Consider the following 240,639-nt stretch of genomic DNA (forward strand, 5'->3'; position numbering starts at 1 on the left):
ACGGATGGGGGCATAATGGGCAGATGTATAATGGGCGTGTGTATAACAGGCGTGTGTATAACGGGCGGGGTGTATAAAGGTTATGTGTATAACAGTCGGATGTAAAATGGACAGGTGTATAACGGGTGGGTGTATAACGGGTGGATGTATAGCAGGCGGGTATATAACGGGCGTGTGTATAACGGTCGACTGTATAACGGGCGGGGTGTAGAACTGACAGCTAATCCACAACAGCCAGTTTTCTGCCCGCTCTCAAAGAGAAATTTACCCCCAGAAAGCAATTGGCCAATAATCCTTCCTCAACCAACACTAACAGAACCCGAAGTGTGATATTTTATGTCCACCTGACTGACTTACCCACTCATCCTAAATACATTGCTCCCTTAGTTCGAGACTGGTGTGTCAGCCTATTTACTCCAGGTGGTCAAGCCCTATAACCTTCTAATTCAGAGGCGTGAGTGCTACCATGAGCCAAGCTGATACTAGCTAGACTAATTTCCACCAGCAGATTGAGTCTCTTATAAACCATCGCTTGTGTCTTTATTCTATACCATATATGGATACCGTAGTCTTTGTCTAAATATTAACCTCAAAGTGCTGTAGTTTCCTTATTGGAGAATATGTGGGATGCTTGCTATAACTTCCCATCACCTCCGAGGCAGATCAATACCACATCACTGCATACAGGCTAAAGCTACCTATCCAGATTTATTCACAGATATAAATAGATACAGAAGAGGAGAGATTGGCAATAGACTAACAACACTCTATACAAAAGCTTGATTGACGGTTATTTATATAGTACTTTTAACGTAGTAAAACGTCACAAGGTGCTTCACAGGAGCGTTATCAAACAAAATTTGATAGCGAGCCATATAAGAAGATATTAGGACAGGTGTCCACAAACCTGGTCAAAGAGGTAGGTTTTAACAGGAGGAGGTAGAGAGGCGGAGATGTTTAGGCAGGGAATTCCAGAGCTTAGGGCCAAGGCTGCTGAAGGCATAGCCATCAATGGTGGAGCGATTAAAATAAGGAATGCACAAGAGGCCAGAATTGGACAGAAACATCTGTGTTCATCAAATCCAGATTAAGTTAATTTAAGATGCCAGCTGCCTTTTTTTGATAATAGTGGTGTGGAATCACACTACATGATAATAGTGTACACATGCTTATCATATTGCTGCAGGATTCCTCCCTCTACTCTGTTAACAAAGAGAGCCCTTGATACAAATGCAAAAAAGTGTTGGCAAGATAATATCGCACAAGGTTATTTCTAAGTTTTGGTCTAATTTCTCCCTTCTTCTTCTTCTTCAGCAGTCCCCGGAGTCGAGGATGACTTGCTTCGACACTTCGATCAGTTCTAAGGTGACTGATGAGACCAATGCGGGATCTACAGTCTCTGTCACAGGTGGGGCAGATGGTGGCTGGAGGGACGGGTGGGTGGGGTGCTTGATTTGTCGTGCGCTCCTTCCGCTGTTTGTACTTGACTTCCGCGTGCTCCCGACGAAGAGACTCGAGGTGTTTGCCACTTTCCCGGATGCTCCTCCTCCTCTTTGAGCGGTCTTGGGCCAGGGATTCTCAAGAGTCGGTGGGGAGGTTACATTTTTTCAAGGAGGTTTTGAGGGTGCCCTTGAAGCATTTTCTCTGCCCTCCTGGGGCTCGTCTGCCTACTAGTCAGCTGTCACCATTATACCTCTGCTCCTGTGTCAGCTTGTATTAAAATTACAGAGTCACACACAATGTCTGGGCACCATTTAAATGGAGGTTAGCACCCGGAACCGAAAGCACACCATGAACCCATCGGGAAAGTTCCCGAAAGGATGAAAAATTACGACTTACAAATTGTCTGGGAATGCAGTCAAAAGCAGCAACACGTCCTCGGGTTTTACTCCTGCTGTTCGGGAGAGTTTCTCGGATTTACATAAGAACGTAAGAAGTAAGAGCAGGAGTAGGCCATATGGCCCCTTGAGCCTGCTCCGCCATTTACACAATCATGGCTGATCCGATCATGGACTCAGGTCCACTTTCCCACCCGTTCCCCATAACCCCTTATTCCTTTATCGTTTAAGAAACTGTCTATTTCTGTCTTAAATTTATTCAATGTCCCAGCTTCCACAGCTCTCTGAGGCAGCAAATTCCACAGATTCACAACCCTCAGAGAGAAGAAATTTCTCCACATCTCAGTTTTAAATTTGTAGCACAATTTCACTGGCTGTTTGCTCTCTGTTTGATGCCACTGGAGGAGACTCCTCAGGGTTGAGAGCTGTGAAGACTTAAGGCTCTCTCACGTTCGAGGCAGAGTCAGATGGAGCAGTTGGTACACCAAAGCCTTGCAGTGGAACTCATAAAGCTGTTATAAATCACTGACAGTATTCAAGTCTTGGCCAGTACTGTCAGTGTGCCAAGCAACCAGAGAAGGGAAAAGTTAATACTCGATTTAGTTGAACCTCTCCTGCCCTGTGTGCTGTCTGAAAAAGTTCAACTTGCAGTTCATGTCTCAGCCTTTGCCCAGCTGTCTGGCTCCTGCAAGCACTATGTACACATATTATACGTGTGTCAGTAGACAATGAAGAACATAGACTTGTCAGGAACAGCTGCTTGGAGCGATGGGTTCGGCAGGCAGACAAGATAACCCTGACAGATAATATTTTTGTTCAAATTAATTAAAAACATAGTGGATTATGTGAGTAGACTCATGGGTTCTTAACCTTTTAGTTTATTTATTTTTTAAACTTAAAGCTTCCCCTATGGCTGAGCTGGTAAGCAAATTGGCAAATGCAATCGTGAGCAGGCCCAAGATCTGAGCCCCTTGCCCATGCTGCATTAGTAAAAGCAGCAGATGGCCATGTTGTCACATATCACTGCACCAATGAAATTTCCACTACTGTGACAGCCCATCCACAAGGAGCAAGAGAGGAAGTAAGTCATAGAGTCATTACATCACAGAAGGAAGCCATTCGGCCCATCGAGTCCATGTCGGCTCTCTCTCTCGAGCAATCCAGTCAGTCCCATTCCCCCGCTCTATCCACATAGCCCTGCACATTTATTTCCCTCAAGTGCCTATTCATTGATAGTCTGCACTTCCACCACCCTCGTTGGCAGCAAGTTCCAGGTCATTACCACTCGCTGCATCAAAAAAGTTCTTTCTCGCATCCCATCTGTATCTCTTGCCCAAAACCTTAAATCTGTGGAGGGATCGAGGGTTGTTTTTTTGAGGAGAGGGGTGATGACGGCAGATTTGAGGGAGAGGGGGACAGTACCTGAGGAGAGAGAACCGTTAACAAAGCGGCACATGTTTTCCATGTGCCCACACATTTCTCCTTCAAGGTTTATTACTCTAAGGACAACGCCACAATGCCACCCAATGGTGCAACCCAATACACTATTTGTGTTTGCCTTGCACCATTGCCCGATGTAGTACTGTGCCATACAGACCAGAGGGTCCCAGAATCAGTTATCGTGGTAGCTGACCCCTGATAGTGAAGCAGTTTTCTCCCCTCTCTTATTCTCCTGAAGGCATCAACTTCTCGGCGGGGTGGGGTTTCATCGGGGACCCTTGCCCAAGTGGCCGTTACGGGGGAGATGTGAGCCTTGGCAGTCAGTGCCGGCAATTCAATGACTCAAGCATCGCAATTTTCCAGCTCCTGCCCTCCCCAAGCATTCCAGCGGAGGTGACCGGATAGTAATTAGAAGGAACGCTGGACGATTCCTTCTCCTCCATAACTTGGATGAAACTGCTGCCTGTTGACCCAGGCCCCGGTCGGAGTCAGTGCCTTCAGTGGGAATAAGGGGGAAAGAAGTTACTGGGTTTTTCGGATGGGACGTTAAACCGAGGCCCTGTCTGCTCTCTCAGGTGGACATAAAAGATCCTACGGCACTATTTCGAAGATGAGCAGGGGAATTCTCCCCGGTGTCCTGGCCAATATTTATCTCTCAATCAACATAACAAAAAACAGATTATCTGGTCATTATCACATTGCTGTTTGTGGGAGCTTGCTGTGCACAAATTGGCTGCTGCGTTTCCCACATTACAACAGTGACTACACTCCAAAAAATACTCCATTGGCTTAAAGTACTTTGAGACATCCAGTGGTCATGAAAGGCGCTATATAAATCCAAGCCTTTCTTTCTTTTCTCTGAACTCGTAGTGAAAGTGTCGAGTCTAGAAAAATGTTTAAATCATCCAGGGTTACACAACCAGGGTAGTGAAATCAATTAGACGGGGAATTCCAGACAATCTTCATATCCTGGGGCTAAAAGTTGTCAGTGATGATAAAAAAAACCTAACACTACATCAATTAAAAAGTGATTCAAAAATCAGAGACAACTTCAACCATTAACTTCAAGTATTACCTCATAGAGTGAAAGGAAATGCTTAAGAATTCAAAAATGATGAGGTGTTTTGATAAAGTAAATGAGGAGAATCTATTTCAACTGGTTGGTAAGATAGTAACCAGAGGGCATCAATTTAAGTGCATCACTAGAAAAACAAAGATTGAGGTTAGGAGAATTTATTTTGGCAGCGGGTTGGTGTTCCACCAGAAATCACGATGGGATCAGAATCCATAATAACTTTTAAGTGGAAATTGGAGAAATATTTAAAAAAGAAATAAGTGAAAGGCTTTGAGGAAAAGAGCAGGGCAATAAAAGAAATAAAGACTTGCATTTATATAGCACCTTTCACGACCACCAGACATCTCAAAACGCTTTACAACCAATGAAATACGTTTGGAGTGTAGTCACTGCTGTAATATGGGAAATGCAGCAGCCAACTTGCGCACAGCAAGCTCCCACAAACACCAATGTGATAATGATCAGATAATCTGTTTTTTTGACTGAGGGATAAATATTGGCCAGGACTACCCTGCTCTTCTCTGAAATAGTGTCACAGGATATTTTATGTCCATCTGAGAGGGCAGACAGGGCCTCGATTTAACATCTCATCCGAAAGACAGCACCTCCAACAGTGCAGCACTCCCCCAGCACTGCAGTGTCAGCTTAGATTTTTGTACTCAAGTCTTGGGAGTGGGACTTGAACCCACAACCTTCTAACACAAAGGCAAGAGTACTACCCACTGAGCCACAGATCAGAAGCTCCTTGGTAAGTCTGTTGAAACATTAGGAAAAGCAAACTAAAGCTTATTTTTGAATTGAATATACAAAACTTAAACACGAAGGGGCCAAAATTCACTTCTGCAAGAAAGCTGACACACCTACCCTTTTTTTGAAGGTTTTTTTCGCCGGGCTCATTGGGGCAGCGTCCCCGTTGATTTTTGGCACTTAGGTTTTTTTTGGACTTTGGACCAGAAGTCGTTCATAGTGGGGGCGGGAGATCGACAGGAAGGCAGGCTGAGGGCCTGAATTTGGGTTGGGACCGGGACTCCGCCACTGTCAATCAGCGGTGGCGTGTTGGTGATGTCCCAGCGCGTGCGCGTTACAACGCTCTCTCCCCTCCGTTAAAGGGGAGAGAATCGGGCATTTAAAATCTTCTGCCACTGGGCCACCAGGGAGGGCTTCGGCTGGGCCAGCGGCCTGGCGCCCAAGATGGGGTGCCAGGTTGCCTGTTGGCGGCCTGGCCGAACCCGTGCACACTATCTTGCCAGCCGATCGGGAAGTCGACCGGCAAAAATAAATACATGGCGGCCGCGGCAGTGGGCCGCACTCACTCCGGATAAGGTCCACCAACAGAAAAAGCTGTTCGGGGCACCGCACGGTGGGGCATCGAATTTTTGAGCTAAATTTCGCTTGGTTTATTTTTCAGGTGAGGGAGAGCAGCAGTGCGCATTCTGATGACGCACTTGTGCCGGTCATCAGGATCGGGGCGGAATCGGGTCCAGGCTGAAAAATCCCGATCTGAATTTGGGTCGGCGCGGCCATTTGACCACAAAACAGTGGCCACGGAATTCCGCCGCATGGCCGCCGCAACGGGCAGTAACGGGTCTTTCTGAAACCCTGAATTTCGGCCCCAAAAGGTGTTGAGCGCTGAAGTGGGACAATCTATGGTAGGTTTTGCATCACCCTTTCAGAGATAGCATGTGTAAGTTTCCTAAAGATGAGCTGGACAATCAAAATGAAAGCAAGGCTGTAGAGAAATGTCACTTTCACCTCTGACAGAAGTGATGGCTATTTATCCTTGTTGTGTCTGTAATGCACTTATGAATGATTCCACAAGGCAATGTATTGTACTCAAACTGTAGTGACCTTGGTCCTTTATTCGTAACTCTAGAGTGAGGCACAAGCATGGTGAACAGCCTTTTATACTGGGCCCTGCACACCTATGCAGGTGACCCTCAGGTCTCCCACCGCCCTCTGGTGGACAGTCTCTGCCACAGGGGCAGGAAACCCTGGTCTCCACCAGTTGCACTCTCTAGTGGTGCCAGCATAGTATATACACAGTGTAAACCTTATTGATAGTACATCAGGTAACAAGTCTCCATCTTATGCAACTATAACAGTGACTACACAGAGAGTATATCTATAGTCTGCATATATAACAATCCTGGTGTACCATGTGACCTTTAGCACAGAGTTGAAGACTGCTGTAAGTATCTGGACATGGCTTCGCCTGGGAGGAAGGGCATGAGTTATTCTCGTGGCCATGGGAGATGGGACAAGGTGCATAGGCAATAGTTGACCCTTAACTGATGGACAGACTCCAGTGCTTAGCATGAGTGAGCACCCATATGGATTGTTCAATGCGAGAAAGTTCCGACTGTCTGCGACACAGCCTCAACCACAACACCTGAGACAACAGCTGCATGCGTCACACTGATAATTTGTAGGAAGTGGTCAGCTCTGGATCGAATCCCAATTGCTGTCGTCATGGCATGCCTGGTCTGGTTCCAAGCCAGCATCTCACCGAGTCTGAGTCTTTTCTCTGCCAAGCTACGCATCTCAAAAAATGTATTGGCTCGTCTGCAACACACCAATGCTCATGGGCAAAATAACAAATTGGGGGTATTTCATAAGCTTCAACATCTGACACGTCTGGTTAAAATTGGAATCCCTGGATTGGCCAGGGGCCCATAGATTGACTAGGCCCATGTCTTGGAGATTAGTTTAAATTACAATTAGAACTTGAATTTAAAAATGTTTACAATTACTTCATCTTAATGAAAAGAAGAAAATGTTTGCATTGATCTAGCAACTTATCATGTCCTCAGGTGGGTAACTTTCTACTATAACTTTTAAATAGTTGGAGATAGTTCAACTTACTTCATTCTCAATTTAGAGTGGGGGGAGGGGTGTGTGCTGTAATGTCTTCTATTTGTTGTGGAATGTGATGCTCAGATTTGAGCATCTGAGCAATGTAGTGAGCGGTCAGAGTGCCCGAGGTCAGTCAGGGTGCCAAGTCAAGGTGCCTGAGGTCAGTCAGGGTGCCCAAGATCAGTCAGAGTGCCCAGTCAGAGTGCCCGAGGTCAGTCAGGGTGCCCAGTCAGCGTGCCCGGGGTCAGTCAGGGTGGTCAGTCAGGGTGCCCAAGGTCAGTCAGGGTGCCCAGAGTCATAGAAACATAGAAACATAGAAAATAGTTGCAGGAGTAGGCCATTCGGCCCTTCGAGCCTGCACCGCCATTCAATAAGATAATGGCTGATCATTCACCTCAGCACCCTTTTCCTGCTTTCTCTCCCTACCCCTTGATCCCTTTAGCCGTAAGGGCCATATCTAACTCCTTCTTGAATATATCCAATGAACTAGCATCAACAACTCTCTACAGTAGAGAATTCCACAGGTTAACAACTCTCTGAGTGAAGAGGTTTCTCCTCATCTCAGTCCTAAATGGCTTACCCCTTATCCCTAGACTGTGTTCCCTGGTTCTGGACTTCCTCAACATTGGGAACATTTTCCTGCATCTAACCTGTCCAGTCCAGTCAGAATTTTATATGTTTCTATGAGATCCCCTCTCATCCTTCTAAACTCCAGTGAATACAGGCCCAGTCAATCCAGTCTCTCCTCATATGTCAGTCCTGCCATCCCGGGAATCAGTCTGGTGAATCTTCGCTGCACTCCCTCAATAGCAAGAATGTCCTTCCTCAGATTAGGAGACCAAAACTGAACACAATATTCCAGGTGAGGCCTCACCAAGGCCCTGTACAAATGCAGTAAGACCTCCCTGCTCCTATACTCAAATCCCCTAGCTATGAAGGCCAGCATATCATTTGCTTTCTTCACCGGCTGCTGTACCTGCATGCCAACTTTCAATGACTGATGTACCATGATACCCAGGTCTCGTTGCACTTCCCTTTTTCCTAATCTGCCGCCATTCAGATAATATTCTGCCTTCCTGTTTTTGCCGCCAAAGTGGATAACCTCACCTTTATCCACATTATACTGCATCTGCCATGCATTTGCCCACTCACCTAACCTGTCCAAGTCACCCTGCAGTCTCTTAGCATCCTCCTCACAGCTCACACCGCCGCCCAGCTTAGTTTCATCTGCAAACTTAGAGATATTACACTCAATTCCTTCAACTAAATCATTGATGTATATTGTAACTAGCTGGGGTCCCAGCACTGAGCCCTGCGGCACCCCACTAGTCACTGCCTGCCATTCTGAAAAGGACCTGCTTCCTGTCTGCCAACCAGTTCTCTATCCACATCAGTACATTACCCCCAATACCATGTGCTTTAATTTTGCACACCAACCTCTTGTGTGGGACCTTGTCAAAAGCCTTTTGAAAGTCCAAATACACCACATCCACTGGTTCTCCCTTGTCCACTCTACTAGTTACATCCTCAAAAAATTCTGGAAGATTTGTCAAGCATGATTTCCCTTTCATAAATCCATGCTGACTTGGACCGATCCTGTCACTGCTTTCTAAGTGCGCTGCTATTTCATCTTTAATAATTGATTCCAACAGTTTCCCCACTCCTGATGTCAGGCTAACTGGTCTATAATTACCCGTTTTCTCTCTCCCTCCTTTTTTCAAAAGTGGCGTTACATTAGCTACCCTCCAGTCCATAGGAACTGATCCAGAATCGATAGATTGTTGGAAAATGATCACCAATGCATCCACTATTTCTAGGGCCACTTCCTTAAGTACTCTGGGATGCAGACTATCAGGCCCCGGGGATTTATCGGCCTTCAATCCCATCAATTTTCCTAACACAGTTTGCTGCCTAATAAGGATTTCCTTCAGTTCCTCCTTCTCACTAGACCCCCTAGTATTTCCGGAAGGTTATTTGTGTCTTCCTTCGTGAAGACAGAACCAAAGTATTTGTTCAACTGGTCTGCCATTTCTTTGTTCCCCATTATAAATTTACCTGAATCTGACTGCAAGGGACCTACATTTGTCTTCACTAATCTTTTTCTCTTCACGTATCTTTAGAAGCTTTTGCAGTCCGTTTTTATGTTCCCAGCAAGCATCCTCTCATACTCTATTTTCCCTCTCCTAATTAAACCCTTTGTCCTCCTCTGCTGAATTCTAAATTTCTCCCAGTCCTCAGGTTTGCTGCTTTTTCTGGTCAATTTATATGCCTCTTCCTTGGATTTAACACTATCCTTAATTTCCCTTGTTAGCCACAGTTGAGCCACCTTCCCCATTTTATTTTTTATTCCAGACAGGGATGTACAATTGTTGAAGTTCATCCATGTGATCTTTAAATGTTTGCCATTGCCTATCCACCTTCAACCCTTTAAGTATCACTCGCCAATCTATCCTAGCCAATTCACGCCTCATACCTTCAAAGTTACCCTTCTTTAAGTTCAGGACCCTAGTCTCTGAATTAACTGTGTCACTCTCCATCTTAATAAAGAATTCTACCATATTATGGTCACTCTTCCCCAAAGGGCCTCGCACAACAAGATTGCTAATTAGTCCTTTCTCATTACACATCACCCAGTCTAGGATGGCCAGCCCTCTAGTTGGTTCCTCAACATATTGGTCTAGAAAACCATCCTTAATACACTCCTGGAAATCCTCCTCCATTGTATTGCGACCAGTTTGGTTAGCCCAATCTATATGTAGATTAAAGTCGCCATGATAACTGCTGTATCTTTATTGCATGCATCCCTAATTTCTTGTTTGATGCTGTCCCCAACCTCACTACTACTGTTTGGTGGTCTGTACACAACTCCCACTAGCGTTTTCTGCCCTTTGGTATTCCGCAGCTCCACCCATACAGATTCCACATCATCCAAGCTAATGTCCTTCCTTACTATTGCGTTAATTTCCTCTTTAACCAGCTACGCTACACCATCCCCTTTTTCTTTCTGTCTATCCTTCCTGAATGTTGAGTTCCCAGCCTTGGTCACCCTGGAGACTGGGCACTCTGGAGTCAGTCAGGATGCCTAGTCAAGGTGCCTGGGGTCAGTCAGGGTGCCCAGTCAGGGTGCCTGGGGTCAGTCAGGGTGCCCAGTCAGGGTGCCTGGGGTCAGTCAAGGTGCCCAGTCAGGGTGCCCGGTGTCAGTCAGCTCCCCTGAATGACCTGGTATTTCCGAGGCCCCATTTCAAATTGAAAACGGAGGATCTTCTGGGCTGAGGTCTGGTGTTTCCAGGTCCAGCTTGAATTGCCACCCAAGATGGGCCTCTAGGATGCACCAAGGATTCATGGGCCTAATATTTTTATTTATTTAGATTTACTGGGTCCAATCATTCACAATCACCATCAGATTTTGGTATCACTTAAACAGAAAATAAGACAGAAAAGTTGGCAGATGAAACAGGCCAACAGTAGGAAATATTTAAGTATGAGATGGGTGGACCAGGAGGGAAGGGGTTGTGGCAAAGACTAAGTTCTATGGAAGAATAAGATTAGGTCAAAAATTGAGTCTACAAAGAAGGCACATGATAAGATTAAACCAGTAACACTGAAGAAAGCCAACAGAAATATCAAAACAGGGAAGAAAAGCAAAAAAGGTTCAAAGGGATAACAAATTGTTAGCTTCCAGTGACAGCAATCTCACTTGTGAATCATCAAGGTTGTGTGTTCAAGCCCCACTACAGGCACTGAAGCACATAAACTAGGCTGACACTTTAGTGCAGGGCTGAGAGAAGGCTGCATTGTTAGAACGGCTGTCTTTTCATAGAAGCATAGGGGTAGAAATTCAAGTCCGCCCGCTACGGGTCGCACCTCCCGTTTTTGATGTGTTTTCCCTGCCGTGTTGGATGAGGTGGCCTCTTGCACAAAGTTCAGCTCGTTGTCATTTTTTTTCAAGCGGATCGGAAGTCAGTCATAATGGGGACGGTAGTGCGGCGTTGAGCGCACTAGAGGGGCGGAAGTGGAGGCGGGACGGAATCTCCACCGCTGTCAGTCGTCAGCGTAGCTTGTGCGTCACCCAAGAGGGGTTGCCAGGCTGCCTGTTGGCGGCCGGGCCAAACCCCGGGGGGGCATAATTGTCTGGCAGTCGGCTGACAAAAAAAAATAAAATGGTGCCCTCCCCCTTGAATGGCGGCCACACCGCCATGTCGCACAGACTGAAAACACAGTGCACCCACAGCAAGAACTGTCGGGGGCACCGCTTGGTGGGCCAAAGACTTTTTTCCGCTGAATTTGGATTGAGGTGCGGGAGATCAGTGGTACGCGCTTTGATAACGCACTTCGGAGGCATCAGCAGCAGCGGGCGGAAGTGGGGACCGCACCTTGGAAAATTTTGCGAGGGGCGGCCATTCGATTCCGCCATGTGGCCGCTGCTTTCCAGCAGTAAGAGACATTTTCGGGAAGCTGAATTTTGGCCCCATAGAATCTTACAACACAGAAGGGGGCCAGTCGACCCATTGTGTCTGTGCTAGTTCTTAAAAAGCTGTTCAATTTAGTCCCAGCTTTTTCCGTATAACCCAAAAATTTGTTCTCTTCAAATACATGTCCAATTTCCTTTTCAAAGTTCCTATAGAATCTGAGTCCACCATCCTTTCAGATAGTGTGTTCCAGATCACAACAACCCTTTGTGTGAAAAATTGCTCATTTCCCCTCTAGTTCTGTTGCCAATTAATTTAAATCATAGAATCATAGAAATTTACAGCATGGAAGGAGGCCATTCGGCCCATCGTGTCCGCGCCGGCCGACAAAGAGCTATCCAGCCCAATCCCACTTTCCAGCTCTTGATCCGTAGCCTTGTAGGTTACAGCACTTCAAGTGCACATTCATATTGCAAATCTCTGACTTCTGGTCACTGACCCACTTGCCAGAGGAAACCGTTTCTCCCGACTTGCTCGATCAAAATCCCTCATCATTTTGAACACATCTATTAGGTCTCCCTTTAATCTATTGGATAAGATGTTTCACCACTGTTGGTAAAGGCGAATGTAAAAAGAAGAGCAGGGAGTACTAGTTGGTTGAAATAGGCAATCTTAGTGATGGAGAGAATATGGGGGTCTGAAGCTCAGCTCAGGGTCGAAAAGGACATCGAGAAAGAGTTTGCAAACAGCCTGGTTCAGCCTGAGATACAGCTGGGGAGGAGGATGAAGTTGGTGGTAAGTCTTATTGAATGGTGATGCAGGCTCGAAGGGCCAAATGGCCTACTCCTGCACCTATTTTCTATGTTTCTATATGTAACTCAGTTTTCTGCGGAGGCCAAAGACGATGTTTAATTGGAAGAAATTGCAGCTCATCCATTGGATATTGGACAAGCAGTCTGAAACAGTGAGGCAGCGGAGGAGTCAAGAGAGGTGGTGGAGACGTAAAGAAAGAAAAGAAAGACTTGCATTTCTATAGCACCTTTCACGACCACCAGACGTCCCAAAGCGCTTTACAGCCAATTATGTATTTTGAAGTGTAGTCACTGTTCTAATGTGGGAAAAATGGCAGCCCATTTGCACACAGTAAGTTCCCATAAACAGCATCATAGGCAGTCCCTTGGAATCGAGGAAGACTTGCTTCCACTCTTAACATGAGTTCTTAGGTGGCTGAACAGTCCAATATGAGAACCACAGTCTCTGTCACAGGTGGGGCAGATAGTCGTTGAGGGAATGGGTGGGTGGGATTGGTTTGCCGCACGTGCTTTCCGCTGCCTGCGTTTGATTTCTGCATGCCCTCAGCGATGGGACTCAAGGTGCTCAGCGCCCTCCCAGATGCGCTTCCTCCTCTTAGGGTGGTCTTGGGCCAGGGACTCCCAGGTGTCAGTGGGGATGTTGTTCTTTATCAGGGAGGCTTTGAGGGTGTCCTTGTAACGTTTCCGCTGCCCACCTTTGGCTCGTTTGCCGTGAAGGAGTTTTGAGTAGAGCACTTGCTTTGGGAGTCTCGTGTCTGGCATGCGAATATGTGGCCTGCCCAGCAGAGCTGATCAAGTGTGGTCAGTGCTTCGATGCTGGGGATGTTGGTGCGTCTGTCCTCCCAAGGGATTTGTAGGATCTTGCGGAGACATCATTGGTGGTATTTCTCCAGCGACTTGACGTGTCTACTGTACATGTTTCTGAGCCATACAGGAGGGTGGGTATTAATACAGTCCTGTAGACCATGAGCTTGGTGGCAGTTTTGAGGGCCTGGTCTTCAAACACTCTTTTCCTCAGGCAGCCGAAGGCTGCACTGGCGCACTGGAGGCAGTGTTGGATCTCGTCGTCGATGCCTGCTCTTGTTAATAGGAGGCTCCCGAGATATGGGAAGTGGTCCACATTGTCCAGGGCCGCGCCATGGATCTTGATGACTGGGGGACAGTGCTGTGTGGTGAGGACAGGCTGGTGGAGGACCTTTGTCTTGCTGATGTTTAGCGTAAGGCCTATGCTTTCGTACGCCTCAGTAAATACGTCGACTACGTCCTGGAGTTCAAGCTCTGTATGTGCACAGACACAAGCATCGTCCACGTACTATAGCTTGACGACAGAGGTGGGGTGGTCTTGGACCTGGCCTGGAGATGGTGTAGGTTGAACAGGTTCCCACTGCTTCTGTAGTTTAGTTCCACTCCACAAACAGTAATGTGATAATGACCAGATAATCTGTTTTTGTGATGTTGATTTCAGCACTGCACTGGAGCCTTAGCCTAGATTTTTGTTCTCAAGTCTCTGGAGTGGGACTTGAACCCACATCCTTCTGACTCAGGCGAGATTGCTGCCCACTGAGCCACAGCCTTTTGAAATTAGAGCTGAGTGTCATTACTTGCACATATGGAAGCTGACCCCATGTCTGTGATTGTGCACCAGATCCTGTGATGAAGGGGTTATCGTATGAAGAAAGATTCAGCAAACTGGGCCTATACCCATTGGAGTTTAAAAGAATGAGAGGTGATCTTATTGAAAGATATAAGATTCTGACAGGACTTGACAGGGTAGATGCAGAGAGGTCGTTTCCCCTCGTGGGGGAATCTAGAACTAGGGGGTATAGTTTCAGAATAAGGGGTCGCCAATTTAAAACTGAAATGAGGAGAAATTTGTTCTCTCAGAGGGTCCTGAATCTTTGGAATTCTCTACCCCAGAGAGCTGTGGATGCTGGGTCATTGAATATATTTAAGGTGGAGATAGACAGATTTTTGAAGGATAACGGAGTCGAGGGTTATGGGGAGCAGGCAGGGAATTGGAGTTGAAGCCAAGATCAGATCAGCCATGATCTTATTGAATGGTGGAGCAGGCTCGAGGGTCCAGATGGCCTACTCCTGCTCCTATTTCTTATGTTCTTATACACTCAAGTATGCATCCTTTGGACTTGAGGGAGAGAAGATGGTGGCCATACCAGGTGGGGGTCGACCTGGATTGGAGAGAGTAAAACTTTTGGTGGGAACAAGGACAGCAAAGGTAAAAATGAGGGAGTGACTGAGCAGATTGGTGGCTGCAGTAATATTGTGACAAATGGCGGGCCACGGCTAGCTATCTGGGATTTAGAAAGTAACATTGTAAGTAACTTGGAGAGAGTTTTTTCCAGGATGGACACTGAAGGAAGTGGGTAGGGAGGTGTGAATGGTGAAGGATATAAGGAAGTGGTGAGAGTTGGCCTTGTCTATGATAGAGATCATGGGATTAGAGAAGACATATGAGATGGCATAGTCAACGGGTTGGCCTTGAATATAGATAGGAGAGTTTACATGGAGGGAGAGGTTCAGGGAGGATAGGAGGGTCAAAGACAAGTGGAGATGAGATGAAGATTGAAATCATCGAGGATGAGGATTCGCTCAGTGCCGAGGCTGAGGGGAAGAAAGAAGGGAAGATATCTCGGTGAGGAACTTGGAGTGGGGTTTGATAGATCATAGCAATTTTAAAAAAGGAGGTTGGAACCAGTTGAGGAGCTCAAAGAAGAAGAAGGGACCAAAGATGTAGATGGCGAGACCAAGATGTGATTTGGTGATAAGGGGCCACACCACCACTGTGGCAGTTTGGGAAGAGCAGGTGGAAGGGCGGAAGGGCTGAAGGAAGGAAGGAAAACTTGCATTTATATAGTGCCTTTCATGACTTCAGGACAACCCAAGCGCTTTTACAACCAATGAAGTACTTTTGGAGTATAGTCACTGTTGTCCTCATCTCAGTTTTAAATGGGTGGCCCCTTATTCTAAGATCTAGTTCTAGTCCCCCCCATCAGTGGAAACATCCTCTCTGCATCCACCTTGTCAAGCCCCCTCATAATCTTATACATTTCGATAAGATCACCTCTCATTCTTCTGAATTCCAATGAGTAGAGGCCCAATCTACTCAACCTTTCCTCATAAGTCATCTCTCATCCCCGGAATCAACCTAGTGAACCTTCTCTGAACTGCCTTCAAAGCAAGTATATCCTTTCGTAAATATGGAAACCAAAACTGCGCGCAGTATTCTAGGTGTGGCCTCACCAAATACCCTGTATAGCTGTAGCAAGACTTCCTTGCTTTTATACTCCATCCCCTTTGCAATAAAGGCCAAGATTTCATTGGCCTTCCTGATCACTTGCTGCACCTGCATACTAATCTTTTGTGTTTCATGCACAAGTACCCCCAGGTCCTGCTGTACTGCAGCACTTTGCAATTTTTCTTCATTTAAATAATAACTTGTTCTTTGATTTTTTTCTGCCAAAGTGCATGACCTCACACTTTCCAACATTATACTCCATCTGCCAAATTTTTGCCCACTCACTTAGCCTGTCTATGTCCTTTTGCAGATTTTTTGTGTCCTCCTCACACATTGCTTTTCCTCCCATCTTTGTATTGTCAGCAAACTTGGCTACGCTACACTCAGTTCCTTCTTCCAAGTCATTAATATAGTTTGCAAATAATTGGGGTCCCAGCACTGATCCCTGCAGCACCCCACTAGTTACTGGTTGCCAACCAGAGAATGAACCATTTATCCCGACTCTCTGTTCTCTGTTAGTTAGCCAATTGTCTAGCCATGCTAATATATTACCCCCAACCCCGTGAACTTTTATCTTGTGCATTAACCTTTTATGTGGCACCTTGTCAAATGCCTTCTGGAAGTCCAAATACATCACATCCACTAGTTCCCCTTTATCCACCCTGTTCGTTACATTCTCAAAGAATTCCAGCAAAATTTTCGACTCTGCCTGACCAAATTTTGCTTTTCCAAATGTCTTGCTACTGCTTCTTTTATAATGGACTCCAACATTTTCCCAACCACAGATGTTAGGCTAACTGGTCTATAGTTTCCTGCTTTTTGTCTGCCTCCTTTTTTTAAATAGGGGCGTTACATTTGCAGTTTTCTAATCTGCTGGGACCTCCCCAGAATCCAGGGAATTTTGGTAAATTACAACCAATGCATCCACAATCCTTCCGCTACTTCTCTTAAGACCCTATGATGCAAGCCATCAGGTCCAGGGGATTTATTCGCCTTTAGTCCCATTATCTTACTGAGTACCACCTCCTTAGTGATTGTGATTGTGTTAAGTTCCTCCCCTCCTAAAGCCCCTAGACTATCCACTGTCGGAATATTGTTAGTGTCCTCTACCGTAAAGACTGATACAAAATATTTGTTCAGAGTTTATGCCATCTCCATGTTCCCCATTACTAATTCCCTGGTCTCGTCCGCTAAGGGACCAACATTTACTTTAGCCACCCTTTTCCTTTTTATATACCTATAGAAACTGTAAATCTGTGGAATTCGCTCAGAGAGCTGTGGAAGCTGGGGGATTGAATAAATTTAAGACAGAAATAGACAGTTTCTTAAACGATATGGGGATAAGGGGTTTTGCGGAGCAGGCAGGGAAGTGGAGCTGAGTCCATGATCAGATCAGCCATGATCGTATTAAATGGCGGAGCAGGCTCAAGGGGCCATATGGCCTGCTTCTGCTCCTATTTCTTATGTTCTTATGTAATGTGGGAAGCGCAGCAGCCAATTTGTGCACAGCAAGCTCCCACAAACAGCAATGTGATAATGACCAGGTAATCAGTTTTTTAGCGATGTTGATTGAGGGATAAATATTGGCCAGGCCCAAAAGAAAGAAAGGAAGGAAAGAAAGAAATAAATATTGGTTCATTTAGAAAGAGAATGGACAGAATATCCAATACCTCGGACTGAGCCACAAGATATAAAAACACAGATTAATTTAAATTACTGATGGTGTTATGCAAAGGGGATTCTCATTGGGCTTCTGCATGCTAATATGTAAATCCCCTATGGAAAGTCTCTCTGCCAATCTATTGAAAGACGCAAACACATTCACCTCAGTACAACACACACCAGGTGCTTCATGCAAATAAAGAAGAGATTAAATAACTGGTTTGTGCTGTTGAAGTGTGCACGTAACTAGAACCCGTGCTTCAGTCAGTGTGAATGAGGTCACTCCCCAAGTGTTTGTGCAATTTCTTTGCATTACAATTGACTTCCGTATTTCAATTGAACAAAAACTTCTTGCCTCAAAATAACCGCAGCAGTTTTTATTCAAAGATGTCCTGACATGGGCGGGGGCACGGAAATATGTAACTCGCTTGGCTCTTCAGGAGGCAAATCAGCGCGTGCTGCCTCTCCTGTGGTGGGACAGAGGAGTGGGAGAGGAAGACATTCACTTATTTCAGCATTAGCTGTGTAGTGATCACAGGCAGTCCCTCGAAATCGAGGAAGACTTACTTCCACTCTAAAAGCGAATTCTTAGTCCAATACGGGAATTACAGCCTCTGTCACAGGTGGGACAGATAGTCGTTGAAGGAAAGGGTGGGTGGGGAGTCTGGTTTGCCGCACGCTCCTTTCCGCTGCCTGCGCTTGCTTTCTGCATGCTCTCGGCGACGAGACTCGAGGTGCTCAGCGCCCTCCCGGATTCTCTTCTTCCACTTAGGGTGGTCTTTGGCCAGGGACTCCCAGGTGTCGATTGGGATTGTTGCATTTTATCAAGGAGGCTTTGAGGGTGTCCTTGAAATGTTTCCTCTGCCCACCTGGGACTCGCTTGCCATGTAGGAGTTCCGAGTAGAGCGCTTTCTATGGGAGTCTTAAGTTAGGCATGCGAACAATGTGGCCCATTCAACGGAGCTGGTCGAGTGTGGTCAGTGCTTCGATGCTGGGGATGTTGGCCTGGTCGAGGACGCTAACGTTGGTGCGTCTGTCCTCCCAGGGGATTTGCAGGATCTTGCGGAGTCATCGTTGGTGATATTTCTCCAGTGATTTGAGGTGTCTACTGTATATCGTCCACGTCTCTGAGCCATGCAGGAGGGTCGGTATCACTACAGCCCTGTAGACCATGAGTTTGGTGCCAGATTTGAGGGCCTGATCTTCGAACACTCTCTTTCTCAGGCGGCCGAAGGCTGCGCTGGCGGTGTTGAACCTCGTCGTCGATGTCTGCCCTTGCTGATAATAAGCGCAGGTACGAATACGGATGACGCTTGCGTCTGCGCACTTTCAGAGACTGAACTCCAAGTCATAGTCAACATCTTCACTGAGGCATACGAAAGCATGGGCCTTACACTAAACATCCGTAAGACAAAGGTCCTCCACCAACCTAACCCCGCCATACAGCACTGCCCCCCAATCATCAAGATCCACGGTACGGCCCTGGACAACGTGGACCACTTTCCGTGTAGTGACCTGGCCTGCTGAATCTCCTGTGGCTCCTCGCTGCTCTTTGCTCTCACCACGCTTGCTTGCCAGTCTTCCCCCAGCTACACTCTGCCTGCCACTCTCACCACTCTCCCCCTGACTGCTCGCTGCTCTCCCCAATCTCCCATTGCCCACCACCTTTTGGCAGTCTCCCCCATTCTATCTCACTGCTCTCCCCATGGCAGCGGCCACTCTTCCCTCTTCTTCCCTTACCTTCTAGCCTCTCTTTCCCCTTACCCTCACCTAGCCAATCTTGCTGTCCGGTGGTCATGAAAGGTGCTATATAAATGCAGGTTTTTCTTTCTTTTTCTCTCACCTTCTGGCCTCTCCTCCCCCTGGCCAATGTTGCTGCTCTCCCTCACCTTCTGCCTTCTCTTCCCTCTCTCCTGCATCTTCTGATCTCTCTTGCTGCTTTCTTCTCTCCCGTGACTTCTAACCACTCTTCCAGCTCTCCTGATGGCATGATGCCTGCACAAGGGGCTTCTTTACAATAAAAGGCAGTAGATCATATAAGAAAAACCCAAAAGGGGAATTTTAAACTCAACAACTTGGGTTTATATCGCGCCTTTAACATAGTAAATTGAGCTGAGGTGCTTCACAGGAGCGTTATCACAAAAGTTTGACACCGAGCCACATAAGAAGATATTGGGACAGGTGACCAACAGTTTGGTCAAAGAGCTGGGATTTGAGGAGCGTGTTAAAAGAGGAGAGAGAGGCAGAGAGGTTTAGGGAGTGAATTCCAGAGCTCAGGGCCCAGGCAGCTGAATGCACGACCTCCAATAATGGAGCGATGAAAATCAGGGATGTACAAGATGGAACCTGGGTGGAATAATGGTTAAAATCCAAGCCGTGTTTTATCCCACCCCATGGCTGCAAAATTCTCGCCAACGCCTTGTCTTATTAATGAATGAATTTAAGAATCTAGTGTCAGCAACTTTATTAAGAAATATGAGATTAGCAGATGTTTTGTCAACTACCGCATCTTATATTGTTACATCCATCACGGTAAACATGCAAGTCCCACCTGTCGACGTTACTTACATGTTGCCAGTTGTCAGATGGAACCTTGGTGTCTTAAGTTGCCTCCTTACGCTTATCTTACTTTCTGCTGATGTCACATTATCCGAACACATGTCATTTTTGTACCATTACCCCCTAAAACCTACAACCGCCCTTTTAACACTGCTGTGTTCTTGGGCATTTGAGGCAGCCAAGAAAATTGGATGTATTAAGGACAACGATGCAAACACTGGAGGTCCAAAGAGACTTGGAGGTCTAGATACGTCGATCATTTAAAATGTCATGAACAGGTACAGAAAATAATCAAAAAGGCTAATGGAATGCTGGCCTTTATATCTAAAAGACTAGAATACAAGGGGGTAAAGGTTATGCTGCAGCTGTACAAAGCCCTGGTTAGACCACACCTGGAGCACTGAGAGCCGTTCTGGGCACCACACTTTAGGCAGGATATTTTGGCTTTGGAGGGAGTGCAGGGTAGGTTTACCAGAATGATACCGGACTGCAAGAATTAAATTACGAGGAGAAATTACACAAACTAGGGTTGTATTCCCTAGAATTTAGAAGGTTAAGGGGTGATCTGATCGAAATTTTCAGAATATTAAGGGGAACAGACAGGGTAGATAGAGAGAAACTATTTCTGCTGGTTGTGGATTCTAGGGCAAGGTGGCATAGTCTAAAGATTAGAGCCAGACCATTCAGGAGTGAAATTAGGAAACACTTCTACAATGGGTGGTACGGGTTTGGAACTCTCTTCCGCAAGCGGCAATTGATGCTAGATCAAGTGTTAATTTTAAATCGGAGAGTGATAGATTTCTGTTAACCAAAGTTATTAAGGGATATGGGACAAAGGCGGGTATATGTATGGAGTTTGGTTACAGATCAGACATAATCGAATGGTGGAGTAGGCTCGAGGGGCTGAATGGCCTCCTCCTGTCTACTGTCTACTGAACAGAGTATCCACCATGGATCCCCCTCTCAGTAAAACCTGGCAGACCCACAAAGGCAATGTTCCCTTGAAGCTGTGCTTTGGAGCTCCCGCGCAGAAAGCTCACTGGCTTTTAAATGGAGAAATAGCGCAGGCGCGGAATTCTGAATGGGCCATGCAGCCTGTTAAAGGGGCCGCACGACCGGGAAGGTGGAACGTTAATGGTCCAGGTAGTTCGACTTTGATAGGCTGTAGTACAAACACTTCAGCAGGCCATGGCTTAGACTGAAAACTTAACAGATGCGGTGCGACACAGTAGAGCTAACCAAAGACCTGTTCAGGGTTAAATAAGGAGACAGATATCCTCATATATCCACATGTGGTTTATTACTTACATGACAATGTTTCACCCACAGCAATACAGTAATATTCTAAATAATCCACAAATTCAAACATATTTATGAGGAAAAGAAACCCACTTGTCATGTTATAAGGTGTCTTGCAATGTTTCCCTTAAGAATGTTATGTCATTGTACTTTATGTGCATTTTTGTACTTTTTATGTTTTTTCTATTAATCCTAAATATCTTCCTCTGCTCACAGGCCCATGCCTTGACCTGAATGTGAGTGGATGTATCCTCAGAGTGATTTCCATTTGAGGGCTTATTTTCTGGCTTCACTCTCTCGCTAAGGAGTCTTGCCCACCGGCAACACATATTAATGGGAGTGGGTTCAAACCCAGATTACAGAGAGTGTTCTATTCTACTGCATTGCTTAAGCTTCCCAATCCACCACGGTTTAGCCTAAATTAAATGTGCATCTAGCGGAGGGAAATATTCCCTCCATGTCCACAAGAACTTGCATTCATATAGCGCTTTTGACTTAGTAAGATGCCCCAAGGCGCTTCACAGGAGCGATTATCAAACACAATTTGACACCGAGCCACATAATAAAGAAATATTAGGAGAGAGCTTGGTCAAATAGGTAGGTTTTAAGAAGCATCTTAAAGATGGAGAGAGAGGTTTAGGGAGGGAATTCCAGAGCTTAGGACACAGGCAGCTGAAAGCACGACCGCCAATGGTGGAGCGATAGAAATCAGAGTTGTGCAAGAGGCCGGAATTAGAGGAACACAGCGATCTCAGAGGGATTTGGAAATGAGGTTGAGGATTTTAAAATCAAAATGTTGTCGAACCGGAAACCGATGTCGGTTAGCGAACACAGGGGTGATGGGTGAGTGGGACTCGGTGCGAGTTAAGATGCGGCAACCCTTCCCCTCAAGGAACAAATGTGCACCAATGTATCATAAAGAGCTTATAGGTGGCTCTAAGCCACTTAACACAATGAATTAATCTTTTGTGTAGATCTGGCCTCTGCTGTAGCTGATTATTGACTCAAGGAACTCCTGTCAAACAATGGCCCATCCTCAACTTGTTTCATTTGTATTGGGGGGGGGGGGGGGGGGAAACCAAAATGATTTTACATTATCTCCCATTTCTCTGGTTTGGATCTCCCTGTGCAACATACTATTCACCGACCGGGCTCTCGGTTCTCTCCCCGGGCCACTCTACAATTAGTGGTCAGGAGGAGTGCGCACGAGACAAACCTGTGTGCCATGGGCGTTGGGGGCGAGTCTCACCCCTTCACCACCTCAAAGGTGTGGCATTAAGTTGCTTCTCACCATCTGATGATGCCCTGGTGGACACAATTCTGACGGGATTGGACAGGTTAGATGCAGGAAGAATGTTCCCGATGTTGGGGAAGTCCAGAACCAGGGTCACAGTTTAAGGATAACGGGTAAGCCATCTAGGACCGAGATGAGGAGAAACTTTTTCACCCAGAGAATTGTGAACCTGTGGAATTCTCTACCACAGAACGTTGTTGAGTCCAGTTCGTTGGATACATTCAAAAGGGAGTTAAATATGGCCCTTACGGTAAAGGGATCAGGGGGTATGGAGAGAAAGCAGGAAAGGGGTACTGAAGGAATGATCAACCATGATCTTATTGAATGGCAGTGCAGGCTCGAAGGGCCAAATGGCCTACTCCTGCACCTATTTTCTATGTTTCTATGAATGGTGGCGCAGGCTCGAAGGGCCGAATGGCCTGCTCCTACACGTATTTTTTGTGTTTCTATGAGCGCACTATTGCCGGGGGTCGGGGGGAAGGTGGGGGGCATGGGCGGTAGGGTAGCCCTGAACCCTACTTGTCTATGGCATAGTCTGTTTCTGCATTTGATATCCATAGCAATAGTTGTGTCCCCAATTCACACCAGTAAAGCCTGGGGTCAGCGCACTATTGCCGGGGATCGGGGGGAAGGTGGGGGGCACGGGCGGTAGGGTAGCCCTGAACCCTACTTGTCTATGGCATAGTCTGTTTCTGCATTTGATATCCATAGCAATAGTTGTGTCCCCAATTCACACCAGTAAAGCCTGGGGTCACTGGAGACAAAAAGCACTTGATGAGACCAACCCTCGAATCGCACCTGCCTCCACTGGCGAACCCCCTCCTACCCTCCCCCCAACCCCACTCGGTCATGCATTTTCATTGACTCACATGCATTAAACCCAGCATGAAGGAGTGAGCCTTTTTGATACAGATATCAGTTGGGATCTGTGTCAGTACAGAAGTTAAATAAGGGTTTCCGCCAACACACGTTAAACTGAGGCGAAAATATAAATGTGCAGTCGAAGTGCACTACCGTCTACACCCATCACCAAGGAGGAACGCACCAACCAACAGTTACACCAAGATAAAATATATCATAGCATCATAAAACCATACAGCGCAGAAGGAGGCCATTGGGCCCATCATGTCTGTACTGGTACTTTGAATTAGTCCCACTCCCCACTGCTCTCTTTTCCCATAGCCTTGCAAACTTTACCTTTTCAAATATGCATCCGATTGGGCAAGTGGTGGTTCATTAAATATATGTGATGTGTTCACATCATTTGCATGACATTACTAAGCAAATCAGTGTCCTGCCTTGCAAGGGAGTGAGCAGAGGTGGGGATTACTGCATACAGGCAAACATAAACTCATCTTTAGTCACACCGGGGTTCACAGGTCAACTGCGCCCCATCTGCATTTCACAATAAACATTTTAGCGATCAAAATACACTGTAGCTATTTGTCGTTGAGTATGTGACTTGCTTAAAGAAACCGTATTGGCAGTGGTTTCAACAATATCCACTGAATCCTGAGGCAACATCAGCCAGGCTTGAGAACGATGCATTACTGAGGTCCTGAAGAGTGATGTTGCGTTCAAAAGCAAAAGGGCTCAGTTGTTATTGTTCTTGTTGATGATCCACCAGGATGCTAAAAACAATAAACAGAATATTTAAAACAATATATCAACTGAAAAGAGTGAGGAACTGGTTTTTCCCCCTCCAATTTCCCCTTCCCCCCACACCGCTTCTCAAAGTGCCTATTCAAGTTGGGATATGATTCCATGGCCAATGTCCATGTGTGTGCTAGACACTGGTCCGACCTCAGCTGGTGTATTGTGTCCAATTCTGGGCACTGCATTTTAGGAAGGATGTGAAGGCCTTAGAGAGTGCAGAAAAGATTTACAGGACTGATTCCAGGGATGAAGGAATTCAGTTACGTGGATAGACTGGAGAAGCTGGGGTTGTTCTCCTTGGAGCAGAGAAGATTGAGAGGAGATTTGATAGAGATGTTCAAAATCATGAGGGGGGTCTCTACAGAGTAGACAGAGAGAAACTGTTCCCATTGGCAGAAGGGTCAAGAACCAGAGGATGCAGCTTTAAGGCGATTGGCAGAAGAACCAACGGCGATGTTAAGAAAAACTTTTTTACGCAGCGAGTGGTTATGATCTGGAATGCACTGCCTGAAAGGGTGGTGGAGGCAGATTCAATCGTGGCTTTCAAAAGGGAGTTGGATAAGTAACTGAAGGAAAACAATTTGCGGAGCTACGGGGAAAGGGCGGGGGAGTGGGACTAGCTGAAGTGCTCTTGCAGAGAGCCGGCACGAGCTCGACAGGCCGAATGGTCTCCTTCTGTGCTGTAACCGTATGAATGTAGCCCAATTTTAATTTGGAGCGGCAATCGTGCGAGCGGGGAGTGGGGGCGGGGGGCCGAGGTGAGCACCAAATCCACCTGGCCTCAGCAGCATGAGGCCCGGACAATTTGAACTCCTGGGTCTTGCCTGTATCCCGGCGGGAAGCAGAAGCTGGCCAGCGGGAACGGTTGGGGGGCAGAAACGCTCACCTGCACTCAGGTAAGTCGTAGGAAGGAGGACTACGGGGGCGGGGGGGGAATTACCCGGGCAAGCGAGGCCTGAACGTTCCTAGTAGAGCCCGGAGAAGCACTCCTGTCCCAACAACTCCTGGCTCCATGTGGAAATTCAAAAACAAGTTTTGGAAAGTATCTGTTTGGGCCTCCTCTGGCCCCGGCTCCTCTTCTCGTTCGCTTCATCCTGGCGGGAAAAGTAACAATGGCTTCCCCGCTCAGGTCAGCGGTTAAAGTAGAGATCTCTATTAAAATAGCAGTCGGGGCTCAATGGTTAAGGGGAGACCTAATAGAGATATTCAAAATGATGAGGGGTTTTGGTCGAGCAAGTAGGGAGAAACCAGAGCTCATAGATTTTAAATAATTGGCAAAGGAACTAGAGGGGAAATTCGGAGAAATTTTTCACACGGGGTCGTTAGGATCTGGAATGTGTGATCTGAAAGGGTGGTGGGAGCAGATTCCATAGGAATTTTCAAATGGCAATTGGACATGTATTTGAAGAGAGCTAATTTGTAAGGTTATGGGGAGAAAGCTGGGGTCTGCGTCAAAATTGGACAGCTCTTTCAAAGAGCCGGCACAGGCACGGCAGGCTGAGTGGAAAAAAAAGAAAGACTTGGATTTATATAGCGTCTTTCACAACCTCAGATGTCTGAAAGCGCTTTACAGCCAATGAAGTACTTTTGAAGTGTAGTCACTGTTGTAATGTGGGAAATGCAGCAGCCAATTTGCGTACAGTAAGCTCCCACAAACAGCAATGTGATAATGACCAGATAATGTGTTTTACTGATGTTGGTTGAGGGATAAATATTGACCAGACAACAGGGAGAACTCCCCCGCTCTTCTTCAAAATAGTGCTTGGGGTCTTTTACGTCCACCTGAGAGAGCAGATGATGCCTCGGTTTAATGTCTCATCCAAAAGACAGCGCCTTTGACAGTGCAGCACTCCTTCAGTGCTGGCATTGGGAGGAGCAGTCAAGATTTTTAGCTCAAGTTTCTGAAGGGGGACTTGAACTTACTACCTTCTGTCTCCGAGGCAAGAGTGTTACCCACTCCGCCACAACTGACACTGTCCAGGAATGTTGATGGTGAGTGTATGGCCTTTCTGCTTTCCTGGCTCGCAGAGCTAACAGCATAGACTGTTAGTAAATCTCACCAATAAAAAAAAACAAAAAAAAAGTTTATGAGAAGAGAGAAGTCTATCTGCAACATGTAGAGCAAAAGCTCCCAGGCATCAGTTTATTCCAACTACTATTATATGGTTACATTCATTGGAACAGGAGAAACTGTTCCCATTGGAGGAAGGGTCGAGAACCAGAAGATGCAGATTTAAGGCGATTGGCCGAAGAACCAACGATGTGAGGAAGAACCATTTTACGCAGCGAGTGCTTAGGATCTAGAATGCACTGCCTGAGAGAGTGGTGGAGGCACTCTGATCTTCAGTTGGATCACGGCCAGTATTCCCTTTAAGCTGTGTGGCCAAGCAGCCCCGCAGTGCTCTGGAGGTCCCGCACAGCCGGCTCACCGGCTTTTAAAGGGAAAAGCCACACACGCTTGGAATTTTGAAGGGGCCGCGCAACCCGTTAAAGTGGCCGCACACCCAAAAAATAAAATTAGAGGGAACATTGATCATGGCTGATCTGTATCTTAACTCTATCTACCCACCTTGGTTCCGTAACCGTTAATACCCTTGCCTAACAAAATTCTATCAATCTCAGTTTTGAAATTTTAAATTGCCCCCTGGCTCACGGCTGTTTAGGGTATAGAGTTCCAGATTTTCACGTTTCCATTTTTGGGCAACTACTGCTGCATGCTGGTTAGATACAAGATACGAGTAAAGCTGCCTTTACTCTGCCCCAATCACAAACCAAACCTCAATAGCTTTTTGGAGTGAGGGCTATCCCTAAAGGTTGGATAGCTCGGTCCGTTGATAACTGGACTCAAGTTCTCAAGTTGAAAAACCTGGCAGAGTTCACTCAGCCTTCCATCCTTCTGCGGCGGATAACGCGAGAGGGATGTCTTCAAATGTGGGAAGAGCTCAGGAGATTGAACAGTGCTCACTACAGTTTTTGACCCGTCTCATGACTGTTTTAACAACAGAAACGTGCACAGAGAGCAATTTAAAGCAGTGGGGTGTAGACACAAATAGCGCAAACTCTCATCAGCAACATCATTGACTGCAGGGGAATGAAAATAGACATTAGAAGCAACAAGTGCATCTTATGCAAAACATGGACAAATAGACATCCAATATCCAAATAGGTATAGCCGTTAAGGATAATGTGTTGACATAATGCAAATGTATTTGCGCAGTAATGACTAGTAATCTAGTCCTTCAGGTCAAGTTACCAGATCAGAGATAAATAGATTTTTGCTAGCCAAGGGTATTATAGGATATGGAGCCCAAGTAGGTGGGCGGAGTTAGGCCGCAGATCAGCCATGATCTCAATTGATCAGCAGAAACAGGCTTGAGGGCTGAATGGCCTACTCCTCTTCCAATTTACCTACAAGTTTAACCATCATCTTCCACTGCAACAGGTTGGAACCACACACCATGTAAGGGGGCAGTATAGACACATGCAGATTTTTTTTTTGTTCAATATAACTTGGCAATTGGTTGTGTCTCCTGAACCCGTATTGCTCCTAAACTCCACTCTCCTAATCATTACCCTTGTCCACAACAATTACCTCTCCTCCCTCCATTGCGGCAGTGGCCATGGTGTGCAACTCTCCACAGAAGTGCCTGGCTTAGAATCAGCATAGGAGATAGTCCATTCTTTAATAAGTATTTGATTACAGTAATGACTTGCATTTATATAGCACCTTTAACATAGTAAAACATCTCAGGGTGCTTCACGGGAGTGCTATCAAACCATGTTTGACACCAAGCCACATTAGGACAGGTGACCAAAAGCTTGGTCAAAGAGGTAGGTTTTAAGGAGCGTCTTAAAGGAGGAGAGAAGTGGAGAAGCGGAGAGGTTTAGGGAGGGACTGCCAGAGATTCGGGCCTTGGCAGCTCAAGGCACGGCCGCCTCTTTGACCAAGCTTTTGGTCACCTGTCCTAATGTGGCTTGGTGTCAAACAGGGCCCAGGGGCAGCACAGGCCTGCCTACACTGTGATATGTGTGTGCACTAGGTCCGTGCAGCAGGGCAGGTCTCCAGTCGTCCTGGTTAACCCTTGCTACTGGATAAAGGCCTAGCTCTGTCAAGCCCGTGTGGTGGCTGATGTGCAACAACAACTGGAGTTCAGGACTGGAACATCGGGTCCTTCATTGAAACATCTGCGAACTCTTGTAGAAGCAAGTCATCCTCGTTCGAGGGACCGCCGATGATGATGGGATACGCAAGAGGCCAGAATTGGTGGAGTGCAGAGATCTATGAGGGTTGTAAGGCTGGTGGAGATTACAGAGATAGGGAGAGGCGAGGCCATGGAGGGATTTGAAAACAAGGATGAGAAATTTTAAATCGAGGTGTTGCTGGACCGGGAGCCAATGTAGGTCAGTGAGCACAGGGGGTGATGGCCGAATGGGACTTGGTGCAAGTTAGGACACAGGCAGCAGAGTTTTGGATGAGTTCAGGTTTACGGGGATGAGGGGGGATGTAAAGTTCTGGCCAGGTGAATATTGGAATAGTCGAGTCTAGAGGTAACTAGAGGTAGAGTGTCAATATGAGTTAGAGTGTGAGGAGAGACTGGCCTTGGAATTCTTATGGCTGACGTAGGCAGGAAGCCTGTTTGAATGGGGTAGAGTATCTCTGTGAAGGGGTTGGATGGGGTAGTCCCCTGCTCGTCTTCAAAATAGTGAGTGCCTTGGGATCCGAGGGGGCAGACAGGGGCCTCATCCGAAAAGACGGCACCTCCCTCAGTTGGCCTGTAGGACCTCCTTGACTCTAGAATTCACCCTCCCGGTCATGCCACAGCGAACGTCGCTTAATCCTGTTGTGCGATCCGTCCTTACCAGGAAGCAGCATGGTCGTCATGAGTTCTGGGGTCTCCAGAAAGTCTATGTTGTTCCTCTGGAAGGTCTTGCTGTAGCTTTCTTGCAGGTGGCTGTGGGTTTGCACACGTCGAGTTAGCATTCCACAGATCAGTGAGAAAGGTACAACTTGTTAGGTTACAGAATGCCATGTTACACATAAACCATAATCTTATTGAATGGCGGAGCAGGCCCGAGGGGCCGAATGGCCTACTCCGGCTCCTAATTCTTATGTTCTTTTATATCCAGGCATAATGGGACTGCCTCACCTAGACTAACAGTGCAGAGATTGTATTTGTGTCTCAGACTCAGCTAGGGCCGGCAACTCTGGTTAGATGTAGTCCTGGAGGTTTGGTCACATGACTTCGTGCCTCCCACTGCCATGCCCAATCAAACAGCCTTTTTTTCTCTGCTCTCCAACATTTTAAAAACTAATAAACATTAAGAATAGAAGAATTAGGAGCAGGAGTAGGCCATTTGGCCCCTTGAGCTTGCTCCGCCATTCAGCAAGATCATGGCTGATCTTCTACTACAATTCCACTTGCCCGCACTATCCCTATATCCCTTGATTCCCTTAATATCCAAAAATCTATCAAACTCTGTCTTAAATACACTCAACAACTGAGCTTCCACAACCCTCTGGGGTAGAGAATTCCAAAGATTCATCGCCCTCTGAGAGAAGAAGTTTCTCCTCATCTCAGTCCTAAATGGCCGACCCCTTATTCTGAGACTGTGACCCCTGGTTCTGGACGCCCCAGCCAGGGGAAACATCCTCCCTGCATTTACCCTGTCGAGCCCTGTAAGAATTTTCAATGAGGTCACCTCTCATTCTTCTAAACTCTAGAGAATAGAGGCCTAGTCTGCTCAATCTCTCCTCATAGGACAATCCCCCCATCCCAGGAATCAGTCTGGTGAACCTTCAATGCACTCCATCAATGGCAAGTATAAACAAACGTGTTCAAAGAAAATGAAAAGAACAGAAGATTTTTGGAATATCCCGATGGTTTCTCTCCCGAGCGTTGCTCATAGCATTGTCCTGGAGATTCATCTTTCATTCCTGGAGACCCCAGGGCAACCCTGGAGGGTTGGCAACCCTATACTCAGAGAGTCTGACGATTCCGCCTTTTGGTGGTGCGATCGGTTCTATTTCATGTTCTTGACCGTTACGTCGTGAAAACGACCAGGAAATGGCAGGCAGATTAGCAGCTTATGCCCTGCACTGTGCCATAAGATGTGTGAAGAGACCATCGCCCTGGAAACAAGCTGTCCTGGTTTCAGGGTCTATAGCATATGCCTCACCTGTCCGCTGCCACGGTTACAGGGATGCAAATAACACCATCACTTTAATGAGCCCTTTGTGGAATCAGTCATGCTCTAAGCCACTCTTATTTGTGGATGTGTCTGTGCACATAGATCTGGTGTGTGTGGATAGATTTGTGCTTCCGTGCAAGGGAAGGATGTATGTGTCCTTTTGCATCTGGAGTCTGTGTTCATGCACGAGTGAGGGATGAACACAGGCTCCAGATGCAAAAGGACACATACATCCTTCACTTGCTCGGGAGCACAAATCTGTCCAAGTAGTTCTGCCATCTGTGTCCACGTGTGTGTCTGGTGTCTGGGTCCACGTGTGTGTCTGGTGTCTGGGTCCATGTGTGTGTCTGGGTCCACGTGTGTGTCTGGTGTCTGGTGTCTGGGTCCACGTGTGTGTCTGGTGTCTGGGTCCACGTGCGTGTCTGGTGTCTGGGTCCACGTGTGTGTCTGGTGTCTGGTGCCACGTGTGTGTCTGGTGTCTGGGTCCATGTGAGTGTCTGGTGTCTGGTGTCTGGGTCCATGTGTGTGTCTGGTGTCTGGGTCCATGTGTGTGTCTGGTGTCTGGGTCCATGTGTGTGTCTGGCGTCTGGTGTCTGGGTCCATGTGTGTGTCTGGCGTCTGGTGTCTGGGTCCATGTGTGTGTCTAGTGTCTGGGTCCATGTGTGTGTCTGGTGTCTGGGTCCATGTGTGTGTCTGGTGTCTGGGTCCACGTGTGTGTCTGGTGTCTGGTGTCTGGGTCCACGTGTGTGTCTGGTGTCTGGGTCCATGTGTGTGTCTGGTGTCTGGTGTCTGGGTCCATGTGTGTGTCTGGTGTCTGGGCCCATGTGTGTGTCTGGTGTCTAGGTCCATGTGTGTGTCTGGTGTCTGGGTCCATGTGTGTGTCTGGTGTCTGGTGTCTGGTGTCTGGGTCCACGTGTGTGTCTGGTGTCTGGTGTCTGGGTCCACGTGTGTGTCTGGTGTCTGGGTCCATGTGTGTGTCTGGTGTCTGGGTCCATGTGTGTGTCTGGTGTCTGGGTCCATGTGTGTGTCTGGTGTCTAGGTCCATGTGTGTGTCTGGTGGCTGGGTCCACGTGTGTGTCTGGTGTCTGGTGTCTGGGTCCATGTGTGTGTCTGGCGTCTGGTGTCTGGGTCCATGTGTGCGTGTGGTGTGTGGGTCCATGTGTGTGTCTGGTGTCTGGGTCCATGTGTGTGTCTGGTGTCTGGGTCCATGTGTGTGTCTGGTGTCTGGTGTCTGGTGTCTGGGTCCATGTGTGTGTCTGGTGTCTGGGTCCATGTGTGTGTCTGGTGTCTGGTGTCTAGGTCCATGTGTGCGTGTGGTGTCTGGGTCCATGTGTGTGTCTGGTGTCTGGGTCCATGTTTGTGTCTGGTGTCTAGGTCCATGTGTGTGTCTGGTGTCTAGGTACATGTGTGTCTGGTGTCTGGGTCCATGTGCATGTGGTGTCTAGGTCCATGTTTGTGTCTGGTGTCTGGGTCCATGTGTGTGTCTGGTGTCTGGGTCCATGTGTGTGTCTGGTGTCTGGGTCCATGTGTGTGTCTGGTGTCTGGGTCCATGTGTGTGTCTGGTGTCTGAGTCCATGTTTGTGTCTGGTGTCTGGGTCCATGTGTGTGTCTGGTGTCTGGTGTCTGAGTCCATGTTTGTGTCTGGTGTCTGGGTCCATGTGTGTGTCTGGTGTCTGGGTCCATGTGTGTGTCTGGTGTCTGGGTCCATGTGTGTGTCTGGTGTCTGGGTCCATGTGTGTGTCTGGTGTCAGGGTCCATGTGTGTGTCTGGTGTCTGGGTCCATGTGTGTGTCTGGTGTCTGGGTCCATGTGTGCGTGTGGTGTCTGGGTCCATGTGTGTGTCTGGTGTCTGGGTCCATGTGTGTGTCTGGTGTCAGGGTCCATGTGTGTGTCTGGTGTCTGGGTCCATGTGTGTGTCTGGTGTCTGGTGTCTGGGTCCATGTGTGTGTCTGGTGTCTGGGTCCATGTGTGTGTCTGGTGTCTGGTGTCTGGGTCCATGTGTGCGTGTGGTGTCTGGGTCCATGTGTGTGTCTGGTGTCTGGGTCCATGTGTGTGTCTGGTGTCTGGGTCCATGTGTGTGTCTGGTGTCTGGGTCCATGTGTGTGTCTGGTGTCTGGGTCCATGTGTATGTCTGGTGTCTGAGTCCATGTTTGTGTCTGGTGTCTGGGTCCATGTGTGTGTCTGGTGTCTGGGTCCATGTGTGTGTCTGGTGTCTGGGTCCAAATGTGTGTCTGGTGTCTGGTGTCTGGGTCCATGTGTGCGTGTGGTGTCTGGGTCCATGTGTGTGTCTGGTGTCTGGGTCCATGTTTGTGTCTGGTGTCTAGGTCCATGTGTGTGTCTGGTGTCTAGGTCCATGTGTGTCTGGTGTCTGGGTCCATGTGCGTGTGGTGTCTAGGTCCATGTGTGTCTGGTGTCTGGGTCCATGTTTGTGTCTGGTGTCTGGGTCCATGTGTGTGTCTGGTGTCTGGTGTCTGGGTCCATGTGTGTGTCTGGTGTCTGAGTCCATGTTTGTGTCTGGTGTCTGGGTCCATGTGTGTGTCTGGTGTCTGGGTCCATGTGTGTGTCTGGTGTCTGGGTCCATGTGTGTGTCTGGTGTCTGGGTCCATGTTTGTGTCTGGTGTCTGGGTCCATGTGTGTGTCTGGTGTCTGAGTCCATGTTTGTGTCTGGTGTCTGGGTCCATGTGTGTGTCTGGTGTGTAAGAATAAAAGTGTTTATCAATGATTAAAATTGATTCTATATATGTATAAATGTTAAAAGTGTAGATTATATGGAAAGGCCTTTTTGTGTAGAAACAAAATGGACGGCCACAGAGATGCCGCATGGCTTTTGTGTATTGGCCTCCAGACAGCCACATGTGTGAGGAGCTGCCCTGGAGCCAAGATCCAATCATGTGTCTGGTGTCTAGGTCCATGTGTGTGTCTGGTGTCTAGGTCCATGTGTGTGTCTGGTGGCTGGGTCCACGTGTGTGTCTGGTGTCTGGTGTCTGGGTCCATGTGTGTGTCTGGCGTCTGGTGTCTGGGTCCATGTGGTGTGTGGGTCCATGTGTGTGTCTGGTGTCTGGGTCCATGTGTGTGTCTGGTGTCTGGGTCCATGTGTGTGTCTGGTGTCTGGTGTCTGTGTGTGTCTGGTGTCTGGTGTCTGGTGTCTGGGTCCATGTGTGTGTCTGGTGTCTGGTGTCTAGGTCCATGTGTGCGTGTGGTGTCTGGGTCCATGTGTGTGTCTGGTGTCTAGGTCCATGTGTGTGTCTGGTGTCTGGGTCCATGTGTGTGTCTGGTGTCTGGGTCCATGTGTGTGTCTGGTGTCTGAGTCCATGTTTGTGTCTGGTGTCTGGGTCCATGTGTGTGTCTGGTGTCTGGTGTCTAGGTCCATGTGTGCGTGTGGTGTCTGGGTCCATGTGTGTGTCTGGTGTCTAGGTCCATGTGTGTGTCTGGTGTCTGGGTCCATGTGTGTGTCTGGTGTCTGGGTCCATGTGTGTGTCTGGTGTCTGGGTCCATGTGTGCGTGTGGTGTCTGGGTCCATGTGTGTGTCTGGTGTCTGGGTCCATGTGTGTGTCTGGTGTCAGGGTCCATGTGTGTGTCTGGTGTCTGGGTCCATGTGTGTGTCTGGTGTCTGGGTCCATGTGTGTGTCTGGTGTCTGGGTCCATGTGTGTGTCTGGTGTCTGGTGTCTGGGTCCATGTGTGCGTGTGGTGTCTGGGTCCATGTGTGTGTCTGGTGTCTGGGTCCATGTTTGTGTCTGGTGTCTGGGTCCATGTGCGTGTGGTGTCTAGGTCCATGTGTGTCTGGTGTCTGGGTCCATGTGTGTGTCTGGTGTCTGGGTCCATGTGTGTGTCTGGTGTCTGGTGTCTGGTGTCTGGGTCCATGTGTGTGTCTGGTGTCTGGGTCCATGTGTGTGTCTGGTGTCTGGTGTCTAGGTCCATGTGTGCGTGTGGTGTCTGGGTCCATGTGTGTGTCTGGTGTCTAGGTCCATGTGTGTGTCTGGTGTCTGGGTCCATGTGTGTGTCTGGTGTCTGGGTCCATGTGTGTGTCTGGTGTCTGAGTCCATGTTTGTGTCTGGTGTCTGGGTCCATGTGTGTGTCTGGTGTCTGGTGTCTAGGTCCATGTGTGCGTGTGGTGTCTGGGTCCATGTGTGTGTCTGGTGTCTAGGTCCATGTGTGTGTCTGGTGTCTGGGTCCATGTGTGTGTCTGGTGTCTGGGTCCATGTGTGTGTCTGGTGTCTGGGTCCATGTGTGCGTGTGGTGTCTGGGTCCATGTGTGTGTCTGGTGTCTGGGTCCATGTGTGTGTCTGGTGTCAGGGTCCATGTGTGTGTCTGGTGTCTGGGTCCATGTGTGTATCTGGTGTCTGGGTCCATGTGTGTGTCTGGTGTCTGGGTCCATGTGTGTGTCTGGTGTCTGGTGTCTGGGTCCATGTGTGCGTGTGGTGTCTGGGTCCATGTGTGTGTCTGGTGTCTGGGTCCATGTTTGTGTCTGGTGTCTGGGTCCATGTGCGTGTGGTGTCTAGGTCCATGTGTGTCTGGTGTCTGGGTCCATGTTTGTGTCTGGTGTCTGGGTCCATGTGTGTGTCTGGTGTCTGGTGTCTGGGTCCATGTGTGTGTCTGGTGTCTGGGTCCATGTGTGTGTCTGGTGTCTGGGTCCATGTGTGTGTCTGGTGTCTGGTGTCTGGGTCCATGTGTGCGTGTGGTGTCTGGGTCCATGTGTGTGTCTGGTGTCTGGGTCCATGTTTGTGTCTGGTGTCTGGGTCCATGTGCGTGTGGTGTCTAGGTCCATGTGTGTCTGGTGTCTGGGTCCATGTGTGTGTCTGGTGTCTGGGTCCATGTGTGTGTCTGGTGTCTGGTGTCTGGTGTCTGGGTCCATGTGTGTGTCTGGTGTCTGGGTCCATGTGTGTGTCTGGTGTCTGGTGTCTAGGTCCATGTGTGCGTGTGGTGTCTGGGTCCATGTGTGTGTCTGGTGTCTAGGTCCATGTGTGTGTCTGGTGTCTGGGTCCATGTGTGTGTCTGGTGTCTGGGTCCATGTGTGTGTCTGGTGTCTGAGTCCATGTTTGTGTCTGGTGTCTGGGTCCATGTGTGTGTCTGGTGTCTGGTGTCTAGGTCCATGTGTGCGTGTGGTGTCTGGGTCCATGTGTGTGTCTGGTGTCTAGGTCCATGTGTGTGTCTGGTGTCTGGGTCCATGTGTGTGTCTGGTGTCTGGGTCCATGTGTGTGTCTGGTGTCTGGGTCCATGTGTGCGTGTGGTGTCTGGGTCCATGTGTGTGTCTGGTGTCTGGGTCCATGTGTGTGTCTGGTGTCAGGGTCCATGTGTGTGTCTGGTGTCTGGGTCCATGTGTGTATCTGGTGTCTGGGTCCATGTGTGTGTCTGGTGTCTGGGTCCATGTGTGTGTCTGGTGTCTGGTGTCTGGGTCCATGTGTGCGTGTGGTGTCTGGGTCCATGTGTGTGTCTGGTGTCTGGGTCCATGTTTGTGTCTGGTGTCTGGGTCCATGTGCGTGTGGTGTCTAGGTCCATGTGTGTCTGGTGTCTGGGTCCATGTTTGTGTCTGGTGTCTGGGTCCATGTGTGTGTCTGGTGTCTGGTGTCTGGGTCCATGTGTGTGTCTGGTGTCTGAGTCCATGTTTGTGTCTGGTGTCTGGGTCCATGTGTGTGTCTGGTGTCTGGGTCCATGTGTATGTCTGGTGTCTGAGTCCATGTTTGTGTCTGGTGTCTGGGTCCATGTTTGTGTCTGGTGTCTGGGTCCATGTTTGTGTCTGGTGTCTGGGTCCATGTGTGTGTCTGGTGTCTGAGTCCATGTTTGTGTCTGGTGTCTGGGTCCATGTGCGTGTCTAGTGTCTGGGTCCATGTGTGTGTCTGGTGTCTGGGTCCATGTGTGTGTCTGGTGTCTGGGTCCATGTGTGTGTCTGGTGTCTGGGTCCATGTGTGTGTCTGGTGTGTAAGAATAAAAGTGTTTATCAATGATTAAAATTGATTCTATATATGTATAAATGTTAAAAGTGTAGATTATATGGAAAGGCCTTTTTGTGTAGAAACAAAATGGACGGCCACAGAGATGCCGCATGGCTTTTGTGTATTGGCCTCCAGACAGCCACATGTGTGGGGAGCTGCCCTGGAGCCAAGATCCAATCATGAGGCTTTCTGAGGGACAATGGACTTAAGGTATTTAAAAACTCAAGCCACACAGGTTGCTCTCTCTCTTGGACACACGGCACGGGAAGGCATTCCTTTTTAAGACCAGCTGAAACAGCAAGCCATGCATTCAAACCAGCCAGACAAAGGGACGTAATGTATAACACTCTTTATTATAACCTCATTGCATCTCTGTTGTAACTAAGGTAGATCTGTAGGATATTTGACGACTGCTGTTAAATGCATGTGTGTGTTTTTAATAAAACTGTTCCAATTGTTTTAAAGAGAATCGTCTCACTGTCAAATGTAAGCCCAGAGAGATTTAGAAATCTTACAGGTGTCTGGTGTCTGGGTCCATGTGTGTGTCTGGTGTCTGGGTCCATGTGTGTGTCTGGTGTCTGGGTCCACGTGTGTGCCTGGTGTCTGGGTCCACGTGTGTGTCTGGTGTCTGGGTCCACGTGTGTGTCTGGTGTCTGGGTCCACGTGTGTGTCTGGTGTCTGGGTCCACGTGTGTGTCTGGTGTCTGGGTCCATGTGTGTGTCTGGTGTCTGGGTCCACGTGTGTGTCTGGTGTCTGGGTCCATGTGTGTGGGATGTTTGGCCTCCTTTTACTTTAGTCAGATATTGGACTTCGACGCTGATAATTATCTAGAGTCTATCTATCCCCCAGTAGCAGTGCAATCTAGACAACCCGGAAGGAAATTTGAATTCTATTAGCAATAACCAAACACGATCCCTACCTCCTCCATGAAGTGCTGTCCTGCCAGAATTCATACACTATGAAGCAGGTCTCATTCCCCAGCTTCTGAACCGAGATGCTGGATAAGGAAGAATGCATTAAATATGAAACTAGGACATGGTAGAAATGCGCTTCACAAAACAAAATTATCTCTTCATTAAAAACCACCCAATGCATTTGTAGGTACAGGTACCTTCTTTTGTACCAAAGGGCCATAAGTTCAATGAATGAACTTATGCTGTGTTTGTTGATTTCAGTTTGGGCAAAATTGGGAGACTGCACAGGTTTACATAGAATGTACAGCACAGGAACAGACCGTTCAACCCAACTGTTCGTGACTTTTATTCATTCACGGGATGTAGGCTTCACTGGCAAGGCCTTAGAACAGCGTATACTCCAACTTACTGCAAGCTGCCACTCTGACTGGCCGCAGACTCCACATATCGTTTTAAAGCCTGGCGGAACTCGTCCATCTCCTCCTCCAACACTGACATCTGTCGCTGCACCACCAGAATGTGCTGTGTGGGGGACAGGAAAGGGAAGGTCTTTAGTTTAGTCCCCGCCACAAACTCCGTTCCTGAGCCACTGACTCCGTCCCTCGCCCCAACTCCTGTCTGAAGCTGAACCAGATCGTTTGCAACCTTGGTGTCATATTTGACCCTGAAATGAGCTTTCGACCACATATCCACAGCTTAACTAAGATCGCCTATTTCCACCTCTGTAACATTGCCCGTCTCCACCCTTGCCTCAGCTCATCCGCCGCTGAAACCCTCATCCATGCCTTTGTTACCTCTAGACTTGACTATTCCAATGCACTCCTGGCTGGCCTCCCACATTCTACCCTACTTAAACTAGAGGTGATCAAAACTCGGCTGCCCCATGTCCTAACTCGCACCAAGTCCCACTCACCCATCACCCCTGTGCTCGCTGACCTACATTGGCTTCCGGTTAAGCATGGTCTCGCCCCTCCCTCTCTCTGTAATCTCCTCCAGCCCCACAACCCTCCTGAGATGTCTGCACTCCTCTAATTCTGCCCTCTTGAGCATCCCTGATTATAATCGCTCAGCCATCGGTGGCCGTGCTTTCTGCTGCCTGGCCCCCAAGCTCTGGAATTCCCTGCCTAAACCTCTCCACCTCTCAACCTCACTTTCCTCCTTTAAGACGCTCCTTAAAACCTACCTCTTTGACCAAGCTTTTGGTCACCTAACCTAATTTCTACTTATGCAGCTGGGTCTCAAAATTTTTTAACTCATAACACTCCTGTGAAGCACCGTGGGACGTTTCACGATGTTAAAGGCGCTAAATAAATACAAGTTGTTGTTGTGATAAAATGACAGTGCTATTAAACCTACTGTGTACAAATCAGCTTGGTTAAGCTCTGTTTTTTTTTGGTGGGCTGGTTGAGATGCCAACATTTGTGGATGGGGGGGCAGATCTTTCTGTTCCGGGGTATTGGGTTGCCCGCGTGCAGTGAATAGAGGAAAATCAGGAGAGGGGGTAAGATCACGTTTCCCCATAAGGCAGGGAGCCTGGCTAATGTTTCATTCTTTCAAATGAACGAACAGAAGATCAGACTGGCTCCTCCCTGTCTGATGTTCCTCCATGTGCCTTGCCCAAGGCCAATGAACACACCAAGACTCAGGAACAGGAAAATCCTCTGGGGGGCTGGGGGGGGGGCGGGGAGAGAGATGAGGGAGGTGAAAATGAATATCTGTTTCCCTTTTTGTTGGCTTGAGCTGATCATTGAATGGATGTGAAGGGATCCACAGTCTATTCCATTGTCCCACCTGAGAGAGGCCACGCAGTCCAGGCAATATCTGAAACGGACTAGACTAGACTGGACACAGAGAATGGAGATGGGGGAGGGTGACGGAGAGGATGGAGTGCAAGCTGATGAAAAAGCAAAGAAAAGGAGTGCAGGCAAGAGTTTAGTTCAAGGGGGAGATAGGAGAAGACAGGAACAAGGGATATGTTGGTGGGAGGGGGGGTGGTGGGATATGTTGGTGGGGGGGGTGGGATATGTTGGTGGGGGGTGGGGTGGGATATGTTGGTGGGGGGGTGGGATATGTTGGTGGGGGGGGTGGGATATGTTGGTGGGGGGTGGGGTGGGATATGTTGGTGGGGGGAGGTGGGATATGTTGGTGGGGGGGGGGTGGGATATGTTGGTGGGGGGGTGGTGCAGGGGCTGGGGAAGCAAATAACTGGTGTTAAGTCCGGAGAATAAAAGATAGACAGGGTTATGATGAGGAGTGAGTGTAATATAGAGGTCCTCCTAGTGGACTACTGCTCCATCTAGTGGCCTACTGTGGTAATGCAACTACTGATATAATACGAACAATGATAGACAGATAAAGACCATCTGGTCTACCCAGCCTGTCCCACACAATTGCGATACCTTGCGTATCACACCGTATACACTCCACCCCACCCCAAACTGTGTGATCTCCTGTGAGAGGCAAAAAAACAGATAAATAACCCAGGCTAATAAAAGGATCATGTGACAAGGTCACGTGACAAGTTCCTGCAGAGCCATCTTGTGTATGTGTGTGTGTTTGTGATGTCATAAAGAATATATCACAGTGGGGAGGGAGGGTAGCCAAAGAGGAGAACATAGAGAGTTATGATTGGGGAAAGACAGGACATAGAGCAGGGTGCAAGGGAAAGAGTCGGGCAACATCACAAGAGGCTAAGGAAGGAAGGAGGCTGCACAAGGTGGCATCAGTGGAGGCTGGAGGAAGCAGAAGGATTTTCTCAGCAGTAAGTTCAGTATTAATGAGTTGGACCTGTTTCTTGCAGGATCAGAAGCTGTTTAAACATGTCTATCTATAGAATGTATTGCATGTCTTGCGTACAGTACATGGTTCATGTTAACACAACTGAGTAACACTTCCTGTAACACCCTGCAACTCTTAATAAGTACATTTATTCTACTACATTTGATTGGATCATTCTTCCCACGCAATTCCTCTTTCGTAAGAACGGTATCGTTCCACGGTGATGTAGAACTGTAGCAGATTGCAGCACGGGAGGAGACTATTCGGTCTATCATGTTAGTGCAAGCTCTTTGCTAGGGCACTCCAAAACTAATCTCAAAGCCTTCTGCTTCCTCTGCTTCAAATAGTCATCAAATGTTCTAAGTTAAAACATACTAAAAAACAACTGAATAGCTCCCAATTCTCGGTGTAGGAAGTTCCTGCCTCTGACCTTTCCCCCTCACATTGCGTATTGCGTGTTGTTAGTCAGTATGATTGCATTAGGATGAGGGCAAGTGTGAAGGGTGGCTAATGAGATGGGATGTGATAATATAGATAGAGAGGGATGGGTGGAGGTACAAGGTAAGTTGGTGTGAGTAAGGATATGCAGGAGTAAGGTAGGGAAAGCAGAGTGATGGGGATGTGATGAGAGGCACAGCAGGATGAGGTTGAGTGTGGCTTTGTGCTGACGTTTCAAGATCTATTGAGATTCATTGAAAGCTTCCCTCCTCTGCAAGGCTGTGTTGATCTCCTGGGGAGGACTCTTCCACCCATGGGAAGTGAAGAGGACCTCCCTGCATGCTCTGACTGCCTCCATAAGCATATGGAGGCAGTCAAAGGAGAGCCTGGGTGCAGCCATGCACCTCTGTGCCGTTCTTTCAGCACCTCAATGCTGTAGAACACTGACAGCACAACTGTCAAACTAAAGTTGGCCATGGTCCCTTTAAGGAAACCGGCTGATGACGTGTCATCAAATGACGTCACCAGACCCGCTTCCTCTAATTGGCCGGGAAACGCACTGGGCGGGTTTAACAAGCCCCATCAACGGAAAGTCATTTCAGAGGCCGGGAAAGGCAGAGTGATGGGGATGTGATGAGAGGCACAGCAGGATGAGGATGAGCGTGGCTTTGTACTGACATTTCGTGATCTACTGAGATCATTGAAAGGTTTGCGGCACTGCACCCAGGGGACCTGCCATCACCATTGCCCGCCACAGACCGGTCGAGGTTAGCAAAACTGTCGCCATTTACTAAGACACTGACTCGTCCACACCAATGAAACTATTAAAAGTTTCAGTACAGTTTTCTAAAGGCTTTTTCGGTGATTTTAAATCGGCTTACTCACAGGTGGAGCACAAGACCCTTTTATAAAAACGGCTTTTTTTTTTGCTGATAAACCCATTTTCAGCCGTATTAGTAAAACTGGATCAGGTTACCACTCTTAAACACATCAAGGAGTACTTTTTAATGGAAAGAAAATAAGCGAAACGATTATGTTTTGTTACGCTGCCCAGTAACAGTGGTTCAGGGAAGATTTTACATTTGTGATTATGAATTTTATTAGACAGTTGAGGCATAACCTGACCAGCGCAATTTCAAGCACATTTTGGCCGCAATTTCCCTGATTAAAATGGTGACTCCACTTGGTCTATGTAACCCGGTCCAATTATCCGTTCCCATAATTTGAAGTCTTTTTGACTTCCCATGTGCAACAGCACTGGAGGTTTGACTAGCACTGCTGTGAATAAATACTAGTGGAGCTAATAAGCATTTCATACACACCCGGCTCTTAATCTTTTCAGAATCCTGCATCGGACTGCAGCACAACATCCTCAGGAAACCCTGTTGTGAAATGCAGCTACGATGTTGTAGGCACACCTCACAGTCGAAAAAAATTCGTACCTCCTTTCGAACAGCATCAAATCATGCCCATCAGAAACTCCTAGCCCAGCTAGCCCACATGCCCCCACCCCGCCCCCACTGCAAACACCTTCTGTCCAGTTCATGTGATCTATTGAGCATCTCCCCTCTGAATCTGACCCACTTCTGACTCTTGCATTGGGAGTTATGGGCCCGGAGTTCGGGGTGGGTATTGACGGTGAATGAACAGCGTTCGCTGTTATTACCCCTATGACACTGACCGCAACTTCGGGATTTAGCACATGCGTATCTAAACGCAGAAATCCTGAAGTTGCGGTCAGTCATTCACTGCTCCGACACTGTGCCCCCCACCTGCCCCCTTCCCTGTTCCCCTCGCCTCCCTCCCATAGCTGGCAATCATAGTAATCAGCAAAATCAGTGAAACTGACAAAAACATGGGCGTTTCCGCGGCACTATCGCTGTTAAATACCCCATTAAAAGTTAGACCTTTTTGGATTAGGTGTAACTGGGGTTTTAACAGCGTATTGACTGCGAAACAAAAATTAACTTTAATTTTGTCAAATTTCTCCATTATGATAAAAATTACAATTTTTAAGAAAGTTTAATTTATTTTAGATATTTAAAAAAAAATTTTTTTTTCTTTATTTCAGGTCCAACGTTTGCTCGTGTGAGAGCCCTAATCTTTGTTTTGCTCTCTCTAACATTTTTTTAAAAGTCGGGATAAAAGCAGCTTCTTCACTTCCTGGTTCGCTGTCTGTGAGAATTCTGCGATGCGATTGGCCGCTTAGATAGCTTGTTGACGTCACAGCAGCTCGCACTCAGGGACCCCCATTATATTACGCTGAAACCACGTGTGCTGCCGAAAAAGGCAAATGTCTCGCCGCAGAAGTCGCGAGATCTCCGTGGGCAGCTTTCTTCGGTGCCAGTGGCAAGTGCCTCTGCTTCACCACTGACCGCAAATTCCGGGCCATTCAGCTGGAGCAGGTTTCGACTGTGCGGCATTGCTGCCTGTGACACATCCACGACATACAATACAGTAGGTGCCTCTTAGGGCAATGGTGCCCATCATTCCCGAAACATTCCCCTTCTTCAACTGTTTGTGTTATACTGGGTGCTGTTTGCTTTTGATGATCGGGGGGGCAGTACTGTGTGACAGAGCCAGCAACGCCCACATCCCTTGAACAAATAAAAACAAATCTTTCCTCATTGCCAAAATTCTCCAGTCCAGGCAACATTCTTGTAAATCCCCTCAATATTCTTGTAAATCTCCTTGCAAAGTTCCGTGAAGATACAATTTCACTTGAGTCAGCCATGCGTAAATCATGTCTACCGTGCTGCGGTTTATGTTTGGCTGACTCATGTAAGATTGTACCTTCATGGAACTTTGCAAAGAGATTTACATAGAAACATAGAAACATAGAAAATAGGTGCAGGAGTAGGCCATTCGGCCCTTCGAGCCTGCACCGTCGTTCAATGAGTTCATGGCTGAACATGCAACTTCTGTACCCCATTCCTGCTTTCTCGCCATACCCCCCCCCTGATCCCCCTAGTAGTAAGGACTTCATCTAACTCCTTTTTGAATATATTTAGTGAATTGGCCTCAACAACTTTCTGCGGTAGAGAATTCCACAGGTTCACCACTCTCTGGGTGAAGACGTTTCTCCTCATCTCGGTCCTAAATAGCTTACCCCTTATCCTTAGACTGTGACCGTGGTTCTGGACTTCCCCAACATCGGGAACATTCTTCCTGCATCTAACCTGTCTAAACCAGTCAGAATTTTAAACGTTTCTATGAAATTCCCTCTCATTCTTCTGAACTCCAGTGAATACAAGCCCAGTTGATCCAGTCTTTCTTGATATGTCAGTCCCGCCATCCCGGGAATCAGTCTGGTGAACCTTCGCTGCACTCCCTCAATAGCAAGAATGTCCTTCCTCAAGTTAGGAGACCAAAACTGTACACAATACTCCAGGTGTGGCCTCACCAAGGTCCTGTACAACTGTAGCAACACCTCCCTGCCCCTGAACTCAAATCCCCTCGCTATGAAGGCCAACATGCCATTTTCTTTCTTAACCGCCTGCTGTACCTGCATGCCAACCTTCAATGACTGATGTACCATGACACCCAGGTCTCGTTGCACCTCCCCTTTTCCTAATCTGTCACCATTCAGATAATAGTCTGTCTCTCTGTTTTTACCACCAAAATGGATAACCTCACATTTATCCACATTATACTTCATCTGCCATGCATTTGCCCACTCACCTAACCTATCCAAGTCATTCTGCAGCCTCATAGCATCCTCCTCGCAGCTCACACTGCCACCCAACTTAGTGCCCTGCCACACAACACTGCCCCCCGGTCATCAAAATCCACGGCGCGGCCTTGAACATGGACCACTTTCCATACCTCTGGAGCCTACTATCAGCAAGGGCTGACATCGACGACGAGGGCCTTCTCCAGTGCGCCAGCGCAGCCTTTGGTCGCCTGAGGAAGAGAGTGTTCGAAGACCAGGCCCTCAATTCTGGCACCAAGCTTATGGTCTGCAGGACTACCCACCCTCCTGTATGTCTCAGAGACGTGGACCGTATACAGCAGACACCTCAAATCACTGGAGAAATGCCACCAACGATGTCTCCGCAAGATCCTGCAAATCCACTGGGAGGACAGACGCACCAACGTCAGTGTTCTTGCTCAGGTCAACAACCCCAGCATCGAAGCACTGACCACAATCGACCAGCTCCATTGGGCGGGCCACATCGTTCACATGCCCGACGCAAGACTTCCAAAGCAAGCGCTTTACTCGGATCTCCTACACAGGTGGGCAGAGGAAAGGTTTCAAGGATACCCTCAAAGCCTCCTTGATAAAAGTGCAACATCCCCATCGACACCTGGGAGTCCCTGGCCAAAGACCACCCTAAGTGGAGGAAGAGCATCTGGGAGGGCGCTGAGCACCTCGAGCCTCATCACCGAGAGCATGCAGAAAACAAGCGCAGGCAGCGGAAGGAGCGTGCGGCAAACCAGGCTCCCCACCCACCCTCCCTTTCATTCACTGACTGTCTGTCCTACCTGTGACAGAGACTGTAATTCCCGTATTGGATTGTACCTGATAACTCACTTTTAGAGTGGAAGCAAGACTGCCTCGATTTCGAGGGACTGCCTGTGATGATGATGATGGATGCTGTAGGATAGTTGGAGTGTGAGCCAGAGCGAAGGATCCCTTTCAATTCACGTTTTCATCAACAAGCTGTCCCAGAACAGGCCCTGTGCTTTCCTGGGTGCCCAATTGGCTAATGATTGGCAAGCAACTGTGACAGGAGTAGCTACAAAGGAATATCTGTTCTAGATTCATGCTGTGTGAACTGAGTCTGCTAAGCACGGACCCTGCGTGGGCGTCTACATGGGAGTCTTCGGTCTTCAGAACCGTTGCATTCATGTCTACCATGCTGTGGAATGTTGTCTGGACTGGAGAATTTTGGCTATGAGGAAAGTTTAAAAAAAAATTCATTCAAGGGATGTGGGCGTCGCTGGCAAGGCCAGCATTTATTTATTTTTTTTTTTGAAATTCGTAGCCAATCGTTCCAATTCTTTGTCAAATCACAAACGCCAGAGGTCACCTTGCACACGCCAAGGATCACTCTGCGCCAATGCTCTTAGCCAAAAGGCCTAGAGCCACTGCACCGTTCCTGGAAGTACTGCAATACCAGGTTCGTGCCATGGAGGTGGATGGGTCAGGTCCCCCACACACCTCCGTGGAGGTGGATGGGTCAAGCCACCCCACCCACCATTGCCCATCCCTAATTACCCTTGAGAAGATGGTGGGGAGCCGCCTTCTTGAACCGCTGCAGTCCGTGTGGTGAAGGTACTCCCACAGTGCTGTTAGGGAGCGAGTTCAAGGATTTTGACCCAGCGACGATAAAGGAACGGCGATATGCTTCCAAATCAGGATGGTGTCGGGTTGGAGATGGTGGGTCTGTTTTCTTTGGAACAGAGGAGGCCGAGGGGAGACCTTATTGAGGTGTATAAAATTATGAGGGGCCTGGATAGAGTGGATGGGAAGGACCTGTTTCCCTTGGCAGATGGGTCAACAAACAGGGGGCATAGATTTAAAGTAATTGGGAGGAGGTTTAGAGGAGATATGAGGGGAAATGTCTTCAACCAGAGGGTGGTAGGGGTCTGGAACTCACTGCCTGAAAGGGTGGTAGAGGCAGAAACCCTCAGCACATTTAAAAAATACTTGGACGTGCACTTAAAGTGCCGTAACCTATAAGGCTATGAACCAAGAGCGGGAAAGTGGGATTAGGCTGGATAGCTCTTGGTCGGCCGGCATGGACACGATGGGATGAAATGACCTCCTTCCTTGCTGTAAATTTCTTTGATTCTATGAACTCCACGTATAGCCGTCCCTGTAAGCAAACAGATTGCATGTTCCGCAGCTTTGTCCCAGTACAGATTCGCCCTGTCGTTACATGCTGATATATTCTCAGTCGTGGGGTACCACTGAGTCCACAAACCAATCTACCAGGAGCCAAGCTTCACTCCACAACTTACAGATTTATTTGCTCCCTCGATGACTTCTTCCTTTAAGGGCTCCAGCCTTGGGGTCTACAGTAAACAGAACAAATTTGTTAGTTAGTTAGTTAAGTAGATACAATGAAATGTTATGCTCACCATCGTGAGGGAAGTCTGCGCTAGTGAACGGAATGTTTTCCACTTTTACTGACCAGCATCAAATGGGACATGAGAACTCAACTTATTGATGAACTGCTCTCATCTGTTTAACAGTCTACCTTTGTCATAACTCCCTCTCCCCCACCTCCAAATTGTTTTTTTTATTGATTCACTGGATGTGGGCATCGCTGGCAAGGCCAGCATTTATTGCCCATTCTTAATTGCCCTTGAGAACTCATTGGCTCGCTGGGCCATTTCAGAGGGCAGTTAAGAGTCAACCACATTGCTGTGGGTCTGGAGTCACATATAGGCCAGACCAGGTAAGGATGGCAGATTTCCTTCCTGAAAGGCCGTTAGTGAACCAGATGGGTTTTTACGACAATCCTGTAGTTTCATGGTCAACATTACTGATGCTAGCTTTTAATTCCAGATTTATTTAATTAAATTTAAATTCCCTAGCCACCATGGTGGGATTTGAACGCATGTCTCCAGATCATTTGGCCAGTCCTCTGGGTTACTGGTCTAGTAACATAACCACTATGCTACTGTCCGCATAATCCTACACCCACCCTATAACATAGGAACAGGAGGAGGCCATTCAGCCCATCGAGCCTGCTCTGCCATTCAATCAGATCAAGGCTGATCTGTAACTCAACCCCATTTACCCGCCTTAGCTCCATATCCCTGTGATACCCTTGCCTAACAAAGTTATATCGATCTGAGTTTTGAAAGATTCAGATGACCCAGCGTCCATAGACTTTTGGGGGACAGAGTTCCAGATTTCCACTACCGTTTGTGTGGAAAAACTGCTTCCTGATTTCACTAGCTCTAATTTTAAGATTAAAGGGCTGGATTTTCAATTTTGCTAATTTCCAGGCGGTAATGGCGAAGGGGCGGTAAAGTTTGCGCCCGGGAACAGTTTGCGCCTCAGTCGGCAAAATTGGGCAGCTGGGCCCTGAGTGTGGGGCGGAGCGCTAAGGGAAGCGATGTACATCTCTGTTAGGGCGCTAGGCCGGCTGGGCATGCGAAAATCCCCAGCTAAAGAGTTGGCCTCCGAGCGCTCCGAGAGAGGCCTGGCGAGAAAAAAAAAACCTGAAAAAAACCCCACAAAAACATTCCCAATACAGAGCCTACACCACAACATAAATCGCAAAATAAATTAAATGAATAAACAATCACACTTACATTACTTAGCTCTCTGCAGCCGGTATAGGTTCGACTGCCCGTATTACAGGCGGTCCCAGCAGGGCGCGCTGCAGGGCGAACGGGTCAGGCGGTACTCAAAAAGCGAGCCGGTATCGCAACCAGAGGCGTTGCACACCGGCGCAACTCTGCACCGCCGCAAAACCGGTCCCGAAAACCGCCGCGGGACGTTGGAGGCTGACCGCCCGCCCAGAAGACCTCACCGTCGCCATTGCCGTCCCTCTGAGGCAAAAAGCAAAGCACAAAAGTCCGGAAAATCCGCCCCTAAGTCCTGGATTTCCCCCAGAAGAGGGAAATTCAGTTTATCTACCCTATCGTTTACTCTTATTATTTTAACCGATTCAATTGGATCACCCCTCAATCACATATCAGACCTCGTTGGAAAAACATTACAATGTAAGTCTGAATCATCTCATTGATGAGTCAGCCTTAAATAAGTGCGCTGTTTCCTGCATCACTATAATCAGAATAACAGAACACAAAACAAAAATGCTCATTGTCCTTTGATACAAAGATCTGAAAAGTGGCCTTAAGCCAATCGATTCTTTCTTCACACTGTATTTCCCCTCGATGACTAAACAAGTCCTTTTTTCTCCTACTCTAGTGCTTCTCTTGGCTGCAAACTGAGGGCCCGTACCACGAGAGGTGATTGGCTGCTCCTTATAGAATCATTGAATGGTTACAGCACAGAAGGAGGCCATTCAGCCTGGTGAGCCCGTGCTGGCTCTCTGCAAGAGCACCTCCACTAGTCCCACTCCCCCGCCCATTCCCTGTAGCCCTGCCAAATTTTTTTTCTTCAGGGACTTATCCAACTCCCTTTTGAAAGCCACGATTGAGTCTGCCTCCACCACCTTTGCATGCAGTGCGTTCCAGATCCTAACCACTCGCTGCATAAAAAAGCTTTTTGTTACGTCGCCTTCTACCAATCACAAAAGATTCCTGTGAATGTGATGACCTTTACCGTCACAGCAGCTGGCTCCTGGGAATAAGTCGCTTGCTGGCTGCAACTTTGGAGCTGGCACCTGGGCAGCCCCACACGTGCCACCTGGGGGGACCTCTGACGGGGGGGGGGGCAGCCTCGATACCTGGCATGTGCTCGTGTCCTGAGGATAAAAACGGTTTGGAAAATGGCTACCAGCTGGAATAGGGATGTAACCCGATTATCTGGCCGTTATCGTAGCGCTGTTTGTGGGAGCTTGCTGTGTTGGCTTCTGCCTAGCCCACAGTGACTGCGCTTCGAAAAGTACTTCATTGGCCGCAAAAGCGCCTTGGGACAGCCTGACGTCAGCAAGGTCCCACACACAGCAATGAAATAAATGAGCAGATAATCTGGGTTTTTTTAAAATTGAAGAGATGTTGGTTGAAGGATAAAGTTGGCCTGAACACCCGGGGAGACAACTCCCCTGCCCTTCTTCGAAATAGTGCCATGGGAGCGTTTACATCCACCTGAGGGAGAGCAGACGGGGGCCTCGGTTTAACGTCTCATCCAAAGACGGCACCTCCGACAGTGCAACCCTCCCTCAGCACTGCACTGGGAGTGTCAGCCTAGATTTGTAAGACGCTACGAATGACAGCCTTGTACCTTGCACTCCAACCGGTCAATCAGCTGCTGCAGTCTGTTAACCTGAGTCGTCCACTGACTCTCGGGTTCAACGCAGACACCTAGAATGAGGAAAGGAATTGCTCAGAAGATAATTCTGATTACTGCCAGGTCATAAATGAAAAATAATGCTAGCTGAGTAAAGTCCGTGTAAAATAGCAGCTCTGTTTCCCCCCTCAATACAGCCAGCAACAATCAATGCATTATCTTCCTCTTTCTGCCATAAAAAGAACTGCCATGTGATATTTTCTTAATTATTTATTTTGAATGAACTTTACATCATTTCTTCATATTTGGTACATTGGTGATGAGGTAGAGCTGGGTGCTGTCAGTGTAGATGTGGAACCTGACACTGCTTTTGGATGATGTCTGCGCTCCTCTAATTCTGCCCTCTTGAGCATTCCTGATTATAATCACTCAACCATTGGTGGCCGTGCCTTCTGCTGCCTAGGCCCCAAGCTCTGGAACTCCCTCCCTAAACCTCTCCACCTCGCTACCTCTCTTTCCTCCTTCAAGACGCTCCTTAAAATCTACCTCTTTGACCAAGCTTTTGGTCACCAGCGCTAATTTCTCCTTATGTGGCTCGGTGTCAAATTATGTCTAATAACGCTGCTGTGAAGCATCTTGGGGCGTTCTACCATGTTAAAGGTGCTGTATAAATGCAAGTCATTGTTGTTGGTGGTAATGTTTTCCGACCTCACTGCTTCCTCTACATCCATGTCCTCATCTTTGTTATTCAAAAGGCCAAGAGTCCACCAACATCTTAATCAACATAATGAAAGGCAGCAGGAAACTATACCAGAGTCTGAGATAAGAAGGTAAAGTTTTCCCACCTCTCTCCCTTAAATCTCCCATCCTTGCACACATGCATTTCCTTCCTTCCTCGTGTAGCAACAATTTGCATTTATATAGAATCTTTAGCGTAGTAAAAACTCTCCAAGGTGCTTCGCAGGGGCGTAATCGGACAAAGTCTGACACCGAGCCCCATATGGAGATATTAGGACAGGTGGACGTAGGTTTGAAGGAATGTTTTAAAGGAGGAGCGCGAGGCAGAGAGGTTTTGAGGGGGAATTCCAGAGTTTAGGGCCCAGGCAGCTAAAAGCATGGCCGCCAATGGTGGGATGGACAAGAGGCACTCAAGAGTTCTCGGAGGTTTGCAGAAATAGGGAAGGGATTGGAGCAGGGGGAAGGAGAATTTTAAAATCGAGGCGTTGCCGGACCGAGAGCCAATGTAGGTCAGCGAGGGCGGGGGTGGTGAGTGAATGGGACTTGGTGCGCGTTAGGATAGGAGTTTTGGATGAGTTCAAGTTTATTGCTGATTATTATTACTGAATGATACATTCTTCACTGGTCGTCAAGGCATCGCTACCAGCTATGGTTGGAGTTGGGGCAAAGCTCCCAGCTTCAGGAGGTTATAGCCCAGACAATGAAGTTGCAAATTATCCCCGCCAATTTTGTTCTTTTACTTTCTGCTCTTTTAATCCTTATTTTTAGCAATCAGTATCTGTATAAATCCTTTTATAATCGTAGAATCATAGAAATTTACAGCACTGAAGGTGGCCATTTCGGCCCATCGAGTCCGCACCAGCCGATCAAGAGCTATCCAGCCTATCCCACTTTCCAGCTCTTGGTCCATAGCCCTGCAGGTCACGGCACTTCAGGTGCATCTCCAAGTACTTTTTAAATGTGGTGAGGGTTTCTGTCTCCACCACCCTTTCAGGCAGTGAGTTCCAGACCCCCACCACCGTCTGGGTGAAAAAAATTCCCCTCAAATCCCCTCTAAACCTCCTACCAATTACTTTAAATCTATGCCCTCTGGTTGTTGACCCCTCTGCTAAGGGAAATAGGTCCTTCCTATCCACTCTATCCAGGTCCCTCATAATTTTATACACCTCAATCAAGTCTCCCCTCAGCCGCCTCTGTTCCAAAGAAAACGAACCCAGCCTATCCAATCTTTCCTCATAGCTAAAATTCGCTAGTCCAGGCAACATCCTCGTAAATCTCATCTGTACCCTCTCGAATGTTACACAATAATTCCTGCCGATAACCTATAAGCATGTTTTCCAGCAGTTTACCTATGTTTATTTTGTGCCTACAGTTTACTTATTCAGTTCCAAGAAAAGAGCTTGATTAAGACAACTCGAGCGCCACCTGTCAGTCAGTCCTGGATTAAATTTCATTTGTTTTTGTTGCAATGTGCTACCAAATCCACCAGGTGGCGGTGGTTTCACAGAGCTGCCGCAGAATTTAACGCTGTACTGAACCATTTGTACATTCTTCTGAAATTAAGAGCAAAATTAATTAAGTCTGAACGTTATCGCTCATGATTGTCCTGAAGCAATACCAGACCATATAGCCAGAGTCAGTTTTACTTCATCTTTCTTTACTTAGTATTTTTTGGTGACAAATTATGTCTGATTACGGTGCTGTGAAGTGCCTTGGGATATTTTACCACGTTAAAGGCGCTATGCAAATGCAAGTTGGTCTTATTGTTGCTTCTTGCAGAGCAGGGCTCGAGGTTGCCTGCAATGATGGGGCATTGCTAGCCCCAACTGGTGCTGCAATATAAATCATTGTTTAAATCTGTGTCTTTAACCAATAATTAACAACCAGCACTGCAGAGGGCTCGCCACTGCAGCAGATATTGCAACTGGTGCCACGAATGCTTCTCATTGGCCAACATGCAGTGGAGCAGGGTGCACTGCAGCAACTCGCCAAGCCTTCTTCAGCATGGGATCACCGTCACCTCCAAGTCTCCAAGTCTCGACTTGGAAATGTACCAGCTGTGCCTTCAACGTCACTGGGTCAAAATCCTGCAACTCCCTCTCTCACCGCACTGTGGGAGCACCTTCACCACACGGACTGCAGCGGTTCAAGGCGGCGGCTCACCACCACCTTCTCAAGGGCAATTAGGGATGGGCAATAAATGGCTAAACCCATCCACCTCCACGGAGGTGTGTGGGGGACCTGACCCATCCACCTCCATGGCACGAACCTGGTATTGCAGTACTTCCAGGAACGGTGCAGTGGCTCTAGGCCTTTTGGCTAAGAGCATTGGCGCAGAGTGATCCTTGGCATGTGCAAGGTGACCTCTGGCATTTGTGATTTGACAAAGAATTGGAACGATTGGCTACGAATTTAAAAAAATAAAAAAAAAATGGCTAAGATCATGCGTAACTGACCTGACCAGCCACCATGACCTCCGGGTGGTTCTCCCTGGATCAGGAAGGTATATGCTTGCTTTTTTGGAAACAGGAGGTGGGTGGGGTGGCTTGACCCATCCACCTCCACGGAGGTGTGTGGGGGACCTGACCCATCCACCTCCATGGCACGAACCTGGTATTGCAGTACTTCCAGGAACGGTGCAGTGGCTCTAGGCCTTTTGGCTAAGAGCATTGGCGCAGAGTGATCCTTGGCGTGTGCAAGGTGACCTCTGGCGTTTGTGATTTGACAAAGAATTGGAACGATTGGCTACGAATTTCAAAAAAAAATAAATAAATAAATAAATGCCGGCCTTTGGCAGCGACGCCCACATCCAAATAAACGTACATTTGTGGGCAAGGAGCTGGGAATGGATGTTTAAAGCAGCGGCAAGTTCATTCCTCAAGTTATAAGCGGACGTACAAAAATGACGGGCAGGAAAAGACCAGCGGGTCCATCAAACCTACTCCACCACTCTGGAATATCATGACTGGACAGATCCTACCGGCCCCCGACACCAACCCCCATCTCCCCTCCGCATCTCTATGGAGAGGTCAAATACAACAGGAAAAAAAAACCAGGGTCATTAAGGGAAAAACTCTGGAAAATTCCTCTCCGACCCCCTCAAGCAACGGAAGCCAGTTCTGGAGATCACAGGGACCGTGTGTTATCTGTAAAACCCTTTACCTTCTATATCACATAGGATTACACAGGATATACAGCGCAGAAACAGGACATTCAGCACAACCAGTCCATGCCGGCGTTTATACTCCACTCGAACCTCCTCCCGTTTTTCTTCAGCTAAATCTATCCACATATTCCCTTCTCCCTCATATGCTTGTCTAGCCTCCCCTTAAATGTATCCATACTATTCGCCTCAACCACTCCCTGTGGTAACGAGTTCCACATTCTCACCACTCTCTGGGCAAAGAGGCTTCTTCTCAATACCCGGTTGGATTTGTTGGTGACTATCTTATACTGATGGTCTCTAGTTTTTGCTCTTCCCCACAAGTGGAAACACTCTCTCTGTGTCCACTCTATCAAAACCTTTCATCATTTTAAAGTCCTCAGCTAGGTCGCTCCTCAGCCTTCTATGATTCAATCTCCAGCCCACTCCAGTCAGGAAATGGTCCAGCCCACGGTTGAAGGCAGAGAATCAGCGCGCGGTATCTCTTCCAGCTTGTGAGCAGCCTGCGCGGGACCTCGGGACTGACGTGGCCCCGCGCGCTGGTACACCTTAGGGGTGAACATTGGTCAGCGCCCACCACACCAGCCGGCAACACATTGAATCATTATTACTGACTGCGTAAAGCAAACGCTGGCACGTGTTACAGGGACTTCTGTACATTCATCGATCTATAAGGTGAACCTGACAAGAGTATCGTGGCACTTCCGCTGCCGGGTTTTATTTAATTCTTTCTTCTAAATCGGGAAGGATAGACGAGCTAACAACTACCTGAGTGAAGGATCCCTGAGTAAGGGTCACTGGGAGACAGGCTGATATTCTTCAGAGCTCTGCGGCCACATCGCTTCCCAGGTCGGTGGACAAACGGGATCTCCGGCGTTTTCAGCTTCTGTCTGTTGAAGTGAGCACAACAGAGAATCATACTGTGCCAATCGTCCCATCGCGTCCGTTCTGGCTCTTTTTCAAAGAGAAAAGCAAGACTTGCATTTATATAGCGACCACCGGGTGTCTCAAAGCACTTCACAGCCAATGAAGTACTTTTTGGAGTGTAGTCACTGTTGTAATGTGGGAAACGCGGCAGCCAATTTGTGCACAGCAAGCTCCCACAAACAGCAATGTGATAATGACCAGATAATCTGTTTTTTTAGTGATGTTGATTGAGACATAAATACCGGCCTCCCTGATAAAGTGCAACATCCCCACTGACACCTGGGAGTCCCTGGCCAAAGACTGCGCTAAGTGGAGGAAGTGCACCCGGGAGGGCGCTGAGCACCTCGAGTCTCGTCGTCGAGAGCATGCCCCAGAAATCAAACGCAGGCAGCGGAAGGAGCGTGACGCAAACCAGTCCCACCCACCCCTTCCCTCAACGACTATCTGTCCCACCTGTGACAGAGACTGTGGCTCTCGTACTGGACTGTTCAACCACCTGAGAACTCATGCTAAGAGTGGAAGCAAGTCTTCCTCGATTCCAAGGGACTGCCTATGATGATGATGATCGTCCAGGACACTGGGGACTGTTCCCCTGTTCTTCTTTGAAATAGTGCCATGGGATCTTTTACGTCCATCTGAGAGGGCAGACCGGGCCTCGGTTTAACGTCTCATCTGAAAGACGGCACCTCCGACAGTGCAGCGCTCCCTCAGCACGGCACTGGAGTGTCAGCCTAGATTTATGTGCTCAAGTCCCTGGATAGGGACTTGAACCCACAACTTTCTAACTCTGAGGCGAGTGTGTTACCCACTGAGCTGACACCTAGAGGCCAATCGACCCATTGTGCCTGTGCTGGCTCTTTTTCAAAGAGCTATCCAGTTAGTGCCACTCTCCCTGCTCTTTCTGCATAGCGGTGCAATTTGTTTTCTTTTCAAAAATACACCCAATTCCCTTTTGAAAGTCACTATTGAATCTGCTTCCACCGCCCTTTCAGGCAGTGCGTTCCAGATCACAACAACTCGCTGCATAAAAAAAATTCTGCTCATCTCTCCCTCTGGTTCGTTTGCCAATCACCTTAAATCTGTGCCCCCTGGTTACCCGACCCTCCTGGCTATGGAAACAGTTTCTCCTTATTTACTCTATCAAACTCCTTTGTCATTTTGACCACCCCTATTAAATAGGAACCTAGGAACAGGAGTAGGCCATTCAGCCGCTCGAACCCGTTCCCCACTATGAACCTTCTCTGCTCTGAGCAGAACAATGTGAACGAGGCTCTGCTGCAGTTGATGCCGGACACTGGAGGACTCCGATCGTAGAAAAAAACTTCCGATATCCCAACTCACTGAGCATGGAACTGAACTGCACGGAGCAACTTTGCAGCAGTGAAACCACTGTCTGCTAATAGCGAAATTCTCCACCCAGACGTACCTTTATTTGGCTGTCCTTATAAGGTGTCAACTGTGACTCAGTGAATAACACACACTCGCCTCTGAGTCAGAAGGTCGTGAGTTCAAGTCCCATTCTAGAGACTTGAGCAGAAAATCTAGGCTGACACTCCAGTGCAGTACTGAGGGAGAGTTGCACTGTCGGAAGTGCTGTCTTTCGGATGAGACGTTAAACCCCGTCTGCTCTCTCAGCTGGACGTAAAAGATCTCATGGAACTATTTTGAAGAAGAGCAGGGGAGTTATCCCCGGTGTCCTGGCCAACATTTATCCTTCAATCAACAGCACCAAAAAACAGATTATCCAGTCATTATTACATTGGTGTTTGTGGGACCTTGCTGTGCGCAATCTGGTTGTCGTGGTTCCTATTTACTACACTTAAAAAGTACTTAATTGGCAGTAAAGCGTTTGGGTCATGAAAAGTGCAATAGAAATGCAAGTCTTTTTGATTAAAAAAAGCAGCTGAATGCATCCTCGATGTCAATCAAACTCGTGCCTCTAATTCACACCTGGGCAGGACTGGAACCAATGTCCAAGGGGGAGTGTTTGCTAGTGTTTTTGGGAAGAAGTTAAACTAATATGGCAGGGGGATGGGAACCAATGCAGGGAGACAGAGGGAAACAAAAAGGAGACAAAAGCAAAAGACAGAAAGGAGATGAATAAAAGTGGAGGGCAGAGAAACCCAAGGCAAAAATCAAAAAGGGCCACTGAATATAAAGGGGCTGCAGGAGGGGTCAAAACTAAAAATCATGGTTTAAAAACTAGTATTAAAACACTCTACCTAAACTCACGCAGCATTCGAAACAAAGTAAATGAGTTGATGGCACAAATCATTACAAATGGGTATGATTTGGTGACCATTACAGAAACGTGGTTGCAGGGTGGCCAAGACTGGGAATTAAACATACAGGGGTATCTGACGATTCGGAAAGACAGACAAGAAGGGAAAGGAGGTGGGGTAGCTCTGTTAATAAAGGATGATATCAGGGCACTTGTGAGAGACGATATTGGCTCTAATGAACAAAATGTTGAATCGTTGTGGGTGGAGATTAGAGATAATAAGGGGAAAAAGTCACTGGTGAGTGTAGTTTATAGGCCCCCAAATAATAACTTCACGGTGGGGAGGGCAATAATCAAGGGAATAATGGAGGCATGTGAATAAGGAATGGCAGTAATCATGGGGGAATTTAACCTACATATCGATTGGTCAAATCAAATCGCACGGGGTAGCCTGGAGGAGGAATTCATAGAATGCATACGGGATTGTTTCTTAGAACAGTATGTTACAGAACCTACAAGGGAGCAAGCTATCTTAGATCTGGTCCTGTGTAATGAGACAGAAATAATAAACGATCTCCTAGTAAAAGATCCTCTCGGAATGAGTGATCACAGTATGGTTGAATTTGTAATACAGATTGAGGATGAGGAAGTAGTGTCTCAAACGAGCATACTATGCTTAAACAAAGGGGACTACAGTGGGATGAGTGCAGAATTGGCTAAAGTAGACTGGAAACACAGACTAAACGGTGGCACAATTGAGGAACAGTGGAGGACTTTTAAGGAGCTCTTTCATAGTACTCAACAAAAATATATTGCAGTGAAAAAGAAGGGTGGTAAGAGAAGGGATAACCAGCCATGGATAACCAAGGAAATAAAGGAGAGTATCAAATTAAAAACCAATGCGTATAAGGTGGCCAAGGTTAGTGGGAAAATAGAAGATTGGGAAAATTTTAAACGACAGCAAAGAATGACTAAGAAAGCAATAAAGAAAGGAAAGATAGATTACAAAGGTAAACTTGCGCAAAACATAAAAACGGATAATAAAAGCTTTTACAGCTATATAAAACGGAAAAGAGTGACTAAAGTAAATGTTGGTCCCTTAGAAGATGAGAAAGGGGATTTAATAATGGGAAATGTGGAAATGGCTGAGACCTTAAACAATTATTTTGCTTCAGTCTTCACAGTGGAAGACACAAAAACCATGCCAAAAATTGCTGGTCACGGGAATGTGGGAAGGGAGGACCTTGAGACAATCACTATCACTGGGGAGGTAGTGCTGGACAGGCTAATGGGACTCAAGGTAGACAAGTCCCCTGGTCCTGATAAAATGCATCCCAGGGTATTAAAAGAGATAGAAACATAGAAACATAGAAAATAGGTGCAGGAGTAGGCCATTCGGTCCTTCTAGCCTGCACCGCCATTCAATGAGTTCATGGCTGAACATGCAATTTCAGTACCCCATTCCTGCTTTCTCACCATACCCCTTGATTCCCCTAGTAGTAAGGACTTCATCTAACTCCTTTTTGAATATATTTAGTGAATTGGCCTCAACAACTTTCTGTGGTAGAGAATTCCACAGGTTCACCACTCTCTGGGTGAAGAAATTCCTCCTCATCTCGGTCCTAAATGACTTCCCCCTTATCCTTAGACTGTGTCCCCTGGTTCTGGACTTCCCCAACATTGGGAACATTCTTCCTGCATCTAACCTGTCTAACCCCGTCAGAATTTTAAACGTTTCTATGAGGTCCCCTCTCATTCTTCTGAACTCCAGTGAATACAAGCCCAGTTGATCCAGTCTTTCTTGATAGGTCAGTCCCGCCATCCCGGGAATCAGTCTGGTGAACCTTCGCTGCACTCCCTCAATAGCAAGAATGTCCTTCCTCAGGTTAGGAGACCAAAACTGTACACAATACTCCAGGTGTGGCCTCACCAAGGCCCTGTACAATTGTAGCAACACCGCCCTGCCCTTGTACTCAAATCCCCTCGCTATGAAGGCCAACATGCCATTTGCTTTCTTAACCGCCTGCTGTACCTGCATGCCAACCTTCAATGACTGATGTACCATGACACCCAGGTCTCTTTGCACCTGCCCTTTTCCTAATCTGTCACCATTCAGATAATAGTCTGTCTCTCTGTTTTTAACCACCAAAGTGGATAGCCTCACATTTATCCACATTATACTTCATCTGCCATGCATTTGCCCACTCACCTAACCTATCCAAGTCGCTCTGCAGCCTCATAGAATCCTCCTTGCCACCCAACTTAGTGTCATCCGCAAATTTGGAGATACTACATTTAATCCCCTCGTCTAAATCATTAATGTACAGTGTAAACAGCTGGGGCCCCAGCACAGAACCTTGCGGTACCCCACTAGTCACTGCCTGCCATTCTGAAAAGTCCCCATTTACTCCTACTCTTTGCTTCCTGTCTGACAATCAGTTCTCAATACATGTCAGCACACTACCCCCAATCCCATGTGCTTTAACTTTGCACATTAATCTCTTGTGTGGGACCTTGTCGAAAGCCTTCTGAAAGTCCAAATATACCACATCAACTGGTTCTCCCTTGTCCACTTTACTGGAAACATCCTCAAAAAATTCCAGAAGATTTGTCAAGCATGATTTCCCTTTCACAAATCCATGCTGACTTGGACCTATCATATTACCTCTTTCCAAATGCACTGCTATGACATCCTTAATAATTGATTCCATCATTTTACCCACTACCGATGTCAGGCTGACCGGTCTATAATTCCCTGTTTTCTCTCTCCCTCCTTTTTTAAAAAGTGGGGTTACATTGGCTACCCTCCACTCCATAGGAACTGATCCAGAGTCAATGGAATGTTGGAAAATGACTGTCAATGCATCCACTATTTCCAAGGCCACCTCCTTAAGTACTCTGGGATGCAGTCCATCAGGCCCTGGGGATTTATCGGCCTTCAATCCCATCAATTTCCCCAACACAATTTCCCGACTAATAAGGATTTCCCTCAGTTCCTCCTCCTTACTAGACCCTCCGACCCCTTTTATATCCGGAAGGTTGTTTGTGTCCTCCTCAGTGAATACCGAACCAAAGTACTTGTTCAATTGATCCGCCATTTCTTTGTTCCCCGTTATGACTTCCCCTGATTCTGACTGCAGGGGACCTACGTTTGTCTTTACTAACCTTTTTCTCTTTACATATCTATAGAAACTTTTGCAATCCGTCTTAATGTTCCCTGCAAGCTTCTTCTCGTATTCCATTTTCCCTGCCCTAATCAAACACTTTGTCCTCCTCTGCTGAGTTCTAAATTTCTCCCAGTCCCCGGGTTCTCTGCTATTTCTGGCCAATTTGTATGCCACTTCCTTGGCTTTAATGCTATCCCTGATTTCCCTTGATAGCCACGGTTGAGCCACCTTCCCTTTTTTATTTTTACGACAGACAGGAATGTACAATTGTTGTAGTTCATCCATGCGGTCTCTAAATGTCTGCCATTGCCCATCCACAGTCAACCCCTTCAGTATCATTCGCCAATCTATCCTAGCCAATTCACGCCTCATACCTTCAAAGTTACCCTTCTTTAAGTTCTGGACCATGGTCTCTGAATTAACTGTTTCATTCTCCATCCTAATGCAGAATTCCACCATATTATAGTCACTCTTCCCCAAGGGGCCTCGCACAACGAGATTGCTAATTAATCCTCTCTCATTACACAACACCCAGTCTAAGATGGCCTCCCCCCTAGTTGGTTCCTCGACATATTGGTCTAAAAAACCATCCCTTATGCAGAAAATGGCGGAAGTTCTAGCAGATGCATTCGTTATAATCTACCAAAATTCTCTGGACTCTGGGGAGGTAACAGCGGATTGGAAAGCAGCTAATGTAACACCTCTGTTTAAAAAAGGGGGCAGACAAAAGGCAGGTAACTATAGGCCGGTTAGTTTATCATCTGTAGTGGGGAAAATGCTTGAAACTATCATTAAAGAAGAAATAGCGGGACATCTAGATAGGAATAGTACAATCAAGCAGACGCAGCATGGATTCATGAAGGGGAAATCATGTTTAACTAATTTACTGGAATTCTTTGAGGATATAACGAGCATAGTGGATAGAGGTGTACCGATGGATGTGGTGTATTTAGATTTTCAAAAGGCATTCGATAAGGTGCCACACAAAAGGTTACTGCAGAAGATAAAGGTACGCAGAGTCAGAGGAAATGTATTAGCATGGATAGAGAATTGGCTGGCGAACATAAAGCAGAGAGTCGGGATAAATGGGTCCTTATCGGGTTGGAAATCGGTGGTTAGTGGTGTGCTGCAGGGATCGGTGCTGGGACCACAACTGTTTACATAGATGACCTGGAAGAGGGGACAGAGTGTAGTGTAACAAAATTTGCAGATGACACTAAGATTAGTGGGAAAGCAGGTTGTGTAGAGGACACAGAAAGGCTGCAAAGAGATTTAGATAGGTTAAGCGAATGGGCTAAGGTTTGGCAGATGGAATACAATGTCGGAAAATGTGAGGTCATCCACCTTGGGAAAAAAAACAGTAAAAGGGAATATTATTTGAATGGGGAGAAATTACAACATGCTGCGGTGCAGAGGGACCTGGGGGTCCTTGTGCATGAATCCCAAAAAGTTAGTTTTCAGGTGCAGCAGGTAATCAGGAAGGTGAATGGAATGTTGGCCTCCATTGCGAGAGGGATGGAGTACAAAAGCAGGGAGGTCCTGCTGCAACTGTACAGGGTATTGGTGAGGCCGCACCTGGAGTACTGCGTGCAGTTTTGGTCACCTTACTTAAGGAAGGATATACTAGCTTTGGAGGGGGTACAAAAACTATTCACGAGGCTGATTCCGGAGATGAGGGGGTTACCTTATGATGAAGTGGCATACAAATTGGCCAGAAATAGCAGCGAACCCGGGGACTGGGAGAAATTTAGAACTCAGCAGAGGAGGACAAAGGGTTTGATTAGGGCAGGGAAAATGGAGTACGAGAAGAAGCTTGCAGGGAACATTAAGGCGGATTGCAAAAGTTTCTATAGATATGTAAAGAGAAAAAGGTTAGTAAAGACAAATGTAGGTCCTCTGCAGTCAGAATCAGGGGAAGTCATAACGGGGAACAAAGAAATGGCAGACCAATTGAACAAGTACTTTGGTTCGGTATTCACTAAGGAGGGCACCAACAACCTTCCGGATATAAAAGGGGTCAGAGGGTCTAGTAAGGAGGAGGAACTGAGGGAAATCTTTATTAGTCGGGAAATTGTGTTGGGGAAATTGATGGGATTGAAGGCCGATAAATCCCCAGGGCCTGATGGACTGCATCCCAGAGTACTTAAGGAGGTGGCCTTGGAAATAGCAGATGCATTGACAGTCATTTTCCAACATTCCATTGACTCTGGATCAGTTCCTATGGAGTGGAGGGTAGCCAATGTAACCCCACTTTTTAAAAAAGGAGGGAGAGAGAAAACAGGGAATTATAGACCGGTCAGCCTGACCTCAGTAGTGGGTAAAATGATGGAATCAATTATTAAGGATGTCATAGCAGTGCATTTGGAAAATGGTGACATGATAAGTCCAAGTCAGCATGGATTTGTGAAAGGGAAATCATGCTTGACAAACCTTCTGGAATTTTTTGAGGATGTTTCCAGTAAAGTGGACAAGGGAGAACCAGTTGATGTGGTATATTTGGACTTTCAGAAGGCTTTCGACAAGGTCCCACACAAGAGATTAATGTGCAAAGTTAAAGCACATGGGATTAGGGGTAGTGTGCTGACGTGGATTGAGAACTGGCTGTCAGACAAGAAGCAAAGAGTAGGAGTAAATGGGTACTTTTCAGAATGGCAGGCAGTGACTAGTGGGGTACCGCAAGGTTCTGTGCTGGGGCCCCAGCTGTTTATATTGTACATTAATGATTTAGACGAGGGGATTAAATGTAGTATCTCCAAATTTGCGGATGACACTAAGTTGGGTGGCAGTATGAGCTGCGAGGAGGATGCTATGAGGCTGCAGAGTGACTTGGATAGGTTAGGTGAGTGGGCAAATGCATGGCAGATGAAGTATAATGTGGATAAATGTGAGGTTATCCACTTTGGTGGTAAAAACAGAGAGACAGACTATTATCTGAATGGTGACAGATTAGGAAAAGGGGAGGTGCAACGAGACCTGGGTGTCATGGTACATCAGTCATTGAAGGTTGGCATGCAGGTACAGCAGGCGGTTAAGAAAGCAAATGGCATGTTGGCCTTCATAGCGAGGGGATTTGAGTACAGGGGCAGGGCGGTGTTGCTACAGTTGTACAGGGCCTTGGTGAGGCCACACCTGGAGTATTGTGTACAGTTTTGGTCTCCTAACTTGAGGAAGGACATTCTTGCTATTGAGGGAGTGCAGCGAAGATTCACCAGACTGATTCCCGGGATGGTGGGACTGACCTATCAAGAAAGACTGGATGAACTAGGCTTGTATTCACTGGAGTTCAGAAGAATGAGAGGGGACCTCATAGAAACGTTTAAAATTCTGACGGGTTTAGACAGGTTAGATGCAGGAAGAATGTTCCCAATGTTGGGGAAGTCCAGAACCAGGGGTCACAGTCTAAGGATAAGGGGTAAGCCATTTAGGACCGAGATGAAGAGAAAGTTCTTCACCCAGAGAGTGGTGAACCTGTGGAATTCTCTACCACAGGAAGTTGTTGAGGCTAATTCACTAAATATATTCAAAAGGGAGTTAGATGAAGTCCTTACTACTCGGGGGATCAAGGGGTATGGCGAGAAAGCAGGAAGGGGGTACTGAAGTTGCATGTTCAGCCATGAATTCATTGAATGGCGGTGCAGGCTAGAAGGGCCGAATGGCCTACCCCTGCACCTATTTTCTATGTTTCTATGATAGATTGAGTAGACTGGGTCTTTACTCCTTGGAGTTCAGAAGGATGAGGGGTGATCTTATAGAAACATTTAAAATAATGAAAGGGATAGACAAGATAGAGGCAGAGAGGTTGTTTCCACTGGTCGGGGAGACTAGAACTAGGGGGCACAGCCTCAAAATACGGGGAAGCCAATTTAAAACCGAGTTGAGAAGGAATTTCTTCTCCCAGAGGGTTGTGAATCTGTGTAATTCTCTGCCCAAGGAAGCAGTTGAGGCTAGCTCATTGAATGTATTCAAGTCGCAGATAGATAGATTTTTAACCAATAAGGGAATTAAGGGTTACAGGGAGCAGGCGGGTAAGTGGAGCTGAGTCCACGGCCAGATCAGCCATGATCTTGTTGAATGGCGGAGCAGGCTCGAGGGGCTAGATGGCCTACTCCTGTTCCTAATTCTTATGTTCTTATGTTATGCTTCCATTTTATCTAGGTCTGGAAGCTATTCTTAATTTTATATACATATATATATATATATATATACACATTTCATTTTTTTTTTTTAAAACATTTATTCCAGTTCAGCCACAGGCAATAATCAGTCTCAGGATCATTTTCCTAATTTGCAGAAAACACAGTTGTGTATAGCTCACTGCCTGAAGAAGCAGAAAATATAGCAGTGTTTTTTGTTTGGAATCATAGAGACTGCAGCACTGAAGGAGGACCTCCGGCCCGTCAAGCCAGTCTCAGTGCTCGCTCTCCCAACTGGAACTAGCTACTTTAATCCCGTTTCCTCACAGAGCTGCAGAGCAAAGTTATTTCTTTGAGTCAATGCCCAAGAAATGTCAAGTTCAGTGATTTGCGCAGTGGCACAGTAACTCATTGTTTTCGCTGCGTTTACAAACTGTCAGACAGTATCGCTCCACCTGCCAACACCGGAGGTGGTGAAACGCCTGATACGGTGAAGTTTGTTGGTGCCAAATAATATCTCGCTTCTTGTCTGCGTAAAAAGCAAAGACAGATTTTTAGACAGTGGCTTATAACTGACATGTAGCTAAGACAGCTGACTTTTCCGTGGTCTGAGCGTGAGGCTGGTCCTTAGTGTCGGAGGGTCTAAGTTATGAGGATAGACAGGACGGACTTGGGATTTTCCAGCCCGGGAACGAGGGAGGAGAAATCTGGCAGCGCCCCATTTGGGGCGGTAACTTTGAAAAGTAGAAAAAAGTAGCGGCGGGTGCTAATCATTTTCTACTTTAAAAAAAATTCGGGGTAGCACTCCAGGAAGGAAGTGGATCGCTAAATCAAGCGTCCCACTTCCTCCCGGAGCGCAATGGGCAGCAGGCGGGGCGGTGAATGGAGCAGCGATACACACTGGGCCGTGCAGCACTGTCACGTTGGAAGGCTGCTTCCCTCCCTTAAAGGGGAAGGCAATCGCTGCAGGCTCTGCAAAAAAACATACCTTCTCCCCGATGGCAGCCGCGATCCAGCCCGATCAGCTCGATGCGCTGAAGCAGAGTGCCGGGCTGATCGATCGCGGGCAAAGAAGAGCAGCTAAAAACCTGCAAGAGAGAATGGAAATTTTTTCCCCACTTACCTCGGCCACCTCGCCTTTAATCATCGCCCCCTGGAGTGCCCGGCCTCCCGCTGGAGGGGGCGGGACTCAGGTTCGGGTCCGGGGTGTTACCGGGGCGATGTGCACGGCGATGACGCCACAATCGGGGCCCAACGCCGTAACCTCGCCGTAAACATCCCGCCGAATATAGCGTGAGTCGATGTTATTGCCGCGCCCGGACAGAACCCGGTTAGCAGCTCGCTATCGCTCCCCGGAGGCAATGACGGGAGGTGCTAAGGAGGCCAACTTCTAGGCTGAGGTGCCTGAAAACGGTTAAAATTGCTTTCAAATTATATTACGCAAACGGGATGTACAGAGCCTGGGAAAGTGGGAGGTGAGGAAAGAACCAAAGGGTAGGTCTGAGATAGGGTGGAAGGCTTTCCCAGCCTCTGCACTTGCTTAAAATCTGTTACATCTTTACATTTTTCCAGTTCTGATGAAAGGTCATTGACCTGAAATGTTAACTCTGTTCATCTCTCCACAGATGCTGCCTGACCCGCTGAGTGTTTCCAGCATTTTCTGTTTTTATTTCAGATCTCCAACATCCGTAGCATTTTGCTTTTGTATGGATGAGTATCTTGTCATCTACAACAGGACTACTACAGGAACATCAGAAATAGGAGCAGGAGTAGGCCATATGGCCCCTCGAGCCTGCTCCGCCATTCAATAAGATCATGGCTGATCTACGACCTCAACTCCACTTTCCCGCCCGATCCCCATATCCCTTGATTCCCCAGAGTCCAAATATCTATCTCACTCAGCCTTGAATTTACCCAACGACTCAGCATCCTCAGCCCTCTGGGGCAGAGAATTACAAAGATTCACAACCCTCTGAGTGAAAAAATTTCTCCTTATCTCAATCTTAAATGGCTGACCCCTTATCCTGAGACTATGCCCCCAGCTCTACATCCTCCAGCCAGGGGAAACAACCTCTCAGCATCTACCCTGTCAATCCCCCTCAGAATCTTATGGGGCAGAAATTCCTTTGATAACGCCGCCCATTAATATCAGCGATGGGCAGCAAAGGCCGACCGTTGGCGGTGAGCATCGTCCATGCCTCCCTGCAAATTGAGTTGGTCGTTGGTGGAGATGCCAAGAGGTAACACTGTGCCCTATAACACCACCCACGTGGTGACATCATCCAGCGTGCAATGCCCCCTTGGCGATATTCGGTTTGTACGTGGGCCGAACGGCCAGGCGCAGCCCCTATTTAAAAAAGGAGGCAGACAAAAAGTAGGAAACTATAGACCAGTTAGTCTAACATCAGTCATTGGGAAAATGCTGGAGTCCATTATCAAGGAAGCAGTAGCGGGACATTTGGAAAAGCATGATTCAATCAAGCACAGTCAGCATGGTTTTATGAAGGGGAAATCATGTTTGACAAATTTGCTGGAGTTCTTTGAGGATGCAATGAGCAGGGTGGATAAGAGGGAATCAGTGGAGGTGGTGTATTTGGATTTCTAGAAGGCATTCGCTAATAAGAACATAAGAACATAAGAAATAGGAGCAGGAGTAGGCCATACGGCCCCTCAAGCCTGCTCCGCCATTTAATACGATCATGGCTGATCCGATCATGGACTCAGGTCCACTTCCCTGCCCGCTCTCCATTACCCCTTATTCCCTTATCGTTTAAGAAAAATGTATTCGGGGTAATGTATTGACGTGGATAGAGAACTGGTTGGCAGACAGGAAGCAAAGAGTAGGAATAAACGGGTCCTTTTCAGAATGGCAGGCAGTGACTAGTGGGGTTACCGCAAGGTTCAGTGCTGGGACCTCAGCTATTTACAATATACATTAATGATTTAGACAAAGGAATTGAATGTAATATCTCCATGTTTGCAGATGACACTAAGCTGGGTGGCAGTGTGAGCTGTGAGAAGGATGCTAAGAGGCTGCAGGGTGATTTGGACAAGTTAGGTGAGTGGGCAAATGCATGGCAGATGCAGTATAATGTAGATAAATGTGAGGTTATCCACTTTGGTGGCAAAACCAGGAAGGTAGAATATTATCTGAATGGTGACAGATTAGGAAAAGGGGAGGTGCAACGAGATCTGGGTGTCTCGGAGCGGGTGCAGGACATTCTAAAAAGGGAGGGAGAACAGCCAGTTGTCGTGGTGCACGTTGGTACCAATGACATAGGTAAAAAAAGGGATGAGTTCCTACGAAATGAATTTAAGGAGCTAGGAGCTAAATTAAAAAGTAGGACCTCAAAAGTAGTAATCTCGGGATTGCTACCAGTGCCACGTGCTAGTCAGAGTAGGAATCGCAGGATAGCTCAGATGAATACGTGGCTTGAGCAATGGTGCAGCAGGGAGGGATTCAAATTCCTGGGGCATTGGAACCGGTTCTGGGGGAGGTGGGACCAGTACAATCCGGACGGTCTGCACCTGGGCAGAATCGGAACCAATGTCCTCGGGGGAGTGTTTGCTAGTGCTGTTGGGGAGGAGTTAAACTAATATGGCAGGGGGATGGGAACCAATGCAGGGAGATAGAGGGAAACAAAAAGGAGGCAAAAACAAAAGACAGAAAGGAGATGAGGAAAAGTGGAGGGCAGAGAAACCCAAGGCAAAGAACAAAAAGGGCCATTGTACAGCAAAATTCTAAAAGGACAGAGGGTGTTAAAAAAACAAGCCTAAAGGCTTTGTGTCTTAATGCAAGGAGTATCCGCAATAAGGTGGATGAATTAACTGTGCAAATAGATGTTAACAAATATGATGTGATTGGGATTACGGAGACGTGGCTCCAGGATGAGCAGGGCTGGGAACTCAACATCCAGGGGTATTCAACATTCAGGAAGGATAGAATAAAAGGAAAAGGAGGTGGGGTAGCATTGCTGGTTAAGGAGGAGATTAAGGCAATAGTTAGGAAGGACATTAGCTTGGATGATGTGGAATCTATATGGGTAGAGCTGCAGAACACCAAAGGGCAAAAAACGTTAGTGGGAGTTGTGTACAGACCTCCAAACAGTAGTAGTGATGTTGGGGAGGGCATCAAACAGGAAATTAGGGGTGCGTGCAATAAAGGTGCAGCAGTTATAATGGGTGACTTTAATATGCACATAGATTGGGCTAACCAAACTGGAAGCAATACGGTGGAGGAGGATTTTCTGGAGTGCATAAGGGATGGTTTCTTAGACCAATATGTCGAGGAACCAACTAGGGGGGAGGCCATCTTAGACTGGGTGTTATGTAATGAGAAAGGATTAATTAGCAATCTCGTTGTGCGAGGCCCCTTGGGGAAGAGTGACCATAATATGGTGGAATTCTGCATTAGGATGGAGAATGAAACAGTTAATTCAGAGACCATGGTCCAGAACTTAAAGAAGGCTAACTTTGAAGGTATGAGGCGTGAATTGGCTGAGATGGATTGGCGAATGATACTTAAGGGGTTGACTGTGGATGGGCAATGGCAGACATTTAGAGACCGCATGGATGAACTACAACAATTGTACATTCCTGTCTGGCATAGAAATAAAAAAGGGAAGGTGGCTCAACCGTGGCTATCAAGGGAAATCAAGGATAGTATTAAAGCCAAGGAAGTGGCATACAAATTGGCCAGAAATAGCAGCGAACCTGGGGACTGGGAGAAATTTAGAACTCAGCAGAGGAGGACAAAGGGTTTGATTAGGGCAGGGAAAATGGAGTATGAGAAGAAGCTTGCAGGGAACATTAAGACGGATTGCAAAAGTTTCTATAGATATGTAAAGAGAAAAAGGTTAGTAAAGACAAACGTAGGTCCTCTGCAGTCAGAATCAGGGGAAGTCATAACGGGGAACAAAGAAATGGCGGACCAATTGAACAAGTACTTTGGTTCGGTATTCACGAAGGAGGACACAAACAACCTTCCGGTTATAAAAGGGGTCGGGGGGTCTAGTAAGGAGGAGGAACTGAGGGAAATCCTTATTAGCCGGGAAATTGTGTTGGGGAAATTGATGGGATTGAAGGCCGATAAATCCCCAGGGCCTGATGGACTGCATCCCAGAGTACTTAAGGAGGTGGCCTTGGAAATAGTGGATGCGTTGACAGTCATTTTCCAACATTCCATTGACTCTGGATCAGTTCCTAAGGAGTGGAGGGTAGCCAATGTAACCCCACTTTTTAAAAAAGGAGGGAGAGAGAAAACAGGGAATTATAGACCGGTCAGCCTGACATCGGTAGTGGGTAAAATGATGGAATCAATTATTAAGGATGTCATAGCAGTGCATTTGGAAAGAGGTGACATGATAGGTCCAAGTCAGCATGGATTTGTGAAAGGGAAATCATGCTTGACAAATCTTCTGGAATTTTTTGAGGATGTTTCCAGTAGAGTGGATAAGGGAGAACCAGTTGATGTGGTATATTTGGACTTTCAGAAGGCGTTCGACAAGGTCCCACACAAGAGATTGATGTGCAAAGTTAGAGCACATGGGATTGGGGGTAGTGTACTGACATGGATTGAGAACTGGTTGTCAGACAGGAAGCAAAGAGTAGGAGTAAATGGGTACTTTTCAGAATGGCAGGCAGTGACTAGTGGGGTACCGCAAGGTTCTGTGCTGGGGCCCCAGCTGTTTACACTGTACATTAATGATTTAGATGAGGGGATTAAATGTAGTATCTCCAAATTTGCGGATGACACTAAGTTGGGTGGCAGTGTGAGCTGCGAGGAGGATGCTGTGAGGCTGCAGAGCGACTTGGATAGGTTAGGTGAGTGGGCAAATGCATGGCAGATGAAGTATAATGTGGATAAATGTGAGGTTATCCACTTTGGTGGTAAAAACAGAGAGACAGACTATTATCTGAATGGTGACAGATTAGGAAAAGGGGAGGTGCAAAGAGACCTGGGTGTCATGGTACATCAGTCATTGAAGGTTGGCATGCAGGTGCAGCAGGCGGTTAAGAAAGCAAATGGCATGTTGGCCTTCATAGCAAGGGGATTTGAGTACAGGGGCAGGGAGGTGTTGCTACAGTTGTACAGGGCATTGGTGAGGCCACACCTGGAGTATTGTGTACAGTTTTGGTCTCCTAACCTGAGGAAGGACATTCTTGCTATTGAGGGAGTGCAGCGAAGGTTCACCAGACTGATTCCCGGGATGGCGGGACTGACCTATCAAGAAAGACTGGATCAACTGGGCTTGTATTCACTGGAGTTCAGAAGAATGAGAGGGGACCTCATAGAAACATATAAAATTCTGACGGGGTTAGACAGGTTAGATGCAGGAAGAATGTTCCCAATGTTGGGGAAGTCCAGAACCAGGGGTCACAGTCTAAGGATAAGGGGTAAGCCATTTAGGACCGAGATGCGGAGGAACTTCTTCACCCAGAGAGTGGTGAACCTGTGGAATTCTCTACCACAGAAAGTTGTTGAGGCCAATTCACTAAATATATTCAAAAAGGAGTTAGATGAGGTCCTTACTGCTAGGGGGATCAAGGGGTATTGCGAGAAAGCAGGAATGGGGTACTGAAGTTGAATGTTCAGCCATGAACTCATTGAATGGCGGTGCAGGCTAGAAGGGCCGAATGGCCTACTCCAGCACCTATTTTCTATGTTTCTATGTTTCTATGTCATAGTCATTGAAAGTTGGCATGCAGTAATAGCAGGCGGTGAAGGCGGCAAATGGCATGTTGGCCCTCATGGAGAGAGGATTTGAGTATAGGAGCAGGGAGGTCTTACTGCAGTTGTACAGGGCCTTGGTGAGGCCACACCTTGAATATTGTGTACAGTTATGGTCTCCTAATCGAGGAAGGACATTCTTGCTATTGAGGGAGTGCAGCGAAGGTTCACCAGACTGATTCCCAGGATGGCAGGACTGACATTGAAGACTGAATCGACTAGGCTTATTTTCACTGGAATTTAGAAGAATGAGAGGGGATCTCATAGAAACATATAAAATTCTGACGGGATTGGACAGGTGAGATGCAGGAAGAATGTTCCAGATGTTGGGGAAGTCCGGAACCAGGGGTTACAGTCTAAGAATAAGGGGTAAGCCATTTAGGACCGAGATGAGGAGAAACTTCTTCACTCAGAGAATTGTGAACCTGTGGAATTGTCTATCACAGAAAGTTGTTGAGGCCAGTTCGTTAGATATATTCAAAAGGGAGTTAGATGTGGCTGTTACAGCTAAGGGATCAAGGGGTATGGAGAGAAAGCAGGAATGGGATACTGAAGTTGCATGATCAGCCATGATCATATTGAATGGTGGTGCAGGCTCGAAGGGCCAAATGGCCTACTCCTGCATCTATTTTCTATGTTTCTATCAAGGGATACAAGGATAGTGCGGTAAAGTGGAGTTGCGGTCGATGATCAGCCATGGTATTGAATGGCGGAGCAGGCTCGAGGCACCTATTTTCTATGTTTCTATGTTTCTATGTCTATTTCTGTCTTAAATTTATTCAATGTCCCAGCTTCCACAGCTCTTTGAGCAGCGAATTCCACAGATTCACAATCCTCTGAGAAAAGAAATTTCCCCTCATCGCAGTTTTAAATGGGCAGCCCCTTATTCTAAGATTATGCCCTCTAGTTCTAGTCTCCCCCATCAGTGGAAACATCCTCTTTGCATCCACATCGTCAAGCCCCCTCATTAAGGGCCCAAGTTTCCACACGCGCCTAGAACGACGCAGTCCCGACCTGGACGCCCGTTTTTCGTGCCAAAAAGTGCACCTAAAAAAATCCTCCGTATTCTCCACCTCCCTGCAGGTCCTCTGGCCCTCGGCGCAGCACAGCACAAGCTGTAGGGGGCGGAGCCAGGTCCCTGCGCTGAAAACAGTGCCGGGACCTCTGCACATGCACGCTACAGTGGGCACGCAAGTGCAGTAGCTCTAGGCGCCTGAAACTGTGTGGGAGGGGCCCGAAGCACGCAGCCCCTAGCCCTGGCCGAATGGCCTCACTGGGGCTGCATGAATAAGGCTCCTCCCACGGCCAGCTCCTGCTTCCCCCTCCCACCCACCCCCGACCAGACCCGACACCCGCACCCCCCCCCCCCACGTCTCCGGACCGGACCCGGCTCCCGCTCCGCCCCCCCCACCCCCAACTGGACCCAACCCGACCTGCGCTCCTGCTCCCGCTCCCCCCCGCCTCCGGACCCGACCCGATTCCCGCTCTGCCCCCCCCCCCCCCCTGGACTGGACCCGACCCGACTCCCGCCCCCCCCCCCGGACCCGACCCGACTCCCGCTCCGCCCCCCCCCCGACTGGACCCGACCCGACTCCCGCTCCTCCCGCCCCCGCCCCCGGACTGGATCCGACCTGACCTCCCCCTCCCCGACCTGACCTCCCCCTCCCTCCCTCTCTCTCCCTCCCTCCCCCCGACTTCCCCCACCTCTCCCCCCCGACCCGAACCAAACCTCCCCGACCCGACCCAACGCCACCTACCTGTAAATCTGGTGCTGGGGACGGGCCCTGCCCGAAGTCTCGGGCCGGCCCGTTCAGCCTTCGGTCCCAAAAGGCCTGCCTGAAGCACTTTCACACAGGTAGGAAGATGGTTTATTTAATCTTTTCTTTGCTTATAAATGTTTATTCAGGTTGGATTTGTTTGTATAATATTTGTATAAGTATAAATAAGGATTTATTATAGAATTTAATGACTTCCCTTCCCCCCCCCCCTCCCCCCCCACCTCGTTCTGGACGCCTAATTTGTAACCCGCGCCTGATTTTTTTAATGTGTAGAACAGGTTTTTTCAGTTCTACAAAAATCTTCACTTGCTCCATTCTAAGTTAGTTTGGTGTACGTTTTCACTGTGGAAACTTTGAAATCAGGCGTCAGTGGCCGGACACGCCCCCTTTTGAAGAAAAAATTCTGTTCCAAAGTAGAACTGTTCTACCTGACTAGAACTGCAGAAAAAAAAATGTGGAGAATTGCGATTTCTAAGATAGTCCGTTCTCCACCAGTTGCTCCTAAAAATCAGGCACAAATCATGTGGAAACTTGGGCCCAATCTTACACGTTTCGATAAGATCACCTCTCATTCTTCTGAACTCCAATGAGTAGAGGCCCAACCTACTCAACCTTTCCTCATAAGTCAACCCCCTCATCTCTGGAATCAACCTAGTGAACCTTCTCTGAACTGCCTCCAAAGCAAGTATATCCTTTCGTAAATATGGAAACCAAAACTGCACGCAGTATTCCAGGTGTGGCCTCACCAATACCCTGTATAACTGTAGCAAGACTTCCCTGCTTTTATACTCCATACCCTTTGCAATAAAGGCCAAGATTCCATTGACCTTCCTGATCACTTGCTGTACCTGCATACTAACCTTTTGTGTTTCATGCACAAGTACCCCCCGGTCTCACTGTACTGCAGCACTTTGCAATCTTTCTCCATTTAAATAATAACTTGCTCTTTGATTTTTCCTGCCAAAGTGCATGACCTCACACTTTCCAACATTATCCTCTATCTGCCAAATTTTTGCCCACTCATTTAGCCTGTCTATTGCCTTTTGCAGATTTTTTGTGTTCTCCTCCCACATTGCTTTTCCTCCTATCTTTGTATTGTCGGCAAACCTGGCTATGTTACACTCAGTCCCTTCCTCCAAGTCAATATAGATTATAAATAGTTGGGGTCCCAGCACTGATCCCTGCGGCACCTCACTGGTTATTGATTGCCAACCCGAGAAGGAACCATTTATCCCTACTCTGTTTTCTGTTCATTAGCCAATAAGGTCCTACATAAATGGTTACTGCACAAGATAAAAGTTCATGGGGTTGGGGGTAATATATTAACATGGATAGAGGATTGGCTAACTAACAGAAAACAGAGAGTTGGGATAAATGGATCATTTTCCAGTTGGCAAACAGTAACTAGTGGGATGCCACAGGGATCAGTGCTGGGGCCTCAACTATTTACAATCTATATTAATCATAAGAACATAAGAACATAAGAAATAGGAGCAGGAGTAGGTCATTTGACCCCTCGAGCTTGCTCCGCCATTCAATAAGATCATGGCTGATCTGATCATGGGCTCAGCTCCACTTCCCTGCTCGCTTCCCATAACTCTTTATTCCCTTATCGCTCAAAAATCTGTCAATCTCTGCTTTAAATATATTCAATAACCCAGCCTCCACAGCTCTCTGGGACAGAGAATTCCACTGATTTACAACCCTCTGATAGTAGAAATTCCTTTTCATCTCAGTTTTAAATGGGTGACCCCTTATTCTGACACTATGCCTGCTAGTTCTAGATTCCCTACGAGGGGAAGCATCCTCTCTGCATCTACCCTGTCGAGCCCCCTCTTTATCTTATAAGCCTCAATAAGATCACCTACCATCTAAACTCCAAATAGTATAGGCCCAATCTACTCAACCTTTCTTCATAAGTCAAACCCTTCATCTCAAGAATTAACCTAGTGAATCATCTCTGAGCTCCCGCTCCATTGGCACCCAACATCACTTTTAGTGCTGCTCTCTCATCTTTGGGCGTAAAAAACGAATTTGGCAGTTTGAGGCTGCACCTAACGCCCGGCGCTAAAATCAACACTCAGCCTCAAAACCGGCCATACCGAATATCGACCTCTATATGTTTCAATGAGATCACGTCTCATTCTTCTAAACTCCAAAGAGTATCGGCCCAGTCTACTCAATCTCTCATCATAGGACAGCCCTTTCATCCCAGGAATCAATCCACTGAACTTACTGTCCTAGCACTGATTATATAAGACGGAAACTAAAAAGGGAGTTTTGTTCTTACTATTAAATTTGCCTTTTGATTTGGATATTGCTAAACAGGAGCCTTTATGTTGACTTTACTCCTGTGTGTCGTTCTGAATAAGGTGTAAGTGCTGAGAACCAGATACTTAAGGCAAGTTTGACAAGACAGGAAAAGAACATTTGATTCAACAATCCCACTCCTTTTACAGACCAAGTGCACTTCGCCCCCTCAATGAGACTCTCCCCCGACCATTTATTCTCCAGAACAAAAACTCCTACATAAATACTCGCAATCTAAGTCAAATAAGCTTGTTACACCTACATTGTCGGTGCCTCTCAACACTTAAAAGAACAGCCACCCGCCCACCTTCTTTTCTCCAATAAAAAAGCCAGTTCTGCGCAGAGTTGCTGTAAGTCTGATTTTCCTTTACGAATAACAACAACAACTTGTATTTATATAGTGCCTTTAACGTAGTAAAACGTCTCAAGGCGCTTCGCAGGAGTGTTATAAGACAAAACAAATAAATTTTACACCAAGTCACATAAGAAGAAATTAGGGCAGTGACCAAAAGCTTGGTCAAACAGGTAGGTTTTAAGGGACGTCTTAAAGGAGGAAAGAGAAGTAGAGAGGCAGAGAGGTTTAGGAAAGGAGTTCCAGAGCTTGGGACTTAGGCAACAGAAGGCACGGCCACCAATGGTTGAGCGATTATAATCAGGGATGCTCAAGAGGGCAGAATTTGAGGAGTGCAGATATCTCGGGGATTGTGGGTTTGGAGGAGATTACAGAGATAGGGAGGGGCAAGGCCATGGAGAGATTTGTAAACAAAGATGAGAATTTTGAAATTGTGGCGTTGCTTAACCGGGAGCCAATGTAGGTGTAGGTCAACGAGCACAGGGGTGATGGGTGGACGGGACTTGGTGCGAGTTAGGACACGGGCTGCCGAATTTTGGATGACCTCTAGTTTACGCAGGGTAGAATGTGGGAGGCCAGCCAGGAGTGCGTTGGAATAGTCAAGTCTAGAGGTAACAAAGGCATGGATGAGGGGTAGATTTTGACTTTGTGCGATAATGCGCTGACAGCGAGTCGGCTGCCTGTTCTATATCTCCCCCAATTGACTTCAACACAAATAAAAATCGTGAATGATGTAAAACACGCTGTCAACTCGCTATCACCCGTCATGATCTACCCATAAATGCCAGTGGAGTAAGGGTAGCAGTACCACCAAAAAGCTATTTGTGGCGACAGAGATGGGTAACCTGCTTCAAGAGGAACAGTGAAATTAAAAAGAAAGACTTGCATTTATATAGCACCCTTCACAGCCTCAGGATGTCCCAAAGCACTTTATAGCCAATGAAGTTCTTTTTGAAGTCATTGTTGTAATGTGGGAAATATAGCAGCCAATTTGTGCACAGCAAGCTCCCACAAACAGCAATGTGATAATGACCAGATCATTTATTTTAGTGATGTTGATTGAGGGATAAACATTGATAAGAACACTCGGGATAACTTACACAAAAGCAAAATCCTGCAATGACTCTTCATCAGTTTTGACAAAGGGTCATCGACCTGAAACATTAACTCTGTTTCTCTCTCCACAAATGCTGCCTGACCCGCTGAGATTTCCAGCATTTTTCATTTTTATACTAGGGAAAACTTTCCTGTTCTTTGAAATAGTGCCATGGGATATTTTGTGTCCACTTGAGAGAGCAGACAGGGCTTCAGTTTAATGTCTCATCTGAAAGATAGCACCATGGACAGTGCAGCACTCCCTCAGCACTGGGAGTGTCGGCTTAGATTTATTATGCTCAAGACCCGAGAGTGGGATTTGAACCTACAACCTTCTAACTCAGAGGCGAGAATGCTACCCACTGAGCCACAGTGACACTAAAGTCTTTCTTGATATAACTGAATGCTCCACAGATAAGATTTTTTAAAGAAATATATAAATATAAAATAAATAAAAGCACTGTTGGTTCAAAAAAATGTTATATATTTTCTTGAACTAACAGAAAATCTGACAGAAGTTTCAAGAAAGCTTCTAATATACATGAATCACTTTTAATTCAGAAACTCATTGCAAAGTGATGACATTTGGGGAAGAAACAAAACTAGGAGAGGCAGTGGGATCACAAGAGAAGGAGTTGGACAAAATATGAAAGTGAGCAGACCAATGGGAGATGACATTTAATCCAGGTAGGTGTAATGTGCTCCAACTTAGGAAGGACCAATGGGTGACACACAATTGTACATCCCTGTCTGGAGTAAAAATAAAACAGGGAAGGTGGCTCAACCGTGGCTAACAAGGGAAATTAAGGATAGTGTTAAAACCAAGGAAGAGGCATATAAATTGGCTAGAAAAAGCAACAAACCTGAGGACTGGGAGAAATTTAGAATTCAACAGAGGAAGACTAAGGGTTTAATTAAGAGGGGGAAAATAGAGTACAAGAGGAAGCTTGCAGGGAACATAAAAACTGACTGCAAAAGCTTCTATAAATATGTGAAGAGAAAAAGATTAGTGAAGACAAACGTAGGTCCCTTGCAGTCGGATTCAGGTGAATTTATAATAGGGAACAAAGAAATGGCAGACCAATTGAACAAATACTTCGGTTCTGTCTTCACGAAGTAAGACACAAATAACCTTCCGAATGTACTAGGGGACCGAGGGTCTAGTGAGAAGGAGGAACTGAAGGATATCCTTATTAGGCGGGAAGTCGTGTTAGGGTAATTGATGGGATTGAAGGCCGATAAATCCCCGGGGCCTGATAGTCTGCATCCCAGAGTACTTAAGGAAGTGGCCCTAGAAATAGTGGATGCATTGGTGATCATTTTCCAACAGTCTATTGACTCTATACCCTCAGTTCCTATGGACTGGAGGGTAGCTAATGTAACACCACTTTTTAAAAAAGGAGGGAGAGAAAACGGGTAATTATAGACCAATTAGCCTGACATCAGTAGTGGGGAAAATGTTGGAATCAATCATTAAGGATGAAATAGCAGCGCATTTGGAAAGCAGTGACAGGATCGGTCCAAGTCAGCATGGATTTATGAAAGGGAAATCATGCTTGACGAATCTTCTGGAATTTTTTGAGGATGTAACTAGCAGAGTGGACAAGGGAGAACCAGTGCATATGGTATATTTAGACTTTCGAAAGGCTTTTGACAAGGTCCCGCACAAGAGATTGGTGTGCAAAATCAAAGCGCATGGTATTAGGGGTAATGTACTGACGTGGATATAGAACTGGTTGGCAGACAGGAAGCAGAGAGTTGGGATAAACAGGTCCTTTTCAGAATGGCAGGCAGTGACTAGTGGAGTGCCGCAGGGCTCAGTGCTGGGACCTCAGCTCTTTACAATATACATTAACGATTTAGATGAAGGAATTGAGTGTAATATCTCCAAGTTTGCGGTTGACACTAAACTAGGTGGCGGTGTGAGCCGTGAGGAGGATGCTAAGAGGCTGCAGGGTGACTTGGACAGGTTAGGTGAGTGGGCAAATGCATGGCAGATGCAGTATAATGTGGATAAATGTGAGGTTATCCATTTTGGGGGCAAAAACACGAAGGCAGATTATCTGGATGGCGACAGATTAGGAAAAGGGGAGGTGCAACGAGACCTGGGTGTCATGGTTCATCAGTGACTGAAAGTGGGCATCCAGGTACAGCAGGCGGTGAAGAAGGCAAATGGTATGTTGGCCTTCATAGCTAGGGGATTTGCGTATTGGAGCACGGAGGTCTTACTGCAGTTGTACAGGGCCTTGGTGAGGCCTCACTGGAATATTGTGTTCAGTTTTGGTCTCCTAATCGGAGGAAGGACGTTCTTGCTATTGAGGGAGTGCAACGAAGGTTCACCAGACTGATTCCAGGGATGGCTGGACTGTCATATGAGGAGAGACTGGATCAACTGAGCCTTTATTCACTGGAGTTTAGAAGGATGAGAGGGGATCTCATAGAAACGTATAAGATTCTGACGGGACTGGACAGGTTAGATGCGGGAAGAATGTTCCCGATGTTCGGGAAGTTCAGAACCAGGGGACATAGTCTTAGGATAAGGGGTAGGTCACTTAGGACTGAGATAAGGAGAAACTTCTTCACTCAGAGAGTTGTTAACCTATGGAATTCCCTGCCGCAGAGAGTTGTTGATGCCAGTTCATTGTATACATTCAAGAGGGAGTTGGATATGGCCCTTACGGCTAAGGGGATCAAAGGGTATGGAGAGAAAGCAGGAAAGGGGTACTGAGGGAATGATCAGCCATGATCTTATTGAATGGCAGTGCAGGCTCGAAGGGCCGAATGGCCTACTCCTGCACCTATTTTCTATGTTTCTGTACCCCGTGACTGATGCGGCTAAAGCTACAGATGAAGCGGAAAGACGGTCTTAGTAGCCTCAACACTAAACATGTCCAATCAATGCAGGGCACGTAATCAACAAAGCCAATAGAATCGTGTAGTATATCCCCTGTCTAAACAAAGATATCCCAAGTAAAATCTCCGGCTTCACGATAAATGAGAAGGAAGTCCTAGATAGGCTGAAGGGGCTCAAAAAAGATGTTGAGGCCGAAGTTGCCCGCACTGGGTTTGCAGCGCATAATTCCAATTAGTGGGACGAGTTGCGTCGATGCTGGAAATGCCGGAGCCGGAGCGGATTTTCCCCCTTTTGCAGAACAGGGTGGGGGCAGTAACTGTGCTTTCTATCGGTGTTCCCGGGGCACTCACGCGGCGCTAATGGTGACACATGGCACCGCATCGCAACTCTTAAAGGGGAGGGTCGCTGCGATCTGAGCAGCACATTAGTGCCGCCCACTGGGCCACAAGCACCTCGTGTCAACTGGACTCTGCTGAGGACTTCCGTTCCAGTGAATGTAGCAGAAACCTGTCTGCAAACTTTGCTGACAGTGGGATTGATTTGGTACCCAAGAGGGGGTGCTAGGCTGCATGTTATCAGGTTTTTATTTCCTGGTTTGCTGTCTGTGAGAATTCTTCAACATGATTTAACTGCTTAGACAGCTTGATGACATCACTGCTAATGTATGCTGGGGAAACGCTTTTTCACAGCGTTACAATCAAATTAAGATTGAGAAAGCTAAAGTTTTCACTACGAAAGTTTGTAAGATCTTTGTGATCTTTCTTCAAGGTCAGTGGCTGTTTCAGAGCCATTGTCTACCACGTACTCCCACCCCACCTAGTGGCCTTAAGGAGCATTGCTATTCTCCCGCTTCTCTCTCCAATAGACGATTCAAGTGTTATACAGTGACCATAGTACTGTGTCCAGAACAAATACCATATTTTTGAGTATTTTTACTCTATGTCGTTCAGAGTGCCTCAGAGTGTTGACTTTCCAGAGGATGAATTATTGATCTTGACTAAGAGGAGGCAATATAAACATATCAGGGAATGTCCCTCTCACCCCGACCAAAGGAGGAGCGTAAATCAGAAGGGCAGTTACAAAGTATTACAAAGTATTTACAGCACAGAAACAGGCCATTCGGCCCAACAGGCCCATGCCGGTGTTTATGTTCCACATGATCCTCCTCCCACTCCCCTTCATCTCACCCTATCAGCTTATGCTTCCATTCATTTCTCCCTCATGGGTTTATCTAGCTTCCCCTTGAATGCTTCTATGCTGTTTGATTCAACCACACCATGTGGTAGCGAGTTCCACAGTCTAACCATTCTCTGGATAAATAAGTTTCTCCTGAATTTCCCCCATTGGATTTATTAGTGACTAACATATTGATGACCCCTAGTTCTGATCTCTCCCACAAGAAAACAGAGAGTCGGGATAAACGGGTCATTTTCCGGTTGGCAAACAGTGACTAGTGGGTTGCTGCAGGGATCAGTGCTGGGGCCTCAACTATTTACAATCTATATTAATGACTTGGATGAAGGGACCGAGTGTAATGTAGCCAAGTTTGCTGATGATACAAAGACGGGTGGGAAAGCAAATTGTGAGGAGGACACAAAAAATCTGAAAAGGGATATAGACAGGCTAAGTGAGCGGGCAAAAATTTGGCAGATGGAGTATAATGTGGGAAAATGTGAGGTTATCCACTTTGGCAGAAAAAATAGAAAAGCAAATTATAATTTAAATGGAGAAAAATTGCAAAGTGCTGCAGCGCAGAGGGACCTGGGGGTCCTTGTGCATGAAACACAAAAAGTTAGTATGCAGGTACAGCAAGTGATCAGGAAGGCAAATGGAATGTTGGCCTTTACTGCAAGGGGGATAGAATATAAAAGCAGAGAAGTCCTGCTACAACTGTGCAGGGTATTGGTGAGACCACACCTGGAATACTGTGTACAGTTTTGGTCTCTCTATTTAAGGAAGGATAGACTTGCATTGGAGGCTGTTCAGAGAAGGCTCACTAGGTTGATTCCGGAGATGAGGGGGTTGATTTATGAAGATAGGTTGAGTAGGTTGGGTTTTTACTCATTGGAGTTCAGAAGAATGAGAGGTGATCTTATCGAAACGTATAAGATAATGAGAGGGCTCAACAAGATGGATGCAGAGAGGATATTTCCACTCATAGGAGAAACTAAGGGGCATAGTCTTGGAATAAGGGGCCGCCCATTTAAAACTGAGATGAGGAGAAATTTCTTCTCTCAGAGGGTTGTGGATCTGTGGAATTCTCTGCCCCAGAGAGATGTGGAGGCTGGGTCATTGAATATATTTAAGGTGAAGAGAGACAGATTTTTGAGCGATAAGGGAATAAAGGGTTATGGGAAGCAGACAGGGAAGTGGAGCTGAATCAGTGATCAGATCAGCCATGATCTTATTGAATGGCGGAGCAGGCTCGAGGGGCCAGGTGACCTAGTCCTGCTCCTATTTCTTATGTTCTTATTAAGTAGAAATATCTCTACGTCCACCCTATCAAACCCTTTCATAATCATAAAAACCTCTGTCAGGTCATCCCTCACTCTTCTCTTTTCTAGAGAAAAGAGCCCCAGCATTCTCAATCTTTTGTAACCGATATAACCCCATAGTTCTAAAACATCTTTATTTGCAACTTCTCCATTGCCTCTGTATCATTTTTATAATACGGAGACCAGAACTGTGCACAGTACTCCAACTGTGGTCTAACCAAGGTTCTGTACAAGTTTAACATAACTTCTTCGCTCTTCAATTCTATCCCTATCGAAAGTTAATTCAAGACACTACGGGACACCCTTTAGTAGCTGCTTAGTGAGTGGGGAATGGGCACCACGGTAACTCTCTTGGCTAGGCTGTGGTGCAAGGCCGATGAGGGAGTGACTTAAAAGGAGAGGGCTGAGTTAAAACAACCAAGAAACAATGGGGATAGAAATTCGCTGGGCTAACGTCCCTCGCGAGGGTGGGAACAGGGGCGGTAAAGGGCTTGCAGCCCCGAGCGCTGGCATTCGTGCCACTCGGCAAATTCAGTGTGCCGACACCGGCGGCGCTGAGGAGTATCGCCCGGGAGCATCGCGCTGGTGTGCAACGCCCCCCCGCTATCGACTCGCCGTCAACGTTTGTTTTGCGCTGAACCCGTAGCGCCCCGCAGTGACCCCGCCAGAGAAAGCTGGCGTGCAGAGCTGTCCCGGCGGCGGTGAGCGAAGGAATGACTGCATGAGGTCAGTGTGATCGATCTCCTTTTGTGATTTCACTTTTATTTGGGGTGAGTAACGTATCGGGAATGTTTTTTTGTGTTTTTTGTTCCGATGCATTTTGTTGCAGGGAGGCCTCCGTTGGGGCGCTACGAAGCCGGCTCTTTAGCACGGGATAATCGGTTGCTCACCCAGCCTAGCGCCCCAGGATAAGTGTGGAACACTTCCCTTAGTGCTCTACTCCACTGTCGGGGCACAACCACGGAATTTTGTGGCTGCCGTCGTTAACCATTTCCCGACACTAAATTTATCCACCGCCCGACAATACCACCTCAAAAAAAAACGTCAACCTAATTTCCAGCCCAAGGTCTGAGTGCCCGTTCATTCTTGACATATTACAGCTTCTTGAGTAGCAGGAATGTAAACGAGGCATGGTCCCACCTCTCTCGGCTGGTCTGCTCCTCGATGGCATCTATCGCACACTCCAGGGAGCTCTGGAGCGACTGCAGCTGCTCCATGGTCTCACGCAGCAAGAAGCGGGTCACAAACTGTTCCAGCGTCGAGGAGCTCTGGTATTCCTGGCAACGGAAGAACATAAGAACATAAGAATTTGGAGCAGGAGTAGGCCATTTGGACCCTCGAGCCAGCTCCGCCATTCAATAAGATCATGGCTGATCTGATCTTGGGCTCAGCTCCACTTCCCTGCCCACTCCCCATAACCCTTCACTCCCTTATCGCTCAAAAATCTGTCGAGCTCCACCTTAAATATGTTCAATGACCCAGCCTCCACTGCTCTCTGCGGCAGCGAATTCCACAGATTTACAACCCTCTGAGAAAAGAAATTCTTCCTCATCTCAGTTCTAAATCGGTGGCCCCTTATTCTTAAACTGTGCCCCTAGTTCTGGATTCCCCCACGAGTGGAAACATCCTCTCTGCAACCACCTTGTGAGCCCCTTCAGTATCTTATATGTTTCAATAAGAAGAATCAGTCCAGAAAAACCTGCTGTCGCATATTACCCAGCAGACATATAAAGGCCCAAACATATGTCAAATGCTAAGGCCTAACAAGCTTTAAACACTCATCATTCTCTCAGGGTAATTCTCCCCAGATGTCCTGGGCCAATATTGATCCCTCAACCCACATCATTAAAACAAATTATCTGGTCATTATCACATTGCTGTTTGTGGGAGCTTGCTGCGCGCAAATTGGCTGCCGCGTTTCCTACATTACAACAGTGACTACACTTCAAAAGTACTTCATTGGCTGTAAAGTGCTTTGAGAAGCCTTGAGGCCGTAAAGATGCTATATAAATGCAAGTTCTTTTTTTCTTTCAGTATATGCGTCAACTTGCCAATAAACCTCGTGCACTCTCCTATAAGTATCCTGCAATTAAATTGTTCCATATCATTTTCTTTTCTTGTTGCTCCTCAGCTACAAATATGCAGCCCTTATACACCAATGTTCCCTGTATTTGTTTTGGGGGTACACGGCCCCTCTCAGGGGCTGCTTGGCACATTCAAAATACCGTGCGCATACACGGGTTTTCGCATTGAAAAGGCGGCGAGCTGGCTGCGTGGGAGGTCCCGAGAGATTTGCGGCCGCGCAGCTTCAAGGGAACATTGTTGTGCACTCTTCCCCACCCCCTCTGCACCCTCACTGCGTGACATCAGATCATCGCTGTCTGTAATCCATTCTTCCCCAGGACTTCATAACGGTGGAAATCATTGACCACCCTAGTCTTCGTTTCCTCTTACAGTCTGTACCAGGGACTGTCCAAACGCAGGCCCAAGAGCCATAGCTGGCCTACCAGCCCTGGCAATCCAGCCACAAAGCCCTTTTTGTGCTTAAGTCTAACTCGCACCAAGTCCCGTCCACCCATCATCACCCCTGTGCTCGCTGATCTACATTGACTCCCGGTTCAGCAACGCCTCAATTTCAAAATTCTCATCTTTGCTTTCAAATTTCTGGGATGAGAGGGCTTGTCTTATGATGAGAGATTATGCAGAATGGGCCTATACTCTCTGGAGTTTAGAAGAATGAGAGGTGATAGCATTGAAACATACAAGATTCTGAAGGGGATTGACAGGGTAGATGCTGAGAGGTTGTTTCCCTAGCTAGAGAGTCTAGAACTAAGGGGCACAGTGTCAGGATAAGGGGTCGGCCATTTAACACAGAGATGAGGAGGAATTTCTTCACTCAGAGGGTTGTGAATCTTTGGAATTCTCTGCCCCAGAGGGCTGTGGATGCTGAGTCGTTGAGTATATGCAAGGCTGAGATAGATAGATTTTTGGAGGCTAGGGGAATCAAGGGATATGGCGATCGGGTGGGAAAGTGGAGTTGAGGTCGATGATCAGCCATGATCTTATTAAATGGCAGAACAGGCTCGAGTGGCCGTATGGTCTACTCCTGCTCATAATTCTTATGTTCTTATAGAGATAGCCAAATAACTTTCATGGTAAAATATACAAGAGGCTCTCTGTAACCCCAGACACTCGCAAATCATGAACTATGGACAGCCTTCAATGCACCAAGCCCTTTTACAAGTTAACACATGGGACACGCAGTTCAGCACGAGGTGGTAGCGGGTTTTGTGACAGAAACGGCTTTTGTGGAATGGGGGGTTCTTTACCCAGTATCCTTAGCAGCAGAGAAACCGCTCTATCTCTGGGATTGAACACTTACAGGGACAGAAACGTAGTAAGAAAGAAAGACTCATATTTATATAGTGCCTTACACGACCACCGGACGTCTGAAAGTGTTTTACAGTTAATGGAGTACTTTTGAAATGTAGTCACTGTTGTAATGTAGGAAATGCAGCAGCCAATTTGCGCACAGCAAGCTCCCACAAACAGCAATGTGACAATGACCAGATAATCTGTTAGTTTTTGTTATGTTGATTGAGGGATAAATATTGGCCAGGACACTGGGGAGAGCTCCCCTGCTCTTCTTCAAAACAGTGCCATGGGATCTTTTACATCCACCTGAGAGGGCAGACGGGGCCTCGGGTTAATGTCTCACATGAAAGACAGTACAGCGCTCCCTCAGCACTGCACTTATGTGTTCATCATCATCATCATAGGTAGTCCCTCAGAATCAAGGAAGACTTGCTTCCACTCTTAAAATGAGTCCTTAAGCGGCTGAACAGTCCAATATGAGAACCACAGTCTCTGTCACAGGTGGGACACATAGTCATTGAGGGAAAGGGGAGGGTGGGACTGGTTTGCTGCACGCTCCTTCTGCTGCCTGCGCTTGATTTCTGCATGCTCTCGGCGATGAGACTCGAGGTGCTCAGCGCCCTCCTGGATGCACATCCTTCACTTAGGGCGGTCTTTGGCCAAGGACTCCCAGGTGTCAGTGAAGATGTTGCACTTTATCAGGGAGGCTTTGAGGGTGTCCTTGTAACTTTTCCTCTGCCCACCTTTGGCTTGTTTGCCGTGAGGGAGTTCCGAGTAGAGCGCTTGCTTTGGGAGTCTCGTGTCTGGCATACGGATAATGTGGCCTGCCCAGCAGAGCTGATCAAGTGTGGTCAGTACTTCAATGCTGTGTTCATACTCTGTTACATGAACACTCAGTAGATAGGCATTAGGACCTGAGGGAGCTATTCACACACTGCTGTAAACATGCTGGTTCATGCTGGTTTGGGACACCTTTTTGGGAGTTGCTATAAAGGACACAATTAAGTTACATTACTCCTGTTTCAGTTAGTCAGTTTATTTACGTACACAACAGCTTAGATTTATGTGTTCAAGTCCCTGGAGTGGGGCTCGAACTATGGATGCTGGGTAAAGAACTCCCCATTCCACTGAATTTTTTTTTTACAGTACTGTACATGCGATGACCATTTGGAAAATAAGGGCACCTGCAAAGAAAGGAGAGCTGATGCCAGTCCCTAAGGTAATTTACAGGTTTCACTGTACAATTGTAAACAACGCAGGGTAGAATTTTCTTTCCGGAGGCAGATGCAGAAATAAGCGCGGTTGGAACGGAGAAACGGAGAAGGGAGATATAGGTGGTGAAGGATACAAGGAAGTGGTTGGATATAGCCATGTCAGGGATTGAATCCAACGAAGCACTCTTCTAACCCAATGTACACCTGACCAGGTATATGGGCTGTGAATCCTCACGTCGTTGAGTGTATTTAAGGTTGAAATCACTAGATTTTTGGACTCTAACAGAATCAAGGGATATGGGAATTGGGCGGGAAAGTGGAGTTGAGGTTGAAGATCAGCCACGATCTTATTGAATGGCGGAGCAGGCTCGAAGTTAATTTATTAAACTTCAAGGGTTAAGTTATGAGGAGACATTACACAAATTAGGGTTGTATTCTTTAGAATTTGGAAGGTTAAGGGGTGATCTGATGGAAGTTTTCAGGATATTAATGGAAACAGATAGGATAGATAGAGAGAAACTATATCCACTGATTCGGGATTCTAGGAATAGGGGACACAGTCTAAAAGCTAGAGCCAGACCTTTCAGGAGTGAAATTAGGAAACACTTCTACACACAAAGGGTGGTAGAAGTTTGGAACTCTCTTCCGGAAACAGCAATTGATGTTAGATCAATTGTTAATTTTAAATCGGAGATTGATAGATTTCTGTTAACCAAAGGAATTAAGGGACATGGGCCAAAGGCAGGTGTATAGAGATAAGTCGCGGATCAGCCAAGATCTCATTGAATGGTGGAACAGGTTCGAGGGGCTGAATGGCCTGCTTCTGCTCCTATTTCTTATGACCAGAAGTTTTTGATACAGACATTTGGTACTTTTATTTCCCCTTTTCACCAATTTATTTCGTCACTGTGCTGACTTTTTGCTGAGGAGGGTATGGTTCCCAAAATACCAGCTGCCCTCCAATGTTTTGCCCAGGTAGTCATTATTCATATGTGAGCCTTGACCCACAGAGCAGAAATCAAACAAGGCTGAAAAGAGTATAAGAGAGGGGTGGTTCAATAATGCCGAACCTGGCTTTTAAATGTCTGTAGATTTCACAGGAGGGAGTTACAAAGGCTGAGCTGATGTCAAGCCTCGAGGTGCGATCTTAAATACAGACATTTATTTTTAAATGCTGCAATTAGCTCTGAAATGTAGCAGGCAAACCTTTGCTGTAATAATTTGCAAACACACAATTCATATGTGGTGACACAGCTCTGAGCCATTGTGTTCAACGTGACTGCACAAGGCGGCAATAAACACCTGCTACATTTATTCTAATCCATTCATAGGAACATAGGAACAGGAGGAGGCCATTCAGCCTGCTCCGCCATTCAATTAGATCACAGCTGAGCTGTTCCTCAACTCTACTTACCCGCCTTAGCTCCATATCGCTTGATCCTCTTACCTAACAAAAATCAGTGTTGAATTCTCCAATTGTCCCACGATCCACAGCAGTTTAGGGAGAGAGGTTTTCTTTATTTGTTCCTGGGATGTGGGCATCGCTGGCAAAGCCAGCATTTATTGCCCTCGAGAAGGTGGTGGTGAGCCACCTACTTGAACCGCCGCAGTCCGTCTGTTAGGGAGTGAGTTCCAGGATTTTGACCCAGCGACGATGAAGGAACGGCAATATTCCAAGTCAGGATGGTGTGTGACTTGGAGGGAAACTTGCAGGTGATGGTGTTCCCATGCGCCTGCTGCCCTTGTCCTTCTAGGTGGTATAGGTCGCAGGTATTGGAGGTGCTGCCGAAGAAGCCTTGGCGAGTTGCTGCAGTGCATCTTGTAGATGGTACACACTGCAGCCACGGTGCGTCGGTGATGGAGGGAGTGAATGTTTTTTAAGGTGGTGGATGGGGTGCCAATCAAGCGGGTTGCTTTGTCGTGGATGGTGTCGAGCTTCTTGAGTGTTGTTGGAGCTGCACTCATCCAGGCAAGTGGACAGTATTCCATCACACTCCTGACTTGTGCCTTGTAGATGGTGGAAAGGCTTTGGGGAGTCAAGAGGTGAGACACTCACCGCAAAATACCCAGCCTCTGACCTGCTCTTGTTACCACAGTCTTTATGTGGCTAGTCCAGTTAAGTTTCTGGTCAATGATGACCCCCCAGGATGTTGATGGTGGGGGAATTCAACGATGGTAATGTCATTGAATGTCAAGGGGCGGTGGTTAGACTCTCGCTTGTTGGAGACAGTCATTGCTTGGCACATGTGTGACGCGAATGTTACTTGTCACTTATCAGCCCAAGCCTGACTGTCATCTAGGTCTTGCTGCATGCGGGCATAGACTGCTCCATTATCTGAGGAGTTGCGAATGGCACTGAACACTGTGCAGTCATCAGCGAACATTCCCACTTTTGACCTTATGATGAAGCAGCTGAAGATGATTGGGCCTAGATCACTGCCCTGAGGAACTCCTGCAGCGATGTCCTGGGGCTGTGATGATTGACCTCCAACCACCACAACCATCTTCCTTTGTGCTAGGTATGTCTCCAGCCAGTGGGGAACTTTCCCCCTGATTCCCATTGACTTCAGTTTTACTAGGGCTCCTTGGTGCCACACTCAGTCAAATGCTGCCTTGATGTCAAGGGCAGTCACTCTCGTTGCACCTCTGAAATTCAACTCTTTTGTCCATGTTTGGGCCAAGACTGTAATAAGGTCTGGAGCTGAGTGGTCTTGACGGAACCCAAACTGGGTATTGGTGAGTAGGTTATTGGTGAGTAAGTGTCGTTTGATAGCACTGTTGACGACACCTTCCATCACTTTGCTGATGATTGAGAGTAGACTGATGGAGTGATAATTGGCTGGATTGGATTTGTCCTGCTTTTTGTGGACAGGACATACCTGGGTCGTTTTTCCACATTGTTGGATTGATGCCAGTGTTGTAGCTGTACTGGAAGAGCTTGGCTAAAGGCGCGGATAGTTCTGGAGCACAAGTTTTCAGCATGACAGCCAGGATGTTGTCAGGGCCCATAGCCTTTGCTGTATCCAGTGTGCTCAGCCTTTGCTTGCTATCACGTGGAGTAAATTGAATTGCCTGAAGACTGGCTTCTGTGATGGTGGGAACCTCAGGAGGAAGTCGATATGGATCATCCACTCGACACTTCTGGCTGAAGATGGTTGTAAACGGTTCAGCCTTGTCTTTTGTACTCATGTGCTGGGCTCCGCCATCATTGAGGATGGGGATATTCATGGAGCCTCCTCCCGTTAGTTGTTTAATGGTCCACCACTATTTATGACTGGATGGGGCAGGACTGCAGAGCTTTTGTCTGATCCGTTGGTTGAGGGATCGCTTAGCCTTTGTCTATAGCATGCTGCTTCCGCTGTTTAGCATGCATGTAGTCTTGTGTTGCAGTTTCCCCAGGTTGGCATCTCATTTTTAGGAATGCCTGTTGCTGCTGCTGGCATGCTCTTCTACACTCTTCATTGAACCAGGGTTGGTCCCCTGGCTTGATGGTAATGGTAGAGTGAGGGATATGCTGGGCCATGAGGTTACAGATTGTGGTGGAGTACAATTCTGCTGCTGCTGATGGCCCACAGTGCCTCATGGATGCCCAGTTTTGAGCTGCTAGATCTGTTCTGAATCTCTCCCAGTTCCAGATTTCACTTAAGTAACATGCCACTTCTCTCACTTTTAAGTGGCAACTTGGCTCAGCTGGTACCACCCTTGCCACGGAGTCAGAAGGTCACGGGCTCGAGCCCTCTTGAGCCCTGATACATGTGGAGGACGGAGACAATAAACTGAAGCTTCTGTCTATCTCTTCGGGCGGATGTAAAAGATTGACCAATAAGTATCACTAAATCAACCTGGTCATTTATCTCGTTTGCTGCTTGTGGGACTTTACTGTATGTAACTTGGCTGCTGCATCTGCCTATACAACAGCAGTGACTATCTTCATTACATTATCCCACATTACAACAGTGACTACACTCCGAAAGTACTTCATCGGCTGCAAAGTGCTTTGAGACCAGTGGTCGTGAAAGGCGCTATATAAATCCAAGTCTTTCAAGTCTATCTTTCAAAAGTAATTCTAGGAAGCACTTTGGAATGTCCTGAAGCTGTGAAAAGTACCACAAACATGCAAACTCTTTCTTTCTTAAATAATGTTCAGGCTGCAGCTTCTGACATGACAACAGTAGTGTAAAGCGCTTTGGGAGGTCCTAGGCTCGTGAACGGCGCTATATAAATGCAATTTCTTTCTTAAATAATGTTTGGGTTGCAATTTTAACTGTTCGTACAGTAATTTGTCTTATCCTTGCTCCATAGATTACACAGAACTGCGCTAGATTGTTGGTATATGGAACTCGGTTAATTCAGCTTCTGAAAGGTGTTCATGTTTGGTTCATTCAATGTAGGAAAAAAATGTGGTTGACATCATTAAAGAGAGAGAGAGAGGTAGAGATTACACTTAGCAAAAGCCAGTGTTCGCAACCAACCAGCCTTGGATATTTTCTTAATAGAACGTTTAGATTAGAAATGTTATGTTATGATAAGAATGTCTAGAGACTAGAAGGGTTATGCTTACCACAGCAAGGTCATGGAGTTTTTATGTGTAAGGGAACAGTAACATACTGGTTATGTTACAGGACTAGTAATCCAGAGGCCTGGACTAATGATCCGGAGACACGAGTTCAAATCCTACCTCGGCAGCTGGGGAATTTAAACTCAGTTAATTAATAAATTTGTAATTTAAAAAAGCTAGGGGCCGATTTTCAGCAAGGCCTCTGCCCGCCGAGCTTCCGGATGGTACTTTGGGCGGGATATTCATGATGAAGATCCCTCAAAGATCGGCAGGTGGTAAATGGACGACGTATGCCACCGGTCTGGGTGGCAGCGGGAGGGAGGTCACATTCTCGGCGGCAGAGGCGCTTGCTGCCCAAGTGTCACCGAGGATGGAGTTGGGCCCACGGAGGGGCGAAGAGCTGAAAAAAAAAACCAACAGTTAAAAAATACAAAAAGTATCCGAAAACCTTCAGGGGAATCCCACCCAGGTTTGCTGCTGTTGAAAAAAAGTATTAAAATGCTCACTTACCTTTTTTTCAGGTTCTTCTTACTTACCCTCGGGGGCAGGTCAGCGTTCTGCCGCTGAGTCCCGCCGACTCCCGCCCGCAGGAATCTGGGAGCTCGGCAGGCGGGAGCTCAGTTGCGCCACTCGGCCGTCCGCTGACGTTTCCAGCGGCGCTCCCCTCCCGCCCGCTCCAGGCCACCCCGAAAGTGGCACTGGGTGGATCTTCAGGAGGAATGTCGGCAGCAGCCGGCAGTAAGGTGCTGAAAATCGGCCCCATAGTAACAGCAATGGTAACCGCGAAATTACCGGATTATCATAAAAATCCATCTGGTTCACAAGTGTCCTTTAGGGAAGGAAATCTGCCGTCCTTACCCGGTCTGGCCTATATGTGACTCCAGACCCACAGCAATGTGGTTGACTCTTAACTGCCCTCTGAAATGGCCCAGCGAGCCACTCAGTTGCATCAAAGGACAATTAGGGATGGGCAATAAATGCTGGCATTGCTAGCGATTCCCACATCCTGCGAATGAATAAAACAAAAATCTAAAGTTGTTGATGTATGTTGAACAAAATCTTGGTGAATCTTTGGGATTCACTGCTCCAGTGGGCTGTGAAGGCTCAATTGAGTTTATTCAAGTCAGAGATTGATAGATTTTTTGGGAATCAAGGGATATGGAGATCGGGCAGGAAAGTGGAGTTGAGTTCAGCCATGATCTTATTGAATGGCAGAGCAGGCTCAAGGGGCCGAATGGCTTACTCCTCCTGTTCCTATTCCTTATGTTCTCAGACTTGTGTCTCTGGACTATGCAGTAGCCAGAGACTACCATATTAGGCAATGCCAGTTCCAGATTTATAAGAAAACAGTGTATGAATATCAGTTCGGCCCTTTGTTCAAGCAGAAATGACCCATACCTAGGTTCGCGTGCTCCATCTGTGACTATATCTGCTTGTAAATTGTTTTTTATGCTGAAGTTAAAAAATAAAATTATTATGACCATAAGACTGAATTCGTTGCTACTCAAGTGAACAACAGAAGTCTGAACAACAACAGTGACTGACATGCAGCAGGAGATGAGACACCATCACCTGAAAGTGCAGACAGTAGAAGAGTAGACAGATGGAGAGAAATTTTGAACGCTAATAACAAACAAACGAGAGCAAGAAGATAGTGGAAAAAAAGGTGCAGGAAAATTAAAAGGGATTCCTGAAAGGAGGAAAGGAATGAGTGTGTGCAGCGGGTACATTCATCTCAGGTTAAATATGTCGAGCACTGCTGTCAATATGAAGAAAGAAAGACTTGCATTTATATAGCATCTTTCATGGCCATCGAACATCCCAAAGTACTTTACAGCCAATGAAGTACTTTTTGAAATGTAGTCACTGTTATAATGTAGGAAACGCGGTAGCCTATTTGCACACAGCAAGCTCCCGCAAACAATGATGTGATAATGACCAGATAATCTGTCTTACTGATGTTAGTTGAGGGATAAATATTGGCCAAGACACCGGGGATAGCTCTCCTGCAAAAGAGTGGCATGTGATCTTTTACGTCCACCCGAGAGAGCAGACGGGGCCTCGGTTTAACGTCTCATCCGAAAGACGGCACCTCCGACAGTGCAGCGCTCCCTCAGTACTGTACTAGAGTGTCAGCCTAGATTTTTGAGCTTAAGTCTCACACACTGGGATTTGAACCCACGATCTTCTGACTCAGAGGCGAGAGTGCTACCCACTGAGCCATTGGCTGACACGTGGCAGTGACTCAAACCGATCATGGCACCTAGAACAGAGGATCTGCAACAACAGTGACTGACATGCAGCAGGAGATGAAACACCAGGCAACCTCTCGTTGGGGAATTTGAGAAGCGTGGAGAAAGATAATTTAGTCCGCTTCAACTAGAATCTGACCATATTTTTTTTCTCCCCGATTCTTATAACCTACCAAATTGTGCGGCAAGGAGAACCTCCCAAGGTGGCATTTCAACAAACAGTTAATGGAAGCTGCCAGGAAAGTTGAGCAATTTGCTTTGAAAGGTGGTTATACAGTGTGGAGATTGTGCTCAGAACTTAATAATAGAGGAGCAAAGCTCTTTTAAACCTGCCAATGTGACATCCTCCAGCTGTCTTTATTTTTTAGAAACGATTTTATTAGACCCACAACCTGTCGCAATTGCAGCTTTATTGAGTGAGCTAGTCCAACCCAACTCAATCTGACAATAATGGGATAAGGGCCATGGCTGTAGCTGGAACTGAGCTGTCACAATAATAACAACAATGTGTATTCATATAGCGCCTTTAACGTAGTGAAACGTCCCAAGGCGCTTCACAGGCGTATTATGAGACAAAAAATGTGACACCGAGCCGCATAAAGGAGAAATTAGCGCAGGTGACCAAAAGCTTAGTCAAAGAGGTAGATTTTAAGGAGCATCTTGAAGGAGGAAAGAGAGGTAGAGAGGCGGAGAGGTTTAGGCAGGGAGTTCCAGAGCTTGGGGCCTAGGCAACAGAAGGCACGGCCACCAATGGTGGAGCGATTATAATCAGAGATGCTCAAGAGGGCAGAATTAGAGGAGCGCAGATATCTCACGGGGTTGTGGGGCTGGAGGAGATTACAGAGATAGGGAGGGGAGAGGCCATGGAGGGATTTGTAAACAAGAATGAGAATTTTGAAATCGAGGTGTTGCTTAACCAGGAGCCAATGTAGGCCAGCGAGCACAGGGGTGATGGGTGAGCAGGACTTGGTGCAAGTTAGGACACGGGCAGCCGAGTTTTAGATGTCCTCAAGTTTACGTAGGGTAGAATGTGGGAGGCCAGCCAGGAGTGCATTGGAATAGTCAAGTCTAGAGGTAACAAAGGCATGGATGAGGGCTTCGGCAGTGGATGAGTTGAGGCAAGGGCGGAGACGGGCGATGCTACGGAGGTGGAAATAGGTGCTCTTAATAAATCTATCCCTCACCATTATCAATCTCTGTGTCTAATATAGCGTCACCATTTTATTATCTTATCAGCTTGAAGAAGAATGCTTATCACAGAGGTAGTGCCTGCACTTCCACCCCCTATCAAAGTTTTAAAGCTGAACAATCTAGAATGAATACTGTCTGTGTGATAGAAAACACCCAGCTGTTTAGCAGAGGGTTTCCTCCCTTTGCCAAGTCCAAAGCTGGTTCGGGGGAAACGAAAGAGGTGGAGCAAGAACTGGACATCAGAGTTTGAACATCAGCCACGGCACAGTGGGAAGGGAAGGCAGTTCTCCCCGGTGTCCTGACCAATATTGATCCCTCAATCAACATCACAAACAGGTTATCACATTGCTGTTTGTGGGAGCTTGCTGTGCGCAAATTCACCGCTGCGATTCCTATATTGCGACAGTGACTTACACTTTGAAAGTATTTTGCTGGCTGTACAAGCACCTTGTGACGTCCTGAGGCGCTATATAAATGTGAGTCTTTATGTTACAAACCCCAGATCATGTGATCATTTAACTAGATATTGGGTAATAGAGATGCACTCCAGATCGTAGGGGACCAAAGTCTGCTTATGGGAGTGACCGGTGGATAGAACTGCTCAACCATTGGTGGGCGTGCCTTCAGCTACCTAGGTCCCCAAGCTCTGGAACTCCCTCACTAAACCTCTGCGCCTCTCTACCTCTCTTTCCTTCTTTAAGACGCTGCTTTCAATCTACCTCTTTGACCTAGCTTTTGGTCACCTGCCCTAATTTCTTATTATGTGGCTCAGTGTCAAATGAATTTGTTTGTCTTAAAACACTTACGCGAAGCGCCTTAGAATGGTTTACTACATTAAAGGCGCTATATCAATACAAGTTGTTGTTGTTGTTGTCACTAAATTCAAGAGAATATTGCTCGGAGATGTGAAATTTGCAACAATCCCCCAATCAAAAATGCACAGAGAGCAGTGACTCAGATCAACAGCCACGTGAGGCAGAGCTGTTCAGTTGAACAGCTCCAGAATACCAGAAATCAAGTAATTAATGCTGAATAAAGTAATCATCACAACAGGTTGAGCTGCAAGCCCTCATGGGTCTACAGGTCTTGTGTTGCTTCTAAATTAATCTCACCAATGTTTATCCACCGTGTCTTTCACTTGATTAAAACTTCATTCATCATTCAGCCGCTGCAAGGGATTGGGAGCCCAAGACTCACGTGCACTCAGTAAGGTCTCCTGCTTCTGCCCGATTTAATTCATGAGTTTTAATGTAAATTTATCAAAGGGTTGTTTTTCCTCATCCACCACCGAGGGTTGAACGTATTAAACCTCCCTGACCTCTTCCACATCTTGTGTTCAACAACAGCTTTCATGGAAACGGTGAATTATATATTCTAATTCCTCGCTGATGCATTCATTGATCAGTTGAACAGCAGGATGGTTTCAGAACATACGAACATAAACATAAGAACATAAGAAATAGGAGCAGGAGTCGGCCATTGGGCCCCTCGAGCCTGCTCCGCCATTCAATAAGATCATGGCTGATCTGACCTTGGGCTCAGCTCCCCATTACCCTTCACTCCCTTAAGGGGCTGCCCATTTAAAACGGGGATGAGGAGGAATTTCTTCTCTCAGAGGGTCGTGAATCTGTGGAATTCTCTGCCCCAAAGAGCTGTGGAGGCCGGGTCATTGAATATATTTAAGGTGGAGATAGATTTTTGAATGATAAGGAAGTCAAGGGTTACGGGGAGCAGGCGGGGAGGTGGAGCTGAATCCAAGATCAGATCAGCCATGATCTTATTGAATGGCGGTGCAGGCTCGAGGGGCCAAATGGCCTACTCCTGCTCCTATTTCTTATGTTCTTATGGCGTCTGAATGCTCGAAGGGGTCTCGGCTGCACTAGTATAGGAGGAGCTTGAAAGGCTACAAGTTCCAAAGACTATGGGCTGCACTTTAGGCACCTTTATTTTTTGGGAGTGAGAGCTTGTTTTTGGTTTGAGGTGCAGATTTTTTTGTTGTTGTTGTTGAAGTATAAAAGATGGGAAACTGGATTAAAGAAATCTCCAGCCAGGATAGATTTGAATGTTTTTAGCACCATTCTGAACAGTTCTCCACCTCTCTTTCTTCCTTTAAGACGCTCCTTAAAACCTACCTCTTTGACCAAGCTATTGGTCACCTGTGCGAATATCTCCTTATGTTGTTCGTGGCAAATTATGTTTGATTATGCTCCTGTGAAGTGCCTCGGGACATTCTACTACATTAAACACGCTATATAATTGCAAGTTTTTGTTGTTCAAGTTTAGTAGTGTCAACTTCTCAATTCAAACAATTAAGTTACCCGGTAATAGAATTTGCGGAATTTCAGGCCTTCATCTGGATGGTAGTTAAATTTATGTGACCAGGATCGGCAAATAGATCCCATGTAGAGTCAGTGCCAACAGATGCCATGCAGGTGTCCATGACCAGCATCTATTATACATTGCAGGAAGTTCCTCACGAGATGCAGAACACCTCGGAGATAGTGACAGCCCAAGAGAATGCTAAGACATCAAGCTGCTAGGGGGGCACAGTCTCAGGATAAGGGGTCGGCCATTTAAGGCGGAGATGAGGAGAAATTTCTTCACTCAGAGGGTGGTGAATCTTTGGAATTCTCTGCCCCAGAGGGCTGTGGATGCTCAGTCGTTGAGTATACTCAAGGCTGAGATCGATAGATTTTTGGAGTCATGGGGAATCAAGGGATATGGAGATCAGGCGGGAAAGTGGAGTTGAGGCCGAAGATCAGCCATGATATTGAATGGCGGAGCAGGCTCGAAGGGCCGTACAGCCTACTCCTGCTCTGATTTCTTATGTTCTTATGCCGCCAAGAGCTTTCAAGAAAATTGGTTGGTTTCTAAGTAGCCACCACTGCTTCCCTAGATTTCTTCAGCAGGATAATGCACAGGGTTGTCAGAGCAGTTTGGGACTATTAGATCTGTGATGGCACCAACCAGGAGTACTTCAGAGCCCGTGCTCTGCACCAGCTACAAGTAATAGACGCAGTTGACGCTGTCTCTCTGGAGGGTTGTAGTGAGCCTCCATCCTTAAGAGTTCCTCCAATGACTTCATGAGGGAGCTTCAGGAGTAGGGTCTGACACCCCCTGGCACTGCAAGAAACAGGCAGCTAGAAGCTGGTCCCTCTCGGACAGGAGCAAACCCGAGAGGAGAGTCACCTCACGTTTCTCCAGCTACAGCAGAACAATCCCAGCCTCTCACCGCAGAACCTGATCTCACTCGGGGAGCACCTCGTAGGAGTAGGAACCAGAACTAGAACAAGGGTAGTCACGGTGTTCAGAAGTAGTTGTCGATAGGGAGAAGGGATTTTTGTCAGACTTTCCCGGTGAACGGTGCGGTTTAAGGTGAGCGCAGCTTGACTACGTGGTGTTGTGAGTTAGTGTCTGTGCAAGGTTTCAACTTTCGGGAGTTGATTAATGGCAGGAGAAATTGAACCTGCTGTATTATGAGGGAACTTGGCATAGTGAGGACGTGGGGGGAAAGCCAGGTGTGAAGTGACTTTATTTAGACACAACATTTATTGTTCGAAGCACCAGGTTATCAGTTGTGTACTTCTGGCTCTGGTAGCTGGCTGCTGGCTCCCCTGCCCTACTTCCTCTCCTTCCTGTATGTTCTCCTCATGCTTTAGAGCTGTATACACTTCCACCCACTCATCATCGTCATCAACGCCTTCAGGTTCCAGAAGCAACAAGCCCTTCTTCAAAAAAAGAGAAACACTTGCATTTATATAGCGTCTTTCATGACCTCGGGATGCCCCAAAGCGCTTTACAGCCAATGAAGTACTTTTGAAGTATAGTCACTGTTGTAATGTAGGAAACATGGCAGCCACTTTGCACAGAGCAAGCTCCCACAGTCAGCAATATGATAATGACCAGATCATTTTTTTTTAATGATATTGATTGAGGGAAAGATATTGGCCAGGACACCGGGGATAACTATCTTCTTCAAAATAGTGCCATGGGTTTTTTTTACATCCACTTGAGAGAGCAGATGGGGCCTCGGTTTTAACATCTCATCTGAAAGTCGGCACCTCCGACAGTGCAGCACTCCCTCACTACTGCCCTGGAGTGTCAGCCGAGAATTTTGTGCTCAAGTCTCATGGAGTGGGACTCGAACCTACAACCTTCTGACCCAGAAGCAAGAGCATATAACCTCGGCAGTCTACATGCTGACATGATGAAAGCACGCGACACACTACACTGGTCCTTGAGACTCTGACTGGCTTGTATAGCAGTGCTCCACCAGATGTATCCAGGCACCTAAACAAGTCTTCAGAATGCCTATCATCTGCTGTATGACACTTCTTCTAGTTGCATTATGTCTTTATGTCTGTTCTTCCTATCTGTCTGGGGCAGCCTCACTGGAGTCACCACCACCACCAACAACAACTTGTATTTATATAGCACCTTTAACAAAGTGAAACGTCCCAAGGTGTATTAGGGGACAAATAATTTGACACCGAGCCACACAAGGAGAAATTAGGGCAGGTGACCAAAAGCTTGGTCAAAGATTGGAGTGGATAGCCTGGTCATCAATGAACTACCCTGATAAACAACCTCGAGTCATGAGGGCTGGAATAATGATGGTCGCAAGATGAAAGAGCCCTGGTATCTGGCATTGACATGTAGGATCAGATGCTTTGCATTCTTCTCTTCTTCTTAGGCGGTCCCTCGTATCGAGGATGACCTGCTTCCACACCAAAAACGATGAGTTTCAATGAAGGACCTGATATTCCAGGTCCCGAACTACATATTGAAGGGTGGAAGATGCCTGTGCGTGGATTTTTTTAACGTGTGGTGGCCGCCACACGGGGCTTGACGGAGCTGGGTCTTGTTCCAGTGGCAAGGATTAACCAGGACGACCGGAGACCTGCTCTGTTGCACGGACCTAGTGCGCACACATATCGCAGTGTGGGCTGGCCCGTGCTGCCCCTGGGCCCCGATCACGTCGCTCTACAATCTCTCGCCGCTCCTCTGCTGCTTGCCGCCTCTCCTGCTGTACCTGCCCACGCTCCAATCAGCGACCTTGATTTTGGTGATGTCCAATCCAGTCGCCCTTCTCCAAGTCGTCGCCCTCCTGCACCAGCTCGCGCTGCTCCCTGAAGTGGCCTCCACGCTGCTCCCGGGCCACTGCACCTCCGCTCCTTTTATGGGCCCCGACCTGCGGCAAGTGGCCTCCACGCTGCTTAACACTTCCCACTTACGGAATGGCTGCCCTTTCTATTCATAAACTAGAAAGGCCTGTCTGAGGAGACTTTGAATGACACACAGGTTCCTGCATTTGTGGAAATCCAGCCAGCCTATAGAACTGGTTAGCACTTTCTTTGCCTCTCTGGTTCCATTGGGAAATAAATGAATTATGCAGCGCACTTAAAGAGAGCATCGGTGACCTCATAGATACAGCGGTCAGGCACTGACTGGCTAATGTGGAACAGGTGACCTGATTTTGCTTAGAAGGATCCAGATGCAAAGAGGTTTAAGACAGTGATGACCTGGACTGGTACAAACAGTGCTGTGCCCCTGATGGAAATGGATTTTAGGACTTCAGCCAAAAGCTTTTGGGGAGGTAAGCATAGTCTCCTGAGTTACAGCCATTCAGAAAATGTTCAGTTTAACGTCTCATCCAAAAAACATAAGAACATAAGAAATAGGAGCAGGAGGAGGCCACCTAGCCCCTCGAGCCTGCTCTGCCATTCAATATTATGGCTGATCTGATCTTGGGCTCAGCTCCACTTCCCTGCCCGCTCCCAATAACCCTTTATTCCTTTATCGCTCAAAAATCTGTCTATCTCCACCTTAAATATATTCAGTGACCCAGCCTCCACAGCTCTCTGGGGCGGAGAATTCCATAGATTTACAACCCTCTGAGAAAAGAAATTTCTCCTCATCTCAGTTTTAAATGGGCAGCCCCTTATTCTAAAAGACTATGCCCCCTAGTTTTAGTTTCCCCTATGAGTGGAAATATCTCTGCATCCACCTTGTGTAGCCCCCTCATTATCTTATATGTTTTGATAAGATCATCTCTCATTCTTCTGAACTCCAATGAACATAGGCCCAACCTACTCAACCTATCTTCATAAGTCAACTCCCTGGAGTGCCAGCCTAAGATTCCATGCTCAAGTCTCTGGGAGTGAGACTATGAACCTACAATCTTCTGACTCAGAAGCGAGAGTGCTGCCCACTGAACCACAAAGGTCAACGCTCACTCTCAATCGTCAATCTTTTACGTTTCTGTGGAGATATTCAAATAGATTATTTTAGAGGGCAATCCATCACCTCAATAAGACATCATTGAGTGCTGAAGTCAAAGTTGGCTTCAGGCTTAGCTGTGTAGGAAGAATAGAAAAACAAATGAAAAGAAATGTAGACGAACTAAAAATACAATGAGCCATTGGAAATCATTATGGAAATTTTACAATGTAGGCGATCCAATTTAAATGTAATGCTCTCGAACGGCTCTACTTAGAGATGGCACTACATTTCAAATGTGTTTTTTTGAAAGTGATTTGCCACACCACAGAGCTTAAATTGCAACCAATTTCACGTTATAGAAAGATATAAATTTAAAACAATTACCATGCCACTCTGAGTGAACTGCAGGAATCTGTTAAGCGCTCTTCACTGACATAATGGGCGAGCACAGTACAACAGACCATCCATACCAAAGGTCTCAGGATTTTTTAAATTTGCACACAGATAAGGCTGCCACGTTAGCGCAGGTATTCTAAACTTTTATCGAACCTTGATTAGACTACACTTGGAGTACTGCGTACAGTTCTGGTCGCCATATTATTAAAAGACGCGTTTATTTGCAACAGAAAAATGCTCTGATTGGGTCCCCTTGATTACATGATCTGATTGGTCCTCTTGGAGGCTAAGGTATACCCAGCAGTTTCTCTGGAATGTGTAATTCGAACTGCCCAGCCCAAGTTCTCAGTGACTTTGCAAAGTGTAATTCAAGCCATTGTGACCTCCGACTCCAGACAGGAGAGAGCTCACTCTCACAAGTTAAGACCTCCTCACTCCCCCTCCAAGTTCCTGCCCGATCTCCCAGCCCAAGTTCCTGACCCATCCTTACCCAACTTCCTGCTCCATCCCAGCCCAACTTCCTGCCCACCTCCCAGCCCAAGTTCCTAACCTTATCCCCACCCTTCCATGCCATGGATGGGGCAAAGTGTGTGGGTCACGGATTGTTAACAGGTTTATTGAGTATGAAGTGAACAGTGACAGTGTCATGACTTCCGGATTTCATCCACTCCAATGATGTCCCTTGTCACACACGCACCGAGCTTTCCGAGAAAGCGGGTGTGGGTGTAAAGGGGGTTGGAAGAACGTGATCCATCTTCCCAGAGTTCCCTCTCTCTCCCTCCCCTCTTCCCTGTCCCCTCTCTCACCCCCAGTCTCTCTCTCTCCCCCAGTCTCTCTCTCTCTCTCTCTCCCCAGTGTCTCACTGTCTCTCCTCAGTCTCTCACTCTCTCTCTCTCTCTCTCCTCAGTCTCAATCTCTCTCTCCCCCCAGTGTCTCACTGTCTCTCCTCAGTCTCTCACTCTCTCTCTCTCTCTCCTCAGTCTCTCTCACTCTCTCCCTCCTCAGTCTCTCTCTCTCTCCCTCCCCAATCTCTCTCTCTTCCTCCCCAGTCTCTCTCTTCCTCCCCAGTCTCTCTCTCCCTCCCCAGTCTCTCTCTCTCTCTCTCTCCCCTCCCCAGTCTCTCTCTCTTTCTCTCTCTTTCTCTCCCTTCCCAATCTCTCTCTCTTCCCCGCCCCCCCACCCCAAGTCTCTTTCTCTCTCTCTTCCCCCCCCCCCACCCAGGCTCTCTCTTTCTCTCTCTCTCTCTCCCCCAGCCTCTCTTTCTCTCTCCCCCCAGTCTCTCTCTCTCTCTCTCTCTCTCCCTCCCCCTCCCCCAAGTCTCTCTCTCTCCCTCCCCCTCCCCCAAGTCTCTCTCTCTCTCTCCCTCTCCCAAGTCTCTCTCTCTCTCTCTCTCTCTCCCCCCCCGCCACAACTCCCACAAGTCTCTCCCTCTCCAGTCTCCCTCTGCCCCACTCTCTCTCTCTCCCTCTCTCTCCCAGCAGCCACAACATTCACCAGCCGGTCCCTGAGTGTGGAGCGTGGCACCAAGGGAGACGTTGCACACCTCTGTTAGGGTGCTAGGCTGGCTGAGCTATTGAAAATCCCAGGCTAAAGAGTTGGCCGCGGAACGCCCCAAAAGAGGCTTCCCAGTAAAACAATTAAATCGACACAAAACTCACAAAAATCATTCCCAACACCTTGAACACCCCACATTAAGATAAATCGCAAAAATAAAAATAAACAAAACAATCAAACTTACCTCATTCAGTACTCCCTTCCCTCACCGCCGCCGGAACAGCTCTGACCGCCCGCTTTCCCAGGCGGTCCCACTAGGGGGCGCTACGCTTCCCCAGAAAACAAATTTCAAAACAGTGTCACAACCAGGGGCGCTGCACACCGGCTCGCCTCTCCCGAGCGGTACTGCTCCGCGCCCCCACAAAACCGGCACCGAATGTCCCGGCGGGGCACTGGAAGCTGGCCGCTGCCCGGAAATCATTCCCGCCGCATTACCGCCCTTTCTTGATGCGAACAGAGGCGGCAACATAGCGAAAATCCAGCCCCAAGTGTTTAAACTCATTAATATTCCCGACAGTCAGGCCAGTTGAAGGTGGCAGGGGACCTTCCCGGAAGGGACCAGTTGAGTTTTAAATGACATCTTTTCTGCTTCGAGCCCACAAATTACTAACTGAATTGAATTGAATTCAATGTGATAAGTTACCATGAACAGATTTAAACTTACGATCTCTGGTTTACTAGACTACTCTCCATCATCACTACACTAATGTGCCCACAAAGAGCAATGTGATAATGACCATATAATCTGTTTTCTTTCAGTGATATTGATTGAGGGGGTAAATATTGGCCAGGACACCAGGGACAACTCCCCCGCTCTTCTATGAGTGGTGCCATGGGATCGTTAATGTTTGCCTGAGAAGGCAATCCGTTTAATATCTCATCTGAAAGACTGTGTCTCTGACTGTGCAGAACTCCCTCGGTACAGCACTGAATATAAATTACAAGTCATGGCTGGGGAGTTGCTTAAACAAAATGTTTTTAAATTACTCTTAGAGAGTGAGTTGAGGAGGATTTTCACTGTTAGATTTCGATACGGTACTGTTTTTTTTAAATCGAGGTATATCAGACACTGAGAAAGTAAAGCCTTAAAGTCGAAGGTAATCTAAGGAGTGTGACAGGATTTAGTTCTACAAAGGGGAAATCCATAATCACAAATCTTTGCTTTACTGATATTTACATTGATCGGAACATAGAGTGAGATCCTGACCAAAGCTAACGAATGGAAAGGGTGTCTGAGGTAAACTGTTCATTAAGAATGACATGGATTCTTGGTACAATTTAGATGGCTCTACAGATCATCTTCAGCACTGCTTGAGCATTCATTTATTTTAAGTAAAAGAAAGAAAGAGTTGCACTTATACCTGTATAGCCCTTTACACAGCCACTGGATGCCCAAAGAGCTTTACAGCCAATGAAGTACTTTTTGAAGTGTAGTCACCGTTGTAATGTCGGGAACATGGCAAGGCAAACTCCCAAAAACAGCAATGTGATAATGACCAGATAATCTGTTTTTTTGTTTATGTTGATTGAGGGATAAATATTGGCCGCCTGAGGAAAAGAGTGTTTGAAGACTAGGCCCTCAAAACTGCCACCAAGCTCATGGTCTACAGGGCTGTAGTAATACCCGGCCTCCTGTATGGCTCAGAGACATGAACCATGCACAGTAGACATCTCAAGTTGCTGTAGAAATATCGCCAACGATGTCTCCGCAAGATCCTACAAATCCCCTGGGAGGACAGACGCACCAACATCAACGTTCTCATTCAGGCTAACATCCCCAGCATCGAAGCACTGACCACACTCGATTAGCTCCGTTGGGTGGGCCACATTGTCTGCATGCCAGACACGAGACTCCCAAAGCAAGTGCTCTACTCGGAGCGCCTTCACAGCAAATGAGACAAAGTTGGGCAGCAGAAATGCTACAAGGACACCCTCAAAGCCTCCCTGATAAAGTGCAACATCACCACTGACACCTGGGAGTCTCTGGCCCAAGACCGCCCTAAGTGGAGGAAGTGCATCCGAGAGGGCGCTGAGCACCTCGAGTCTCATCGCCGAGAGCATGCAGAAATCAAGCGCAGGCAGCGGAAAGAGCGTGCGGCAAACCAGTCCCACCCACCCCTTCCCTCAACAACTATCTGTCCCACCTGTGACAGAATCTGTGACTCTCGTATTGGACTGTTCAGCCACCAAAGAACTCACTTCAGGAGTGGAAGCAAGTCTTCCTTGATTCCGAGGGACTGCCTATGATGATGATGATGATTGGCCAGGTCACTGGGGATAAATCCCTTGCTCTTCTTTGAAATTGTGCCGTGGGATCTTTTACGTCCACCTGAAAGGGCAGATGAGGCCTCGTTTTAATGTCTCATCCGAAAGACTGCACCACCGACAGTGCAGCACTCCCTCAGCACTGCACTGGAGTGTCAGCCTAGATTTCATGCTCAAGTCTCTGGAGTAGGACTCAAACCCACAACCTTCTGACTCAGAGGTGAGCGACCTACCCACTGAGCCAAGGCCAACACACAAAGTCATGACCTACCCAATATCTTCCATCTTCGATGGAGAATACTCCTGAGTGTGAGGAGAGCCACTGATCTGGGCACAAACACAAATATGCCGCCTCCCCCATCCCCTCCCACCAACCCCATCCCACCTGTAGAGTCAGCTATTATCTGCAGGATCTAACCAGTCCATGTGTCATGGAATCCTGCCTGAGAGATTTACAAAACCAGTACAGGTTGGACCTCTCTTGTCCAGGACTCTTTGGTCCAGAAACATCCATGATTCGGCATTAGTTGGGCGTGAGGGAGAGGAGGGTTTATTTTTTTTTAAGTTTCGATTGGCCGGAGCGGCTGTCAGTCATTGAGTGTGTTCAGTGATTGGCTTGATGGGCTGTCAGTCAGTGAGTGTGTTCGGCAATTGGCTAAGGGAGCCACCCACAGGCTGCCAACACATACACACACACGTACGCACGTACACACACGCGCACGTACACACACACACACACACACACACGTACATACATACATACGCACACACACACACGTACGTACGTACGTATGCACGCGTGCACACGAGCCCGGGTGCTGTCGACAGGTATCGGAAAGCGTGACCTCCCGTGGTTCGGAAAATTCACTGTTCCGGCACCGGTCAGGTCCCGAGGGTGACGGACTGGACAGGTCCAACCTGTACAACCAAAGCCCAGAGCAAATCTAACTCTCGTTTAGAAAACTATTTCAAAACAAATAATGCTTTACTGACCTCTCGGTGTCCTCACATCTCCTATGATCCAAAGCCACACTAACTGGATCTTTGTTTGAGCATTTTATCACTCCCTGGTAAAGTATTGGAAAAGGGAGCTTTCGTGTCAGGGCTGTTCACCAGAGTATGTATGACAGTGACATCTCCTAGCATCTCACACAGAATGCAATGCTGGTTGAGAACACCGTACACACTGATAGCGTCTATATGCCTGTGTGCACTCCTGGACCAATGAGTGCCAGGTCTCAGTTTCAGACCAGGTCTCCATCAACATCAGTGCCACAAACCACATCGACACATCTTGTACAACAAAATAAATGAGGCAGATTTTGCTGGATCTTGTGACGTGCTCCGTTTGTCAGACTTGTGCACGTTTAGATGCTAGAATTTTTTGCCCACAAAGTTTCAGGAAGCGTGCGCTGAGAACAGCGCAACAAAGGGTAACTGGGCATCTGGGACCTGAGTGAACAACCGGGACAAACAGTCTATCTCCTTTAACCAATGAAAGTAAAGGGTCGAGAGAGGAACAGAGGAAGGAGGGTGAAATACAGTGGGTTAATGCAAAGTCAAATCAGGTACAAAAGGAAAAATAAAGAAAGAGAATGAAAGACTGGCTTAAGGGAGAGAGAAAATAAAGACAGAAAGGGAAAGTAAGAAAAGAAAATTTAAATTAAAAATTGTCTGTCATCAAAAATGCCCATGTCATTAAAAGTTTACTTACGCTGTTAATTACTAGACTTAACTTTCTGCGGCGAGTTTAATAGGCAATTTATGTGCAAATTCAGCAAGTTCATGAAAATCGCGGGAAGTTTAAGGGTAATATGCCATTTTGCCGAGGCTCACGGGGGAGAGGCACAAATCGGCCAGCAACTTATGGGGATTCGCAATTCACGGGGTACCTCTTCATCACCACACGTTGCTGGCCGAGTTGTGCATTATTAACGGTGTGCGTCATTCAGACATCGGTTTTTATTTCAGCAAAATCTGGGCCCTTACCTTCAAAAATACCCTGCAGTAAAAAAAAACGTGTTATTTATTTTGATTCTCTGTGGAGGGAAATATTTTCAGGTGGAGATTAGTCTGAGTCCCTTTCAGGTAAAAATGTGCAGAAAGAAAACCCAAAACGTGGGCATGAGTCAGCGGGCAAGTGAAGAGGTGCCCAGCATCTGATTCTAGGTTTGTTAACTGCTGAAGTGGAGGTGGTGCTGCGTGAGGCCAAATGCAAGGCGGATGGCCTCTCCTCCTGCACTAATTGTCTCCCAAAGTGAGAACTGCCCATCTCTGACTGTTGATTCAAGTGTGAAGATCCTGGACAGTGGGCACAGAGCACCTAACCTGCTCTCGGCTACCCCACAATTACTGCCCCAAAACAAAGCGAGATCGCACGGGCAGATCCGAGCTTGAAAGTAGGTGAACATCAGAACATAGGAATCCGGCCCCTCGAGCCTGCTCCGCCATTTAATAAGATCATGGCTGATCTGATCCTGGGCTCAGCTCCACTTCGCTGCCCGCTCCCCATTAACCCTTCACTCCATTATCATTCAAAAATCTGTCTATCTCCACCTTGAGGTGAGGTTGACATGGTGTCATTTCAAATAATTATTGGCGTCATTAATGGACATCCAGGTGCTGTAAAGAACAGCAGATTAGAAATAGTGCCTTGCTTTAGAATGTGTGTGTGCGCTTGATTTAGTTCTTGATGTGATCCAATAGCCATTTCTTGCTACCAGTGCATTTCAGGAGAGGACTGTGGCCAGATGCCAGAAATTATTTGCTGAAACGAATGTCTGTAAACTGCGGCAATAACTGGCCTTGGACTGTCTGCAGCCTCACCACCTGCAGTTAGGTTCTGATCGCAATGCTTCTCGGACACTATCGATGCCTATTTTCACTCCAATCCTCAGTCATCTCCTTGGACCATAAAGAACTGTCAGGTTATAATGATCAGGAAAGACTGAACAGGCTGGGACACTTTTCTCTAGAAAAGAGGAATCATAGAAATTTACAGCACGAAAGGAGGCCATTTTGGCCCATCGTGTCCACGCCGGCCGACAAAGAGCTATCCAGCCTAATCCCACTTTCCAGCTCTTGGTCTGTAGCCCTGTAGGTTATGGCACTTCAAGTGCATAGCCAAGCACTTTTTAAATATGGTGAGGGTTTCAGGCAGTGAGTTCCAGACCGCCACCATCCTCTGGGTGAAGACATTTCCCCTCAAACCCTCACAAACTTCCTACCAATTACTTTAAATCTATGCCTCCTAGTTGTTGATCCCTCTGCTAGGCAAAATAGGTCCGTCCTATCCCCTCTATCTAGGCCCCTCATAATTTTATATGCCTCAATAAGTACTCCCTTCAGCCTCTTCCGTTCCAAAGAAAACAACCCCAGCCTATCCAATCTTTCCTCTTGGCTAAAATTCTTCATTCCAGGCAACATCCTCATAAATCTCCTCTGTACCCTCTTTGGTGCAGTCTCCAGGAGGCGTAGATGTGACCTGTCTTTAAATTTATGAAAGGGTTCGATATGGTAAGATGTAGAGAAGATGTTTCCACTTGTGGGGGGAACCAAAACTAGGGCCTATCAATATGATAATCACTAATAAATCCAATTAAAGAATGCAGGAGAAACCTCTTTACCCAGAGAGTGGTGAGAATGTGGAACTCGCTACACCATGGAGTGGCTGAGGTGAACAGCACAGATACATTCAAGGGGAAGCGAGATGAACACATGAGGGAGAAAGGAATAGAAGATTATGCTGATGGGGTGAGATGAAGAGGGGTGGGAGGAGGCTCATGTGGAGCATAAGCACGGTATTTATGTGCGCATCGCAGTTTAAGCGCTGAAAGCTACTTCATCACTGGGCCACAATGTGTCCATTAAGTTGTTCGTTGCTGCAGAAATTCACAGCAGTCACATTGCAGCAATATTTTTTAATATAAAAAGACCTAATGGAAGCCTGTCAATGTGTATCAGTCTGCAGAGTTCATAACCAGAGGAGCTGGGAAATAGAGCTTTCCAGATTTTATTCGAACTTTACTGCACACTGCAGATTTGTTACAAAGTATTTACAGCACAGAAACAGGCCATTCGGCCCGACTGGTCCATGCTGGTGTTTATGCTCCACACCAGCCTCCCCCACTCCTCTTCATCATGTGCGCACCTAGCTTCTCCTTGAATGCATCTATGCTATTTGACTGAACTACTCCCTTGGACTACACACACTGCAGTGTGAAGCTGAACTCATGCGAATTCTAAGGAAAATGCAAATTAAAATTCTGCTCCAACCAATTCACAGCCTGAAACAATTCTACTCGTGTAGGCTGAGAACATAGGAACAAGAGTAGGCCATTCAATCCCTCGATCCCATTCTGCCATTCAGTTAGATCATGCCTGATTTGTATCTCGATCAGGCCAACAATCCCAGCATCGAAGCACTGACCACACTCGGCCAGTTCCGTTGGGCGGGCCACATTGTCCGCAGGCCCGACACAAGACTCCCAAAGCAAGCGCTCATCTTGGAACTCCTACACGGCAAGCAAGCCCCAGGTGGGCAGAGAAAACGTTTCAAGGACACCCTCGAAGCCTCCTTGATAAAGTGCAACATCCCCACCGACACCTGGGAATCCCTGGCCCAAGACCTCCCTAAGTGGAGGAAGAGCATCCAGGAGGGGGCTGAGCACCTCGAGTCTCGTCGTCGAGAGCATGCAGAAAACAAGCGCGGACAGCGGAAGGAGCGTGCGGCAAACCAGTCCCACTCACCCTTTCCTTCAACCACTGTCTGTCCCACCTGTGACAGAGACTGTAATTCCCGTATTGGACTGTACAGTCACCTGAGATCTCGAGGGACAGCCTATGATGATGTATCTTAACTCCAGTTACCCGCCTTGGTTCCGTAACCCTTAATATACCTACCTAAAACCGAGGCCTCGTCTACCCTCTCAGGTGGACATAAAAGATCCCATGGCATTATTTCGAAGAAGAGCAGGGGAGTTATCCCCGGTGTCCTGGCCAATATTTATCCCTCAATCAACATAACAAAAACAGATTATCTGGTCATCATCACATTGCTGTTTGTGGGAGCTTGCTGTGCGCATGTTGGCTGCCACATTTCCTACATTACAACAGTGACTACATTCCAAAAGTACTTCATTGGCTGCAAAGTGTTTTGGGACATCCGGTGTCATGAAAAGCGCTATATAAATGCAAGTCTTTCTTTCTTACCCAACAAAAATCTATCAATCTCGGTTTTGAAATTTTCAATTGAACCCCCAGCCTCAGCAGCTTTTCAGGGGAAGGAGTTCCAGATTTCTGCTGCCCTTTGTGTAAGGAAGTGCTTCCTGACATCACCCCTGAACGGCCTGATTAATATTAAGCAGAGACTGGTTGATTTTAGGAAGGAGTAGGTGGGGGGAGGGTGGACAGCGAGAGAATGATTTTAAAAGCAGCTTCTTTCAGCGCAAAATAAAGTTAAATAAGGTCAAGAGCAGCTAAGATTGAAATCTATTGTTTACAGTATTTCAATTCATGTTAAAAATGTACGGCAGCAGGATTAGTCCATTTACCACAATACAAATAACGTGTTGTCTCCTTTGGCACAGCTTTGAAGATTTCCTTTTCCCAGCACCATTTACAGTGATTACAGTCAAAGCACTCTACACTTACATTCTTCTAGGGTTCAAGTCAACTGAGCATTAGACACTGTGAGCCAATCAGAGGTAGACACACCATTATTACCTCTCTCTCACCAGTGGACAGCTCTAGACAGTCATGTGAGTCAAAACCACGGTAAGGCTTCTCTGTGTTGGCACTCGAGTTAATTGCATGCCAGTCTGGAGCGCTAATAATGCAGCATCAGATAATTACTGAGACTCAAATTTAATTCCTTGCTTCACCCTTCAGCTCTACTGAGTCCTCATCTTTCGCATGTTGCTGTGGGAAGGTGCCGAGCCAAAGATACCTCCTCAGAGAATAATAGGGAGAGTTCGATTCTCAGTCCCACTCTGGCCTCTCTGTCTTTGGCTGTGTCAGCCGTGGATCAGTTGGTCGCCACCTCACCGCTAAGTCGGAAGGTTGTAGGTTCACATCCCACTCCAGGGACTTGAGCACAAAAATCTACACGGGCACTCCCAGTGCAGTGCTGAGGAAGTGCTGCACTGTCAGAGGTGCCATCTTTTGGATGAGATGTTAAAATGAGGTCCCGTCTGCTCTCTCAGGTGGATGTAAACGATCCGATGGCACTATTTCGAAGAACAACAGGGAAGTTATCCCCGTGTCCTGGCCAATATTTATCCCTCAGTGAACATCACTGAAGACAGATTATCTGGTCATAATCACATTGTTGTTTGTGGGAGCTTGCTGTGCGCAAATTGGCTGCCGTGTTTCCCACATTACAACAGTGACTACACTTCAAAAGTACTTCGTTGGCTGTAAAGCACTTTGGGATATCCGGTACTCATGAAAGGCGCTATAGAAATGCAAGTCTATCTTTTATTTGGCCATTTATAGCGGGAACTGAACCATATCTTTCTATTAGGCACTTTGTAGCCTCTGGCCTTCATGTCGACTTCAATAAGTTCAGACATTAACTGTAGCTCTCATTTACCATTCGGTAGGAAGTGCTGGTATTGGGGCATGGGTGTGTTGGTGTTTCCTGGGGTGGGGGTGGGGGGAGTGCGGAGGTGTTTCCCGGGGCAGGGGGGGGGGGGCGGTGGGAAGAGTGCGGAGGTGTTTCCCAGGGCGGGGGTGGGGGGAGCGTGGGGAGTGGGGTGGAGAGTGCGGAGGTGTTTTCCGGGGTGGGGGGGGGTGAGAGGTTGGGGGGGGCGAGTGCGGAGGTGTTTCCCAGGGTGGGGGGGGCGAGAGGGTGGGGGGGTGGAGAGTGCGGAGGTGTTTCCTGCGATGGGGGGGGGGGGTGGGAGGGAGTGCAGAGGTGTTTCCTGGGGCGGGGGGCGGGACGAGTGCGGAGGTGGGGAGGGAATGAGTTGGTGCCTGGGATGGGGACACTCCATTGGAGTACCATGTTGGTGGGATGGTTTGTAGCTGCCTTGGTGCCGACCTCCTTATTTCTTTTACCCCTGGGCTGTTCCACTTTGCCAGTGTTTCGTATCCTCCATTTCATGGAAAGGGAAATTTGATACGAATTACTTTACCACATGTGGCTTTGAAGCCACATTAATCACAACATTTAAGACCAAATTACATCAGCATCTGAAACATAAAGATATGAATGGGTAAGGGGAAATTGGAGTAGATAGCCCCAATGTAGACAGATCTCCAGCACAGGCATGATGGACTAAAATGGCTTCCTTCTGTCTCGAAATTTCTGCAATTTGGTGATAATGTCAATCAATGAAAGTTTCCTCAGACTTGAAGGCTCAGCCCAATGACCCATTGATGAATATATAACCACGAGGAGAAGCCAAAATAGCATGTATTCTGTTTCCACTTGTGGGGAAGTCCAAAACTGGAGGACAAATATAAAACAGTTTCCAATAAATCCAGTAAGGAATTCAGGAGGAACTTCTTTACCCAGAGAAAAGTGAGATTGTGGAACTCGCTGCCGTGTGAAATAGTTTAGGCGAATAGCATACATGCATCAAAGGGGAAGCTCGATAAGTACATGAGGGCGAAGGGAATAGAAGGTTATGCTGATAGGGTGAGATGAAGAAGTGTGGGGGGAGGCTTGTGTGGAGCATAAAGACCAGTATGGAGCAGTTGGGCCGAATGGCCTGTTTCTGTGCTGTAAGTCTCTATGTAATTCTTTGCTTTGGTTTTGTTCATTTGATTTTGGGCACACACTTATATTTGGATGTGAGTTGTGTTAGCGTGGAGAGTGCTTGGCAAATAGAAAAGGTTTGTGAATATTTTGAAGTGGAGGCAGCCCTTTCGACATTTAATTGTTTGCTACCGCCCTGGTCAGATTGTAACATACCTTCTTGGTTTTGTCCATGGCCTTGAGAATGGAGATATTGAGCTGTTCCAGAGCAGACAGGACACTTTCATATTCCCCTAGATGCTCAGAAAAATACTCTAGAGAAACAACAAAATAAGAATTTTTATTCTTCTCTTCCACAAAGCCTCAGGGCAACTCATGTATTTCTACCACAGAATACAAAATTATTAAAGAAGAACTTGCAGCTAAATAATGCCATTCATGACCTCAGGATGCCTCAAAGTGCTTTACAGTCAATTAAGTATTTTGAAATGTAGTCACTGTTGTAATGTGGGAAACACAGCAGCCAATTTGCGCACAGCAAGCTCCCACAATCAACAATGAGGATAAATGACCACATAATCTGTTTTAATGATGTTGATTGAGGGATAAATATTAGTAAGGATACCAGGGAAGAACTTCCCTGCTCTTCTTCATAACAGTGCCGTGGGATTTTTCAAGCCCATTTGAGAGGGTAGGCGGAGCCTCAGTTTAACGTCATGTCTGACAGTGCAGCACTCCGTCTGTATCGCACAGGAAGTGTCGACCTAAATTATGTGCTCAAGTCTCTGGAAGTTGACTTGAACCCACAACATTCTGACTCGAGGCTCAACACATACCACAAAGGGAATAATGGATACCTAGGAGTACGTTACAGACTGGAATCGGACTAAGTGGTCCAGATAACAACATAAGTCACAAAATAAATGATGATTCGTCAAGTTTATCAATTTGTACCGTTAAGCTGTGCAGACAAAGAAGGCCCCAGGTTCAACCGCTGGTCTGTGCAAATTTAAGAGAAATTTGGATCAATATTTGATGGTGTGGGCAACTGAGATTTAGAGGGCAATTTTAACCTGTGTCATATTTGACCCTGAAATGAGCTTTTGACCACATATCCGCAGCATAACTAAGACCGCCCATTTCCACCTCCGTAACATCACCCATCTCCGCCTTTGCCTCAGCTCATCCACTGCTGAAGTCCTCATCTATTCGTTTGTTACCTCTAAACTTGACTATTCCAATGCACTCCTGGTTGGCCTCCCACATTCTACACTACGTAAACTAGAGGTGATCCAAAACTCGGCTGCTCGTGTCCTAGCTCGCTCCAAGTTCCACTCGCCCATCACCCCTGTGCTCGCTGACCTACATTGGCTCCCGGTTAAGCAACGCCTCAATTTCAAAATTCTCATCCTTGTTTTCAAATCCCTCCATGACCTCACCCCTCCCTATCTCTGTAATCTCCTCCAGCCCCACAACCCCCGCCGAGATATCTGTGCTCCCCTAATTCTGCTCTCTTGAACATCTCTGATAATAAATCACTCAACCATCGGTGGTCGTGCCTTCAGCTGCCTGGGCCCTAAGCTCTTGAACTCCCTCCCTAAACCTCTCCACCTCTCTACCTCTCTTTTCTCCTTCAAGACGCTCCTTCAAACCTACCTCTTTGACTAAGTGTTTGGTCAGCTGCGCTAATTTCTACTTATGCGGCTTGATGTCAAATTTTTTAATCTCATAATACTCCTGTGAAGCGCCTTGGGACATTTCACTACGTTAAAGGCGCTATATAAATACAAGTTGTTGTTGTTGTTGTTGTTGTTGTTGACCCACCCGTCGGGAGACTGATGGATCGGAGGCAACTCTGGTTTTACACCCCGCCTGATTTCTTTGAATATTGGGCGGGGTGTAATATCGGTGTTCCACATGGGAAGGCAAGTTAAGATGACCTCTGTAGGTTTTGTGGTCCATCCGGTGGACCACAGACTCTTTTCCGGCCCTGTCCTATGCTCGGGACTCTCAGATAGCAGCTTGATAAATGTTCATAAAACCCAACTGCTTCACTAGTGTCTTTCAGGGAAGGAAATCTGCCATCCTTACCCGGTCTGGCCGATATGTGACTCCAGACCCATTGCGATGTGCTTGACTCTTAACCACCCTCTAAAATGGCCTAGCCAAGCCACTCAGTTGTAACAAACCGCTACAACAAAGTCTGCACTATGGGAGCACCTTCACCACACGGACTGCAGCAGTTCAAGAAGGTGGCTCACCACCACCTTCTCTTGGGCATTTAATGCCCGCATCCAGTTAACGAATACATTTTCTAAAAAATAATAAATAGTCTAAGAAGCAAGCAGAAAAGTGGGATTTAACTCGGAAACAAACCCCAGCAGAAACTTGATGGGTGGAACAGCCTCTTTCTGTGCTGTAACATCTTATGATTCTGTCAGTTGAGTAGCTAAAGGGATGTTACAACTGGTCTTAGTGCCCTTGGCCTAAGGAGGAGTGAACTGACTAACGGTCACCACTCCTGATCCACACTAAGTGCCTCTTGCGTGTGCACGTGTATGTGTGGCCAATAGATTAAGGCACAATCGGAGTAAACTGTAATACCCTCTGTGGTCGAAGTCAAGGGTTATGGGGAGTTCATTATAACTGGCAGGAAAGTGGAATTGAGGCCAAGATCAGATCAGCCATGATCTTATTGAATGGTGCAGCAGACTCGAGGGGGCCAAATGGCCTACTCCTGCTTCTATTTTCTATGTTCTTCTATTCAATCAACGTTCACGGGCAAGGCTCATGCATGTACAATGACCACGGGGCAAGTTACTGGAGGCTTGTCACTGCCCGTTGATCCATGCTCCAGAAAATGTTTCAGGAGTAGATTAGTGGGGGGGAAAAAAAAAAATCAGTAAAACGTTTTCTAATACCCCGCTAAACTCGATCTTTTCAATTCAATGTTAACTGGTGATCCATTTTATGCCCAGTCTCTCAGCACGCAATTAATTTTAAAATTCAATGAATCTTCACGATTGCTTGAACCTCACTCCCCATCCCCTGAAAAGACCAAATTAAACTTCCCTCCACATTTAAATTGTTTGCAAGTAATTTGTTGTTTCTGTGTGTAAGGTAACAAATTATGGAATGTACATTTATAGAATTAATAGGATGCAGTCAACAGGAAAGGCAATTGTAGCTGAGTGTGTATGTGTGCACAATCCTGATGAGAGCAAATTCATTACAATGTTCATTATAACTGGCACCACGTGACTAGTTTCATTTCTTACATGAATACAGATAAAGAGCTGGATTCTATTGCCAGGATCCAGGAGTGATTTTAAAAGTCTAGCAATTTTCAACATGGATGTGGCAAAATAGTAAAGAGTCTGAGAAGCAAGCAGGAAAGTGAGATTAAATTCTGTGGCTGCCATGGAAACAAACCCCAGCACAAATTTGATGGGTGGAACGGCCTCTCTCTGTGCTGTAACATCTTATGACTGTCAGTTGAGTAGCTAAAGGGATGCTACAATTGGTCTGAATGTGACAAAAATCACCCCAACCCTATACACGGACAGGAAATCTTTAGCAAAGGCAGGCACTGTTTGAATGAAGGTAGAAGTGGAGTGGGATGGTAGATCTGTTGATTTAAGTCAGGAGCTGATTTTACTCTTTTGCGGTTTTATGGAGCTCCTAATCAGACCCTGGAGCACATCATCGAGCACTGCCCTCAGAGGAAATTTGCAGGCAGCCTACAAGATATCCACGCTGTTACACCGGAAGCTTTTGTTACACCGGAAGCTTTGGCCTGGATATCCAACTTGGATATCGACGTTTGATTTGCTTTGCTACTTCCGTATGAAAGAAGACGACCGATAGAACAAGGAGTCACACCCGGTCCACCTAAAACACACCCAGAGCTAAATCATCTTCGGTGTGTGGCTGGTAATCTGGGGGAGTGAATCACCGAACCTTTAGAGAAACAGTCTGAATTTACTTCATTGGTTATAAAGCACTTTGGGACATCCTAGGGTTGCAAAAGACATTATATAAATGCAAGTGTTTCTTTCATTCATTCATTCATTCTTTCGTTCTTTCTTACATTCTTTCTTTTTCTCCCTCTTTTTCTTTCTGTCTCTCTTTCTCTTTTTCGCTTTTTGTTTACAGTCGTTGTCAGTTCAAAGATTAGTTGATTAGCATTGTAACCACTTTCTGTCTTTGTACTTTTGTTAAAAAAAAAGGTATGCGTATAGACTTTGCTTTAAAAGCCCAGCATTTAGAAGCTACTTCTTTTTTTCCAAAAACCTCTGTGGAAAAACGGTCCAAAATATCCAAAAAAGGTCACAACTTCACATGCAAGCATATTATTTTCATTATATACACATACAGAAATATAGATTAACACATGTACACACTATTATTTTACTATAATATGCCACCCGCTATCTATTGGAACACATCACAATATCCCACATTGATGATGAGCTTGCTCTTGTTGTAAAGTCAGTTTGAGCAACGAGTGCCTGTGTCCCATGGTGCTCTGTGACATTCTGGGCACGCTCACCTTAAAAACCGAATGTTCTCAGTGAATGTCAACACGGGACAGAGACTTCTATGCGTGACTGACAAGGAGAAAGGAACTGTGACATTTCCTGCACTTCACATCATCGACAGCCTCCAGGCCATTGACACACAACCTTGTCCAACATGTCACGGCACAAATGGCTAGCAGCTGTGTCTCTCTTCAAAGTTGAAGGGATCAGATTTGACAGGAGCAGCACAGACTAACCCAGCACATGGAGGCAGTGTCCCTTCAGGAGGAAACAACTAGGAATCCGAGGCTTGTCAAAGTGCCTGAGTACACAAGCAGTCACAGCTTCCCCTGGGATTACCCAGACATACATCACCGGGAAAGGCTGAGTGGCAGCATTAAAAAGAAATGGCAGGACAGGAAAGGGACAATGATATTGCGGACTTACCGCACAATTCTTCTGTGTCCAAGTTGCTGTTTTAAGGAGAAAGTAAAACTGGATGAGAATGATGCCTTTAGCGGATGCTAAAATTATTTAAAATATCCAACAGTAAATGTCAACCATAAGCATCTTAATCAGTGGCGTTTAAGTATAAGTATCTGATAGAAATTTTTTAATTCGCATCCTTGTTTTGAAATCCCTCCATGGCCTCGCCCCTCCCTACCTCTGTAGTCTCCTTCAGCCCCCCTCCCCCTGACCAGATGTCTGCGCTCCTCTAATTCTGCCCTGAGCATCCCTGATTTTAATCGCTCAACCATTGGTGGCTGTGCCTTCAACTGCCAAGACCCTGAGCTCTGGAATTCCCTCCCTAGACCTCTCCGCCTCTCTACCTCTTTGAACATCTGCCCCAATATCTACTGATATGGTTCAGCATCCAATTTTGTTGGCTAACTCTCCTGTGAAGTGCCTTGGAACATTTTACTATGGTAAAGGCACTATATAAATACAAGTTGTTGTTGTTGCATAACTGGTATCCAGCTACAAGCACCCTCTTAGACAATCAGACAATCTCAGGTTGATGTCCTAAGTCTGAGTTCACCTGTTGTGGGAAATGGTGATTTTTGTCAGTCCTTGGTATAATCAGAGAGTACGGTAATGTAGTGACTGTGTTACTGGACTAGTAAACCAGACCTGACCCCCCTATGGGCATAATGACATAGACTACCCCTCCATGGAACAGAACAGGGAACATAGGAACAGGAGGAGACCACTCAGCCCCCCCCCCCCCCCTCCGAGCCTGTTCCATCATTCAATTAGATCACGGCTGATCTGTATCTTAACTCCATTTACCCATCTTGGTTCCTTATCCCTTGAAACCCTTACCCAACAAAACCCTATTAGTCACAGGTTTGAAATGTTCAATTGATCCCCAGCCTCCACAGCTTTTTGAGGGGAGAGAGTTCCAGATTTCCTCTACCCTTTCAGTGAAAAAGTGCTTCCTGTCATCAGCCATGAACGGCCTAGTTCTAAGTTTAAGGTTATGTTCCCTTGTTCTGGATTCCCTCCACCAGATTTAATACATGGCAGTATTAGTGAACCACGCCACCCAATATGTGCATCTAAAAGTGTAAAATGTACGGGGGGGGGGAATGTTCATGTTTTTGGCTCCTGTCAGTGCCCCCCGGGGGGGGGGGGGAGGGGCTTACGGGGCGCAAACGACTTTTCACCCGGGCGTGGCGCCGCTACCGGTTCCTGCGAAATTCCGCGGGCGTTTAGTGGCGGTGGTGACCAGTAGCACCCTGCTAATACCGGTAGTGTCCCGGGCTGCTGCACCGGCCACGCCGATGTCATAACCGCTCACAGCGACCAGTTTCCGCTCGGGAGCGAAAATTCTGCAGCACCCCGTGAAGCTGCTGCCACACCCCGCTCCACGATGGTCCTGGTTCCTGACCGCAGATTCGGCAGCTCGGCCCTTCCCCCGTTAATGGAAGGGGAGGGGAGGGCCCTGTCTACCCACCAAGGCTACACAATAAGGAATTCAGCAGAAATGTATTTACCCAGAGAGTGGTTACAAAGCGGAACTTGCTACCACAGAGAGTAGTTGAGGCAAATAGCATAGGGAAAGCTCGTTAAGTACATGAGGAGAAGGGAATAGGAGGATATGCTGATAGGGTTAGATGAAATAGGGTGGGAGGAGGCTCGTGTGGAGCATAAACACCGGCACAGACCAGATGGGCCAAATGGCCTGTTTCTGTGCTGCAAATACTATGTAATGTAATTGTATATTCTTAGGTGCTATTCCAATGCAGCACTGAGGGAGTAGTACATTGTCAGAGGTGCCTTCCTTCAGAGGAGAGGTTGCAGTGAGGTCCTGCCTACCTAGATTAGTTCATTCAGTTGGGTGTTCAAAGTCTCATGGCATAATTCAAGGAAGAGCAGGGAACGCCTTTAGCACACGGACTGCAGCGGTTCAAGAAGGCGGCTCACCACCACCTTCTCGAGGGCAATTAGGGATGGGCAATAAATGCCGGTCTTGCCAGTGACGCCCACATCCCTGAACACATTTTTTTTTTAATTTTCAGGCGTCCTGATCAACATTCCTCCCAGAACCAACATCACCACTTTTGTTTGCTGTGGGCAAAATGGCTGCCACGTATACTTTAGTAACAACCACTTGCATTTCGATAGCACCTTTAAACTAAGTAAAACATTTCAAAGCTGTTCTCTTGAGATAGAAAGAATTATATAATGCCCTGGACAACCCCTGGATATCCGAAAGCACTTTCCAGCCAATGAAGTACTTTTGAAGGCACATGGGAGGAAGTTCGATTATTGCATGAGGGAGAAAGAAATAAAATGGTATGTTGATGGAAGGAGTTGAAGAAGGGTGGGAGGAGGCTCGTGGGGAGCATAAACACCGGCATGGATCTGTTGGGCCGAATGGCCTGTTTCTGTGCCGTAAATACTGTGTAATACTTTGGAGTGTAGTCACTGTTGTGATGTAGAAAACGCGACAGCCAATTTGCGCACAGCAAGCTTCCACAAGCAGAAATGTGATGGTGACCAGATAATGTGTTTTGGGTGTTGGCTGAGGGATAAACTTTGACCAGGACACCGCGGAGAACTACCCTGCTCTTCTTTAAAATAGTGCCGTGGGATCTTTAACATGCACCTGAGAGGACAGATGGGGCCTCGGTTTAACGCCTCATCTGAAAGACGGCACCTCCGACAGTGCGGCACTCCCTTAGTACTGGCACTGGGAGTATCAGTCTGGGTGAAGCATTTTGAGCTGTTTGAGAGGCTTGATAGGGCGCTGTATAAATCTTAGTCTTTCTCCATCTGCCTTCTCTTGGCGCTACACTTCCCCCTCCCTCTCTCAACTCTATTCCAAATCAGTAACCTCGGGCCCCCAACGGGCTCCTAATAACTGTTGCCTCTGACCTCGAACAACACTCTCAGTTCTCACCAGTACTGAACTGCTGTCTAATTCCGACGTCAAGATAATAATAATAGGCTGACTAGACCTACCCTGCAGTCATACAATTATCAACCTGCCTGCCTTCATTGACGAGGCAGGTGCAAACATGTGACTACTTCACATCACTTCAGTTTGCCCAATGTGAACGGGTCAGGAGGCACTCAAAGAGCAAGTGATTTCCTGGCTAACGGTGGAAGCCAAAAACAAATAGAGTTAATCTCTGAACTGACAAAGGCCTGAGGTCAAGGACTGTAACGTCAAGTGGTGCTGCCTGCTCAAGCGCCCTGGTGGGGACAGGCCAGCTGGGTTTACCAGTGGGCCACGTGCCAAAAGGCAAGAGGCTGACAGGATCAATTTTTGTTGGAGCAGGGAGCAATTGCCCGACCCGTTGCCACAGGTACTTGTTAGCTCCTCCTTTCTGGTCTCGCTTGGAACCACCTGCGTTTCAACGACTGTAATTTTTTGCCAGATATGCTGATATTTTGAAGGTCATTTTTGAAGGCTGTCCGTGTCCTAACTCGCATCATGTCCCGTTCACCCATCACCCCTGTGCTCACTGACTGACATTGGCTCCCGGTTAAGCAAGGCCTCGATTTCAAAATTCTCATTCTTGTTTTCAAATCTCTCCATGGCCTCGCCCCTCCCTAACTCTGTAATCTCCTCTAGCCCCATGACCCCATGCCCCACCGAGATAGCTGCGCTCCTCTAATTCTGCCCTGTTGAGCATCCCTGATTATAATCGCTCAATCATCGGTGGCCGTACCTTCTGTTGCCTAGGCCCCAAGCTCTGGAATTCCCTGCCTAAATCTCTCCGCCTCTCTACCTCCCTTTCCTCCGTTAAGATGGTCCTTAAAACCCACCTCTTTCACCCGCGCTGGTTTCTACTTGTGCGGCTCGTGTCAATTTTTAAAATCTCATAATCTCATGAAGCACCTTGGGACGTTTCACTACTCTAAAGGCGCTTTATAAATACAAGTTGTTGTTGTTGTTGTTAAAGACATTTTTCCTCCCTTTGCTAATTTGCTCGGTTCTTATGACAAGGGGAAGGGCTTGTTCTGAAGGTGGAGGGTCGGTTCCATCAGTCAGTGTAAACCTGTATCGGAGACAGTCTCAAATACCTCACCCACGTGGGTGGATTCTGATGGCATATGACATTGAGCGCGGGGGGAGGGGAGCACGATTTTCAGACCTGGCTAATAATTCAAAATGTAAGTTTAAAGAGAAAGCCACGCCATCAGGAAGCATTTTCAAAATCCAATCCCTGCTGAAGCAAATCAAGGAAGTATTCACGACGGTGAAGATCGTGTCAAGTGCTGCCGGCAAGAGACGGGACAGGATGCCATCAAGTCACGCCTGTGCTGATTCGTGCCATTCAATTAAATTCTGAGACCCACTGAATCTATATTTCGCTTTGCATATACACGTCACAATTAGTGGCATCACAACTCCAGCCTGAGACAGAAGAGCATCGAAAAACACGGATGCCCAAATCCATATATTGGCTTAAATTACTTTATCTTGAAAAGAGGGAGGTGGGAATTAGAATTAATAGTGAGTGATTAATTTCTCCCCCCTGCAACCCCCACCATGTGCCCACTAGTTTTATTCATTCATGGGATGTGGGCATCATCAGCAAGGCCAGCATTTATTGCCTATCCCTAATTGCCCTTGAGAAGGTGGTGATGAGCTACCATTTCAGAGGCAGTTAAGAGTCAACCACATCACTGTGGCTCTGGATCAGGTCAGGACAGCAGATTTCCTGCCCTAAAGGACATTAGTGAACCAGATGGGTTTGCACAGCAATCTGGTAGCTTCATGGTCACTATTACTGATACTAGCATGTTTGTCCCCAGATTTATTTAATTCACTGAATTTAAAATCCCCAGATGCAGTGGTGGGATTTGAACTCATGTCTCGGGATTACTAGTTCAGTAACATTACCACTATGCTACCGTTCCCTTAACCTAGCACTACAGCTGTGTGCAGTAGTAGCTCAGGTAGAGTGCACAACAAATCCCACTCCAAACTCGCCAGGCTTGATGCTGCCAATTTGAGTGAAAGGGTGGTACCTACTCAGTGCGGTGCTTATCAATCTTGCAAAACAGCTCCCGTAACTCTTCGGTGCTCAGGACGCCATCGGCAAAGTAGGCCTTAAACTCGTCGAAGGAGAGTTTACCATCGTCTGCAAGAAGAAGACAAGCCAGGCTGTAAAATTATCCAGATGTCTTCAGAGCGTTTGGTAGACTTTGCAACGATCTAACGAACAGGCATAAGCCCCGATTTTAAAGGGCAGGGGTGGAGGGGTGGGCAGGGTATGAGAGGAGGCCGGGTATGGGGGAGGGGCGTGTCAGGCAGGGTAGAGGAGGGGGCGGGGTAGGAGAGGGGGAATCAGGCGGGCTAGGGGAAAGGCCGGGTGGGGGGAGGGGCAGGGTAGGGGAGGGGGGGATCAGGCGGGGTATGGGAGGGGGCGGAGTAGGGGAGGGGGAATCAGGCGGGGTAGGGGAAGGGCCGGGTGGGGGGAGGGGCGGGGTAGGGGAGGGGGGGTCAGGCAGGGAGGGGGTGTGGATCAGGTGGGGTAGGGGAGGAGGCTGGGTATGGGGAGGGGGTGTGGATCAGGCGGGGTAGGGGAAGAGTGGGGTATGGGGAGGGGCGGGTCAGGCGGGATATGGGAGGGGGGTATGGTAGAGAAGGGGCGGATCAGGCAGGGGGGGGGAGAGGCCACAAGCTCCGAAGCGGCCAGTCCTCTTTTTTTTCCATTAATTTTTTTTCCTTGTGTCCCGCCCGAAGCCGGAATGATCCGCTGCCTGGCCGGCGGGTAGGAGTGGGAACTCAGGCAGGGTCAGTTGAGAGAGCGTGGTGGGGGTGGGAGTCTCAGGAGGAAGGTGTAACGTATGCACCTGTGAGGATGCTCATTGGTTTGTAGAGTGTTGCCCTCACAACTTGAGCCTCCTCGGGGAAATCCCCTCGGTCCCTTTCAGTTCTGCGCGGAGGGGTTTCCTGTACAGCTGCTCCTGCACACTCTCCACCTTGCCATCCTCGTCTGCCGTCCGGACACGCCATGGCGTACTGTCTTGCCACCCAGAGGAGATGGGGGTCCCCGATGGAGTGCACTCTACGCGGGAGTCCTCCCACTATTTATTGGAGACTTGGCCTGGAGGGTGGTACACGGAGCAGTCCCGTGCAACAAATTTTTAAGTCGGTTCATGGGCTCCCAGGCCGCCTGCAATTTCTGCGGTCTGGTGGAGTCCGTGTTTCATGTTTTTATAGAATGTGCGAGGTTGCAGTCCCTGTTCCATTATTTGAAGGGGCTGCTCCTCAAATTCTGGTTGCACCTCAGTCCCACACTCCTGATCTTTGGGCACCTTGTGCAGAGGGGAGCGGGTAGGTCCGAGGGCCTCCTCGTTGGACTGCTCCTGGGCCCGGCCAAGGTGGCCATCAGCCGGTCGAGGGGGTCGTTCAGCCCGACTGCCTGCCTCTCTTCCGCGGTTACATCTGAGCCAGGGTGTCCCTGGAGATGGAGCACGCGGTGTCCATCGGTACGCTCGCGGCCTTCCGCGAGAGGTGGGCGCCGGAGGGACTGGAGTGCATCATCACCCCCGGCAACCAAATTTTAATTTGATTTTAATATCTAAAGTTTAATTTGTTTAATTTGCCGGTTTTAGTGCCCCCTCCCCCCACTTTTAGCCGGGGGGCATTTGTATAATTTGTGTCTTAGTGCCCTCAAAAAAAACAAGGGGTCACTTGTTTGAAAATGTTTGGTGAATTCCCCCTCCCCCTTAATCAGGGGCACTTGATTATTTGTTTTACAACAAAATAGTTGTAGAGCTGTTGAATTGTGAGTGGTTTAGCCAGTCACGTGATGTTCACAAGACTCAATAAAAGCTGGGTCTAGGTCATTCATGGTGAGGTATGTAGTTGTGAGCCTAGTGGATGAACTGATAATGTATAGTTTGATTGTTAAACCCTTGTTAATAAACCAACTAGCTCTTAATAGCAATGTGTTGCTATGAATTCTTAAGCAAAGAACTCACAAAGCAAATACATTACAGAAGGTGTGAGGTGGGGGAGCCAAGGCCAAAGGAGGCCCAAGGCTTTTTTGTGAGGCCCAGAAGACCACTCTTCCTCCTCTTCTCCCATCGGGAAACCTAAAATAAAAAAAATTAAGTTACCAGCCTGGACCTCTTTGGGCCCAGGAACCCCCCACACCCTCTCCCCAGTATATCAGGCCTAGCGGTGAAGCCGTTACTGCTCCTCCACTCAGACCTCGGACTAATATTACTTAAGAAGGACCCCTGCTTCCCTTTTGGGGGTGTCCCACTCGCCTGCTCCAAAGTGTAGTTTGGGGGTGTTCCACTCGCCTGCTCCAAAGTGTCGGGACACGGCGGGAAGAGGAGAGTAGGTAACTGGCCTCATTTTAACTGGCTTCCTGCCCAGTTTCTTCAAGGTGGGGGGGGGGGGGGGGGGGGGGGGGGGGGTGTTGGAATTAAAACCAGGCCCTCTAGAGTTAGTATACAGCTCCCCATAGTTCTACTGTCAACTGTCCGTGTAACAAACTTAACACCAGTCACACAGAGCGCAGACAGAAACTATTAAAATATGATATTTTGTTGGCTCACCGTTCTTGTCTGCTCTCCGAAAAATCTGAAAGCAGAAAGATTAAAAAGCAAACATTAATTGTATTCAACGGGTGATATACCTTCAGGAAGATCAAGAAAAACACAATAATGTCACATTTCCTACTTCAAAAGAAAAAATAAAGACTTGCATTTATATAGCGCCTTTCACAACCACCAGATGCCTCAAAGCACTTTACAGCCAATGAAGTACTTTTGGAGTGTAGTCACTTTTGTAACGCGGCAGCCAACTTGCGCACAGCAAGGTTCCACAAACAGCAATGACTAGATAATCTGTTTTTGTTATGTTGATTGAGGGATAAATAATGGCCAGGACACCAGGAATAACTCCCCTGCTCTTCTTCAAAATAGTGCCATGGGATCTTTTACATTCATCTGAGGGGCTTTAACATCTCATCAGAATGACGGCACTTCCGACAGTGCAGCACTCCCTCAGCACCGCACTGGAGTGTCAGCCTAGATTTATGTGTTCAAGCTCCTGGAGTGGGACTTGAACCCACAACCTTCTGACTCAGAGGCAAGAGTGCTACCCGCTGAGCCACAGCTGACACAGCTTGACCTTGAAGGGAGCGAGGAAGCTTCCCTGTGAGTACAACTGGACTCTGATACATCCCTCTCAGAATGCAAAATCATCCAATGTAGTTATGATTTGTCAATCAACTTAAAAAAAAATGGAGCTGATTGAATGTCTCATGAAGAATGGGATTGAAGAATATCATAGGAACATAAGAGGAGGCCTTTCAGCCCCTCGAACTGTTCTGCCATTCAATTAGATCATTGCTGATCTGTATCTTAACTCTATCGACCCGCCTTGGTTCTGTAACCCTTCGTATCCTGGCCAAACAAAGATATCAGAAACACAAATGTAGCTATGACATACTTCAGAAGAAAGTGTGGTTTCAGTTGTACTGGAACCACGAGAATGTCACCTGTTGAATATAACGAGTCAGAGTTCAATGATGTAGTTTGTAATGTTACACTGATATCCCAGAGTTCCTTCCATTAACTCTGTGGGTGGCTGAGGGATGCGTAAGTGGAACCAGGGAGAAGATTTACATGGCATGATTATAGACGTTTTCTCCGCGGTTATACATCTCTATTAGGGGATTAAATAAGAGGCCATGACAGGCCAATTTGGACGTTATCTGTTAAAATGAGAAGGTTTCACGGGTTAAAGGGCCTTTTCTCGTTGCATATTTTCTATGTTAAATGTTATTATGGGTGTTGCAAGCCACCTGTGTCATCTCATCAGCTGCAATAAATCAATTGGAAGGAAATGGAGCCTCACTTGTTGGATGCCATTTTGTTTATCAGTCACCATTTTGTTCTTAATGCGGAGCCAGGGGATAGGAAGCAGCTCGTACAGTAGACCAGGCATGTGTACATACATCAAAATTGTTGGTTACAGCCTTGCTCAACATATCAGCCCCACTCCTGAGACGAGCACAAAATCTAGGCTAACACTCCAATGCAGTACTGAGGGAGGTGTCGTCTTTCGGATAAGACATTAAACCGAGGTCCCCGTTTGCTCGCTCAGGTGGCTGTAAAAGATCCCGTGGCACGATTCGAAGAAGAGCAGAGTAGTTCCCCCCCCCCACTGCCTCCGCTGTCCTGGCCAATATTTATCCCTCAAGCATTATTTTCGACTTGTTGTCGCCTCTGTTTTTGGCCCGGAGGGGCAGCATTGGTGGCAGTAAGCTCTTCTGGGCAGGCGTCCAGCTTCCAGGGCCACCGCCCGGAAGAGGCGAGCCGGTGTGCAACCGAGATCCTAAAAGCTGAAAATCCACCCCAGTATCTGGCCATTATTACATTGCTGATTGTGGGAGCTTGCTGTGCGCAAATTGGCTGCCATGTTTCCTACAGTACAACAGTGACGACACTTCAAAAAAGTACTTCATTGAGTGTGAAGCACTTTTGGACATCCTGAGGTCGTGAAAGGCGCTATAGAAATGCAAGTTCTTTCTTATAATATCCACATATAACCCTGGTTCATACATGAACTTTCATGCCCCACTTTAATTCCCTCAAGTAAAACAGATTTATCACAATTCCAAGGCATGAGGCCCCAGCAGCATGATAGTCCTCAAGGATCTGATGCAGTTCCAAGGGAAATGCTTTCATTAAGAGCCAGTTTGCCCCGTTCGCAACCAGTAGTAAGTGCAATGACTCAATCAGCATAATTTAGTTGAATTCACCCAACAATAAATGTGTTTTACTCCGGAGCGATTGGCCTCGTGAAGCAGTTTTAGATTGAATATCAATTTCAATTCATCTATTAAAGAAATACTTTCCATTGAAGGCTCATTCAACCCAGTGATGAAATTAAATTACTCACCATAAATAACTGACCCATAATTCTGAATAGGAAAAGGCTGCCATGGCAACGATGAAGAGGCCGGTATATTTGAGCTCAAAGAGCAGACAAAAGGAGGATGAAAGAGTTGAAAAACGTTCCCGGCAACTGATAGAATTAAATAGTTCCCAGAGGAATTGAGTGAGTTTAAAGAGGAAGTGAAGCAATAACGATCCAATTCCCCACTTTGAGAAGAGAAGACTGAGTGGGTAACCTAACAGAGGCCTTGAAGATTATGAACAAATTTGATAGGATAGACGTTGAGAAGATATTGCCACTTGTGGGCAAGACCAAGACTAGGGTCCAGAAATATAAGATAGTCACTAATGGATCCAATAGGGAAATCTGGAGAAACTTCTTTAGCCAGAGAGTGACGAGAATGTGGAACTCATAAGAACATAAGAAATAGGACCAGGAGTAGGCCATTCGACCCCTCGAGCCTACTCCGTCATTTAATACGATCATGGCTGATCCGATCATGGACTCAGATCCACTTCCCTACCCGCTCCCCATAACCCCTTATTCCCTTATCGGTTAAGAAACTGTCTATTTCTGTCTTAAATGTATTCAATGACCCAGCATCCACAGGGAGTGGTTGAGGCGAATAGTTTAGATTCATATAAGGGGATAAAAACAGAAAATGTTGGAAACCTCAGCGGGTCAGGCAGCATCTGTGGAGGGAAACAGAGTTAACGTTTCAGGTCGATGACCCTTCGCCGGACCTCTCCACATATGCTGCCTGACCCACTGAGATTTCTAGCATTTTTATTTCAGATTCCAGCATCTGCAGTATTTTGCTTTTGTATTTTCATTTAAGGGGAGGCCAGATAAACACGAGGGAGAAGGGAATAGAAGGATATGTTGATGGGGTTAGATGAAGAGGGGTGGGAGGAGGCTCGTGTGAAGCATAAACACTGGCATGCATGTGTTAAAAGACAATAAAGTCTTGCATTTATATAGCGCCTTTCACAACCACTAGACGTCTCAAAGCACTTTACAATTAATGAAGTACTTTTTGAATTGCAGTCACTGTTGTAATGTAGGAAACACTAAGCCAATTTGCGCACAGCAAGCCCCCACAAACAGCAATGACCAGATAATCTGTTTTTTTTTTTGTTATGTTGATTGAGGGATAAATATTGGCCAGGATACCGGGGATAACTCCACTGCTCTTCTTTGAAATGGTGCCGCGGGATATTTTACATCCACCCGAGAGTGCAGTCGAAGTCTCGGTTTAATGTCTCATCCAAAAGTCAGCACCTCTGGCAGTGCACGACTCCCTGGAGATTTTTTTTGTGCGCAAGTCCCTGGAGTGGGACTTGAACCCACAACCGTCTGACTCAGAGGCAAGAGGGAGTGCTACCCACTGAGCCACAGCTGACACTTGAAATATCCGGCTGGATGGTCTGTTTCTGTGCTGTAAATACTATGTAATAGAAACGCGTTCACTTGAACTTTATTCCCCCTTCATGAGGGACTTTTATTTGGAAATTCTACATTCTTCCATTTTTAATCACCAAATAGTCTTTCACTTAAATATTTAATGACCTTGTACTAATATAAATGAATGTGCAAGTTTTATTTTTTAAACGTTGTGGTTAACTGTTCACTGATATCTCAAAGATTCTTAAATTGATTTGGCAGTATATTACCCAAAATGGCAGCTTACATTTCTGTGCCTCTGTACCCAGCTCAAACCCATGTCCATGCTCTGTTACCATTTTGTCAACTTCTGAATATTTTCATTGGCCCAGAGTTTGCTGTAACTGGTCAATGGACAATGCCCGCTTCATAGTATCAAAGAATCATCGAATGAAACATCACAGAGGAAGGCCATTCGTCCCATCATGCCTGTGCTGGTTCTGACTACACTCCAAAAGTACATCATTGGCTGTAAAGTGCTTTGAGATGTCCACTGGCCGTGAAATGCGCTATATAAATTCAAGTCTTTTTCCTTTCTTTGATAGAGCTATTCAATTAATCCCACTCCTCCCGCTCTTTGCCCATTGCCCTGCAATTTTTTTCCCTTCAAGTATTTATCCAATTCTCTTTTGAATGTTATTATTTAATCTGCTTCCACCACCCTTTCAGGAAGTGCATTCCAGATAACAACGCACTATTAAAAAAATGTTTCCTCATGTCACCTCTGGTTCTTTTGCCAATCACCTTAAATCTGTGTCCTCTGGTTACCGACCCTCCTGCCACTGGAAACAGTTTCTCCTTATTTACTCGATCAAACCGTTCATGATTTTGAACACCTCTATCAAATCTCCTCTTGGCCTTCTCTGCTTTAAGAACAACCCCAGTTTGCCTTTGTCTGTTCAATGTCATGGGTATTTCGCGGCACAACTTGCCGTGAGTGGGAGATGGAACGAGCGCAGCGCCCTCTACAGGGCACCAGGGATCTGAATGATCGGATCAAGTAACTGCGTGTCTCTTCAACCAATCAAAGTGAAGGATGGTGAAATTAACAGTGCAAGGACTGAGCAGGAAGAGTAAGCTAGAAGGGGTGAATATCAATTGCCAAATCAAGTATAGAAAGAAAAAGAGAGAAAAACAAAGATTGGATTAAGAGAGAGAAAAAAGTGGCAGAAAGAAAAAGTAATGAAAAGTGTATTTTTCTTTTAAATCTTCAACAATTAAAACTTGAAGGAATGAAATCCACACTTGTAATAGTTAATTGTCAGTGCCAGAGAGGTTTGCTGGTTAACAGTTATCACATTGTTAAAAGGTGCTCCGAGTGAAATGAGTTGATTTAACTTTCTGTGGCGAGTTTAGTTCATATCTGCAGTGCAGGTACAGAAACCTCAATGCTTTTGAATGGGGAGCCGGAGAGCGAAATACCGTTTTCGGGAAGTTAACGACATCTCGGACAGCAACTATTTGATTTCCACGTTCAACCAGGCGTCTGCCGTCGCCTGAAGGCATTTGTGCATCAATAACAGCCAGCGCCATTAGCCTCACTGTTACTTTGACAGCATTATTCGGGCAGCTGAAGGCACGGCCGCCAAGGGGGAGCGATGAAAATCGGAGATGCACAAGAGGCCAGAATTGATAACGCTCCCGTGAAGCACCTTGGGACGTTTCACTACATTAAAGGCGCTATGTAAATGCAAGTTGTGGCTGTAGAATGGACGATCTACAGGAAGCACTGTGGCAACTCATTAAGTTTCCTTCAACAGTCCCCTGTGACCTCCAGCACACAGCAGAACTGAAGCGGCAATGTCTTGGGTACAGCATCATCTCCAAGTTCCCCTCCGAGTCACACATTATCCCGACAATGGACTTATATCGCTGTTCCTTCATCAGCGCTGGGACAATATCCTGGATCTCCCCCACTATGGGAGCGTCGTCACCACAACGACAGCAGAGGGGTTTGAGGAGGCCCATCCCCACCTCCTCAGGGCAACTAGGGACGGCCAAGAAAATGTGGCCTTACATCTCGAGAACAAATATAGAAAATGACAGCTAGCTCTCAATGCGGTTTCAGCCCTCCAGCTGGTAGCCTGGGAGCTTCAGCCAACTTATTGTTCCAACCACGTGTCATAGCAGACCCTCATGCAGTGCAGACAGCAGCAACTCACTCCATGTCACCAATTATTACTTCACACGTTCTTCTGCAACCGACACTCCAACGGCATCTTGCAGGGCCTGTTACCAGGACACCATGGTCATTGAGAATAGCTCTCACTGTGTTCAGCATTGCAATTACTGTCAACTCTTTGCTTTTTTTCTATTGTAATGTTCTATTTGCTATCTTTCTCTTATAGAATAAAATCTTACAGCACAGAAGGAGGCCATTTGGCCCATTGTGCCTGTGCTGGCTCTTTGCAAGAAAGAAAGACTTGGATTTATATAGCGCTTTTCAGGAACACCGGACGTCTCAAAGTGCTTTACAGCTAATGAAGTACTTTTGGAGTGTACTCACTGTTGTAAAAGAGCTATCCAATTAGTCCCACTCCCCCCTGCTCTTTCCCCATAGCCCTGCAAATGATTTCCCCTTTCATGTATTTATCAATTCCCCTGTGAATGTTACTGTTGAATCTGCTTCCACCGCTCTTTCAGGCGCATTCCAGATCACAGCAACTCGCCCCGCTCCAAGTTACATTTCCAACTTGACACTGTGGACTGCCCGCCTGTTTTAGGAAACCGCCCGATTTTCACCTCCTTTGGAAAGTCAATGGAGTTGAAAACTAGGCAGCCGATCCTCAGAGTGCCAGCTCTAGCCCTGGTCACCAGGCAGGAAATCTACCCCGTTACCCTTGTTCGGATCAGTCTTCACTCAACAACAATCGCGCCTCTCTCGCTCGCTCTCTCTAATGGCTATTCCAAGTCCAACTGTCGCTCTGCTCGGTCTTTCATACTCGCGGGCAACCGGCAGTGATTGTTTCCATGACAACGGGAGCAAGGCATTTGATTGGCCAGGGCTAACGGAGCAGCAGGCTTGTTAATAGAAACATAGAAAAATAAGTGCAGGAGTAGGCCATTCGGCCCTTCGAGCCTGCACCGCCATTCAATAAGATCATGGCTGATCATTCCTTCAGTATCCCTTTCCTGCTTTCTCTCCATACCCCTTGATCCCCTTAAAGAGCCATATCTAACTCCCTCTTGAATATATCCAGTGAACTTGCATCAACAACTCTCTGCGGCAGGAAATTCCACAGGTCAACAACTCTCTGAGTGAAGAAGTTTCGCCTCATCTCAGTCCTAAATGGCCTACCCCTTATCCTAAGACTATGTCCCCTGGTTCTGAACTTCCCCAACATCGGGAACATTCTTCCCGCATCTAACCTGTCCAGTCCCGTCAGAATCTTATATGTTTCTATGAGATCCCCTCTCATCCTTCTAAACTCCAGTGAATAAAGGCCCAGTTGATCCAGTCTCTTCTCTTATGACAGCCCAGCCATCCCAGGAATCAGTCTGGTGAACCTTCGCTGCACTCCCTCAATAGCAAGAACGTCCTTCCTCAGATTAGGAGACCAAAACTGAACACAATATTTCAGGTGAGGCCTCACTAAGGCCCTGTACAACTGCAGTAAGACCTCCCTGCTTCTATATTCAAATCCCTTAGCTATGAAGGCCAACATACCATTTGCCTTCTTTACCGCCTGCTGTACCTGCATGCCCACTTTCAGTGACTGATGAACCTTGACACCCAGGTCTCGTTGCACCTTCCCTTTTCCTAGTCTGCCGCCATTCAGATAATATTCTGCCTTCATGTTTTTGCCCCCAAAATGGATAACCTCACATTTATCCACATTATACTGCATCTACCATGCATTTGCCCACTCACCTAACCTGTCCAAGTCACCCTGCAGCCTCTTAGCGTCCTCCTCACAGCTCACTCCGCCACCCAGTTTAGTGTCATCTGCAAACTTGGACATATTACACTCTATTCCTTCATCCAAATCGTTAATGTATATTGTAAAGAGCTGGAGTCCCAGCACTGAGCCCTGCGGCACTCCACTAGTCACTGCCTGCCATTATGAAAAGGACCCGTTTATCCCGACTCTCTGCTTCCTGTCTGCCAACCAGTTCCCTATCCACATCAGTATATTACCCCCAACACCATGCGATTTGATTTTGCACAACAATCTCTTGTGCGGGACCTTGTCAATAGCCTTCTGAAAGTCCAAATACACCATATCCACTGGTTCTCCTTTGTCCACTCTGCTAATTATATCCTCAAAAAATTCCAGAAGATTCGTCAAGAATGATTCCCCTTTCATAAATCCATGCTGACTTGATCCGATCCTGTCACCGCTTTCCAAATGCGCTGCTATTTCATCCTTCATGATCGATTCCAACATTTTCCCCACTACTGATGTCAAGCTAACCGATCTATAATTACCCGTTTTCTCTCTCCCTCCTTTTTTTAAAAAGTGGTGTTACATTAACTACCCTCCAGTCCATAGGAACTGATCCAAAGTCGATAGATTGTTGGAAAATGATCACCAATGCATCCACTATTTCTAGGGCCACTTCCTTGAGTACTCCAGGATGCAAACTATCAGGCCCCGGGGATTTATCGGCCTTCAATCCCATCAATTTCCCTAACACAATTTCCTGCCTAATAAGGATATCCTGCAGTTCCTCCTTCTCACTAGACCCACTGTCCCCTAGTACCTTCGGAAGGTTATTTGTATCTTCCTTCGTGAAGACAGAACCGAAGTATTGATTCAATTGGTCTGCCATTTCTTTGTTCCCCATTATAATTTCACCTGAATCCGACTGCAAGGGACCTACATTTGTCTTTACTAATCTTTTTCTCTTCACATATTTATCGAAGCTTTTGCAGTCAGTTTTTATATTCCCTGCAAGCTTCCTCTCGTACTCCATTTTCACCCTCTTAATTAAACCCTTTGTCCTCCTCTGTTGAATTCTAAATTTCTCCCAGTCCTCAGGTTTGTTGCTTTTTCTAGCCAATTTATATGCCTCTCCCTTGGCTTTAACACTATCCTTAATTTGTTAGCCACGGTTGAGCCACCTTCCCAGTTTTATTTTTACTCCAGACTGGGATGTACATTTGCTGAAGTTCATCCATGTGATCTTTAAATATTTGCCATTGCCTATCCACCATCAATCTTGGGGTCGTGGAGAGACTGATAATATAACTGATTTATGCAGGATATTAAAAGTGATTGGACAGGAAATGCAAAAGAGTATCGCTTATTAAAGGAGGTTTCTGCTTCAAAGAGGAGGGTTATAGGCAGGCAAATGGCCAGGAATGGAGTTGCTGTGGAATTGCTAATGTGGTGATGACATGCAATGTTTCCTGGGGGGCCGGACGGCACCTTTACCGGCTGGCAGCCCATTCACAATACCGTGCAGGTGAGGTTCTTCTATTTAAAAGCCGGCTGTGCGGGACCCTCAGAGCGCTGCGTGGCATGTATTTGCACCACATGGTGATGGGAGCAACGACACAGGCTCTGGGCACAATACACACTCAACACAGTGTCTGGAATGTGTGAAATGATCCAGTTATTGACAGGCAGGCTAGCAAGTTCAAAGAACGCACAGAACTACCACTACTGAGTTCACACAACACACAGCGCTCACACTCCCGAGTTCACACAGCACACAGCGCTCACACTCCCAAGTTCAGAGAGCGCACGGCGCTAACACTATTGTGTTCCTACACTATCATGTTCAGACACAGCGCTCACACTCCCGAGTTCACACAACGCACAGCGCTCACACTCCCGAGTTCAGAGAACGCACAGCGCTCACACTACTGAGTTCAGCAAAAGCACAGCACTAACACTATTGTGTTCCAACACTATCATGTTCAGACACAGCACTCACACTCCCAAGTTCACACAACGCACAGCGCTCACACTCCCGAGTTCAGAGAGCTCACAGCACTCACACTCCCGAGTTCACACAACGCACAGCTTTAATGGCTGCTTTTGTTTACAATTATTCGATGAGGATTCCCCTAGGGCTGAGTGAGTTGATCCAATGAATAGCTGACCCATACAGAACAGGAAGGCCTCAGGTTAGACGACATGTCTGTTCGGAGTTATCTGATCTCACACAAGGTACTGGTCACGACATTACAATTGGCTTCAGCCCCGCAGGGTAAGGGAGGGGGAAAACATATATTAATTCTTCGTGAACTGCTGGTAGCAGTTTTTGATACAACTGCATGTCTTGCTGGGCCATTTCAGAGGGCAGTTAAGAGTCAGCCACATTGCTGTGGGTCTGGAGTCATATATCGGCCAGACCCGGTAAGGACGGCAGATTTCTTTCCCTAAAGGACATTAGTGAACCAGATGGGTTTTTAATGGCAATCCGACAGTTTCATGGTCACTTTTATTTTCCCTTTCCAGAGTTTTTTCAAAAAACTGAATTCAAATTCTCAAACTGCAATGGCGGGATTTGAACCCACTCTAGGTTACACGTTCGGCAACACCACCACTACACTACCCTATCCTTTTTCCAATATTCCAGGAATGGGAAATACTTACAGCCCCTGAACTAAAAGAAACACCCGCCAACATCACTCGATATTAAGTTGATTCAATTAATTGAATTCACTCGAGAATTTTCCAATGTTTTCAACCCTTGTCACCATCAGTTTTATTAATCAATTTTGAATCAGGATTTATTGCTGTTGTCAGGCTTTTAAAAAGATACATGATAATTTGTAATATAAAATGAGTCTTCAAACCTGACCGATGCATTGTGATTCATCACGAAGCATTGCAAGTTTTATGTTTGGGTAATGCCATTTATTCCAACATGTGTTGTGAGTCCATTGGCGTTAAGGTTTTATCACTGCATCCTGCAGGGTACTTTGCAACATTACTGTGGAGCGAATAATTTATTCTGTTTTCACTGGCACATGCCAAGCCACCAGCTGCCTGATTCCATGAATGAAAACACAGCCCGAAGGATCACACAGGCTCGCAAGTGGCAGAACATTCCAGAACACAGAGGTGGGCCGGGGTGGGGTGGGGTGGTGGGGGTGGGGGAGGGGGCGGCGGCAGATGGTGAGCGAGCAAAAGAGAGTTGCTGAGTGGCTTACTGGGCCACTTCAGAGTTGCGTGTGGGGGCCAGGGGTCGCGTGTGGGGGCCGGGGGTCGCGTGTGGGGGCCGGGGGTCGCGTGTGGGGACCGGGGGTCGCGTGTGGGGGCCGGGGGTCGCGTGTGGGGGCCGGGGGTCGCGTGTGGGGGCCGGGGGTCGGGTGTGGGGGCCGGGGGTCGCGTGTGGGGGGCAGACCAGGAAAGAATGACAGGTTCCCTTCCCTGAGGGATATCAGAGATCCAGTTGGGGGAATTTTTTTTTACAACACTCTGCTAGTTTTCACGAATAGGGAATCTCCTTGGTACTGTTGTAACTTCGCAGGAAGCTGTGGCAGAAACCTCCATTGACGAGTAAACGTGGATCCCACCGAAACTATCGATGGGGGAATGGGAGCACCTCCGAGGAAATTCCCAGCCATCGTTTTTTTTTAGGTGCTAGCTCACAAAATGATCACATTTATTGAACTCATGATCTCTGAGTTGCTACTCCAGTACCATACCCGAAAGAAAGAACTTGCATTTATATAGCGCCTTTCACAACCTCATGTCCCAAAGCGCTTTACAGCCAATGAAGTACTTTTTGAAGATCATTCACTGTTGTAATGTAGGAAACGCGGCAGGTAATATGTGCACAGCAAGCTCCCACAAACAGCAATGTGATAGTGAGCAGATAATCTGTTTTAGTGATATTCATTGAGGGAAGGAGGGAAGGAAGGAGGGAAGGAAGGAAGGAGGGAAGGGAAGGAAGGAAGGAAAGGAAGGAAGGAAGGAAAGGAAGGAAGGAAGGAAGGAAGAAATGGAGGATCATATGATAACATTGGTAGCTGAAACAGACTTCTCCTTCATTCCCCAGCCATGTTACGAATTTAGTTAGCTGTCTGGGCAAATTAAATCACTCTCTCCGGCACATAAGGTGCCAAAATATACAGAGTAAAATAATAAAGAAACCCCAAAAGGCAACACTTACATCCTCGGCCAACTCGCTGATCCACAAGTCTTGAGGCAAAGAGTAGACAGGAGAGGTATAATAGATTGGCTGGAGGCCCATCAATAAAATTGGATCACTTTTCTGTTAACAAATAAATAAATTGCTTTGGGATGTCCTGAAAGGTGTTATATATGCAAGTCTTGTTTCCTTAATCACCAGTTCAAATCTCCTCCTTTTTGAAGGAGTCAATCATCTAAATCTCAACTGCTTTTATTTAAGAACAGTCAAGCCAGAGGACCAACCCTGGTTCAATAAGAAGTATAGAAGAGCATGTCAGGAACAGCACCAGACGTACCTAAAAATGAGGTGCTGAGAAAGCTGCAACACAGGACTACATGCATACTAAAGAGTAGAAGCAGCATGCTGTAGACAGAGTTAAGCGATCCCACAATCAACGGATCAGATCAAAGCTCTGCAGTCCTGCCACGTCCAGTCATGAATGATGGTGGGCCATTAAACAACTAATGGGAGGAGGAGGCTCCATAAATATCCCCATCTTCAATGATGGTGGAGCCCAGCACGCAAGTGCAAAAGACAAGGCTGAAGCTTTTGCAACCATCTTCAGCTAAAAGTACAGATGGCTGATTCATATTGGCATCCTCCTGAGGGCCCCATCATCACAGAAGCCAATCTTCAGCTAATTCCATTCACTCCACATGTTATCAAGCAACAGCTGAGCGCACTGGATACAGCAAAGGCTATGGGCCCTGACAACAACCCGGCTGTCGTGCTAAAGACTTGTGCTCCAGAACTAGCCGCGCTTTTAGCCAAGCTGTTCCAGTACAGCTACAACACTGGCATCTATCCAACAATGTGGAAAACTGTCCAGGGATGTCCTGTCCATAAAAAGCAGGACAAATCCAATCCGTTCAATTACCGCCCTATCAGTCTTCTCTCAATCATCAGCAAAGTGATGGAAGGTGTAGTCGACAGTGCTATCAAGCGGCATTTACTCACCAATAACCTACTCACCGATGCTCAGTTTGGTTTCCGCCAGGGCCACTCGGCTCCAGACCTCAATACAGCCTTGGTCCAAACATGGACAAAAGCGCTGAATTCCAGAGGTGAGGAGAGTGTGACTGCCCTTAACATCAAGGTAGCATTTGACTGAGTGTAGCATCAAGGAGCCCAAGTAAAACTGGTCAATGGGAATCAGAGGGGGAAACTCTCCACTGGCTGGAGTCATACCGAGCACAAAGGAAGATATTTGTGGGTGTTGGAGGACAATCATCTCCGCCCCAGGATATCGCTGCAGGAGTTTCTCAGGGCAGTGTCCCAGGCCGAACCATCTTCAGCTGCTTCATCAATGACCTTCCCTCCATCACAAGGTCAGAAGTGGGGATGTTTGCTGATGACTGCACAGTGTTCAGTGTCATTCGCAACTCCTCAGATAATGAAGCAGTCCATGCCCATATGCAGCAAGACCTGGACGACTTTCAAGCTTGTCCTTATAAGTGGCAAGTAACATTCGCACCACACAAGTGCCAGGCAATGACTATCTCAAACAAGCGCGAGTCTAACCATCGCCCCTTGACATTCAACAGCATTACCATCGCCGAATCCCCCACCATAAACATCTTGGGATAACCATTGACCAGAAGCATAACTGGACCAGCCACATAAATACTGTGGCTACAAGAGCAGGTCAGAGGCTGGGTAATCTGCAGTGAGTGTCTCAGCTCCTGACTCCCCAAAGCCTTTCCACCGTCTACAAGGCACAAGTCAGGAGTGTGATGGAATACTCCCCACTTGCCTGAATGAGTGCAGCTCCAACAACATTCAAGAGGCTCGACACCAATCCAGGACAAAACAGCCCACTTGATTGGCACCCCATTCAGAGGTTAAACATTCACTCCCTCCACCACCGATGCACCATGGCTGCAGTGTGTACCATCTACAAGATACACTGCAACAACTTGCCACGGCTTCTTCGACAGCACTTTCAAAACCCGTGACCTCAACCACCTAGAAGGACAAGGGCAGCAGACGCATGGGAACACCATCACCTCCAAGTTCCCCTCCAAGTCGCACACCATCCTGACTTGGAAATATATCGGCCGTTCTTTCATCGTCACTGGGTCAAAATCTTGGAACTCCCTCCCTGACAGCATTGTAGGAGTACCTTCACCACACAACAACAACAACTTGCATTTATATAGCGCCTTTAACGTAGTGAGATGTCGCAAGGCGCTCCACAGGAGTGTTATGAGATTTTAAAAATTGACACCGAGATGCATAAGTAGAAATTAGTGCAGGTGACCAAAAGCTTGGTCAAAGAGGTAGGTTTTAAGGAGCGCCTTGAAGGAGGAAAGAGTGGTAGCGAGGCGGAGATGCTTAGGCAGGGAGTTCCAGAGTTTGGGGCCTAGGCAACAGAAGGCACGGTCACCAATGGTTGAGCGATTTATAATCAGAGATGCTCAACGGCAGAATTAGAGGAGCGCAGATATCTCATGGGGTGGGAGGGGGTGGTTGTTGTGGGGCAGGAGGAGATTCATCATCGGCAGTCTCTCGGAATCGAGGAAGACTTGCTTCCACTCCTGAAGTGAGTTCTTTGGTAGCTGAACAGTCCAATACGAGAGCCACAGACTCTGTCACAGGTGAGACAGATAGTCGTTGAGGGAAGGGGTGGGTGGGACTGGTTTGCCGCACGCTCTTTCCGCTGCCTGCGCTTGATTTCTGCATGCTCTCGGCGTTGAGACTTGAGGTGCTCAGCGCCCTCCCGGATGCACTTCCTCCACTCAGGGCGGTCTTGGGCCAGGGACTCCGAGGTGTCAGTGGGGATGTCGCACTTTATCAGGGAGGCTTTGAGGGTGTCCTTATGGTGTTTCCACTGCTCACCTTTGGCTCATTTGCCCTGAAGGAGCTCCGAGTAGAGCACTTGCTTTGGGAGTCTCGTGTCTGGCATGCAAACTATGTGGCCTGGTCGATTGTGGTCAGTGCTTCAATGCTGGGGATGTTAGCCTGGATGAGCGCTGATGTTGGTGCGCCTGTCCTCCCATAGGATTTGTAGGATCTTGCAGAGACATCATTGGAGAAATATCACCAGAGACTTGAGGTGTCTACTGTACATGGTCCATGTCTCTGAGCCATACAGGAGGGCGGGTATTACTACAGCCCTGTAGACCATGAGCTTGGTGGCAGTTTTGAGGGCCTGGTCTTCAAACACTCTTTTCCTCAGGCGGCCGAAGGCTGCACTGGCGCACTGGACAAATAAAGACCCGCTACTGTCTTTAGTTAAGAAATGCGTCCTGAATGGGGACTGGGCAGCCACGTACGGGGCATGCCCTGAGGAATTTAAACCGTTTCATAGGCGCAAGGATGAACTCTCGATTCAGACCGATTGCCCATTGTGGGGAAACCGAGTAGTCATGCCCCAGATAGGCAGAGAGGTATTTATCAGAGAACTTCACAATGAACTTCACCGGGCATTGTCATGATGAAGGCAATTGCCAGATCACACGTTTGGTGGCCAGGGATAGATGCAGACCTGGAACTTTGTGTTCGCAGGTGCAACACATGTGCTCAGCTGGGCAACGCACCCAGGGAAGCCCCCCTTAGCCCCTGGTCCTAGCCCGCCAAGCCATGGTCACGCATCCATGTGGACTACGCAGGTCCTTTCATGAAAAAAATGTTTTTGGTTGCAGTAGACGCCTACTCCAAATGGATTGAATGCGCCATTTTAAATTCAAGCACATCCTCTGCCACGGTACAAAGTCTATGGGCAATGTTCGCTGCCCATGGTCTACCGGATGTCTTGGTCAGTGACAATGGCCCGTGCTTCACAAGCACAGAATTCCAGGACTTCATGGCAGGCAATGGAATCAACCATGTCAGAACGGCACCGTTCAAGCCGGCCTCAAAAGGGCAGGCGGAACGAGCAGTGCAGATAATCAAACAGGGGATGCTCAGAATCCAAGGGTGTTCCCTACAAAGCCGCTATTCACGCCTCCTCTTGGCCAATAGATCCCGACCACACTCGCTCACAGGGGTTCCACCCGCAGAGCTGCTAATGAAAAGGACGCTCAAAACCCTTTATACACCCTACTATGAAAGAAATTGTTGAGAGCAGGCGTCAGTCACAATGTGACTACCATGACAGGAATGCGAGGGCGCGATGTATTGATGTCAATGACCCTGTTTTTGTCCTTAATTACGCAGCAGGGCCCAAATGGCTTGCAGGCACTGTGATTGCCAATGAGGGGAATAGGGCTTTGGTAGTTAAACTTACCAATGGACAAATCTGCCGCAAACACATGGATTAAACTAAAAGGAGGTTCAGCAACCCCATAGAAGAAGCAGAGGAAGAACACGATGTAGAGTTTACTCCACCACAGGTGACCGAACACCGGAACCAAGTGGAGGAGAGCCCAGTCACTGTGGGCAGTCCGGACAGGCCTGAGGCACCACAAACAGCAGACACTCAGACCAGCACCCAACAACCGGAGCCCCAACTCAGGCGCTCTACAAGGGAGTGTAAACTACCAGAGAGACTTAACCTGTGATCCCAATAAGACTTTGTGGGGGGAGGTGATGTCATGTATTCAACTATCATTGTAACCCATGTATAAGCTGACCTAAGTTGTACACCTTGAGAACATTGATCACAGGGAGTGAACTTGTGGGAGACACTCCTAACCTGGACTTTCAGGTATAAAAGAGAAAGCTCCACCCACCTTCATCACTTGAGGTCTTGGTAATAAAGGTAACTGGTCACAGAGTGACCTTCTCTCAAGTATGGGCCTCGTGTGCATTTATACTTTATAGTAAGGACATATCAGATTACATGGAAACATAAAATTAGGTGCAGGAGTAGGCCATTCGGCCCTTCGAGCCTGCACCGCCATTCAACAAGATCATGGCTGATCACCCACCCCAGCACCTCCCCCCCACGCCCCCGCCACACCCCCCCGACCCCCCCCAGCCGCAAGGACCACATCCAACTCCCTCCCGAACACATCCAACGAACTGGCATCAACAGCCCCCCGCGGCAGGGAACCCCACAGGCCAACAGCTCCCCGAGTGAAGAAGTCTCTCCCAATCCCAGCACCAAACAGCCCACCCCCATCCCAAGAGCGTGCCCCCGCCCCGGCTCCGGACCCACCCAACACCGGGAACACTCCCCCCGCACCCAACCCGCCCCGTCCCATCAGAAACCTTCCCAAATGCCGAACACCCCCGGATGTCGAGCCCCCAGTCCCGGACACCCCGGAGCCACGCCCCCGCGATGCCAACCACACCACATCCACCAACCGCCATCTGCGCAGTCAACCCGTCCAACCCACTCTGAACACTCCCCGCACCGAGGCACAGAGCCCCCAGGCCCGCCCCTCCAACACACTTCGCCCCCCCCAGACCTCCACTGCAATGTGGCCCCTCCTGTCCCCCGCCCTGGGTTTCTCCGTCCCCCACCTCCACCACTCTGTCCTCCATCCCTCGCCCCCGTCTCCCCTCATCTTCCCTCTGCCCCCCCCCCCCGCATCTTGGGGGCGGTAACCTTCTGGGGCAGGGAATTTTAGCCCCCAGCGTGGAAGTCCTGCTCCCGCCGCAGAATTGGCCTTACCCCCCCTCAATGCAAGCGCAGTGCAATTTCCCACACTCCACTTCCTTTGGGGGCAGTTACCGGGGCACGACTGGATGCTCCTGTGACAGTTTGAACTGGTGCTCTCCACTCTCTGTCCTGTGTCATAGTGAAGCAAGCTTCTTGGGAGGCAGAGTAATAATAACAACTTATTTATATAGCGCCTTTAACGTAGTAAAACGTTCCAAGGCACTTCACAACAATTTTACAACACATTAGATATTGACCATTGAGGGAAAGAGAGAAAGAGCACGAGAAGGAAGTGTAAAAAGAGGTTAACGGCTCGGATTCGAAGCGACAGCCAAAATGCGCACGCAGATAGACAAAGGCGAAAACATATTTTTAAAAGACATTCCAATTACATTGTAAATAATACAGTAATAAAGTCAGTATAATAAAAATTAATTCTAATTAAACTAAATTAAATACTATAATTATAAAATTAAGTTAAAATTAGAAAATCAGCAATTGAATCAAATTAAATCAATTAGTAGCTTTCTTTAAGATTTGTTCCCTGTCCAGTGATTCAATTAATCTGGAAGAACCAATCATTGTCTTCCATCCTTGTGATGTCATAATTTTATTACTTTTTAGTTCTCATTTTGTCCTCATGATAGGGCCAGTAACAGCTCCAGGCTCAAGCTGCCTCTGTTGTCAGAGAGACGCTGATGTTTAAATCTCCCTCGAGTGTAGGGGCTACCATCTCTCTTTCCCCCTTCCACCCCCACTTTGAAAACTGCTGTGCATTTAATCAAATGTATTTTTAGGTTGTGGGTACAAGAACAATGACGGTTACAAAAAGACCCCTCTGTTAAAAAGGCTTTTTAAAAAGCATATGGGATCCTTGGCATTATTAATAGAGGTGGACAGTATAAAACAAGAAAGTTAGGATAAACTTTTATAAAACAATGGTTGGTCCTCAGCTGCAGTAGTGTGATCAATTCTGGGCACCACACTTTAGGAAGGATATCAAGGCCTGGGAGAGTGTGCAGAAGAAATTTACTAGAATGGTACCATGGATGAAGGACTTCAGTTATGTGGACAGACTGGAGAAGCTACCGTTGTTTTCCTTAGAGCAGAGAAGGTTAAGGAGATTTGATGTAGGTGCTCAAAATCATGAACAGTTTTGATGAGTAAATAAGGTGAAACTGTTTCCAGTGGCAGAAGTACTCTAGTTTAGGTAGGGTAGAATGTGGGAGGCCAGCCAGGAGTGCGTTTGAATAGTCAAGTCTAGAGGTAGCAAAAGCATGGATGACACACGGACTGCAGCGGTTCCAGAAGGCGGCTCACCACCACCATCTCAAGGTCAACTAGGAATGGGCAATCAATGCGTGTCCACCTCCCATGAATGAAAAAAGAATCAAGGTCCAGGAATGGCTATATGGCCATTGAAACTCATCCCTCTAATACGCTAATCCTCCAGCCCAGTCCTGCATTGTTGAATTCATCTAATGTCCCTGCGGTTATTCCAAACATTTAACACTTTTTTGCTGGGAGTCGGTTCTACACAATGATAAAAAGTTCAGAGTAAATATTGTCAGCACTGTGTCAGCCAATGAGTTGGAGCTAGGGCGGGTCTCACAGCAGGGCTCACAGCAAAAAGTGTCTAATTATTCATCAAACAGAGTCTACTTTACAGCAGAGTCTATTTACTAAGCAAACAGCAAGCAGAGTCTATTTAAAGGGAGTCTCGATGCATTACAGCAAGCAGAACTTATGATCAAAATACTCTGGAGAGTCTCCCGGTAATAGCAGGCTTCTTTCTCCAACAAAATGCAGTGAGTGCAGGATATATGCATAAAATCAATCCCAGTCACTTATAGCGTGATTGATGGGGGAAATTACCCAATCATCTCCATTCTGGCCGGGACATGTGGTGTCACCATATGCAACCTAAAAAGTTTCTTCTAATTTCCTACTCCATTCTCCGTATCCCAACAATATCCGACAGCAAATGTTACCAATCACCACTATTAACCTGAGGCCACTCTTTTCCTTTCCACCAACACCCACACACTGCTCCAGCCCCGGCAGCTTTACAAAACGGACACAGGAAGGCGACCAGAAATACTGTAAATAGCTCAACTCATTCGAGCACTTTGCATGTGCTTTTTGTGGGAGCAGTTTATAGATTGCAATAAATACGAACTGCAGATAATTTCAACTTTCAGAATTCTGAGCCTCCCAGTGGTAGCCAATAATAAATCCCTGTCTCCTCCTGTCATATTAATCATTGATATTGCCTCTAGGCTACAAAAAGCATTGGATAAACATAGAAATAGAAACATAGAAACATAGAAAATAGGTGCAGGAGTAGGCCATTCGGCCCTTCGAGCCTGCACCGCCATTCAACAAGATCATAGCTGATCACCCACCCCAGCACCTGCCCCCCACACCCCCCAACCGCAAGGACCACATCCAACTCCCTCCCGAACACATCCAATGAACTGGCATCAACAACTCTCCGCGGCAGGGAACCCCACAGGCCAACAACTTCCCGAGTGAAGAAGTCTCTTCCCAACCCCGCCCCAAACAGCCCACCCCCCATCCCAAGAGCGTGCCCCCCCCCCCCCTCCGTCTCCGGACCCACCCAACACCGGGAACACTCCCCCCGCACCCAACCCGCCCCGTCCCGTCAGAAACCTTCCCAAATGCCGAACACCCCCGGATGTCGAGCCCCCAGTCCCGGACACCCCGGAGCCACACCCCCGCGACGCCAACCACACCACATCCACCAACCGCCATCTGCGCAGTCAACCCATCCACCCCACTCTGAACACTCCCCGCACCGAGGCACAGAGCCCCCAGGCTCGCTCCTCCAACACACTTCGCCCCCCCCAGACCTCCACTGCAATGTGGCCCCTCCTGTCCCCCGCCCTGGGTTTCTCCGCCCCCCACCTCCACCACTCTGTCCTCCATCCCTCGCCCCCATCTCCCCTCATCTTCCCTCTGCCCCCCCCCGCATCTTGGGGGCGGTAACCTTCTGGGGCAGGGAATTTTAGCCCCCAGCGTGGAAGTCCTGCTCCCGCCGCAGAATTGGCCTTACCCCCCCTCAATGCAAGCGCAGTGCAATTTCCCACACTCCACTTCCTTTGGGGGCAGTTACCGGGGCACGACTGGATGCTCCTGTGACAGTTTGAACTGGTGCTCTCCACTCTCTGTCCTGTGTCATAGTGAAGTAAGCTCCTTGGGAGGCAGAGTAATAATAACAACTTATTTATATAGCGCCTTTAACGTAGTAAAACGTTCCAAGGCACTTCACAACAATTTTACAACACATTAGATATTGACCATTGAGGGAAAGAGAGAAAGAGCACGAGAAGGAAGTGTAAAAAGAGGTTAACGGCTCGGATCCGAAGCGACAGCCAAAATGCGCACGCAGATAGACACAGGCGAAAACATATTTTTAAAAGACATTCCAATTACATTGTAAATAATACAGTAATAAAGTCAGTATAATAAAAATTAATTCTAATTAAACTAAATTAAATACTATAATTATAAAATTAAGTTAAAATTAGAAAATCAGCAATTGAATCAAATTAAATCAATTAGTAGCTTTCTTTAAGATTTGTTCCCTGTCCAGTGATTCAATTAATCTGGAAGAACCAATCATTGTCTTCCATCCTTGTGATGTCATAATTTTATTACTTTTTAGTTCTCATTTTGTCCTCATGATAGGGCCAGTAACAGCTCCAGGCTCAAGCTGCCTCTGTTGTCAGAGAGACGCTGATGTTTAAATCTCCCTCGAGTGTAGGGGCTACCATCTCTTTTTCCCCCTTCCACCCCCACTTTGAAAACTGCTGTGCATTTAGTCAAATGTATTTTTAGGTTGTGTGTACAAGAACAAAAGACCCCACTGTTAAAAAGGCTTTTTAAAAAGCATATGGGATCCTTGTCATTATTAATAGAGGTGGACAGTATAAAACAAGAAAGTTAGGCTAAACTTTTATAAAACAATGGTTGGTCCTCAGCTGCAGTAGTGTGATCAATTCTGGGCACCACACTTTAGGAAGGATATCAAGGCCTGGGAGAGTGTGCAGAAGAAATTTACTAGAATGGTACCATGGATGAAGGACTTCAGTCATGTGGACAGACTGGAAAGCTACCATTGTTCTCCTTAGAGCAGAGAAGGTTAAGGAGATTTGATGTATGTGCTCAAAATCATGAACAGTTTTGATGAGTAAATAAGGTGAAACTGTTTCCAGTGGCAGAAGTACTCTAGTTTAGGTAGGGTAGAATGTGGGAGGCCAGCCAGGAGTGCATTTGAATAGTCAAGTCTAGAGGTAGCAAAAGCATGGATGACACACGGACTGCAGCGGTTCCAGAAGGCGGCTCACCACCACCATCTCAAGGTCAACTAGGAATGGGCAATCAATGCATGTCCACCTCCCATGAATGAAAAAAGAATCAAGGTCCAGGAATGTCTATATGGCCATTGAAACTCATCCCTCTAATACCCTAATCCTCCAGCCCAGTCCTGCATTGTTGAATTCATCTAATGTCTCTGCGGTTATTCCAAATATTTAACACTTTTTTGCTGGGAGTCAGTTCTACACAATGATAAAAAGTTCAGAGTAAGTATTGTCAGCACTGTGTCAGCCAATGAGATGGAGCTAGGGCGGGTCTCACAGCAGGGCTCACAGCAAAAAGTGTCTAATTATTCATCAAACAGAGTCTACTTTACAGCAGAGTCTATTTACTAAGCAAACAGCAAGCAGAGTCTATTTAAAGGGAGTCTCGATGCATTACAGTAAGCAGAACTTATGACCAAAATACTCTGGAGAGTCTCCCGGTAATAGTAGGCTTCTTTCTCCAACAAAATGCAGTGAGTGCAGGATATATGCATAAAATCAATCCCAGTCACTTATAGTGTGATTGATGGGGGAAATTACCCAATCATCTCCATTCTGGCCGGGACATGTGGTGTCACCATATGCAACCTAAAAAGTTTCTTCTAATTTCCTACTCCATTCTCCGTATCCCAACAATATCCGACAGCAAATGTTACCAATCACCACTATTAACCTGAGGCCACTCTTTTCCTTTCCACCAACACCCACACACTGCTCCAGCCCCGGCAACTTTACAAAACGGACACAGGAAGGCGACCAGAAATACTGTAAATAGCTCAACTCATTCGAGCACTTTGCATGTGCTTTTTGTGGGAGCAGTTTATAGATTGCAATAAATACAAACTGCAGATAATTTCAACTTTCAGAATTCTGAGCCTCCCAGTGGTAGCCAATAATAAATCCCAGTCTCCTCCTGTCATATTAATCATTGATATTGCCTCAAGGCTACAAAAAGCATTGGATAAACATAGAAATAGAAACATAGAAACATAGAAAATAGGTGCAGAAGTAGGCCATTCGGCCCTTCGAGCCTGCACCGCCATTCAACAAGATCATAGCTGATCACCCACCCCAGCACCTCCCCCCCACGCCCCCAGCCGCAAGGACCACATCCAACTCCCTCCCGAACACATCCAATGAACTGGCATCAACAACTCTCCGCGGCAGGAAACCCCACAGGCCAACAACTCCCGGAGTGAAGAAGTCTCTCCCCATCCCAGCTCCAATCAGCCCATCCCCCATCCCAAGAGCGTGCCACCCCCCCCAGCTCCGGACCCACCCAACTCCGGGAACACTCCCCCCGCACCCAACCCGCCCCGTCCCGTCAGAATCCTTCCCAAATGCCGAACACCCCCGGATGTCGAGCCCCCAGCCCCTGGCCACCCCGGAGCCACGCCCCCGCGACGCCAACCACACCACATCCACCAACCGCCATCTGCGCAGTCAACCCGTCCAGCACTTATATCTCTTGTTCTCAGCCGAGTACAAAACTGAGCTGATAATTAACCCTTTCGTTCAACGTATGGGTGTGAGCAAAGTGCCTTCAGTCACCAATATTTAGGTTTCTCCAATTTACAATCAACCTTTGAGCATGAAATGCAAGTTAAAGCTGCTGCAACAAACATTGGCTCAATATTCCACGCAGGGTAAGGGATTTGTAGCAGCAAGTGATTGATGATTCAGATCAACAAAACTAGATTATCTGCTCAGTATCACATTGCTGTTTGTGGGAGCTTGCTGTGTGCAAATTGGCTGCCGAGTTTCCCACATTACAACAGTGACTACACTCCAAAAAGTACTTCATTGGCTGTGAAGTGCCCGCAGATGTCATTAAAGGCACTATATAAATCCATGTCTTTCTTTTATCTGCTCTGAATTCAGACTTTTTCCTACAAACCTCCGCTGCACAGAACAGCAGATCTCGCTATGGGTCGGCGGTGCAGAGATTCAGGAGCAAGGCTCCTCGTGGGTGACGCTTCTCGCCGGGAGGGCTTGTACCGGGAGTCGAGCCCGCACCCCCCCACCCCACCCCACCCCACCCCACCCCCAGCGGGCTCAGGTCAGCCGTGCGTCTGCATCCTCCGGGCCCACCTCCTCCGCTACCGAACTATACGTGGCGCCGGCGAGGGAGGAGCTGCCCCGTGGCGATGCACGCCCACCGACACGGCAAGGCGGTGAAGCAGGGGAAGCAGCAGCACGTGCCACGCCAGACCTGCGGCAGCGCCAGTGGGTTCGAAATGGGTGCGGCCCTTCTTTTGGAATTCGTTCTTCGGAGTGTCAACCGTGGCTCAATGGGTAGTGCTTGGATCAACTGGGCTTGTATCCACTGGAGTTTACAAGAATGAGAGGGGATCTCATAGAAACATATAAAATTCCGACAGGATTGGACAGTTTAGAGGCAGGAAGAATGTTCCCGTTGCTGGGGAGTTCCAGAACCAGGGGTCACAGTCCAAGGATAAGGGGTAAGCCATTTAGGACCGAGATGCGGAGAAACTTCTTCACTCAGAGAGTGGTTAATCTGTGGAATTCTCTACCGCAGAAAGTTGTTGAGGCCAGTTCGTTAGATATATTCAAAAGGGAGTTAGATATGGCCCTTACGGCCAAAGGGATCAAAGGGTATGGAGAGAAAGCAGGAAAGTGGTACTGAGGTTGAATGATCAGCCATGATCTTATTGAATGGTGGTGCAGGCTCGAAGGGCCGAATGGCTATGTTTCTAATTTCTATGTTCCTATGCTCTTACCTCTGGGTCAGACTTGGGCACATAACCTAGGCTGACACTCCCAGTGCAGTGCTGAGGGAGCGCTGCACTGTCGGAGGTGCCATCTTTCAGATGAGACGTTAAACCGAGGCCCCGTCTGCTCTCTCAGGTGGACGTACAAGATTCCACGGCACTATTTTTCGATGTAAAGCAGGGGCTTTATCTCCGTTGTCCTGGCCAATATTTATCCCTCAACCAACATCGCTAAAAACTGATTATCTAGCCATTACAACAGTGGCTACACTCCAAAGGTACTTCATTAGCTGTAAAGTGCTTTGGGACGTCCAGAGGTAATGCAAAATGGCAAAAAAAAAGCAACATCTTTCATTTCTAATTCTCGGATTTTAAATTCTTAAATTAAGTAATAACTTTCAGGAAAATGTCTAAACTCAGTTGAAAATAATTCCTCTTTGACAAGGACAGCTCTTTTCATGTAAACTCCTTGCCCTCCATCTGATATAACCATGAATCATGAACCAGAAAAGCCTGTGGATATGTGCCACAGCATGCTTTTGCCACCTCTGGCTCTCCTAAGCCTTACAAGCAGATGTGGTCTCCTCAGCAACTAATACATCCCAATTTCCCTGGGTACATAGTCAATCCCAAGGCTCAGCAGCAGTCCCGAAATAGTGATGAATGTGTCGCGTGAGGCTTATCTCATTTCAATGTTTAACTGTGATCCAATCCTACTGGAAATTGGGTGGCACCAGATACACTGCGAAGATGATCAAGATCAAATTTAAATAATTGAATTCTTTGCTGGTGGGGGTTTGGACGGGTGGAAGGGGGGGGGGGTGCGCGGTGGGGGTAGAGGCTAGTGGAGGCTCTTAGTCAGATTTATCAGCAGCCTTTCAGCTTGCGCAGATAGTGAGTCAGACAAAGTCAAGATGACACATATGCAAAATACTGCGGATGCTGGAATCTGAAATAAAAACAGAAAATGCTGGAAATCTCAGCGGGTCAGGCAGCATCTGTGGAGAGAGAAACGAGAGTTAAAGTTTCGGGTCTGTGACCCTTCGTCAGAACTGGAAAAGTTTGAGATGTAACAGATTCTTAAGGAAGTGCAAGGGCAGTGAAAGGGGGAGGGGAGGAAAGAACAAAAGGGAAGGTCTGTGATAGGGTGGAAGGCAGGAGAGATTAGAGAGCTAAAAGGGATGATGGGCAAAAATGAGATGATAATGGAACAAGTTAGGAAACAAAAGATGAGTCTAGATAGGGTGTGAATGGTGGAATCATCACCAGCTGCCGTGGGAGAGAGAAAAAAAAGTGGGGGAAGTTTGTAAAAAAAAAAGGAGGGGAAAAAATAGGGGCAGAGGTTAGGGTCTGAAATTATTGAACTCGATGTTGAGTCCAGAAGGCTGTAAAGTGCCTAAACGCAAGATGAGGTGCTGTTCCTCGAGCTTGCGTTGAGCTTCATTGGAACAGTGTAAGAGGACGGAGAGGTCAGAGTGGGAGCAGAGCAGAAAATTAAAGTGACAGGCGACCAGGAGCTGGAGGTCACGCTTATGGACTGAACAAAGGTGTCCTGCATTTGGTCTCCCCAATGTAGAGGAGCCCACATCGTGAAATTGAAAAAGGTAAATCGCTGTTTCACCTGGAAGGAGTGTTTGAGGCCCTGGATGGTGGGAAGGGAGGAGGTAAAAGGGCAGGTGTTGCATCTCCTGCGCTTGCACGGGAAGGTACCGTGGGATGTGGGGGTGGATTGCGGAGCGGAGCAGGGTGTCGCGGAGGGAGCAGTCCCTTCGGAATGCTAAGAGGGGAGGGGAGGGGGGGGTTAAAGATATGATTGGTGGTGGGATCACGCTGGAGGTGGCAGAAATGGCAGAGGATGATCTGTTGAACGTGGAGGCTGGTGGTGTGAAAGGGAAGAACAAGGGGAACCCTGTCGTGGTTCTGGGAGGGAGGGGAAGGGGTTAGAGCAGAAGTGCGGGAAATACAATGGACACAGTTGAGGGCCATGTTAACCCGGTGGAGGGGAATCCTCGGTTGAGGAAAAAGGAAGACATATCAGAGGCCCTAGTGCAGATGCGACGGAGATGGAGAAACTGGGAGAATGGAATGGAGTCGTTACAGGATGCAGGGTGGGAGGAAATGTAGTCCAGGAGTCAGTGAGCTTATAGTGAATGTTAGTCAATGGAGCTGGTCAAGTGTGGTCAGTGCTTCTATGCTGGGGATGTTGGCCTGATCAAGGACGCTAACATTGGTGCGTCCGTCCTCCCAGGGGATTTGCAGGATCTTGCGGAGACATCATTGGTGGTATTTCTCCAACGATTTGAGGTATCTACTGTATATGGTCCACGTCTCTGAGCAATACAGGAGGGCGGGTATCACTACAGCCCTATAGACCATGAGCTTGGTGCCAGATTTGAGGGCCTGATCTTCGAACACTCTCTTCCTCAGGCGGCCGAAGGCTGCGCTGGCACACTGGAGGCGGTGTTGAACCTCGTCGTCGATGTCTGCCCTTGCTGATAATAGGCTCCCGAGGTATGGAAAATGGTCCATGTTGTCCGTGGATCTTGATGACTGCGGGGCAGTGCTGTGTGACAGGGTTAGGTTGGTAGAGGACCTTTGTCTTACGGATGTTTAATGTAAGGCCCATGCTTTCATACAGAAGAATCTTTTCAAGGACACTCTCAAAGCCTCCTTGATAAAATGCAACATTCTCACCGGCACTTGGGAGTCCCTGGCCAAAGACCACCCTAAGTGGAGGAAGTGCATCCGGGGAGGGCGCTGAGCACCTCGATTCTCGTCGCCGAGAGCGTGCAGAAATCAAACGCAGGCAGTGGAAGGAGCGTGTGGCAAACCAGACTTCCCACCCTTTCCCTCAATCACTGTCTGTCCCATCTGTGATGGAGACTGTAATTCCCGCATTGAACTGTTCAGTCACCTAAGAACTCACTTTTAGAGTGGAAGCAAGTCTTCCTCAATTTCAAGGGACTGCCTATGATGATGAGTCAATAGACTATCCCCAGAACTGGAGACGGAGAAGTCTAGGAACGGAAGAGAAGAGTCGGAGATGGACCATATGAAGGTGAGGGAATGATGGAAATTGGATGCAAAGTGAATTCAATTTTCTAGTTCAGGGTGAGAGCAGGAAAAGGCACTGATACAGTCATCAATGTACTCGAAAAAGAGGTGAAGGAGGGGACCCGAGTAGGACTGGGAACAAAGAATGTTCCATGTATCCCACAAAAAGGCAGGCATAGCTAGGACCCATGCGGGTTCCCATAGCAACACTTTTAATTTGGAGAAAGTGAGTGGAGTTAAAGGAAAAGTTGTACAATGTGAGAACACATTCAGCCAGGCGGAGGAGGATGGTGGCGGATGGGGACTGGTTGAGCCCTGCTCGAGGAAGAAGCGGAGCGCCCTCAGACCATCCTGGTGGGGGATGGAAGTGTAGAGGGATTGGACGTCCATGGTGAAAAGGAGACGTTTGAGGCCAGGAAACTGGAAACTGTTAAAGTGACGGAGGGCATCAGAGGAGTCGCAGATGTAGGTGGGAAGAGAGTGGACAAGGAGAGAAAAAATAGTCGAGATAAGAAGAAATCAGTTCTGTGAGGCAAGAACAGGCAAGGTGAGTTAAGGCAAACCCAATTTGAAATTCAAATGCCCTGTGTGTTCTTACAATAGCTACAGGACCAGAGCTCCACACAGAAAGTAAAATCCATGTGAAAGTACAAGAGGACTCCCTCCCCTCCCCTGCCACATCCCCAGGCTCTCTCCCCTCCCCTGCCCACCCCCCAGGCTCTCTCCCCTCCCCTGCCCACCCCCCAGGCTCTCTCCCCTCCCCTGCCCATCCGCCAGGCTCTCTCCCCTCCCCTGCCCCACCCCCAGGGCTCTCTCTCCTCCCCTGCCCCACCCGCAGGCTCTCTCCCCTCCCCTGCCCCACCCCCAGGCTCTCTCCCCTCCCCTGCTCACCCCCAGGGCTCTCTCCCCTCCCCTGCCCCACCCCCAGGGCTCTCTCTCCTCCCCTGACCCACCCCTAGGCTCTCTCCCCTCCCCTGCCCCACCCCCAGGGCTCTCTCCCCTCCCCTGCCACACCCCCCAGGCTCTCTCCCCTCCCCTGCCCCACCCCCAGGCTCTCTCCCCTCCCCTGCCCCACCCCCAGGGCTCTCTCCCCTCCCCTGCCCATCCCCAGGCTCTCTCCCCTCCCCTGCCACATCCCCAGGGCTCTCTCTCTCCTCCCCTGCCCCACCCCCAGGCTCTCTCCCCTCCCCTGCCCACCCCCAGGGCTCTCTCCCCTCCCCTGCCCCACCCCCAGGCTCTCTCCCCTCCCCTGCCCCACCCCCAGGCTCTCCCCTCCCCTGCCCCACCCCCAGGCTCTCTCCCCTCCCCTGCCCACCCCCAGGGCTCTCTCCCCTCCCCTGCCCCACCCCTAGGCTCTCTCCCCTCCCCTGCCCACCCCCAGGTTCTCTCCCCTCCCCTGCCCCAACCCCCAGGTTCTCTCCCCTCCCCTGCCCCACCCCCAGGGCTCTCTCCCCTCCGGCTCTCTCCCCTCCCCTGCCCGACCCCCAGGTTCTCTCCCCTCCCCTGCCCCACCCCCAGGGCTCTCTCCCCTCCCCTGCCCCACCCCCAGGGCTCTCTCCCCTCCCCTGCCCCACCCCCCAGGCTCCCTCCCCTCCCCTGCCCACCCCCAGGCTCTCTCTCCTCCCGTGCCCACCCCCCAGGTTCTCTCCCCTCCCCTGCCCACCCCCAGGTTCTCTCCCCTCCCCTGCCTACCCCCCAGGTTCTCTCCCCTCCCCTGCCCCACCCCCAGGCTCTCTCCCCTCCCCTGCCCACCCCCAGGCTCTCTCCCCTCCCCTGCCCACCCCCAGGTTCTCTCCCCTCCCCTGCCCACCCCCCAGGTTCTCTCCCCTCCCCTGCCCACCCCCCAGGTTCTCTCCCCTCCCCTGCCCCACCCCCAGGCTCTCTCTCCTCCCCTGCCCATCCCCAGGCTCTCTCCCCTCCCCTGCCCCACCCTCCAGGCTCTCTCCCCTCCCCTGCCCCACCCCCCAGGCTCTCTCTCCTCCCCTGCGCACCCCCCAGGTTCTCTCCCCTCTCCTGCCCCACCCCCAGGCTCTCTCCCCTCCCCTGCCCACCCCCCAGGTTCTCTCCCCTCCCCTGCCCACCCCCCAGGTTCTCTCCCCTCCCCTGCCCACCCCCCAGGCTCTCTCTCCTCCCCTGCCCACCCCCCAGGTTCTCTCCCCTCTCCTGCCCACCCCCCAGGTTCTCTCCCCTCCCCTGCCCACCCCCCAGGCTATTCGCTGAAGATTTGGGCACTGGATTTTATTCTTTGTAAAGAAACTGAGATCCCACCTGCTCTTTCAGGTAGCAATTTTTCGAAGAGCAGGGCCAGAATGCATCCCTAAATCAACATCATTAAAACAGATTATCAGGTCATTATCACATTGCTGTTGGTGGGAGCTTGCTGTGCGCAAATTGGTTGTACCTACATCCAATATACAACAACAACTTGTATTTATAGAGCACCTTTAACTTAGTAGAATGTCCCAAAGCGCTTCACAGCAGTGTTATAAGACAAAAAAATAAAATTGATACCGAGTCAGATAAAATGAAATAAGGGCAGCTAACCAAAAGCTTGGCCGAAGAGGTAGGTTTTAAGGAACGTCTTGAAGAAGGAAAGCGAGGTAGAGAGACGGAGAGGTTTAGGGAGGGAGTTCCAGAGCCTAAGGCCTTGGCAGCTGAAGGCACGGCCACCAATGGTTGAGCGGTTATAATCAGGGATGCTCAAGAGATCAGAATTTGAGGAGCGCAGACATCTTGGGGGTGGGGGTGGGGAGTGGGGGGGGGGGGGCATTGTGGGGCTGAAGGAGATTACAGAGATAGGGAGGGGCAAGGCCATGGAGAGATTTGTAAACAAGGATGAGAATTTTGAAATCGAAGCATTGCTTAACCGGGAGCCAATGTAGGTCAGTGAGCACCGGGGTGATGGGTGAGCGGGACTTGGTGCGAGTTGGGACACGAGCAGCCGAGTTTTGGATCACCTCTAGTTTACATAGTGTAGAATATGGGAGGCCAGCCAGGAGTACGTTGGAGTAGTCAAGTCTAGAGGTAACAAAGGCATGGATGAGCTGAGGCAAGGGCAATTCACTGTTAAAAGAAACATTTTTTGAAAACACTTTTCTGTTGCCCGATGATTTTTCTCCCGGGTGTTGTGTCATGGAGATTAATCAAGACTCTAGGCCAATCCTGGAGGGTTAACAGCCGGACTGTATCTCAGCCAGTTTCTGCCTTGATATACAATTTGCAGCATTTGCTATATTTATTTATATATTTTGTAATTCTCACAGTACTGATTCGGGGATTTGAGGCCAGAAGGCTGATTCGTGAATCACAGCTGTGGTCTCTGGATGGAGTTTGCCTAACCTAAATCCCTCAGTGCACAGCGGGTCAGCCATGACCGACTAACAATACACAACTATTTCTTAAGTTGCTGGGAGCAACCAACCTGGTGTTGAAGTGATGTTATATTGTTAAGATCCTTACAGAGGAACTGTCAGTTCAAACGGGCCCTAATCTGAAGACCACCCTGTCCTCACCTCTCCACCACATTCCCTGCATCTCTCTGTTAGTGTCAGCTGTGGCTCAGAGCCAGAAGGTTGTGGGTTCAAATCCCACTCCAGGGACTTGAGCACATAAACCTAGGCTGACACTCCAGCGTAGTGCTGAGGGAGCACTGCACTGTCGGAGGTGCCGTCTTTCGGATGAGATGTTAAAGCGATGTTAAGATGTCTGCTCTCTCAGATGGGTCTAAAAGATCCCATGGCACTATTTCAAAGAAGAGGAGAGTCCTAGCCAATATTTATCCCTCAATTAACATAATAAAAAAGATTATCTGGTCATTATCATAATGCTGTTTGTGGGAGCTTGCTGTGCACAATTTGGCTGCTGCGTTTCCTACATCATCATCATAGGCGGTCCCTCGAACAAGGTTGACTTGCTTCCACATGAGTTCACAGATGTTTCAATGAAGGACCCGATATTCCAGTCCTGAACTCCAATTGAGGGGGTGGAAGATGCCTGTGCGTGGATTTTTCTAAAATGTGATGACCGTTGCACATCAGCCGCCACACGGGCTTGACAGAGCTAGACCTTTAACCAGTGGCAAGGGTTAACCAGGACGACTGGAGACCTGCTCTGCTGCACGGACCTAGTGCGCACACGTATCGCAGTGTGGGCTGGCCCGTGCTGCCCCTGGGCCCTCAGCTCTTCGGAAACTATGACATCTGGAAACACTGCAACAGCTGGAGACATTGCAACAGCTGGAAACTTAAGCAACTGGAAATACTGCAACAGCTGGCAACTAGAACATCTGGAAACATTGCAACAGCTGAAAACCAACACCTGGAAACACTACAACAGCTGGATACATTGCAACACCTAAAAACTGAAGCAACTGGAAACATTGCAACAGCTGGCATCTGGAAACATTGCAACAGTTGGGAACTGTAACATCTAGAAATATTGCAATAGCTGGAAACATTGCAACACCTGGAAACTGACAACAGTGACTCCACTCCAAAAGTACTTAATTGGCTGTAAAGCATTGCTTTGAGACGCCCGGTGGTTGTGAAAGATGCTATATAAATGTAAGTTTTCCTTTCTTCCTTATTTACAAATCCCTTTATGGCCTCGCCCCTCCCTATCTCTGTAATCTCTTCCAGTCTCACAACCCCCCCCCCCCCCAAAAGGTCTGCGCTCCTCTAATTCTGCCCTCTTGAGCATCCCTGATTATCATCATTCAACCATCGGTTGCCGTGCCTTCAGCTGCCTAGACCCTAAGCTCTGGAACTCCCTCCCTAAATCTCTTTACCTCTCTTCACTCCTTTATGTCGCTCCTTTAAACCTACCTTTTTGACCAAGCTTTTGGTCATCTGCTGTAATTTCTTCTTATATGGCTCGGTGTCAAATTTATTCTGTGAAGCGCCTTGGGATGTTTACTAGGTTAAAGGCGTTATATAAATACAAATTGTTGTTGGAACGAGTGCTGAAGAGAAACTTGCATTCCTATAGCCACCCCGTCAGGATGCAGGTTGGAGGGTTGCAGGCTCTTTGCCTGGAGCCTGTCGCTGCTATTGAACTGAGAGAAGCCGCACAATTGTTAATTAAAATTCGAGAATGAATCTCCTGCCACGGAGAAATACGCAGGCGAGCTCGGCTTGTGAACTCTGAAGGTCGTCGATGAAAAATTGGTAAAAAAAACAAATGTAAAAGCTCTTTGTCTAAATGCACGTAGCATTCGTAACAAAATAGATGAGTTGACAGCACAAATAGATACAAATGGGTATGATCTGATAGCCATTACAGAGACATGGTTGCAAGGTGACCAGGACTGGGAACTAAATATTATGGGGTATTTAACACTTTGGAAGGACAAACAGAAAGGAAAAGGAAGTGGGGTAGCACTGTGAATAAAGGATGCCTTAGTGAGAAACATATTGGCTCAGAGGATCAGGATGTTGAATCCGTTTGGGTGGAGATCAGGAATAATAAAGGGAAAAAGTCGCTGGTGGGCGTAGTCTATAGGCCCCCTAACAGTAGCTACACTGTTGGATGGAGTATAAATCAAGAAATAATAGAAGCTTGTAATAAAGGAACGGCAATAAGCATGGGCAATTTTAACCTTCATATTGATTGGACAAAACAAATTGGCCAGGGTAGCCTTGAGGAAGAGTTCATAGAATGTATCCAGGATAGTTTCCTTGAACCGTACGTTGCGGAACCAACCAGTGAGCAGAATATCTTAGATCTAGTTCTGTGTAATGAGGCAGGATTAATAAATGATCTCGTAGTAAAGGATCATCTAGGAATTAGGGACCATAACATGGTTGAATTTCAAATTCAGTTGGAGGGAGGAACTTAATACAATCACTAATTAAGTAGTACTTGGTAAAATAATGGGACTAAAGGCGGACAAGTCCCCTGGACCTGATGGCTTATATCCTAGGGTCTTAAAAGAAGTGGCTGCAGAGATATTGGATGCATTGGTTGTAATCTACCAGACTTCCCTGGATTCTGGGGCGGTCCCAGCGGATTGGAAAACTGCAAATGTAACACCCCTATTTAAAAAAGGAGGCAGGCAAAAAGCAGGAAACTATAGACCAGTTAGCCTAACATCTGTCGTTGGGAAAATGCTGGAGTACATTATTAAGGAAGCAGTAGCGGGACATTTGGAAAAGCATGATTCAATAAAGCAGAGCCAGCACGAATTTATGAAAGGGAAATCATGTTTGACAAATTGGCTGGAGTTCTTTGAGGATGTAACAAGCAGGATGGATAAGGGGGAACCAGTGGATGTGGTATATTTGGATTTCCAGAAGGCATTCGATAAGGTGCCACATAAAAGGTTACTGCACAAGATAAAAGCTCATGGGGTTGGGGGTAATATATTAGCATGGATAGAGGATTGGCTAATGAACAGAAAACAGAGAGTCGGGATAACATAGAAACATAGAAATTTACAGGGCAGAAGGAGGCCATTTCGGCCCATCATGTCCACGCCGGCCGACAAAGAGTCGCACGGCCCTCGGTCAGCAGCCCTAAAGATTACATATAAGCCTATGAACAATGACGGAAAGGCAAAGAGCACCCAGCCCAACCAGTCCGCCTCACACAAATGCGACACCACTTATACTGAAACATTCTACACTCCACCCCAAACGGAGCCATGTGATCTCCTGGGAGAGGCAAAAACCAGATAAAAACCCAGGCCAATTTAGGGAGAAAAAAATCTGGGAAAATTTCTCTCCGACCCATCAAGGCGATCGAAACTAGTCCGGAAGATCACCCTGGTTGTATTCTATTCCCTGCAGTACTTACCACTATAAATGAGTCATTTTCCGGTTGGCAAACAGTGACTAGTGGGTTGCCGCAGGAATCGGTGCTGGGGCCTCAACTATTTACAATCTATATTAATGACTTAGATGAAGGGACCGAGTGTAATGTAGCCAAGTTTGCTGCTGATACAAAGATGGTGGGAAAACAAGTTGTGAGGAGGACACAAATAATCTGCAAAGGGATATAGATAGGCTAAGTGAGTGGGCAAAAATTTGGCAGATGGAGCATTACGTGGGAAAATGTGAGGTTATCCACTTTGGCAGAAATAATAGAAAAGCAAATTATAATTTAAATGGAGAAAAATTGCAAAGTGCTGCAGTACAGAAGGACCTGGGGGTCCTTGTGCATGAAACACAAAAAGTTAGTGTGCAGGTACAGCAAGTAATCAGGAAGGCAAATGGAATGTTGGCCTTTATTGCAAGGGGGACAGAGTATAAAAGCAAAGAAGTCCTGCTACAACTGTACAGGGCATTGGTGAGGCCACACCTGGAGTACTGCGTACAGTTTTGGTCTCCATATTTAAGGAAGGATAGACTTGCAGTTGAGGCTGTTCAGAGAAGGTTCACTAGGTTGATTCCGGAGATGAGGGAGTTGACTTATGAAGATAGGTTGAGTAGGTTGGGCCTATACACATTGGAGTTCAGAAGAATGAGAGGTGATCTTATTGAAACATATAAGATAATGAAAGGGCTCGACAAGGTGGATGCAGAGACGATATTTCCACTCATAGGGGAAACTAAAACTAGGGGACATTGTCTCAGAATAAGGGGCCGCCTATTTAAACTGAGATGAGGAGAAATTTCTTCTCTCAGAGGGTTGTAAATCTATGGAATTCTCTGCCAAGAGAGCTGTGGAGGCTGGGTCATTGAATATATTTAAGGCAGAGATAGACAGATTTTTGAGCGATAAGGGAATAAAGGGTTATGGGGAGCGGGCAGGGAAGTGGAGCTGAGTCCATGATCAGATCAGCCATGATCTTATTGAATGGCGGAGCAGGCTCGAGAGGCCAAATGGCCTGCTCCTGCTTCTTATGTTCTTATGGCTCAGCTGCAGCAAGTCAACAACAGATAAAAGTCAGGTGGTAAATGTTGCAGAGCTCTGGCGACCTCCCAGCTCCCCGGCGACCTCCCAGCTCCCCATGCGCTGCCATCACAATGCACTCTGAAGGTGTCAATGGTGTTGAAAGCAATACACAGAGAAAGGATCGTGAATGCAGCGTGATTCGTGTACTGAAGCTCTTATTGTAGAACCACAGAATCTGACAGCATATAAGGAGGCTATTGAGTCCATCGTGCCTGTGCCGGCTCTTTGAAAGAGCTATTCAATTCATCCCACTACACTGCTCTTTCCCCATAGCCCTGCAAAATTTTATTTTTCGAGTACTTATCCAATGTGTCAGCTGTGACTCAGTGGGTAGCACCCTCGCCTCTGAGCCAGAAGGTTGTGGGTTCAAGTCCCACTCAAGGGACTTGAACACATAAGTTTAGGCTGATTTAATTTTCTCCAATTAAATATTGGGAAACTGAAGCCATTATCTTTGGTCCCCACCACAAACTGCATTTCCTAGCTATTGACTAGCATCTGTCTGAGGCTGAACCAGACTGTTCGCAACCTTGGTGTCATATTTGACCCAGAAATGAGCTTCCGGCCACATATATGCTGCATAACTAAAATGGCTCATTTCCACCGCCATAACATCGCCTGTCTCCACCCCTGCCTCAGCTCATCTGCTGCCGAGACCCTCATCCATGCCTTGTTACCTCTAGACTTGACTACTCCAATGCACTCCTGGCTGTACTTGGGACGTTTTACTACGTTAAAGGCACGATATAAATACAAGTTGTTGTTGTTGACACACTAGTGCAGTACTGAGGGGGTGCTGCAATGTCAGAAGTGCCGTCTTTCAAATGAGAAGTTATTTTCTCGGGTGGATGTAAAAGAATCCATGGCACTATTTCGAAAAAGAGCAGGGAGTTATCCCCGGCGTCCTGGCCAATGTTTATCCCGCAATCACCATAACAAAAACAAAGTATTTGTTCATTATCACATTGCTGTTTGTGGGAGCTTGCTGTGTGAAAATTAACTGCCGCATTTCCCATATTTCCCACATTCCCGGACTAAGTGAGTGGGCAAAAATTTGGCAGATGGAGTATAATGTTGGAAAGTGTGAGGTCATGCACTTTGGCAGAAAAAAAATCAAAGAGCAAGTTATTATTTAAAAGGAGAAAGATTGCAAAGTGCTGCAGTACAGCGGGACCTGGTGGTACTTGTGCATGAAACATAAAAGGATAGTATTCAGGTACAGCAAGTGAACAGGAAGGCCAATGGTCTTGGCCTTTATTGCAAAGGGGATGGAATATAAAAGTAGGGAAGTCTTACTACAGCTATATAAGGTATTGGTGAGGCCACACCTGGAATACTGCGTGCAGTTTTAGTTTCCGTATTTACGGAAGGATATACTTGCTTTGGAGTCAGTTCAGAGAACGTTCACTAGGTTGATTCCGGGGATGAGGGGGTTGACTTATGAGGAAAGATTGAGTAGATTGGGCCTCTACTCATTGGAATTCAGAAAAATGAGAGGTGATCTTATCGAAACGTATAAGATTATGAGGGGGCTTGACAAGGTGGATGCAGAGAGGATGTTTCCACTGGTGGGGGAGACTAGAACCAGAGGGCATGATCTTAGAATAAGGGGCTGTTCATTTAGAACTGAGATGAGGAGGGATTTCTTCTTTCAGAGGGTTTTAGATCTGTGGAATTTGCTGCCTCAGAGAGCTGTGGAAGCTGGAACATTAAATAAATTTAAAACAGAAATAGACAATTTCTTAAACGATAAGGGGATTAAGGGGTTATGGGGAGCGGGCAGGGAAGTGGAGCTGAGTCCATGATCAGATCAGCCATGATCTTATTGAATGGCCTACTCCTGCTCCTATTTCTTATGTTATTACAATTGTGACTACATTCCAAAAGTACTTCATTGGCTGTAAAGCGCTTTGAGACAGCCAGTGGTGCTATATAAATGCAAGTCTTTCTTTCACCTTATAATTCCCTTTCGAAAATTACTATTGAACATAAGAGATAGGAGCAGGAGTAGGCCATTTGGCCTTTCGAGTCTGCTCTGCCATTCAACAAGATCTTGGCTGATCTTCTACCTCAACTCCACCTTCGTGCGCTTTTTCCATATCCTTAATTCTTTTAGTTTCAAAAAATGTATCAACCTCTGTCTTGAATATACTCAACGACTGAGCATCCACAGCTCTCTGGGGGGTCGAGAATTCCAAAGATTCACCACCCTCTGAGTGAAGAAATCTCAGCCCTAAATGGCCGACCCCTTATTCTGAGACTGTGACCCTGTGTTCTAGATTCCCCAGCCAGGGAGAAACATCTTCTCAGCAATAATCCTTAAGAATTTTATATGTTTCAATGAGATCACCTCTCAGTCTGCTTCCACCACCCTTTCAGGCAGAACATTCTACATCCTAACAACCTAGTAAACTGCACCATATTCAGTACCCTTCTATTCCTGACTGACCAAGCCCGTCTACACAATAGTATGATACCTAATTTATAGTGTGTACCACCCAGAATGCCTCACGTGCCACGAAACCATGGCAACCACTGTCAGTTGGAAAGATGCATTTTAATATTTAATGTAAATATTTAATCTGTTGATTCCCGATGTGTTTGTCCTCCCACAAACTTAATTAACCTTTATGATAAAAAGTCTGCCGAGTGTCAATTTTCCATCCTCTTTATTCTATAAGTTTTAGCATTTTACTCCTTTTCCATTTGATTATTTGCCAATCAAACTAAACAAACTCTTGCTCCTCACCACCTTCCGCTAAGAGAGGATCTGCTCAATCACATTGCAGCTCAAAAAAAAAACCCTCACCATACAGTCACTGTTAAACATATTTTCTAAACCAAATCTGGGAACTCACAGGGTGGGGAGCACAGCAAAGAAGCCAGGGCAGAAACATAGGTTGTGCAGCGAGGCAACATTTTTTAGCAGCCTATATTTTAACAATTGCACATATACACTACAGATACAACACAAATGTGCCTATACTATTGAAGTGCATTCAGACACCATTTATACATGTCAGTGTCAGCTGTGGCTCAGTGGGCAGCATACTTGTCACTGAGCCAGAAGGTTGTGGGTTCAAGTCCCACTCAAGGGACTTGAACACATAAGTTTAGGCTGATTTAATTTTCTCCAATTAAATATTGGGAAACTGAAGCCATTATCTTTGGTCCCCACCACAAACTGCATTTCCTAGCTATTGACTAGCATCTGTCTGAGGCTGAACCAGACTGTTCGCAACCTTGGTGTCATATTTGACCCAGAAATGAGCTTCCGGCCACATATATGCTGCATAACTAAAATGGCTCATTTCCACCGCCATAACATCGCCTGTCTCCACCCCTGCCTCAGCTCATCTGCTGCCGAGACCCTCATCCATGCCTTGTTACCTCTAGACTTGACTACTCCAATGCACTCCTGGCTGTACTTGGGACGTTTTACTACGTTAAAGGCACGATATAAATACAAGTTGTTGTTGTTGACACACTAGTGCAGTACTGAGGGGGTGCTGCAATGTCAGAAGTGCCGTCTTTCAAATGAGAAGTTATTTTCTCGGGTGGATGTAAAAGAATCCATGGCACTATTTCGAAAAAGAGCAGGGAGTTATCCCCGGCGTCCTGGCCAATGTTTATCCCGCAATCACCATAACAAAAACAAAGTATTTGTTCATTATCACATTGCTGTTTGTGGGAGCTTGCTGTGTGAAAATTAACTGCCGCATTTCCCATATTTCCCACATTCCCGGACTAAGTGAGTGGGCAAAAATTTGGCAGATGGAGTATAATGTTGGAAAGTGTGAGGTCATGCACTTTGGCAGAAAAAAAATCAAAGAGCAAGTTATTATTTAAAAGGAGAAAGATTGCAAAGTGCTGCAGTACAGCGGGACCTGGTGGTACTTGTGCATGAAACATAAAAGGATAGTATTCAGGTACAGCAAGTGAACAGGAAGGCCAATGGTCTTGGTCTTTATTGCAAAGGGGATGGAATATAAAAGTAGGGAAGTCTTACTACAGCTATATAAGGTATTGGTGAGGCCACACCTGGAATACTGCGTGCAGTTTTAGTTTCCGTATTTACGGAAGGATATACTTGCTTTGGAGTCAGTTCAGAGAACGTTCACTAGGTTGATTCCGGGGATGAGGGGGTTGACTTATGAGGAAAGATTGAGTAGATTGGGCCTCTACTCATTGGAATTCAGAAAAATGAGAGGTGATCTTATCGAAACGTATAAGATTATGAGGGGGCTTGACAAGGTGGATGCAGAGAGGATGTTTCCACTGGTGGGGGAGACTAGAACCAGAGGGCATGATCTTAGAATAAGGGGCTGTTCATTTAGAACTGAGATGAGGAGGGATTTCTTCTTTCAGAGGGTTTTAGATCTGTGGAATTTGCTGCCTCAGAGAGCTGTGGAAGCTGGAACATTAAATAAATTTAAAACAGAAATAGACAATTTCTTAAACGATAAGGGGATTAAGGGGTTATGGGGAGCGGGCAGGGAAGTGGAGCTGAGTCCATGATCAGATCAGCCATGATCTTATTGAATGGCCTACTCCTGCTCCTATTTCTTATGTTATTACAATTGTGACTACATTCCAAAAGTACTTCATTGGCTGTAAAGCGCTTTGAGACAGCCAGTGGTGCTATATAAATGCAAGTCTTTCTTTCACCTTATAATTCCCTTTCGAAAATTACTATTGAACATAAGAGATAGGAGCAGGAGTAGGCCATTTGGCCTTTCGAGTCTGCTCTGCCATTCAACAAGATCTTGGCTGATCTTCTACCTCAACTCCACCTTCGTGCGCTTTTTCCATATCCTTAATTCTTTTAGTTTCAAAAAATGTATCAACCTCTGTCTTGAATATACTCAACGACTGAGCATCCACAGCTCTCTGGGGGGTCGAGAATTCCAAAGATTCACCACCCTCTGAGTGAAGAAATCTCAGCCCTAAATGGCCGACCCCTTATTCTGAGACTGTGACCCTGTGTTCTAGATTCCCCAGCCAGGGAGAAACATCTTCTCAGCAATAATCCTTAAGAATTTTATATGTTTCAATGAGATCACCTCTCAGTCTGCTTCCACCACCCTTTCAGGCAGAACATTCTACATCCTAACAACCTAGTAAACTGCACCATATTCAGTACCCTTCTATTCCTGACTGACCAAGCCCGTCTACACAATAGTATGATACCTAATTTATAGTGTGTACCACCCAGAATGCCTCACGTGCCACGAAACCATGGCAACCACTGTCAGTTGGAAAGATGCATTTTAATATTTAATGTAAATATTTAATCTGTTGATTCCCGATGTGTTTGTCCTCCCACAAACTTAATTAACCTTTATGATAAAAAGTCTGCCGAGTGTCAATTTTCCATCCTCTTTATTCTATAAGTTTTAGCATTTTACTCCTTTTCCATTTGATTATTTGCCAATCAAACTAAACAAACTCTTGCTCCTCACCACCTTCCGCTAAGAGAGGATCTGCTCAATCACATTGCAGCTCAAAAAAAAAACCCTCACCATACAGTCACTGTTAAACATATTTTCTAAACCAAATCTGGGAACTCACAGGGTGGGGAGCACAGCAAAGAAGCCAGGGCAGAAACATAGGTTGTGCAGCGAGGCAACATTTTTTAGCAGCCTATATTTTAACAATTGCACATATACACTACAGATACAACACAAATGTGCCTATACTATTGAAGTGCATTCAGACACCATTTATACATGTCAGTGTCAGCTGTGGCTCAGTGGGCAGCATACTTGTCACTGAGTCAGAAGGTTGTGGGTTCAAGTCCCACTCCAGCGACCTGAGTACAAAAAAAATCTAGGCTGACACTCCCAGTGCAGTGCTGAGGGAGTGCTGCACTGTTGGAGGTGCCGTCTTATGGATGAGATGGTCAAGGCCCTGTCTGCTCTCTCAGGTGGATGTAAAAGATCTCATGGCACTATTTCAAAAAAGAGCAGTGGAGTTATCCCCGGTGTCCTGGTCAATATTTATCCCTCAATCAACATAATAGAAAAGCATATTATCCTGTCATTATCACATTGCTGTTCGTGGGAGCTTGCTGTGTGCATATTGGCTGCTGTGTTTCCTACATTACAACACTGACTACACTCCAAAAGTGCAGCACTGCAATGGAGTGTCAGCCTAGACTATGTGCTCAAGTCTCTGGAGTGGGACTTGGAAAAATTAACAGCTGGAATTGGACTTTGAGTTTTATTACCTACAGTCTTGCCCTGACTTGGAACAGGTCAGTCAGTCCAGAGCCACAGGCATACTCCTCACTCAATGACACGGCTGTTCTCCTTTGCAATACAAAAACTTGATTGCATTTGCAATTTAATAATCCATTCACCAAACGTTCTACTCATTACTCCATAATGAATCACAAAAGATAGAGAAAATCCGCTGCTGCCTTCAAAATACACCTGACACTTGTGAAAATTATTTCCTGAATGTTTCCATTACAAAATGATGGAAATTACAAGTATGAATAGCATAATATAATACATCAGCTTGTCTAGAGTCAGAAGGCTGTGGTTTTCATGCCACGCTCCAGGACTTCAACACATTATGTAGGCGGATACTTCAGTACTGTACCAAGGGAGTGCTGCATTGTTGGCACTGTTATCCTTCAGTTGAGGTATCTAGCCACGTCTTGTCTGGCTGTTCAAGTGGACATCAAAGATTCTCCTGATATTTTTCCAAAGAAACATGGAAATATAGAAAATAGGTGCAGGAGTAGGCCATTCGGCCCTTCGAGCCTGCACCACTATTCAATAAGATCATGGCTGATCATTCCCTCAGTACCCCTTTCCTGCTTTCTCTCCATACTCCTTGATCCCTTTAGCCGTAAGGGCCATATCTAACTCCCTCTTGAATATATCCAATGAACTGACATCAACAACTCTCTGCGGTAGGGAATTCCACAGTTTAACAACTCTGAGTGAAGAAGTTTCTCCTCATTTCAGTCGTAAATGGCCTACCCCTTATCCTAAGACTGTGTACCCTGGTTCTAGATTTCCCCATCATCGGGAACATTCTTCCCACATCTAACCTGTCCAGTCCCGTCAGAATCTTGTAAGTTTCTATGAGATCCCCTCTCATCCTTCTAAACTCCAGTGTATGAAGGCCCAGTTGATCCAGTTGCTCCTCATATGTCAGTCCCGCTATCCCGGGAATCAGTCTGGTGAACCTTTGCTGCACTCCCTCAATAGCAAGAACATCCTTCCTCAGATTAGGAGACCAAAACTGAACACAATATTCCAGGTGAGGCCTCACCAAGGCCCTGTACAACTGCAGTAAGACCTCCCTGCTCCTATACTCAAATCCCCTAGCTATGAAGGCAAACATACCATTTGCCTTCTTCACCGCCTGCTGTACCTGCATGCCAACTTTCAATGACTGATGAACCATGACACCCAGGTCTCGTTGCACCTCCCCCTTTCCTAATCTGCCGCCATTCAGATAATATTCTGCCTTCGTGTTTTTGCCCCAAAGTGGATAATCTCACAGTTATCCACATTATACTGCATCTGCCATGCATTTGCCCACTCACCTAACCTGTCCAAGTCACCCTGCAGCCTTTTAGCGTCCTCCTCACAGCTCACACTGCCACCCAGTTTAGTGTCATCTGCAAACTTGGAGATATTACACTCAATTCCTTCATCTAAATCATTAATGTATATTGTAAAGAGTTGGGGTCCCAGCACTGAGCCCTATGGTATTCCACTAGTCACTGCCTGCCATTCTGAAAAGGACCCATTTATCCCGATTCTCTGCTTCCTGTCTGCCAACCAGTTCTCTATCCACGTCAGTACATTACCCCCAATACCATGTGCTTTGATTTTGCACACTAATCTCTTGTGTGGGACCTTATCAAAAGCCTTTTGAAAGTCCAAATACACCACATCCACTGGTTCTCCCTTGTCCACTCTACTAATTACATCCTCAAAAAATTCAGAAGATTTGTCAAGCATGATTTCCCTTTCATAAATCCATGCTGACTCGGACCAATCCTGTCACTGCTTTCCAAATGTGCCGCTATTACATCTTTAATAATTGATTCAAACATTTTCCCCACTCCTGATGTCAGGCTAACCGGTCTATAATTACCCGTTTTCTCTCTCCCTCCTTTTTAAACAGTGGTGTTACATTAGCTACCCTCCATAGGAACTGATCCAGAGTCGATAGACTGTAGGAAAATGATCACCAATGCATCCACTATTTCTATGGCCACTTCCTCAAGGGATGCAGACTATCAGGCCCCGGGGATTTATTGGCCTTCAATCCCATCAATTTCCCTAATACAATTTCCCGCTTTATAAGGATATCCTTCAGTTCCTCCTTCTCACTACTCTCCCCTTGTACATTCGCAAAGTTATTTGTGTCTTCCTTCGTGAAAACAGAACCAAAGTATTTGTTTTCACTAATCTTTTTCTCTTCTAATATCTATAGAAGCTTTTGCAGTCAGTTTTTATGTTCTCAGCAAGCTTCCTCTCATACTCTATTTCCCCCCTCCTAATTAAACCTTTTGTCTTCTGCTGTATTACAAAATTCTCCCAGTCCTCAGGTTTGCTGCTTTTTCTGGCCAATTTATATGCCTCTTCCTTGGATTTAACACTATCCTTAATTCCCCTTATTAGCCACAGTTGAGCCACCTTCCCCATTTTATTTTTACTCCAGACAGGGTTGTACAATTGTTGAAGTTCATCCATGTGATCTTTAAATGTTTGCAATTGCCTATCCACCGTCAACCCTTTAAGTATCACTCGCCAGTCTATTCTAGCCAAGTCACATCTCATAACATCGAAGTTATCTTTCCCCAAGTTCAGGACCCTCGTCTCTGAATTAACTGTGTCACTCTCCATCTTAATAAAGAATTCTACCATATTATGGTCACTCTTCCCCAAGGGGCCTCGCACAACAAGATTGTTAATTAGTCCTTTCTCATTACACATTACCCAGTCTAGAATGGCCAGCCCTCTAGTTGGTTCCTCGACATATTGGTCTCGAAAACCATCCCTAATACACTCCAGGAAATCCTCCTCCACCGCATTGCAACCAGTTTAGTTAGCCCAGTCAATATGTTGATTGAAGTCGCCCATGATAACTGCTGTACCTTTATTGCACGCATCCCTAACTTCTTGTTTGATGCTGTCCCCATACCGATTCCACATCATCCAAGCTAATGTCCTTCCTTACTATTGCATTAATTTCCTCTTTAACCAGCAACGCTACACCACCTCCTTTTCCTTTCTGTCTATCCTTCCTAAATGTTGAATACCTCTGCATGTTGAGTTCCCAGCCTTGGTCACCCTGGAGCCATGTCATGCCAATTACATCATATTCGTTAACTGCTATCTGTGCAGTTAATTCATCTACCTTATATCCGAACACTTCTCGCATTGAGGCACAGAGCCTTCAGGCTTGCCTTTTTAACACCCTTTGCCCCTTTAGAATTTTGCTGTAATGTGGCCCTTTTTGCTTTTTGCCTTGGGTTTCTCTGCCCTCCACTTTTATTTTACTTCTTTCTATCTTTTGCTTCTGCCCCCATTCTACTTCCCTCTGTCTCCCTGCATAGGTTCCCATCCCCCTGCCATATTAGTTTAACTCCTCCCCAACATCACTAGCAAACACTCCCCCTTGGACATTGGTTCCAGTCCTGCCTAGGTGCAGACCATCCGGTTTGTAATGGTCCCACCTCCCCCAGAACCAGTTCCAATGTCCCAGAAATTTGAATCCCTCCGTTTTGCAGCACTCCTCAAGCCACGTATTTCATCTGAGCTATCCTGCGATTCCTACTCTGACTAGCATGTGGCACTGGTAGCAATCGTGAGATTACTACTTTTGAGGTCCTACTTTTTAATTTAGCTCCTAGCTCTCTAAATTCGTCTTGTAGGACCTCATCCCGTTTTTTACCTATATCGTTGGTACCTATATGCACCACGACAACTGGCTGTTTACCCTCCCTCTTCAAAATGTCCTGCATCCGCTCCGAGACATCCTTGACCCTTTCACCAGAGAGGCAACATACTATCCTGGAGTCTCGGTTGCAGCCGCAGAAACGTCTATCTATTCCCCTTACAGTAGAATCCCCTATCACTATAGCTCTCCCACTCTTTTTCCTGCCCTCCTGTGCAGCAGAGCCACCCACAGTGCCATGGACTTGGCTGCTGCTGTCCTCCCCTGATGAGTCATCCCCCTCAACAGTACCCAAAGCGGTGTATCTGTTTTGCAAAGAAGAATTGCACCAAGTTCTCCCGGTGTCCTGGCCAACCTTCTTCCCTCAACCAACACCACCAAAACCAGATTAACTGGTCATTACTGCTTATTCGTTTTTGATGTATGCAAAATGGCCGCTGTGCTTGCCGACATAGAAAGAAGGGCTTTAATTTATATAGCCACTTTCATGGCCTCAGGACATCCCATGGCACCTTACAGCCAATGAAGTGTAGTCACTATTGTAATGTAAGAAACGCGGCAGCCAATTTGCGCACAGCAAGCTTCCATGAACAGCCATGTGATAATGACCAGGTATTCTGTTTTAGTGATCTTGGTTGAGGGATAAATATTGGTCGGGACACTGGGGATAACTCCCCTGCTCTTCTTCAAAATAGTGCCATGGGATCTTTTACATCTATCTGAGAGAGCAGACATCTTAACATCACATCCGAAAGGTGGCATCTCTGACAGCGCAGCACTCCCTCAGCACTGCACTGGAGTGTCAGCTTAGATTTTTGTGCTCAATTCACTGGAGTGAGACTTGAACCCACAACCTTCTGACTCAGAGGCGAGAGTGCTACCCACTGAGCCATGGCTAACACTGACATAGTCCTTCAAAGCAAACCAAGAATGAGAGAGTTTATTTCTAGAGGGATAGAATTGAAAAGTAGTGAAGTTATGCTAAACTTGCATCAAACCTTGGTTAGAGCACACTTGGAGTACTTAGCACAATTCTGGTCGCCATAATACAGAAAGAATATAGAGGCACTGGAGAGGGTGCAGAGTAGATTTACAAGCATGATACCAGAAATGAGAGGGTATACCTATCAGGAAAGGATGAACAGGCTGGGTCACTTTTCTCTAGGAAAAAGGCTGAGGGGTGACTTACCTACTCTAACAAACCCTTTCATAATTTTAAAGATCTCTATGAAAGGGTTTGTTAGAGTAGGTAAAGAGAGAGTGTTTCCACTTGTGGGGAAGAGCATAACTAGAGGCCATCAATGTAAGATAGTCACCAACAAATCAAAATAGTGAATTCAGAAGAAACTTCTTCACCCAGAGAGCGGTGAGAATGTGGAACTCACTACCACAGGGAGTAGTTGAAGCGAATAGTATAGATGCATTTATGGGGCGTCTAGCCAAGCATATGAGGGAGAAGGTAATAGAGGGTTATGCTGATACGAGTTAGATGAAGAAAGACGGGAGGAGGCTCGAATGGAGCATACATGCTGGCATGGCCTGGTTGGGCCAAAAGGCCCGTTTCTGTGCCATATATCCTGTGTAACTGCTGCATCGTATGTAAAGTATTTGAGATGTTTCTGAACAATATGATAAGGGGCTGTAAAAATACAAGCCTTTCTTTTAGTTTACACACCGTCGAGTATAGACTGATTACATGTTAGGCATTGTGCAGCTCCTCTGTGTCATGGTGTCAACTCCTACACATATACAGACCGGGTAAAAGGGAATAATTTACTCATGTCAGGTCCTCTATCACTTGTGTATGTCTCAGTATCAAGGCCCTGTATGTTTTCAGTGGACACTGGGTAATAGGGAACACTTTACTCAGGTCTGATTCCCTGTGCCCTGCAGAAGTCCCGGTATCAGCTCCTGTATTTTCACAGTATACAACGATCGGAAAGGAACAATCTGCCTAAAGGTCTGCTACTGTGATGGTGTGTGAATGGGTTCCCTACCTTACAACAGTCACTACTCTACAAAAGTACTTCATTGGCTGTAAACGCTTTGGCACATCTTGATGTTGTGAAAAGCACACACAACAGACCTGATTTTGCAGCGCGACAGCTACAGGAAAAATGCAGGGAACAGCACCAGCCCGTATACATGGCCTTCTTCGACCTTACAAAGGCCTTTAACACTGTCAACCACGAGGGTCTATGGAGCATCCTCCTCCGTTTTGGATGCCCCCAAAAGTTCGTCACCATCCTCCACCTGCTCCACGACGACATGCAGGCCGTGATCCTTACCAACGGATCCATCACAGACCCAATCCACATCCGGACCGGGGTCAAAAAGGGCTGCGTCATCGCCCCAACCCTCTTCTCAATCTTTCTCACCGCCATGCTCCACCTCACAGTCAACAAGCTCCCCGCTGGAGTGGAACTAAACTACAGAACCAGTGGGAATCTGTTCAACTGCACCATCTCCAGGCCAGGTCAAAGACCACCCCAACTTCTGTTGTCGAGCTACAGTATGCGGACGACGCCTGCGTCTGCGCACATACAGAGGCTGCACTCCAGGACATAGTCGACGTATTTACTGAGGCGTACAAAAGCATGGGCCTTACGCTAAACATCCATAAGACAAAGGTCCTCCACCAGCCTGTCCTCACCGCACAGCTCTGCCCCCAGTCATCAAGATCCACGGCGCAGCCCTAGACACCGTGGACCACTTCCCATATCTCGGGAGCTTCTTATCAACAAGAGCAGGCACCGACGACGAGATCCAACACCGCCTCCAGTGCGCTAGTGCACCTTCGACCACCTGAGAAACGAGTGTTTGAAGACCCGAGAAACGAGTGTTTGAAGACCCCCAAAACAGCCACCAAGCTCATGGTCTACAGGGCTGTAGTAATACTTGCCCTCCTGTATGGGTCAGAGACAGGGACCATGTGCAGCAGACACCTCAAGTTGCTGGAGAAATATCACCAATGATGTCTCCGCAAGATCCTACAAATCCTCTGGGAGGACAGGCGCACCAACAAGAGTGTCCTCATTCAGGCTAACATCCCCAGCATTGAAGCACTGACCACACTCGATCAGCTTCGCTGGGCAGGCCACATAGTTCGCATTCCAGACACGAGACTCCCAAAGCAAGTGCTCTACTTGGAGCTCCTTCATGGCAAACGAGCCAAAGGTGGGCAGTGGAAATGCTACAAGAACACCCTCAAAGACTCCCTGATAAAGTGCGACATCCCCACTGACACCTCGGAGTCCCTGGCCCAAGACCGCCCTAAGTGGAGGAAGTGCATCCGGGAGGGCGCTGAGCACCTCGAGTCTCAACACCGAGAGCATGCAGAAATCAAGCGCAGGCAGTGGAAAGAGCGTGCGGCAAACTAGTCCCACCCACCCCTTCCCTCAATGACTATCTGTCCCACCTGTGACAGAGTCTGTAGCTCTCATATTGGACTGTTCAGCCACCAAAGAACTCACTTCAAGAATGGAGGCAAGTCTTCCTTGATTCCGAGGGACTGCCTATGATGATGATATATATGCAGCAACAACTAACATAGTAAAACATCCCAAGTTGCTTCACAGGAGCATTATCGAACAAAAATTGACACTGAGCCACATATTAGGGCGGGTGACCAAAAGTTTGGTCAATGAGGTGGGTTTTAAGCAGCCCCTTAAAGGAGAGCGAGCTAGAGAGGCGGAGAGGATTAGGGAGTTGGTTCCAAAGTTTCGGGTTTAAACAGCTGAAGTGGTGACCTGGAGATTAATCTTCAATTCCTGAGACTCCGGAACAATCCTGGAGTGTTGACAATCCAAATCCCAAAATGGAATCCCAACCTTGGCATCTGATTTGACCCAGAGATGAGTTTCCAATCACATATCCACTCCATCACCCAAGACCGCCATCTTTCACCTCCGTAGCATCAGCCATCTCCGCCTCTACCTCAGCTCATCCACTGCTGAAGCCCTCATCCACACCTTTGTTACCTCGAGACTTGATTATGCCAATGCTCTCCTGGTTGACTTCCTATCTTTCACTCTCCATAAACTTTGAACTCATCCAAAACTCTGCTGCCCGTGTCCTAACTCACACCAAATCCCGTTCCCCCATCATCATCATCATCATCGCTGACCTACATTGTCACCGGATCTGGCAACACCTCGATTTTAAAATTCTCATCCTTGCTTCCAAATCCATGGCCTCATCCCTCCTGATCTCTGTAACCTCCCCCACTGCCACAACCCTCAGAGATCTCTGCGCTCCTCCAATTCTGGCCTCTTGCATATCCCCAATTTGAATCACTCCACCACTGGTGGCCGTGCCTCCAGCTGTCTAGACCTTAAGCTTTGGAATTCGCTCTCTAAACCTCTCCGCCTCTCTATCTCCCTTTCCTTCTTTAAGAAGCTCCTTAAAACCTACCTCATTTGACTAAGCTTTTGCACACCTGTCCTAATATCTTCTTATGTGGCTCGATGTCTAACTTTGTTTGATAACGCCCCCGTGAAGTATCTTGGGGCGTTTTCCTGCTTCAAAGGCGCTGTATAAATGCAAATTGCTGTTATTAAAAAGAAAGACTTGCAATTATATAGCTCTTTACAGCCAATGAAGTACTTTTGAAGAGTAGTACTGTTGTAATGTGGGAAATTTTGAAATGTTGAGATAAGTTAACAGTGCAGACCATCGATTGAACCGACTTCAAAGTCATTGAGCTGGTTTTGAATAAAAATTTAAAAAGGAAAATTGGCAAGATAAAGGTGATTTAAAAAAAAAGCCTTGATGCTTTGAAGCTTTAGTGCTTAGGATAATATATATTTTTTTTTTAAACAGAAGAATTAACAAGCGATATTTCAAATTGCTCAGGGAATAGTCGGATAGATATAGATCATGCACCAGCTGCCACTTTGATCTCTCAAATCCTCAGCTTCAATCGAGAGTGGAAACAGAGCCATTGGTATCTGAAGTATAATGAGTTTCTGTCAGTGTCACTGTGCTATCTCTCAGCACCTGACAGCAAAGTGTCTCCGCTGGGGGGGGATCAGGTTTGGCAACCTGTGCTCAATTACAGGAAGTACACTGCAGCACAAACTACCTCAACAGTGACACTTCAATGTGAGGTTTTCATTTCCGCCCCCTCCCTCCCTCCTCACTATCATCTGATTGAAAATAAATACCGAATAGATCAATCTGTCAAAGCAACATGGACCCTTCAACCAGGAATCTCAAGCTCAATTCCCAGCCTCAGACCTTAATTTCTCCAACAGGCACTCTTGGCTGGGAAAGCTCCTCTTTGTTCCTTCCTGGAGCTTTATTACAGTGCCGCCAATGCTGAGGCATCAAGGCATCTCAGAGAAACACTGCCCTGAGGGAGTGCTGCACTGCCAAAGGTGTCGTCTTTCAGGTGAGACGTTAAACTGAGGCCCCGTCTGCCTTCTCAGGTTGATGCGAAAGATTTCACGGCACTGTTTCGAAGGAGAAGGGAGGGAGGAGTTCTCCCTGGTGTTCTGGCCGATATTTGTCCCTCAACCAACATCACTAAATCAGAAGGCCAGGTAGCCATCAAGTCGCTGTTTGCGGGAGCTTGCTGTGCGCAAATTGGCTGTTGCGTTTCCTACATTGCAACAGTGACTACACTCCCCCCAAAAAAGTATCTCATTGGTTGTAAAGCGCTTTGGGATGCCCTGCGTTTGTGAAAGGCGCTATATAAATGCAAGTCCTTTCTTTCTGATGTGGGAAGTGAGGGGAACATCGCGATCTGAAAATCGGTGAAAAGTTTGCCTTTAATTTGCAACCATCCCTTTAATAGCTAATTACCTGCCTGTCGCTGGTACCTCGGCACATCCTCTGTGCTGAAGGACCCCTGTTGTTCTGCTGTGTGACAATGCTGGCTGCCGACTGTTTTCTATTCAAACCTTGAAAGCCTGACCTACTTTTTGCGTCTTATATTGCACAATGCATTGAGAAAGTCTCTCAACACAACCCAGAGGAAAGCTCATTACCTTTTTACCCTGCAAATATTTATTTAAAAAAAAAGAGTTTTACTGACAGTAAACCTGTATTAATCTCAGGTTTATACCAATGACAGCTCTGTTCCACCACACACATAATCATGGTTATAAACTGAAATGGTTACACAATTGGTGTGGCCTGATGAATCAGTGGGTGAAGGCACTACAATGTGATAATGAGTTGCATGGAACTGGATTTTATTTCACTCTACACCCTACAATTAGTGGAAGGTAAAGAGAGATAGGACAGGGACTGCTAAGGCTCCATCCCATTGCCTGCCGGTGCCACCAGTAAAGACTTGCATTTATATAGCGCCTTTCACAGTGTCAGCCGTGGCTCAGTGGGTAGCACGCTCGCCTCTGAGTCAGAAGGTTGTGGGTTCATGGTCCCACTCCAGGGACCTGAGCACAAAAAAGATCTAGGCTGACACTCCCAGTGCAGTGGTGAGGGAGTGCTGCACGGTTGGAGGTGCCAGCTTTCGGAGGAGACATTAAACCGAGGCCCCGTCTGCTCTCTCAGGTGGATGTAAAAGATCCCACGGCACTGTTTTGAAAAAGAGCAGGGGAGTTATCCCCGGTTCCTGCCAATATTTAAACCTCAATCAACATCACCAAAAAACCCCAGATTATCTGGTCATTATCACATTGCTGTTTGTGGGAGCTTGCTGTGCGCAGATTGGCTGTTGCGTTTCCTACATTGGCTGTAAAGCGCTTTGAGCTGTCCAGGGGTCATGAATGACACTATAGTAATCTAAGTCTTTCTTTCAGGACATTCCAAAGCATGCTACAACCAATAAAGTACTTTTTAAAAAAAAAGTATAGTCACTGATGTAATGTAGGAAACGTGACATGCAGGCCGTGATCCTGACCAACGGATCCATTACAGACCCAATCCATGTCCGGACCAGGGTCAAGCAGGGCTGCGTCATCGCCCCAATCCTCTTCTCAATCTTCCTCGCTGCCATGCTCCACCTCACAGTCGACAAGCTCCCCGCTGGAGTGGAACTAAACTACAGAACCAGTGGGAATCTGTTCAACCTTCGCCGTCTCCAGGCCAGGTCCAAGACCACCCCAACCTCTGTCGTCGAGCTACAGTACATGGATGACACCTGCGTCTGCGCACACACAGAGGCTGAACTCCAGGACATAGTCAATGTATTTACTGAGGCTTCCGACAGCATGGGCCTTACACTAAACATCTGTAAGGCAAAGGTCCTCCACCAGCCGCACAGCACTGCCCCCCAGTCATCAAGATACATGGCGCGGCCTTGGACAATGTGGACCATTTCCCTTATCTCAGAAGCCTCCGATCAACAAGAACAGGCATTGACGACGAGACCCAACACTGCCTCTAATGAGCCAGTGCAGCCTTCGGCCGCCTGAGGAAAAGAGTGTTTGAAGACTAGGCCCTCAAAACTGTCAACAAGCTCATGGTCTACAGGGCTGTAGTAATACCCGCCCTCCTGTATGGCTCAGAAACATGGACCGTGTACAGTAGACACCTCAAGTCACTGGAGAAATATCACCAACGATGTCTCCACAAGATCCTACAAATCCCCTGGGAGGACAGATGCACCAACATTAGCGTCCTCGGCCAGGCCAACATCCCCAGCATTGAAGCACGAACCACACTTGATCAGCTCCGCTGGGCAGGCCACATAGTTCGCATGCCAGACACGATACTCCCAAAGCAAGCGCTCTACCCGGAACTCCTTCATGACAAACGAGCCAAAGGTGGGCAGCTGAAACGTTACAAGGACACCCTCAAAGCCTCCCTGATAAAGTGTGACATCCCCACTGACACCGAGGAGACCCTGGCCAAAGACCGCCCTAAGTGGAGGAAGTGCATCCGGGAGGGCGCTGAGCTCCTCGAGTCTCGTCGCCGAGAGCATGCAGAAATCAAGCGCAGGCTGCAGAGTGTGCGGCAAACCAGTCCCACCCACCCTTTCCCTCAACAACTATCTGTCCCACCTGTGACAGAGACTGTGGTTCTCGTATTGGACTTTACAGCCACCAAAGAACTCATGTTAAGAGTGGAAGCAAGTCTTCCTCGATGCCGAGGGACTAGCTATAATGATGTTAGGAAATGTGGCAGCCACAAACAGCAAAGTGATAATAACCAGATAATCTGTTTTTCAGTGACACATAATAGGTTACTGCACAAGATAAAAGTTCACGGGGTTGGGGGTAATATATTAGCATGGATTGAGGATTGGCTAACTAACAGAAAGCAGAAAGTCGGGATAAATGGTTCATTCTCGGGTTGGCAATCAGTAACTAGTGGGGTGCCACAGGGATCAGTGCTGGGACCCCAACTATTTACAATCTATATTAATGACTTGGATGAAGGGACTGAGTGTAACGTAGCCAAGTTTGCTGACGATAGAAAGATGGGAGGAAAAGCAATGTGTGAGGAGGACATAGACAGGCTAAGTGAGTGGGCAAAAATTTGGCAGATGGAGTATAATGTTGGAAAGTGTGAGGTTATGCACTTTGGCAGAAAAAAAAATCGAAGAACCTGGGGGTCCTGGTGCATGAAACACAAAAGGATAGTATGCAGGTACAGCAAGTGATCAAGAAGGCCAATGGAATATTGGCCTTTATTGCAAAGGGGATGGAGTATAAAAGCAAGGAAGTCTTGCTACAGTTATACAGAGTATTGGTGAGGCCACACCTGGAATACTGCGTGCAGTTTTGGTTTCCATATTTAAGAAAGGACATACTTGCTTTGGTGGTAGTTCAGAGAAGGTTCACTAGGTTGATTCCAGAGATGAGAGGGTTGACTTATGAGGAAAGGTTGAGTAGGTTGGGCCTATACTCATTGGAATTCAGAAGAATGAGAGGTGATCTTATCGAAACGTATAAGATTATGAGGGGACTTGACAAGGTGGATGCAGAGAGGATGCTTCCACTGATGGGGGAGACTAGAACTAGGGGCCATGATTTTAGAATAAGGGGCCACCCATTTAAAACTGAGATGAGGAGGAATTTCTTCTCTCAGAGGGTTGTAAATCTGTGGAATTCACTACCTCAGAGAGCTGTGGAAGCCGGGACATTGAATAAATTTAAGACAGAGATAGACAGTTTCTTAACCGATAAGGGAATAAGGGAAGTGGACCAGAGTCCATGATCGGATCAGCCATGATCGTGTTAAATGGTGGAGCAGGCTCGAGGAGTCATATGGCCTACTCCTGCTCTATTTCTTATGTTCTTATGATGTTGTTTGAGGGATAAATATTGGCCAGGACACTGGGGATAACACCCCTGCTCTTCTTCAAAATATTGCCGTGGGATCTTTTATGACCGCCTGAGCAGCAGGAAGAGCCTCGGGTTAAGGTCTAATCCCACACGGCAGCGCTCCCTTAGGACTGCACTGGACTGTCAGCCTAGATTTAGCGAGTCGGACTTGTGCCCACAACCTTCTAACCTGGAGGCGTGAGTGCTTCCCCCTGAGCCACGGCTGACACATGCATGAAGGTGGGAAATGAGCGTGCGTGTGCGAACATCCGGTGAGAATGGGATTGATGCCCTCTCGAGTCGTGCCAATGCTTACCGCCTACACTCATGCGAGAAGAATGGCTGCGTGGGTGAGGGACGGCACGTGCTGCCAGCGTCGGTGGTACCATAGACCCCACCCCAGAAAATTACATAATCCTCATAATGAAACACAGACGGAAAGGGTGTGTTATGTCTGTAATGTACCTATGAATGACTCCACGAGGCAATGTGTTGTACTCAAACTGTAGTGACCTTGGTCCTTTATTCGTAACTCCAGAGTGAGGCACAAGCATGGTGGGCAGCCTTTTATACTGGGCCCTGCACACCTATGCAGGTGACCCTCAGGTCTCCCACCGCAGTGCCCTCTGGTGGACAGCCTCTGCCACAGGGGCAAGAAATCCTGGTCTCCACCAGTTGCACCCTCTAGTAGTGCCAACATAGTATATACACAGTGAAACCTTATTGATAGTATATTAGGTAACAAGTCTCCATCTTATGCAACTATATAGTGACTACACAGAGAGTATATCTATAGTCTGCATATATAATAGGGTGGAGTTCAACAGGACTGTAGCAGTCAGACTAAAAACAACTTGCCCCTGTAGACCAGGCAAAATATAAAACCCAAGAGACGACTTCAGAATGTGGAGACTGCTGGCAGCAGTGACCTTCGAAGGATCGTGACGGGTTTTGCTGCGGCTTTTTGATCCTTGCTTTAATATTGCTCTGTGCAAGCAAACAATGGAATACTGCAGCTGTGGAGGCTTCAAAGGAAGACAAGTTCTGTACTAAAATATCGGCTGGTAAAAGAATCTGATACAAAGTTTACATCCAATTTGTTTGCTCATTTTCTTCACCCAGCAGACTCCCCCCTCCTTGGTGAGGGAGGGGGTGGCTGGGATGTCTCAAACCCTGTCGCCGACAACTCCAGGACAGTCATTACTGCTGCTTGGTCCTCGGGGAACTCAGAACACTGCTGTTAGGAGATCAACAACAACTTGTATTTATATAGCACCTTTAATGTAGTAAAACATCCCAAGGCGCTTAACAGCAGTGTTATAAGACAAAACAAATACATTTGACACCGAGCCACAGAAGGAGATATTAGCGCGGGGAGCTTGGTCAAAGAGGTAGGTTTTAAGGAGCATCTTAAAGGAGGAAAGAGAGGTAGAGAGGCAGAGTGGTTTAGGCAGGGAGTTACAGAGTTTGGGGCCCAGGCAGCTGAAGGTACGGCCAACAATAGTTGAGCAGTTATAATAAGGGATGCTCAAGAGGGGGCGAAAGTGCAGATCCATTTGGTTCCCGATATGCGACCCATCCACCAGAAGGCATGGGCAGTACCATATATGATGCGTGAGAAAGTGGAAATTGAGCTGGACAGGCTGGAGCGAGAAGGCATCATCGCACCTGTGAAATTCAACGAATGGGCTAGTCCGATTGCCCCGGTACTTAAAGAGGATGACACGGTCAGAATTTGTGGGGACTATAAAGTAACGATGAACCGTTTTTCGCTACAGGACCAGTACCCACTACCCAAGGCAGACGACCTATTTGCAACCCTGACTGGAGGGAAGATGTTCACAAAGCTGGACCTAACCTCGGCCTACATGACGCAGGAGCTGGAGGCGTCTTCGAAAGGGCTCACCTGCATCAACACGCACAAAGGTCTGTTCATCTATAACAGATGCCAGTTCGGGATTCGGTCAGCCGCAGCAATTTTCCAACGGAACATGGAGAGCCTGCTAAAGTCGGTTCCTCGCACCGTGATTTTCCAGGACGACATACTGGTTAGAGGTCGGGACACCATTGAGCACTTGAAGAATCTGGAAAAGGTTCTCTGTCGGTTGGATCGCGTGGGGCTATGATTGAAACGCTTAAGTGTGTTTTCCTGGCACAGGAGGTCGAGTTCTTGGGAAGAAGAATCGCAGCAGACAGCATCGGACCCACCGACGCCAAGACGGAGGCCATCAAGAATGCGCCGCGACCACAGAATGTGATGGAGCTGCGGTCGTTCCTGGGATTCCTTAACTATTTCGATAATTTAGTACCAGGGTTAAGCACCCTGCTAGAACCCCTACATGCGCTACTGCGCAAGGGAGACGACTGGGTATGGGGGAATTCACAAGAGGCTGCCTTTAAAAAAAGCCAGAAATCTGTTGTGTTCAAACAAACTGTATAACCCTTGTAAAAGATTAGTGCGAGCTTGCAAATGTAGTAAAACATCCCAAGGTGCTTAACAGCAGTGTTATAAGACAAAACAAATATATTTGACACCGAGCCACAGAAGGAGATATTAGCGCGGGGAGCTTGGTCAAAGAGGTAGGTTTTAAGGAGCATCTTAAAGGAGGAAAGAGAGGTAGAGAGGCAGAGTGGTTTAGGCAGGGGTCGGGTGTGTGTTACTACAGGCTAACGAATCAGGGATTTTGCAACCGGTCACTTATGCATCCAGGAGTTTGTCCAAGGCCGAAAAAGCCTACAGCATGATTGAAAAAGAAGCTCTGGCGTGCATGTACGGGATAAAGCAAATGCACCAGTACTTATTTGGCCTCAAGTTTGAGCTTGAAACTGACCACAAGCCGCTCATATCGCTGTTCTCTGAGAGCAAAGGGATTAACACCAATGCCTTTGCCCGCATCCAAAGATGGGCGCTCACGCTGTCGGCATACAACTATGTAATCCGCCACAGACCGGGCACAGAGAATTGCGCAGATGCTCTCAGTCGGCTGCCATTGCCCACCACCGGGGTGAAAATGGCACAGCCAGCGGACTAGCTCATGGTAATGGATGCAATCGAAAACGAAAAGTCCCCCGTTACGGCCCGCCAGATCAGATCCTGGACCAGCCAGGATCCTTTACTGTCCTTGGTAAAAAAAAAACTGTGTCCTCCTTGGGAGCTGGTCCAGTGTCCCAGCGGAGATGCAGGAGGCAATTACGCCATTTCACAGGTGCAAAGACGAAATGTCCCTGCAGGTGGACTGTCGGTTGTGGGGCAATCGCGTGGTCTTACCCAAGAAAGGCAGAGATACGTTCATCTGTGAACTGCACAGCACCTACCCAGGCATTGTAATGATGAAAGCCATAGCCAGATCCCATGTGTGGTGGCTTGGCATCAACTCAGATTTAGAGTCATGCGTGCACCAGTGCAACACTTGCTCTCAGCTGAGCAGTGCACCCAGAGAGGCACCACTAAGTTTGTGGTCGTGGCCCTCCAAACCGTGGTCAAGGATCCACGTGGACTATGCGGGCCCATTTCTAGGCAAAATATTTTTCGTTGTCGTGGACTCTTACTCAAAATGGATAGAATGTGCAATAATGTCTGTAAGCACGTCCACCGCCACTACTGAAAGTTTGCCACGCATGGCTTGCCTGATGTCCTAGTCAGCGACAATTCACCAGTGCTGAATTCAAGGAATTCATCACCCACAATGGGATCAAGCACGACACATCTGCCCCGTTCAAGCCCGCATCCAACGGCCAGGCAGAACGGGCAGTTCAGACTAACAAGCAAAGCCTGAAACGCATGTCGGAAGGCTCCCTGCAGACCCGACTATACCGGGTGCTGCTCAGCTACCGCACCAGACCCCACTCACTCACCGAAGTTCCCCCAGCCGAGCTGCTCATGAAAAGGGCGCTCAAAACAAGGCTCTCTCTTGTCCACCCTGATCTCCATAATCACGTGGAGGGCAGGCGGCATCAACAAAGTGTGTACCATGACCGCGCAAATTTGTCATGCTACATTGAGGTCAACGATCCTGTGTTTGTACTCAATAATGGACATGGTCCCAAATGGCTTTCTGGCACGGTCATAGCCAAAGAGGAGAGTAGGGTGTTTCAGGTCAAATTGGCCAATGGACTAACATGCAGAAAACATTTGGACTAAATCAAATTGCGGTTCACCAACAGCTATGAACAACCCGAAGAAGACACCACCAACTTTGACCCTCCAACACACACACAAGTGGTAACTGACATCATGGTTGACCAAAACCAAACTCACCATCCCCAGCAGCCCGGCAAGGCCAGCTGCCCAACAGCCCAGTGAAGAACTAACTAACTCAGCCACATCTGCATTTGTACCGAGACGATCGACAAGGGAGCGAAAAGTCCCAGCTTGTCTTACCTTGTAAATAAGTGCACTATTGACTTCACGGGGGAGTGATGTTATGTATTTAACCCCTTGTAACCTGTATTACACTACCACCAGAGGGCCTACCCGTTGGAGTCCCAAGGGATCCTCGCATCCCTTGGGAGCATGGTATATAAGCAGGCCACCCACGAGGTACCTGCACTCTGGAATCTTATTAAAGGAGCTAAGGTCACACTTGCTCATTGTACACAGTACTCAGTTTCATCATTATTGTGAATGTATCAGACGGGGCCTCGGTGTAACGTGTCATCTGAAAGACGGCACCTCCGACAGTGCAGCTACTCCCTCAGCACTGCACTGGAGTGTCAGCCTAGATTTTTGTGCTCAAGTCCCAGGGGCGGGGATGCTACCCACTGAGCCACAGCTGACAGCTTTACCCCAGCTACAATACTTTTATAACTAAAAGACAAACGCATTCAAAGAAAATGCCCCTGTAATTTGTCTCCCGGGAGATGAGCGATGTCGTGTCCAGGAGAATAATCTTTAATTCCTGGAGATGCCAATCCTGAAGGGATGGCAACTCCAACCTCCGAAAATGTTTCGACCATTACCTCCAGTTACTAGTCACTGACAGAAAGAAGCTGATTGCTACAGCAGGGCAGTTACAGTTTGTTAGTTAGCCATGAAAGCAGAGGCGTCACATATTGCAGACAGAGGCCTTGGGATTGCAAAGTGGTGGGGGAGTCATTCGGCAAACACACTGGAAAGCAGCAACGTGAGAGTTGCAGTCACATCTCTCAGAGGCAGCTCATAGCTGCCTTAATCTCTCGGCACACAGACACTTAGGCTGCTTGTGTCATGTGCTTGCCAGTGCGTGTGGCTGGCTGACTTGCTTCTAATTATTCAGACGCTTCTAAGTTGGCGTTGACTGCAGCAAGATGCTGTATCGCCTAGGGCCAGCGAAAGCCCAGCCACTCAAAGGAGAACAAGGCCAAATATGCAAGAGCCAAGCCACAAATGGAAAACCAGGCCACAATACAAAATCCAGACCACACATTTTAAATCGGCACACTGTGGCTGCAGTGTGTGCAAGCAACAGGACGCAATGCAGCAACTCGACAGGAGACCTTCAGCAGCATCTCCCACACCTGCAGCTTCCACCAACTAGACGGACAAGACAAGGGCAGCGGGTAAATGGGAACACCATCTGATAGGTCCTTACTATACAGTATAAGTGCACACGAGGCCCATGCTTGAGAGGTCAGTCTGTGACCTGTCCTTTATTCCTTAGCACTCCAAGTGATGAAAGTGGGTGGAGCTTCCCCTTTTGTACCTGAAGGCCCAGGTTAGGAGTGTCTCCCACCTAGTGGTCATTGTTCTCACAGTGTACAACCTAGGTCAGATTATACATGGGTTACAATGCTGGGTTGAATACATGACATCACCTCCCCCCCAAAGTCTTATTGGGATCACAGGTTGAGTCTCTCTGGTGGTTTACGCTCTCTTGTAGAGCGCCTGAGTTGGGGCTCCGGTTGTTGGGCGCTGGCCTGAGTGTCTGCTGTTTGCGGTGCCTCAGGCCTATCCGGATTGCCCACAGTGATTGGACTCTCCTCCACTTGGTTCCGGTGTTCGGTCACCTGTGGTGGAGTGAAATCTATATCGTCTTCTTCCTCTGCTTCTTCTATGGGGTTGCTGAACCTCCTTTTTGTTTGATCCACGTGTTTGCGGCAGATTTGTCCATTGGTAAGTTTAACTACCAGAATCCTATTTCCCTCTTTGGCAATCACAGTGCCTGCGAGCCATTTGGGCCCTGCAGCGTAATTAAGGACAAAAACAGGGTCATTTACATCAATGCATTGCGCCCTCGCATTCCTGTCATGGTAGTCATATTCTGGCTGGCGCCTGCTCGCAACAATTTTTTTCATGGTGGGGTGTATAACGGATAACCGGATTTTGAGCGTCCTTTTCATTAGCAGCTCTGCGGGTGGAACCCCTGTGAGCGAGTGTGGTCGTGATAAGCGTCTTTGTGGGGAACCCCCTTGGATTCTGAGCATCCCCGGTTTGATTATCTGCACTGCTCGTTCTGCCTGGCCGTTTGAGGCCGGCTTGAACGGTGCCGTTCTGACATGGTAGATTCCATTGCCTGCCATGAAGTACTGGAATTCAGTGCTTGTGAAGCACGGACCATTGTCGCTGACCAAGACGTCCGGTAGACCATGGGCGGCGAACATTGCCCGTAGACTTTCTACCATGGCTTGAATTTAAAATGTCACACTCGATCCATTTGGAGTAGGCGTCTACCACAACCAAAAACATTTTTCCCATGAAAGGACCTGCGTAGTCCACATGGATGCATGATCAAGGCTTGGCGGGCCATGGCCAGGGGCTAAGGGGGGGCTTTCCTGGGCGCATGGCCCAGCTGGGCACACGTGTTGCACTTGCGAACACAAAGTTCCAGATCTGCGTCTATCTCTGGCCACCAAACGTGTGACCTGGCAATTGCCTTCATCATAACAATGCCCGGGTGCTCATTGTGGAGTTCTCTAATGAATACCTCTCTGCCCATCTGGGGCATGACTACGCGGTTTCCCCACAGTAGGCAATCGGCCTGAATCGAGAGTTCATCCCTGCGCCTGTGAAATGGTGTAAATTCCTCAGGTCATGCCCTGTACGTGGCTGCCCAGTCCCCATTCAGGACACATTTCTTGACTAGAGACAATAGCGGGTCTCTATTTGTCCAGACTTTAATCTGATGGGCTGTCACGGGCGAGCCTTCGCTTCTGAAAGCTTCAACAGCCATGACCATCTCAGCAGCATGCTCGGTAGCCCCTTCAGTGGTGGCTAGTTGGAGCCTGCTGAGTGCATCGGCACAGTTTTCGGTGCCCGGTCTGTGCTGAATTGTATAGTCATAGGCGGCTAACGTGAGTGCCCACCTCTATGCGGGCCAAAGCGTTTGCATTTATGGCCTTGTTGTCGGCCAAAAGGGACGTTAGGGGTTTGTGATCTGTCTCCAGCTCAAATTTCCTGCCAAACAGGTACTGGTGCATTTTCTTTACCGCATATACACACGCGAGCGCCTCCTTTTCTACCATCCCGTAACCCCTTTCTGCCTGGGACAGACTCCTGGAGGCATAAGCTACCGGCTGTAACTGACCCTTGACATTGACATGCTGCAACACACACCCGACACCATAGGATGACCCATCGCACGTTAACACAAGTTTCTTACATGGGTCGTATAGTGTTAACAGAGTGTTGGAACATAACAAATTGCGTGCTTTATTAAAAGCCCTTTCCTGGCTGTCCCCTCAGACCCATTCGCGACCTTTGCACATGTAGCGGCTCTAGCAGCGTGCTCAATTTGGGAAGAAAGTTACCAAAATAGTTCAGGAGCCCCAGGAATGAACGCAGCTCCATCATGTTACGGGATCTGGGTGCTCTCTGGATCGCTTCCGTCTTGGACGCAGTAGAGCTGATCCCGTCTGCTGCTACCCTCATTCCCAGGAATTCTACCTCTGGAGTTAGGAAGACACACTTCGCCTTTTTCAGTCGCAGCCCTACCCGGTCCAGTCTGCGTAGCACTTCCTCCAGGTTGTGGGGGTGTTCCTCAGTATCATAACCCGTAATGAGGATGTCATCCTGAAAAACCACCATCCCTGGAATCAACTTGAGGAGGCTTTCCATATTTCGTTGGAAGATCGTGGCGGCCAAGCGAATCCTGAACGGACATCTGTTGTACTCAAACAACCCCTTGTGTGTCGTGATGGTGGTCAGCTTCTTCGACTCACTCGCCAGCTCCTGGGTCATGTAAGCTGAGGTCAGGTCCAATTTTGAAAAAGGTTTGCCACCGGATAGCGTCGCAAAGAGGTCCTCCGCTCTCAGTAGCGGGTACTGGTCTTGGAGTGACACCCGATTGATGGTGGCCTTGTAATCACCACATATCCTGACCGACCCATCCGCCTTGAGCACCGGCACGATCGGGCTCGCCCAGTCACTGAATTCGACTGACGAGATGATGCCTTCCCTCAACAGGAGATCCAATTCGCCTTCTATCTTTTCCCGCATCATGTACGGCACCGCTCTGGCCTTGTGGTGTACTGGCCTGGCGTCCGGGTTTATGTGAATCACTACCTTGGCCCCCATGAAAGTGCCAATGCCGGGTTGAAATAGTGAGTTAAATTTGTCCAGGATCTGTGAGCATGATACTCGCTCCACAGAGGAAATTGCATTGACATCGCCCCATTTCCAGTTCATGACAGCAAGCCAACTCCTCCCCAGTAGTGCGGGACCATCCCCTGGGACAATCCAGAGTGGCAACCTGTTCTCCGAATCTTTGTGGGTCACGACTACCGTGGCGCTGCCTAGCACCGGAATGATCTACTTTGTGTAAGTCCATAGCTGTGCGTCAATCGGCGATCATTTTGGCCTCCTGGCCTTGGACGCCCACAACTTTTTGAACTGTTTGATACCCATCAGAGACTGGCTGGCCCCCGTGTCTAGCTCCATTGATACTGGGATGCCATTGAGGAGCACTTTCATCATTATCGGTGGCGTCCTGTATACGTGCTCCACATGAACTCGCTGAACTTCAGCTTCCAGCGATTTCCCCCAGCGTTCATTTCTGCAATTTCTGCAGGTATTTTGCTCATCTCTGCAAACTCCGGCTGAGTGTGTGCCTCCACGCCTCCAACATGAGCTGTTGTTGGAAACAAAAGGTCCCTTGCCAGTCGATCGTCCCTGACTGCCGCTGTTATTGTCCTTGAGTGCGCCATTAACAGGTGTTGATGGCCCCATTACTGGCCGCATTGTCCCTTGCAATGGCATAAATCACTGTTCAGCTTGCCATTGTCTCTATCGAACTCCCCCTCTGGGTTCGACTACATGTTGGGACATGCCCGACTGCCCTTGTCTGCCTGGAGAACTGTGTGCTGCTTTAACAATGTTGAATCTCTGTCCCAACCATTCCTTAACACAGTAACTCTCGTCTGTTCTGCTCGTGGCCATGCTCGCGTGGTTTAAATCCCAGTTTCGCGTCGCCATTGATACGTCCTTACTATTCAGTATAAATGCACACGAGGCCCATGCTTGAGAGAAGGTCAATCTGTGACCTGTTTTTTATTCCTTAGCACTCCAAGTGATGAAAGTGGGTGGAGCTTTCCCTTTTGTACCTGAAGGCCCAGGTTAGGAGTGTCTCCCACCTAGTGGTCATTGTTCTCACAGTGTACAACTTATGTCAGATTATACATGGGTTACAATGCTGGTTGAATACATGACACCATCTAAGTTCCCTTCCAAGCTTTGGCTCCCTTCTCCCCACCCCCCACTGCCCCCCTGTCCCTCCCGCCTGCCCCCCCGATCTTATGTTTTTTTTCTTTGTCTCCAATGGCAGCTGGTCATTATTCTGCCATTCACACCCTATCTAGACTAACCTTTTTCTGCAGCAGCAGGTCAGAGTGCAAAGGTAAGAGTTTGGTAAATGGGAGAACTTTAAGGGTTAATCCTTTTTAATCCATTTCAAGGTTGGTGTAAATTACTAGTGACAATTTCTAGTAGCTTCTAAAGGTAAAATAAGATTACAAGTTTAAGTAAAACTGCAATATCAAACAGATAGGATTCTTGTAGGTTTAAGCAGAGACAAACAAGCAAGCTAGCTTAGTTAATTGGACAGCTATTAAAAACTGGTTCCCTAAACACGCCAGTGGTGAGTCAGCCAGGAACAGCATAAAAAGAGGGGGCTTGGTACAGTCTTGCTTGGAGTGCAGTGGCAGGTCAGAGTGCAAAGGTAAGAGTTTGATAAGTGGGAGAGTTTGAGCAAGTGGGAGCGGAAGGTGTTGCTTTGTCTTGTTTTCCCCACCAGTGCTGACTCCCTGACCTGGGAGGAAAAGAAAACAAAGTGTTACATCACAGCAAGAGATTTGGGGACATCGGAGCGGCCTATAAAAAGCCAACTGCTGCAACTGCAGCAGGGAGAGAAGGCAAAAAAGTAGTAGAAAGAAATTGAAAGGTGACGTCACATCCAAGGGGGTAAGTGATTGGTGAGTAGCTTTTTATTTTTATTTACTTTATCAGTAAGTAACCTTTAGCATTATTGTTGCCAAATTAAGTTAATCTAGGGTTTAAGTCATGGCAGGAGAGCTCAGACATGTGTTATGCTCCTCCTGTACTATGTGGGAAGTCAGGGACGCTTCCAGTGTCCATGACTACTACATATGCGGGAAGTGTATCCGGCTGCAGCTCCTGACAGACCACATTGTAGCACTGGAGCTGCGGGTGGATTCACTCTGGAGCGTGCGCGATGCTGAGGATGTCGTGAATAGCACGTTTAGTGAGTTGGTCTTACCGCAGGTAAAGGTTACACATCCAGATAGGGGATGGGTGACCAACAGGAAGAGCAGTGCAAGGAAGGTAGTGCAGGGGTCCCCTGCGGTCATCCCCCTGCAAAACAGATACACCGCTTTGGGTACTGTTGAGGGGAATGACTCATCAGGGGAGGGCAGCAGCAGCCAAGTCCATGGCACCGTGGGTGGCTCTGCTGCACAGGAGGGCAGGAAAAAGAGTGGGAGAGCTATATTGGTAGGGGATTCTATTGTAAGGGGAATAGATAGACGTTTCTGCGGCCACAGCTGAGACTCCAGGATGGTATGTTGCCTCCCTGGTGCAAGGGGCAAGGATGTCTCGGAGCGGTTGCAGGACATTTTGAAGGGGGAGGGTAAACAGCTAGTTGTCGTAGTGCATATAGGTACCAACGACATAGGTAAAAAATGGGATGAGGTCCTACAAGACGTATTTAGGGAGCTAGGAACTAAATTAAAAAATAGGACCTCAAAAGTAGTAATCTCAGGATTGTTACCAGTTCCACATGCTAGTCAAAGTAGGAATCGCAGGATAGCTCAGATGAATACGTAGCTTGAGGAGTGGTGCAAAAGGGAAGGATTCAAATTCCTGGGACATTGGAACCGGTTCTGGGGAGGACCAGTACAAACCAGACGGTCTGCACCTGGGCAGGACTGGAACCAATGTCATAGGGGGAGTATTTGCTAGTGCTGTTGGGGAGGGGTTAAACTAATATGGCAGGGGAATGGGAACCTATGCAGGGAGACAGAGGGAAATAAAATGGAGACAGAAGCAAAAGCTAGAAAGGAGAAGAGTAAAAGTGGAGGGCAGAGAAACCCAAGGCAAAAAGCAAAAAGGGCCACTTTACAGCAAAATTCTAAAGGGTCAAAGTGTGTTAAAAAGACAAGCCTGAAGGCTCTGTGCCTCAATGCGAGGAGTATTCGGAATAAGGTGGACGAATTAACTGCGCAGACAGCAGTTAACGGATACGATGTAATTGGCATCATGGAAACATGGCTCCAGGGTGACCAAGGCTGGGAACTGAACATCCAGAGGTATTCAGCATTTAGGAAGGATAGACAGAAAGAAAAAGGAGGCGGGGTGGCGTTGCTGGTTACAGAGGAAATTAATGCAATTGTAAGGAAGGACATTAGCTTGGATAATGTGGAATCAGTATGGGTGGAGCTACAGAATACCAAAGGGCAGAAAACGCTAGTGGGAGTTGTGTACAGGCCACCGAATAGTAGTAGTGAGGTTGGGGACAGCAACAAACAAGAAATAAGGGATGTGTGCAATAAAGGTACAGCAGTAATCATGGGCGACTTTAATCTACATATTAATTGGGGTAACCTAACTGGTAGCAATGCGGTGAAGGAGGATTTCCTGGAGTGTATTAGGGATGGTTTTCTAGACCAATATGTCGAGGAACCAACTGGAGGACTGGCCATCCTAGACTGGGTGATGTGTAATGAGAAGGGACTAATTAGCAATCTTGTGCGAGGCCCCTTGGGGAAGAGTGACCATAATTAGTAGAATTCTTTATTAAGATGGAGAGTGACAAAGTTAATTCAGAAACTAGGGTCCTGAACTTAAGGAACGGTAACTTTGACGGTATGAGGCGTGAATTGGCTAAATTAGACTGGCAAATGATACTTAAAGGGTTGACGGTGGATAGGCAATGGCAAACCTTTAAAGATCATATGGATGAACTTCAACAATTGTACATCACTCTCTGGAGTAAAAACAAAACGGGGAAGGTGGCTCAACCGTGGCTAACAAGGAAAATTAAGGATAGTGTTAAATCCAAGGAAGAGGCATACAAATTAGCCAGAAAAAGCAGCAAACCGGAGGACTGGGAGAAATTTAGAATTCTGCAGAGGAGGACAAAAGGTTTAATTAAGTGGGGGAAAATAGAGTACGAGAGGAAGCTTGCCGGAAACGTAAAAACTGACTGCAAAAGCATCTATAGCTATGTGAAGAGAAAAAGATTAGTGAAGACAAACATAGGTCCCTTGCAGTCGGATTCGGGTGAATTTATAATGGGGAACAAAGAAATGGCAGACCAATTGAACAAGTACTTTGGTTCTGTCTTCACAAAGGAAGACACAAATAACCTTCCGGATTCACTAGGGGACCGAGGGTCCAGTGAGAAGGAGGAACTAAAGGATATCCTTATAAAGCGGGAAATAGTGTTGGGGAAATTGACGGGATTGAAGGCCGATAAATCCCGAGGGCCGGATAGTCTACATCCCAGAGTACTTGAGGAAGTGGCCCTAGAAATAGTGGATGCATTGGTGATAATTTTCCAGCAGTCTATTGACTCTGGATCAGTTCCTATGGACTGGAGGGTTGCTAATGTAACACCACTTTTTAAAAAAAAAGGAGGGGGGAGAGAGAAAATGGGTAATCATAGACTGGTTAGCCTGACATCAGTAGTGGGGAAAATGTTGAAATCAATCATTAAGGATGAAATAGCAGCGCATTTGGAAAGCAGTGACAGGATCGGTCCAAGTCAGCATGGATTTATGAAAGGGAAATTTTGCTTGACAAATCTTCTAAAGTTTTTTGAGGATGTAACTAGTAGAGTGGATAAGGGAGAACCAGTGGATGTGGTGTATTTGGACTTTCAAAAGGCTTTTGACAAGGTCCCACACAAGAGATTGGTGTGCAAAATCAAAGCACATGGTATTGGGGGTAATGTACTGACGTGGATAGAGAACTGGTTGGCAGGCAGGAAGCAGAGAGTCGGGATTAACGGGTCCTTTTCAGAATGGCAGGCAGTGACTAGTAGAGTGCCGCAGGGCTCAGTGCTGGGACCTCAGCTCTTTACAATATATATTAATGATTTAGATGAAGGAATTTAGTGTAATATCTCCAAGTTTGCTGATGACACTAAACTGGGTGGAGGTGTGAGCTGTGAGGAGGATGCTAAGAGGCTGCAGAGTGACTTGGACAGGTTAGACGAGTGGGCAAATACATGGCAGATGCAGTATAATGTGGATAAGTGTGAGGTTAACCACTTTGGGGGCAAAAACACGAAGGCGGCAGAATATTATCTGAATGGCGGCAGATTAGGAAAAGGGGAGGTGCAACGAGACCTGGGTATCATGGTTCATTAGTCACTGAAAGTGGGCATGCAGGTACAGCAGGCGGTGAAGAAGGCAAATGGCATGTTGGCCTTCATAGCTAGGGGATTTGAATACAGGAGCAGGGAGGTCTTACTGCAGATGTACAGGGTCTTAGTGAGGCCTCACCTGGAATATTGTGTTCAGTTTTGGTCTCCTAATCTGAGGAAGGACATTCTTGCTATTGAGGGAGTGCAGCGAAGGTTCACCAGACTGATTCCAGGGATGGCTGGACTGTCATATGAGGAGAGACTGGATCAACTGGGCCTTTATTCATTGGAGTTTAGAAGAATGAGAGGGGATCTCATAGAAACGTATAAGATTCTGACGGAACTGGATAGGTTAAATGCGGGAAAAATGTTCCCGATGTTGGGGAAGTCCAGAACCAGGGGACATAGTCTTAGGATAAGGGGTAGGCCATTCAGGACTGAGATGAGGAGAAACTTCTTCACTCAGAGAGTTGTTAACCTGTGGAATTCCCTGCCGCAGAGAGTTGTTGATGCCAGTTCATTGGATATATTCAAGAGGGAGTTAGATATGGCCCTTACAGCTAAGGGGATCAAGGGTATGGAGAGAAAGCAGGAAAGGGGTACTGAGGGAATGACCAGCCATGATCTTATTGAATGGCGGTGCAGGCTCGAAGGGCCTACTCCTGCACCTATTTTCTATGTTTCTATGTTAATTCTTTATTAAGATGGAGAGTGACACAGTTAATTCAGAGACTAGGGTCCTGAACTTGGGGAAAGATAGGAGACTTGGGGAATGGTATGAGACGTGAATTGGCTAGAATAGACTGGCGAGTGATACTTAAAGGGTTGACGGTGGATAGGCAATGGCAAACATTTAAAGATCACGTGGATGAACTTCAAAAATTGTACATCCCTATCTGGAGTAAAAATAAAATGGGGAAGGTGACTCAACCGTGGCTAACAAGGGAAATTAAGGATAGTGTTAAATCCAAGGAAGAGGCATATAAATTGGCCAGAAAATTTATATGCCTGAGGACTGGGAGAATTTTGTAATACAGCAGAGGAGGACAAAGGGTTTAATTAGGAGGGGGAAAATAGAGTACGAGAGGAAGCTTGCTGGGAACATAAAAACTGACTGCAAAACTTCTATAGATATGTGAAGAGAAAAAGATTAGTGAAAACAAACGTAGGTCCCTTGCAGTCAGATTCAGGTGAATTTATAATGTGGAACAAAGAAATGGCAGACCAGTTAAACAAATACTTTGGTTCTGTTTTCACGAAGGAAGATACAAATCACCTTTCGGAAATACTAGGGGATCGAGGGTCTAGTGAGAAGGAGGAACTGAAGGATATCCTTATAAAGCGGGAAATTGTGTTAGGGAAATTGATGGTATTGAAGCCCTGGGGCCTGATAGTCTGCATCCCAAAGTATTTAAGGAACCGGCCATAGAAATAGTGGATGCATTGGTGATCATTTTCCAACAGTCTATCAACTTTGGATCAGTTCCTATGGATTGGAGGGTAGCTAATGTAACACCACTGTTTAAAAAAGGAGGGAAAGAGAAAACGGGTAATTATAGACCGGTTAGCCTGACATCAGTAGTGGGGAAAATGTTGGAATCAATTATTAAAGATGAAATAGCAGCGCATTTGGAAAGCAGTCAGCATGGATTTATGAAAGGGAAATCATGCTTGACAAATCTTCTGGAATTTTTTGAGGATGTATCTAGTAGAGTGGACAAGGGAGAACCAGTGGATGTGGTGTATTTGGACTTTCAAAAGGCTTTTGACAAGGTCCCACACAAGAGATTGGTGTGCAAAATCAAAGCACATGGTATTGGGAGTAATATACTGACTTGGATAGAGAACTGGTTGGCAAACAGGAAGCAGAGAGTTGGGATAAACGGGTCCTTTTCAGAATGGCAGGCAGTGACTAGTGGGGTGCTGCAGGGCTCAGTGCTGGGACCCCAGTTCTTTACAATATACATTAATGATTTAGATGAAGGAATTGAGTGTAATATCTCCAAGTTTGCAGATGACACTAAACTGGGTGGCGGTGTGAGCTGTGAGGAAGATGCTAAAAGGCTGCAGGGTGACTTGGACAAGTTAGGTGAGTGGGCAAATGCATGGCAGATGCAGTATAATGTGGATAAATGTGAGGTTATCCACTTTGGGGGCAAAAACACGAAGGCAGATTATTATCTGAATGGCGGCAGATTAGGAAAGGGGGAGGTGCAACAAGACCTGGGTGTCATGGTTCATCAGTCATTGAAAGTTGGCATGCAGGTACAGCAGGCGGTGAAGAAGGCAAATGGTATGTTGGCCTTCATAGCTAGGGGATTTGAGTATAGGAGCAGGGAGGTCTTACTGCAGTTGTACAGTGCCTTGGTGAGGCCTCACCTGGAATATTGTGTTCAGTTTTGGTCTCCTAATCTGAGGAAGGATGTTCTTGCTATTGAGGGAGTGCAGCGAAGGTTCACCAGACTGATTCCAGGGATGGCAGGACTGACATATGAGGAGAGACTGGATCAACTGGGCCTTTATACACTGGAGCTTAGAAGGATGAGAGGGGATCTCATAGAAACGTATAAGATTCTGACAGGACTGGACAGGTTAGATGCGGGAAAAATGTTCCCGATGATGGGGAAATCCAGAACCAGGGGACAAAGTCTTAGGATAAGGGGTAGGCCATTTAGGACCGAGATGAGGAGAAACTTCTTCAACTCAGAGTTGTTAACCTGTGGAATTCCCGATCGCAGAGAGTTGTTGATGCCAGTTCATTGGATATATTCAAGAGGGAGTTAGATATGGCCCTTACGGCTAAAGGGTTCAAGGGATATGGAGAGAAAGCAGGAAAGGGATACTGAGGGAATGATTAGCCATGATATTATTGAATGGTGGTGCAGGCTCAAAGGGCCGAATGGCCTACTCTTGCACCTATTTTCTATGTTTACCATTTCAATTCGGCCCATCCCTTTTGTCTCTCTAATATCTCCTGCCTTCCACCCTATCACAGACCTTCCCTTTTGTTCTTTCTTCCCCTCCCCACTTTCAGTGCTCTTTAAGAATCTGTTCTTTTCAAATATTCCCCAGTTCTGACGAAGGGTCATCGACCTGAAACGTTAACTCTATGTTTCTCTCTCCACAGATGCTGCCTGACCCGCTGAGATTTCCGGCATTTTCTGTTGTTATTTCAGATTCCAGCATACGCAGTGATGACCACATCCCGAGATTGAATTAAAATGTACAAAAAACAGGCCTTCACCATTCCCCCACCAGATGAAATTGTTTCTCTATACCTATCCTATCAAATCACTTTATCATTTGAAACATCTCGATCAGATCACCCACTTAACCTTCTAAACTTGTGGGAATACAAACCAGGTTTGTGCCGCTGGCCCTCATAATTTAACCCTTTGAGCCCCTGCATCATTCCGGTGAATCTGCGTTGCACCACCTTCCAAGGCCAATATATCTTTCCTGGGGTTTGGTGTCCAAAACTGAACACAATACTCCAAGTGGGCTCTGACCAGAACTCTGTACAGCCGGAGCATTGCTTCCTCGCCTTTGTATTCCAGCCCCTTTGAGATAAAGGCCAACATTCCTTTAGAATATTGCTAAAGCTGCTACAGATCCAAAACGACATTACTCCGGCTTTCTCTCCTTCAGGACCTACAGATTGATTTCTGGGATGAGAGGGTTGTCCTATGAGGAGAGATTGCTTGGATTGGGCCTATTCTCTCTGGAGTTTAGAATAATGAGAGGTGATCTCATTGAAATATATAAGATTCTGAGGGGGATTGACAGGGTAGATATTTCCCCTGGTTCGAGAATCTAGAACTAGGGGACATAGTCTCAGGATAAGGGGTCGGCCATTTAAGATTGAGATGAGGAGGAATTTCTTCATTCAGGAGGTTGTGAATCTTTGGAATTTCTCGACCCCAAAAGGGCTGTGGATGCTGAATCGTTGAGCATATTCAAGGCTGAGATAGACTTTTGGACTCTAGGCGCAATCAAAGGATATGGGGATCAGGTGGGAAAGTGGATTTGAGGTTGAAGATCAGCCATTATCTTATTGAATTGTGGAGCAGGCTCAAAGGGCCGAATGGCCTACTCCTGCTCCTAATTCTTTTGTTCTTATGTTACAGGTGTTAACTTCACAGTGTAAAACAAGACCCAAATTAAGGAACATGATCTGAGCTCCCGTAAGGAAAGATGATGTGGGGAATTAAAAATTCCACTTAAATGTTCTCATCTTTGCTCATCCAATCCTGGGAAGTGTGCAGCGGTGACCATATAAGGAATGAAGGAAAACTGGATAGTGAGCTACCCAGCTCCTGATGATCAGCTCAAGACTATAAATTCAGACCCTTCTTGGATTGAGTTTTCAGATGAATCGTGGAAGATTTCATCCGAATATTTTAACATGCCCGTGCACAGAGCGGAAGGATTTACACTACACGGTAGGGTCTACTTTGGCCCTTGGGTGAGGGAGTGGCAGAGTGCGCTTGGGTTGGCCAACCATCCCCGCAGCCAAGAGGCCCCCGCCCGCCATTGAGAGGCCCCGGCCTTATCGAAATCTGGCAGATGAGCTGCGGAGCGCCAAACAGGCCCCCTGATACAGTTCGCCAGATTGAGGACTCAAGATCAGGGCAGGTTGGCTGGTGGCAAGGTAGTCTGTGGTGGGTGGGGTGGGGGGGGGGGTGGTGTGAGAGCAGAGCCGGATTAAGGCTGTGAGGGGCCTAAGGCCAACAGGAACTAATGTGTTGTCATTCTGATGTTATGAGGACAAATGCTGACAAGTTGATAAAACGAGGGGATGGCAAAGCCTAATCCTTACATAGTTACACGAACTGCAAAATTTAACATTTAGAAAGCCAGGCTAGAAAGTATTTTAGTGAATCAGTTTTCCCCCAAAGAATGACTATCTTGACTCAAAAACTACTTGACTTGAGAACACAGGTCAGAATAACAAGAATATAGGAAAAAGAGAGCAGCTAAAGGTCACAAGGGCTTATTGAAGCTGCCCTCCCCCAAAAAAGAAAATGCATAACTCCAATATAATTTGGAATATTCCTGTTTTACCCCTAGTAGTTTCTAGTAGGATATCTAGGGGTATCTATGAGGGATATCTAGGGGTATCTATGAGGGATATCTTGTGGGTATCTGTTATATATGTGGACTTGTATTTACTCTGTACAGCCACCAGAGGGCTCATTCCCCCGGAGTCCCAAGGGATCCCATAATCCCTTGGGAGCACAGGTATTTAAGGAGGCTTCACAGGTTGGAGAGGCACTCTGGAGACCTGCAATAAAAGACTAAGATCACATTTACTTTGAGCTCACAGTGTTCAATCTGACTCTTTCTCCATACACAACAGTATCTATGAGGGATATCTAGGCGATATTTATGAGGAATATCTAGGAGTATCTATGAGGGATATCTAGGGGTATCTATGAGGGCACACATACCCTACTAAATACTTTTGACATCGACATCTACATTTCCACTTTCAAAAGATAAATGAAAATTCTTCATCCTTTCGTAAGCATTCACAATGATCAAACCTGATATTTATGCAGTTATCCTATGAACACTGTACACAATTCTCCAGGTGAATTTTTTTTAGATATTTATACATGTTTCAAGATTGTCACTGAATTTTGTACACACTTTGAGCCATAAGGACGTAATATTTTGCACCTCTGAAGATATAATTATGCAGTTATATATGATATTGCTTAACCAACCTGTGACAAAGATTTAGGGTTAATGGTTTAAAAATTAGGGCCTAAAGTTGAGGGCTTAAAAAATATGAGGGTCTAAGGTTATTAGCCAATGGATTAATCGGGCCCTGGGTTGGGGAGGGGGGTTTTGTTCATGAGGGAATGAGTCCCCGGGTGGCAGCAGCCCAGATTATTTTTGTGGGTTGGGGAGGTGCACTCCTGCTCCAATGAGGCCCACAATAAATAATTGGACACTTACCTTTAGTGGGCCACTTTGGTTCCATCGCCTGTGGAACTGGTCAAAGGCTGCACGGCATAGGCACTGACCAGTTCCGCCACAAACTGCGTTCCCTCGACACTGACTCCATCCCTCTCCCCAGCTCCTGTCTGAGGCTGAACCAGACTGTTCACAAGCTTGGTGTCCGATTTGAGCAGCAAATGACCCCATATCCGCAGCACAACTACAACCACCTATTTCCACCTCCGTAACGTCGCCCATCTCCACTCCTGCCTCAGCTCATCCGCTGCTGAATCCCTCATCGTGCCTTTGTGACCTCTAGACTTGACTACTCCAACGCACTCCTGGCTGACCTCCCACATTCTACCCTACGTAAACTTGATGTGATCCAAAACTCGGCTACCCGTGTCCTAACTCGCACTAAGCCCCGCTCACCCATCACCCCTGTGCTCGCTGACCAACACTGGCTTCCGGTTAAGCAACGTCTCGATTTCAAAATTCTCATCCTTATTTTCAAATCCCTCCATGGCCTCGCCTCTCCAGCCCCACAACCCCCTGTGATGTCTGCGCTCCTCTAATTCTGCCCTCCTGAGCATCCCTGATTGTAATAAGTCAACCATTGTTGGCCGTGCCTTCAACTGCTTCGGCCCCAAGCTCTGGAACTCCCTGCCTAAACCTCTCCGCCTCTCTTTTCTCCTTCAAGACGCTCCTTAAATTTCTACCTATGCAGTTCAGTGTCAAATTTTTATTGCATAATACTTCTGTGAAGTGCCTTGGGACATTTCACTACATTAACGGCGTTACATAAATACAAGTTGTTGTTGTTGTTATAAAATGGCCATTGGGTTCATATTTATGTTGTAGGATTTCCAGATTAAACAGGGCCTATTGCCTGAAACCAGCAGGCGTCTTGGCCACCAGCTGATAGGCCCCTTTCAAAATGGAGTTGGCCGCACCGCCAGTGTTAATGGGGCGGTCAGGCCACCGACCCCAATTCGAGACCGTTAGCACCTCATTAACACCAGGCGAGGGAAGTGAAATCCGACCCGAGAGTCCCTGGTCCCAACAATACCATGAGGGGAAGGTACAGAACGATGGGTCAGAAGACACTCTGAACCCTCAGAAAGAGAGGGGGAAAGTATAGATATTGTAGTGCAAGTCACCCCGAGCCCTTCTCTCTTATTCACATCCTGCTCCTGAGCTCCATGGTCAAGTGTTTAGGGATATGTCTCCTGTCCAATGGACGGTGCATGGAGTAGACAGGAGTGGGGAAGAATGGATTTTAAGACAGGCAAAAGATACTCTCACAACCAACGATGTCGCTGTTCGAATTGTTGCCCTCAACTGGAATTCCGATCTCTGATCACATTTTCTTCAATTCTAAGAACACGTCCAATTTCCCACAGTTTCAAGTTAACCTTGCACCTCCTATCCCCAGATCTTTGTAATCTGGCAACCAAAACTGTGCCAGATTATTATAGACTCCTGCTCAGGTCCTGATATCTTCCTTGGAGCAAAGTATTAGCTTGCCCCGAAACACACTACAATCGCCGAGTGGCTGTCATTCGCATGGGCTTTCCATATCTTAACATCTCCCTAGCCCGCAGTCTATCATCATTTTCCGTGATTTAATCTTCTCTTTGTGTGTCGCACTGCAGCAGAAGCCAAGCAACAGCGCGCGTTCCTTTCATTCCAACTTCCCACTCACTTCCTTTGCTTTGCGAGCAAGGCTTTCTTCCTTTACAAATACTTGGTACCATTCATTGCCGCTCCAGCCGAAAGAGTCGGTAAATAAATCACACGCACTGTTCGACAACACTCTCAAATAACGCTACTCTCAGCAACAGAGATGATCAACATAGCTAAGTGTGGGGTGGTGCATTTTGGTAGGAGGAAAAATACAAACAAAGCACTAGGGTTCATTTCTGGAGGAATAGAAGGGTTGGGAGAAGGCTCGAGTGGTGCACAACACCGGCACGGACAAGTTGGGCCGAATGGCCTGTTTCTGTGCCGTACACTGGATGTAATTTGGTCTCACAGAAAGACGAGGGGAGCCATTTTGACTTTGTGCGGCAGTGTACAACGGTCGATATCGGATCAGCTGCCCATTACACAGCTCTCGGATCTTAAATTCCATTAGGGTTTCATTGGTGTGTGCATCACCACTGTCGTGTCGTTTTTTGGGATCTGGATTTTAATCCAATCCAAAGAGTGGACACTAAAAACTGGGATTTCCTTGGTGCCATGCCCGCTCCGCTGGACACAGGTTTTTGTCAACATTATGGCGCCGGAGCGGGAAATCTACGACACAAGATGTCCTCCCTTTGACGAGAGAACCGCAATGTATTGATAACACTGGCCTTTCACCTTTGGAACTTGGGTCCAGCTCAGACACACAGGAGATACACCTCCTCACTCGAGGAGAGAGGCCGAAATTGATCTTCGACGATATCGCAAAAAGGGCAATAGCGAATCGGCAGTGCCTTTTTACACCCACCCTGCCCAATGTTCTTTTTCATTGACTTAATTGGAGTGGCTTCATTAGATGGCTAATAGATAAGTATTAAATTTAGCCCTTGCTGCGCCCACTGCTAACACTTCAATTAGACACCAAGGGATCTGACAGTCTGCCAATAACAAAAGTAAATGTTGTTTCAGAATTGGCTTTCAGCCACTTGCACATGCTGCAAACCTATCAACCTTGTGTCTCCATTTCCCACAGTGGCCTCCAATGGCCTTGCGAGAGAGCAGATGATCTGGATAGTATAAACACAAGAGAACTCCAACCCTCAATCCATCCTTAACCCTCAGCCCCTCCCCAACCCTTGGTCCATCCTTAACCCTCGGCCTCTCCCCGGCCCCTCCCTGACCTCCGGCCCCTCCCCCAACCCTCGGCCCCTCCCTCGGCCCCTGGCCCAACCCTCGGCCCCTCCACAACCCCGGCCCCTAACCTTAACCCCCTGGCCCCTAACCTTAACCCCCCGGCCCCTAACCTTAACCCCCCGGCCCCTAACCTTAACCCTAACCCTTAGCCCAACCCGAACGACACCCAGGGATTGGTTTGGCATCACTGGCCCAAGAGCAGCTGTGACAAAAGGGCCGCAAATCTATAACTAGCTTAAGTTACAGCACAGACTGCATGGTTCAGCCCACGAGATAACACTTGTCAAGGATGGATTTCTGCAGAACAATTTCTGTGCATTTTACTAATATAACAAAGCAGTGAATATTTAAACTAGCAGCTGCTTCCCATTCATCCACAAATCACAAAAACATTCCTGCACAGATCACACGGTCCCTTAGCAACCACATTGCCACCAATGAGGAGACTTGAACTAAACAAGTGAAAGGTTTTCTGTATCCACAGCTGTGACATTGTCAGAACAATAATTACATTTGCTGCTTTGGCAGAACACAGCCTGACCTCACTATGTCTTGCAGCATTGGAATGAGCTGTAGGTGCACCTCACCCCCACTACTATTTTCTGTAAGCTATAATATTTATTATTTGGCTGAGGTTTTATTGAGTCTTGTGAACATGACGTGACTGACTAAGTCACTCACAATGCAACAAGCTCTACAAATTTTGCAGTCGAGTATCCTGCATTTGAGGACATCGCAGGTGTCAGCACACCCGAAGTACAATGGGCTAGCCTTGTCCTGGTCATAGTTACTCCCCTGCCAGGTACAAACCTGTGAGCATCCTCACAGGTGCATACATTACAGCAATGAATCTGCTTCCACTACCCCTTTCAGACAGTGCATTCCAGATCATGACAACACGCTCGGTAAACAAAAAAAGTGTCCCCATCTCTCACTTCTGGCTCATCAGCCAGTTTCAAATGTCTTGCAGCATTGGAATGAGCAATAGGTGCACCTCACTCCGACTGCTATCTTCTGTAAGCTATAACAGTTATTATTTATAATCATAGAATCTTACAGCACAGAAGGAGGCCAGTCGGCCCATCATCTCTGTGCCAGCAATTCTGTGCACCGCACTTTAGGAAGGATGTGAAGGCATCTGAGAAGGTGCAGAAAAGATTTCCGAGTATGGTTCCAGGCATGAGGGACTTCAGTTACGTGGATAGACCGGAGAAGCTGGGGCTGTTCACCTTGGAGCAGAGAAGGTTGAGAGGAGATTTGATAGAGACGTTCAAAATCATGAGGGGTCTGGACAGAGTAGATAGAGAGAAACTGTTCCCATTGGCAGAAGGGTCGAGAACCGGGGGACACAGATTCAAGGTGATTGGAAAAAAACTAAAGAAAAAACTTAACACAGCGACTGGTTAGGATTTGGAATGCACGGCCTGAAAGCGTGATGGAGGCAGACTCAATCACGGCTTTCAAAAGGGAGTTGGATAAGTACATGAAAGAAAAAATTTGCAGGGCTACGGGGAAAGGGCGGGGGAGTGGGACTGGCTGAGGTGCTCTTGCAGAGAGCTGGCACGGGCTCAATGGGCCGAATGGCCTCCTTCCATTCGGTAACCACTCTATGATTCATTTCTCTTTGCAAATCCAATGACAACTTGCTTCTCTTTGGGCTCTTTATGTTTAGAAAGATGTCTTTAGATGTGACTCGGTGAAGCAAAACGGTTGATAACATGCACAAGGTAAAGGGGAACATGGAAAAATAGTCAGGGAGGAGCCTAATGATGTAACTCTTGCTGCTTACTTCATCATTTTTGAGTTATTCCAAGTCTGTCAAACAGATAAATATACTTTACCAGGTGTATCCCTGTAATGTTTTTGGGCAGCCAGGTGTCGAGCTCACAGAAGCCTAGCACCACGATTAGAGTTAGGATTAGAGTAGGAAAGAACTTACATTTATATAGCGCCTTTCACAAACTCAGGACATCCCAAAGCACTTTACAGACAATGAAGTGCTTTTTAAAAAGTGCAGTTACTGTTGTAATGTGGAAAACGCGGCAGCCATTTTGTGCACAGCAAGCTCCCACAAACAGCAATGAGATAACGACTAGATAATCTGTTTTAGTGATGTTGGTTGAGGGATAAATATTAGCAAGGGCACCCAGGATAACTCCACTGCTCAAAATATTGCCGTGGTATCTTTTACGTCCACCTGAGGGGGTAGACGGGGCCCACAGTTGAACATCTCATCTGAATGGCAGCACCTCCAACAATGCAGCACTCCCTCAGTATTGCACTGGAATGTCAGCCTTTTTGTGCTCAAGTCCTTGGTGTGGAACTTGAACCCACAACCTTCTGACTCAGAGGCGAGAGTGCTACCCACTTTAAAAAAATATGTAATTTATTCAACATTAAACACATTTACATCGTGATCATCCCATTGTATCACATAAATCCTTTCCGCCACTGTACAGCCATCCCTCCAACATATATCATCATCAATACCTGAAGTTTAATTTGTCTCCCATAACATATATCAATCTACTGTACTTTAAAAATTGACCATAACCAAACCTTCCGAATTCTTTCAAGGATATCCTCATCCCAAAAGGTTTCTTGCAGACACAACAGGTCAGTGCCTTTAAAACACTGCAACAACTGCTGCAATTTCTTCTCCCCCCCTCAGTCCATTCACATTAACCGAGACCAATGTAATCATGGCTCCTAATAAAGGAATTGTGCCTGATAAACACTCCATCATTTAATCTCCATGTCTTCCCTCCTCTCATGCTCCTTCCCAACTTTGTCAGATATATAATCTCCCTTAGAGAGTCTTGCTGCTATCATGGTTTCCCCAACAGTGCTGCTCCCTCCAGCTTCATCTCCACCGCTGACCCTTGCTCCCCGTTTCTTCTCTCTCTGGGACAATGGCGCATCTCCACCCATCTTGCTCCCTTTTGGCTTCTTTGTCTCCCCGCTCCAGTCCTGCTGCCCCTTTAAGGCTCCTGCCCCTTGCACCCGCTCCTTGTCTTGCCCCCTCCTGCTCCCCAAGATGTCTGACTCTCCGTCTTTCTTTGGAGCACTTACACTTACCCCGCACCCTGTTCCCGCCTCCACTCCCCCCACGGACACCCAATTCTTTAGGGACAGCCGAGCCGTATTGTGGCCCGACTCTGCCCTTGACCCGTGCTGCCCTCCACTGTCTTTGTCCTTTTCCACCATCTCCATCCTGTTCTCTGCTCCGCAATTTCTGCCTCTTCTTGCGCACACACATTTCTCATTCCGTTCGGTGGCTGTGTCCTCTGCCTGCTCCACTCCTCCGGCCACTCCACTCACACCTCCTGTTCCTTCTCCCATTTCTTCGTCACTCAATGGGCTTCCTTCTGCCCCACACTCACAGCGGTTGGGGCCTTTGTGACACGCCCCACAGCTCTCTGCCTTGCAACTCTGAGCAATGTGTCCAGACTTGCTGCAATTATAATAGTACAGATCTGGACAGCTTCTTACAAGATGGTCGTATCCAAGAGCAACAATAGCAAACCTTCACCTGGTTATCATGCAGTACCTGGAAGTACTGCACTCCTTCTATTGTTTTAAATTTCATGCAGTAGGGTAATGACTTCACCTCCTCTGGGAACCGCACCTTTCCATCTGCTACCTGCGTTCCTGAATAGTATCGCCACTTTATTGTCAAGCAAATTTTAATGTCCCATGACTCCAACCTTTTTTATTAGCACATTGTCCTCAATACAAACCAAGCAGGTTTAAGAATGAGAACACCAGCTCTTCAGACTACAGCACAGATACATCCAAGAACTTATCACCACCCTTCAGGCTCAGTAAAAGTCTTTCCACCTCCTCTCGGCCACTGACTGTCACCTCGAATCCAACATTCGGCTTTGGTCGGCAAGCAAAGCAGCTTCCCTCACCGCAGTCCTCTCCTGGGTAATATCCCGAGCTCGTATCTCCTTATCCTCGCACTGAACCACCACCGTGTTTTCTTTTCCAAACTTCCTGGGGTCCTGGCCCAAATCTTTGGGCCTTTTATTCTCCCTTCCCCCAACATTTTCTCCCCGATTAAATTCACACTGGGAACATTGTCCTCTAAGGGGCCCAGCACTCCAGGCCCCTCAGCAGCCATTTGACTGCTGTTTATGGGCCAAAAAGACCCTAAAACCTGTAAAAAAAAAAAAAAATCACCACCAACTTTTTGCAAACTCATTCCATCTCCTGGCAGTATTCAAACAACTAGCAGCACCTGCTCACTCCTAGCTCCTCCCACCTAGAGAGTGCTACCCACTGAGACACTAGCTGACACTAATAATGGAATAAATTGACAGGAAGTTCACATGGATGTAAGATCTTTAATATGTTATAGATATAGACTGGCTGTAATTTTCCAGTAATCGGCTATTATCACCCAATAGCCTTGGCTTAGTTGGTAGCACACTTGCCCCTGATTCAGAAGGTAGTGGGTTCTAGCCCTACCTCAGGACTTCAGCCCTAGGCTGACGCTTCCATGCAGTAGTGAGAGAATGCGGCATTATCCAGGGTGCCGGCTTTCAGATAAGATGTCAGACTTGAGTATATTCACGACTGAGATCAATAGATATTTTGAGATAAAGGGATATGGGGATAGGGCAAGAAGTTGGAGTCGAGGTCGATGATCAGCCATCATATTAAATGGCGGAGCAGGCTCGAGGGGTGTATGGCCGACTCCTGCTCCTATTTCTTATGTTCTTATTGAGGTAGATGCAGTATAAGCTCATCATGGGGAGAGGGTGTGGGCAGTCAGACATGGTGCACAGGCGCTACCCTACATTTTCTGGGGATGTTGTTGTGTTAGGTCACTTTGTTGCCAATATTTATCCTTCAACTAACATCATTGAAACAGATTATCTGGTCATTACCACATTGCCGTTTGTGGGAGCTTGCTGTGTGCAAATTGGCTGCCGCGTTTCCCACGTTACAACAGTGACTATATTTCAATAGTACTTCATTGGCTGTAAAGCCCTTTGGGATGTCCTGAGGTCGTGAAAGGCGCTATAGAAATGTAAGCACTTTCTTTCTTTATATAAATTCTTACGTTTCGATTTTAATCGAAACGACCTGTACAGAGCTGTCATACAGTAATGACACCTTCTTGTCAATAGTGTTACTGTAGTCTTTTTTTACTTCCTGGGATGTGGGCATCGCTGGCAAGGCCAGCATTTATTACCCATCCCTAATTGCCACCTTCTGGTGATTCACCTTCTTCAACTTCTGCAGTCCATGTCATGAAGGTGCTCCCACAATGCTGTTAGGGATGGAGTGCCAGGATCTTGACTCAGTGACGATGAAGGAACGGCGATATATTTCCAAGTCAGGCTGGTGTGTAACTTGGAAGGGGAACTTGAAGGTGATGGTGTTCTCATGTGCCTGTTGCCCGTCCTTCTAGGTGGTTGAGATCTTGGGTTTGGGAGGTGCTGCCGAAAAAGCCTTGGCGAGTTGCTGCAGCGCATCTTGTAGATGGTACACACTGCAGCCACGGTACGCTGGTAGTGGAGGGTGCATCATCAGAGGCCGAACTCCAAGCCACCGTCAACATCTTCACGGAGGCGTACGAAAGCTTTACACTAAACATCCGTAAGACAAAGGTCCTCCACCAACCTGACCCCGTCACACAGCACTGCCCCCCCACCCCGGTCATCAAAATCCACGGCATGGCAGTGGACAACGTGGACCATTTTCCATACCTCGGGGGCCTACTATCACCAAGGGCAAACATCAATGACGAGGTCCAACAGTGCCTCCACAGTGTGCCAGCGCAGCCTTTGGTCGACTGAGGAAGAGAGTGTTTGAAGACCAGTACCTCAAATCTGGCACCAAGCCTATGGTCTACAGGGCAGTAGTGATACATGCTCTCCTATATGGCTCAGAGACGTGGACCATATACAGTAGACACCTCAAAGCGCTGGAGAAGTACCACCAGCGATGCCTCCGCAAGATCCTGCAAATCCCCTGGGAGGATAGATGCACCAACGTCAGTGTTCTCGCTCAGGCCAACATCCCCAGCATCGAAGCACTGACCACACTTGACCAGCTCCGTTGGGTGGGCCACATTGTCCACATGCCCGACACGAGACTCCCAAAGCAAGCTCTACTCAGAACTCCGACATGGCAAGTGAGCCCCAGATGTGCAGAGGAAACATTTCAAGGACACCCTCAAAGCCTCCTTGATAAAGTGCAACATCCCCACTGGCATCTGGGAATTCCTGGCCCAAGACCGCCCTAATTGGAGGAAGAGCGTCCGGGAGGGCGCTGAGCACCTCAAGTCTCGTCACCTAGAGCATGCAGAAACCAAGCGCAGACAACGGAAGGAGCGTGCGGCAAGCTAGACTCCCCACCCACTCTTTCCTTCAACCACTGTCTGTCCCACCTGTGACAGAGACTGTAATTCTTGAATTGGATTGTCGAGTCACCTGAGAACTCACCTTTAGAGTGGAAGCAAGTCTTCCTCGATTTCGAGGGACTGCCTATGATGATGAATGTTTAAGGCAGTGGATAGGGTACCAATCAAGCGGGCTGCTTTGTCCTGGATGGTGTCAAGCTTCCTGAGTGTTGTTAGAGCTGCACTCATCCAGGCAAATGGAGAATATTCCATCATACTCCTGACTTGTGCCTTGTAGATGGCGGAAAGCCTTTGGGGAGTCAGGTGAGAAACTCACCGCAAAATATCTAGCTTCTGACCTGATCTTGTAGCCACAGTATTTATGTGGCTGATCCAATTAAGTTTCTGCTCAATGGTGACCTCCCAGGATGTTGATGGTGGGGGATTCGGCGATGGTAATGCCATTGAATATCAAGGGGAGGTGGTTAGACTCTCGCTTGTTGGAGATAGTCATTGCCTGGCACTTGCGTGGCACGAATGTTACTTGCCACCTATCAGTCCAAGCCTGAATGTTGTCCCGATCTTGCTGCATGTGGGCATGGACTGATTCGTTATCTGAGGAGTTGCGAATGGAACTGAACACTATGCCTCAGTTTTGTGCCACCCAGTTCCTCCGCCTTCTACACATCAACCAACTTCACTTCTTTGCTTCCCAAACTGCCATACGTTTTGCTATTTAACTACACAATATAAAATCAAAGTATCGTATAAAAAAAATAAAGACAGGATGGATGACTTTACAATGGTGATTGAATTATATCTACGCACTTATTTTCCAAACTATCCCGCCCACCAACTGCAACCCCAGTTGAAGACCACACTTGGCCTTGGCTCTCTCTCTCTCTCTATAGAGAGATCGGATGTTAAGTATTTATTGATGAGAAGTCAGAGTTTTCACAGAGGAACTGACAGCAAAAGTAAAATAGAATAAATCGCATTGTCACAGCGCTGAATCACTTCTGTATGAGCTTCAGAGTTGCTGGAACACAGGGAGCTGAAGCCTCCATAAATAGTGCCTGTAGAAATTGAAGATTTAATTAATCCTTCAGGGACAACCGTCAGCATTTCCGCAGCACACCTACCCATGTCACAAGGTCGGGAGCACTCAACAACTTACCGAGTGAGTCATAAAAAAAAAATACTGAATAGGCGGCTTTTAAAAAGAAAAGAAATCATGTCCTTCCAAAAACATTTCAGCGTATTTCACATGCAATGAATTATTTTTAACCGTAATGACTGCTGTTCCGTAGGGAAATGAGCAAACATTTTGTCCACAGTAAGATCCCACACACAGCAATGACGAGATATTGGTAGAATGATACAACACAGAAGGAGGCCATTTGGCCCATCGTGCCTGTGCCGGCTCTTTGGTAGAGCGATCCGATTGGTCCCTCTCCCCAGCTCTTTCCCCGTAGCCCTGTCAAAATAATTCCCTTCAAGTATTTATCCAGTTCCCTTTTGAAAGTTAGCGTTGAATCTGCTCCCACCGCCCATTCAGCCAGTGCGTTCCAGATCACATGTCCCCTCTGGTTCTTCTGCCAATCACCTTAAAGCCGTGTCCTCTGGTTACCCACCCTGCTGCCGCTGGAAACAGTTTCTGCTTATTTACGCTATCAAAACCTGGTGTTGGTTGAAGGAGGAATGTTGGCCAGGATATCATGAAAATGCTGCTCCTTTTTGGGATCTTTGGCATATACTGGAACCAAAAAATGGCAGACAAGAACTCAGTTTAACATCTCATCTGAAGGACAGCACCCGAGACAATGCAGCATTCCCTCAGTACAGCATAGAAACATGGGAACAGGAGGAGGCTTTTCAACTCCTCGAGCCTGTCCCACAATTAGATCATGGCTAATCTGTATCTTAACTCCATCTACTAGCCTTGGTTTCGTAACCCTTAATAACCTTACCTAACAAAAATAGCAATCTCCGCTTTGAAAATTTCAATTGACGCCCAGCCTCAATTAGAGTGTTCCTGATTTCCACTACCCATTCTGTGAAGAAGTGCTTCCTGACATCACCCCTGAACGGCCTAGCTCTAATAGGCAATAAATGCTAGCCTTGCCAGCAACTCCCACATCCTGCAAATTAATTAAAAAAAAATATAAAGTTATGCCCCCTTATTCTGGACTCTCCCACCAGAGAAAATAGTCTCCCCTCTATCGATTCCTTTAATCATCTTAAACACCACAATTAGATCACCCCTTGTTCTTCTATACTTAAGGGAATACAAACCTAGTCTGTGCAACCGGCCCTCATAATTTAACTCTTTTTGCACCCGAGGGTCATAGGACTCGAACTCAACCTTCACACCAGTCCCTTGAGGCTGCTCCACCATTCAATTTGTTTATGGCTGATCTGTACCTTAACTCCATCTAATATGTCCATACTATACAGTATAAATGCACACAAGGCCCATACTTGACAGAAGGTCACTCTGTGACCAGTTACCTTTATTACCAAAACCTCAAGAGACTGAAGGTGGGTGGAGCTTTCCCTTTTATAACGGAAAGTCCAGGTTAGGAGTGTCTCCCACAAGTTCGCTCCCTGTGGTCAATGTTCTCAAGGTGTACAACTTAGGTCAGCTTATACATGGGTTACAATGATAGTTGAATACATGACATCATCGACCCTCCTTGGTTCCGTAACCCTCGATACCCTTACCTAACAAAAATCTTATCAATCGCAGTTTTGAAATTTTCAATTAACCCCCAGCCACAACAGCTTCACACCTTTCCTAACCTAACTATGATCTTCAGGACCAACCAAGCTAGGCTGAAATAAAAACAGACAATGCTGGAAATATGCAGCAAGTCAGGCAGCATCTGTGGAGAGGGAAACAGAATTAAGGTTTCAGGCCTGTGACCTTTCCCAGCTGTGCTCATCAAGATGCCACCATCAAAACCCACATCAACTGCCAGATACATACTTTTAGAAAACAAAAACCAAACTCACAACAGTGATTTGCAAATAAACTTAAATGTTCAAACCATTATTTTTTTTTTTCCTTTCAGTAATATGTTCCTCCTTTAGCCGCTTGCCCTTTGATCCTGAATGGGAACGGCGTACATTCCCTATCTGGTGGGGAAACGACCTCTTAAAACGGAGTAGAGTGCATCAGTAAACTGGAAATTATTTATAAAAAATCGCAGGCATAGAAAGAGGTTCCTGTGCACTGTCTTCCCACTCCACAGTGCCCAGGGCCCCTCAGAAATCCTCAATGGAAGATTAGGGGGCATAACCTTAAAATTACAGCTAGGCCGTTCAGGGGTGATATCAGGAAGCACTTCTTCACACAAAGGGATATGGTAGCAAAGTGGTTAAGTTACTGGACTAGAAATCCAGAGGCCTGGACTACTGATCCGGAGACACGAGTTCATAATCCCACCATGGCAGTTGGGGGAATTAAATTCAGCTAATTAAATAAATCTGGAATTACAAAGCTAGTGTCAGTCAGTAATGGTGACCATGAAACTACCGGATTGTCAGAAAAACTCAACTGGTTCACCAATGTGCTTTAGGGAAAGAAATCTGCCGCCCTTACCCGGTCTGGGCTTATATGTGACTCCAGACCCACAGCAATGTGGTTGACTCTTAACTGCCGCCCTGAAATGGCCCAGCGAGATACTCAGTCGTACCAAACCACCGCGACAAAGTCAGCACTGTGGGAGCACCTTCCCCACACGGACGGCAGTGGTTTAAGAAAGCGGCTCACCACCACCTTCTCAAGGGCAATTAGGGATAGGCAATAAATGCTGGCCTTGCCAGCGAAACCCACATCCCATGAACCAATTTAAAAATAAAAATTCTAACTCACTCCCTCAAAAAAGCTGTTGAGGCTGGGGGTTAATTGAAAATGTCAAAACTGCGACCGATAAGATTTTTGTTAGGTAAGGGTATCAAGGGTTACGGAACCAAGGAGGATCGATGGAGTTAAGGTACAGATCAGCCATAAACAAAGTGAATGGTGGAGCAGCCTCAAGGGACTGAGCAGCCTAATCCTGTTCCGAAGATGCCATCTCGACAAATCTCTTGCTGTCAATCTGTCCCCATTGTTTAAATCCTTTTTTTGACAAGCTTCTGAAGTACATCTTTGTTCCCTTCTCAACCCAACCGATAAATCCTGTATTCGTGCCGCAGACACGCTGTGGGCTGAATGCAATGCAGAGCTCCTTTACATTACCTCGATTACATGTCTTCCCAATTAACCTTGAGAGAGTTTTTAATATCGCATCACTGTGTGACATTTCCACTTCCCACGTTGGTTACCGTTATAGCTTCCAAGTGGGAATTACTGAATCAGTGGCAATTAGTGGAGAATTTAATGACAGTTTTTAAGCAATGAATTAATATTCAATGTACACACTAGGCCAGAGCAGATAATCCACTCCTATCCAGCAGTGACAGGCTTACTCAGGTCCCTGCACGAGCTCCTGTTTGTGTGCAGAGTGAATATTACGCAGGAGATAAAAAATTGACGGCAATACATGGTGCTTTGGAGGACTGTGTAACCCCACAAGTGTCAGCCGTGGCTCAGTGGGCAGCACCCTCGCCTCCGAATCACAATGTTAAGGCTCACAGTCCCACTCCAGAGACTTGAGCACAAAAATCCAGCTGACACTCCAGTGCAGTGCTGAGGGAAGTGCTGCACTGTCGGAGGTGCCGTCTTTCAGATCAGACGTTAAGCCGAGGCCCCGTCTGCCCTCTCAGGTGGACGTAAAAGATCCCACGGCACTATTTTGAAGAGCAGGGGATTTATTGTCCTGACCAATATTTATCCCTCAATCAACATCACAAAAACAGATTATCTGGTCATTGCCACATGTGGGAGCTTGCTGTGCACAAACTTGCTGCTGCGTTTCCTACATTACCACAGTTCAAAAAAATACCTCATTGGCTGTAAAGTGCTTTGGGATGTCCGGTAGTTGTGAAAGGCGCTATATAAAGGCAAGTCTTTCTTTCTTTTATATGAATGGGAATTGGAAGAGTGACACGCTTTGGAATCCGAACAACGGGTTTTGGTACTGCTGTTGGTTTCGGATTTGCATATTTTTTGACCCCTTTAGTAAAATTTTGTATTTTTTTCCCCCACAACTCACTTATTACAATACAAGGGGTAGAAGTTATGCTGCAGCTCTACAAAACCCTGGTCAGACTATACCTGGAGCACTGTGAGCAGTTCTGGGCACACCTTAGGAAGGATGTACTGGCCCTGGAGGGAGTGCAGCGTAGGTTTACCAGAATGATACCCGGACGTCAAAGGTTTAGTTACGAGGAGAGATTACACAAATTAGGGTTGGATTCTAGAATTTAGAAGGTTAAGGGGTGATTTGATCGAAGTTTTCAAGATATTAAGGGGAACAGATAGGGCAGATAGAGAAAAACTATTACCGCTGGTTGGGGATTTTAGGGCTAGGGTTAGGGGGCACAGTCTAAACATTAGAGTCAGGCCTCTCAGGAGTGAAATTAGGAAACGCTTTGGAACTCTCTTCTGCAAATGGCAATTGATGCTAGGTCAATTGTTAATTTTAAATTGGAGATTGATAGCTTTCTGTTAACCAAAAAGGTATTAAGGGGTATATGGAGTTAGATCGCAGATCAGCCATGATTTCATTGAATGGCGGAACAGGCTCGAAGGGCTGAATGGCCTCTTCCTGTTCCTATTTCCAAAAGTATAATCACTCTTTTATTAAAAATCTTTTCCATTGTAAGGTTTAAAATTCTAATGCTGAACATTCAATCAGTAAGTTAGGTAATTAAATGCTGCTTTAACACCAACAAGCAACAGGCCGCCATCCTATAAACCGCCTGAAGACTTAACTGTTCACTAGCTAACAGCCCGACACATTCCACACCGTGTCTTCATCCACTTCTTACACATTTACATGTGACTTTCTGGTGCTTTTAACATCACAACTGTTGGCTACAGCAGTGGTGCAGATCAGTTAGAAATTAAAATAACAATTTGCTCCTAAACATGCTGTGATGGGCTTGTACACAACCCCTGCTCATTGATTCAAAGCTCAGAAACCATCCTTGCTGACCTTGGAACCATAAACAATATGGCCTGGAGTTTCCACTTGGTTGCGCTGGAATTTTTTTCCCGCGCAATTCGCCCAAAATCGGCCAAACCACGCTACAAAAAAAAACCCCGCGGAATTATAAGCGCAATCGAGGTCTAGTGCAAATCAAGTTTCCGCAATCTTTGGCGCTGGTTTAGAAAACAAAGTGATTGTCTGCACGAACATTTTTGTGTCCTTCCGCGCATGCGTGCGGTCGGACCCGTCTCTTTTTGCGCATGCGCACCCAGATCCCCTTTACAAAAACATCGCGCTGGCAGCTGGCCCCGCCCACAAAACTGGCCACTCCCCCAAATCAAAATAATCGCCATGGCGAGTTTCTGCCAATTGCGGCTGTTTGCGGGCCTTCGAGGAGGCTCCTAAAATTAAGCTTTTTTTTAAAAAAAAGAAAGACGCAAATGGGCACCTTTTAAAAGCTTTAAAATATATTTTTTTAAGAAACTGACTGCAGTACACCAATGTAACTAGGAAATGGTTCTGTATAGTTCATTAAAGTCATTTTCAGAAATTTAATATCAGCTTGCTCACAGGTGGTGGACTGGACTGTGATTAAAATGCTCATTTTTTGTATTAAAGTCATTTTCAGCTGTATTAATAAAGATCTAACAGGTTACCGCTCAAATATATGAAGGAATATTTTTTAATGCAAAATAGGTTTTTAAAATAACTGTCCGATTGCACAGGTTCACGGCAGATTTTGAGGATGACGATATGCAAATAAATTTGAGCGGAAACTTAAGGGGGGGAAAAACACTTCTCAAAACGAGAGAAAATTTGCCCGGGGATCGCCAAACAAAAACTCTTGGTCGGTCTCTCCATCTTTTCATTATTATTGGTGCCAGCTGTGGCTCAGTGGCTAGCACCCTCACCTCTGAGTCAGAAGGTTGTGGGTTCAAGTCCCACTCCAGGAACTTGAGCACATAAATCCAGACTGACACTCCAATGCAGTGCTGAGGGAGTGCTGCACTGTCGGAGGTGCTGCCTTTTGGATGAGATGTTAAACCGAGGCCTCCGTCTGCTCTCTCAGGTGGACCATAAACGATCCCATGGCACTATTTCGAAGAGGAGCAGGGGCGTTAGCCCCGGTGTCCTGGGTCAATATTTATTCCTCAATCAACATAATAAAAACAGATTATCTGGTCATTGCTGTTTGTAGGAGCTTGCTGTGTGCAAATTGGCTGCCGTGTTTCCCACATTACAACAGTGACTACATGCCAAAAGTACTTCGTTGACTGTAAAAAGCTTTGAGATGTCCAGTGGTTGTGAAAGGCACTATATAAATGCATGTCTTTCTTATTGCAGTAACCAAGATTCGACAATAGTCTGACCAGATGCTATTTCTTTTCAAAGGGCAACATAACCTCCTTGGGCATGCTCACTGTGACCTCCCCAAGCAATATTCCATTGCCTCCCAAAACACCATGACGCTTTCAACAGTGGACCAATCGGCCGCGCCCACAATGTGTCCCTGCTGTTCTGCTTTAATGATCCATTAGTTGGGGAGAGGCGGAGGGGGGGGGGCGCGGGGGCGTCATTTTCAGTAACTCAACGCATGTTCGGGCGTGCTGCTCGCCCAAGGTTACAGCCCGGGCGGACATGTGGAACATTACCCCCCGTTGTGTCATCAGACGTCCCGGTTATGGCACCAGTACAAATGACTCCACCTTTCTCAGTATGAAACACCACTTGCCATTCGTAAGTCAAGTGGCTGCTGGTCACTTTGATCAATGCACATCATTTACACAGATTTAGATCCAACGTACAGCACAGAAACAAGCCATTCGGCCCATCTGGTCCGTGCCGGTGTTTATGCTCCACACGAGCCTCTTCCCACTTCTTTTCATCCAACCCCATCAACATATCATTCTTTTCCTTTGCCCCTCATGTGCTTATCTACCTTCTCCTTAAATGCATCTGTGCTATTCGCCTCAACCACTCCCTGTGGTAGTGAGTTCCACATTCTCACCACTCTCTGGGTAAAGAAGTTTCTCCTGAAATTCCTATTGGATTTATTAGCGACTATCTTATATTTATGGTCTCTAGTTCTGGTCTCCCCCACAAGTGGAAACATTTTCTCCACATCTACCCTATCAAACCCTTTCAAAGGGCAAGACTTTCACAGAAACATAGAAAATAGGTGCAGGAGTAGGCCATTCGGCCCTTTGAGCCTGCACCACCATTCAATATGATCATGGCTGATCATGCAACTTCAGTACCCTATTCCTGCTTTCTCTCCATACCCCTTGATCCCTTTAGCCGCAAGGGCCACAGCTAACTCCCTTTTGAATATAACTATTCGGTTTCATTGTCGCCGATTTTCTCGGCGTCACAGCTGGTTTTCTGCCCGGCGAGAGTTTCCACGTAAGGTTTTTGAACGTTATCGGCCACATCTGAAGTCGCCCGCCGGAACCAAACCACCCACGTGCAACGCAAGAACAACTGCCAGGGCGTAAGCTTGGCCTCAACCTCTTTTACAGGGCGGTAAGGGAGTCCCTGCAAAGAAAGGTAAGTTACAGTTTCTTTAATTATTTTTGTAAAATTTTTAAATGCCGATTAGGGTTAAAACTATATTGGGAATGCTTTGTACGTGGTTTCCCCCCTCCCTAGGCCCAAGTGCAGCCTCGGACTAAATTTTACTACTTACCGTCCATGTTGCTAACTTTCCACTTACCCGCCGGGAAAAACGGCAACAATGAGTGTGCAACGCCCAGTTTCTCGCCGGGCGATTAGTTTTACTTACTTTAAACTTGAAAATCGAAATTCTCGGCAGCTTTTTGCACCGAACGTTAGCAGTGCTTCTCAGCGGGCAATCAGGCGTTGAGGGCCTTTAGGGAAAGTCTGGCCCATAATCTTAAAGACCTCTAATCAGCCTTCTCATTTCTAAATAAAAGAGCCCCAGCCAGTTCAATCCTTCCTGATTCGTAAACCTCTCAGTTTTGGGATCATCCTTGTAAATCTCTTCTGCACCTTCTCTAGTGCCTCTATATTCTTTTCACAATATGGTGAACAAAACGCTCTCTTTAGAATATTGCTCTCCTGCTCAACTTGATCTTACTGCAGACATGGATTTTTTACCTACTGTCAACATAGCTTTCTATTCCTTTCTCCCTCGTGTGATCAATGTCATTAATCAATATTATGTGCATCCTGGGTTCTGGAAACAATTCCACGAGGACTCCATTGAGCATAGCTGCCAACTTTGGATCGTTACTGTTGCAGTTCAGGCTCTCGCTCCACGCACTTCACTTGTGCACAAAGCGCAGAGGCAGTTTCCATAAGTAACCTCCTATGAACTGATACTTGCTCCCTGGGCGTCAGCCGTGGCTCAGTGGGTAGCAATCTTCACCCTCTGGGTCAGAAGGTTGAGAGTTCAAGCCCCGCTCCAGGGACTTGAGCACGTAAATCTGGGCTGACACCCCAGTGCGGTGCTGAAGGAGCACTGCACTGTCAGGGGTTTCGTCTTTCAGAATGGACGTTAAACCGAGGCCCCGTCTGCTCTCTCAGCTGGACATAAAACATCCCATGGCACTATTTCGAAGAAAAGCAGGGGCATTATCCCTGGTGTCTTGGCCAATATTTATCCCTCAACCAACATCACTAAAACCGATTCTCAGTGCTGTTGGTGGGACCTTGCTGTGTTTCAAATACATTACAACAGTGACTACACGTCAACTACATCTTTGGGATGTCCGGAGGTTGTGAAAGGTGCTATACAAATGCAAGTTTTTTTCTTTCTTTCCTCTGTTGCAAAATATGTGGTTGGCATGCTACAGAATTAATAATGATCTTTTACAACTGTATATTGGACTGGAGAAATTGTGAGCCCCCCCCCCACTCCCCACCTCAGTTTTCAGATATCTGTACTGTTTTGGAGCTTAGTGGAGGCAGTCAGCAGGGGGAGGGACATCTTCCATCTACCAGGCGGGAGGAGGATTTCCAGGCAAGCTTCCCGGCAGAAGAGTCCAGAGGTGGCAGAGCGCGTCAGTGCCAGGTGTATCGCCTTTACCGCACAGCTGCAATGCAGGAAGAGGATAAATGACCTTACGAGGCTAAGCAAGGTAAGGCTCTTGCCTCGTGTCTATCATTATTAGTAACCTTGTACAACCCCAGCATTCGGAACACATCGCTCCCTCGGTGGCCAGCACTCCACCATAATCACCAGACCACACTTCACTCTGCCTCTTGCTCCCACTGCACCGGATACTCACCTCACTGCCTTCAGTTCCTCCCACCTCTGCCATCTTGCACACACCAGCAACACTATTCTAGCTTCATCTGCACGTCCTCAAAACATCTCACCACTGACACACTTCCTTCTTCCTTGCAGGACAAGGTCACTCACAACAACAGGGAGTAAGAAGCCACAGGAGGAAGTCCACACTTCATCCATGTACTACCCCCACTTGAAGAGGTTGTGGATGTCCTTGGCAGGGGGCACGTTAGGAACGTGGCATCTTGCGAGGCTGGAAGACAAGTTGTGGAGGGTTTTTAATCATTCCCTTCCATTCCTGCTCACTTAAATCTCCCCCTTACACATGACAGATTGTAGTTGCTTTCAGAGATCAGTACAAAACAGGGAGAAGTCTTACATTTATATAGCGCCATTTACAACCTCAGGAAATCCCAAAGTGTCTTACAGCCAATTATGTATTTGTTTTGAAGTGTAGTCACTGTTGTAATACAATGGATCGCGGCTGACAATTTGCACACAGCAAGCTCCCACAAACAGCAATGAGATAATGGCCAGATAATCTGTTTTTGTTATGTTGATTGAGGAATAAATATTGGCCAGAACATTGGGGAGAGCTCCCCTGACTCTTCTTCGAAATAATGCCATGGGATCTTTAATGTCCACTTGACAAGGCAGACGGGGCCTCGGTTTAACGTCTCATCCTAAAGACGGCACCTCCGGCAGTGCAGCACTCCCTCAGCACTGCACTGGGATGTCAGTATAGATTTGTGTGCTCAAGTCTCTGGAACGAGACTTAAAACCACAACCTCTGACCCAGAGGCGAGAATGCTAACACTGAGCCGAGAGATGGAGAGCTCTTGGTACATGGTAGGAACAATAATGGAATCCCTACTAAAGGAGAAACCAAAAATATAACGATGAATAATCAGCATGGATTTCAAAAAGGCAAAGTCTTGCTTGACCAACCTTTTTGAAGTGACAACAGAGAGAGTAGACAATGGTAATGCAGTAGATATAATTTATCTAGATTTTGAAAAGGCCTTCGATTAAAGTATCCCATAATAGACTGATGAACAAGGTCAGAGAATGTGGATTCAGGGGACAAGTCGAAGAATGGATAGTTAGCTGGCTTCAAGACAGAAAGCAGAGAGTAGGGTAAAAGGGTAGCTATTCACAGTGGCAGAAGGCGGGCAGTGGTGTTCCACAAGGATCTGTGCTGGGACCACTGCTGTTCACAACTTTAATGATTTAGACTTTGGAATCAAACATACAATTTCTAAATTTGGGGGCAATAGTCAATACTGAGGAGGACTGCAACAAATTACAGGAGGACATTAATAAACTTGCAGAATGGGCATATAATTGGCAAATGAAGTTCAACACAGATAAATGTGAGGTATTACATTTTGGTAGGAAGAATAGGGAGGTCACTTATTACTTAGAGGATGCGAGTCTAGGTGGGGTAGAGGAGCAAAGAGATCTCGGAGTACAAATACACAAATCATTAAAAGTTGCGACACAGGTTAGCAAGGCTATAAAAAAGCAAACCAAGCACGAGGGTTTATTTCTAGAGGTATAGAATTGAAAATTAGGGAAGTTATGCTAAACCTGTATCAAATCTTGGTTAGACCACACTTGGAGTATTGCGTACAGTTCTGGGCGCCATATTATAAAAAGGATATAGAGGATGATACCAGAAAGGTGAAGGTATACATATCAGGATCTCTTTTCTCTTGAAAAAAGAAGGCTGAGGGGGGTGAACTAATAGAGGTCTTTAAAATTATGAAAGGCTTTGATAGAGTGTGATAGAGAATTAAAACAGGCTGCATTTAGACAGGTTGAGAAAACACAGACTCCCATGTCTACATGCGATTGAGCACATTGCATTAAGTCATCAATCAACTTGACATTTTAGGACCTTTGGGTAGCGAGCCAATTAAAGGTTAAAAGACTATCAAATGAGCCAATAAGGTCAAAGGCGGCGAGTTCTTTTCTGTAAATTGAACCAGGTATAAGTACAGTCATTTTGACCATGTGGTCTCAGAAGGACAAAGGCCTGGCTTAAAGCCAGAAGCTTGTTGCTGCTGCCAAAATAAAGTTACATTAAAACTACAACCGGAGTTCGTATTTCATTAGAAATTAAGAGATCTAACAATTTTGGCGTCACGAACACGATCGCTGAGGAAAGAAACTGAATTTTGGACATCGGACCTACATACTGAGGTAAGGACTCCTCTTTATGAAAGTCCTCGGTCAAAAGTCTAAATTCGCCTCTCCTTCTACGCGATTCCGAAAGCCTCCGGTTTGCGAACCCTCCGGTTGGCAGTCGGCTCGAGGTCCCATAGACGTCTAACTTCGGCGGTGTGTTAGTTAATTAATCACCGACCCACTGATCGGCTGGAAAGCCTGTGACTCGAGACCCCAGTAAAGAAATCAGTATTATGGCAGCAGGAGATAAGAGCAAAGAATTGCCTACAACTGGTAAAGGCGGGCGGGCACCATCTGAGGTTTTGATAGATGAAATCCTCGAACAGTTGAAAGAATACATAGAGCAACAATTCAACTTATCTAAAACCTGTATTAAGATCGAACAAAAGTACGGAACCTCCAAAGGACAATGGTCCTTGGACGAGATTAAAAGGGTCTGGGGAAAAACGACCCGTATGAAAAATAAAGAGCGAATCAGATGGTCCCTAGCCGTTATGGGCCAGATCCGAAAGCGGAATGAAATTATAATGCGTTCCCAACATGATCCAGTACAAAGGACCAATTGCAATCTGTTTGTGCACAGCTGCGACAGAAAAAACTTGAACTTGAAAAGTCGGAAGCGGAAGTTAAAGATCTTAAAGGTGAAATTAAAGAATGGAAAAAATCATTAGGTCAAGAGACAGTAATAGGAAAAGGAAAATGTATCGGTTAATTCCCAGGGTACCCATGTTTGGATAAATTAAAAGCGCAAACCCAAAGACACGACCGAGGAATAGATACGGATTCTGAATCCTCCGATGATACAGGGTCAGAGGATGAAGAATTAGGGGTGCGCTTTGCCCCGTTTAAAAAAAGACGAGTTGTAGTCAAATCAGAAGAGACTGCGGATGAGGGCGGAACCAAAAAAACGAGGAAAAGGGTGTATGCAGAATACTTAGTTCATGATCCGGCAGACCCAGAGAAAATTGATAAATGGTCCAAGGAATTGCCCAATCCAAAGAAAGGGGGAGTAAAAACGTGGGACCAATTGGACCGCTTAAGAAATATATATCAACTTCATCCCTGGGACGGAGTGCAAATTTTGACCATAATGGTGCCAAAAACACAGGGAAGAAAATTGCACGACAAGGTAGAAGAAGCTTTGGGGCAGGATGAGCAAGAATTAGACGCAGGATGGGAGGCGATTAAACACTGGCTGCAAGCCTTCAGTCCAGCTAAGGCAGACTGGGGAACAATTGCAGCCTGCCAACAGAAAGGAACAGAGGAGGTCCTGGAGTATGACGAGCGGTTTAGATGCGCGTGGCTAGAACATTCGGGTATGAATAATACGGATGAGGAAATGGATGAACAAGCGTTTGGACCCCTGAAAGCAGCTTTCGTGGCAGGTCTAAAGCCAGAACTGTCCAAAATGCTTGAGGTAGTGTTACCAGACTGGGAAGGGAGAGGAACTACCTTTGCAGCATTGGTGGATCGATGTAACCAATTAGATCGGGATATGGGAGCTAAAGTCCGAGCTGTACAGGCTATGGGATGGAAATCCCAGGATTCCGATAAACAGTTATTAGGAAAATTACCCAGAAAATGTCATTATTGTGGGAAAGAAGGTCACTGGGCCAAGACGTGCAGGGCAAAACAGCAAGGTCGCGGCCGGGGAAGAGGACGCAGCCAGGGATACAATTCAGCCAACAAACCAGGCTTGTCACAAGACTGACAATACAACAACAGAAGGAGTTACTTGGGATAGCAAAAAACGATTAGAGCCCACCCTGGCCCCCCTCCTCGCACTAATACAACAGAGGGGAGATGGGCTATATATAACTGTGAGGGTGGGCGATAAAGATGTGGACTGTCTTTTAGACACAGGGACGGAATTAACATGCTTACCCCCACAATATGGAGACTTTTTGCCGTTGGATGGTAGGGTATGTACAGCCTATGGAGTTGGGGGCCATAAAATGGAAATTAAAAGGACACCGGTACTTATAGGGCTAGGTCCACATGAACTAACCACGCCGGTCTGGATAGGCCTAGTAGATCAACCCCTTTTGGGAATGGATGTTCTAATCCAAGTAGATTCATCGTTGCATTTTGAGGATGGTCGGGTGACATGGTCAATTAGAACTTTGAAGAAAGAAGAATTGAAGGAACACCCGATATGGGCTAAAGATAAGAACGATTGTGGCCTACTCCAGATGGAGCCTGCGTCATTTACCGGGACCAAGCCTCCATGCACTAAACAGAATCCCATCAGTCCAACTGCCATCGCGAGAATCTTACCGGTTATTCAGCAATTGGAGAAACAAGGGGTGCTTATTAAAACGCATAGCTCCTCCAATAGCCCCGTGTGGCCGGTACAGAAATCTAATGAGACTTGGCGTTTGACTGTCGATTATAGGAAAGCTAACCAGTGTATTGATCAAAAAGCTCCTTTGGTCGCAGATCCCTTCACCATTTTTAATGCCCTCAAACCGGAACATAAATATTTCTCGGTTATAGATATGGCCAACGGATTTTGGTCGGTGCCTCTGGCACCGGAGGTTCGACAGTGGTTTGCTTTCACGGTTCAAGGACAACAGTATACTTGGACCCGGTTACCGCAGGGTTTCCACAACAGCCCTACAGTATTCCACATGGCTTTACAAAGCCATTTGCGAGAATTACCTCCCCTGTCATCCACAGTCATCCAATATGTAGACGATACCCTTCTAGCTTCAAACATGGAAGAACAGCATGAACAAGATTTACGAGCTTTGCTGGACCACCTTCGGCTGAAAGGACATAAAGCCAGCATCAACAAAGCACAAATATCCCAAGAAGAGGTTGTATACCTGGGACAAAAGATTTCACAAGGAAAGAGAGAACTTACCCAGGATAGAACTGCAGCCATTCGGCCTGCTAAAAAACCCACCACTATTCAGGAACTAAGGTCTTTTTTGGGATTGTGTAACTTTAACAGAAATTGGATTGACTCCTTCACACAGCTTGTTCAGCCATTGAATGATATTTTAAAGGGGAAACGTGCCTCTAAAGAAGCCATCACCCTCACTAAGGAACAGCAAGAGGCCTTCCCGAGTTTGAAAAAGGCTTTGTGTTCGGCACCGGCTCTGGGAATCCCCGACAGTGGTAAGCCATTTACCCTGTTTGTCGATGAGAAAGAAGGATATATGACAGCTATACTGACACAAGAACATGGGATCGGCAAAGACCTATTGGCTATTATTCGGCAAAACTGGATGCGGTAGCCCTCGGATGGGGAAGTTGCCTAAGGGCCATGGAAGCTACATGTCAAGCGGTAATGACCACTGCGGGTCTAATCCTCAACCAAAAGCTGATTGTCAAGTGTCCCCACACCGTATATGCTTTGCTGTCTATGAATAGAATGTCTCAGGTGACAGCAGCTAGATGGACCCGCTGGACAGCAGTTTTGGAAGCTCCTAATCTCCATATCGTCCGGGACAGCCCAGTTAACCCCGCAACTATGCTCCCGATGTCAGAATCAAGGGAGCAAGAGGGGGGAGAATGTGAAGAGCATGACTGCGTGGAGATTTTAAAAGAAACAGAAGAAGCAGCCTTAGCAGCAGAGGAGCCTCTGCACAACCCAGACCTCATCCTGTTTACAGATGGTTCCTCCTTTGTTGACAATGGTACCAGAAAAGCAGGATGGGCTGTTACAACCTTATATGAGACAGTGGCAAAAGGATGTTTACCCTCAGGAACGTCAGCACAACAGGCCGAGTTACGGGCCCTGTCAGAAGCATGTCGAATAGCAGAAGGACAGACAGTTAATGTCTACACAGATTCACGTTATGCTTTTGGAGTCGCTCACGACTTTGGTCGGTTATGGCGGAAAAGAGGATTCCTCACTGCTGCTGGTACACCTATCCGAAATGGAAAAGAAATCCGAGACTTACTAGAGGCTATACAATTACCTCAGGAAGTGTCCATCCTGAAGTGTAAGGCCCATACCAAGGAAAATACCACAGAAGCACAGGGAAATGCCCTAGCCGACCAGGCAGCTAAAGATGCCGCCTCACAGGGCGCTCCCCCAGAAGAACCAACACAGATGTGCAGATTGAAAGCACTCAGGACTCTGACACGAGACCTTCAAACAATGCAAGGCGAGTGCTCCCGAGAGGAAAAATGGACATGGATTGAGGCAGGAATTAAGCTATGTGAAGATGGTGTCTGGAGACAAAGAGTTACCGACAAGCCAGTCGCGCCACAAGCGCTTAATCCTTTTTAGCCCAACAGATCCACTCGTGGGGACACTTGGCCTCACAACAGATGATGGCACGGTTCCAGAAAAGCTGGTGGGGTCGGGGATTTAAAAAACATGCCCAGTTGGTAATAGACCGCTGTGTGATCTGCCAGAAAAATAATTCTGGACCCATCACGGTAATGCCCCAACTGAGGCCCCCTGCCCCTGTCGGACCATTCCAGCATCTGCAGGTTGATTATATATCACTTCCTTCATGCCAAGGATGCACTAACATTCTTGTCATGGTCGACAGATTCTCTAGATGGGTAGAAGCTGTCTCAACTAAAAGAGCCACAGCCAATCACACTGCAAAGGTTTTGTGTAAGGATTACATTCCCGATGGGGAGTCCCGAGTAGCATTGACTCAGATCAGGGAACACACTTCACAGGTGTTGTCTGCCAAGAAGTCTGTAGGTTACTGAACATTACGTGGGATTTACACTGTCCTTATCATCCACAATCATCAGGACAAGTAGAGCGAATGAATCGAACTCTGAAACAACGGCTTTCCAAATATCACCAAGAAGGAACACCATGGCCCCAGGCACTACCAATAGTGCTATGTAGCATTAGGGCAACCCCAAACAGAACTACAGGTCTAAACCCATTTGAAATTATAACAGGCAGACCCATGTCGCTGCCAGGAACTATTAATTTACGGAAAGCTGATGTTCACTTAATGAGTGACACTTTGTTATCATACTGTCAGAACCTAACCAATGCTATTAGTTCTGTTTCCCAAAGGAGGACACGACATCATCCCGGGAGTCTGGGTGTATGTGAAAAAGTTGCATAAAGAGCCTTTGGGTGCCAAGTGGGAGGGACCTTATCAAGTGTTATTGACCACCCAGGCAGCTGTTAAAGTCCAAGAAAAGAAAGCCTGGATCCATGCTTCACACGTTAAACGAGCACCCGTAACTGAAGCTGAAATCTAATAAGGACAATTACTTTTTGCCAAAATGTAGAAATTTACTGTATTACTGACTGTAGGTATTCTAGGCATAGGCCTACTTCTTACTAGCCGACTCTCTGCACCAAAGGGAAATATTAGGGTAGCAAGGGAATTACATGTAAATACCTTTTTATATATGTCATACACTTATGCCAAACAAGGTAACATTTCTAGTTGTTGGGTGTGTGCGCATATTCCTATTCACTCAAAGGGAGGGATTCCCTTGAGGCCAGTTCCCTTGAATATCTCGGAAATGGCTGAGTGGATAATTAATCAAAACAAAACAGGCAATGCGTTTCAGGATACAGAAAACTGGGCACGTAAATGGAAGTCAGCAGGTTACAATCTGACTACCTTTGAAGGGGGATACCAGCCGTGCTACAATAATTCCAAACGGCCCCCATTTTTTGTTATCACTAATACAACGGGAATAGGAAGACCGGGGGAATCGGTCTGTCTGATTAGAAACATCAAAGGAGGCCAAAATATGGGGTATAGTAACTGCTCCCGGAATTATAATGTAATCAAGCCACGGAACCGTCCAAACTGGGCAGATGTGGGAATTTTTAACGTAACGGGGATTCTGAATAAAACAGATGGAAAAGCCTGGACAGGCCCCGGAGTATTGTTGACAAAGAAACAGCTAACCTTCATTGCATATAATGGCACCTATTGGGTGTGTGGCCACAAGGCCTACCCTTTGGCTTAACCCAGAATTGGACGGGATCCTGCTATTTAGCCTACATTGTGCCTTATACGTATCATATAAAGTCACTGTCGGAACATTTACACCGTCCTAAGAGAGCTATCACAGAAACAGAGAGGTTCTTTGCCATTCTGATCCCCAGGTATGGGACCGCCAGACTGGCAAGGGAATCCATTAACATGGCATCCGTTGTGGAACGGGTAGCCAATGATATCTCAGAGGCCCTAGTTAAAATCAATGCAGAAATGGTAGCAATCCGCATAGTAGCCCTACAGAATAGACTGGCCCTTGATTACATCCTGGCTGAAAAGGGAGGTACTTGCGCCCTACTCGGAACTGAGTGTTGCACATATATCCCAGATAGCTCTGAAGAAATTACCCACTTAGCGGAGCATATCCAAAAGGAGGTAGAAAAACTTAAGCAACCCCCATCATTCACTTTGTGGAGCGGAGCCACTGAATGGCTAGGTTCAATGGGAACTTCATTGGTAGAAGGTTTAATTCTATTTGTTGTAATTATTTTACTTTTATATTGTTTGTTTATGTTGATTAAATGTTGTTGTGACCAGGCGGCTGTAGCTGCTGTCCCGCATGTGAGACACCTTGCAGGTCCCAGCAGACCGTCTGTACGTGGCACAGGAGTATGTTATGCTTAAGGGAAGGTTGTTTACTGGTTGAATTAAGATATTGATTTGGATTAAATTGGAATAAGATTAATTAACCTACTAAAAAAAAACTTCCATTGTGGCCACGATGGAACTCGGGTTGGTGTAAATTTGTGTGGAAGCTACTAGTCCGGACATGTAGCGAAACACATCAACAAATTTTAGAAGGAAACTCGATTAACATGTATGAAATTATATTTTAGAATGTTTAACCAGTGATACCTGATGTTTTATGCTTCAGTTTGTGAAAGAATCAAAGGGGGGATTGATAGAGAATTCAAACAGGCTGCATTTAGACAGGTTGAGAAAACACAGACTCCCATGTCTACGGTGACTGAGCACATTGCATTAAGTCATCAATCAACTTGACATTTTAGGACCTTTGGGTAGCGAGCCAATTAAAAGTTAAAAGTCTATCAAATGAGCCAATAAGGTCAAAGAAGGAGAGTTCTTTTCTGTAAATTGAACCAGGTATAAGTACAGCCATTTTGACCATGTTGTCTCAGAAGGACAAAGGCCTGCCTTAAAGCCAGAAGCTTGTTGCTGCTGCCAAAATAAAGTTACATTAAAACTACAACCGGAGTTTGTATTTCATTGGAAATTAAGAGATCTAACAGAGTGGATACAGAGAGAATGGTTCCACTTGTGGGGAAGAGTAAAACTAGAGGCCGTCAAAATAAGAGAGTCACCAAGAAATCCAATAGGTCATTCAGATGAAACGTCTTTACCCAGAGAGTGGTGCGAATGTAGGGAGTGGTTGAAGCGAATACTGTAGATGCATTTAAGGGGAGGCTAGACAAGCATATGAGGGTGACAGGAATAGGGGGCTATGCTGATAGAGTTCAATGAGAAAAGACGAGAAGAGGCTCGAGTGGAGCATAAACGCTGGCATGGACTGGTTGGGTTGAATGGTCTGTTTCTGTGCCGCATATCCTACGTAATCCTATATAGCTGACTCGAAAGAAAACATTCCTGGATCCATTGACAGGGTACAGTTAAATCGTACTGTAAAAGGTCACAATATTTTCCTGACGGGCTGCCCATAGGCACGGTCACAGTAAATGCTACATTAAATCAAATAGTCACAGTGTGGTACAAACACACTCGATGTGCGGCAGAGGGAGATAAATCCACTGCTTTGCCCAAAGGGTCAGACAAACAAACACCAGGTTCTCGGCGTATCACTTTCTTCAACACCTTACCTTCGGGTGTGGAGGGGGAACAGAAAACAGCCCTGAAAAAAAGAATCAATTGTTTATAAACTTAAATATCGATATAAAGCTTCGGCTGCATCTGGCGAAAGTGAGTTATTAGATCTTGGCAACAGTTCCATCCCTTGTGGGCACAACTTTCACCGTGAGCTGAAAGTGCGTTGATGGGAGGTCAGAAGAGTTCAGCGAGAGACAACGCAGAGATGAAGAGAAATGAAAAACGTGGGCATTACATGTTTCCCGGACTGTACCAATCACATTGATTTACAGCCAGACAAAATTGTTCAAACAGCTTTGGGAAAATCAACGTGGGCTCCACACGCCTTAAAATCAACTCCGAGCCGTTTTTTTCTCTGTTTAAAATGATCAAAATTTACAGCGCGGAAGGAGGCCATTCGGCCCATCGTGTCAAAGAGCGATCCAGCCTAATCCCTCTTTCCAGCACTTGGTCCATAGCCCTGTAGGTTACAGCACTTCAAGTGCATATCCAAGCACTTTTTAAATGTGGGAGGGTTTCTACCTCTACCATATTTTCAGGCAGTGAGTTCCAGACCCCACAACCCTCTGAAAAAATTCCCCCTCAAATCTCTAAACCTACCAATTACTTTAAATCTATGCCCCCTGGTTATTGACCCCTCTGCTGAGGGAACCAGGTCCTTCCTATCCACTCTATCGAGGCCACTCATAATTTTATACACCTCAATAAGGTCACCCCTCAGCCTTTTCTGTTCCAAAGAAAACAACCCTAGCCTATCCAATCTTTCCCTATAGCTAAAATTCTCCAGTCCAGGCAACAAATACCAAAATGATTACTTAGAAACAGGAACTTGGAGCGGTTCGAAGCCCCGTTATGTCCTGCAGTTATACTCACGTCGATGAACACTGGCACACCCGCGACAGCTCGGCTGTTGGCAGAGTTATTTTCTGCGTGTTTCCCTGCCTGGAGACACAGCGTGATCATTTCAGTACAAGCCATCATCTCTGGACCGAATCGAAGGAGAGCAAAGGCAAAGAAGAGAGAGATTTCGAAATAATTTTTTTTTTTAAATACCCACAAGAAATCCCTCAATATTTAAAAAAGAAATCAAATCAATTTTCCCCTGAATTATTTCTCCCCCCCCCCCCCCCCTCCCCCTTTCTATTTTCAGCAACTCTTTAGGTTCAGAAGCCTTTCCTGGCTCTCATTTGTGTGTGTGTCAGAGAGAGAGTGTGTGTGTTGGTGGAGAATGAAGTGTTAGCTGATCACTGCTGGAGCTGCACACAGACACACTCTCTCTCTCTCTCTACTCCCCCCATCTACCTACAAAACACACTCAGCATTGCTGCATCAGTAGAACTTTCAGGCACAATGCCCTCCCTCCCTGGCTATGCTGATTGGCTCTCCCTTTGTACTCCAGCTGCGGTTCTGGACGCCCAATGCTTTTCTTTGACGGACAGTCCTCTCAGCTCTCAGCACACTGGCGAGTGCAGCATCAGATTATAGGATTTAAACCGTCTCCTGCACAGACATTTAAAGGGAGAGCATTCCTTCCGCCACACAACCACCGGACATTAAACAACGCACTCAATGAGAGCCCGAGGCCAAAAAAGATATATAAAATGTAGAGACTAAACATTTCATTTAGTTTATCACTGATTTTTTTTTTTAAATATGGCAAACTTCAGGCTACAGAAGAGTTTTGGGAGCACTGCAATTAACCTCCATTCTCCAAGCTTCAGAGTGAGGGAAATCTGTCAGAGTGCCCCGTCCTGCTCATTGTCCAGTGACCAATAAAAGAAAAACTTGCATTTAAATGCACCTTTCACCACCACGTGTCACTGTTGTAATGTAGAAAACGCAACAGCTAATTTGCACACAGCAAGCTCCCATAAACAGCAATGTGATGATGACTGGATAATTTAGAGATGTTGATTGAGGGATAATGTTGGAGATCGCCCCTGTTCTTCGAAATAGTGGCCATGGGATCTTTTCCGTCCATCTGAGAGAGCAGACAGGCCCTCAATTTAACCTCTTATCCGAAAGACGGCACCTCTGACAGTGCAGCGCTTCCTAATCACTGCACTGGAGTGTCAGCCTAGATTTTTGTGCTCAAGTCCTGGAGCGGGATTTGAACCCACAACCTTCTGACCCAGAGGTGAGGGTGCTGCCCACGGAGCCACTGCCTGACAGCGACTAGTGCTAAAAATGAGACACGTGTGGCCGGCCAGGACAGCATTGGAACCGACGAATCTGGAAGTAACAAAAGTATGGATGAGGATTTCAGTAGCGGTAGTGGAGGTGCAGGTTTTGTGGGCGATGTTACGGAGATGGAAGTAAAGGATCTTGGTGATGGAGCGGTTATGGGTTCAGTTCATCTCCGGGTTAAATATGACACTAGAGTTGCAAACGGTCTGGTTCAGCCTCAGACGGTGGCCAATGAGAGGGACAGAGTTTGTGGTGAGGACCAAAGACAATGACTTCGGCCTTCCCTATAATTAATTGTTGGCAGTCTCTGCTCATCCAGTACTGCATCTCGGACAAGCAGCCTGACAACACAGAGTGGAGGGGTCGAGAGAAGTGGCGGAGGCAGAGCTGGGTAGGTCCACGTAGATGTGGAATAGGACGTCATATTTTCGGATGATGTCGCCGAGGGGCAGCATGTAGTTAACAGGAGGGGCCGAGGATAGACGCTTGGGGGCACTCGAGGTTACAGTGCCTGTACAGACGGGCAAATATCTTACAAGAGTGAGGGTTTGTGATCGTTTATTAATTGTGCAGAGCCCTTGCTCTCTAGTGAGCAGATGCTGGCCTGGATTGACTAGCAATGGTCCTTGTGCCAGGAGGCTGCGGGCAGCACTCTCGCCTCGGAGTCAGAAGGCCGTAGGTTCAAGTCCCACTTCACAGACTTGAGCACAAAATCCAGGCAGTCACCTCAGCACAGCACTGAGGGAGTGCTGCACTGTCGGAAGTGCTGCCCTTCGGATGAAACGTTAATCCGAGGACCTGTCTGCTGTCTCAGGTGGCCTTTTTTTTTAAAGTTTAAAAAAAATATATCGCACGGCCATATTCCGAAGAGCGGGGGTGTTTTTCCCAGTGTCCCGGCCAATATTAATCCCTCAATCAACACCAATATATATATAAAAAACAGATTATCTGATCATTATCACATTACTGTTAGTGGGATCTTGTTGTGTGTAAATTGGCTGCCGCGTTTTCTTTTAAATAATGTAAAACAAGACATATTTCTTTTTCAGGTTTGTTTAATTTTCATATTAAAACTTTATACAAACAAAAATATATTATATATGTACATGTACACTCACAAACACACACAAACATACACAGGCAACAGGTGGGTTTTTTCTTGCTTAACAAAAAGGCAGGATCAACTCGGATGAGAACGGTCAAGTCGTCAGCTTCAATCAATGACTGGTAGAATATAAAACTTTGGGGAGAGACAGTGAATCGAGATCCACGTGGACCGTTCTGAAGGGTGCAGAGGCGGTCAGTGGGCACAGCGCACGTTCGGTGCCACTCAGCGATGACCAAAGTTCCCTCCAAGCTGTGCTTGGTCGGGCGCGGGTTGTTCATTTCGGTGTGCAGTTCCTTTAAATCTCAGCGCACGCACGGTGTCTCCGATGGAGCAGCTTGTGAGCGGGACCTTGCAGATTACCATGCTGTCGGGGGGTCTCGCACGCACAGCTTGGAGGGAACGTTGGGTCAGACCCCCGGTCTCAATTTATAATCCCACCTCTAGGCATGGCAACCGATCTTTGCCCCCTACCCACCCAAGGCTAACCAGACCCCCGCTACTTTACAGACACGCAGTGAAAGCTGCAAAATACGGAGGGGGAGGCGGTGGGGGAGGGGAGAAAGAGGCACGTTTTCCCCGGGATAATGACGTCAAGTGACCTAGAGGCCAAGAAGGGACAGGAACAACACAACAGAAAATATATATATCTCAATCAGCTGGACTTCCCGCCTCCCACAGCGGCCGAGGGACTCCTGCCGAGAAACAGGCGGGCGGGTATTGGGCCGGGACCAGGACCGCGGAGGCACTCCACAGTCGAATAGCCTCATCGCCTGCACTCTGCACGGAAAGAATGATAACCTGGGCGGGGTACAAGAGGGCAGCCAGCTGCCCCATGAAACTGTACCCGGGCACAAAAAGTCAGCAGCTACTGGTTAGTGGGGTGAGGAGGAAAAGAGGAAGAGTGGAGAGAGAAAATTGGAAAACACACATACACAGTTCTTAAAGGCGCTTCCCTCCATCACTGCCCCGTGCAGGATTGCAAACCAGTCCCATTCATTCTGAGGCCCCAATTTTTTACATCCACCCGAGGAGCCTCAGTTTAACGTCTCATCCGAAAGACGGCACCTCCAACAGTGCTGCACTCCCTTCATGTCAGTTCAAGTGATATTGATGAGGTATAAGGCATATAAATTTACAACAGAATAAGTTAAGGTTAACCAAGAGCTCAATAGATCGTGCACCTCCCAACAATCAAACCCAGTGACTCGCTGATAGGCGCATGGTCGACCAGTCTTGGTCCATAGACATAGATTCAACGTGCCAAGTTTTCGGATCTCAGTCAAGGCCCTGCTATTGGTCTCAGTAAGCCCGGGCTAAAGGGGAGAGGGAGATCAGCAGTGTCCCCTTGCTGACTGCTGCTGGTTATCTATTGTTAAAAAAGGTCTCTTTTTTTCTATTGATAAGGCCCACAATACACAGAAAGAATCTCGACTCAGTTCTTTAAACACCACAGTAGTCATGGTAACCAAGAACCAAGTAAATACCTGGTAAGAAATTCCAGGGGGTGGGGAGAAAGAGTGAAAAGGACAGCAAAAAAGGGGGAGCGAGAACAAGAAAGAGGGGGAGAGTGAGAGGAGGGAAGAGAGAGAGAGGGAGGAGGGGAGAGAGAGAGGAGAGAGAGAAAAGAGAGAGAGAGGAGGGAAGAGAGAGAAGAGAGAGAGGAGGGAAGAGAGAGAGGAGGTAAGAGAGAGAGGAGGTAAGAGAGAGAGGGAGAGAGGAGGGAAGAGAGAGAGAGAAAAGAGAGAGAGCGAGAGAGGAGGGAAGAGAGAGAGAGAGTGGGGGGGGGGAAGAGAGAGAGAGGAGGGGGGAGAGAGAGAGAGGAGGGAAGAGAGAGAGAGAGAGAGAGAGAGAAACAGGATGGGGGAGGGGAGAGAGGGGGAGACAGACACTCGGAGAGCATTGATGTTAATTCCTATTCACCAAACACGTCTTTTAATGAATCCAACCAGGCGATGAGTTTTATATTAAATTGAAAGCAAGCTTTCAGACAAAATGTATTTCTGGGACTTGCTCACTTGGTGCATTGTCAGCATGGGATACAAGTATGAAAACTACAGCACACCGCTGTCTAGTTATAAACTTTAGCTGTGCACCAAATGGAATATCAGGATGGGGATCAGGAAAAACAGGCTGAAAAAGTATTCTGCATAAAATGAATGTGAGCCACCTGATCCCAGGCTGCACGTTTGCCCCACCTAGTGGCCAGATCACAACATCGGCAGCAGGGCAGGGAATTGAAACCTCATGACAGTGGCAGTGGGGTCAAAATCTGTTTTGGAGATTGATCAGTCAGATGACTTCGTCATTCTTTTTGATAACCTGCCTCAAATAATCTTTTGTCCTTGGAGTGGTTGATGGGATAGTGTAGAGGGAACTTAACTCTGCATAACCAAGACCGCCTATTTCCATCTCCGCAACATGGCCTGGCTCCACCCCTTGCCTCAGCTCATCTGCTGCTGAAACCCTCATCCAGGCCTTTGTTACCTCGAGACTTGACTACTCCAATGCACTCCTGGCTGGCCTCCCACATTCTACCCTACGTAAACTGGTGGTCATTAACAATTCGGCAGCCCGTGTCCTAACTCGCACCAAGTCTCGCTCACCGACCTACATTGGCTTCCGGTTAAGCAACGGCTCGATTTTAAAATTCTCATCCTGGTTTACACATCTATCCATGGCCTCGCCCCTCCCTAGCTCTGTAATTTCCTCCAGCCCCACAACCCCCAGAGATATCTGCGCTCCTCCGATTCTGCCTTCTTGAGCATCTCTGTTTATAATCGCTCAACCATCGGTGGCTGTGCCTCAGCTGCCGAGGCCCCAAGCTCTGGAATTTCTTCCCTAACTACCTCTCTTTACGACGTTCCTTAAAACCTACCTCTTTCTGCCCTAATTTCTCTATGTGGCTTGGTGTCAAATTCTGTTTTATAACACTCCTCTGAAGCACCTTGGGACATTTCACTACAGTAAAAGCACTATATAAATACAAGTTGTTGTTGTTAACTGACCCGTGCTGGGAGTGTTTGATGGGACAGGGTAAAAGGAGATTTACCCCGAATCTAACCCATGCTGTAGCTGCCCTGCGAGTGTTTGATGGGACTGTGTGTGTGTGTGTGTGTGCATCAACTGACAACAGGGTCACTCACGCTCTAGGCTGACAAGTTTACTGGGGGCCGTTTACCAAACACAAGTCAGTGATTTCAGGGCAAAAGCATCCAAACTCAACACTAAGCCTGCAGTGCCAGGTTTCAGCCAACAGAGGTCACTAACAGCTCACCCCCGAGGGTCCAGGAATTCATCCCAAGATGGCCGAGTGGTAAATATATGTGGTGTGGTACTGAGCCAAAGAGACTAGAGAGATCCCTGGTATGGGTCCCTGATCTGGTCTCCAACTCCACCTTGGGCACTAAAACTAAAAGTGGTTGTCAACACTACTTTATTGACATCCTGATGTTGTGAAAGGGTTCCTGCTCCTGATTGCTCTTCAGGGGAACGGGAGGACCAGCAGTTCCCCTTGTCATTAGCGCGTGACTGGGCCCAACTGGTCTATGCCGGTGTTTATGCTCCACACGAGCCTCCTCCCACCCCTCTTCATTTCTCCCGATCAACATATCTTTCTATTCCTTTCTCCCACATGGGTTTGCCTAGATTCCCTTTGAATGCATCTATATTATTTGCCTCAACTATTCCCTGTGGCAGAGAGTTCCACATTCTAACTGCCCTGCATAAACAAGTTTTTCCTGAATTCCCCATTGGATTTATTAGCGACTATTTTATATTTATGGCCCTTGGTTCTGGTCTCGCCATCGAGTGGAAACATCTCCTCTACGTCTGTACTATCGAACCATGCGGACCAGAAAGCCCCCAGCTTGATCGCTGGTTTGGTTCCCCCAGTCTGCGCGGTTTGGGATACAGCAATGGGCCTCAGAGCCGGTCAGGAGGGAGTGGAGGGAATCCAATCCCCTTTGTTATCCAGCCACCCCTGCTGGGAAAGTGTACATGCGAGGATTTTACACGAGCAGAGGAACGGAGCTCAGCGGTGATGCTCTTCACAGTTGAATATCCTGCTATGAAAATATACCTTAATAGAGTCACTTCCTTCAGGAGGAGTAGGAGGAAGGGAAAAAAATGGACTGATGATTGATTGATCTAGCAAAAAGATTAAAAACAAACACTTGGCCAGACAGGCCCACCAACACAGTTTGTGCTGGACTTTTCCCTCGGCCTGACCGAAGGTGGGGTCAATAATATTGTGGGATTTTTGGTGACTGAGACAACTGTGAGAAGCGATGAAGGAAGCAGTTTAGAAGGGAGGGCGGGAAGGACACGAAAATCATTCTCTCAGGTTAAAGTGCAAGAAAATTAAATTCAGGTAATAAAAAGCTTAAAAGAAATGCCCATTAAATAAACGGAGCGACTCCTGCCAACGAACCGGAAGCTGCGCAGAAACATTCTGTGCGCAAATGCCAACTCCAGCGGCGGGGGGTTTCCCTTGTTGGAAATCATTTCATTACAAAACAATGCAAATATAATTAAGGCGGCGCATCGTTTTCCCATTAGCAATCTGATTTATAAACACGCCATTAAAAAAACAATAAACACTAAGTGATCGGGGCAACTGCTCCAAAAGTTGCTCCGGGAGTGGTCTCACTTGCAGCGTGCCGAGCCCGGGTCGGTGCGGACAGCGGCTTCACACGCGGAGCCCGAGTCTGACACCGAGCTGCAGCCGGGAGCGACGGCAAAATCAGGCAACTTATAAAGCGGGCTGGAAAAATATCCGCCACTCATCCTCCTGGAGGGCAGACACTTCTCCAAATCCACCTCTTTATTCCGCATTTTGGGGAAGTCCGCCGTACACGGAAACAGCACCGGAACTGCGCTTGCGCAGCAGTTGTTGGCAGCAGTCGCGACCTTAAATAAATCACAGGGGACGACACCAAAGACTTCATGAGACACCGGCAGGCAAGCAGCCAGCCAGGCGGCATTTACGCAATAAAACCAACCCGGTGTTACTCAACACTACACATCCCAAAATAAATCATTTCTCTAAAGTGGCGAGTGCACAACGAGCGGGAAGGGAGCGGAGACACTTTGGGGGGGGGGGGGGGGGGCTTGAATTATTGGCAGCTTGCAAGGGGCAGGCCTAATTTGAGTGGGCGAGAGGCATCTCCAAACCTGGAAGCCATCAGTTAAAGGTGGGATCATGGAATCTTACAGCATGCAAGGAGGCCATTCGGCCCATCGCGCCTGTGCTGGAGGTGCATCCACCGAATAGGCTCTTCACCAACAATACTGAAACTCTGTTCGAGAATCCCACGCCCCTCCTCTCTCCCTCTCAAATTCACAATCCCCCCCCCCCCCCCCCAAGTAGCTTCCCCTCCATTGAGACATACTGTTGAGGAATACTGTTGATGTCCATCACCCAGAGCAGCTGGGGAGGAGGGGGGGGCGGGGGGCTGCTACTGCTGTTCCCGAGGCACAGAGAGGGCTGTGGGAGAAGTGCTCCATACTATTTTTAAAAAGTTAGCAAAAAAAAAGATAAATAAATAAATACATAAATCCAGTCAGTTTACAGCACAGTTAGAAACCAGATACTTTGCAGGGAGGTACTTTTGAGAAAGACTTGCATTTCTATAGTACGTTTTCACGACCACCAGACGTCTCAAAGCGCTTTACAGCCAATTAAGTACTTTTGGAGTGCAGTCACTGTTGTAATGTGGGAAACGTGGCAGCCAATTTGCGCACAGCAAGCTCCCACAAACAGCAATGTGATAATGACCAGATAATCTGTTTTTGTTATGTTGATTAAGGGATAAATATTGGCCAGGACACCGGGGATAATTCCCCTGCTCTTCTTCAAAATCGTGCCGTGGGATCTTTTACATCCACCTGAGAGCGCAGACGGGGCCTCGGTTTAACGTCTCATCTGAAAGATGGCACCTCCGACAGTGCAGCACTCCCTCAGCACTGCACTGGAGTGTCAGCCTAGGTTTACCACACACACCTCCCTCAAGTAGCTTCCCCTCCATCGAGAAATACTATTGAGAAAACAGGCTTGATGTCCTGTTGCTGCTGTTCCCGGGGAGCGGAGGGATGTGGGAAACGGGCCCCTCACTATTTCAAAAAAATATAGAAATAAATCAATCAAATTCAGTCAGTTTGCAGCACAGCTAGAAAGCCGATACTTTGCAGGGAGGAGCCTGGTACTGTTGAGACGCTGTAGTCTCAGGCTGGGTCACTCAGTGCATCGGAAACCAGGCAGATTTTAATCAGACAAGGAGGCCAGGCAAGGTTCTGCTTGGATTGCGATCCCTATCTCTCTCCCTGCACCTCGCTTAAACAGGAAAAATAAAACAGACAACTGTAAAATCACTCGAAGCAGGAAACAGGCAACCAGTCCAGAGATATTCTCCACGCTCAGCCACTCTAGAATGTTCCGCTGCTCGGAAGACGTTTGGGGCCAACATGGTATCCCCCCAACCAACGGCACTAAAACAGATGATCCGATCGTCATCACCATGTTGTTGTTTGTGGGAGCTTGCTGTGCATAAAATGGCTGCCGTCTTTTCCTGCATTGCAACAACATTGGCTGCACTTCAAGAGTACTTCATTAGTTGTAAAGCACTGAGATGTCGCGAGGGTCTCGAGAGGCGTTAAAGGAGAGGAAAGGAAGAAAGGAGAGCAAAGAAAAGAATTGCATTTATATAGCACCTTTCACAGCCACCGGATGTCTCAAAACACTTTAGAGACAATGAAGTGCCTGTAATTTTGAAGTGTATAAAGGCCAGTTCTCTCTCTCATGCTCGCCAGATAAACACATCCGACCCAAGAGCTCGAAGGTAGAATAGAGGCGGCATCGCAACCAATGTTCCCTCTAAGCGGCGCGGTAAAGTGAAACGTCCCGCGCAGGCCGCCCACCCACAAGAGCCGAGCTCGTCACAACCTCCGGAGACTATAACCAGGCGTTGCCGCGGGAAACGGGCGACAGTGTCAGCTGCAGCTCAGTGGGTAACACTCTTGCCTCGGAGTCAGAAGGTTGAAGGTTCAGGTCCCACTCCAGGGACTTGAGCACATAAATCTAGGCTGATACTCCCAATGCAGAGCTGAGGGAGTGCTGCACTGTCGGAGGAGCCGTCTTTCAGATGAGACGTTAAACCGAGACCCTGTCTGCTCTCTCAGGTGGATGCAAAAGATCCCATGGCACTATTTTTAAAGAGGAGCAGGGGAGTTATCCCAAGTGTCCTGGGCCAGTATTTATTCCTCAATCAACGTAACAAAAACAGATTATCTGGTCATCATGTTGCTGTTTGTGGGAGCTTGCTGTGCGCATGTTGGCTGCCGCATTTCCTACATTACAACAGTGACTACACTCCAAATGTACTTCATTGGCTGTAATGCGCTTTGAGACGTCCGGCGGTCGTGAAAAGGCGCTATACAAATGCAAGTCTTTCTTTCTTTGACTTCTGGGTTTACTCTGCGCCCCACCCACTGCAGGCTTCGAATTGGAACTTTTAAAATAAGTGCCGTGGTTATCGTGGAGTCTGGGGCAACCACACCCATGGGGCAACCTCCTCAGCACCAGGCCCCTCGAACTATATTACCATGGCAACGCAGCATCAGCAGGGCTACGGTAAGTGGTGCAGCATTCTTTGCCATCTCGCCCCAACTCAAACTCAACATTTGAAGTACACTGGGCAACTGGAACAGCTTTCTCCTGGTAAAGTGAAGCGCTGTTTTCCATTTTTGCCCTCCAAGAACTTGCAGCAGCGTTAACCCAGGAGCAGGGGGAGGCTGGGTTAAGCAGCCATTAAACAGGGAAGTCAGTCACAGCAACATTCTGTACTGGGTAAGCGTTCCCTGGACAGGCCGTTTCGCGGGACAGTTCCTGAAAAATATACACCAGGAAAAGCTCCGGGAAGAGTCAGGAAAATTTGGAAGCTAGCTTAGTATGGGGGTGGAACCATCAGTCGCTGGATGGAGAATAAACAGCAGGGGAAATATAATGAGATTTGTCAGGGAATTTTTCACACTCTTGCAACAAAAGAAAAAGACTCACAGAACAAAGAGCTCGCTTCAACATGCGAGGTCCCGCTTTCAGTGCCCTCGGCGAATGGCGAGCTGCCTCTCCCGATCGGCGCCAATCCCGCTGCACCCGTCGGCGTGACCCCCGACCTATCCGCCAGCAGGCAAGGATCAGGACTGCACGATGCGTCGGTGGTTTGGGAGTCGACCCGGTAAACGGCGACTGTTGGGACGATCGGTTTGTCTCTTGCCATCCTTCGCTCCACAGTGTTGTTCCCCTTGGGTGCGGGGTAATTTTCCACATCACCCCCCCCCCCCCCACCCTGTCCCGCCACATAAACTTCCAACAAGAGGCAAGAGATTTCATCCCAGCCGTCACCGCCACTCCGACATCCGCCTCCCGCGGAAAGGCATTGGCACACTCCTGCTCCGCTCTGCCCCGGGTCCTGCGCGTCAATACACCCGCTCTCGTGTAAAGTGCAGCCAGTGGTGACAATAGCAGCCCTTCTAGCATCGGCGCCTGGCCCGATACCCCTGGTCGCTGGAGGGGGACCACCAGGATAATCGTTCCCACAGAAGCACAAAGAGCAATCCATTGTGTGAAGGTAGGGGGAGGGGGTAGAATCCAGTGTGTATGTGTGTGGGGGGGGGGGGGGGGGTGTGGAGGAGGGGAGTAGGGTAGGATACTTGCATTGGAGGCTGTTCAGAGAAGGTTCACTCGGGTTGATTCCAGAGATGAGGGGGTTGAGTAGGTTGGGCCTATACACACTGGAGTTCAGAAGAATGAGAGGTGATCTTATCGAAACATATAAAGATAATGAGGGAGGCTA

The 240,639-nt window shown here is 47.1% G+C and overlaps 1 protein-coding gene across 1 annotated transcript; it reads right to left on the bottom strand.

The window, feature by feature from the left end:
• Positions 1 to 23,363: 23,363 nt before the first annotated feature.
• Positions 23,364 to 229,473, bottom strand: LOC139276895 (N-terminal EF-hand calcium-binding protein 1-like). Its single transcript, XM_070894891.1, has 14 exons — positions 229,369 to 229,473; positions 228,489 to 228,533; positions 124,524 to 124,548; positions 121,981 to 122,089; positions 116,937 to 116,962; positions 112,186 to 112,283; positions 82,381 to 82,517; positions 53,947 to 54,068; positions 49,272 to 49,351; positions 46,367 to 46,420; positions 37,593 to 37,705; positions 37,189 to 37,266; positions 29,011 to 29,102; positions 23,364 to 24,125 (listed from the first exon to the last, which is right to left on the bottom strand). The coding sequence occupies exons 1-14, from the start codon at positions 229,471 to 229,473 to the stop codon at positions 24,088 to 24,090; spliced, it is 1,122 nt and encodes a 373-aa protein (XP_070750992.1). The 3' UTR covers positions 23,364 to 24,087.
• Positions 229,474 to 240,639: the final 11,166 nt, after the last annotated feature.

The sequence above is a fragment of the Pristiophorus japonicus genome, chromosome 12, assembly GCF_044704955.1.
Source record: "Pristiophorus japonicus isolate sPriJap1 chromosome 12, sPriJap1.hap1, whole genome shotgun sequence".
In the NCBI taxonomy this organism is placed as follows: Eukaryota; Metazoa; Chordata; class Chondrichthyes; family Pristiophoridae; genus Pristiophorus; species Pristiophorus japonicus.

Excerpts from the sequence above, each read along its gene's own strand:
- LOC139276895 (XM_070894891.1), bottom strand. The coding sequence starts at position 229,473 with ATGGCTTGTACTGAAATGATCACGCTGTGTCTCCAGGCAGGGAAACAC. Across the intron at positions 228,534-229,368 it reads GTGTGCCAGTGTTCATCGAC|TTCTTTTTTTCAGGGCTGTT; the intron begins GTGAGTATAACT and ends ATAAACAATTGA. Across the intron at positions 49,352-53,946 it reads CTCAGGGATCCTTCACTCAG|GTGTCTGCGTTGAACCCGAG; the intron begins GTAGTTGTTAGC and ends TCCTCATTCTAG.